The 274,064-nt window shown below is 42.5% G+C and overlaps 6 protein-coding genes across 14 annotated transcripts; 4 read left to right on the top strand and 2 right to left on the bottom strand.

Moving 5' to 3' along the window:
- Positions 1–17,286: 17,286 nt before the first annotated feature.
- On the top strand, positions 17,287–32,110 carry LOC120055895 (E3 ubiquitin-protein ligase MARCHF6-like). Of its 2 annotated transcripts, none has more exons than XM_039003935.1 (26): positions 17,287–17,560; positions 18,300–18,399; positions 20,059–20,132; positions 22,575–22,718; positions 22,825–22,897; positions 23,031–23,205; positions 23,390–23,573; positions 23,904–23,965; positions 24,067–24,099; positions 24,211–24,262; positions 24,365–24,423; positions 24,604–24,684; positions 24,803–24,871; positions 25,087–25,161; positions 25,256–25,390; positions 25,505–25,624; positions 25,738–25,838; positions 26,095–26,232; positions 26,457–26,652; positions 28,269–28,338; positions 28,469–28,668; positions 29,070–29,204; positions 29,400–29,489; positions 29,626–29,773; positions 29,892–30,027; positions 30,297–32,110. In XM_039003935.1, exons 1-26 carry the CDS (start codon positions 17,542–17,544, stop codon positions 30,385–30,387), a joined length of 2,760 nt encoding a protein of 919 aa, XP_038859863.1. In that variant the 5' UTR covers positions 17,287–17,541; the 3' UTR covers positions 30,388–32,110. The 2 variants fall into 2 exon arrangements, with proteins under 2 accessions (XP_038859863.1, XP_038859864.1); XM_039003936.1 differs by having other exon boundaries at positions 28,469–28,650.
- An 8,050-nt stretch (positions 32,111–40,160) lies between these two features.
- LOC120055270 (ankyrin repeat domain-containing protein 33B-like) lies at positions 40,161–44,765 on the top strand. Its single transcript, XM_039003154.1, has 4 exons — positions 40,161–40,613; positions 43,365–43,494; positions 43,704–43,844; positions 43,951–44,765. Exons 1-4 carry the CDS (start codon positions 40,161–40,163, stop codon positions 44,763–44,765), a joined length of 1,539 nt encoding a protein of 512 aa, XP_038859082.1.
- A 6,018-nt stretch (positions 44,766–50,783) lies between these two features.
- On the bottom strand, positions 50,784–168,935 carry LOC120055549 (catenin delta-2-like). Of its 5 annotated transcripts, none has more exons than XM_039003420.1 (22): positions 168,807–168,935; positions 149,957–150,069; positions 108,582–108,616; positions 107,441–107,557; positions 103,453–103,598; positions 101,608–101,968; positions 101,238–101,387; positions 95,190–95,430; positions 91,770–91,826; positions 72,517–72,649; positions 68,528–68,741; positions 64,866–65,049; positions 60,242–60,359; positions 58,124–58,309; positions 56,765–56,953; positions 56,265–56,415; positions 54,297–54,528; positions 53,293–53,377; positions 52,557–52,683; positions 51,391–51,522; positions 51,142–51,218; positions 50,784–51,035 (listed from the first exon to the last, which is right to left on the bottom strand). In XM_039003420.1, exons 1-22 carry the CDS (start codon positions 168,933–168,935, stop codon positions 50,784–50,786), a joined length of 3,429 nt encoding a protein of 1,142 aa, XP_038859348.1. The 5 variants fall into 5 exon arrangements, with proteins under 5 accessions (XP_038859348.1, XP_038859346.1, XP_038859344.1 ...); XM_039003418.1 differs by having other exon boundaries at positions 101,608–102,160; XM_039003416.1 differs by having other exon boundaries at positions 95,190–95,499; positions 101,608–102,160.
- Positions 168,936–203,824: 34,889 nt separating this feature from the next.
- LOC120055271 (probable G-protein coupled receptor 141) lies at positions 203,825–204,736 on the bottom strand. The gene has a single exon (XM_039003155.1). The coding sequence runs from the start codon at positions 204,734–204,736 to the stop codon at positions 203,825–203,827; it is 912 nt and encodes a 303-aa protein (XP_038859083.1).
- A 10,197-nt stretch (positions 204,737–214,933) lies between these two features.
- Positions 214,934–217,128, top strand: LOC120055272 (retinol dehydrogenase 12-like). Its single transcript, XM_039003157.1, has 7 exons — positions 214,934–214,938; positions 215,282–215,397; positions 215,540–215,695; positions 215,845–215,949; positions 216,109–216,318; positions 216,700–216,892; positions 217,026–217,128. The coding sequence occupies exons 1-7, from the start codon at positions 214,934–214,936 to the stop codon at positions 217,126–217,128; spliced, it is 888 nt and encodes a 295-aa protein (XP_038859085.1).
- An 11,365-nt stretch (positions 217,129–228,493) lies between these two features.
- On the top strand, positions 228,494–230,549 carry LOC120055551 (protein transport protein Sec61 subunit gamma-like). 4 transcript variants are annotated; one of them, XM_039003421.1, is made up of 4 exons: positions 228,494–228,673; positions 229,633–229,744; positions 230,165–230,267; positions 230,406–230,549. In XM_039003421.1, the coding sequence occupies exons 1-4, from the start codon at positions 228,509–228,511 to the stop codon at positions 230,413–230,415; spliced, it is 390 nt and encodes a 129-aa protein (XP_038859349.1). In that variant the 5' UTR covers positions 228,494–228,508; the 3' UTR covers positions 230,416–230,549. The 4 variants fall into 4 exon arrangements, with proteins under 4 accessions (XP_038859349.1, XP_038859351.1, XP_038859350.1 ...); XM_039003423.1 differs by having other exon boundaries at positions 228,562–228,673; positions 229,630–229,744; XM_039003422.1 differs by lacking the exon at positions 228,494–228,673 and adding an exon at positions 229,111–229,238 and having other exon boundaries at positions 229,630–229,744.
- Positions 230,550–274,064: the final 43,515 nt, after the last annotated feature.

Genomic DNA, 274,064 nt, shown 5'->3' on the forward strand with positions numbered 1-274,064 from the left:
TGGCAGTTCTATCTTGACGGAAAATTTTGTAATTTGGGATGGAAATCTCAGAATTTTTGGTGGCCTCTCTAAGCCAGGATTCAGACACGGCAAGGACATCAGGGTTGGCGGAGTGTGCTAAAGCAGTGAGTAAAACAAACTTAGGGAGGAGGCTTCTGATGTTAACATGCATGAAACCAAGGCTTTTACGGTTACAGAAGTCAACAAATGAGAGCATCTGGGGACACACAGGGCCTGGGTTAACCTCTACATCACCCGAGGAACAGAGGAGGAGTAGGATGAGGGTACGGCTAAAGGGTATCAAAACTGGTCGTCTAGTGTGTTGGGGACAGAGAATGAAAGGAGCAGATTTCTGGGCGTGGTAGAATAGATTTAGGGCATAATGTACAAACAGGGGTATGGTAGGGTGTGGGTACAGTTGAGGTAAACCTAGGCATTGAGTGATGATAAGAGAGAATGCATCTCTGGAGGCACTAGTGAGGTCACTAGGTGAGGTCACCCCATGTGTGGGAGGTGGGACAAAAGAGGTATCTGAGGCATGTTGAGTTGGGCTAGGGGCTCCGCAGTAAAATAAAACAATGATAACTACCCTAAACAACAGTATACAAGGCACATTGACATTAGAGAGAGACATAAAGCGAGGCATAAATCAATCACAGGTGTTGATTGGGAGAGCTAGTTAAGACAACGAGTAAGACAGCAACAGCTAATCAACTAAGACAACACAACAGGTAAAATGGCGATGAATGGGCAGAGAGGGTCAGTTAACTACACACAGGGCCTGAGTTCAAGGCTGGGACCGACAGATAAACAAAACAAACAAAATGGAGTACCGTGATTAATGAACAGTCCAGCAGACATCAGCTATGTAGCCAGGTGATCATAGGGTCCAGGGAACAGCAAAAGATGAAACAGGGAAGTCGTTACTTTGCTAGCAAGCGGGAGACACGGCGTTCATAAAGCTAGCAGGCCGGGGCTAGCAGAAACGTCTTCATCGACGTCCCGATAAAGGCCGGTTGAGGGCAAATCGGATGGAATTACGTCAGCAGACCAGTCATGATGGATCTGCGGGGCTCTGTGTCAACAAAGGGTCCAGGCCAATTGGCAAAAGAGGTAATGTAGCTGGAGTAATATCGTTTGCTAGCCGGGAGATGCGCCTGGCTCAAGGCTAACTGGCTAAGGGCGTTCACCCAGCCCAGTTAATGAAAGCCTGTCTTCAGGGGAGTACAGCTTGTCAGCTCTGAGCCTCGGCTTAAGGCATACCCATGCAGTCGAGAATGTATTACTAATAGATTGTATAGGTTACCTAATAGGAGGAAAGATTAATCAGCTTCCTTTTTCCCCCATCAAAGCAGTTCATCATATCAATATTTGTAAAAAATGCGGCTCAGTAACCTCACATTCTTGTTAACCTTCTGCAGACTAAAAATACAGGCTAAACACCAGATAGATTTCAAGAGGGGACTTATTTGTAAAGGTTTTGACATAGTTATCTCTATTTCAATTCGATGTCACTGCCTGCCCTGCATTGGAGTCAAGACCTGAAGTGGGAGTGTATCATGCACAAATTCCGATGAGATAATTCAGTGGCAACATATGAAATATGAATATATATTGATAGCAATAGATTCCCAGATAGTTTCTCCCTGAAACATGGTGGCCCGTTTTCAGGAATGAGTGAGGATGAGAGGGTACCTGTTGCAGGACCAATACAACAAAAAGTATCTATACAACAATACTCTAGCCCAGGGATGGGCAACTTTGATGGGGATGGGGCCATAAGAACTCAAGAGGGGCAGCAGTGGCTTGCTGGTCTGCGTACCCACATCCATACCTACACATGCAGTCAGAGCCAGCTCTAGCCTTTTTGGGGGCCCTAAGCAAAATATTGTCATGCCCCTTCTTGACAGTTTTAGATACATTTCCTCCAATTCTACTCATTTTGCCATTGAGCAGAGAAAAAAAACTAGCAGTTTTACAGTGAATTTTCTGAAATTCTACACATTTTGCCATAGGGTAGAGAGAAATGTTAGCAGTTTTTAATGTGATATGTTAATGAGAGTGACTAGCAATATCCATGGGGGCCCCACAACCTGTAATTCGACCATGATTACTACAAGTTTAGATAGCTGCCTAGACTAATCTAAAAAATGTTAGCTGACATGGGTGAGTGACCGTCAGTGACTGACATAACAAGAGAAAAAATTGCTGATGTACAACCAAATTTCTAAATTGCACTTTCTGCATTCTACTATTCCAACTCTCAACAGTAAATTGAGACCCAGACTGGGTTCCTTCCATCAGTGGAAGGATAATTAATTGACCTGTTGTCGTCTTATTACTACACTATTACATAAGCGTGAGTGATTGCAGTAAATATTTGTTTTAAACTTAAAGATTGAAATGCAAGATGGACATACAATACCAGTCAAAAGTCTGGACACACCTACTCATTCCAGGGTTTTTCTTTATTTTTACTATTTTCTACATCGTAGAATAATAGTGAAGACATCAAAACTATGAAATAGCACATATGGAATTATGTTGTAAGCAAAAAAGTGTTAAACAAATCAGAATATATTTTATTTTTGAGATTCTTCAAAATTACCACCCTTTGCCTTGATGGCAGTTTTGCACACTCTTGGCATTCTCTCAACCAGCTTCATGAGATAGTCACCTGGAATGCATTTCAATTAACAGGTGTGCCTTGTTAAAAGTTAATTAGTGGAATTTCTTTCCTTCTTAATGCGTTTGAGCCAATCAGTCGTGGTGTGACAAGGTAGGGGTGGTATACAGAAGATAGCCCTATTTGGTAAAAGACCATGTCCATATTATAGCAAGAACAGCTCACATAAGCAAAGATAAACGACAGTCCATCATTACTTTAAGACATGAATGTCAGTCAATGCGGAATATTTCTAGAACTTTTAAAGTTTCTTCAAGTGCAGTTGCAAAAACCATCAAGCGCTATGATGAAACTGGCTCTCATAAGGAAAGGAAGACTCAGTTACCTCTGCTGCAAAGGATAAGGTCATTCGAGTTACCAGACTCAAAAATTTCAGACCAAATAAATGCTTCACAGAGTTCAAGTAACAGACACATCTCAACATCAACTGTTCAGAGGAGACTGTGTGAATCAGGCCTTCATGGTCGAATTGCTGCAAAGAAACCACTACTAAAGGACACCAATAAAAAGAAGAGACTTGCTTGGGCCAAGAAACATGAGCAATGGACATTAGACCAGTGAAAATCTGTCCATTAGTCTGATGAGTCCAAATTTGAGATTTTTCGTTCCAACCACCGTGTCTTTGTGAGACGCAGAGTAGGTGAACGGATGATCTCCACATGTGTGGTTACCACCGTGAAGCATGGAGAACGAGGTGTGATGATGTGGTTGTGCTTTGCTGGTGACATTGTCTGTGATTTATTTAGAATTCAAGGCACACTTAGCCAGCATGGCTACCACAGAATTCTGCAGCGATACGCCATCCATCTGGTTTGCACTTAGTGGGACTATTATTGTTTTTTCAACAGGACAATGACCCAAAACACACCTCCAGGCTGTGTAAGGGCTATTTGACCAAGGAGAGTGATGGAGTACTGCATCAGATGGCCTGGTCTCCACAATCACCTGACCTCAACCCAATTGAGATGGTTTGGGATGAGTTGGACCGCAGAGTGAAGCAAAATCAGCCAACAAATGCTCAGCATATGTGGGAACTCCTTCAAGACTGTTGGAAAAGCATTCCAGGTGAAGCTGGTTGAGAGAATGCCAAGAGTGTGCAAAGCTGTCATCAAGGCAAAGGGTGGCTACTTTGAAGAATCTAAAATAAAATATATATTTTGATTTGTTTAACACTTTTTTGGTTACTACATGATTCCATATGTGTTATTTCATAGTGTTGATGTCTTCACTATTATTCTACAATGTAGATAATAGTAAACATAAAGAAAAACCCGGGAATGAGTAAGTGTGTCCAAACTTTTGACTGGTACTGTATGTTGTATATATATATATATATATCAGTACATTTTCCCTAAATGCTGACACATTTTCTCACAGACATGCATGCATGCACACGTGAATACACCCACACGCATGCACACACATGCCCACGCACATACACACAATGTTAATAATCCATGATGCAGAGGTAAGAAACAAGAGGATTAATAATGATTCATGGGTTATTTTCGGTTTATGAGTTCAGCTGTCTCTTTGCAATGATCTGCCTCTAAATACAACTCTTTGATTTTAGCAAACTGGATTCTTTCTGAAAATCAAAAAGGATGAGGGTATCATGAAAAATTGTTTAGAAGTCCCATTTTATTACTCGGTTCGTATTGCCTGCACAGCCTAATCTGTATAAAACTGGTCTAAAAATTATTAATCCATCTACAAATCATAATTGTGAAGCTTTAGGAAACAATCTGTTCTCTCTGTCTCTACATGCTTTATTTTTTTATGAAGAACAAGTTTATGATTGCAGAATGGATTAAACTAAGCACAGGGCTTGTAACGGCTGTTCTCCTCCTCTTCGTCCGAAGAGGAGGAGTAGAGATCAGACCAACATGCAGCGGGTTTAGAAAACATAATGAATTTATTAAACGACGAATACGAACACGAAACACTTGGAATAATTACAAAATAACAAAACGAACGAAGACAGACCTGAACTATAGAACATACAAATAACACGAAGAACGTACGAACAGGTATAGTCTACAAACCAAAACGCTACAGTCCCGTGTGGTACGAACATACATACAGACACGGAAGACAACCACCCACAAACAAACAGTGTGAACACCCTACCTTTATATGGTTCCCAATCAGAGAAACGTCAAACACCTGTCTCTGATTGAGAACCATATAAGGCTAATTACCAACGACCTAAACATAGAAACACAAAACATAGAATGCCCACCCCAACTCACGCCCTGACCAACTAAACACATACAAAAATAACAGACAACAGGTCAGGAACGTGACAGAACCCCCCCTCAAGGTGCGAACTCCGGGCGCACCCCTAAAACTCAAGGGGAGGGTCTGGGTGGGCATCTGTCCGCGGTGGCGGCTCCGGCGCAGGACGAGGACACCACTCCACCATTGTCTTTGTCCCCCTCCTTAGCGTCCTCCGAGTGGCGATCCTCGCCCCCAACCCTGGTCTAGGAACCTTCACACCGGTCCCCCCTAGATAACTCAGGACAGAGAGGTAGCTCAGGACAGAGAGGTAGCTCAGGACAGAGAGGCAGCTCCGGGCTGGGTGGCAGCTCCGGGCTGGGTGGCAGCTCCGGGCTGGGTGGCAGCTCATGACTGTAGGGCAGCTCATGACTGGAGGGCAGCTCATGACTGTCTAGCGACTCTGGCGGATCCTGGCCGGCGGGCTCTGGCGGATCCTGGCCGGCGGGCTCTGGCGGATCCTGGCCGGCGGGCTCTGGCTGCTCATGGCTGGCTGACGGATCTTGCTGCTCATGGCTGGCTGACGGATCTTGCTGCTCATGGCTGGCTGACGGATCTTGCTGCTCATGGCTGGCTGACGGATCTTGCTGCTCATGGCTGGCTGGCGGATCTTGCTGCTCATGGCTGGCTGGCGGATCTTGCTGCTCATGGCTGGCTGGCGGATCTGGCTGCTCATGGCTGGCTGGCGGATCTGGCTGCTCATGGCTGGCTGGCGGATCTGGCTGCTCCTGGCTGGCGGATCTGGCTGCTCCTGTCTGGCGGAAGGCTCTGGCTGCTCCTGTCTGGCGGAAGGCTCTGGCTGCTCCTGTCTGGCGGAAGGCTCTGGCTGCTCCTGTCTGGCGGAAGGCTCTGGCTGCTCCTGTCTGGCGGAAGGCTCTGGCTGCTCCTGTCTGGCGGAAGGCTCTGGCTGCTCCTGTCTGGCGGAAGGCTCTGGCTGCTCCTGTCTGGCGGAAGGCTCTGGCTGCTCCTGTCTGGCGGAAGGCTCTGGCTGCTCCTGTCTGGCGGAAGGCTCTGGCTGCTCCTGTCTGGCGGAAGGCTCTGGCTGCTCCTGTCTGGCGGAAGGCTCTGGCTGCTCCTGTCTGGCGGAAGGCTCTGGCTGCTCCTGTCTGGCGGAAGGCTCTGGCTGCTCCTGTCTGGCGGAAGGCTCTGGCTGCTCCTGTCTGGCGGAAGGCTCTGGCTGCTCCTGTCTGGCGGAAGGCTCTGGCTGCTCCTGTCTGGCGGAAGGCTCTGGCTGCTCCTGTCTGGCGGAAGGCTCTGGCTGCTCCTGTCTGGCGGAAGGCTCTGGCGGCTCCTGTCTGGCGGAAGGCTCTGGCGGCTCCTGTCTGGCGGAAGGCTCTGGCGGCTCCTGTCTGGCGGAAGGCTCTGGCGGCTCCTGTCTGGCGGAAGGCTCTGGCGGCTCCTGTCTGGCGGAAGGCTCTGGCGGCTCCTGTCTGGCGGAAGGCTCTGGCGGCTCCTGTCTGGCGGAAGGCTCTAGCGGCTCCTGTCTGGCGGAAGGCTCTAGCGGCTCATGGCAGACGGGCGGCTTTGAAGGCTCAGTACAGACGGGCAGTTCATGCGGCGTTGGGCAGACGGGCAGTTCAGGCGCCGTTGGGCAGACGGGCAGTACAGGCGCCGTTGGGCAGACGGGCAGTACAGGCGCCGTTGGGCAGACGGCAGACTCTGGCCGGCTGAGACGCACTGTAGGCCTGGTGCGTGGTGCCGGAACTGGAGGCACCGGGCTAAGGACACGCACCTTCAGGCTAGTGCGGGGAACAACAACAGGGCACACTGGACTCTCAAGGCGTACTATAGGCCTGGTGCCTGATACCGGCACTGATGGTACCGGGCTGAGGGCACGCACATCATGGCGAGTACGGGGAGAAGGAACAGTGCGTACAGGGCTCTGGAGACGCACATGAGGCTTGGTGCGTGGTGCCAGCACTGGTGGTACTAGGCTGGAGACACGCACCACAGGGAGAGTGCATGGAGGAGAACCAGGGCTCTGAAGACGCACAGGAGGCTTGGTGCGTGGTGCCAGCACTGGTGGTATTGGGCTGGGAACACGTATCTCAGGGCTAGTGCGGGGAGCAGTAACAGGACGCACAGGACTCTGGAGACGCACAGGAGGCTTGGTGCGTGGTGTAGGCACTGTCTTAACCAGACGGCTAGCACGCACCTCAGGACGAGTATGGAGAGCTGTTCCCAGTGACATTAACTCACCAATACGTTCATTCGGACGGATGCCGTGCCTCATGCACCAAACCAGTACATCTCTCATATCTTTCTCCTTCAATTTCTCCATTAACTCCTTTACTGTCTCTGCGTCACTCACCTCCAAATCCGCCCTCACCGGCTCCTTATGTAAAGCAGGAGGAGTTGGCTCAAGTCCCCTGACTGACCCAACTATATTCCCCGAGAGCCCCCCCCCCCCAAGAAATTTTTGGGTTTGACTCACGGGCTTCCAGCCTTGTTTCCGTGCTGCCTCCTCATATCGCCGCCTCTCCGCTTTCGCTGCCTCCAGCTCCGCTTTGGGGCGGCGACACTCCTCTGGTTCTGCCCAGGGTCCTTCTCCGTCTAGGATTTCCTCCCATGTCCATTCCTCCTTGTACACCTGCTGCTGTCGCTGCTGCCCGTTAACCCGCTGCTTGATCCTTCGTTGGTGGGTGGTTCTGTAACGGCTGTTCTCCTCCTCTTCGTCCGAAGAGGAGGAGTAGAGATCAGACCAACATGCAGCGGGTTTAGAAAACATAATGAATTTATTAAACGACGAATACGAACACGAAACAACACTTGGAATAATTACAAAATAACAAAACGAACGAAGACAGACCTGAACTAGAGAACTTACAAATAACACGAAGAACGTACGAACAGGTATAGACTACAAACCAAAACGCTACAGTCCCGTGTGGTACGAACATACATACAGACACGGAAGACAACCACCCACAAACAAACAGTGTGAACACCCTACCTTTATATGGTTCCCAATCAGAGAAACGTCAAACACCTGTCTCTGATTGAGAACCATATAAGGCTAATTACCAACGACCTAAACATAGAAACACAAAACATAGAATGCCCACCCCAACTCACGCCCTGACCAACTAAACACATACAAAAATAACAGACAACAGGTCAGGAACGTGACAGGGCTCACATGGTCAAGATGATGCATTGCTGGCCTTTACCCTTTCCGACACAGAACATGTCATTTGTAAAATGGCAGAATGGGTATACAATAGGCTTACTGTTGTGTGCTCTCTTTTCAGACACTGAATTTAAAGACATGGGTGCCCTACCACCTCTGCCTTGCAGGTACACAGTTGTTCTTATATCACCTATGTAAACATACAGTATATAAGTCTCCTATTGTAACAGCACACTTTGCAATGGACTGGCCTGTACTACAGTTTGCGAATTTGATCTGCGTGGATCAGATGGGATCATTGATTGTACATCAATACTCAAAGAGGGCAAAGGCTTGCAGACAGAGGCTGTGGACTGTAGGTGGTTCATTCGAGCACCGCCAAAAGGAAAGGTCCCTGACTTACATTATCCAATATAATTAGAAAATATACACAAGTTAAGTTCCCATTTGCTTGGTTGAAAACCAGTTATTTCATGCATTTATTTGCAGATCTCTTTGCGATTTTTAGAATATGAGATGTGCAACTCCAATGAGTGCAAACGTAACGTAAGCTGTGTACGACGGAAGGGTCTCAGTGGCGCACCGGAAGAACAAGTTCTGCAGCAAAGTGGTCAACAATGTAATGTTGGTGACCTTGGTGGGGGTCATACGAATGTGGGCAGCCGAGAAAGCTGCTTCCGGATTCTTTTCACAACCTTCCTAGAGTTAGTGATTTAATTTGACGGAATTTCAACCCAATCTACAGCTATGTTCAATTGTTGACGCACTGTTTGAAAAGTTCAGATTAGTTTGTAAGGAGAGGCAGCAGCAGGGAATACGAAGTTCCCTTCTCTGGGTTATAGAGTAGAAACAACACTCGTGGACCAACCTTGATGTAAAGTCGCTTGCACACTGCCTCCGTATGGTGACGGTGTGCAGTGTGCAACCAGCTTAAGCCTTATTAGTTGCTTTTCAATCTAAATGTATGATTTTTAAACCCTATTTAATGTTTAGGGAGTAAAGTTATGTTCCCCTTGTTTTCAGCTCCATGTGACGGGGAGGCTTTCTTCTGCCATAGCAATATGTGTATCAACACCAGTTTAGTGTGCAACGGGATCAAGAACTGTGTCTACCCCTGGTATGAGAACAACTGCAAAGGTGAGACACCTGCTCCATTTGGATCTTGAGATGACAAATATGAATCATGGTCAATGTTTTAGGTTTACCTGTAAGACAAAAGTACAAGTTAATGGTGCAATGTAAATGTAATCTTGATAAATCTAAATGTGACTTTCATCACACTATTCATCACAATTCAAGCCTAGAAAACTTGATGGTATGTCATGTTTACTGTCCCCAGAGAAGAGGAACGCCAGCATCTTAGACAATCTTGGCCACACCAATGTCACAATCATTCTAGTCACCTGTGGTCTGGTGGTTGTCCTTCTAATTGTGGCAAGTATCATTCAAGTCAAACAGCCATGCAAAAAATACTTCATCAGAAGGGATGACCAGGCCACATTGTTCTATGAGGACTTTAAACCCCCACATTACGAACTGTGTACCCTGCGGAGGGCAGCCTCTGCCGATCACATGGACTTTGAGAAGTTTAACAAACTCAGATGATCTTCGTCCAAATGCATCCGTGACCACCACTGCGGCGGTCCTCACTCCCAGGTGTCCAGTGTCAGGGGCAGCCAAAGTAACCTGAATGTGCAGGACGCAGCCATCATATCAGATGTGCCTCTCTCCCAGTCCCACCACAACCTACAGCCGCAGGAACATACTGATGATGAAGCACAGTTACTCACAGGACGGGCAGGATGGCTGTGACCAAGATGACAATGTGGATGATTGTCCCACCACCAGCCACCATGGCCTGGCTGCACACCGGACAATGTCCAATGAATTCTGAGGTATGAGGAACATGCATGCCCTACAACCACAAATATGATCTGTTTCTCTTTGCTTATTCCATTTTTTTATATACTGAGCAAAAATATTAAAGCAACATGTAAAGTGTTGGTCCCATGTTTCATGAGCTGAAATAAAAGATCCCAGAAATGTTCCATACGTACAAAAAGCATATTTTTTCTCAAATTTTGTGCACAAATTAGTTTTCATCCCTGTTAGTGAGCATTTCTTCTTTGTCAAGATAATCTATCCAACGGACAGGTGTGGCATATCAAGAAGCTGATTAAACAGCATGGTCATTACAAAGGTGCACCTTGTGCTGGGGACAATAATAAACCACTCTAAATTGTGCAGTTTTGTCACACAACACAATGCCACAAATGTTTAGGGAGTGTGCAGTTGGCATGCTGACTGTAGGAATGTCCACCAGAGCTGTTGTCAGAGAAGTTCATGTTAATTTCTCTACCATACTACGTTGTTTTAGAGAATTTGTCACCATGTCTAAAATGTATTAAATTAATTGTTTTCCTCATCAATCTACACACCTGTAGATTTGAGAAATGTTTGAAAATGCATTGTAAGTGTGCTGCTGGCAACAATTTAATTCAGCTTTTTTTTGCAGACTTTTATTGACACCGGCCATATTCAATGCCACGGGTGTTGAGCCTTTGTAAATACATCAGTTTTTCTTCGCTCTGGCACACAGACGAGACGGGAGTGCTCTGAAATTGAAGTAGATGGCCAGAATGTACAATGCCCATTGAGAACGCACAACGACTATACCACTTAGCTAAGAATTACGTTAATAATCAAGTTGGGTAGTTGGTTAGATAGCATATAGTTAATATGCTGCCTGGCAAGTTCGATGTAGTAGCCAACTAACGTTAAAACAGTAGCTTGCTAACATACTGCTGTAATGATATACTATGTGGTTCGTAAGGATAGTGTAGCTAACAAATTGTATGACATAACGTGTAAGGTAAGTAATTTGAAAAGTCATTACATTGCTCAACATTTTCTTAACATTTGTCATAAAAAAAGTTAAAGCAATGAATTTAAATCCGCTCTCGTTGGACTTCGGCTGCATATTTTCTGCCATTTTCTTCAAATCTGAAAACGACATAAAGCCACGCCCATTTTCTGAAGAATTGCATTTTGGACCCTAAAAGCACGGAAATAGTGTCCACTGCTTGTATACTTTGGATTTTGGTGAATTTAGTACAACTTCCAGGAACTTTTGGCATACTAACTATCCATATTATGACCAATATGCATACTATATACTCAATATACATCACAGATAGTGCAGTTAGTATGAAACAAGATTCTCTGGTCAATACCTGGCCAATACCATACCTATGGTAAAGTATTGTGGTGGCAGCATCATGCTGTGGGGATGTTTTTCAGCGGCAGGGACTGGGTGACTAGTCAGGATCGAGGGAAAGAGTGGTGCAAAGTACAGAGAGATCCTTGATGAAAACCTGCTTCAGAGTGCTCAGGACCTGACTGGGGTGAAAGTTCACCTTCCAATAGGACAACGACCCTAAGCACACAGCCAAGACAATGCAGGATTGGCTTCGGGACAAGTTTCTGAATGTCCTTAAGTGGCCCAGTCAGAGCCTGGACTTGAACCCGATAGAACATCTCTGGAGAGACCTGAAAATAGCTGTGCAGTAACACTCCCCATCCAATCTGACAAAGCTTGAGTGGATCTGCAGAGAATAATGGGAGAAACTCCCTAAAAACAAGTGTGCCAAGCTTGTAGACCCGAGGCTGTAATTCCTGCTAAATGTGCTTCAACAAAGTACTGAGTAAAGTGTCTGAATACTTATGTAAATATGATATTTCCATTTCTTAATTGGTATAAATCTGTTTTTGCTTTATCATTAGGGGGTATTGTGTGTAGATTGATGAGGGGAAAAAACTATTTTTATCAATTTTAGAATAAGGCTGTAACATAACAATGTGGAAAAAGTGAAGGGGTCTGAATACTTTCCAAATGCACTGTATCTTACTAAATGGAGGGAGACAGATTGACGTTTACTATGTTACGTCTACGCCTGAGTCCAGGTTGAGTGTGCAGCCTCTGCAAATTGAAGTTAGACTGCACATTTAACTGCACAAACCGAAGGATCTAACTTCACAAGCATATATTCAGACAATGGCTGGTCTTACAATTCTTCCATTCCAACTTCGATGCCCACGAGGGATCTAGATCTCGCCTGCAACACTCTCAGGACATTTTACACCTGTGCTGTGGTTGTGGGGACATAAGGTAGACACACCCTTCTCAAAGCAGGTGCAACAAATGGTCCTGCAACAGCGTAGAGCGCAAGCAATGACCCCCAACAATCCCAGTTGCGATCATTTCTAAACTTGTTTTGAAGCCGCTGTCTTTAGTATTAACGTTAAATTATATCGCCTCCGTTTCCAGTAGATTGTGTTGTGTCATGACTCGCTACTTTGGATCAATGATGGTTGACGACTGCGAGCTGCTGGAAACTAATCCTCCCACAGTAGCTACTCATTCAAGGACATGTCTTGATAGATACATTAAGAACATGTAGAAATGATGAGACTATACTCTGAAAGTACACTTAAACACGGGGAATGTAGCTAAATTAGAAAATAGCGAACTGGCAAGACATTTGAAAGTCAAAAAAGTCAAAAATACTGTATTACAAGTGAAACCTCGGAGTGCTGCATATCGTTTGTCCCGACTTGATACAAAATGCTGTTTCCTTAGTTCCTAATTCCACTCAATCGACTTGCTTTTTCCTTTTCACAAACATTTGGTCAACATACAACCCTTTTACAAGCGCCATATGTGTTACAAAACCAAGCTTTTAATAATATAATGTTGATATAAAATTAGAGAATACATTTGTTAGTTTAATAACAAAACAGAAGTATTTGCAGATGATACAAGATACAGGGAGAACAGTATATGATAACTGAAATTAATACACACTGTATAAATACACACAACACCATGCATCAATAAAAAGCTAAACATTAAATCATAACAGGTGCAAACACATTTAGATTGACTGTGTATAAGAAACAAGAGGCAATATGGATAAATTAAAACACTACATATTCACAACATACATTAATTAAAATCAAGGGGACATCAGAGATCATATCAGCATGTTGTTTTCTTCTTTTCTTCACAAACCACAATGATATGCCATGATATTACTTGTGTGAATCCAAGCAGAACAAAAAATATGTACAGTGCATTCGGAAAGTATTCAGACCCCTTGACCTTTTCCACATTTTGTTACATTATAGCCTTATTCTAAAATGGATTAAATAGCAAATTTAAAAATAAAAAACTTAAATATCACATTTACATAATTATTCAGACCCTTTACTCAGTACCTTGTTGAAGCGCCTTTGACAGTGATCACAGCCTTGAGTCTTCTTGGGTATGACGCTACAAGCTTGGCACACCTGTATTTGGGGAGTTTCTCTCATTCTTCTCTGCAGATCCTCTCAAGCTCTGTCAGGTTGGATGGGGAGCGTCGCTGCACAGCTATTTTCAGGTCTCTCCAGACATGTTCGATCGTGTTCAAGTCCGGGCTCTGGCTGGGCCACTCAAGGACATTCAGAGACTTGTCCCAAAGACACTCCTGCATTGTCTTGGCTGTGTGCTTAGGGTCGTTGTGCTTTTGGAAGGTGAACCTTCGCCCCAGTCTGAGGTCCTGAGCGCTCTGGAGCAGGTTTCCATCAAGGATCTCTCTGTACTTCGCTCTGTTCATCTTTCAATCGATCCTGACTAGTCTCCCAGTCCCTGCCGCTGAAAAACTTCCCCACAGCATGATGCTGCCACCACCATGCTTCACCGTAGGGATGGTACCAGGTTTCCACCAGACGTGACGCTTGGCATTCAGGCCAAAGAGTTAAATCTTGGTTTCATCAGAGAATCTTGTTTCTCATGGTCTGAGAGTCCTTTAGATGCCTTTTGGAAAACTCCAAGTGGGCTGTCATGTGCCTTTTACCGAGGAGTGGCTTCTTTCTGGCCACTCTACCATAAAGGCCTTATTGGTGGAGTGCTGCAGAAATGGTTGTCCTTCTGGAAGGTTCTTCCATCTCCACAGAGGAACTCTTTGAACTTTGTCAGAGTGACCATCGGGTTCTTAGTCACCTCCCTGACCAAGGCCCTTCTCCCCCGATTGCTCAGTTTGGCCTGGCAGCCAGCTCTAGGAAGAGTCTTGGTGGTTGCAAACTTCTTCCAATTAAGAATGTTGGAGGCCACTTTGGTCTTGGGGACCTTCAATGCTGCAGAAATGTTTTGGTACCCTTCCAAAACATCGACACAATCCTGTCTCGGAGCTCTACAGAAAATTCCTTTGACCTCATGGCTTGATTGTTGCTCTGACATGCACCATCAACTGTGGGACCTTATATAGACAGTTGTGTGCCTTTCCAAATGATGTCCAATCTATTGAATTTACCACAGGTGGACTCCAATCATGTTCTAGAAACATCTCAAGGATGATCAATGGAAACCAGATGCACGTGAGCTCAATTTTGAGTCTCATAGCAAAGGGTCTGAATACTTATGTAAATAAGGTATTTCAGTTTTAAATTTCTTAAACTGTTTTCGCTTTGTCATTATGTGATATTTTATTATTACATTATTATTACATCAATTTTAGAATAAGGCTGTAACGTAACAAAATGTGGAAAAAGGTATGTATTAATTTGTGGATGTCTATCATACATTTTGTATGATATGTTACGAATTGCAATTCGCACAATATGTAACGAATTTGAAATACTTATCTTCACGAATTCCAATGTGTCGTGGCTAACATTAGCTAGGAGGCTAACGTTAGCTAGGTTAGGGGTTAAGGTTGGGGAAGGGTTAGCTAGCATGTAGCCAGCAGATCCGACCCACTTGCTTACAGCTGCACTAGGGTCGGACAGGCTTCCTGTCTAGATTAAAGGGATACTTCGAGATTTTGGCAAGATCACCTAGTGGATACAGTTTTTAGGTCTCTGCGTGCAATTTTAAGGAAGTTGCTAACTAGCATTAGCACAATTGCAAACTACTGTTAGCGCAATGACTAGAAGTCTATGGTAACTGATAGCATTCCTTCATACTGGATGCAGAGATATAGGTCGTGTCTACACTTGCTATCAGAATACGAAGAGCGCATTGAAAAGACGGTTTAGATGCACAAAAGTTGCTTTGTGGTCTGATTGTGTTCAGATCTGGCTGACCACTTCAGGAGGTGGTTATGGATGCATTGTGTGCGAATTTCTCCTCAGTCTGGATAACAAAAGCACATACAGTGGTGATGTCATCAGCCCTCTTCCCACAAGTCTCCAGAAAATGTGTGTTTTGGAACCGAGAGGTACCTTTTCATTATACCGTTGGAGAAAATATGCTCCTAGCGTGTGAGGAATGTGTTTGCTGGCCTCATAAATGCTAGTCAGCTAGCGAATATGTTAACCTGTTTGCTATACCTTTAGCGTTGCTTGCTAGTTTAGTGGCTAGCTACAGAGGTTAGCTGGCTAGTTAGCTACTGCATTCAGTTATTGTTGTGTTGTCATATTTAGCCTATTCCACCGTTTGTAGAGTACTTACTGGCATTTGAATATAGTGCGGGAAAAGGGAACCCGGACACGCTGTGGACACGGTAGACACATTTAAATGTAGGTGTAGATTGGCTATGAAAAGCCAACTGACATTTACTCCTGAGGTGCTGACTTGTTGCACCCTCGACAACTACTGTGATTATTATTATTTGACCATGCTGGTCATTTATGAACATTTGAACATCTTGGCCATGTTCTGTTATAATCTCCACCCGGCACAGCCAGAAGAGGACTGGCCACCCCTCATAGCCTGGTTCCTCTCAAGGTTTCTTCCTAGGTTTTGGCCTTTCTAGGGAGTTTTTCCTAGCCACCGTGCTTCTACACCTGCATTGCTTGCTGTTTGGGGTTTTAGGCTGGGTTTCTGTACAGCACTTTGATATATCAACTGATGTAAGAAGGGCTATATAAATACATTTGATTTGATTTAGAGGCGTGACGTGTTCAGAATTTCAAGATTAGAATTCTATGATCAGAATACTAAAGCTACATGAACTTTCAAATCTAGACACGGCCATAAAAATGTTATCCATGAGTTCATCTGACTCTGGGGAAGTAGATAAATGGCTTCATTGCTAAAATCACGTAGTATCCCTTTAAGACACAACAAAGCCGGCATGATACATGGCTCAGAAAACGTACCTCAATCCAGGGATAAGAATTCTGTTGTACTCCAAATTGTCACATTATTCCAACTATTACACCAAGAAGATGGAACCTCTGATCTAGCGGACTCACTAAACACACATTTTTTTGCAAAATATGTCTGAGTGTTGTCTGGTTTGCTTAATATAAATAATTATAAATTATTTATACTTTTACTTTTGATGCTTAAGTATATTTTTGCAATTACATTTACTTTTAATACTTAAGTATATTTAAAACCAAATACTTTTAGACTTTTACTCAAGTAGTATTTTACTGGGTGACTTACATTTTTACTTGAGTAATTTTCTATTACGGTATCTTTACTTTGACTCAAGTATGACAATTGGGCACTTTTTCCACCACTGGGTACATCATTTACAAAAAATTGCATGTTAGCTAGACAGCAGATCCGACCCTCTTGCTTACAGAGGATGACCAGGGATGTTCTCTTGATAAGTGTGTGAATTGGACCATTTTCCTCTCCTGCTAAGCATTCATTTACATTTTAGTCATTTAGCAGATGCTCTTATCCAGGGCAACTAGGGTTAAATGCCTTACTCAAGGGCACATTAACAGATTTTTCTCCTATTTGGCTCAGGAACTCAAACCAGCGACCTTTCAGTTACTGGCCCACCGCACTTAACCGCTAAACTACCTGCAACCCCATTCGAAATGTAATGAGTACTTTTGGGTATATGGGAAAATGTATGGAGTAAAAAGTACATTATTTTCTTTAGGAATGTAGTAATGTAAAAGTAGTAAAAAATATAACTAGTAATATACAGATACCCCCCAAAACGACTTAAGTAGTACTTTAAAGTATTTTTACTTAAGTAATTTACACCACTGGATGTACCTGTATTTAAAATAATAAAAGATAATTGTGATAAAAATGTATGCAAATTCCCCTTCGTCCCCTTTGACTTCATATGAACTTAAACTGTCCTAAAACGTATTTGTTGAATGTTTATTTTGGGAATAAAAGTATACTCTTTTGACGTATTTCAATACCGTAAGCATACTAATAGTTGCTGTGCACTTCTGTTTTTAGCGTAGCTAGTCTTGCTTTCTAGCAGTGCCATGATGAAGTGTGCCCAATAAATAGCTTCATTGTGTCACAACGGGGAATCAAATAGACAGGTTACATTGTATTCCGGGGATCGTTGGTGTTCGAATCGAACATCATTTTCAGATGTTATGTTTATTTTATTTCGCTGGCAGCTGGGCATTCCACCAACTAGTCAGACGGTGTTTCGTGTTGTGCTGGCTGTAAAGAGGACAGTGTGCGTCAGCATTCAAGATGGACACCGCCGAGGAAGGTAGCTAGCAAGCTCGTCAACCCATATTATTACATTTACGTTACAGTATTAGTTAACTTCCTGTTGTGACACACATTTGATTGGCCCTCAAGGAATCTGTTTTGTGGAAATGTAACAATAACTGTTTCTTTCTGTCGATTCTCCTACCTGCGTGTAGTAGCTAACGTTAACGTCAGCTAGTAAGCTAACTAAGTTAAGCTACATCCACTCACTCACCACTAGGTCCGAGATATAGCTAACCAACATTCGTGACTGCTAGTTAACATTAGTTGTGGGCTAACTTCACTGCTACACGTTGTTGTTAAATGTCGATTCAATAGAATAGTGGCGTAGTACTCAATTATACAATCAACATAGCTAGCTAGCGAACTAACATAATAGCAACATGATAGAATTGAAATGTTTGTTTGCAAACCCTCCCAGTATGTAGTATGTGCCACCCACCCATTACATTAGTACTGTCACTCACTTGATTGGTGTCAGTGACAAGTAAAGCATGTGCATGATTCAAAGTTAATCAAAAGCCCCAGACTATTTACAAAAGAAAGCCCTTACATAAATAGTATTGAGATCACTGAAATATCGGCAAGGTTGTTATCATGCAAGTTGCACATTACGGTTTCTCATAACAAAGCTGGTCTGATTTTCTGCATACAAAATCAGCATCATGCCTTTTTCTTTGTTGGTAGAACCCTGTTCTCTGTGATTTTGTTTTGATTCGTGTCCTTGTTTTCTGCAGGGGATATATGCCGGGTCTGCCGGTCTGAAGGAACCCCGGACAAGCCACTATATCACCCGTGTGTTTGCACAGGAAGTATAAAATTCATCCACCAAGAATGGTATGTGGTGTTGGCGATATACTCAAACACAGGGCCAGTGGCATTTCTTTAGAGACAGACTGTGTTCTAGTCAGAGCATGATGCATTCAAGATTGAGGTCAGAGCCAAGTATTACTAAGGAAAAGTAATACTTAGCCAGAGATGCACTCTGATACTAAACTGTCAACTGCGTTTATTTTCAGCAAACTTAACATGTGTAAATATTTGTATGAACATAACAAGATTCAACAACTGAGACATAAACTGATCAAGTTCCACAGACATGTGACTAACAGAAATGGGATAATGTGTCCCTGAACAAAGGGGGGGTCAAAATCAAAAGCAATAGTATCTGGTGTGGCCACCAGCTGCATTAAGTACTGCAGTGCATCTCCACATGGACTCCACCAGATTTGACAGTTCTTGCTGTGAGATGTTACCCCACTCTTCCACCAAGGCACCTACAAGTTCCCAGACATTTCTGGGGGGAATGGCCCTAGCCCTCACCCTCCAATACAACAGGTCCCAGACGTGCTCAATGGGATTGAGATCCGGGCTCTTCGCTGGCCATGGCAGAACACTGACATTACTGTCTTGCAGGAAATCGCACAGAACGAGCAGTATGGCTGGGGGCATTGTCATGCTGGAGGGTCATGTCAGGATGAGCCTGCAGGAAGGGTACCACATGAGGGAGGAGGATGTCTTCCCTGTAACGCACAGCATTGAGCTTGTTGTCATTACAGGCAGTCTGATGATGCTGTGACACACCGCCTCAGACCATGATGGACCCTCCACCTCCAAATCGATCCCGCTCCAGAGTACAGGCCTCGGTGTAACGCTCATTCGTTCGACGATAAACGCGAATCCGACCATCACCCCTAGTGAGACAAAACCGCGACTCGTCAGTGAAGAGCACTTTCTGCCAGTCCTGTCTGGTCCAGCGACGGTGGGTTTGTGCCCATAGGTGACTTTGTTGCCGGTGATGTCTGGTCAGGACCTGCCTTACAACAGGCCTACAAGCCCTCAGTCCAGCCTCTCTCATCCTATTGCGGATAGTCTGAGCACTGATGGAGGGATTGTGCGTTCCTGGTGTGATTCGGGCAGTTGTTGTTGCCATCCTGTACCTGTCCCGCAGGTGTGATGTTCGGATGTACTGATCCTGTGCAGGTGTTGTTACACGTGGTCTGCCACTGCGAGGGCGATCAGTTGTCCGACTTGTCTCCCTGTAGTGCCGTCTTAGGCGTCTCACAGTACGGACATTGCAATTTATTGCACTGGCCACATCTGCAGTCCTCATGCCTCCTTGCAGCATGCCAAAGGCATGTTCAAACAGATGAGCAGTGACCCTGGGCATCTTTCTTTTTGTGTTTTTCAGAGTAAGTAGAAAGGCCTCTTTAGTGTCCTAAGTTTTCATAACTGTGACCTTAATTGCCTACCGTCTGTAAGCTGTTCTTGTCTTAACGACCGTTCCACAGGTGCATGTTCATTAATTGTTTATGGTTCATTGAACAAGCATGGGAAGCAGTGTTTAAACCCTTTACAATGATTATCTGTGAAGTTATTATGAGTTTATATCTCTCCCCGTGCTAGATGTACTGACCTTAGGCATGGTCAATTTATCTTTTGCATTGCTGCACATGTGACACTGCACTTATATAATCCATCTATGTGTTTTCACAGCTTGGTACAATGGCTAAAACACAGCAGAAAAGAATACTGCGAGTTATGCAAACACAGATTTGCTTTTACACCAAGTAAGTCATTCAATTTCTTTCTCTGTCTATATGCCTTCTGTTTTAACATACTATTCAATTCAGCATTTACTTCTCATTAGAGTGAGGCTGTGAGCTTGTCTGAAGACTCACTGAATTATTCCGCTGCTCTATCAATTGTTACATACTTCAGTCTGAATTAGAGAACTACCGATGAAGAATTTTTTTAGGGCCGATGAAGAATTTTTGGGGGTCAAGAAGGCAGGTGGCCGATATTCAATATCATTAGATTAGAAAATGTTGATGACAAAATGTCCCAAAGACAGTCATGTATGCATTAATGTATCAATTTTTTAATTAAACAATACATTTGACTTTGTTTTTACCAAATGTATCTACATAACAACATAATGGTAATACTTGTATTTGAATGGTAAATCTCTTGATAAACTGGATAAATTAAGATGTCATGGTCCCACTCACAATACAGGTGAATGCATATGCATTAGGAGTGTGTGCATGTATTGAGCTGGTTTTGGCTGATCAGTGGAGTCTGTCATCTGTAGCACCATAATCTGTTTGCCTTCCATTTGGGACCTATATTAGCCTACTGATCAGCAACATTTGCTCCAGCATGTCAAGCCTGTATGGAAGGACATATAATATAGGCACTGCTGTTAGTTTGAGAATATAAAAGAACATGTTTTCAATGCAAATGGATCGATCGTAACATCATGATTTGTGATCACGGATCCTTATGAAACTAGCATATATTTTTTTTCAGTGAAAGGGAAAACATTTTTTTTTCAGCTGTTAGTACACATTTTTAGACATCTCAGCTGCCAGGGTGAAATTCGAAACAACTCAATTGGCTAGTTCAGCTATCTTAACAAGGAATGGGCGGGTTGTAACTTGATCCTACTGCTACGATTTGATAGAGTGAGGGTGTAGCTCCGCTCCCTTTCAAATCTCATCTCTCTCCATCGCTCATATCACTTGGTTCTGTTTTCTGCTACTATGAGAACTAACTCAATGGCTAGGTGCACATTTATGGCTTGGTAGCAAATGTCATATCAAACAAGGAAAGCGAGGGTAGGAAATAATCTGAAACGTCAAGGCACGTTCTATTTGACTCAAATTGGCCGATAGTTTCAAAAGGTCCATAAACAATTAGAAAGATTCTTAAGTAGCTAACCCTATTGCTAACCTTTTTATTTAGGTATATTAAAACACTTCATTCTATCCCTTTTATGACAATCATCTAATCCGACTATCAACTGTCAATTTATGGATACGATTGCGGCTGGTCAGATCAGGACATCAGTATATAGCTAATGTTAGCTAGCTATGTTGGCTATTAGCGCCTATCTGATATCTTAGCACCATGTTTATCTAGCTAACACCACAGATAAAAGGGTTAGTTATCGTAATCTTTGCTAACACGTCGCATAGCTATCTGCTTAGCTAGCTTGCTTATTGCATGCATGTCAAGGCACGTTGACACAATCCCTTATTATTAGTAAATTAACTAAACTAATATTTGCAACAGCAGTTCGATTTTGGTCAATTTATCAATACTGCACCTTTCTGTTGGAGAATGAGCTAGCTTGCTGCTGCTGATTTTTTTTCAGCTAGACATTCTTCAGCATTGTGCCGTGCTCATGGCTCAGGCGGTGTGGTTGCTAGCATAGCAGCAGCTTATATCGGCCCGATATATTGGCTCGGATGATTATCGGTCGTTCTCTAGTCTGAATCTGCTATCGTTGAAGTCGTTTGTGGTGGTGAGGGGCGTTGTACAAAACAAAGTAGTCAGCAATTGGATAGTCTAACCAATCAGAGTATCAAAGACAATAAAGAATTTTCAAAACTTTACCCATGTGTGTTCTGGCTTTGGGAGGGAGTCAAATCCAGACTCATTGTGGAGAAGAAACAAATGTCTGCAGGCGTGTCGTTTTGGCAGAAACAATGAGTCTGGGTAGCCAGGCAAGCTGTGAGCTGCCCTGGGTTGTTGTCATACAGTAAAGGTCTATGGGACAGACACGCAGCCCTGTTTAAACTAATCAATTTCTCTGGAAGTGTGGCTCAAGCTAATGTGCATGCAGCAGCCTGCTCTGTTTCTCTTACTGGAGTCTGTCTGCCATCTTCATTCACATAGTGAGTGATTTAGCAAGAGATTAGCATACTTCTTGTGTTTTGAGATTATTAATATCTTGTTTTTGAAATATTTTTATCTTGTGGTTTTCTCAGATGATTAGATTGTTTATCCTTGTCCTTTAGACAGTCTGTCATGATACCAATAGAAAATGGTCAGTTTTCTGACATGGCAACTGCTGACAAATCTCAGGATAACCTCTAGTCTGATCCAATGCAAGCTTTTGTTAGTTCTGAATGGACCCAATTAGGACCAGTAAAGGAGTGTTGGCATTTGAGTACGTGAAAATTAAGTAGCCTATTTGATCCTTTATTTCCTCTGTTCTTTTCCAGTCTATTCTCCAGACATGCCTTCCCGGCTGCCTGTCCAGGACATATTTGCGGGGTTGCTGACGAGTGTAGGCACAGCTATTAGATACTGGTTTCACTACACACTAGTGGCTTTTGCTTGGCTGGGAGTGGTTCCTCTCACAGCATGTAAGTACAAACGTCCTAAAACAGACTGGTGGTACATGTTGTTCAGCAAGTTATCCATTGTTAGCCCTTTGTAAATGTGTGTTGACCGACTGTCTTATTCCCGCAGGTCGCATCTACAAGTGTCTGTTTACCGGTTCTGTGAGCTCACTCCTCACCCTGCCATTAGATATGCTTTCTACGTATGTTTTTTATTCTTCTCCCAGACCTATACAAAACATTACTCTGTAAAAACATGAACAAATGTTGTTTTGTCATTTAGCAGATAACATTCGGACTCATCGTGAGACAATTGTCATGTCCCTTCATCCACAGAGAGAACTTGCTGGCGGACTGCTTGCAGGGTTGTTTCGTGGTGACGTGTACACTCTGCGCCTTCATCAGTCTGGTGTGGCTGCGGGAGCAGATTGTTCATGGTGGCGCCCCCCAGTGGCTGGAGCAGAATCAGCAGCAGCAGCCTCAACATGCACCAGCTCCACAACCTAATGAGGTAGCCAAAAATCTCACTGTCAAGTCACTCTTTAACATAATGATTTAATAATGGTAGCATTCTTTTAGTGCAACTTCATAAGTTGAGTGTTTTGAGCACTCAATACACTCTTTCTTAACCACCTATTCTAATGTTTTGGAGCTACCTGCCCCCACCTTCATGTCCCATGTTTTTTCCCTATCAGCAGGCCCCTGGTCCTGGGCAGGGGGCAGCTGAAAACCAGCCTGCTCCTGCTGCAGCTGAGCCCCCGGCGGACAATGGTCCAGCGGCTGAGGTCCCCGACATCCAGATGGACCCGGCAGAGGACATGGAGTTGGAGGACGAGGCTGGGGCTGAGGATGTAGCGGATGCCAACAATGGAGCACAAGGTACAAACCTCAGAATGGAAAGGTTCTAGCATGGTCACAGTTATGTTGTGCTTTTGCCAACACCATTGCTCATTGTCAGTGACCAGGAGTTGGTTTAATAGCACAAACAGACTGGCACTCAGGCTATAAAGGTCCAAGATGCTAAGCTAATACAGTCTTATTCAAAGGCTTATTAAGGATGTTGCATTTGCATTTAACAGTATTGAACATCATATTCTCTATATTTGATCATTTTTCATAGACTTTAATCTGTTGGTGATATCTGTTTGTTTGTCAAAGTATGTTCCACAGTTGGTGTCAGTGAGTGAGGTGATGCTTTTCTCTTTGTAGATGACATGAATTGGAATGCCCTGGAATGGGACCGGGCAGCAGAGGAGCTAACATGGGAGAGGGTGAGTCTGGCTTAGAATTCCCTCAGGCCTATTTGTGTTATACCCATTGGTCATTGTGTCTTTGAAAATTAGAGTGAATTATTTTATTTTTTTAATCACAGATGCTTGGTCTTGATGGCTCCTTGGTTTTCCTGGTAAGTAGCTCATTCTTGGAGGAGAAAAAATAGCATTTGATGTTTTCCCATGTTTGATGAAATAGCACACCCTTTTGAGAAAGTCTTCAGTTTGTGTTCTTTCTTTTTTAGGAGCATGTCTTCTGGGTGGTCTCACTAAACACACTCTTCATTCTGGTGTTCGGTATGTATCATTAAACTAATGTTAAGAGAATGTGCAGTTGATGAATAAACAATATAAAGAGAAATATTTGAACACCTGACTTGTATTGTTAATTTTTTTCAGCTTTCTGCCCGTATCATATTGGTCATTTCACAGTTGTGGGACTTGGCTTTGAGGAAAATGTAAGTATCACCTTAAATTAAATGTTTAGATTTTCTCTCACACGTGTAACCATATAGATTTTATTTCAAATCTATATGAATTGATTTTGTGAAGTTTGTTTTGGAATCTGAATGACTCGTTCCATTGAACGCAGAACGAAGAAAATAAGATTATTTTGATTGTGTAATTTCCTGTTGCAGGTGCGAGCTTCCCATTTCGAAGGCCTCATCACCACCATCGTGGGCTACATCCTCCTGGCCATGCTATTAATACTGTGCCATGTATCCTCTGGTGTCTCTCACACAAGTGTTATAGCCTAGTTTCAGTCTGTAATAGACATGATGTACTACCTGTGTTGTACTGTATGTATTCGTGTGTCTTCCTTAACAAAAATCCCAGGGATTGGCAGCGCTGGTGAGATTTCAAAGATCCAGACACCTTTTAGGAGTGTGCTACATTGTTGTCAAGGTATCTAAAATGATGATAATGATTTCTCCCATGATTGGGAATGCAAAGCTGGACTGGTATATGGCTAGTTTGTGTCTTATGGACTCAGAAGTATATACATATAGAATATTGTGTTTATCTTCCGTATGTTCTGAACTGTTACAAAGTAATTGGGATTACATTCCAATCTGCCTTCTATTGCCATAAAATAAATACCAGATATTATAATTAACCAGGTATCCCTGCTGGTAGTCGTGGAGATCGGTGTATTCCCTCTCATCTGTGGCTGGTGGCTCGACATCTGCTCACTGGTAAGCCAACCATGTTCTTCTGCTTCAATGATTCCTACTTTCGAAATAATAATTGATAAATCACTTAGAAACCAAGTTGTTTTCTGTGTTGCAGGAGATGTTTGATGCCTCTCTGAAGGACAGAGAGCTGAGTTTTGACTCTGCTCCCGGCACCACCATGTTCCTCCACTGGCTTGTAGGGATGGTCTACGTCTTCTACTTTGCCTCGTTCATCCTCTTACTGCGAGAGGTGAGATGGTTTTCTCTCATACCTTCATAGCTGTCATTTGCCATGATATTTCTGCTGTAGAATTATTCTATATATATCTCCCCATGGCTGATCTGTTTCAAATTTTCGATCTAGGTGCTGAGACCCGGTGTTTTATGGTTTCTCAGAAACCTGAACGATCCCGATTTTAATCCTGTTCAAGAAATGATTCACCTGCCAATATACAGACATCTCAGAAGATTCATTTTATCGGTGGTAAGTCGCAACTCATTTTTTTCTTGTCTAATGTTAAATGCCATATCTGTGGGTGTCTGGACAGGACATGTACAGAACCAGTAACACTGGGTTTCTCCTGTCTTTCTCCACAGGTGGTGTTTGGCTCCATAGTTTTGCTAATGTTGTGGCTTCCCATAAGGACGATCAAACTCATCCTCCCAGCCTTCCTCCCATACAATGTTATGCTGTACAGGTACATCTAGGGGCCTAGAATGACTTGACTTAAGCCCCTGGCTCATAGTAATGTAATAAAGCTGTTACGGCCCAAGACTCCCGTTTTGCATTTACCGGAGGACAAACCATGGGCCATATTAATGCATGCCTCTTTAGTAATAAAAACAAAACAAAAACATCTTCAGTAACTAACAAATACCCCTCTAATGTACTGTTGTGAGTGATGGTAATGTTTCTGTTGACTGGATGATGTGTTGACGGTCTCCATCTCCCAGTGATGCTCCAGTCAGTGAGCTGTCTCTGGAGCTGCTGCTGCTGCAGGTGGTTCTGCCGGCGCTGCTGGAACAGGGTCACACACGCCAGTGGCTCAAAGGCCTGGTCAGAGCCTGGACCGTCACCGCCGGATACCTGCTGTGAGTGTCACACACAAACAACAACATACCAACACACTGTAGACTCTGTGCGGTTTATCATTTACATTGGAAATCATTATTCTACTGTGATATTGTTAATGCAGGCTCTCATCGTTCTCACATAAAACCAAGGTAAAAACCCAGAATTTAGGTATTGTAGACTGACACACATCCTTGGTCTCATCTCAGAAAACCTCATGTTAACCGTGCTGTCTGTGCCACAGAGACCTCCACTCGTACCTGTTGGGTGACCAGGAGGAGAATGACGATGATGCAGACCAGCAGGCCAATAACAACCAGCAGAGGAGGAATAACAACGCCATCCCTGAGGGGCTGCACGCTGCCCACCAGGCTATCCTCCAGCAGGGAGGCCCTGTGGGTGTCCAGCCCTACCACCGGCCCATGAAGTTCACCTTTAGGGTGAGACATGACTATCACTCTCACCTGTTTATCATACAGTGCATTTGGAAAGTATTCAGACCCCTTTTTGTTACATTACAGCCTTATTCTAAAATGTATTTTCCCTCATCAATCTAAACACAATACCCCATAATGACAAAGTGAAAACAGGTTTTTAGAAATGTTTGCAAATTTATAAAAAAAAGAAACATACTAGCTAACATAAGTATTCAGAACCTTTGCTATGAGACTCGAAATTGAGCTCAGGGGCATCCTGTTTCCATTGATCATCCTTGAGATGTTTCTACAACTTGGAGTCCACCTGTGGTAAATTCAATTGATTGGACATGATTTGGAAAGGCACACACCTGTCTATATAAGGTCCCACAGTTGACAGTGCATGTCAGAATACAAACCAAGCCATGAGGTCGAAGGGATTGTCCATAGAGCTCCAAGACAGGATTGTGTCGGCACAGATCTGGGGAAGGGTACCAAAACATTTTTGCAGCGTTGAACGTCCCCAAGAATACAGTGGCCATCATTCTTATATGGAAGAAGTTTGTAACCACCAAGTCTCTTTTGCCGCCCAGCCAAACTGAGCAATCTGGGTAGAACCCGATGGTCACTTTGACAGAGCTACAGAGATCCTCTGTGGAGATGGGAGAACCTTCCAGAAGGACAACCATCTCTGCAGCACTCCACCAATCAGGCCTTTATGGTAGAGTGGCCAGACAGAAGCCACTCCTCAGTAAAAGGCACAAGACAGCCCGCTTGGAGTTTGTCAAAAGGCACCTAAAGGACTCTCAGACCATGAGAAACAAGATTATTTGGTCTGAGGAAACCATGATTGAACTCTTTGGCCTAAATGCCAAGCGTCACATCTGGAGGAAACCTGGCACTATCCCTACTGTGAAGCGTGTTGGCAGCATCATGCTGTGGGGATGTTTTTCAGCGGCAGGGGCTGGGAGACTAGTCAGGATCGAGAGAAAGATGTACAAAGATATCCTTGATGAAAACCTGCTCCAGAGCACTCAGGACCTCAGACTGGGGGCAAAGGTTCACCTTCCTACAGGACAACGACCCTAAGCACACAGCCAAGACAACGCAGGAGTGGCTTCGGGACAAGTCTCTGAATATCCTTGATGGGCCCAGCCAGAGCCCGGACTTGAACTCGATCGAACATCTCTGGAGACACTTGAAAATAGCTGTGCAGCAACGCTCCCCACCCAAGCTTACAGAGCTTGAGAGGATCTGCAGAGGAGAATGGGAGAAATTCTCCAAATACAGGTGTGCCAAGCTTGTACCCAAGAAAACTCGAGGCTGTGATTGCTGGCAAAGGCTCTTCAACAAAGTACTGAGTGAAGGATCTGAGTACTTATATAAATGTTTTTTCTTTGTCATGATAGGGTATTGTGTGTAGATTGACATGGGGGGGGGGGGGGGGGGGGGAATCCATTTTAGAATAAGACTAACGTAACAATGTGGGAAAAGTAAAGTGGTCTGATGACATTCACTCTCTCCTGTTTATAATATAATGACTATCATCCTGCAGCAGTAGACTCTTCACTTGTTTCCTCTAAGCCATCTTTGTCTTCTTTCTCAGAGCATGATAATGTAGTGTATTCTTGTTTTTCTAGATTGTGCTCCTGATCGTGTTCATGTGTGTGACACTGCTGGTGGCCAGTCTGGCGTGCCTTACGTTGCCAGGTGAGTTTTCTGTATAGTCCACACAACCCACTCAGTCACTCACTGAATTACACTATCCACTCCACTGTCTTCCTCTTTCACCTACTGTCACCCTCTCTCCCTGTCTCAACCCCTCCGCCCCCTGCTACAGTATTCACCGGCCGGTACCTGATGTCCTTCTGGACGGGCAGTGCTAAGATCCACGAGCTGTACACGGCAGCGTGCGGCCTATACGTGTGCTGGCTGTCCATCAGGGTCATCACCGTGCTGCTGTCCTGGATGCCCCAGGGCAGGAGGGCCATTCTACTCAAGGTCCAGGAGTGGACCCTCATGGTAATGCTCTGCAACACGGTAATGACAAGCAACGCCCACATCTGTCATGAGTGAATTGGTCTTCATAACTATTTTTGTTTTTCCCCACGTACTGAATTAGAAGGAGAATTATGTGATTTTTATACAACAAAATCTAGTGTGTGAAGATGGTTTAAAACAGATATATTGACATGTAAAGACCCATAGAGATTTAAGTACTGTATGTTCATATTGTTTATGCTGTTTCTATTACACTGTGCTTTATGTTAGTTTGCAAGGGCTCACCTCCTTTGTGAATGCATGGCTTTGGGTGATGAATGTCCTCTACATAGGCTGAACCAGAATACAAATTCAAGATGGCTCAGTAAAATGACACCCACTGTAGGTGTCTAGGAGAGGCCTGTTTCTAGCCCTATGTGTTGCCTTGTACTGCACTGTAGATCCTGAAGACAGTGGTCGTAGCTGTGTTGCTGGCTGGCGCCATCCCTCTCCTGCTGGGCTTGCTGTTTGAGATGGTCATAGTAGCCCCTCTCAGGGTGCCTCTGGACCAGACACCACTCTTCTACCCCTGGCAGGTACTGTAAGGACCACTCATCTAACACCAGTGTCCATATACCGTTATGGGATTGCAGTACATTAGATGAAAATGGGCATCTTAAGATTTTAAACTGCACCTAAAACATGTATGATGCTTTCGTTAGATTGCCTCAATTGGATAACAGAACAAGAGGCAACTGCAGCCAACACTACTGTTTTGTGCTTTGTTTCAGGACTGGGCTCTCGGAGTGCTCCATGCCAAAATCATTGCCGCCATTACTCTGATGGGTCCCCAGTGGTGGCTGAAAACAGTGATCGAGCAGGTCGGTCCCACAAGATTGCATTTTATTATGATTATTATTACCTTAATTACTCTGAAGATGCCATTCATGATATAGCTCAGATTCATGTTGAATACGTGTTGGCATCATTTTGACTTCCTTGTGTTTCCTCTTGTAGGTGTACGCTAACGGAATTCGCAACATTGATCTCCATTTCATCATCCGTAAGCTGGCTGCTCCGGTTATCTGTGTGCTACTGGTGTCTCTCTGTGTGCCCTATGTCATCTCTGCTGGCATCGTCCCCATCGTAGCTCAGTATTCCCCAGGTACGGCAAATATCAGTTAATGAAAGTGGAATTCTGGATTTCAGGTGTGTGTGAGCGAGAGAGCGCTGTTATAAGTGAGCAAATTAAAGGGATGATCCTCTGATTGCTCTCTCTGCAGGAGTTACCATGGAGATGCAGAATTTGGTGCAGAGGAGAATCTACCCGTTCCTGCTCATGGTCGTCATGCTGATGGGAATCCTCTCCTTCCAAATCCGTCAATTTAAGCGCCTTTACGAACACATTAAGAATGACAAGTGAGCACCTTGACATTAAGCTCAGCACAACCACACTTATGACTTATACTTATTGCGAATGCTGACCTGACAAAATGTCTTCCGGATGTCTGACTGTCATCACAAAGTGTCCGTTATTACAATGGACCACCATAGTTGCCAGTACAAATCATAAAATAACGTCTCCAAGCCTCTGAGGACATACTTGTTGGCATTTTTACACTTTTGTAACCAGTATCCTTTCATGGCATGGTATTTCTCTCTGAAACTGTCTTTTTCTTCTTTCCCAGGTACCTGGTTGGACAGAGACTGGTGAACTATGAACGCAAGGCGGCAGGCAGAAGCAGTACAGCCGCACACAGCAGCTCTTCCCAGGAGTAGGAGCTGTTAACACCTGATCTGAGAACAGCCTCTAGCTGTGTAGCCTCTCCTCCACCGCCTCCCTTTTGATGTCTCTTCACATTCATGACTCAAGCGCTCACCTCTCACCATGCCTTATTGCAAGCACAGCTGGAGAAAGGAGTGCGTTTTACTAAAAAGATTAAAAGGCTAAATTACCTTGAAAACCAACCAACATGGATTCAAAAAAGAATGTTTCATCTTTGTACATCATGAAAAAAGTATATGTATTTTGTTAATTAAATCTAGATGTCACGTTAATCTGTTCCTGTTGTTAGGTCTAGATGCGTTCCTGTTGTTAGGCCTGGATGGACTACTACAGTATTTGACCAGGAGGAGGCAGAGTCCTGAGAGGCCTCTGTACAGCTCTATGGGGTAATCCCATTAGAACACATGATGGAGGCTCCGCTTTAGAGGAGTGATGAGCGTGAGACAAGGCAGAAGAAATTTGGGATCAGTTTTTGTCGTTTTTATTTATTAGTTTTGATTTTCCTTTTAAGGGGTTTAGTATTACAGTGTGTGGGTGAGAGAAGTTCCTATTGGAATGGGTGATTTACTCTTTCTGCAGCAGGGTTCAAAGCCAGGTAATACCGATTCATGCAGTTCGGTTCACTGACTGACTGGCCACAGAGGAGCTGAGTGTTTCAGGCTTCCCTGAATAGCTTTATACTGGCTTGATGGTCTCCTGTCTCAGGCTGGAGTTATTAATGAAATCCCAGCTAGCCAGCATCATGTAGCTCCAATATTTGGTTTCATTTGAGAGAACCCTAAAAGGCAGTCTGCTTTTTAGTTACAAGATTGTAACTGTGCTCATGACATCTGTGTAGTTTCTGCTCTACATTTCTTGCTACACCTGTTGTACAGAGTAACATAGGTTGTTACATATGCATGAATATCAGTCTGTTGCACTTAAGCTTTAACATAGTGGCAGTCATTCATAAACCATTTTAGTGAAATCAAGTCAGTATTTCAATGTGGTGGTGATGACACTACAATACAATTAAATATGATTTGCTTGACAGGAGTTTTGGATCAGGTTTGACACTTTTTTTTGGTCTGTTAATGAGATTGGTACAATGTTTGTAAATAAAGCATTTCTATGATTATGGATTGTTTACCATGGAAACAAAACCTATTTTCTTCATTTCAATGTGTATAATTTGCTGTGTCAGTTGCAGGTTTAAGACTGGATTTCTGACTGTTTTAGAGGGTATTAAATGCAGAGATTCTATGTGACCATATAGTATCTTAACTTTACAAATCTGGGTACTGTCGTTAGCCTGCTATCCGGACCAATTTTTTTTAGAAAATTCACTATTTTTATATGTGCGTATAGTGTTTAATTGTGTAGGTCTTTTGTCTGCTTCGTGTTGTTATTCTGAGTGGTTAAGTGTGTATTGGTCATCTTAATAAATGGCTGCTTTCTTTCCTCACAGAATGTCACCTTGAACTGTTTGTCATATTCAGAAGTTTCAGTCAAATTGGACTCTGAAGAGATCAAATCAGAGGTCCAAGCTAAAGCCAGTAGGCACATGACAGTCCGGGAATTGAATAGAAAAACGCAATGGATGTGAATAGCATGAAATACATCCTCTTTTGTTGTATCATGAAAATAAGCCTTGCTCAATCACCTCTCCCTATAGCATGTACATGTGAGAATACACATTTTTATTTTATTAAAAAGAACATGGTATGTTACTTGTGATTGGGTGTATGTGTAACTCCTTCACATTTGAGATAATGATCTGCCCTGGTCAATCACTCAGAATTTTGGCAATGTGGAAATTTGACCCTCAATGAGGAGCTACTTTTCACCTCACCACTTCTCCCTTTTCCCTTAATGATGGCAGCAGTGGGTTCAGAACAGACCGTGATACTGTCATCTCATAGCCAATAACATAATCACACCTGATAGCAGCTGTATATCTACATTAATGCTGAATAATGCCAAGTCAATGGCACTCAAAACAACCGTTTCTCCTATAGAGATATCCTGGTTGGCTAGTTTGTAGACCCTTAACCCTGATTGTCAAACTGTAAATAACTTGCAGGTCAAAATGTCTTGTCTCATCCCTCGAAAACATGCCTAGTCATTTTAACCAATTGATTACCATCCCATATCTGCCAAGAAATGTATGGCATGTTATTGTAGGCTGTGAAAACTAATGGTATGACATTTCCATCAACAGGTGTATAGAGCTCAAGTATGGAAATACAGTGAGCTCCAAAAGTATTGGGACAGTGACACATTTTTTGTTGTTTTGGGTTTGTACTCCTGCACTTCAGATTTGAATTGACTATGAGGTTAAAGTGCAGACTGGCACTTTAATTTGAGGCTATTTTCATCCATATCGGGTGAACCATTTAGAAATAAGAGCAATTTTATGGAATCAAAAGTCTTGGGACAAATTTACTTATATGTGTATTAAAATAGTCAAACGTTAAGTATTTGATCCCATATTCATAGCATACAATGACTACATCAAGCTTGTGAAAAATGATGAGTAAGAAAGTTAGAGGCATAAATATTATACCCCCCAAAAAAAGCTAACCTCCACTGTTATTGTAATGGTGAGAGGTTAGCATGTCTTGGGGGTATGATACTTGTGCGTCTGTAACTTTCTCACTCATCATTATTCACGATTCATTCAGGACTATCCATAATCATGGAAGCATCCACATTAATGTAGAAGAGTTTAGACATATATTATATTCTTATTTACAATAAAATGCACCCCAAAATGGCACAATACATTATTTACCATTCATTTCTATTGGGCACAAAATAATCGGAAGCACAACTAAACCAATCGGCAAAAGCATCCAAAGAGTGTGTAGTCACAAACTTGACATAATCATTGCGTGCTAGGAATATTGAACCAAATACTAAACTTTTGACTACTTTATTACACATATACAGTAACAGTCAAAAGTTTTGACACACCTACTCATTCAAGGGTTTTATTTTATTTTTACTATTTCTACATCGTAGAATAGTCGTGAAGACATCAAAACTATGACATAACACATATGGAATCATGTAGTTAAACAAATCAAAATATATTTTATATTTGAGATTCTTCAAAGTAGCCACTCTTTGCCTTGATGACAGCTTTGCACACTCTTGGCATTCTCTCAACCAGCTTCACCTGGAATGCTTTTCCAACAGTCTTGAAGGAGTTCCCACGTATGCTGAGCACTTGTTGGCTGCTTTTCCTTCACTGCGGTCCAACTCATCCCTAACCATCTCAATTGGGTTGAAGCTTGGTGATTGTGGAGGCCAGGTCATCTGATGCAGCACTCCATCACTCTCCTTCTTGATCAAATAACCCTTACACAGCCTGGAGGTGTGTTTGGTCATCGTCCTGTTTAAAAACAAATTATAGTCCCACTAAGCGCAAACCAGATGGGATGGTGTATCGCAGAATGATGTGGTAGCCATGCTGATTAAGTGTGCCTTGAATTCTAAATAAATCACAGTATCACCAGCAAAGCGCCCCCACACCATCCCACCTCCTCTCCCGTGCTTCACGGTGGAAACCACACATGCAGAGATCATCCGTTCACCTACTCTGCGTCTCACAAAGAGACGGCGGTTGGAACGAAACATCTCAAATTTGGAATCTCAAATCAGACCAAAGGACAGATTTCCACCGGTCTAATGTCCATTGCTCGTGTTTCTTGGCCCAAGCAAGTCTCTTCTTATTATTGGTGTCCTTTAGTAGTGGTTTCTTTGCAGCAATTTGACCATGAAGGCCTGATTCACGCAGACTCCTCTGAACAGTTGATGTTGAGATGTGTCTGTACTTGAATTCTGTGAAGCATTTATTTGGGCTTCAATCTGAGGCTGGTAACTCTAATGAACTTATTCTTGGCAGCAGAGGTAACTCTGGGTCTTCCTTTCCTGTGGTGGTCCTCATTAGAGCCAGTTTCATCATAGCGCTTGATGGTTTTTCCGACTGCACTTGAAGAAACGTTCAAAGTTCTTTAAATTTTCAGAATTGACTGACCTTCATGTCTTAATTAAAGTAATGATGGACTGTTGTTTCTCTTTGCTTATTTGAGCTGTTCTTGCCATAATATGGACTTGGTCTTTTACCAAATAGGGGAATCTTCTGTATACCACCTCTACCTTGTCACAACACAACTGATTGGCTCAAACGCATTAAGAAGGAAAGAAATCCCACTAATTAACTTCTAACAAGGCACACCTTTTAATTGAAATGCATTCCAGGTGACTACCTCATGAAGCTGGTTGAGAGAATGCCAAGAGTGTGCAAAGCTGTCATCAAGGTAAAGGGTGGCTACTTTGAGGAATCTGAAATATAAAATATATTTTGATTTGTTTAACACTGTTTTGCTTACTACATGATTCCATATGTGTTATTTCATAGTTTTGATATCTTCACTATTATTCTACAATGTAGAAAATAGTAAAAATAAAGAAAAACCCTTGAATGAGTAGGTGTGTCCAGACTTTTGACTGGTACTGTAAGTGAATTTGTCACAATACTTTTGATCCCCTAAAATTAAGGGACTATGTACTAAAAGTGCTGTATTTTCTAAAAGGTTCCCAGAAATGGATGAAAATACACTCTAATTAAAGCTGAACGTCTGCACTTTATTCTCATAGTCGTTGTATAGTTTCAAATCCAAAATGCTGGAGTATAGAGCCAAAACCACAAAAAATATGTCACTGTTCCAATACTTTTGGAGCTCATTGTATGTTGAGATTGGAAATACTGTTGGTTGCATATCTAATGTCGATTGACCTGTGTTGCTGAATTCTTATTCTAACACCCTTTTCACGCTATAGTTCCGACCCAAACTTTAGTTTCAGAATATTGTCCCTTCCAACACAGTTCTAAGCCAGCACGGCTCAGCCCTATCTGGCACAATAAGATACAATGCCTTCAGAAAGCATTCATACCCCTTGACTTACAGTGCATTCGGAAAGTATTCAGACCTGTTGACTTTTTCCACATTTTGTTACATTACAGCCTTATTCTAAAATTGATTAATACATTTTTGCAAATATATTAAAAATGAAAATGAATATATTAAAAATGAAAATTAAAAATGAAAATCATGTCCAATCAATTGCATTTACCATAGGTGGACTCCAATCAAGTTGTACAAGCATCTCAAGGAGGATCAATGGAAACATAATGCAGCTGACCTCAATTTTGAGTCTCATAGCAAAGGATCTGAATACTTATGTAAATAAGGTATTTCTGTTTTTATTTTTTTATGAATTTACCAAAAATTCTAAAACCCTGTTTTCGCTTTGTCATTATGGGGTATTGTGTGTAGATTGATGAGATTGACTTAAACAAATCAATTTTAGAATAAGGCTGTAACGTCACTAAATGTGGAAAAAGGGGAAGGGTCTGAATACTTTCCGAATGCACTGTATTCTACATTTTGTTGTGTTACAGCCTGTATTCTAAATTGATTTTTTATTTTTATTCTCTCTCTCATCTACACACAATACCCCGTAATGACAAAGTGAAAACATGTTTTGTGAAATCTTAGCAAATGTATTGAAAATTAAATAGAGAAATATCTTATTTACATAAATATTCACACCCTGAGTCAATACATGTTGGAATCACATTTGGCAGCGATTACAGCTTTCAGTCTTTCTGGGTAAGTCTTTAAGAGCTCTCTCAAGTTGGTTGTTGATCATTGTTCTGCTGAAAGGTGAATTTGTCTCCCAGAGTCTGTTGGAAAGCAGACTGAACCAGATTTTCCTCTAGGATTTTGCCTGTGTTTAGCTCTATTCAGTTTATTTTTATCCTAAAAACTTGACTGCAGTTCCTCCTTCCGACACCGCCATAACAACCGCTATGCGGATGTCTGCTAAAGTGGATCTGATGAATAGAGCCCAAAATCGCTCTGGATAAGTGTCTGCTATAAAAAAAAATATGATTAAATAAGTACTGAACCAAACTCACTGGAAAGTGAGCTAAAAGAGCGCAGTTTGGGTTGAGACAGTAACAGTGAAAAGAGTACACAGCCTCAGCACAGGATGAACCTTTTTCAGAAAACGCTTGTGAGATTTCTAACTGTGTGCCAGGCTGCCAATCCAGACAGTAATCTAGCGGGAATTCTGTTATAAAGTGATCCTGTTCAAGTTTTTTTTTTTTTTAAATGCCTGTGGCGTAGACCCTAAATACTGGTCCATACATGAAGAAGGGCTGTCCACTTTTAAACAGCAACTGACCTAGTTCAGTTCTACAACCAGGACTGACCAGAGCCTACTGTACTATTTGGTTGTTGGCAGAACAGCTAATCTGCTCACCTCCGAGATAACATAAAGACTAGGACGTTATCTTCAAGCCGATTTAAGTCAAAACTGTAACTAGGCCTCTCAGGAACATTCAACGTCGTCTTGGTAAGCAACTCCAGTGTATACTTGGCCTTGTGTTTTAGGTTATTGTCCTGCTGATAGATGAATTTGTCTCCAAGTGTCTGTTGGAAAACAGCCTGAACCAGGTTTTCCTGTAGGATTTGGTCTGTGCTTAGCTTTATTCAGTTCCTTTTTATCCTAAAAAACTCCCTAGTCCTTGCTGATAACAAGCAAACCCATAACATGATGCTGCCACCACCATGCTTGAAAATATGAAGAATGGTACTCAGTGATGTGTTGCGTTGTATTTTTCCCAAACATACCGCTTTGTATTCAGGACTTAAAGTTCATTTATTTGTCACATTTTTGGCAATTTTACTTTAGTGGCTAATTACAAACGGGATGCATGTTTTGGAATATTTTCTATTCTGTACATGCTTCCTTCTTTTCACTCTGTCATTTAGGTTAGTATTGCTGAGTAACTACAATGTTGTTGATCAATTCATTAGTTTTATCCTATCACAGCCCTTAAACTCTGTAACTGTTTTTAAGTTACCATTGGCCTCATTGTGAAATTCCTGAGCGGTTTCCTTCATCTCCGGCAACTGAGTTAGGAATGACGCCTGTATCTTTGTAGTGACTGGGTGCTTTGATACACCAGCCAATGTGTAATTAATAACTTCACCATGCTAAAAGTGGATCTGATGAATAGAGCCCTAAATCACTCTGAATAAGATCATCTGCTATGAAAAAAAGTCTGAATAATAATTAAATAAACGCTGAACCAAACTCACTGGTAAAGTGAGCTAAAAGAGCGCAGTTTGGGTTGAGACAGTAACGGGGAAAAGGGTACACATCTTCAACACAGGATGAACCTTTTTCAGATAACAATTGTGAGATTTCTACCTGTGTGCCAGGCTGCCAATCCAGACAGTAATCTGGCTGGCACTCTGTTATAAAGTGATCCTGTTAAGGTAAATATAGCCTGTAGCATAGACCCTAAATACTGGTCCATACATGAAGAAGGGCTGTCCACTTTTAAACTGCAACTGACCTAGGTCAGTGTTTCAACCTGGACTGACCAGAGCCTACTGTACTATTTGGTTGTTGGCAGAACAGCTAATCTGCTCAACTCCAAGATAACATAAAGACTAGGACGTTATCTTCAAGCCGATTTAAGTCAAAACTGTAACTAGGCCGTCGTCTTGGTAAGCAACTCCAGTGTATAGTTGGCCTTGTGTTAGGTTATTGTCCTGCTGAAAGGTGAATTTATCTCCCAGTGTCTGTTGGAAAGCAGACTGAACCAGGTTTTCCTCTAGGATTTTGCCTGTGTTTAGCTTTATTCAGGTTTATTTTATCCTAAAAAACTCCCTTGTCCTTCCTGATAACAAACTCCTCTCTGGCAACTGAGTTAGGAAGGACGCCTGTATCTTTGTTGTGACTGGATATATTGATACACAGCAAAGTGTAATTAATAACTTCACCATGCCCTAAGCGGATCTGATCTTGTTGTTAATTATTTACGCCTCATAAGTGTTTTTAATCTTATTATAACAGCCACTTATTTGAATGTTAATACATTAACTTTACTACATTATTTTGCATAAGGCCCTACTACACTATTTACTACATAGCAGATCAGGGTTGCCTGGTTTTAATTGTGTACTGATTTGATATTGGGAATTAAATGTTACACTCATAAGTAGTTTAGCATTGACCTGACATACAACATATTGCTAAAGGCTTACCAGTTCAGGGGCCTACTTCAGAGGCCTACTTCAGTTGACAGCATCAACTAAGGAATCAACTACGGAAATGATGTATTGTTTAATTAAGATCAGGACCAGGGTCTACCATACACAGTAAGCAATCAATAATTTCAAGATCTGTAGATTGCAGCTAAATTTGCATAGCCCCCCCCCCCCCCCCCCCCCAGAACAATCTGTAAATCCAGCATTTGAACTTGCCATTATTTTTTAAATCTAATTTTCTCATTATACTGAGATCTTGAGTTTGATTGTTAGAATTATCACTGTGTAATAGAGTGGATAGGCATGTGTGAGGAGCAATGAACAGAAGAGACTTTCAAGAGGGCTGTTTTTGCCACCCACATGATCACATACAGTACAAATCACTAAGACTATGGAGCTCAGACAAGCGTGGGAACCGCACTGTCAAAAGGTGCATCGTAAAACTGACACATCCAAGCTACACCCAAGACTTTAGCTGCTTCTAAATTAATGTCAATCAACAACCAAAATAATGTGAATTAGTGGCAAGAAGTGTAGCTATACACTGTGAAGGAAAATGAGGGGGGAAAAAACGAATGTAAGAGGCCATGTTATTTTTGCTGAATCCAATTACCAGTCAGTTAAAACAGATCTAACAGCAGCCACAGCCAACCATAGATTAGGGTCATGGACAAATGTTGCACAACTAGTGGGGGTGGGAGGTAAGGAGGTAATGTCATGAAGTCACTTTTATGGGGAATCCCCACGTTACTGTAGGAACCAGATTTAGGGTATGGGTATTGAATATGACGCAAAACCAGTATATCATAAGACAGGAATGCAATGAAAATGTAGTTGATGTGGTTGCACAAAATCAAAGATATGTGGTTGTACAAATTCTAAATTATCTGTAAGTTGAGCTTTAGCTATGCAGACCGAGAAAAGTCAATACTAACCTACTAAATCTGTACTTTTATCATTCAAGACTTCTGTGTTTGTTCAACTATGCATTTTGGGAGAGAGAAAAAGAGAGAGAGAGCATAGAGAGAAAAAGAGAGAGAGGAGGATAGGGAGAGAGAGGGAGAGAGAGAGCGTGAGGACTGATTAAAGGGATTAAGTAGCGTCAGTTTAGACAATTCTTCTCTTCCACATCGGTATAAGGAAACAAAATGATTTACAGCAGGGGAATTGAAGATTAGGGTATCAGCACAGCAGGACGTAGACGCTATCTAAAATAATAAAGTGCCTTTTGTTGAACAGCATTTTGTGGGACAACTTTGGCAACAAATGCATTGAAGAGATGAATTCTCAAGCTGTCACACCGTTGTTGGCTGTTGCCATTTGGAAAGTGAGAAATACAGAAGGCAAATGAAGAGCTGATGAGAACAAGAGGATCCTTTGAGGATGACAAAGTCTTTAATGTCCTTCTAATACTTCAGAGAACAAGCTTTATTGATGGATTAAAGGGGACATTCTGAGACATCCTCCTCAAGTGGCTTTTGAACCAGAACAAATGTGAGATCATGTTCCAGTTAGGGATCATACTGACTTCTGCTTTTTCAACAAGACCTAGCTAAGTATTTACACTTTGAATGAGAGAGAATTGGTCAGATGAGATTGGGATTTTGGTGCCTTGTTCTTGTTGTTGTGGTGGATTCTAACCCGGGAGTTAAATGGTGCTGATCATAGAGGACTCAGGTGGAGGTGGAGGGACGTTGTTAAAAGTTCAGCAGAATGGGATCTCTGGAGGCCAGGCGGGTGCCGTCAGGGGTCCCATAAATGAGGAGTTGGAGGCGGTTGCAGGCGACAAAAATGAGGATCCTAATGTGGGAGACAATGAGGATAACAACTATTATGATGACGACGACGATGATGTCTATCAGGAATTTGAAGAGTTTGACTTTGACACATTGCCAGATCGGCCAGAGGATACCAGGAGTATCGCCTCTGATGACTCCTTCTATCCACCTGATGAGTCTCTCAAATACAGGACTCCCAGCCCAGTCACCCCGGAACCTCTGTCTTTCTTCATGGCCTGCTCCAATAACAATTCCATCATAGTGAAGATTATGATAAGGCAAGGGGTGACAGAGGAGGAAGTGAGAGAAACAGATAAGAACAACAGAGTATGTTTGCATTGTCATTAAAGAGATTAACTAGTCAATGTTCTCTGTGATTTAGAGTATGTCCATATTATCAAGTAAAGGCCAACTGTACAAACTTATAACATGGTCTCTGTTTCAATGTCCACACAAACATCCTACTTAGAATTAAGCAATGTATAATGCTTTCTACGTGGTATGCTAGTATGGACATTGGAATATAGATCTTTGTAAAGCCGGTTTCCACAAGATCAGGAATAAGCTTTATGTTGATTTGATATGAAAGACAGCACACATTTTAGGCTTTTTGCTCCCGTATCTGAATTTGTACTAGACATCCAAACTGTGCCATTTCTGTGGACAGTGACAATATCAGAGGAATACTCAGAGCAGTTGGTTAAGCCCTGGAACAGATGGGGGGGGGGGGGGGGATTGCATTTTGAGATAGCGTTGAAGCAGCTCGTAATCACGGCTGAGCTTTTAAAAGGTTCACCCAAGATATCAGGGTGCAGCAGGACAATACTAAGAGAGGGTTGGTGCTTCAAATCCCCTATTCTCCAGACCATTAATGACCATCATGGGTACGCAACAGGTAGACATTGGGGTTAGGCCTAATGCAATTTTGGTTGTGTTTCTCACTGCTGTATCCTCATCAGTGGTAAAGCAATAATACTAGGGATATAACATAGCAGCCTACACATTCAGTGACTACTATTGCGCATTATGTTCAAAAGGTGTTGCATGTAGATTCCATAGAGAGTAGTTCCGTGATTTTCCTCAGCATCTGATCAAGCTGAGAAACAAGGCTTACCCACTGACCTTTTAAATCCCTTCAACGCGTGGTGAAGAGACAGACTAATACAGTATAAATACGTGGAGAAGTCTGCTGTCATGCTACACCTACAGTAACGGTACGTGTCTGGATGGATAAATGCAAATGTCCTCAGTTGTTTCACGTTACATCCTACACTGGCATGACATGAGCCCTAATGTGTGTTTGTATAGATGTTAACAAACACACACACAGCAGTATTTTTAAATCAAACACTGAATGCGGACTGTTTGAGCAGAGTAGGACCTTACTTTGGCAAATCTAAAACTGTACTTGTCTTTTTTCCAATTGACTCAGACAGATGATGTTCTCTCATGGGTTGTTTATAGATGGGGTGTTGAATATGGAAACTTTCAGTTTTAATTCCTCTTTGGTCCCAAAGCTTTGGTATAGGCCTACCTCAGACCTTTACCTTAGAGTTGAATATGGAAGCCATAAGCAGTGAGAATACTGGAAGCTCTGCTGACCCTTCAGGTTTTCATGATTAGTGGGCAAAATTCTTTGTTTACGGTACACATTTTCTAAGGAGTTTTCTTCAGATGGCTTAATCGTGATTCGTTGGACAGTAGCCTTGGTGACTGGGCATTTCCACAAATCCATAAACTGGGTCACTGAGCCACCCTTGTATACTGTTCCCTATACGTCATTATGCTATCTTACCATAGGGCTGGTGGACTGTGATTAGTACTGTAGGCAGCAGCAGGCAGATGGTTCAGAAAGCTCCAGAAAGACTATTAGCTGAGACTTAACTTGGAATTCCCTTGGGGATCATTAGGCCTGTCGGTTGGGGATCATTAGGCCTGTCAGTTGGGGATCATTAGGCCTGTCCGTTGGGGATCATTAGGCCTGATGGTTGGGGATCATTAGGCCTGATGGTTGGGGATCATTAGGCCTGTCAGTTGGGGATCATTAGGACTGTCCATTGGGGATCATTAGGCCTGTTCGTTGGGGATCATTAGGCCTGTCAGTTGAGGATCATTAGGCCTGTCGGTTGGGGATCATTAGGCCTGATGGTTGGAGATCATTAGGCCTGTCAGTTGGGGATCATTAGGCCTGTCCATTGGGGATCATTAGGCCTGTCCGTTGGGGATCATTAGGCCTGTCGGTTGGGGATCATTAGGCCTGTCCGTTGGGGATCATTAGGCCTGTCAGTTGGGGATCATTAGGCCTGTCCGTTGGGGATCATTAGGCCTGATGGTTGGGGATCATTAGGTCTGTCAGTTGGGGATCATTAGTCCTGTCCATTGGGGATCATTAGGCCTGTCCGTTGGGGATCATTAGGCCTGTCGGTTGACGATCATTAGGCCTGTCCGTTGGGGATCATTAGGCCTGTCAGTTGGGGATCATTAGGCCTGTCAGTTGGGGATCATTAGGCCTGTTCGTTGGGGATCATTAGGCCTGTCGGTTGACGATCATTAGGCCTGTCGGTTGGCGTCTCTGGCTATAAGTCACCCTCCAAGCATATACGTTTATCAGTGTTGCTCCAAGCATTTGTTTATTTTGATAGTTTCTATTCTACCGTGTCAACACAATTCTAACACCACACACCTAGAACTAGACTAGCTGTTAATGTGCCTCAAAGAGCAGAGCTATTGATCCAATTGACCATGTGAAACAACCGTGGTTGCATAATGAGCACTGAGACCACGGCCTTAAGACCATAAGGCTCCAGGGAGTGTAACAGTGGCAGAGTCTTGGGTTGGTGAGCTTGCCTTGTGTCCTTAGTTAGCTACATCGTCATTTGTAAGCACTAGCAGCAGTCACGCCTGAACTTTGAGATCTAATGTAGACAAGTGACGTACCGGTAGTTGTGTGACGTACTATAGTTGAACAGTACAACACTGTGCGTCAACAGATTTACCTTAAGGGCAGTAAACATACATTGTTGTCATCCAAAAAGAGAGATATGTCACTGACCTTTGCACGTGGTTTGTGTTTTTCAGAATGGGCTGATAGTAGCCTGTTACATGGGCTGGGTGGATGTGGTCATAGCGCTCTCTCAGTGTCCCCACATCGATGTCAACTGGCAAGACAACGAGGGGAATACAGCCCTCATGACAGCTGCTCAAGCAGGTAAGAATCCACAGATGTTTCAAAGTTGAAGGTTTGTTGGTTCCTAGTACAGTATATTTTGGGAATGTGTCAACACAAATATGATTATTCTCAATGAAAACAGACAGATTAAGCAAACAGATGTATTGATCTGGAAACAATGAGTATAATTCCACGTGGTTCGTTGTGAATAAGGTGAATAACACATTTGGTTTATTTTTTAATGCCAGGTCACATTATGATATCCAGCTACTTGATCAACTACTTCTCCAACCTGGACCTAGAGCGTAGGAACTGCCATGGATTCACAGCTATGATGAAGGCAGCCATGCAAGGGAGGGCAGATGTTGTTCGTTTGCTCATGTTGTCAGGTAGAGCTAAAATATTTAGTATTTCTATGTAATTTTTTACAATGTTTACATTGTCTTTATTTTGTTGCTGGACTGCATTTCTCTATCTGTGTATTCCCTATAAAAGGAGCGGACGTGGAGGCGAGGGACTACGGGCGCAAGATGACCTCCAGGGAGTGGGCTTTGTTCACATGCCGCTACGAGACGGCCTACCTGATGATGCGTCTGATGGCCCAGCCGTGTGCCGAGCAGTTCTGTGAATCCTACAAGCTGGAGTGGCCCATGCTGCAGGAGCTGGTGGCCCAACGCCAGGAACCCAAGAACTGCTGGCAGAAGGTAGCAGACAAGGCCTGCTGTAGGTTCTCCCTCCGCATGAAGACGGACCCTGTGGACGACGGTGTGATGGACCACATGGTGCGCATCACCACCGCCCTGTCCAGCCCATTGATCGCCACCGCCTGCCACACCGTGGCCCTGAGAAGCCCGCCCTGCATTGGGAAGCGGCGCTATGCTGTACCGGAGATCCTCAGGAAGCAGCGAGTGGACGAGCTGAAGTGCCTGGGCCCCGACCGGATCAACAACTACAAGAAGCTGTTCAATAACTCCCGGGTGCAGTTGGTTCCTAAGAAGACAGACCGGAGGGCCAGCTTGCAGACCCAAATGTTGCAGGAGGTTGCGGTGGCCGGTACGTCTGCCCTGAGGCGTGCCAGCTTGCTGCCCCTGAACATGATGAGGAGGAGCAGCGTCAGGCCGGGCATTGTGATCCCCAAGGTGAGGCTGTGCAAGGCCCCCTCGGGGCCCGCCTCCGAGAAGAGAAGGAAGAGCAAGGACCCTGCGCTCCTCCAGCTCCCCAAGTGGAGGTACAAACAGGCTAAGGAGGAGAGGAGGAGGCAAGAGGAGGAGGAGAAGCAGAGACGTTTTCCCACAGTGAGGAGGCGGTGAAAGAATTGAGCTATGAGGAGAGGGCAAAGAAATGTCAGGAGCCTTGGGAGGTGAGCCAACCTTTTATTACAATTGGTTCTGAGCTGAAGAGTTGAAGTGATCACCTGCATTTGAGATTTGAGGGACTTTGCTACTAGATTATACTGTAGCCATGGAGCACCATGTCTTCCTGTCCTACATTTGGGTACTCTGTGTTGGGATGGGAACACTTGGCTTGAACTGTGCACTCACAGTGAGGAATTAATACTTGAACTTTGATCCAGATTTATTTTTGTATGCATTCTTCAGATTATGACTATGTTTGATATTTCCATTGTAAAAGGATAACTCACGCTAACACAATATTACCTCTGCACATTGTTTATTGTGTCAATGTTTCAGTCAGACATCCCCCAAAAATACTGACACCTACTGCATATTTAGGTTTATCTGAATGTTAAGGATATTCTCAAAGTAGACAGTACACTAATCAGTTGGATGTTTCCTCAACTGTTAATAAAGGATACATGTACGTACACTCCCCTATATATACTCCAGCATTTTGGAACAGAACGTTAGCTTTTATTTGAGGGTATTTTCATACATATCTTTTTTACCATTTAGAAATGATTGCACTTTATGTATCTAGTCCACACCCCCCCATTTGAAGCTGTCATAAATATTTGTACAAAATAGTGATGTGATCATGAATAGATATAAGGAGGGGTATGGCAATTTCTACTGTAACACTGAAGGAGCAAAACCATCTTCTGCAGGGTAATGTGATTGCACAATACAGATATAGCAGGACAGGTGGGGAATTATCCATTAAAAGAACACAGCAAGGGCTGTTAAAGCTATGCCAACAGAACACTGAGCGATGTGGAGTGGGATGTTCCGGTGCCAAATGAGCCTCTGTCAGTTTGCCCAGTCGGTACTCATTCAGGTAGATTCAGCTGGAAGAATGCAAATTGACCGTTTGACTGGACAATTAAAAAGGTGACTCAAGATTAACTCAATGCAATGAATAGGTGATGTAGGTCTCTAACAGTCGGCTAAAACTATTTGGCTTCCTATCAGTCAGCAGAATATTATTACGCTATATTACGTAAAACAATGCTCCTTGTCTATGTCACAAAGGCAATCCACCACAGGATTCGCTGCCCCTCCACAGGAATATCAGTGAATATTGAAAATGGTCCAGGTGATTATATAACTGCTCTACATTCTCTGCAGCATCACATATTTGCATAATCACAACATTACATAATGTTAGCATTTTCACATTGAAGAAGAGAGAAAATTAAACATTTCGTTTACTGTTCCAAACTAATATCAAATTCATGGGCCATGCGGTCAGTATCTTGAGCACATTTCTGCTTAGTTGCATCGGTGTCTGTATCTGCAGTGTGCATCGCAGTAGTACTAGGGTCGTCACTAGTTACCACAGCCAAAAAGTCATAAACCCCGCCTATTTCTAAAATGTATCTTCTTAAAATGTGATTTTAAACCTAACAATAACCTTAATCACACTGCTAACTTTATGCCCAACCCTCACCTTAAATGAACTAAAATGACCTTTTTAGTATTTTCATTTAGATAAATGAACGTTTAGATAAAGCCAATGCTGACTTTGTGGCTGTGGTAAAGAGTGTAAAACAATACTAGACCAAAGACATGTATAACTAAACCAAGATAGACCACAGCCCAACGTTTCAAATGGGAACAAATGAGTCATAGTGGGCTGAACGAGCAAGGCCAAGCACGAGCTAGCGAGATCCCATTGGCGCGTTTCCATTAGGGAACGCCTAGTCTGTAAAGTGCGCGTGTGCAATAACTCAAATCGCCTTTGCGCTCCTTCTAAACAATGATACAAAAAAAAACTTTGGCAAAGGGTAAAGTCTACAAAACTTTGTCCACTCTGTTCGTAAGAGTTCTAGTTTTGGGAACAGAAAACTGTATTGATATCAAATGTTTCATCGATGAGAAAATTAGCAGAATGTCGGCCAAAATCCATCTCGTTCAATCTTATCCCACTGCCGGCCACTGGGCTTCCTATCCCACTGCCGGCCACTGGGCTTCCAAACACTACCATGTTTGGTAGTGAGTGGAAAAGCCAAGCGGATGCATCACATTCATACATCCTGGGAAATATCTGTTCTATCTGTGACTAGGCCTTGCCGAGTAAAATGGCAGACCTGACCTGCATGAGGAGAGTTGTCCCCAAGATACCCACTAGAGGGCACTGCAGACTGGTCCAAACTGTTGACATTGACATACAGTCAGGCTTGCTCCTTCCCAGCACACAGGCCTCAGAATGATGGATTCTCACAGGATTAGCGAAGCAATTAAAAATTAAAGGGATACAATGGAATATTCCATCGCTTACGTTCTAAAGTATAGATCGCTTCTTTTCAGATACACTAATGCTGTATCTGGCACACTGATGAAAAATGTTAGCATTTTCACAGAAACAGCATAGGCTTTCTTGTGCCTTCATTCATCCATTCATAATCTATGTTCTTAGCTTTTAGAGTGCAGTTTTGGGAGCTGTGATGATCCTAAGGCAGATGACAGAGAGAGGCCATGCCACACATTTCTGATGGGTGCCACAGTGGCACGGCAATGGATGGATGGTAACCTCGGATTTAGCATTACCCAACTAGGCCAGCAGCATGGCAATTAACACCTATCACAGTGGTAATTTCACAAGGCTGCAGCTCACACAGAGCTGTCAGCATTACCTCCACTCAATGTCACAGAGAAAACATTTAGAGAGAAACTGTAAGGACACCCCTCAATCAGTCTGCTGCCCTCAGTCCCCTGGCTGAGCTGGCTGTGGAGGATTTCTACCAGATTTTGATTGGCTTGAAACTCTTCACTAAGCCTTGGGAATAGGAAAATGCAGATTGGAATTAGAAAACAAATTCTTTCTACAAAAAAAAAAATACTCTCAAAGTAACTGTAACATGCTACTGTAACTGTCGGCACGTCTAATAAATATTGGTGTAATTTTGAATTTGCAGAATGCAAGCTACAAAACAAAGCTAGGAGCTTTGTACGGTGGTTTTGACTTCTTAACAGTCACATTCCATTAGCAAAATAAGTTCACTGCACTGAAATAATTTGGCAAGTGTCTGATTGGAATGTTAATTAAAATCTCACTTTTTAAAAATTCCAGCGTGTTACACCGGTCTGTCTCCCTTGGTTACAGGGGAAGTTTAGGAAACACTATGTTCTGAATCTGGAACGTCACCTCATCAAATCACCATTCAGACACACAGGGCATTGTCTCATCCACAACCGTGTCTCATCCACAACCGTGTCTCATCCACAACCGTGTCTCATCCACAACCGTGTCTCTCCCACAATGTGATTGCAGATCAAACTTTATATTTGAGTTGAGTTCGGTTACTTCAAAGAATCAAAATATTTTCTCTATTACTTAACTATATACACATATTGATGTAGAGGAGTAAACATCATTATTCTGGCTGAAGCAAAGGTTTTCGAACACAGTGAGCACAGACAGACCACACAAAGAGTTTTTGGTAACGAACAAACAACCCCCAAAACAGTGACTCTTAGATGGTCAGTTTATATTGTTGTAGCAGTTGCAATCTGTTGAGGCAATAAAAAGTTTCACTTCTATAAAACACGTTGTCTAGCAACAAAAAGGTTACTGACATAGTTCAATACAGTTTGTCAGGTATGCCTACTTTTCACAAGGACTGTGTCTGTTTTCAGATGCTAACTAATGAAAAGGGGGATCGTTTTAGGATATGTTGAACAATTTGGGTGTTTGCATCATTTATTCATTGTTCAAGCATCTGAAGATAACCTATAAACTTCTAAAACGATATGTAGGGGAGACCAGAGCTCGTTGTCAACTTTTAACATACATTTTTTCTCTCTCCATTCAGTTTTAGTGTGTAGTCTACCACTATTTTATTTCACATCGACTTAAATAAGATTTGTTCATGCATTAGTGGGCAATGTCATATATTTTTCTCTATGTTGCCACATAACGTTATTTTAACATTTGATCAAAGGAGGACTCACTATGAAACCGTGTGTCATGCTGGGGAAAGGTTGTTACAGGGTTTGTAGAAAATGACCACTTTTTTCTTTGACAGATAAACACACACACAGACTTGATCATCAGCTCCAATGTTGATAACTGTTCACCACATTGACAAGTTTAAGGAAATCCAACAAGGATAAAGAGGATCATTTTCTTAGTCGGTGATGAAAGACATTCACCTGTGACAATTTCAATATTCAAAGCTAGGGATATGAAGTGGCAAAATACATTCTGTAAACACCAAAATACAAAGTTCTGTAGATATAACTTTTAGCACCTTGTCTTGTAGTTATGAGGTCTGTGACAACTTCCGTAAATTGTGGATATTCAGCCCCTGGTCTCCCCTATTTCTCCTAGCAACAACATGACTACACAAAGTCAACATTTTAGTGTGCAGACCAGAAAATGAAGGTGAACAAAATCCTACATGTATTATTATTATTTTTTTTTTTACAAGTCTTTTCCATAATGTTGCTGCTTTAAGTGACATCCACATCCCCACATAAAAAGTATATATTTATATAATATATATTCATACTCTATTAACAGTTTAGTCTACCATGAACTTAATTCCCACCCATCTCTGAAGAAAAAAAAAAACGGACTTTCTTAATTAAACATTGATTATTTTACAACACAGATTCAACTAATTTGTACATATTTGGAGGGAATTAAGCTCTCAAAGATATTATTTTCGCCCCCTGGTAATGTTCCAGTCTTGTTACAGTGTATATATAGCTTTATTCCATTGAAACACATAAAAAAAGCATTTACAAACTGGCATCATTAGAACCAACAACTTGCTGTTGAATGTAAACTTCAACAGAAGTTCAACATTACCCCTCAGCTTGGATATAACCATGTTTGGCACATTTTAAAAAACTGACAATGAGCACAATTCACTAGGAGGCTTGTGGAGGAAAAAATGTGTTTTCATGTAGCACAGCATTTTAGGAAATAAAAAGTATTTTGAGTATATCTACCGTCCATCCGTAAACTGTTTTAGGCAGTGGAAGAGCACCAAGGGAGTGGAATGATGCTGTTGAGCCGCTTAACTCATTTAGGTCCACCAATTCACATAATCAGATTAGCAATAACTTTGAAATCCGTCCTTCATTTTGCTGCGAAAACATGTTTCATTACTTGTAGCGGTTTGTTTGTGTGCAGACATTGTACTCTCTATTATCCCCCAGAATGTAACAGACAGTAACATTATGCTGAGACAATAAGGAAAGGGACACAGGCAATTGTGTAATATACACAATGCACATGTATCTCCGTAATGTACATCAAATACTTTACATCAGAATTAAGGATTAAAAAAGTAGAAATAAAAAAAGAATTATAACAAATCAAAAGATACAAAGTCTAGAAGCAATTATTTTGCCCAGAGATTATACTCCTTACACACAACACAGGTTGAAGCCGTACGTTAAAACCTAATAAGAGTTTGTGACTGACAACTATTCTCTAGCTTGTGTAAATGACACTTCATTTTCTTGTGCTTCACATACTAATCTCTTTACTATACCACATATTTACAGTTGTCTTCCTTCTAGAATACTGCTGATCATCTCCAAGATATTCCGCTCCTCACACTCCAACGCTCCAAGCTTTTGGTGGTGAACCCATCATTTAATACCTTCCTTTTGCCTTTTGTGAGTTGTTTCCTAACAATATCCTGCTCTTTCTTTCTTCCTTTCTCTCTTTCCCTCCTTCCTTCTCTCTTTCTGACTCTAATTCAATTCCTTCTGCTCTGTGACTCTCTCTCTCTCTCTCTCTTTCTTCAAAGACACATGGGCATGGGACCTCTCTCTCTAGGACAAACTAAACTCGCTGAAGAAATGTCTTGTAGTATGCATGCACATGCATGGCCTGTCTGTCTTAGTCTCTCTCTCGGCTCCTCTCCCCCATCACAGCACACTGCTGACGACCAGTCCTTCCTCTATAGTCCACTAGACCCAGGAGTCCGGGGAGGCTGGGTAGTGACTGGTCTCATAGTTGAGTTCACTGTAGGGGCGGGATGCTGAGTAGAAGTCCACATAGTTGCCCGTGGACTTGAGGCCCAGGTGCATGTTCAAGTCTGTGGCCTGAGGAGGGCGCTGGTGCACCTGGTCCTCGTAGAACGCCTCCTCAAACTGTACGCCAGGAGGGTTCTGGAACGGAGGGTAGGGCTCCTGGCCTGGGTTGGGCCCCTGAGCAGAGACCTATGGAACACACAGAGGTTAGAGCACTACTCTGCTACTGGAGAGAGAGTACCTAACAGTGAGTGTTGCTCTTGTAATGATATCAAGTCATTTCTTCATTCTTTACCTGGTTGTGTTTGATGTCATCACTGGGAGAGACGTAGGCTCCTCGGAACAATGTTGAGGTTCCACTTGAGATTTCAACTATAGGTGGGAGAGAAACAGAGAGATGGTATGTGGTCATTGTTACCAAGTTGATTATTATAAAATGACCAAAATGCTTCACATAGGTTTTAGAGTACACCTTATCTGATGAAAACACACTGACTCCAGAAACGAAGAGGAAACTGAAAGAGGCCTTGAAATTCCTTCCTACCTGCCATGGTGTCTTTCCTCGAAGTGTGCTCACCCTTGTTGCCATGGTAACTGGCATTGGTGCCCGTTGACTCGTAGTCTGTCTTCCTCTCCTTAAGGCTGATCATCTCTCGGGGAGAGGCAGGGGCACTTGCTACAAACACACAGATGACACATCACGTACACCATTAGCAGGAAAAGACGTTTGACATCCACTTGACTCCCTTCGTCATTATTAATCCTCCCACTCTCCTACATTGACACATTCTGTTGATACAAGGCAAGGAAGCTGAGAGTAAAGCAGCTGATGACATCATCAGATAACGTTACTGTGCCATAAAACGGCATGAAGAAAACATGCATGTAATGAAAACAAATACATAGGCCTAACTAAGCGGGGATCTAACATCCAGAAATAGCTCTTCTATGAAATCTTTACTTAGAGAGTTTATTGCTTTCTAATAGGATCCATTAAGTTCAGCATTTCCACTTTGAATTTCATTAAACTCCAATTAGAGCACCATGTAACCTTAATGTCCCGAACGGAATCGACAAACACCCTCTCGTCCAAGAAGATCCTCCTATAATCACCATTAAACGCAGCCAATGGCTGGCTACAATACCAGGTTCTAGGTTTTAATAACAGTAGTACCAATACCTCTTACATTTACATTTTAGTCATTAAGCAGATGCTCTTATCCAGAGTGACTTACAGTCAGTGCATTCTGACAACTATTCAGGTTTGTAGACGTATTCTGCATTGGCCCTAACTGCCCCCAGAGCTAACTGTGCCTCCCAAGGTCTCTTCCATGAGGCTGCTGTGGTGACGAACAGAGACACAGCTGTGGCATTCAAACCAGCCGTGAGGAAAATCTGCTGGTGTATGTCATCCGAGTCATCCCTCCATCCTCCTCCTTTCCTCTCCTCTTCTTTCATCTTAAAGGGTAAGTGAGTAACTGGCAGTTGCTTATTAGTGTCTGTGCACCTCCATGTCTAAGCAGACACCACCTCATTCTTCATTCATCCTATCTTTAATCTGAAATATTACTAAGCTTCCCAATTCTTTTTGTCTGAAATGCATGGAAAATTTGGGGGGGAATGTCGGGCAATTAAAGCTCTAAAGCCTTGTGAGTTTGCAAAAAATGTCCAATATTTTAATACTATGGGGTAAAGATAGAATACACTAACCTGAGCGATTATTGGGAGATGTCCGTACAGGCGAGATGGATGGGGTGCGGGAGGAAGAGTATGGTCTTTGTCTATCTCTTTCTATTGTAGAGGATGAGCCAACAAAATGATACTGAGAATATCCATCCTGGGGGAAAAGGAGATGCATAAGGGAACTAACAATAATGGACTGATCTATACTGCTTACTATGCTGTAGGATCATACTCTATGACCATACTGTAAGATCTAAGATAATCTGGTCAAATACAAATGGGGTTGGAACTATACACACATTTAAAATGAGGCAAAATCGAACAGGAGAACATTACGATAATGACTGGCTATCCATTAAAGTAAAGCCTGTCTTGCAGCTGATTTTTTTTCTCCCTCTCAAAGCCCTTAAACCTTCCAATTCTTAATCTGTCTTTCATTAAAGCATGTTTATCTACTCTCCTCAGGTCAACATTGAGAGATTCTTTAGTTCATTAAACTGTAGCCCAGAGGGATTCCAGCTTTACTCTCACTATCAATTCATACACTTAGTGAGCTTGCTGAACTGTGTCACACATGACGCATGAACTGCTGTACAGCATACATTTTTGCCCTTTACCTCCTCTCTCTCTCTCCCTTTAATAAAACTAAAAACCAACTACTCAAAAATGTCTAAGAGGACACTCCAGAGACTAACGTGTTAAACTTCCAACAGCGCCTTCGGCAGAGTTCTTGTGGTGGCAGCAAGTTCTTTGTATTACACACCTTTTTGTAGAGACTGCGAAGGTCTCTGTACTGCCACATACTGTTGAGGACTTGAGAGGCTGCTTTCACCACTTTGGGTGTGTGTCTGGGAAGAGAAAAACTACACTTTAGAATAAAATGTTCTAATCTAAAGGTATTGAATGCTCGCTGCTGGATGAAAGGTCACTAGCACAAAACATTCAAAAACACAAATTCAATAACAGAAAAATCTAAGCGAACATTAAATGGAAACAAGGTCATTCTGCACTTCAGCACCATAGTCATTCTTGCAAAGAAAACAAGAAAAATTGGAATGGATAAATGCAATTAGCAGAGACAAAATCCAATGAGTTTAGCATCAGAGGCCCCTCTCTCTCACACATCACCCATCCTCTCCTCTATCTCAGCACAGCAACTCCACAAGCCACAAATGTCAGCGCTAGAGGTGATTCAATTCACACCAGAGATATGGAATAATCATCAAGTTATGACATCATAGCACTGCAGATACTGTATAGCAATACTTCTCTTCTCTCAAGGCTCTTAAAGAGTGTTTTGTCATTTCTTCTCAATGGGGCAATGCATTCTTACAGCTGTCCAGAGTCCCTGATCCGTGGCAACGTTGAGTAAGTGCATCACAGGACTATGAGGAGAGATAGCCAATTACAATACCCAATTACCTTGCTAATTGCAAACTAAAAGGTCCTAAGGGAGAACTGTTTTCATAAAATCCCAAAACAGAAAACCCACAATTAGCTACATTTGAAAGGCATTTCTTTACACTGGTGAGTTATAGGGAAAACGTCAGAAAAACATCTGCTAAAGTACATTCAGAGGGAAACTAACAGAACAGTGCTTATGCCCGATCAGCAGTTCATTTACATTAGGGTTGAAGGTTAGGGTGAACAGAGTCTGTCTTGATAGTGGGATAACATGTTATATAAAGTAGCTGGCCAGCACGCATGCCGCATTTGGTTCCAGGTCAGAAGATGAGAGTGAACACAGTATGACTTCTGGACACCTACTTCTCTCCTTTGCTCCTGGCGATACCGATGAGTTTCTCGATGCCTCCAGCATCACGCAGAGCCTTGGTGTTCTCCATATTCTTAGTGATGACCTCGTGCAGGGCACAGCAGATAGCCGTGATGGTGTCGTCTGACATGGTCTTCCCAATAGCACCGGCAGCAGTCCCACCACTGCTGTTGTTGTTGTTGCCCCCGGGCAAACGGTGGACCAAGTCTCTCATTGCGTACTTGCCTGTTGTGGAGAGAAAAAGCCTTCATGGTTCAGTTCTACTGTACATGAACATTTAAATCTATGTGCTACCATTTAGGAAACAGATTCTGAAAACCATGGGTACAATATTCTTTGATTTGATTTGAAATAAATATGGCAAACATGCTCTCCACAAAGCAATGTTCTGTTTGTGACCAAAATACCTTGCAAGTCACAACAGCAATATAGGGGAAAGGGTAACAAATGGTCAAGATATCAGAAACTGATAAAGACAAGCAGTATTTACTAAACTTCACATGATATGACTGCTGTCATCAAACAGTAGTGGCTTACTGGCTGGTCTTTGACCCCTTGTCTAACCTTGTCACCACCCTATGGACACTCAGCAGGAGAGCCTTCAAGATCAGAGAAGTGCACAAGCCCCTTGTCCTATAGAGGCTACGTCCCCAATGAGCACTGAGTGACTGAGCTAAAGTGGCTCTCTTGACTTGACAGGAGAACAATAAATACTGCACTTGACACTGAGGCATCTCACTTGAATCATTTTAAAAAGACAGTGCTCTAAAACATTGGATATACTATGGATAATAATGATGTTTCAGCATTTACAGTAGTACAGTACCCCTATGGAGTTTTAGTCACAGACTAGATAGGAATAGAGAGAAGGATAGAGTAAGAGAGAGAGAGTGGAAGGAAAGATGGGTATCAGCATATGCGAAAGGCAGGAGAGAGAGAGAAGAAATTCAGAGCACGGTGCTTTTAATAATTCACAATACGGCCTCAAACTCCCTGCCTGACATTCACAGCTATATGATGAGGCTTTAATACATTGTCTGGTCAACGGGTCTTTTTTAAGACCCCACTCAGCACTCATACACGACTGTAGGCCTGAGGACACTACATTTGCAGCTGGGATGGAAATGTCAAGCCCCTCACGTTTAAAAGAAAGGCCTGGGAATGGGAACGACAGGGACGGTCTAGTCCTGCCAGTGCACAGTCACTACGCTGCGATTCATAGTAAAAGCATTAGCAACTACAGCAGATGTTTGTAATGTAGATAAACAAAGAAACAGACAATCCTTTGGAGCACATTCCATGATATTTAAATATAATATGCCCATTTTAGCAGCTATGACGTCAATAAAAAATGTAATATGATAATTATTTTTAAGAAGCATTCCTCAATAAAATACAATTCTAAACTAAAGCTATTAAAACTACAGTAAAAATCCCACTAAGTATACCCCATCATTGCTTTACAAAGTTATTAGATGTGTCATATTTAGCCAGACATAACATTGGTTTAACATGACTTAAGCATGTAAACAGATACTTGTGGGTTACTCCATTCTATCAACAGAGTAGGACGTCTAAAGGCCTGCGGCTCTATGACATGATGCACACGTCTACTTAACACAGAGCACCAGCCTGAGACGGCAAGAGCAGTTGCTATGGAGATGGAAGGTCCAACAGAAAACCACGTTTATTAGAGAGATCAATAGTCTTTTAGTGCTGTTATGAGGAGAATTTCAACCATGTGAACACAGTCCACAAAGAGAGCTCTGCACACCCATCTCAGCAGAGAAAGATGATGGTATAGCTGGCTGCAGAGAAGTGCATGGATATTAGCATATGCACACACACGCACTCACGCGGGGGCACACACATGCGCACCAAACACACAGCAAACACGCACAGAGAAAAAAACATTTGAATGTGTAAATGTCGAATACTGAATAACTGACAGCCGAACTAACCGATGAGGTCTTTGTTTCTGACGTCTAAGGCCATGTTTCTTAAAGCTGTGGCCACGGCACACACCACCCTGTCGTTGTCAATCCTCAGCAGCTCCACCAGGATGGGCAGACCCTTCTCTTTCCTCACTGCCGCACGGATATACACAGACCACTGGAGAGGAGAGGAGACAGAGTCACACATCTTTATGTTCTATGCTATCAGTCAGAGTAGGATGACCATCTTATAGGATCTGGTATCTCTTTCTTAACTAACATTACAATAAGGGAACAGACCAATGACTTAGACCATATCTATCTGTAAGAGTTATGGCATCTTGGCAACGGCAGTTGGACAGCTCTGAGGAGGCCATAGCTTACTGTACTGTTCCAGCTTTCTTGACTAATACAGTGAGTTAACAGTCACCAATTAGCTCTCTGGTTCAGGAAGTTCATTTACATGACAGTGTGAACAGTTAAATGGCTGCCGTTGAGCAGCTCTATTGACGGAGACCATAGCTTACTGTACTGTGCTGTACCTTCCAGCTGCCTGCAGCCAGGTTCTGCAGGGCCCCGGCCGCCCCCTCCAGGGTGTCTGGGTTGGAGCACTCAGACAGGAGAGTGAGGTAGGGTTTGACAATGGTGGGGTGCCACAGCATCTGAATGCCTTTGGGCGGGTCAGCAGAGTCCGGGTAGGGCCCCACACCATCCCACTGGGTGACACAGGATGGTGGAATGTTACTACTGGCCAATACTACAGGCATAATACGGGACATCAAACTGTTTGGCAACACTGCTTAGTGCCACTGAAAATTGCTTAGTTTTCACAAAACAGTGAAAAGGTGGAAACATTGAATATGGTTGAGACTTGAGTGACAAGTGAGTCACACATTGCTTTTTGAATTATGAACTTATAGGATAAACATAATTAAGAATGAAGAAGTTAGTTAAAATCTCTGGGGCATATCTCACATACAAAATCATCACCACCAAGCCAACCACATGAGCATCTAATGTATGCCAGAGTAGATGAGTTGTACAGCCAATAGCATAATCCAACTCAGATGATAATCAAATCTTGGCTTTAGCCTGGTTATTGTCCCAGACATGGCAGAGAAAACCATGATAAATCTCTCCTCTTCACATTATATTTATGTTATTTAGCAGACACTCTTATCCAGAGTGACTTACAATTAGTGCATTCTTCTTAAAATAGCTAGGTGAGACAACATATCACAAACGTATCAAGTACATTTTCCCTCAAAGTATTAATCAGCAAAGTCCGTGCTAGAAGGAAAGGTAAGTGCCATTTTTTTTATGAAGGGCGTGTCAGGGGTGCCGTGAGATAGAGATACTGAAGATATATACTCTTCAAAGGTTTCAGACGTTTTCGGAAGATGGGCAGGGACTTTTGACTTTAGGGAGAAGCTTGTTCCACCATTGGCGTGCCAGGACAAAGAAGAGCTTTGACTAGGCTGAGTGGGGGCTGAATTCCTGTACTGGTAGAAGGGCCAAGAGACCAGAGGTGGCGGAATAGTGCTCGGGTTGGGATGTAGGGTTTGAACATAGCCGGAAGGTAAGGAGAGGCAGTTTCCCTTGCTGCTCCGTAGGCAAGCACCAGGGTCTTGAAGATGATACGAGCTTCGACTGGAAGCCAGTGGACTGTGCGGAGGAGCGGGATGATCTTAGGAAGGTTGAACAAAAGGCGGGCTGCGGCATTCTCTTCAAGCCCCTCTTTCAGAACTAAACCCAGTAAATGAGTAATTATCCATAAGATAGACCCCCCTCCCTAGCCAGCTTCCAGCACCACTGCTCTAACATGCTGGCTAATTGCTAACAGCTGCAGTTGAGATGTAGAGAGGATAGAAAGGAGAGGAACCCACCTGATCATGGGCCTTCTTTTTCTTCTTCTTCTTCCCCCAGCAACCTGAGCTCTCGGCATCCTTGCCGTTGGCATCGCCACAAAGCAATCCATCAAGCTCATCCGTGCCTATCTGCTGTCCCTGAGATGTCTCTGCAGCTAGTCGATATGAGAGGTTCCTCAAAATGCACACACAGTTTTCAATGGTCTGCAAGGACAAGAGGGAGATGATGAGAGATGAAGGGAAGGAGTGGGTGAAAGGAGAGAGGGGGAGACGAATAGAGAGAGAGAGAGAGAGAGAGAGAGAGAGAGACAGAAAGAGAGAGAGGAAGATAAATAGAGATTTGAGAGCAGTATTTCAATTTGAGGAGTGCCATGAGATGCTTTGCTTGTCGGCCATGTAGCGAACAAAGTAAAGTTATGACTTTATTTCCTCCAATGTGAGCGGACAGGATGTTTTAGGGATGCTATAAACTGGGGCAAATGCATGAGTTTGCTTTCGAATAGACAGAGCATGCAATGCAATAGACCATGACTCGGCATTTGATACAACACACACAGACCTTGTTACTAAACATTGCCTACTGTTGACAGTCTATTATTTCACGACATCTTCCACAGCGAAAAAGAGCAGATGCCAACCCTTCAATGCAACAATTAACAGTGGGAGAATTAAAGTATGGCTCTTTAACCAGTCTATAAAGGCAATTCAATTGGAACATTAATTGACCAGTCTGTTAAATGCAATTGGTACAGTAAAGCCAAGTGCATCTCTTTCTGATGTATGACTAACTCCTTGTACTCGTTAGATTGCTGTGCTGGATCCAGGCCAGAGCAGTACTGTAGTGACAATCCCATTGTAGTAAGCAGTGAGGCATTCAACACCGTAGTGGGGGACTCTGATCTTGTAAAGACTTTTCAGTGGGATTAGGGCCGCCAGATCGCCTTCAAACTGGTTGGCAGAAAGTAGTCCAGACATAACAAAGGCCCTCGGAAATCAAACGAAATAGGGCACTCATCTATAGCTCGTATGTAGAGGTACAATCGGAGGAGCTTTACGGTACCATAACCTACTGTACATAGTTATGAGTGTGGTAGAGAGGACAGATATGGAAGGAATTTCAATAGGGAAGAACAGTTTGTCATGGTTACTGCTTGACATCAGAAAAATGTAGTTGGGCTGCGCATCGCTCGAGGTTATCATGTACTGTATGTGTAACCGGTTTGAAATGGCTAGCTAGTTAGCGGGGTGCGCGCTAATAGCATTTCAATCGGTGACGTCACTCGCTCTGAGACCTTGAAGTAGTTACCTTGAAGTAGTTGTTCCCCTTGCTCTGCAAGGGCCGCGGCTTTTGTGGAGCGATGGGTAACGATGCTTCGAGGGTGGCTGTTGTCTATGTGTGCAGAGGGTCCCTGGTTCGGGGCGAGGAGAGGGACTGAAGCTATACTGTTACATATGTACCTAGTACCTAGTCCATTTTCTCTTAGATTCACAAGGTCTTCTACAAGCCATAAACAGGGGACCTTAAACCACATTGTCTGACATTGACAGTGTGTCAATTTCTCCATGCATGACCTGTGATTGAATCCTTCCAATAGTTGAACACTGAGTAGTACTTATAGTGGATCAAATCTTAACATAATAAAAATAGGCTTTGTTTCAATTATACTAAATAATGCATTTCAAAGCAGGATACAAACACTAGCATCATAGACTCTGAGGCATTCATTCGCAGGAAATTGGACAGCCGGTATGAGCTTTTGGGAAATGACCAGTGTAATCAGAGCTGTTGATGATCTGTGCTAGCGTCTAGCGTCTAGCGTCTAGCCTGACTGCACTGTACTGTAGATCCTCATCACCAATACCAGGAAGTCAGCGCCCCCTATCCCTCCATGCAGAGCACCAGCAAGGACAGGAGAGGTGTTGAGCAGCTAAATCATGAATAAAGAAGGCCATTTACAGGGGATGATGAGGTGGAGAGAGCCAGGGAGGCAACCTGGACAACACACTGATCCAGATCCACAACATGGGACGTTTGTGTGTGTGTGTGTTGAAATGATGGGCAGCCTCTGTCTGTGATTCCCTCAGCATCATGTTAAAGGGTCTATGAAAGAAGATGAGAGGAACACAAAGTCAAACCTTGCTATCGATCTCGCTGCTGCCCAAGGCGGTCTGGATCACGTAGAGCAGAGCGTCGGTAAGGCCCTCGCACTCCCTCATCCTCCTGCGAGCCTCCTCCCCTGCAGAGCTCACATTCCTGCAACAACAGCCAGTCAGACATTTTTCTTCAGCATTGTATCACTGTCATATTGTACAGCTGGTAGTTAACCATCATCATGATTTTTCAGTTGAATTTCAGGACTAAATATTGTATATACTACTTCTTCAGTGCTTGTCATCATAGTTGGTTGAATATAGGATAACTAAATAACGTTAATGATGTATAGTTTGACACCCTGACAAGCCTGGCCCATCATGTTCCCACTCTGGGTGCATCCCAAATGGCACCCTATTCCCTATACACTGAGTGAACAAAACATTAGGAAAACTTGCTCTTTCAATGACATAGACTGACCAGGTGAATCCAGGTAAAAGCTATGATCCCGGCAGGTAGCCTGGGTGGCAGGGACATTGGGCCAGTAACCAAAAGGTTGCTGGATTGAATCCCCGAGCTGACAAGGTAAAAATCTATCATTCTGCCCTGAGCAAGGCAGTTAACCCACTGTTCCTCGGGTGCCATGGATGTCGATTAAGGCAGCCCCCTGCACCTCTCTGATTCAGAGGGGTTGGGTTAAATGCCAAAGACTTGTTTCAGTTGAATGCATTCAGTTGTACAACTCACTAGGTATCCCCTAATCAATGTCACCTGTTAAATCCACTTTAATCAGTGTAGATGAAGGGGAGGAGACGGGTTAAAGAAGGATTTTTAAGCAGTTTGTGTATGCGTGACATCTCAGAGGGTGAATGGGCAAGACAAAATATTTAAGTGCCTTTTAATGGGGTATGGTAGTAGGTGGCAGGCGCACCGGTTTGAGTGTGTTAAGAACTGCAGCACTGCTGGGTTTTTCAAACTCAACAGTTTCCCGTGTGTATCAAGAATGGTCCACCACCCAAAGGACATCCATCCAACTTGACACAACTGTGGGAAGCATTGGAGTCAACGTGGGCCAGCATGCCTGTGGAACGCTTTCGACACCTTGTAGTCCATGTCCTGACGAATTGAGTCTGTTCTGAGGGCAAAAGGGGTGCAACTCAATATTGGCAAGATTTCCTAATGTTTTGGACACTCAGAGTTTATTTTTATTGAACTCTTATTTTACCAGGTAAGTTGACTGAGAACACATTCTCATTTACAGCAACAACCTGGGTAATAGTTACAGGGGATAAACAAGCCATTTGTAAACTGGGGATGATTAGGTGGCCATGATGGTATGAGGGCCAGATTGGGAATTTAGCCAGGACACCAGGGTTAACACACCTACTTTTACAATAAGTGCCATGGGATCTTTAGCAAACACAGAGAGTCAGGACACCCGTTTAACGTCCCACCTGAAAGACGGTAACCCTATACAGGGCAATGTCCCCAATCACTGCCCTGGAGCATTTGGATATTTGTTTTTAGATCAGAGGATAGGGTGCCACCTACTGGCCCTCCAACACCACTTCCAGCAGCATGTGGTCTCCCATCCAGGGACTGACCAGGACCAACACTGCTTAGCTTCAGAAGCAAGCCAGCAGTGAGATGCAGGGTGGTATGCAGCTGACTGTAGGGTATAGTGCACTACATCCTGTCTCCTCTCCGCTGCCCTTTAAATGTCAGGTCATTAAAAGTCCGTAATGGTGCAGCCATCCTGGTCTTATGACAGGCCTCTGTATGGACAACATGGCCTTTATCTATCTGTGTCTCCTGTTAGAGGCTTGGCCCAATTGATAGGGAGATTATTCTGCCATACCAAGAAAAAGAGCAGTAACTGCACATTTGGTCAAAAACGAGTTACTGACATTTTTGATACATTAAATACATGCTTATAATGTGGACAAATATCCTGCCTCCACTGTGTTGAGAAAATTGGGCTCATGTTTGCAGTAACTGAAAACAGTTACAGTGAAACCAGGGACAAAAGCAGTAACTGAAAAAAGTTATAGTGAAACCAGGGACAAAAGCAGTAACTGGAAAAAGTTACAGTGAAACCAAGGACAAAAGCAGTAACTGGAAAAAGTTAGTGAAACCAAGGACAAAAGGAGTAACTGGAAAAAGTTAGTGAAACCAGGGACAAAAGCAGTAACTGGAAAAAGTTACAGTGAAACCAGGGACAAAAGCAGTAACTGGAAAAAGTTACAGTGAAACCAGGGACAAAAGCAGTAACTGGAAAAAGTTACAGTGAAACCAGGGACAAAAGCAGTAACTGGAAAAAGTTACAGTGAAACCAGGGACAAAAGCAGTAACTGGAAAAAGTTAGTGAAACCAGGGACAAAAGCAGTAACTGGAAAAAGTTACAGTGAAACCAGGGACAAAAGCAGTAACTGGAAAAAGTTACAGTGAAACCAGGGACAAAAGCAGTAACTGCAATCACTCACATCAGTTACTGCCTTTTACCTTGGTTTCACTGATCTTTGGGCTGCAGTGTCTACGGTTTACCTTGGCATTATTTATTGTTCTTTGCTGATACAAGTATCAAACTATATGACACTGACAACCACATCTATGAACACAAGTTGTGTAAAAAAATAAATCACAATGGATTCCAGTTGGTGTACCAAGCAAGAAGGCACTAACTGTCGTCTAGGGTCAAAGCTCATGTCAGAAGTCAGGGTCAATATGAATAAAAAATTGCCTCATGTTAAGACAACAGATAACCACATCTCTAGTGATCTGCCTACAACTCATTTGGCTGGACAATTTAAAAATTATAAAGCCATTTTTCTCAGTTCCACACTATGAGCAGTTAGGGCTCTTTTGCTTGGTAGGTCAGTATGGATGGCCTGTTTGTGACTCCGTTGGCACCTCCAGAACTTTGTAATGGGCCTGATAAACAAAGCAGACCATGGATCAATCTACTGGATCAGTATCTGTTCTGGAGGTGCTCTTTCTAGTTCAGTGATGAGTGACTTGACTGTATAAGTGAGACGGGCTCTGGTTAGATAGAGACAGGGTCCTTTATCAGGTCGTTCCTAAAACACAGCAGTCACTGCCCACTGACCACCCCAGGGTGATACAAGGAAACATGGAGCATCTTCAATAGGCTTGTTGACTCTATTGTGCATTGACAATCTAACGGTAAAAGGGCTTGTTGACTTTATTGTGAGTCTGATGAATAGTGATAATTAGTATATTCTCTTGCTGTCAAGGGCTATGCTCCTATTGACACTCTTCCTTCCGTTAGACACCAGCTGATCCCTGGCAGAGAGGCACCCTGTGAAGAATGTCAGTCAGCTAGCGTGCTGCGTTCGCTGTTAGCCATGGTTATTCTGTTCTGAAGACAGCCAGCGTGAGTGTCACAGGATGAGGGACAGGTGTGTGATGAGGCGGCAGGTGGCGAGGCATCTTAGTCCTGCACATTACATATTCAATCAAAGCTCCTGTTCTGTTGTTCCTTAACGACCGATGAAATTAATTAGCCTGCTGAGCTCAGGGATTTACAGTACAGTCATTCATACCTCACAGGCAGGCATTAAGACTCAGCACATTTCACTTACAGTGGGCTTCCTCCCACTCCACGCTGCTGCAGTGCTGATTGGTTATGCTGCAGAGGACTACCTGTCTGGTGGCCAATGGGAACGGGGCATGCCCACAAAGTCCACCTCCCTTTCATTAATCACTTCCTGCTTTGACAAGGTGTGGGCATATTAATGGTTTCAACTATTAGCAGATAATACCACTAAAGAGAAGCAGTGACATATTGCACAGAGAGGGTAATGCACTGTAGGTAAAATGAATAACTCCAAAATTAACAGACAAGCAATGTATTAGCTAAGATCTCATTATTCTCCTTCTTCACAGATGCTTCTCTTGCTGGTACGCAGGAGGTGAGGGCCCAGATATAAAAGAGTAGAAACACTTGACACATAGCCAATTTTCTTCCGGTGCCAGCGCTATAATCAGAAAGTCTTTGACAATATTCCAGAATTATAGAATGCTTTAATGGAATCCTGCAGGGAGCAGAGCAGACAGTTTTAAGCCTCACCGAGTGCTGACATGGCGTTTTCACACAACATCCCTCATAGTGAAGGTAATTATGGGGAAGAAGCATGTTACATGGGCTCCCATAATCAGTCTGACACTTGTGGCATTCATTGTCTGTGATAAAACTTCCTTAATCAATAACCCTCATTCTTCAAGTCAATACTCACAATACGTACAAAGCTTCATGAGTATACTCCGTTTGAAAGAGCAATGTGTTACATCCTGCATTACCAACACAAAGGAACTGGGTGCAGGCAAGCCAGGCAGGGACAAAGCAGGGAGACATTCACCTGAAAGAAGCCGACCGCTCTGAGTGAAAGCTACACCAAGAAGAGGAATAGTCCCCAGAAGACACCTTACAACCCAGTGCATGTAACCTCAGGTTGACATACACTGTCATGACTTGTGACTTTTAACCTCTAACCCTGCCACTGTGCTGTCACTTCTGCTTTGCTTGCTCTTTGGGGTCTTGGCTGGGTAAATGTAAAGAACCTTGTGACTACTGCTGATGTAAAAAGCTAGCAAACTTTATTAAATAAATTTGATCGATTGACCCGAGGGTCCAGTAACAGTACTGACCTGAGGCAGCCGGTGGCGTTGCGGAGCACCTGGGAGGAGTGCAAGTGCAGCTTGCGGTCTTCCTGATGGGGCGAGGTGTCCCAGCCCGAGTGGGGGATGATGACAGCGTTGGTCAGCACGGCCAGGGCATCCTGGATAATGGGCATCTTCAGGGCATCACACGACGACAGGTTCCACAGCACACCTGAACAGAGAACATCAGATAGGATAGGACGTTGACGAACAGTGATTTAACGTGGGAGAATGGTCAGCTGTAGAGATCCCGGGAAGGGAATGGTGATATATTGTTGGATTTTTTTGTTGGAGAACAAAAGTTGAATATACTTCCTCTGAAATTAAAATAAGGATCATGTTGGACAAAAACTGTTCAAAACATTAAAAAGAAAATGGAAAACTGTAAGGCTCTATAACTGTTTAATAACTTGTCGCAAAACAGCATATTTCACCCCTAGTTTTGAATTAGTGAGAGGTTGTCGTGATTGTGCAATAAACCGGGCACCTGGGGCTTCATAGATTTATATATTTTCCCTAGTAATTTAATGTGCAAACCAGCCAACCTAAAAAATGAAGGAATTTTCTCTCGCCTACCAATTACATTCAAAGCCAGCGGCTTTGGCACAGCCTGTATGAGTAAACCACAAAGAGACAGAGGGAGGAAGCGCTCTCTCTCTGCAGCTGGGCTCTCCTCTCTCTTTAACCACACTGACTACGACTTCAGTCTTCCTCCTCAAGCTGGGGTGCTTTACTAAACACTGAACAGGGGCAATACGTGTCCACAGATAGTATACCATCCCAATTTACATATGACTTAAAAAGACAACCGACTCATGTGTCACTATAAATTGCTTTCAGTAGGATGTGGTAGGAACATGGTGACTCTGCCATGGATGGTGTTAAGAAGTGAGCAGAAGCTGTCAGCCAAAGATCGAGATACATACACAGCACAAGAGCTGGCCGGTTATCTATAAGCGGAAAGAGGAAGAAAAGGGTGGAGGAGAGGGTCCTTCACTCTACAACCCTTCATACGCCAACCCCCCCCCCCCCCCCATTTTTATTTTATTTTTATTATAAAGCAACACCTCACGGCACAAAGCCTCTCCCCCATGTGACCTACTTGCTGTGTGTACTGTATGTACTGACATGTATGTGTAACTGATAGATGCACACACACACACATATTACATGTTCATGTTTTTAAATGTATGTAAATTGTAAACTCTTTTGTTCTGTAATGTATTTTTAGTTCTCGTGTCAGACCCCAGTAAGACTAGCTGTCGCCACCGGCGTCGGCTAATGGGGATCCTAATAAATCACATCAACAATCAAACCAGAGGGCACACCCACACACACACCCACACACACACACACACACACACACACACACTCAGAGCACTGATTGTAATGACCTTGACAGCTGGCCCAACACATTATAATTCTTGTTGACCTTCACCACGTCATGTCCCTCCTAGGACACCGTAGCCGTAGCATTTATGATTGCAATTACCAGTGGTGAGGCAGTCAGTCACTCTTCACCCGTTCCTCTCACAACAACAATGTAATTACATAGATCTACTTTAGTCTTATCAGCCATGTTGGGATGTTTTCCTTGTGGTCTGCTCTGCTCTAAATAACTAGCTGCGTGGCTCATAATTAGCGGAGACAGTAATCTTGCAGAGAGCATTACTTTACCGCGCTCGGGGCAGCGCACAACATTTCTGTGTTTTTAAAAATGAAAGAGCTGCTGCCTATAGCGGTGGCGGCGGTGGGCTCGGCCGATAATAACCGCCTATAACATCATCTTGTTCCAGTGGGGAAGAAAATATGGATGTTTTATTTCGCTGGATAGATGAGAGGTTAATTGCCTCAGCCTTACATCATCGGGGAGGCGGGCGGTGCGGGGGGGTGCGAGAGCATAATTTCGTGGGGAGAAAGCAGGCCGTCTGCAGAACTAGACCCAAATTATCTCTACGGGGGGTAGTGGAAGTTGAGGGCACTGTGCAGGTTGTCAAGGTGACAGAAATGGCATTTTAGGAGCATGACGTTTTTATGTGGTTCAGCCGCTATGTCGTGTAAGGCAGCCACTATGTCGTGTAAGGCAGCCGCTATGTCGTGTAAGGCAGCCGCTATGTCGTGTAAGGCAGCCGCTATGTCGTGTAAGGCAGCCGCTATGTCGTGTAAGGCAGCCACTATGTCGTGTAAGGCAGCCACTATGTCGTGTAAGGCAGCCACTATGTCGTGTAAGGCAGCCACTATGTCGTGTAAGGCAGCCACTATGTCGTGTAAGGCAGCCGCTATGTCGTGAGCCGACAGTGATTCAGTGCAGATGACATTCCAATCAAATCAGGTCAAATCAGCCACTCTTTACAATGAGTCACTGTGGTACCGAAACAAATGTGAAGAAATAAAATAAACTACATCCCAGCTCTGATGGGATAAGACGTATAGATAGATGTCTGTATATCTATGTCTGTAGATGGCTGTACATTTCTACCATTCTCCTCCAACTACTACAACTTTTAAATGAATCTACTCCGATAACTCCTATCCCTCCACTAGATTAGAATAATTGTACCCTGGCTGTGTAAAAGCAGCAACAGGGGTTCCTGTTCGACATCACATGGAGTCCAGGATACAATCTACATCTTTAATCTCAGAAGACAAGAAATTTGCCATTAAAAATAGTTGTATTTTTTCTGAATAATCGTCTTTGGCTCCTCTAAATGCAAGGGGGGCTTCTTAGAGCAGCGGGGGAAACAACAATCTTGTTTGGCTAACTGTGATGTCATAAACCACCGCTGCCACCGCATGCCTAAGAAGGGCGCCCCTTGGCAGTTGGTGACACGGGGAAGGCTCAGGGAAGGCTAGGAGACAGAGATAGACTGGTAAATGGTCCCGTTAATCCATGCCCAGTCACAGGAAGGGGAGAGGAAGCTCAGGCGGCCACTGTGACTGATTTAAACAGCCAGAAGAGAAGATGTGAAGAGGCAGAATTCCTCTGGGCCGGCAAAGGTTTTCTGCAGCCTGATTAATTTGTGACAGGAGGGACTGTGTTCCAAGCGTTGAATTGCTTTCTAATTTATATGGTAATCTCCGTTAAGACAGTATCAGCACAAATCATATATTTCCTAAGCATTTCCTGGTTTAAAAACGTCTCTACAGTAAAGAATAAATCATAAAAGGATGCAGCAGCATGCTCTCTCTAAACATGATTTAAACGGGGATTTAACCTCTGACTTCTTATTGACTAAGTGCCTTTTGGCAATGTTGACTTTTAGAACATCGTCATTTAATAGATATCTGTGGTGCCATACCCCAATGAAGTTTCACATCATATTGTATGTCATCAAATATATGCATTTTCTGTCCAGTCAAGTCATTTGTGGATATTCGTGTTTTCATATTCAGTGTTTAACTAGCTGACTTATATTGATGAGCCACTATTATGGATGTTGATGTGACACGTCCCTTTGGGATTCTTTGCCTCTACAGCCTACCGTAGTTATCCAGCCCCCAGTAACATTGACAGTTAAACATTAGATAACACGCCCATACGCATCCAGGTATAATCCTTTATAACTTGTTTTAAATACTTTTTATAATGTCATATAGCAAGGCTATGTTATGTCTCTCTATGTTATATCTTGTCAACAAACTCTGTTTACCTGTGAGCAGCTCCCTAATCTCCATGTCTGTGGTCTTCCTCAGCAGGCGGACCAGGGCTGGGATCCCCCCACAGTTCTTCAGGGCGATCTTGTTGTCATCGTTGGCCTTGCCGTACACCAGGTTCCTCAGAGCTCCACAGGCGCTGCGGTGCACGTCGGTCATCCTGTGATCTAGCAGATCCACCAGCAGCTGGATCCCTCCTTGCCTCCGGATCTGGTGAGAGGAACAGGGAGAGGAGAGGAAGGACGTAAGTGGATCCACTGGATCAAAATTAAAAGATAGAGCAAGAGCAGTACAAATATATATGCACTAGTATAGCTACTGTTCTTTACTGTTCAATTGTCTACAGCAAAAGTCATAGTTAGTCATAGTTTTCAGCATTGACAACAATATCCCTAAAGGCATCCCTATATAAATACTATTCTTCATTTCACTCAGGTACCTTTTCTCTATAAATAACTAGAGCCATGTCAAACACGTGGCTGCACACAGACAGAAAGGCCCAGGTCACACTGTCACAGTGTTCTGCCATATTAGTGACAGAGTGACAGAGGATGTGATGACCTGGCAGAGTGACACACACACACACACACACACACACACACACACACACACACACACACACACACACACACACACACACACACACACACACGAGGACTGGTGCCAACAGTCAGCAGATGTGCTGCCAGGTCCAACAGAATGGATCAGCATTGCTGCTGTTTCTGAACCTCTCAACTTCCATTAAACACAGAGGAGAAACATGATTACAAATCAGAGACCCTGTTCATCTGGGTGCTCTGCTCCAATTTACTGACAATTCATTTAGTGACAAGGTTTACCCCATCATGGCTTCTGTTATTACACTACACGTGCCATTTTATGGCTGATTCATAATCAGTCAATGCACAAACAAAGAGGTGTTGGCAAAGGCGATAGACACTGGCTCACTAGATTGCAGGCTACATGCTATCATTATCCAGTACATGCTGTACGTACAGTTGAAGTCAGAAGTTTACATACACTTAGGTTGGAGTCATTAAAAATTGTTTTTCAACCACTCCACAAATTTCTTGTTAAATAAGAAAACTATAGTTTTGGCATGTCTGTTAGGACATCTACTTCGTGCATCACACAAGTCATTTTTCCAAGAATTGTTAACAGACAGATTATTTCACTTATAATTCATTGTATCACAATTCCAGTGGGTCAGAAGTTTACATACACTCAGTTGACTGTGCCTTTAAACAGCTTGGAAAATTACAGAAAATTATGTCATGGCTTTAGATGCTTCTGATAGGCTAATTGACATAATTTGAGTCAATTGGAGGTGTACCTGTGGATGTATTTCAAGGTCTACCTTCAAACTCAATACCTCTTTACTTGACATCATGGGAAAATCAAAATAAATCAGCCAAAAAATTATAGACCTCCACAAGTCTGGTTCATCCTTGGGTGCAATTTCCAAACGCCTGAAGGTACCACGTTCATCTGTACCAACAATAGTACGCAAGTATATACACCATGGGACCACGCAGCCGTCATACCGCTCAGAAAGGAGACGCATTCTGTCTCCTAGAGATGAACGTACTTTGGTGCAAAAAGTGCAAATCAATCCCAGAACAACAGCAAAGGACCCTGTGAAGATGCTGGAGGAAACAGGTACAAAAGTATCTATATCCACAGTAAAACGAGTCCTATATCCACATAACCTGAAAGGCCGCTCAGCAAGGAAGAAGCCACTGCTCCAAAATCGCCACAAAAAAAGCCAGACTACGGTTTGCAACTGCACATGGGGACAAAGATCGTACTTTTTGGAGAAATGTCCTCTGGTCTGATGAAAGAAAAATAGTAATGTTTAGCCATAATGACCATTGTAATGTTTGGAGGAAAAAGGGGGAGGCTTGCAAGCCGAAGAACACCATTCCAACCGTGAAGCACGGGGGTGGCAGCATCATGTTGTGGGGGTGCTTTGCTGCAGGAGGGACTGGTGCACTTCACAAAATAGATGGCATCATGAGGTAGGAAAATTATGTGGATATATTGAAGCAACATCTCAAGACATCATCAGTCAGGAAGTTAAAGCTTGGTTGCAAATGGGTCTTCCAAATGGACAATGACCCCAAGCATACTTCCAAAGCTCTGTCAGGCCAAAATTCACTCAACTTATTGTGGGAAGCTTGTGGAAAGCTACCCAAAACGTTTGACCCAAGTTAAACAATTTAAAGGCGATGCTACCAAATATTAATTGAGTGTATGTAAACTTCTGACCCACTGGGAATGTGATTAAATAAATTAAAGATGAAATAAATAATTCTCTCTGCTATTATTCTGACATTTCACATTCTTAAAATAAAGTGGTGATCCTAAATTACCTAAGACAGGGAATATTTACTAGGATTAAATGTCAGAAATTGTGAAAAGCTGAGTTTAAATGTATTTGGCTAAGGTGTATGTAAACTTCCGACTTCAACTGTATGTATATTCCCTACTGTTTATGAAAACACTTACTCGACTCATCTCCCTTGCTCTGCTGTTATCAAAATAAAGCACCCAGTAAATAGTCATTCCCTTCACACAGCCTCCTGGTCCAAAAATAACCAAGATACCGTTGTAAAGAATACGAGGGGAGACAGAGAGCTAATTTCAAGCGCAGGGCGCAGCAGGTGTTTATTGCAAAGGACCACAGGAGGAGGCAGGTAGCTGGGTCCAGGGGCAGGCAGAAGGTCATACACAGGGGGTACAAAAGGGCAACAGTACAGGCAGGGAAAAGGCTAGTAACATAGTCCAGGAGATCAGGCAATAGGTAGATAACAGGAAATCCGATAGGCTAAAGTACAGGCAGGGAATAGCCAAAAGGCGTCGTTAGTGAGGCAGGCAAAAACTATCATACACGGGAGGAGTAAATCACAGTAAAAACAGAGCTCTGAAAGAAGTGTGTCACAAAACATACAATACCTCACAGTGATGGGGGCAAAGACCTGAACTAAATAGTGTGTGATAATGACATACAGGTGTGTGATCAGGTGATTAGAATTCAGGTGATTGGGATCTGGAGAGTGAGCTGCGTTCAGGGGATCTACGTGTTTGAGAGTGTGAGTTGGAAGCAGACGTTACAACCGCTAGGCGAGAAGACACCATCATGATACACATGGCTAACGTGGATTGCCTTGCAGTACTATACATAGTGTGCGGGTGTGCCTGTGTGTGTGCATGCCTATGGGGTGTGTATGTGTGCAATCACGGATATGTGTGTGTGGGTCTGCCCATGTTGCCTGTGTGATGTATCTCATAGTCTGAGAGAGGAAACGGGATGAGAGTCAGCAGTGTTCCAGGGAAGGCATCAGCTGACCTAATGACTTTCTTCCAATCCTTCCCAGAGGGCATCTGACCTGCAACTTATCCCTCCATCTCCCCATCCCTCTTAACACCCCAACTCCCCATCCCTCCAACTCCCCATCCCGCCATCTCCCATTCCTGCCATCCCTCCATCTCCCCATCCTTCCATCTCAACCTCTCCCCATCTCACCATCCCTCCACCTCACCCAGTCAATGTCCCCACATATCAAAGACATATCACGCACACAACAAGCTATCCAACATCCCTGCATACAGGTGAGGCAAATCAAGTGAGGCAAAAGTAGGCAATATTATCTATCCACTAATGTGAGGAGAATTCACAATTCAAGCACCTGGAATTTATCTTGAGCTAGAACGGTGAATTATGAATTATTCTCGCAAAAGGCTTCACAAAAGGTCTAAATTTTAGATAATGTACTGAACAGAGGCATACTTTTCTATGTTTCATAGGTTTCAACTGAAGCAGGCCCCAGCTGCCCAGGGCCCTCCCACTGATATGTTAGACACTGATTTAACAACTTCATGGGGCCTATACATTTTATAATGTATAAGCAGTGGATGCAGGTGTCCCAGCTAGCACACAGCAGTAGAAACTGTATGGATCCGGACCCAACCGATGCATGGTTACCTCAGACTTGATCTTGTTGTCTCCGAAGCACAGGTGTTGGAGGTAGGCTGCAGCGTTGGACTGGACCGAGGGGAACTGGTGCTGCAGCATCTGGATCACCTCAGGCAGCTCTGGGTCTCTCCAGCCAAACTCCCTGCAGAGGACCATGGGAAACACAGGGATGAATACAGAACAGAACTGGATGGGTAAAAGGCTTCTGCGTCCCAAATGGACCTTATTCCATGCCCTCATAGGGCTCTGGTCAAAAGTAGTGCACTATATAGGAAATAGGGTGCCATTTGAGACAGACACAAGCATAGAAATACAGTACTAAACAAAATGATCACTCATTGTGTATTATACTGCAATCTTCAACCTATCTTTTCAGATGACTGCTGTCTTTGTGTTGTTTCATTTTCATGGTAGATTGACAAAGTAGTTGTGGTGTTGTGGTATAATACAATTTCTGCATTAGGCATCTCTGTTCACTCTTTCTTTTAAATGCCTTGAGTTTGGCTTATTGTGTGTGTAGCTATATTGATGTTTAATACTACAGTATGTTCTAATCAAATTAAATTGTAATAGTCACATGTGGCAAATACAAGAGGTGTAGACCTTACAGTGAAATGCTTACTTACAAGCCCCTAACCAACAATGCAGTTAAAAAATATATATAGATAAGAATAAGAAATAAAAGTAACAAGTAATTAAAGAGCAGCAGTGAAATAACAATAGCGAGACTATATACAGGGGGGTACCGATACAGAGTCAATGTGTGGGGAAACCAGTTATTTGAGGTAGTATGTACATGTACTGTAGGTAGAGTTATTAAAGTGACCATGCATAGATGAGAGTAGCAGTGGTATAAAGAGGGGGTGAGAGTGGGTGAGAGGGGGGCACTGCAAATAGTCTGGGTAGCAATTTGACTAGATGTTCAGGAGAGTCTTATGTTTGGGGGTAGAAGCTGTTTAGAAGCCTCTTGGACCTAGACTTGGCGCTCCGGTACCGCTTGCCATGCGGTAGCAGAGAGAACAGTCTATGACTGGGGTGGCTGGAGTCTTTGACAATTTTTAGGCCTTCTTCTGACACCGCCTGGTATAGAGGTCCTGGATGGCAGGAAGCTTAGCCCCAGTGATGTACTGGGGCCTCAATCATGGACTCAATCATGGACACTCTTACTGACAGTTGTGGCTGCTTTGCGTGATGTATTGTTGTCTCTACCTTCTTGCCCTTTGTGCTGTTGTCTGTGCCCAATAATGTATACCATGTTTTGTGCTGCTCCCATGTTGTGTTGCTACCATGCTGATGTCATGTTGTGTTGCTACCATGCTGTGTTATCATGTGTTGCTGCCTTGCTATGTTGTTGTCTTAGGTCTCTCTTGATGTAGTGTTGTGTTGTCTCTCTTGCCATGATGTGTGCTTTGTCCTATATTTGTGTTATTTTTAAAAATATATATTTTTTAATCCCAGCCCCCGTCCCCGCAGGAGGTCTTTTGCCTTTTGGTAGGCCGTCATTGTAAATAAGAATTTGTTCTTAACTGACTTGCATTGTTAAATAAAGGTTAAATAAAAAAATAATAAACAAGGCCGTACGCACTACCCTCTGTAGTGCCTTGTGGTCGGAGGCCGAGCAGTTGCCATACCAGGCAGTGATGCAACCAGTCAGGATGCTCTCGATGGTGCAGCTGTAGAACCTTTTGAGGATCTGAGGACCCATGCCAAATTCTTTCAGTCTCCTGAGGGGGAACAGGTTTTGTCGTGCCCTCTTCACGACTGTCTTGGTGTGCTTAGACCATGTTAGTTTGTTGGTGATGTGGACACCAAGGAACTTGAAGCTCTCAACCCAGCCCCGTCGATGAGAATGGGGGCGTGCTCGGTCCTCTTTTTCCTGTAGTCCACAATCATCTCCTTTGTCTTGATCATGTTGAGGGAGAGGTTGTTGTCCTGGCATCACACGGCCAGGTCTCTGACCTCCTCCCTATAGGCTGTCTCATCGTTGTTGGTGATCAGGCCTACTACTGTTATGTCATCGGCAAATTTAATGATGGTGTTGGAGTCGTGCCTGGCCGTGCAGTCATGAGTGAACAGGGAGTACAGGAGGGGACTGAGCACGCACCCATGAGGGGCCCCTGTGTTGAGAATCAGCATGGCGAATGTGTTGTTACCTACCCTTACCAGCCGGGGGGACGGCCCGTCAGGAAGTCCAGGATCCAGTTGCAGAGGGAGGTGTTCAGTCCCAGGGTCCTTAGCTTAGTGATGACCTTTGAGGACACTATGGTGTTGAACACTGTAGTCAATGAATAGCATTCTCACATAGGTGTTCCTTTTGTCCAGGTGGGAAAGGGCAGTGTGGAGTGCAATGGAGATTGCGTCATCTGTGGATCTGTTGGAGCGGTATGTAAATTGGAGTGGGTCTAGGGTTTGTGGGATGATGGTGTTGATGTGAGCCATGACCAGCCTTTCAAAGCATTTCATGGCTACAGACGTGAGTGCTACGGGTCGGTAGTCGTTTAGGCAGGTTACCTTAGTGGTCTTACCTTGGTGGTCTGCTTAAAACATGTTGGTTTTACAGACTCAGACAGGGAGAAGTTGAAAATGTCAGTGAAGACACTTGCCAGTTGGTCAGCGCTTGCTCGCAGTACACGTCCTGGTAATCTGTCTGGCCCTGTGGCCTTGTGAATGTTGACCTTTTTTAAATGTATTTTTATTTCACCTTTATTTAACCAGGTAGGCTAGTTGAGAACAAGTTCTCATTTACAACTGACACTTAGGCTACATTGCATTGAGATACACTTACAGAGCAGAAAAACAAAGTGACACATGACATTTGCATTGTCCACAACCGGCCGTGGCCAGGAGTCCCATAGGCCGGCGCACAATTGGCCCAGCATCGTCCGGGTTAGCGGAGGGTTTGGCGGGGGGCTTTACATGGCTCATTGCGCTCTAGCGACTCCTTGTGGCGTGCCGTGTGCATGCAGGCTGACCCCAGGCGCCAGTTGAACAGTGTTTCCTCTGACACATTGGTGCAGCTGGCTCGCGGGGGTTAAGAGCACGGGTAGGCAGGTCATTTCTCGGAGGACTCATGACTCCACCTTTGCCTTTCCCGAGCCCGTTGGGGAGTTTCAGCGATGAGACAAGTTCGAAATTGGGGAGATTTTTAAATTTTTTAAAGGTAAAAAACGTGTATGACAGATTTGCCAAACAAATGTAAGTTCTCTCCATCTGTCCCCATAGCACATGGCCTAGCGTTAAAAAAACGATTTTAATAATAAGAGATTTTAAAATTCAAAATAAGGTTGTTTTCTACACCCACAAGTTTTGAATGAAATAATTTGGCAAAGAATGATAGACTAGTACTGACTCACTACTCTTGGAGAATGAGTGCGTTCATCCGGCATTATTCTCTAGTGATGCAAGCTGTGGTTCTCCAGTGTGGTAGCCTGAGGCTAGCTAGGTGGCTGTCAGAGACCCCTGTCATCCCCACCACTATCTTCACCACTATCACCACTATAACCCCAAGCACTATCACCACAACCCCACCCAATTCTTATCGGAAACAAAGAGAGAGAGAGCGAGAGACACACACTGGTGTAAAGGCCGTGCCCTCCCTGTACAGTGCAAACACCTACCAGCAACTGTTCAACCTCCAACCATCACAGCTGTCCGCAATCAAGCCTTTCAGTTTGTCAGCTCTCAAAGACCAAGAATCAATTATATTAACGGCTGAGATCACGTGTGAGAGAGAGAGAGATGTGAGAGAAAAGGAGAAATGTGTTATGAGAGTGAGCGAGAGAGCCAGCGAGAGAGGGAGAGGAAAACTAGGAACAGAGAGCTAATTCTGATCTACAGGGCCACAGTCAGTGATGTATACACTACGACGGCTAAAAGTGCCTCAGGACCATTTCATCTCCCCACAATCCTTCTCCCAGCAATACCAACCATCACTAACATGAGCCAGGGAGAAATGGAGGAGGCCATGGCCATTTACAGAGAAAGAGAAATGTTAACTTTCAGAAAGGTCAACAGAACGATGGGGCTCTAGCTGGGATTCTCTCTGACCTCAATCACATAAAACAAAACCCAGCGAAATAAAACAACAGGGAGCCCAGCTATGGACGTCTCTCCTGAGCCGCTTCAGAACTGTTACATAGAAAGTGGAGTTTCACACAGTAGGTGGGGAGTGTACCACCCAAACACAGTGGGACATCATTCCATTTCCAGACTACACGGGCAGCTGCCAAGTCTTTCTGCACCCTTCTACCAAGCAGCAGAACCCCACACTAGTGGGCACTGGGCATGCTCAGTTCAGGCAGTAGCTAGGCTGCACTGAGCACGTATTGTTGAGTTATTGGAGCTGACTGGTGTGCAATCGTCAGAAATGATTTCCTTGTGAATATAAGGCATCAAAGGGAACAAACACAGAGGAGCATGGTGGGATTGAAATCCTTTTGTTTCAGAAAATGGACCAATGGGAGAAAATGTTTTTCAAAATGTTGTTTTTTTCCCTCTCATCGCTGATGATTATGAAGCTTGTTCACATGCTCTATGGTCTGCCCCTGTGAGGCATGGTTGCATTAGCAAAAACATTAATCCACAGCCATATTCATCTACTATAATGATGATCACAGCTGTGCATCTAAGTATTTGTAGATCAAATACAACTTCATAAAAAATTATCTAAAGATGATGTAACCTTGCATAAGTTACCTTTGGGTAATTGGGCAATCAAAATGCTCAAACAGTTTGTGCAAACTGCTGTATGCTTAATCATATCCAATTCGGAAGTAGGTCGCTTGCTGAAACATCGCCTTCAGTCAAATGAAGTCGGAATGCATTACAGTACATAGGGTTTTAAGTTATTTTCTCGCACAAACATTTCAGAGACACTGTTGTACGTACTGTATGTGTGTTAGCTTATCAGTTAATGTATACTGAACAAAAATATAAACACAACATGTTGGTCTCATGAGCTGACATAAAAGATCCCAAAAATGTTCCATGCACACAAAAAGCTTATTTCCCTCAAATGTTGTGCACAAATTGGTTTACATCCCTGTTGATGTCCTTTGCAAAGATAATCCATCCACCTGACAGGTGTGGCATATCAAGAATCTGATTAAACAGCATGAGCATTACACAGGTGCACATTGTACGGGGGACAATAAAAGGCCACTCTAAAATGTTCAGTTTTGTCACACAACACAATGACACAGATGTCTCAAGCTTTTAGGGAGCATGCCATTGACATGCTGACTGCAGGCATGTCCACCAGAGCTGTTGCCAGAGAGATTAATGTTTATTTCTCTACAATAAGCCGCTTCCAACGTAGTTTTTGAGAATTTGGCAGTACAGTTGAAGTCAGAAATTTACATTCTCCTTGGCCAAATAAATTTAAACTCAGTTTTCACAATTCCTAACATTTAATCAGAGTAAAAATGCCAGGCCCACCCATGGCTGTGCCCCTGCCCAGTCATTTGAAATCCATAGATTAGGCTCTAATGAATTTATTTCAATTGACTGATTTCCTTATATGAACTGTAACTGCACTTCTTTTCACCAGAGCCCTGGTCCCTGGTCAAGGGATGCACTATAAAGGGAACAGGAAACCATTTCAGACATATGTACATATGTATAAAGTATGTATGTGTTAGTTTAGCTGTTTAGTCCACATGTATTGGGATAAATTGGGAAGCTATATGAAAGGGTCCCACAGTGGGAGCTCTCAGGTCCCACAGCCAGCCAGCCAAGCACGCAGCACAGCCAGCCAGCCAAGCACGCAGCACAGCCAGACAGACACCGAGGCTGGGCAGATCGAGAGGCACTATGTGTCTGTAATGAAGTGACCACAAAAGGACCACTACAAGAGTGTCCAGGTCGAACCATTAAAATGGAGGTTATGGCTATTATTTACAGCACCAGAGAGAGGGTAGGTCCCTGAATAGGACTCTAGCGGCTGTGTTCCGTGTTGTAGTGTCTGAGATGTGGCCGATTAGGCCGGATTAGCTTCAGCAGGGGAGTTCTCAGGCCGACATCCCCAAGCACTCACACATATGCACATACATGCACTCACATACACATGCACGCACACTCATATGCATTCACACACACACACACACACACACACAAATATAAACTCAGCAAAAAAAGAAACGTCCCTTTTTCAGGACCCTGTCTTTCAAAGATAAATCGTAAAAATCCAAATTACTTCACAGATCTTCATTGTAAAGGGTTTAAACACTGTTTTCCATGCTTGTTCAATGAACCATAAACAATTAATGAACATTCACCTGTGGAACGGTCTTTAAGACAAGAACAGCTTACAGACGGTAGGCAATTAAGGTCACAGTTATGAAAACGTAGGACACTAAAGAGGCCTTTCTACTGACTCTGAAAAAATCCAAAAGAAAGAAGCCCAGGGTCCCTGCTCATCTGTGTGAACGTGCCTTAGGCATGCTGCAAGGAGGCATGACGACTGCAGATGTGGCCAGGGCAATAAATTGCAATGTCTGTACTGTGAGACGCCTAAGACAGCGCTACAGGGAGACAGGACGGACAGCTGATCGTCCTCACAGTGGCAGACCACGTGTAACAACACCTGCACAGGATCGGTACATCCGAACATCACACCTGCGGGACAGGTACAGGATGGCAACAACAACAACTGCCCGAGTTACACAAGGAACGCACAATCCCTTCATCAGTGCTCAGACTGTTCGCAATAGGCTGAGAGAGGCTGGACTGAGGGCTTGTAGGCCTGTTGTAAGGCAGGTCCTCACCAGACATCACCGGCAACAAAGTCACCTATGGGCACAAACCCACCGTCGCTGGACCAGACAGGACTGGCAGAAAGTGCTTTTCACAGACGAGTCGCGGTTTTGTCTCACCAAGGCTGATGGTTGGATTCGCGTTTATCGTCGAAGGAATGAGCGTTACACCGAGGCCTGTACTCTGGAGCGGGATCGATTTGGAGGTGGAGGGTCCGTCATGGTCTGGGAAGGTGTGTCACAGCATCATCGGACTGAGCTTGTTGGCATTGCAGGAAATCTCAGCGCTGTGCGTTACAGGGAAGACATCCTCCTCCCTCATGCGGTACCCTTCCTGCAGGCTCATCCTGACATGACCCTCCAGCATGACAATGCCATACTGCTCATTCTGTGCTTGATTTCCTGCAAGACAGGAATGTCAGTGTTCTGCCATGGCCAGCGAAGAGCGCAGATCTTCGCTGGGACCTGTTGGATCGGAGGGTGAGGGCTAGGGCCATTCCCCCCAGAAATGTCCAGGAACTTGCAGGTGCCTTGGAGGAAGAGTGGGGTAACATCTCACAGCAAGAACTGGCAAATCTGATGCAGTCCACGAGGAGGAGATGCACTGCAGTACTTAATGCAGCTGGTGGCCACACCAGATACTGACTGTTACTTTTGATTTTGAACCCCCCCCCTTTGTTCAGGGACACATTCTTCAATTTCTGTTAGTCACATGTCTGTGGAACTTGTTCAGTTTATGTCTCAGTTGTTGAATCTTGTTATGTTCATACAAATATTTACATGTTAAGTTTGCTGAAAATAAACACAGTTGACAGTGAGAGGACGTTTCTTTTTTTGCTGAGTTTATATATACAGTTGAAGTCGGAAGTTTACATACACCTAAGCCAAATACATTTAAACTCAGTTATTCACAATTCCTGACATTTAATCCTAGTAAAAATTCCATGTCTTAGGTCAGTTAGGATCACCACTTTATTTTATGAATGTGAAATGTCAGAATAATAGTAGAGAGAATTATTTATTTCAGCTTTTATTTCTTTCATCACATTCCCAGTGGTTCAGAAGTTTACATACACTCAATTGGTATTTGGTAGCATTGCCTTTAAATTGTTTAACTTGGGTCAAATGTTTCGGGTAGCCTTTCACAAGCTTCCCACAATAAATTGGGTGAATTTTGGACCATTCCTCCTGACAGAGCTGGTGTAACTGAGTCAGATTTGTAGGCCTCCTTGCTCGCACACGGTTTTTCAGTTCTGCCCACAAATGTTCTATAGGATTGAGGTCAGGGCTTTGTGATGGCCACGCCAATACCTTGATTTTGTTGTCCTTAAGCCATTTTGCCAGAACTTTGGAAGTATGCTTGGGGTCATTGTCCATTTGGAAGACCCATTTGCGACCAAGCATTAAATTCCTGACTGATGTCTTGAGATGTTGCTTCAACATATCCACATCATTTTCCATCCTCATGATGCCATCTATTTTGTGAAGTGCACCAGTCCCTCCTGCAGCAAAGCACCCCCACAACATGATGCTGCCACCCCCGTGCTTCACGGTTGGGATGGTGTTCTTCGGCTTGCAAGCCTCCCCCTTTTTCCTCCAAGCACAACGATGGCCATTATGGCCAAACAGTTATATTTTTGTTTCATCAGACCAGAGGACATTTCTCCAAAACGTACGATCTTTGTCCCCATGTGCAGTTACAAACCGTAGTCTGTTTTTTTTATGCCGGTTTTGGAGCAGTGGCTTCTTTCTTGCTGAGCGGCCTTTCAGGTTATGTCGATATAGGACTCGTTTTACTGTGGATATAGATACTTATGTACCTGTTTCCTCCAGCATCTTCACACGGTCCTTTGCTGTTGTTCTGGAATTGATTTGCACTTTTCGCACCAAAGTACGTTATCTCTAGGAGATGAACCCACTGGAATTATGATATAGTGAATTATAAGTGAAATAATGTCTGTAAACAATTGTTGGAAAATATTACTTGTGTCATGCACAAAGTAGATGTGTCCTAACCGACTTGCCAAAACTATAGTTTGTTAACAAGAAATTTGTGGAGTGATTGAAAAACGAGTTTTAATGACTGCAACTTAAGTGTATGTAAACTTCCGACTTTAACTGTATATGCAAGCATGCACGTACCTGTGTGCACACACACACACACACACACACACTGACATTTGACAATTGTCTCTCTCTACTTAGACCACAGCCAGACAAGCATTACTTTACCATAAGAATTGTGCATCCCAATGCAGAGCAGCATATTAAAACATACTAATGCTGCTTAGCTTGTACCGTAGACTAGTGCTGGCCTGAATAGATGCACCGTATATTCTTTGTACTCATTTATTGCCCTCAGCAGAAGTCGTGTTTTTCAGCTACAATGACTGTTCTTCCTCAAACACATCTTTCTTTCAAGAGGGCATGGACGGAAGTACGATTTGCCCTCATCACTTCCTCCAGAGCCATATCGCCTCAGAGGATGGGTAGGCTCATACATTCCTCAGGGCTCCAGTGCTGTGTTTGCCATTTCACTTCTTCACTAGAGAATTACCCAAGGACAATTATTCATCCAAACGGCCGTGTGACCGCCCATGATAATGCCACTGTTCTCACATCTCATCTCGTCCTCCCTCCTCAATCTCACACCATAGCCCTGACCGCTATAAAAGAGAGAAGCATCGTTCAGCTCAGCTTAGTCAAATGACTTGAAAACATCATATGCCAAGTATGGGTAGTGGCTAGCAAATAATGTTTTACTCTAATTCCATATATTTATCTATTTGTCAAGGTTGGTACTGCAGATTCTTAACATTCTCTAAAGCTATTCTGTCTCTGTGTGTATTCCCATCTCGGCGCTCTCAGAGCTTTAAAGCAGTAAAGAGCAGTTTGCATAACACTTCACATAATGAGTTAGGTATCTGGGTTCCAAATGGACTGGTTCACAGTGATGATTTATCTCAGGATGCAACGACGGCCTGATCAAAGAATCTGCTGATTCACAAGCAAACTGCCCAAGACAATGAGCTCTTTCTTTATCTTTTTTTCTCTCTCTGTCGCTCCCTCCCTCCCTCCCTCCCTCTCTCCCTCCCTCCCTCCCTCTCCCACGGCACTTGGATAACAAACCGAAATGTCTATAGCATGCATGCTAGAGCAGTGAAGTTTGCCTTTAGCCCTCAACTCCCTAAGCTGGCCTTTCAACAGCCTTTCCTGAGGACTAAAATGTCAGCTTTTAACTTTGAATGCCGCTCATTTTGGAAGATAGGAGGGTGGTCTTCTAGTCATTTTCGCAAGGTCTCCATGTTATCTCGATAAATCATACTGCACAAGGATCAAGGTTGGCAGGGGAGCTGAGCTGAGGTTAAATCCCCTCAGTAGAAAGTAATGTAGCATTTGGCGACTCACTGGATTGAAACTAACTCTCAGGGTTGCAGACGGATCGTCATTCAGGGCTTTGTTCAAGAGCAGCCAGGTGAACATATCTGTCGGCCCCATTGCTGGGAACATTTACACCAGAATACAGAGTACCATGCTTGAGGCAATCAAACAATTCCCCCCTATAATAGAGTTATAAATTATGTATTCTAAATGCATGGCTCTGCAATCTAATTAAAGACCATTGGAAATGGGGGTATACATTTTAACTGAGTATGTTGTTGACTAGTGCCTTGGGCCAAAAATTATATTTACAATGACTCAAGGCTTGTACAATAGAGTGAACACAACACACAGGTCCAAACTGTAAGCAAACATGCTGCCTCACACCACAAAGGAATGATACAGAGGGGAAAGAAGCATTGTTGATGACTCAGGCAACCAATCAAATAGACAGACAGGGGCCTTTCAGATAGGAAGACACACAGTCATTCAATGTGCATGACTTCATTCTTCAGCAGAAGTGACATGCATTTCCGAAGTAAAAATAATATAGTGCTATTGTCAATGAGACACAATGATATAAAATCCTCAACAAACATTATCGAAAACATTTTGGTTCAACTTCACAATAAAGGGAACTATACAATCTGACAGACCTTTCCAATTTGAAAAAGATGGCCTTTCCATTTCAATACTAATTAGTGCCATTATAGAAATCTGTTAGTATCTCTAATTAACCATGTGTTAACTTGGCCACAATATCAGATGAAAACTGGTTGTGCAGAATGACAAAACTAGTCTGAAGAGCAGTTAGCGGCATCCACGTTGTACAAGGGAACACAGTTGAAGTGCAATAGTCCATGTAATTGCCCTCGCTCAATGTTCTAGTTTAGTTTAGCCAGTCAAGTGTGGACGGTGTTTAAACAAACACTTTAATGAGCAACTTGTTTCTCTGCTTCCTTTAATGCTTTAATTCAGCCTCCATCCACAGTCCTCCTGTCTAAATACTATCCGATATTAGACACTCTCAATAAGCTCCATACACTAAGCTTTAAAAAGCACTGCAAATGCAGAGTGCAAAGGGTTAAATCCTGGACTTGTATGACAGATGTCAAATGTATACAGGGGCGTAACTTTCGTTTTAGAAGTGGGGGGGACATAATATTATTATTATACCGTTACATGTCGAAAGTTTGGACACACCTACCCATTCAAGGGTTTTTCTTGATTTTTACTATTTTCTACATTGTAGAATAATAGTGAAGACATCAAAACTATGAAATAACACATATGGAATCATGCAGTAACCAAAAAAAGTGTTAAACAAATCAAGATATATTTTCTTGAAAAATAGAATTATTCAAAGTAGCCAACCTTTGCCTTGATGACAGCTTTGCATACTATTGGCATTCTCTTAATCAGCTTCTTGAGGTAGTCACCTGGAATGCATTTAATTTAAAAGGTGTGCCTTGTTAACAGTTAATTTGTGGAATTTCTATCCTTCTTAATACGTTTGAGCCAATCCATTGTGTTGTGACAAGGTAGGGGTGGTATAGAGAAGATAGCCCTATTTGGTAAAAGACCATATTATGACAAGAACAGCTCAAATAAGCAAAGGGAAATGACAGTCCATCATTACTTTAAGACATGAAGGTCAGTCAATACGGAACATTCAAGAACTTTGAAAGTTTCTACAAGTGCAGTCACAAAAACCATCAGCGCTATGATGAAACTGGCTCTCATGAGGACCGTCACAGGAAAGGAAGACCCAGAGTTACCTCTGCTGCAGAGGATAAGTTCTTTAGTTACCAGCCTTGGAAATTGCAGCTCAAATAAATGCTTCACAGAGTTCAAGTATCAGACACATCTCAACATCAACTGTTCAAAGGAGACTGTGTGAATCAGGTCTTCATGGTCGAATTGCTGCAAAGAAACCTATTAATGGACACCAATAAGAAGAAGAGACTTGCTTGGGCCAAGAAACATGAGCAATGGACATTAGACCAGTGGAAATCTGTCCTTTGGTTTAATGGGTGCAAATTTGAAATTTTTGGTTCCATCCGCCGTCTCTTTGTGAGACGCAGAGTAGGTGAACGAATGATCTCTGCATGTGTGTTTCCCACCGTGAAGTATGGAGGAGGAGGTGTGATGGTGTTTTGCTGGTGACACGGTCTTTGATTTATTTAGAATTCAAGGCACACTTAACCAGTATGGCTACCACAGCATTCGCAGGGATACACCATCCCATCTGGTTTGCGCTTAGTGGGACTATCATTTGTTTTTCAACAGGACAATGACCCAACACACCTCCAGGATGTGTAAGGACTATTTGACCAAGAAGGAGAGTGATGGAGTGCTGCATCAAATGACTTGACCTCCACAATCACCCACAATCATTTGCAATGCTATGCGTGTGGTATGCCGTGGTATGGTGAGGTGCGTTACAGTGCTTGCCGTTAATGCTCATTCAAACCACCAGCGGGCATCGTTGAGCACATCTACTCCATTTATTAAGCAGTGCTTTTGAAGCCGAGCAAACAACACCATGCCATTCAATTGTGAATACGCATCATGACTAAAATGTAATTATATATTTCATTGTAACAGTCCCGATATGGGCCAAATATTGTATGAAATATTTGGATGGTTAAAGGCTGACATTTGATAGCACCCAATTGACTCCCATTCACTCATTGAAGGAGAGCTCTCCTTGTCCCAGAATAATCCAGAATGCACCACGCGGCCCATTGAAAACCTATGGGCAACATACACAATGGGCGATAATACGATTCTAATGGAGTTTCCCTATCTCCTCAAAAGTACCTCTCTGGGAAAGCAACATTACTCTGCTCTCACTCTGGGCAGACGCCATTTATTGCTCAGTGGCAGATACAAACTGCAAGTTGAACTAGTAAGACACCTAAATTGATAGTGCAGTTTGTTTAGGCAATTTTACAGCTAGCTAGCTACTTCACATGCTGATATTGACTTTGGTACTATTGTATGTAGCTATGTTTTCTAGCTAGCTACCTAGCTAGCTAGCCAGCCAGCCCAGAGAGAGAGAAAGCATTGCAGGTTTTTTAGTAGACTTGAGCTGCAACAGATTTCCCAAAACTATTTTCACATGTTTCTACCAACCTTGTTATAACGATAAAATTAAACATGTTCACAAAAATTATTGTTTTCACATATTAGTGTTATTTAACACTATTTAACACTGTTAATCATAGGAATTTGTGGTTTGGATTGGATTATCCCTTTAACATACTTCGAATGCCGGGCATCACTGTAGTCTTGGGGAAAAGACTACAACCTTGAGGCTTTAAAATCTCAACACTATAATACTGTATAAAAACGTATCATGTGGTAATCGGCATGATTACCATTTGGTGAATGGGAATCCTATATTGTCTATGTAATGGCCTGTGTGGGCCATGGATGTCAGTGAGTTATACTATAATGACAGACAGGAAATACATAGAGCATTTGGAGGCTCCCGAGTGGCGCAGCGTTCTAAGGCACTGTGTCTCAGTGCTAGAGGCATCACTACAGACCCTGGTTTGATTCCAGGTTGTATTACAACTGGCCGTGATTGGGAGTCCCATAGGGCGGCACACAATCAGATAACACTGAGTTAAAGGGGTGACCCTTGTGTGATCCCACATTGAGAATAGTGCTTTCTGTGTCTGTGAAAAGCCAAAGTGTGAAAATGCATGACTGCCCCTATGAGCCTGGTCTTTGGTCGGGTCAGGCTGTGGTAAAGGTCAAGAAATGTCAGTCCTGGGCTTCCATCTCATACACTATTCATCTGAGATACTTTAAGTATGGATGAAAAAGTTCAGTGGCTTGGTTGTTGGTATTTCGATAATTAAAACTTGCGTCATATTGCGTGAGGTATGCTGTGGTATGGTAAGATGCGTTACAGTGCTTGCCGTTAATGCTCATTCGAACCACCAGCGGGCATAGTTGAGCACATCTACTCCATTTATTAAATCAGGGCTTTTGAAACCAAGCAAAGAACATGCCATGCAATTGTTAATACGCTCCATGATTAAAATTAATGATATATTTCATTGAAATATTCGGATGGTTAAGGGCCGACATTTGCTAGTTTCAATTAAATCTGGTCGTTTCAATTCAAAATGTGACTCGTTCCATTCTCCATTCTCTTGTTGATATTATATCCTGGCCTCTATTTTCAATTATTGTAATTGTAGCCCGTTCTCTGGTTCACAGTGCTGTATGGGTTTTGACTGACATCCATTATAAACTTCAGCACTGTGTGCGACAAGAAGATGCCCTCATCCCTCCTGCTAATTGGGCTACTTTTGCACGTTTGTTTTTGTCTGAGTGAGGGAAATGCTGATGCTTATTTCTATTGTCTCTATCTATTCGGTACCATTCCATAATCATTCATTCAGAAGGTTAAAAACTGCTCTCGCTCCTATCCCCACTCAGATGACTGACCGCAGCATCTATCGGTAGCTTAAACTGTGGAACAAATTGGCGGATGTTGAGACCTAGCAGAGCTATTAGATGATCCTTTTGTAAATTATTGGAGGTGTGAATGTTTCAGTCCGCGAGTCTCTCTCCTCTCGCACTATAGAGTCCTGGCGGGTGGTCCGGAGTTGAGAGAGAGCTTGGGTAATGGTGCAATAATACTTGACATGTGGACTGACGATTTTCGAATAACAGGATACTTGTGCCTTACAGTATATTACATAAACAAGGAGTGGGTGCTCGCGGAGAGCATGCTATTCAAAACGGAGTGACACAGTTCCCAGCGCAAAACTGCAGGTAAGAGAAGGCCAGCTATTGTGGAAGAACACTTGGGGATCTAGCGGATTTTCTCTATCACTTCAAAGAGGCCACACTCGCCTTGGAGGCAAGCAAGCAGCCTACTCTTCACCTGGTAAGTGTGTGCTTCCAAAAGGATAGAGACATAATTACAGCTGGATAGGCCTGCAGTACATCTACCTTTTCTTTATCAACTGAAAACAATCTGTAATTCTGCTAAGCCTACAGACAAAGATGAACTTGTGAAGGCCATCAAAACGTTTTGGCTCGAGAAACTGACGATACAACAGTGCAACAAATACATCAATCATCTTAGCAATGTTTAAGCCGTGGTCGTAGAGCTGGGGCGAGATGCAACTAAAATGTGCTTTTATAATTATTTCAATAACGAAAAAACGATGTTGATGAACAAATACTGTAGATGTTTCTTTCTATTGGATATATATAAATCATTACCTATTATAAGGTTGATGTGCTATTTGCTATGCAAAGTCGAATCACAGACACGCAGTCTCCCTACTCTCACTATAGCTCATCTTGTGTGAATTATTATGTGGATTATAATAAATTGACATATTTGTAGGGGGTTGGTGCATTTTTCATTGGGCCAAATCAGGTCTGAGATATTGAGTTAGAAATGTAAAACTTTAGTCTTGTGTCAGGTGAGCTGTTGTGTCCTCACCTTTGGTCTGATAATTTCCCAATAATCTCCCAAGGGTTCTATTTCAATTGCTACTTCAATATAAACCATTTATACAAAAGTATGTGGATACCCTTCAAATTAGTGGTTTCGGTTATTTCAGCCACACCTGTAACAGGTGTATCAAATAGAGCACACAGCCATGCAATCTCCATAGACAAAATTTGGCAATGGAATGGCCTTACTGAAGAGCTCAGGGACTTGGCACTATCATAGGATGCCACCTTTCCAACAAGTCAGTTCGTCAAATCTCTGCCCTTCTCCAGCTGCCTCAGTCAACTGTAAGTGCTGTTATTGTGAAGTGGATACGTCTAGGAGCAACAACGTCTCAGCCGCGAAGTGGTAGGCCACACAAGCTCACAGAACGGGACCGCCGAGTGCTGAAGTACATAGCGTGTAAAAATCGTCTGTCCTCGGTTGTAACCCTCACCACTGAGTTCCAAACTGCCTCTGGAAGCAATTTCAGCACAATAACTGTTATTTGGGAGCTTCATGAAATGGGTTTCCATGGCCGAGCAGCCACAAGATAACAAGCCTAAGATCACCAATTTTAACGCTACTGCATAAAATGACATTCTAGACGATTCTGTGCTTCCAACTTTGTGGCAACAGTTTGGGGAAGGCCCTTTCCTGTTTCAGCATGACAATGCCCCCGTGCACAAAGTGAGGTCCATACAGAAATGGTTTGTCAAGATCGGTGTGGAAGAACTTGACTGGCCTGCACAGAGCCCTGACCTCAACCCCATCGAACAACTTTGGGATGAATTGGAACGCAGACTGCGAGGCAGGCCTAATATCCCAACATCAGTGCCTGACCTCACTAACGCTATTTTACCTGAAAGGAAGCAAGTTCCCACAGCAATGTTCCAACATCTAGTGAAAAGCCTTCTCAGAAGAGTGGAGGCTGTTATAGCAGCAAAGGGTGGACCAACTCCATATTAATGCCCATGATTTTGTAATGAGATATTTGGTCTTGTAGTGGTCATGTAGTGTATATCAATCATTCATTCAAGCATTTTAGTTATAAAACAAAATAACAAAGGGAGCCTTGAATAATTAAACTATAAATAAACCTCAACATGTCGGTTAAAGCAATTGCATTCACGAATGCATGCGAATGCATGTTTTTAATCTTGGCTGTGGTAAAGACTTTAAAAGCTTTTTTAGTTAGAATTTATGCAATTTTGGGGGGAAATTATTGTTGTATTTGTTGTGTTGTTTACACTGTTTCAAACGACCAGAAAAAAAGATTGCTCACCTGTTTGACAAACATACTGTAATAAGCACGCAGTACTCGCTCCTTCTACCCTCCCTTCTTGATCTCAAGTCCCTAAAAATAGAAATCAACTCGGAAAGAGTCTATTGTCCTGCTGATAGCCCATCAAGGGTGGATGGCTTCTTTTGTGATTACAATTTATTGAAAGAATAGGTAAGGCTACCAAACCATTTACACCTGGCCCACAGCTTTGTAGCGCACTTATAGTGCACTTTCCCTCCATTCTCAGCCTGACTCTCTACCAATGCCACCAGATGCTTCTATTGTTGTTATCTATTCGGTGAAATTCCACTGGTAAATATAATACATACAACTAATCAATTAAATAGGTCAGGTCTTGAAAATGTGTAAAAACTTTTCCCCCCTCCATATCCACAATGTGCGTAAAAGAGGCCCATATAGACGACTTGGGTTTTCCTCGCCGTACTCTCTTTCATTCAGTTTCTTCTTCACATCAGCAAAGAACGACTCTGCATTGTCTGCTTCATATGAGGCTTTAGTTTAGGAAGGTCAGGAAAAACATCATACTAAGACAACGTATTTCAAAATAACAGAATAGCATGTTTTACGTTTTATTTATCTGGGCTTAGTAGCCGAGACTATGTGGCTGCACCATCAACTTGTTAATTTAGCAGACATCACTCGCGTATATTCAGTCAACACATATATTTAAAGATTATAATGGAATATAACAGAACATTTTTGTTTCTCTTAGAATAAAAACCTTACCGTGTAACAACAGTTATAGTAAGTAATGGACTACAGTCCAGTTACAGCTTCTTCTGACAGAATAGATGTAACGTTCGTCTTGTGGTGATTGAACGGACCAAGGCGCAGCGGGTGATGAATACATACTGAATTTATTTAACAGACGAAACACTGACAAAACACTAGAACAAACTACAAAACAATAAACGAAGGCAACAGACCTGAAACAAACGAACTTACATATAGACGAAGAACGCACGAACAGGAACAGACTACCTAAAATGAACGAACAAACGAAACAGTCCCATGTGGTATACACAGACACAGGAACAATCACCCACAAACAAACAGTGAGAACAACCTACCTTAATATGGCTCTCAATCAGAGGAAACGACACACACCTGCCTCTAATTGAGAACCATACCAGGCAAACCATTAACCCAACATAGAAAACACATAACATAGACTACCCACCCCAACTCACGCCCTGACCAATTAAACACATACAAAACAACAGAAAACAGGTCAGGAACGTGACAATAGAAACAAAAAAAGAGGTGTCTTTTTCTGAATTTGCACACGGGATAGAGGAAGAGCAATTCTTACACTATTGTTTTAAATTCAATCAGCTTCTTCTTCTTCATCCTCATCCAGTTAATTCAAATTAAACCGTGACATCAGGTACACAAATATCTGTTTCTATCTGGTTTCTATCACCTGTTCATCAATTCACGTCATTCATTCAGTGATGACAGAGACACATTAGACTGAACCCAAAGGCATAACCAACGTTCTGACTCTCCCTTGCTGTGACGCAATGTACCGCACTATATCACAATCTACCTCAATGCGCTGTGCCAAAAACTCAAAACGTTTAATTGAGGAACCACCGTATATGTACTAAAATGTAACAGCTTATGAATCGGCAACATGATTCATGGGTAAATTGCAACTACCACATAGATATCAGTTTGAGTATTACTTAAGAAAAATAGCATAAAGGTAGTATGATCAGATACTGCAAAAGTGACATTTAAGGAAATGGATTCTGCCCCTTGATTACTGCACAAGTCACAGTAAATCTTGGGATGATGACGCACATTTAGAAAATGAGAGAAAAATGACGATGAATGATGTAAAATGAAGGAGAAAATGTATGATTTTTGGATAATGGATTCCTACTGTTGCTATCCTCACACAATCAGCAAGTACCCGAAACCTACCCAAAAAGCTTCCAACTGCTGTCACTTTTAGAAAGCTATAAAAGCTTAACCAAAGAGTAACTTCACAACATCACATCTTACCATTAATTACTAGACAAACCTGAAGAGTAAACTTGAGAAACTTGGAGGCAAAGATGCATAAACCTTAACCTAATCTGTGAGAAGATACTGTATGTAAAATTGTGGACAGCACCAATGGCACTACCTTGACTTTACTTTTCCTGAGGAAGTCACATGAAGCTTTCAGTGAAGTAGCTACTGTAAGTAAATGGGAATCAGAGGACAATGCAATGGAAAAAAGAACTGAACTATTGTCATTCATGCTCTTTCATTGGTAAGGAAATGTTCCTGGTATTTGTATAGTAGACATGAAGGACAGATTCAGTGAATGAGAGATAGAAATATGTAATAAATGCTGGATTACTTTGTCATTCTTTGCTCGGCTTGATTTTGATTCCAGACAAGGAATTCAGGGTCGTACCTATCAGGAGACAGGCAGAAAGAAAAAAATGTAGGTGTGTGTCTCGCACAAAGGAGCTTGACAAGAATAAAATAATACTCATTTGATGGTCTTTCTTTCTCAACACTTTTCCTATTACACACTTACACTGGATTCAGAACATGCACTAGGTGATTTGATTGTGGTGGATGGGGATTTTTTAAAGAGGGGGTCTTACAAAACCAAGAAATATGAAGATCAATTTGCTATCAGCTAGGTCAATTATGGATTGTTCAGTCATCAGAACCATTATCATGGTTTGTGGAGAGACACATTCCAGTGATCTTGTTATTGTTTTTCTTAAATATGAATAGATGTATTTAGGACTATGCTTTCCTATAATTTAGGACTCTGCTAAATAGTGACATTAATTATATCATGCAAACAACCATTGGACATTAGGAAAGTTTTAACTTACAGCTACATAGCCAAATATAACAACCTTAATTGTGGTTGAGTATATTTTTTTTTATAGAGTATTGTTTTGGTCGTTGACTTTGAACATGATTCATTAAAACATTTCATTAATCTCTTTCTAGAATTGAAATGATTTGCTACACACAATACAGGCCTAGTGTTTCCACAATTAATTTAAATGAAAATAGATTGAAGACCTGCTTTGGTGAGACCCGCCCTTTAACAATAATGAATATGAAGTAACCAAATAAATAGGGAGTCATTTATAATTTGGAGATTACTGTAATTGACTGTGCATGTTGTGAAGTTGGTTGCAGCCAGCAAATCAATGCATCACAAGTCAATCCACTGAAAGCGTGTACAAACGCCAAAAGTAATGCCAGAACTACAGCAGATACAGTGCAATGTGGAAAAGGAAAGAAAGATAGAGAAACAAATAAACAGTACAGGGCATGGTCAATGAAGAAAACAGAATGGGATAAATCAAAGTCATGAAATTGTAGAGTATTGCAAACATACAGTTGAAGTCGGAAGTTTACATACACCTAAGCCAAATACATTTAAACTCAGTTTTTCACAATTCCTGACATTTAATCCTAGTAAAAATTCCCTGTCTTAGGTCAGTTAGGATCACCACTTTATTTTCTGAATGTGAAATGTCAGAATAATAATAGAAAGCATGATTTTTTTCAGATTTTATTTCTTTCATCACATTCCCAGTGGGTCAGAAGTTTACATACACTCAATTAGTATTTGGTAGCATTGCCTTTAAATTGTTTAACTTGGGTCAAACGTTTTCGGTAGCTTTCCACAAGCTCCCCGAATAAGTTGGGTGAATTTTGGACCATTCCTCCTGACAGAGCTGGTGTAACTGAGTCAGGTTTGTAGGCCTCCTTGCTCGCACATGCTTTTTCAGTTCTGCCCACACATTTTCTATGGGATTGAGTTCAGGGCTTTGTGATGGCCATGCCAATACCTTGACTTTGTTGTCCTTAAGCCATTTTGCCAGAACTTTGGAAGTATGCTTGGGGTCATTGTCCATTTGGAAGACCCATTTGTGACCAAGCTTTAACTTCCTGACTGATGTCTTGAGATGTTGCTTCAATATATCCACATAATTTTCCTATCTCATGATGCCATCTATTTTGTGAAGTGCACCAGTCCCTCCTGCAGCAAAGCACCCCCACAACATGATGCTGCCACCCCCCGTGCTTCACGGTTGGGATGGTGTTCGGCTTGCAAGCCTCTCCCTTTTTCCTCCAAACATAACGATGGTCATTATGGTCAAACAGTTATATTTTTGTTTAATCAGACCAGAGGACATTTCTCCAAAAAGTACGATCTTTGTCCCCTTGTGCAGTTGCAAACCATATTCTGGCTTTTTTATGGCGCTTTTGGAGCAGTGGCTTCTTACATTTACATTTACATTTAAGTCATTTAGCAGACGCTCTTATCCAGAGCGACTTACAAATTGGTGCATTCACCTTATGATATCCAGTGGAACAACCACTTTACAATAGTGCATCTAAATCTTTTAAGGGGGGGGGGGTTAGAAGGGGGGGGTTAGAAGGATTACTTTATCCTATCCTAGGTATTCCTTAAAGAGGTGGGGTTTCAGGTGTCTCCGGAAGGTGGTGATTGACTCCGCTGACCTGGCGGAGTCAATCATCTTCCTTGCTGAGCGCCTTTCAGATTATGTTGATATAGGACTCGTTTTACTGTGGATATAGATACTTTTGTACCTGTTTCCTCCAGCATCTTCACAAGGTCCTTAGCATTTTTCGCACCAAAGTACATTCATCTCTAGGAGACATAACGTGTCTCCTTCCTGAGTGGTATGATGGCTGCGTGGTCCCATGATGTTTATACTTGCGTACTATTGCTTGTATAGATGAACGTGGTACCTTCAGGCATTTGGAAATTGCTCCCAAGGATGAAACAGACTTGTGGAGGTCAAATAAATTTTTTCTGAGGTCTTGGCTGATTTATTTTGATTTTCCCATGATGTCAAGCAAAGAGGCACTGAGTTTGAAGGTAGGCCTTGAAATACATCCACAGGTACACCTCCAATTGACTCAAATTATGTCAATTAGCCTATCAGAAGCTTCTAAAGCCATGACATAATTTTCTGGAATTTTTCCAAGCTGTTTAAATGCACAGTCAACTTAGTGTATGTAAACTTCTGACCCACTGGAATTGTGATACAGTGAATTATAAGTGAAATAATATGTCTGTAAGCAATTGTTGGAAAAATTACTTGTGTCATGCACAAAGTAGATGTCCTAACTGACTTGCCAAAACTACAGTTTGTTAACAAGAAATGTGTGGAGTGGTTGAAAAACGAGTTTTAATGACCCCAACCTAAGTGTATGTAAACTTCCGACTTCAACTGTAGATATTCCTGTTTTCTCTGATCTTTCATTAGTATGTATTCCTAGTGATTAAACATGTTGTTGTTTACAGGAATTGACAGTATTGTTTAAAAAAAAGATTTGCTCTAAAGGAATAAACTCCTTGATCAGACCCACACAAAAGCAACTCTGATAGTACAGCAATACAGCCATTCAGCTTATGACTCAAGGCCACTCCCAGTCAAACACTTTATGACACTCACTCACACACTCTCACTCACACTCTCTCACACTCTCTCACTCTCTCACTCTCTCACTCTCTCACTCTCTCACTCTCTCACACACACACACAAGTAAAAGTTTAAACAACACAAGGTGAAGGAAGGTGATGTTTAACAAGCTTCATGTGCCCTCCAGAAAACAGTGGCTGTGTCATTCAAGGCGTAGTGGTACCGACAGGCCAAACAGGGGAGCGACTGGTAGGCAGTGATGTGATGTGGATGTGTGCTTTATATTCAGTGGTCTGACTGAAGGAGAGGTGAGGTGTTATAAAAAACAGCGCTATAGTGACACTCACCTGGGATCCTTCTGGATGCTGTCAACAGAAGGTGAGCGGGCCAGTGCGGCCTCCGGGGGCAGCACAGGGCCAGACTTGCTGTAGGGAGACTCGGTGGTCGGGCAGAACTGGAGGGTGCGGTACGGGTTGGCGTAGTCCGAGCCAGTGGCAAAGCTGCTTCTCTGGTAGGGCAAAGTGCCTGAGGCGTTCTGGCTGCCTGTACGCTGCAAGGGGATGGAGTCAACACCAGGGGAAGATGGGGCTACGGCAGGAGGGAAGTAGGGACAGAGCAGAAAGTTCAGGACCTCTTCACAAAACTGGTTTACTGGGTCTAGGCAGAGGAATGAGCGAGCACACAGTGAGAAGAGAAACAGAACAACCAAACACCAGAGAAATAAGAGGAGGGGAAGAAGAGGGTGAAAGCAAAATCAAAAGAAAGACAGAAAGGATCATTCATTTAATTAATGTTTCAATACTTCCCATGGCAGCCTCTGCCAAGAACTATAAGAAAACAAAACATAGAAAAACATACCGTGTCACAAAAAATTCCGGTACATTTCAATACATTTCATAACTTTCAGTACATTTATCCTGTATGAATTATGATGAATGCACTAAATGTCACTTTGTCAAATTACAGTTAGATAAACACATAATTGACAAATGGCCAGAAGAAGAAAAAGTAGGCATTCTGTAGATTAATGATTATTTACTCCAATAGAACACAACAGATGTACCTCTCTCTGAACACTGAAAATACCTTAGGCAGTCAGTTTATTGTGAAATGTATTTTTTTTACTAACTTTGTGTTTTCATAATCTACCATGAGGAGCATTGAACATGATCTTAAACACAGAACACCTTAATTTCCAGACAATATTGTGTTGGTTAAAATGAATTTCAGAAGAATTCATGGAAGACAGCGGTGAATGGCTAACGATTTCATGTCAAACAAAGTCCAATGGAGGCCTCTGAAAAGTAATTTCTCTGTCTGAAAAGATCCCTTTTCAGGAGAAATGTATGACATGTATTAGGTTAGAATCACTGTGAGGCCAACATAATAGTTAGAAGTCAATGTTATTCTGAACATATAATTTTTTTTGCTTGAGCAAAGCCATGGGTTGAGACACCATTCTTTCACTCATTGCCATTTATCTCTGAGGTATGTATCACTATAGGGCTGCATACTACTGTGCTGCATTCCCTGGTCAGGATAGAGCTGCTGCTACTGCTAATCATGATCATGTGGAAGAAGCCCTCTATATATCTCTAGGGAGCCCTGCCTGCCTGCCTGTCAGTTTAACACAGAGTGAGAGGTAAATAGAGTTACAGTGTAGCAGCTTTTACACTGCACCCGCCTCCCTGGCAGCCATGACCTAGGCTCCACACATGAAACTCCCCACCTGGGCAGTTCTCAGTTGTACTTTGGTTGGATAAACGTTTTACACTGAGTGTACAAAACATTAGGAAGCTAATATTGAGTTTCACCCCCTTTTGCCCTCAGAAGAACCTCAATTCTTTACTGACTTTATTGTCCCCATGGGGAAATGTTGTTGCAGTGTCATGGACACGTTTAAAGTGGCGTTTAAATAACAATACACATTAAAAATACAACTTTCATAACAGTTACATACCAATAAAAAGAGACTAGCCTGCTGGCCTTACTGGGTCGATAGGAACATTAGCCTGAGCTATTTAGGAGGGATATCACACCTGGCACAAATGATTGTCTAGTTCTCTTTTTCCTGCCGAGGGGTGCCCTATACCTGTGCCCAGAGGGTAGTAGTTCAAAGTCCGAGTACAGGGGGTGGCTTGGGTCTAAATGTCATACCCTGACCTTAGAGAGCCTTTTTATGTCTCTATTTGGTTTGGTCAGGGTGTGATTTGGGGTGGGCATTCTATGTTTTTGTTTTCTATGATTTTGTATTTCTATGTTTTGGCCGGGTATGGTTCTCAATCAGGGACAGCTGTCTATCGTTGTCTCTGATTGGGAACCATACTTAGGTAGCCCTTTTCCCTCCTTTCAGTGTGGGAAGTTAACTTTGTTAGTGGCACTTAGCCTTAAGCTTCACGGTTGTTTTTGTATTGTTTATTGTTTTGATTTGCGTCATCCTAATAAAAGGAATATGTACGCTCACGCTGCGCTTTGGTCTACTTCTTACGACGGCCGTGACACTAAAATTATTTAGTGAACCTTGCGGAGGGCCCTGACCTTAAAGATCTCATCCAGGCCTGTCTGTTTGACTCCAAGTACCTTGCTTTCTGTGGTGATAATCCTTCTCAGCATATTTCTGACAGTGGAATTGCCAAACCAACAAACAATACAAAAAGTTAAAATACTCTCAATGAAAGATTTGTAAAACAGAGTCAGTATCATACAATTAACATTAAAAGATTCCAGCTTTTTGAGAAAGTACAGTCTCTGTGACTCTTTTTGTAAATCAGGTCTGTACATTTACTCCACTGAAGCTTATTGTCCAAGAGGACACCCAGATCAAAACCAAATCAAACTTAATTTGCCACATGCCACAAGAAGAAGAAAATATACCAAGTAGGCTAAAATAAAAAGTAATAATAAAAAGTAACACAATAAGAATAACGAGGCTATATACAGGGGGCACCGGTACCGAGTCAGTGTGCAGTGGTACTAGACTTGGTGCTCTGGTACCGCTTGCCGTGCGGTAGCAGAGAAAACAGTCTATAACTTGGGTGACTGGAGTCTCTAACAATTTTATGGGCTCTCCTCTAACACCGCCTATTATATAGGTCCTGGATGGCAGGAAGCTTGGCCCCAGTGATGTACTGGGCCGTTCGCACTACCCTTTGTAGTGCCTTATGGTCAGATGCCGAGCAGTTGCCATACCAGGCGGTGATGCAACCGGACAGGATGCTCTCGATGGTGCAGCTATAGAACCTTTTTAGGATCTGAGGACCCATGCCAAATCTTTTCAGTCTCCTGAGGGGGAATAGGTTTTGTCGTGCCCTCTTCATGACTGTCTTGGTATGTTTGAACCATGATAGGTATTACAGACTCGGTCAGGGAGAGGTTGAAAATGTCAGTGAAGACACTTGTCAGTTGGTCCGCGCATGCTTTGAGCACACGTCCTGGTAATCCGTCTGGCCCAGCGGCTTTGTGAATGTTGACCTGTTTAAAGGTTTTGTTCACATCGGCTGCCGAGAGCGTTATCACACAGTCATCCAGAACAGCTGGTGCTCTCATGCATGCTTCAGTGTTGCTTGCCTCGAAGCGAGCATAAAAGGCATTTAGCTCGTCTGGTAGGCTCGTGTCACTGGGCAGCTCGCGTCTGGGTTTCCCTTTGTAGTCCGTAATAGTTTTAAAGCCCTGCCACATCTGACGAGCGTCAGAGCCGGTGTAGTAGGATTCAATCTTAATTCTGTATTGATGCTTTGCTTGTTTGATGGTTCGTCTGAGGGTATAGCGGGATTTCTTATAAGTGTCCAGATTAGTCTCCCGCTCCTTGAAAGCGGCAGCTCTAGCCTTTAGCTCCATGCGGATGTTGCTTGTAATCCATGGCTTCTGGTTGGGATATGTACGTACAGTCACTGTGGGGACGACGTCATCGATGCACTTATTGATGAAGCCAATGACTGAGGTGGTGTATTCCTCAATGCCATTGGATGAATCCCAGAACATATTCCAGTCTGTGCTAGCAAAACAGTCCTGTAGTGTAGCATCTGTGTCTTCTGACCACTTCCGTAGTGAGCGAGTCACTGGTACTTCCTGCTTTAGTTTTTGCTTGTAATCAGGGATCAGGAGGATAGAATTGTGGTCAGATTTGCCAAATGGAGGGCCTGGGAGTGCTTTCTATGCATCTCTGTGTGTGGAGAAAACATGGTCTAGGATAATTTTTTCCCTGGTTGCACATGTGACATGCTGGTAAAAATTTGGTAAAACTGATTTAAGTTTGCCTACATTAAAGTCCCCCACTAGGAGCGCCGCTTCTGGGTAAGCATTTTCTTCTTTGCTTATGGCCTTATAGAGTTGGTTGAGAGCGGTCTTAGTGCCATCTTCGCTTTGTGGTAGTAAATAGACGGCTACGAATAATACAGATGAGTACTCTCTTGGTAGATAGTGTTGTCGGCAACTTATCATAAGGTACTCTACCTCAGGCGAGCAATACCTCGAGACTTCTTTAATATTTGACATCGTGCACCAGCTGTTATTGACAAAAAGACACACACCCCCACCCCTCGTCTTACCAGAGGTAGCGTCTCTGTTCTGCCGGTGCATGGAAAATCCCGCCAGCTCTATATTGTCCATTTCTTAGTTCAGCCACGTCTCGTTGAAACATAAGATGTTACAGTTTTTAATGTCCCGTTGGTAGGATAATCTTAATAATACAGTTGAAGTCGGAAGTTCACATACACCGTAGCCAACTACATTTAAACTCAGTTTTTCCACAATTCCTGACATTTAATCCTAATAAAAATGTCCTGTCTTAGGTCAGTTAGGATCACCACTACCAGAAGGAACAGGTCCGGAAGGAACAGGCCCAATACGAACAGGGCCGGCACCTGTGAATAGCTAGATTAATATAATAGTTTGATTTAAACATTTACATGCTTTGCCAGAAGAACGATTTCCCTAATAATCTTGTTTACATGGACATAAACCAAAATCAGGCTACCTGATGGGATTTTGATAAATGCACAAAATTGATAAGAATTACCTTCTACCACGTTATTTTTGGGAAGCCTCTGACATACAAACTTTATATGTGAAAACAATTTCTAAGATGCATACTTTCAGTTTTTCCGAACTCACTTCACTAGCGCATAAGCACAGAGGCTTGCGCTGCTGGTGCTGGCACATGCGCAGATCAAATACTCTAAATTGGTTATGTCGTAAAAATTCAGCAAAACAAAAATGTGCTTTTTGGTCTTCATTTTAGTTTAGGGATAGGCATTAGGGTTAGTAGTGTGGCCAAGGTTAGGGATAGGTTTAAAATCAGATATTATGACTTTGTGGCTGTGCCAGCTAGTGACCACTCTGCACAGCTGCCTCCATGGCAAGATTAATGACAATAAATACCAACCTGCAGTGTGACACAATAATCGTAAAAGACAGAATCCTACATACAGTGTGAGAAGGGCTAAAAGGAGGTGAAAGATTCGGTTGAGAATCAGCAGAGGAGGGATACAGTACTGGCTGTGAGGATATGATATAACAGCCTTCATGGACAATCTGTACCATCTCAACCCATGCTCAATAAAACACCAGGAAGAATCATGGTATCCCCTCCGGTCTTTCATATAGTAGCCTGCATTCTTTACAAACAGGAAGCAATATCATAACTCCAATTCCCTAAAGCCTTTCAGATCGTATAGTAGGATTTGATCATATGCAGTGAAGTGAGGCGGAAATTCTGTGGAGGGGATACACATGCTCATTAAAGAAAGTATTAGGCTAAATACTGTTGAGTGAATTTGACCATGGTGGGTGCCTCAGACTCAGTTTTCAATGCTTGAGCATAAATCCTGTGAGATTAATTGAGATTAATTTCTGTCTAATATCTAATGATCTGTGACTACAAAACAAATTGCCATCAAGATACTAATCGGATTTGCATACCTGAACTGAAAAATGTAGATAAGCTAAACAATCTGATGGAGCGATAAAAATCCACTTTTTTTTAATCATTAGTGTTATTTGCAGGAAAACCACAGTTTAAAGGCCCATCTTCTGAGTTCTACCTGAATGATAAGCTAAATGTGGGGCATTGACTGTTGAAATTCCTGCTTCCTTACCTTTTTGGCTTGTTGTGTTTGCTTGATTCCCATCTAATTCTGACGTTATACAATTTTTTGATGCATTGAGTAATTTCTCCTATCAAGGATTAATCCAGTGCTGACTCAGAACCTCAAAGAGCCAATAAAAGATTAGCAGCTATCTGAAAATGCTTTTGCCTCTTGAACCTCACATTGAATGATAACCCCCTATAACCTACTGTGAAACAATAACACTTGGTTGGTTAAGAAGTGAGAAAGCCACAAAGTTATAGTAAAATATAAGGGGATGCCCAGTGCTGCGGGGCAGGGGCTCCGGACCAGCTGACTCACCCTGGTTCTGATTCCTGAGAGAGGGCTTCTGGTAGACCCTGTCCTCGTAGATGGGGTCAATGTGGTGCTCAGGAGACTGGAGAGGTCGCAGCTCTGAGCCCAGGTGACTGTGTTGGCTGCTGTAGGAGCCTCTGGACCCTGAACACCACAACACAAACACAGGAAACATTGTTAATTGATTCCAAACATGGTTAATAACAACATCTAGTATTATCAAGCCTATTAACTACAGCATTTAAAACAATTTGAGAGAATATTTATTTATCAATAAATAGACTGCTGAACTCATAGGAAAAACCCAATTTTAGACATAATATATATAAAGATATTATCTCTCTGTCTGATCATGTGAACCCACCTGCCAAGCTGCCAGGCCTCCCGAGGGTGGCGTTGGCGTAGAGCTCGTGGGAGATCTTGTACTGGTCGGAGGAGTGCTGCATGCGCTTGCTGGGGGACAGGGTGGCGTAGTTACCCACAGTGGAGCTGAACTGATGGAGAGGGGACGAACCCGAGGCATTGCCTGAAGAGGCCATGTGCAGTGGAGACGTGGAGGACAGCCCGGCAGACCCCACCACCATGTTTATGGGGGAGCTGGTGCTGTAGGACTTTGCCAGCCGGCTGGGGGACTGCTTGGGCGAGGAGACCCGCTGCAGGGTGGCGTAGCTGGGCATGTCGGAGGCTGAGCCAAGGCGCTGGAGCTTGGTGGGCGAGCCCACGGCCTGTATGGAGTGGGGGGAGCTCACGCGTTGGGCAGGCAGGGTGGAGCAAGAGTAGTACATGGAAGGAGTGGGTGGGGCGTCAGGCATGTGGAAGGCGCTGCCATGGCTCTGGGCAAACGACTCTCTATCTCTGCACTGGGACTGGGAGGAGTCTACACTGGCAGCCAGCTGGGCTGCACGGCTAGATGTCACCTGGAGAAACACAGGAAGAACCTTATTATTGTTTTAACTGACATTTACTCTGTTCCCAACCCCCAATGGACATGTATCATTGTTACAGCTGTAAATATAGTGAGCTCCAAAGGTATTGGGGCAGTGACACATTTGTTGCTGTTAAGGCTCTGCACTCCAGTACTTTGGATTTGAAATGATACAATGGCTATGAGGTTAAAGTGCAGACTGTCAAATTTAGTTTTAGGGTATTTTCATCCATCCATCATTCAGAAATTACAGCACTCTTTGTACATAGTCCCCACATTTTAGGAGACCAAAAGTATTGCGTAACTTGACACTTTTAATGTCAATAAGAATATAATATGTTTCTATCACTTCTACATTAATGTGGATGCTTCCATGATTATGGATAGCCCTGAATGAATTGTGAATAATGATGAGTGAGAAAGTTACAGACGCACAAATATCATACCCCCAAGACATGCTAACCTCTCACCATTACAATAACATGGGAGGTTAACATTTTTTGTAACCTTCTCATTTACCATTATTCATGATTCATTGAGGATTATCCGTAATCATGGTATCATCCTCAAAGTGTTTAGAAACATATTATATTCTTATTTACAATAAAAATGACAATACATTATTTACCCTTCATTTCTATTGGGCACAAAATAATCAGAAAAACGACCAGAACAAACAGCAAATGCATCCAACAAGTTTGTAAAGTCAGAAGCTTGATGGGGGACTATGTACAAAAAGTGCTGTAATTTCTAAACGGTTCACCTGATACGGATGAAAATACCCTCAAATTAAAGCTGACAGTCTGAACTTTAACTTCATAGTCATTTTATAATTTAAAATCCAAAGTGCTGGAGTACAGAGCCAAAACCGCAAAAAATGTGTCACTGTCCCAATTTGGAGCTAACTGTATGTATATATTATTATTATTTTTTAAATATTTTTTATTATTGTTTCATTTACATCTCTTTTTGACCTGCACTGTTGGAGCTCAGAGCTTAAGAATTTCACTGTACCCTGCAAATACATCTGCGAGTGCGACCCTGTGCATGTGAGTAATAAACTAAACTAATCTAATCTTCCACCTAGATCACATGCCATCTTGAAATCCAGACTATACAGCGAAAAGGCTAAATTATCTTTGACCTTGGCAATCTAAGAGCCTGTTCCAAATGGCACTCTATTGCTTATATAGTCCATTACTTTTGACCAGGGCTCTAAAACAAGTGCACTACTGTATATAGGGAATATGGTGCCATTTGGGACACATCATAAATCTCACCCACCTGGTTGTAACTGTGGATTGCTCCTCCCACCTGGCCCCCGCGGGGTGGGGCCTCTAGTGTCTGGTTGCTGTGGTAACCGGCTGGGTAAGGGAGTGTTCCATCCTGATTGTTGAGCTTAAGTGCACTCTGGGATAGCAGGCCTTGTCCTGTTTTAGAAGGAGAGTGGAGCTGAAATATTGAGACAACCTCTTACCCTCTGTGTCTGTATCCCCCACACTCTCTTTCTCCTCTGCCTCTCTGCATCCATCACTCTCTCACTCTCTCTTTCAGTATCTCTCTCCCAGTCTGTCTCTCCCAGTCTCTCTCTCCCACTCTCCCAGTCTCTCTGTACCTTTCTATCTACCTGCCTCTCTCTCTGCCTCTGTCTCTCTCTCCCTCTGTCTCTCTCTCCCTCTGTCTCTCTCTCCCTCTGTCTCTCTCTCCCTCTGTCTCTCTCTCCCTCTGTCTCTCTCTCCCTCTGTCTCTCTCTCCCTCTGTCTCTCTCTCCCTCTGTCTCTCTCTCCCTCTGTCTCTCTCTCCCTCTGTCTCTCTCTCCCTCTTTCAGACCCAGAGAGGCAGAGAGGGAAAAAGGGAGAGCATGTATAATGGATCAGGAGGAATTGGGAGTCACTGAGCACAAGTGGTGCAGAATGAGGCCGACAATAAAAGTAATCAGACTACAGAGTTGTTTGGGCCTCACTACTCTCGTACGGGTAATTTCAATAGCATGCAGAAAAACTAACGCTGACCTGCATTTTTGTGCTTTGCCAGAACTCCTGTAAATAACAGCACAGTTAGCATTCAATTCAAATAGTAACACTAACATCAGCATTTTATTTCCATAGGCCTACATTTTCATTACATTACCCAAGCAATATTATGCAGTATATTGTATTATATACTGTATATTAGCCACAGTGTTGTAAATCAAAAATATAATTACTTTACACAAAAATAAATACAATTTACTCCACACTACAGTATAATAGCACACTATCTTCAGCAACATAGCTGTGAGTACTGTGCGTGTCATTAAATAAAATGCTGTGAACCTGTTTCCGTGTGACCTGTTTCAGTGCTCTACACCGCTCTCAGGTCAGTGAGGCTTCCTCCCTTGACTGCCTTCACACCTTCCTCTGTGTTTACTCTCACATCCATGTTGTTCTGGCAACACCCACCTCATTTTCACATTAGCGTGGAGTAACTGGCCCGATGACTGCCTGTCACACACATGCGCACGCAAACACACACACACACAAGCATCTCTCTCTCTCTGTCACCCCCCCCCCCACACACACACAAACACACAGGAACACGCACTGCACATACTGCCATCGTTTTCATTCAGGAAAAGTGAGCTAGCTCATTATGAAAATTATGACTAACTAGCACTGAAAATGCTGTCGTAAGTGACTCTATATTATTTATCTTGTGACATTTATCTAATAGCGGCTGTATGAAAATGACCACAGAAATGTTTCTGCAACAACTTCATACTGTTACATATGTGCATTGGAGCATTTAAGTAGTTGAGTATTTCATAAATACATAATCATGTCAATGGTATCGAGTTTTTGGTTGAGGATATCTGGAAGTTAAGTGAATACTACAGGGGCCTTCTTAGAAGAGTCCGTGTGTGTGTGTGTGTGTGTGTGTGTGTGTGTGTGTGTGTGTGGTAAAGTAAAGTAGTCCAGCAGTCCAGAGGAATATCCCTGGGAAGGTGGTCGCTCAGGGTGCTTTAAATATGCAGGGAGTGGCTCCTTTAATTCATCTAGTCTATAACACATTTCCATTTTTCATCAAGACGCTATTTTTAGCCTAACTGATAGAGAGGGAATGTAGTGTGCAGTGCACGTGCAAACACAGTCTATGACACACACGCATGTACGCACGCACACGTACGTACGTACATACACACATAGAAATACAGACACACACACACAGACAGCATATACTATCTGCATATGTTCTTTCTTTCTAGCTCCAAAAAACTCTCTGCTCTTTTCAGCACATTGAATATGAATGTGATTGCTTTGTAGTGGCTGATTTGAAACCATATTCCTCGTACACATGTGTACTCTGCTGTGCTCAAAGGAAGCTGCAGACGCCTCGGCGAGACATCATTTCCATATCAAACCCTTGACATACGCTGAATCTCTCCTGACAGCTAATACTCTCTTAGTAGCTCATAGTAAAAAGATGAAGATCATTGCTTGGATCAAATGAAGTGAGGGCATTTGGGATCAGAAGAAAAGGGAAAACAACTGTTTTGAATGCAGAAAGCAAACGTGATAAGAGACTTGAACACCTGCGTTATCTAGTTCCTGATTGAAACGTTCACAGTCATTGACATCACTCAGTGCTAAAAGAGAAAGAGAAAGATCCTATCACCGAGCATTTCTGTATCTGGTTGATTTTGTATAGATCATTTTTGACATTTTTCTTGACATTTAGACTATTGATAAGCATAAAAAGTGTTGCAGTGAAATTATGCTATTTGTGTTGGCTTGAACAATATCTTCCTGCCTGTTTCATTTGGGACGACATGATATTTGTCTATTTCTAGTGAATTCATGAATTCTAAAATACACTATATATAGGCAAAAGTATGTGGACACCCCTTCAAATTAGTGGATTTCGGCTATTTCAGCCACACCCGTTGTTGACAGGTATATAAAATCGAGCCACAGCCATGCAAGATCCATAGACAAACATTGGCAGTAGAATGGCCTTACTGAAGAGTTCAGTGACTTTCAACGTGGCACCATCATAGGATGCCACCTTTCCAACAAGTCAGTTTGTCAAATTTCTGCACTGCTAGAGCTGCCCCGGTCAATTGTAAGTGCTGTTATTGTGAAGTGGAAACGTCTAGGAGCAACAACGGCTCAGCCGCAAAGTGGTAGGCCACACAAGCTCACAGAACGGGACCGCCAGTTCCAACACTCACTACCGAGTTCCAAACTGTCCATGGAAGCAACGTCAGCACAAGAACTGTTCGTGGATCATCATGAAATGGGTCTCCATGGCCGAGCAGCCGCACACAGCCTAAGATCACCATGTGCAATGCCAAGCGTCAGCTGGAGTGGTGGAAAGCTCGCCACCATTGGACTTTGGAGCAGTGGAAACATGTTCTCTGGAGTGATGAATCACACTTCACCATCTGGCAGTCCGACCGACGAATCTGGGTTTGTCGGATGACAGGAGAACGTTACCTGCCCCAATGCATAGTGCCAACTGTAAAGTTTGGTGGATGAGGAATATTGGTCTGGGGCTGTTTTTCATGGTTCCGGCTAGGCCCCTTAGTTCCAGTGTAGGGAAATCTTAACGATACAATTACGTTATAGACCATTCTGTGCTTCCAACTTAATGGCAACAGTTTGGGGAAAGTCTTTTTCTGTTTCAGCATGACAATGCACCGGTGTACAAAATGAGGTCCATACAGAAATGGTTTGTCTAGATCGGTGTGGAAGAACTTGACTGGCCTGCACAGAGCCCTGACCTCAATCTCATCGAACACCTTTGGGATGAATTGGAACGCCGACTGCAAGCCAGTCCTAATCACCTAACATCAGTGCCCGACCTCACTAATATTCAGCAATATTCCAACATCTAGTGGAAAGCCTTCCCAGAAGAATGGAGGCTGTTATAGCAGCAAAGGGGGGGACCAACTACATATTAATGCCCATGATTTTGGAAGGGGATGTTCGACAAGCAGGTGTCCACATACTTGGTATAGTAAGGATACAATGTCTTTCAGCTTGGAAATCAACATTTTTATTCACGTTTCAACTTTTGAAAAAGGCGACATTCAATGTATATCTAAAATTGTGTGAGATCTGTCGACGTGCCCTTGAGAAGGGTGTTGACCCTGGTTGCTTCTGTGGGTCGCTCCGGATGGGAGTCTGTTAGATGACTGAATGTAATGTAAATCGGCTTCACTGCAAGTAGATGGTATGTTTTAATATATAAAAAAATTATCTGCACTGTATAACGTAAGGAGCGTCCTTACTGTCACCTGTGGAGAATTCCTGGGAGTCAAGGATCCCAGATTCCTGGAGTGACCTAATGCAGGAGTCCACCAGCTCCAAGCCAGTCGTCAGTTCCTCCTCTATGTCCTTCTGTCCGTCTGTGGAGACACAGCAATGAATGGAGAAGCAGGATTATTGTCCTGTTACCTCACAAATAGTCAAAAGTTTACAAGCAGCTGAGGTTTACTTCAGGCACACTGACGGCGAAGTGGTAGTGACCATGCTAGGTAAGCCAAAAGCTATGTAGCTTCACTATTTACTGAAATGTGTCTCTGCCATGCTGTACCGTCTCCTTGTCTATCTGTCTGTTCGTGCCTACAGAAACGGACATACTTGTCCTCTGTCTTCAGTTTGGCAAACAGTGCCAAGGGATAAAGCCTTACACAAGAGGGTTAAGATCCGCATTAATCTCTCTTCTATAGCGGCAGGTATAGAGGCTGAGGCTACTAGCAGTAGACACTTAGTCCTCTACCGTATAAGGATGATTATTAGCGTTTTAACTCATGGATAATTATGCTTGTGCAACATTCCTAAACTCATCCCAAACATTTCTAAACTCATCCATCGGTCCCGTGTGGCTCAGTTGGTAGAGCATGGCACTTGCAACGCCAAGGTTGTGGGTTCCATTTCCATGGTGGACCAATGCGAAAATGTATGCGTCACTACCGTAAGTCGCTCTGGATAAGAGCATTTGCTAAGTGACTAAAAGGTAATATAAATCAGTGGAACTTTCATGGAGTAGATGACTAAGGGGAAGCAGAATCCTGAACATGACTTACAGTCATAAATCTTTTAGCACTGCTTCAATCAAATCCTAAACTACCTGTGTTTGATACTTTAGAAGAAAAGGCTGTGGTCTGTGGTTCATACTTTGCTCGAAGCCCATCAATCTAGTCTCAACTAGATGTCCATATTTCACACTGGACAGACAGCTCTGTTGCTGTTCTGTCTGACAAATTATGACAACTGTCCAGATGTAGGAGTGAGGCATGGTCCACTCCACTCCACCCCCAAGATGCACCTATCATTACAATGTACACAATTCCACTGAGGTTTCCGCATGCTCTGTCACATAATATAGAACAAGATGCATTGGTGCAGGATTTAGTACAATGTACGTACCTTGGTTATTCCAGCGAAACTTCTCATCTGCTGAACTGAAAGAGAGAAAGAAACAGATCATGGTCAGAATAGAAAAACAGCAAACCTTCATTTTCCTCTGCCGTAGCATCGTAATGCCCCAGCCTTGAGCACTACCTGATGACTGGAACATTTTCATCCATTTATTTACCATGAATTAAATTCTATACACATCCACATAAACTCACAGTAACTGTAATACATTTGTACCTCACAATGACAATTCCCCCACTTAGTGAGAGATTATGGTTTGGGTGAGATGCTGCTAAAGTAACACTTGGCTCTGTCTGTCTGTCTGTCTGTCTCTGTCTGTCTGTCTAACTATCTATCGGTCTTTCTGTGCGTGTGGTGTAACTAGGCTACAGTACTGTAGAGCAGAGCACAATGGGAGTGGGGATAACTAAAGGGATCCCTTCCTCTGGTCAACATGGGGTCATCTGTCAGAGCAGCCCAGCCAGCCAGCACTAAGCCTGAACGGGTTCTCCCTCCAGGGGTGAGGTGAGGGGGGTGGATAACACACCACCCAGAGAGACAAGGGACACGTGGTCTGGAGAGAACAAGCTTTCAGAGCCGCCAGTGCACCCCTTTCTCCCACCCCCCCATAGCCACCACCCAACCCTCCTCCCCCTGCCCCTTCAGAACTGCCACCCACCCCTCCGCCGAAGCACTAGGAGGGTGACAAATATTAACAATGTAGCCATGAAAGCACCACCTAGCTAGAGCTTCTTAGGGATCGGCGTCCCGTCAACGGGACAGTTGTAAATCATGCAGCACCTTGTGTCACGATCGCAGACTTTAGAGAAACAACAAATGTTGGTACATATAAGTGTCTTATATCAGCTGAAAGATTAAATTCTTGTTAAAACTTCTTGTCAATACGGGGGCGCTGTTTTCACTTTGGAAAAAATCGCGCCCAAATGAAACGGCCTCGTACTCTGTTCTAGATCATACAATATGCATATTATTATTACTATTGGATAGAAAACACTCTCAAGTTTCTAAAACCGTTTGAATTATATCTGTGAGTTAAACAGAACTCATTTGGCAGCAAACTTCCATACAGGAAGTGAAAAATCTGAACATTTTTCACTCTGTTTCAGGGCCTGCCTATTCAACTGGCTTTTATTTATCGATATGCATGCACTTCATACGCCTTCCACTAGATGTCAACAGGCAGTGGAAGGTGGAATGGGGTGTCTAGCTTGATCTGAGGCCGAACAAGAGCTTTTGGAGTGACAGGTCCGGTATTTTCTTTGTCTTCGACGGCGCGCGAGGGACCCTGACATTGTCTTCTGAAAAGCGTTCGGTATACACGGCGAATATCTCCGGCTCTGATTTTATTTGATACATATGATAATAACATCATAAAGTAGGTTTTTTCAACCGAGTTTTATCAGTTTATTCAACGTTTATTGGGACTTTTGGAGTTTTCCGTTCTTTGCGCCAAGAGAGGATGGGAATGTTAGCAACCTTGGCTAGCATTGTGGCGCAAATTCGACAGAAGAAATGGACATTCTAAAACCAAACAACGATTTATTCTGGAAATAGGACTCCTTGTACAACATTCTGATGGAAGCTCAGCAAAAGTAAGACAACATTTATGATGTTATTTCGTATTTCTGTGTAATATGTTGATGTCTATTCTCCGCCGTGTTGGTGAGCACTGTCTCACAATAACCCAAGCTGTATGTTGTGGTAAAGTTATTTTTAAAAATCTAACACAGCGGTTGCATTAAGAACCAGTGTATCTTTCATTTGCCATACAACAAGTATTTTAACTGCACTATATAACTGCACTGTCCAATTTACAGTAGCTATTACTGCGAAAAAATGCCAAGCTATTGTTTGAGGAGAGCTCCTAACTGCTATAGGTTTGATAAATTCACCTCTGAAGGTGAAATGTGTACTTACATTCTGAAATCTTGCTCTGATTTCTCATCCAAAAGGTCCCAGAGATAACATGAAGTGTCATTTTGTTAGATAAAATAATTTTTCATATCCTAAAAAGGTCCATATAGCATACACGATCAATTTTGTATTTCCACTCGTTCAATTTGCAAAGAAAGGCATCTGTTAAAATCTAACCCTAAACGTTGTTTCAACCGGTCAAATCACGTTCGTATGTATTCCTCAGAGATCCTAGAACGTAACCAGACTTCACTATATCATTAGGGGTGTAGTATATCCTATAAGACACCATATTTGGTCAAAGATCGATGACGCGGGCGGTCTTCACTTGAACGACTCTAACTTTGTAAAATAAGCACCAATCGGGGTCAAACAAAGCTAGTTAGATAGCCAATGAGCCGGGCATTACGGGAGTATCTGGAATCCATGTATATGTCGTAAAATGTAGCTACTAACCTTGTACGACAGCATGCCTTTTCCTTTTGGACAAAAATTATAAGAATATTCAGAGTTATGAAGTTATGAAAACTGGTTGTTTTGCAAATGTTGAACTTATAATATGGCTACTAATACTGGAAAAGCTAAATCAAAGTCCAAGTATACAGATTTGACTATATTCTGAAAAATGTAATACAAATGCAAATGTCTCCTTCACGATTTGCCCAAATGTACCTGGGTGACTTCACACTAAATGTCATGTAGTTCGCTCATACTTCAAGTTATCCGTCTGAAACGTTGCACATACACTGCTGCCATCTTGTGTACACCATCGGAATTACAACCAGAGTGATGGCTAGAACTGGGACCTTTCTCTTGCATTTCAAAGATTGTGGTAGAAAAAAAATGGTCGTTTTTTTCTTTGTATTTTCTTCTACCAGATCTATTGTGTTAAATTCTCCAACATTCAATTCACATTTCCACAAACTTCAAAGTGTTTCCTTTCAAATGGTAAGGATATGGATATCCTGGCTTCAGGGCCTGAGCTACAGGCAGTTAGATTTGACAACAAAAAAAGGGGTTACAATTGACAACAAAAAAAGGGGCTATCCCTAAGAAGATTTATTAACACATCACAATGAAATGCAACTCACTGCTGTTCATGGAGACCTGATTCTGCCAGGTTACAGCCAGGGGTGCTTAATTCTATACAGGCTATATTTCTAATTCTACATGAGTGGATGACTATTCCAGGTGGTAAAATGGCTCCCCACTGAGAAATCAACTGCTGCCCTCTCATCAGAGCAGAGACTGGCACAGAGTGCTGCGTCTGCCAGCCAGCCTTTATCCTTTTCATGGGGCGATATGTTGACGTAGTCGCTAAGCCAGGGCCGTCACATGGACTCAGATAACCACACTGGGATCGATTGGAGATTATCTCTGATCTGGAGCACACAAACAACAATCATAACTATGGAGTCACTGGAAATGGGAGCTTGAGTGGAGTATCGGGATCTGCTGTCCCCCATCACATGATTAATGTGAGAGTGTCACAGGGAAGGCCCGGCCCAAAGCTAGCTGCCTCAGAGCTCAGCCGCCACTGTGATCACTAGGCTAAATGGTCATTCACTGGCCCTTTGGCCAAGTAGCAGCTGCTAAATCATCCCATTGATTTCTCCTTCACAGTTCCTATTGTGAGGCTGTCTCTGTTTACAGTGGGGTGACGAATTGCCAGAGAAAACAAAACGAATAGGGGCTCAACATCGGCCCGCAAGTGCTTATTCATCACCCGTTCTTTATTGAACAATAAACACATACAGCACCGCACCGGCACAGGGCAGGGGAGGAAGAGAGGAAAGGGACGAGGGACAGTGTGTTGGGCTTGAGTGGCCTCTCACAGAGACACTCTGATGGTCTGAAAGAATCGATGATAATAACCAGTACCTCCTATCTCACTCCTGTGTTAGCCTCAATAGTTTCCCCCTACTTTTTTAACTATAGCATGCCTGTAGGCCTACATCTCAGTCTACAAGTCTTAAGCTCTAAAACTACTAGGATATACAGTGACATGACTCGACAGAAATAGAAGAAATTAAAAACAAAAAACTAAGTTTCAAAAGATGCACTATGCAGAAATCGCTCCGCCATTTCCTGGTTGCTAAAATTCTAATAGTTCGCCTAATTTCATTTTATGTGACAAAACAAGCAAGTACAGTGTAGAGAATTATTGTACCATCTAAACCGCTGTGAAATATATTTTCCATAACCAGCAATATTGTATTTTCAGCTGGTGTACAAAAACAAAAGTAAAAGATGCAAAAACAAAACTTAAGAATGGGAAGCATATATAACAGTATAGCTTCCGTCCCTCTCCTCGCCCCTACCTGGGCTCGAACCAGGGACCCTCTGCACACATTGAGAACAGCCACCCTCGAAGCATCGTTACCCATTGCTCCACAAAAGCCGCAGCCCTTGCAGAGCAAGGGGAACAACTACTTCAAGGTCTCAGAGCGAGTGACGTCACCGATTGAAACACTATTAGCGCGCACCACCGCTAACTAGCTAGCCATTTCACATCGGTTACACTCACCCCCCTTTTGACCTCCTCCTTTTCAGCAGCAACCAGTGATCGGGTCACGGCACCAATGTAACAGTATAGCTTCCGTCCCTCTCCTTGCCCCTACCTGGGCTCGAACCAGGGACCCTCTGCACACATCGACAACAGCCACCCTCGAAGCATCGTTACCCATCGCTCCACAAAAGCCGCGGCCCTTGCAGAGCAAGGGGAACAACTACTTCAAGGTCTCAGAGCGAGTGATGTCACCGATTAAAACGCTATTAGCGCCCATCACCGCTAACTAGCTAGCCATTTCACATTGGTTACACATAGAAATAGTGTACATAGAACAGATCTACTGCCTCTTAGACTCGCTTTCAATGAGAATGATCTATAACACAAATGTATATTTGAATTTGGTCAGGTCACCCAAAAAGTTACATATTGCAGCTTTAAGTGAGAGGTAGCCATTGGACTGAAGCCCGAAAAATGAAGGAAATTCACATGAGCACCACAATGCATACTTCACCCATGCTCTACCAAGATTTTCCAGCACACAGCTTCGACCTACAATAGTAGCTATGTTGGTCTATTGTACTTCCAACAATATGTAGGCAGGTTGCTTATGATTCAAACCTTCTTAAGCAGCCTAATTCATACTCTTCAGAGGTATAATGAAAAGCCAACTGACATTTACTCCTGATGTGCTCACCTGTTGCATCCTCTATAACCACTGTGGTTATTATTTGTCAAGGGAGTTTTTCCTAGCCACCACGCTTCTACATCTGCATTGCTTGCTCTCTGGGGTTGTAGGCTCGGTTTCTGTATAAGCACTTTGTGACAACTGCTGATGTAAAAAGGGCTTTACAAATTAATGTGATTGATTGCTTGATTGATTGATAATGGACTTTACAGGGTACTGCTATTAAAATAATAATGTATAGTCTCAACGTCAACAGTGAAGAGGCGACTCCGGGATGCTGGCCTTCAAGGCAGAGCTGCAAAGAAAAAGCAATATCTCAGACTGGCCAATAAAAATTAAAGATTAAGATGGGCAAAAGAACAGGCACTGGCCTTCCCGACTCCAGGAAGGCCAGCATCCCGGAGTCGCCTTCATCACTGCTGACGTTGAGACTGGTGTTTTGCGGGTACTATTTAATGAAGCTGCCAGTTGAGGACTTGTGAGGCATCTGTTTCTCAAACTAGACACTCTAATGTACTTGTCCTCTTGCTCAGTTGTTGTATCTGGCCATTTTGAGCCTGTAATCGAACCCACAAATGCTGATGCTCCAGATACTCAACTAGTCTAAAGAAGGCCAGTTTTACTGCTTCTTTAATCAGCTGTGCTAACATAATTGCAAAAAGGTTTTCTAATGATCAATTAGCTTTTTAAAATGATAAACCTGGATTAGCTAACACAACATGCCATTGGAACACAGGAGTAATGGTTGCTAATAATGGGCCTCTGTACGCCTATATAGCTATTGATAGTAGATATTCTATTAAAAAATCGACCATTTCCAACTACAATAGTCATTTACAACATTAACAACGTCTACACTGTATTTCTGATCAATTTGATGTTGTTTTAATAGGCAAAATGGCACCTTGGCAAAATGGCGGACGGAAGACAGGGTGGTGCGGCAGGTGCCGCTTCTCATTCGAATGCTGTACTTTTATCTAAACCATCAGGTGTACGCCGACCCCAGCTAAGTAACTCATGCAAAGAGTTAAAGCGCAATTATGTGTTTTATCTCCAGTACTCTGCCATGATTGTCAGTTATGTAGCTGTTCTACTGATAATCTCAGTGCGTCCTTGCTGGGATGACACAATCAATCTACTACCGGAGAATATTAACACCAAACACATTGGTTCACCGTTCCACGGGAGCGGACAGTACACAGCATACCATAATGTTCTGAATAATGGCCAAGTATACCTCGCTCCTTATTCTACTGAACCGCTTAGGCGCAACAAACACAAGTCCAACATTTATTGGAAACTGTTAAACTACCTGTTCACTACCCTCCTGCTCTCCGGGGATGTGCAACTCAATCCTGGGCCCAACATCACCGAGCCAGCGATACGCACCGGAGTGGAAAGCGGTGGATGGCCTCCTCCACTGATCGTCGCCGCTGTGGAAGTGGGTGAGTGCTATGGTCCTATGGTTTCTCTCGACTCACCCGGCTCCAGGATAGATTTTGACTCTTCAAACATACCAAAGTCGCTATATGCGATCCCTGACTCTGCTTCTGGTACGCAAGCTGTTTTAATTAGTTCCCCGCATCCAGTGCAGGCGGGAGGGATTGTTAATTGCGCTACCGAACTGCCCCTAATCAAAACGAAACAAAACGGCCTAAACCCAGCTGTCAGAAAACACAGAAAATTTTACTTTTTTCAATGTGTCAATCACTCTCGAGTCATCTGGGACCCACGAGCTAAGCCCAAGGGACTACTAGGGGGGCACTTGAACATTCGTAGTGTCATTCCAAAAAGTGATCAAATTCAACATCTACTCACAGACTCCAACCTTGACTTTCTCTGCCTCTCAGAGACATGGCTCCATAAAAACTCTCCATCTGCTGCTTTGATTGTGCCTGGCTACAATGTTTTCAGGAGAGACAGGACTGAAGGAAGAGGAGGGGGTGTGATGATTTACATTAAAGAACATATCCGATGTAAACAAATTGAGTGGTCATGTGATAATGAACTAGAATGTATTGGCCTGAACATTACACTGTCTCCCCAAATGTCTTTTACCCTCATTGGAATGTATAGGCCACCTTCCACCAAAAGTGTGTTTTTTGATCAGTTTAATAACATGCTTAGGGAATGTGATTTTGGGAAAGAGGTCATCTTAATGGGAGATTTTAACATTAATTATGAAGACAAGTGTTGTAGGAAAACCCTCAAACGGATCACTAATACCTTTGACCTTACACAGCTAGTTAAAGGGCCAACCAGGGTGACTTGTTGCTCTAAAACACAGATTGATTTGGTGTTCAGTAATAAACCAGAGAGAGTGACTAAATCATTCAATATGGTTACTGGGCTATCTGATCATAATCTGACACTTATAGCCAGAAAGCTGTCTAAGAGCAGGTTTAACCTCTCTACTGTTAGAAAGCCTGATCAACTAAGAATACCTAAGAGTGAATTAAGCTATTTTGAAAACGCAATTAAGGGAATTAACTGGAATGATCTCTTGTCCTATGCAGACGTGGAAGCTGATAGTCAAGTTTTTCTATCCACAATCCAGACTACATTAAATGGTTTCCTAAAGAAAATCAAATCCAAACCTGGCCAAAAGAGCACTCTTCCTTGGCTAAATGGAGAAATCTGGAAATTGATGAAGGAACGAGATTATTATCTAAAAATAGCCCTAAGATCCAAATTAGAGCATGACAGACGTAGGTTTACCATGTTGAGAAATAAGGTGATGAAAGAAATCAGACAGGCCAAGGCAAACTTTTTTATTAACATAATTGGTGAAGCAAAGGGAAATTCTAAACTGATCTGGGAGAATCTAAAAAAGTTAACAGGGAAAGACCATAGTAACACTGCAAAAAGACTAGAAATCATGGTGAATAACAATCTAACACAGGATGCAGTCGAAATAGCAATAGCCTTCAATTCCTACTTTATTGACTCTGTCAGGGTACTGACACAGAACCCCTCCACTGGTTTCTTGGGCTCAGTGCTAGTAAATGATGCTCAACCTGTCTTCATCATAAGGGAGGTTTCTGAGTCAAAGGTGGACAAGGTGATTAGCTCACTAAAGAACTCTAAAGCCAAAGATGTGTTTGGGATGGACTCTACCTTTCTTAAAAACTACAAAGAGTCACTCATTGGCCCCATTACTAAGGTCACCAACACATCTATTGGTCTCGGGGTGTTTCCAAGGGTATGGAAGTCGGCCATAATAACGGCCATCTTTAAATCAGGCGACCCTGCTGACGTGAGTAACTACAGGCCCATTAGTATACTACCTGTGGTGTCAAAGGTTGTTGAAAAGTGTGTAGCAGAACAACTGATTGCCCACCTCAACAACAGCCCCTTCACATTACATTCCATGCAGTTTGGCATCAGAGCGAAACACTCCACAGAAACGGCCAACTGCTTTCTTCTGGAAAATGTGAAGTCCAAGATGGACAAAGGGGGCGTTGTTGGGGCTGTGTTTCTGGACCTAAGGAAGGCTTTTGATACTGTTAACCATGAGATTCTCATCACAAAATTGTCCAAGTTCAACTTTTCCCCCGATGCCTTGAGATGGATGAAATCATACCTTGAAGGCAGAACTCAGTGTGTCAGAGTGAGCAATGAGCTGTCGCCCACTCTTAGCTATGATGTGGGTGTGCCCCAAGGGTCAATACTGGGGCCCCTCCTGTTCAGCCTGTACATTAATGATCTGCCTTCTGTCTGTACTGGGTCTGAAGTTCAAATGTATGCAGATGATACAGTGATATATGTGCATGCAAAGAGCAAACAACAAGCTGCACAAGAACTCACTACTGTAATGGTCCAGGTTACAAAGTGGCTCAGTGACTCGTGTTTGCATCTCAATGTGAAAAAAACTGTTTGCATGTTCTTCACAAAGAGGGCAACAGATGCTACTGAGCCAGATGTCTATGTGTCAGGGGAGAAGCTCCAGGTGGTATCTGATTTTAAGTACCTTGGCATCATACTTGATTCCAACCTCTCTTTTAAAAAGCATGTGAAAAAGGTAATTCAAATAACCAAATTCAACCTAGCTAATTTCCGATTTATACGAAATTGTTTGACTACAGAGGTAGCAAAACTGTACTTCAAATCTATGATACTCCCCCACTTAACATACTGCTTGACTAGTTGGGCCCAAGCTTGCTGTACAACAGTAAGACCTATTCAGTCTGTCTACAAACAGGCTCTCACTGTGCTTGATAGGAAGCCCAATAGCCATCATCACTGTCACATCCTCAGAAAGCATGAGCTCCTGAGTTGGGAAAATCTTGTGCAATACACCGACGCATGTCTTGTATTCAAGATCCTAAATGGCTTGGCTCCCCCTCCACTCAGTATTTTTGTTAAACAGAAAACCCAAACATATGGCAGCAGATCTACAAGGTCTGCCATGAGAGGTGACTGTATAGTTCCCCTAAGGAAAAGCACCTTTAGTAAATCCGCTTTCTCTGTGAGAGCTTCCCATGTCTGGAATACACTGCCATCAGACACACATAACTGCACCACATATCACACTTTCACAAAATGCTTGAAGACATGGCTAAAGGTCAATCAGATTTGTGAACATGGTCCCTAGCTGTGTGTTGCCGCTTTCCATGTCTGTTGTCTGTAACTTGTGAGGTGTGGAAACACTTCGTTGCTTTTATGAATTTTGTCTTACTGCTTTTTGTTCTATGTTGCTCTGTCTGTATGCTACGTCTTGCTTGTCCTATGTTGCTATGTCTGTATGCTATGTCTTGTTCTATGTTGCTATTTTCTATATTGTAATTGTTTTTAATAACCTGCCCAGGGACTGCGGTTGAAAATTAGCCGGCTGGCTAAAACCGGCACTTTTACTGAAACGTTGATTAATGTGCACTGTCCCTGTAAAAATAAACTCAAACTCAAACTCAAACTCAAAAAACAAGGACATTTCTAAGTGAACCCAAACTCTTTTGAACACTACTGGTCAAAAGTTTTGACACACCTACTCAATCAAGGGTTTTTATTTATTTAGACTATTTTCTACATTGTAGAATAATAGTGAAGACATCAAAACTATGAAACACATATGGAATCATGGGGTAACCAAAAAAGTGTTAAACAAATCAAAATATATTTTAGATTTGAGTTTCTTCAAAGTAGCCACTCTTTGCCTTGATGACAGCTTTGCACACTCTTGGCATTCTCTCAACCAGCTTCATCTGGAATACTTTTCCAACAGTCTTGAAGAAGTTCCCACATATGCTGAGCACTTGTTGGCTGCTTTCTCTTCACTCTGCGGTCCGACTCATCCCAAACCATCTCAATTTGGTTGAAGTCGAGGATTGTGGATGACAGGTCATCTGTTGCAGCACTCCATCACTCTCCTTCTTGGTCAAATAGCCCTTGAGCCTGGAGGTGTGTTGGGTCATTGTCCTGTGAAAAACAAATGATAGTCCCACTAAGCCCAAACCAGATGGGATGGCATATTGCTGCAGAATACTGTGGTAGCCTCAGACAGTGTCACCAGCAAAGCACCCTCACACCTCCTCCTCCATGCTTTACGGTGGGAAATACACATGCGGAGATCATCCGTTCACCTACTCTGTGTCTCACAAAGACACGGCAGTTGGAACCAAAAATCTCCAATTTGGACTCCAGACCAAAGGACAAATTTCCATCGGTCTAATGTCCATTGCTCGTGTTTCTTGGTCCAAGCAAGTCTCTTCTTATTATTGGTGTTCTTTCATAGTGGTTTCTTTGCAGCAATTCAACCATGAAGGCCTGAATCACACAGTCTGTTTCTTGAACTCTGTGAAGCATTTATTTGGGCTGCAATTTCTGAGGCTGGTAACTCTAATGAACTTATCCTCTGCAGCAGAGGTAACTCTGGGTCTTCCATTCCTGTGGCGGTCCTCATGAGAGCCAGTGTCAAAAACTGCAATGCTGCTTGGTTTTTTCACATGTGTATCAAGAATGGTCCAACACCCAAAGGACATCCAGCCAACTTGACACAACGGTGTTCCTAATGTTTGGTATGCACAGTATGTATATATACTGTACTATATTATATCCAGTGGTGTAAAGTACTTAAGTAAAAATACTTACGTCATTTTTTAAGGCATCTGTACTTTACTATTTATATTTTTGACAACTTTTACTTTTACTTCACTACATTCCTAAAGAAAATAATGTACTTTTTACTCCATACATTTTCCCTGACAACCAAAAGTAAATCGTTAAATTTTGAATGCTTAGCAGGACAGGAAAATTGTCAAATTCATGCACTTATCAACAGAACACGTGTTCATCCCTACTGTCTCTGATCTGGCTGACTCACTAAACCAAATGCTTAATTTGTAAATAATGTCTGAGTGTTGGAGTGTGCCCCTGGCTATCCATACATTTTAAAAACAAGAAAATGTTGTCATCTGTTTTGCTTATTATAAGGAATTTTTAATGATGTAGTATTTTACTGGCTGACTTTCACTTTTACTTGAGTAACTTTCTATAAAGGTATCTATACTTTTACTCAAGTATGACAATTGGGTACTTTTTCCACCACTGATTATATCTCATTACCGGACATGTCCGGTCACTTCCTGGAGAGTGTGTCTGCGACAGGGATGTCTTTGCCTGGACGGTGAGTGATTGTGAAGTCGTATTTTTGTAGTTGAAGGATCATTCTCTGTAGCCTTGGCGGGGCTGCAGCTAGTGGTTTCCTCACGATTGACTCAAGGGGCTTGTGGTCGGATTCCACAATGACTTGTCGTCCATATATGTACTGATGGAAACGTTTACATCCGAACAGAATGGCGTAGAGCTCCTTTTCAATTTGAGCGTAGTTGATTTCACAGTCTGTGAGAGATTTGGAAGCATAGCCGATGGGCTTTCCTTCTTGCAGTAGCACTGCACCTAGTCCATACTTCGACGCGTCCACTTGGAGTCTGAGCTCTGTTGGGGTCGTAGTAGGCAAGGATTGGTCCTGGTTCTCTCGTGATCAAGTCTTTCACATTCTGGAAAGCAATGTCGTGTTGCTTGTCCCAGAGAAACTCACTGGACTGCTTTAGCAGTTGACGCAGGGGTGCATTAGCATTGGAGAGGCTGGGTGCGAACTTGGCTAAGTAGTTGACCATGCCAAGCACTGTTTCCAGCTCTGCACGGTTCTTTGGTGGCTCCATTTCTTTTATGGCTAAGATCTTCTGTGGATCTGGCTTGATTCCAGTCGCTGTAAGAAGATGTCCGAAGTAGCTGACCTCTGTAGCGTCGACTGTGCTCTTCTCGGGGTTGAGCCGGACTCCTCTCTCGCGGGACCTTTGCAGCATCGCGCAGAGGTTTCGGTCGTGCTCCTCTTTGGTTCGACCATAGACAAGGATGTCGTCCATAATTGCCACAACTCCGTCGAGGCCTTCGTACACTTCGTCGATCTTTCGCTGAAACTCGTCTTGGGCTGAGATAATCCCAAAAGGCAGGCGACGGAACCTGTAGCGTCCAAACGGTGTGTTGAATGTTGTGAGCTTAGATGACTCTTCTGTGAGCTTGACAGCCCAGTAGCCTGATCTAGCATCCATGACACTGAAGTAGTGTGCTCCCGCTAGCTTGTGTGTGATGCCATCTAGCGTCGGTAAAGGAAATTGGGGGCGTTTGATAGCCTTGTTCAAGTCTCTTGGGTCGAGACATACTCTGAGCTTGCCTGTGCGTGGTTTCTCCACCACCACTAAGGCGTTTACCCAGTCAGTCGGTTCTGTAACCTTGGTGACTATGTCAGATTGCTCCATGCTCTCCAACTCTTTCTTCAGATGGGCACGGAGAGCAAGCGGAATCTTTCTCGTGGGTAGACCACAGGGATTGCGTCTGGGTCAAGGTGAATGGTACATTCTCCTGGGAATAATCCTATTCCTGTAAAAACATCAGCAAACTCCTCCAGTACATTGTCTGTCTCTACTGATGCTGTCACTGATAAAACTAGCTTGATGAGGTCCATGTCTAAACATGCTTAAAGACCTAGCACTGCAGGTGCTCTAGTGTCAACAACATAAAAGTTCAACATCATGTCACTTTCCTTGTATTTGCATTTGAAAGTGCATGTGCCTTTTACTGGGAGCTGTTCACCACCATAACCAGTCAGTCTGCGCGTGGTGGGCTGTAGCTCGCACTCAGATGTCAAGCTGCGGTACTTATTCAGAGGAATAATGTTTACTTGTGCACCAGTGTCTAGTTTGAACTTTAGCTCTGTGCCTTGTGTTCCTATCTCAATGTCAGCAAAGGCTTGCTCTGTCTCTGATATTTGTCACTGAATCAATAAACAGTTCATCAGTGTTTGACTCTTTGATTGACATTTCATCTTCACTCACTGTGTGTACTGTTTTTCCACGGTAAGCTCTGCACACCTTTGCAAAGTGATTCCATTTTCCACATTTAGTACACTGTTTGCCTTTAGCTGGGCAATTTCCTTGTTTGCCATGCACTTTGTATCCACAATATCCACATGTTTTGGAGCGTTTTGAGTCTGTGTCGCTCTGTTTTGGAGTTGTGTCTCTCTCCGTTCTAAAACGCGCTCTCTGTGCACCGGAGGTGTGCTTTGATGTCTGCCTGACTGCGTGCACTGCTTGTTCACGTGATGCGCTCGTGCTGCCGCGCGAAATGGTTTTCATCTGAGCCTGTGCTAGCTCGTGAGATCTGGCTATGTCGATAGCTTTGTCCAGCGTTACCTCAGACCCAACATTCAAAAGTTTCTCTCTCACTCGCGGTGAGTGTATTCCAAATACAATACGGTCCCTGACCATCTCATCCTTGTTTGCATAATCACAGTCTTTCACAAGCAGACGCAGCTCTGTCACCAGCTGTTCAAAAGACTCGCTAGCTCCCTGTACTTTCTCATGGAATTTGTACCTAGCGAAAATCGTATTGGTCTTCCGCACAACATATGCTTCAAAACGATCGTAGTATGTTTTCAGTACCTTTGATTCAGCCTCGGTAAGTGTCCATGTGTTGTAAATATCTCTTCCTTTTTCACCGATCCAGAGGAGTAGGTAGCTGCACTTTCCCTCTTCTCCTTTGTCCCTCAGAGGACCCGTGAACATCAGCTCCACATGCTGTTTGAACTTACGCCATGCATCAGGTAAGTTTGTAGACTCCCAGTCCATTCGAGGTGAAGGAACTCCAGAAAAATCCATCTTTTAAGACCTTTTACTCTGACAACCTGACACAGAAGGGGAGGGTCCGGGTGGGCCTTCCTACGGCGGCGGCTCGGGTGCGGGACTTGGACCCCACTCCACCATAGTCAATACCCGCTTTGGTGGCGCCTCTGGAACGGCGACCCTTGCAGCGAGTCCCGGACTGAAGACCATCCCAGAGGGCGCCACTAGACGGAGGGGCAGCTCCGGACTGAGGGGCAGCTCCGGACTGAGGGGCAGCTCCGGACTGAGGGGCAGCTCCGGACTGGCGGGCAGCTCCGGACTGGCGGGCGGCTCAGGCGGCTCCGGACTGGCGGGCGGCTCTGGCGGCTCCGGACTGGCGGGCGGCTCTGGCGGCTCCTGACTGGCGGGCGGCTCTGGCGGCTCCTGACTGGCGGGCGGCTCTGGCGGCTCCTGACTGGCGGGCGGCTCTGGCGGCTCCTGACTGGCGGGCGGCTCTGGCGGCTCCTGACTGGCGGGCGGCTCTGGCGGCTCCTGACTGGCGGGCGGCTCTGGCGGCTCCTGACTGGCGGGCGGCTCTGGCGGCTCCTGACTGGCGGGCGGCTCTGGCGGCTCCTGACTGGCGGGCGGCTCTGGCGGCTCCTGACTGGCGGGCGGCTCTGGCGGCTCCTGACTGGCGGGCGGCTCTGGCGGCTCCTGACTGGCGGGCGGCTCTGGCGGCTCCTGACTGGCGGGCGGCTCTGGCGGCTCGGGACAGACGGGCGGCTCTGGCGGCTCGGGACAGACGGGCGGCTCTGGCGGCTCGGGACAGACGGGCGGCTCTGACGGCTCGGGACAGACGGGCGGCTCTGACGGCTCGGGACAGACGGGCGGCTCTGACGGCTCGGGACAGACGGGCGGCTCTGACGGCTCGGGACAGACGGACGGCTCTGACGGCTCTGGGCAGGCAGGCAGCTCAGATGGCTCTGAGGCGCACAGTAGGCCTGGTGCGTGGTGCCGGAACTGGAGGTACCGGGCTAAGGACACGCACCTCAAGGCTAGTGCGGGGAGCAGCAACAGGGCGCACAAGACTCTGGAGAAGCACAGGAGGCTTGGTGCGTGGTGCCGGAACTGGTGGTACTGGGCTGGAGACACGCACCACAGGGTGAGTGCGTGGAGGAGGAACAGGGCTCTGGAGACACACTGGAAGCCTGGTGCGTGGTGTTGGCACTGGTGGTACTGGGCTGGGGCGGGGAGGTGGCGCCGGATATACCGGACCGTGCAGGCTTACTGGCTCCCTTGAGCACCGAGCCTGCCCAACCTTACCTGGTTGAATGCTCCCCGTAGCCCGACCAGAGCGGGGAGGTGGAATAACCCGCACTGGGCTGTGTTGGCGAACCGGGGACACCATGCGTAAGGCTGGTGCCATGTATGCCGGCCCGAGGAGACTTACTGGAGGCCAGATACGTTGAGCCGGCTTCATGGCACCTGGCTCGATGCCCACTCTAGCCCGGCCGATACGTGGAGCTGGAATGTACCGCACCGGGCTAAGCACACGTACAGGAGACACTGTGCGCTTTACCGCATAACACGGTGTCTGCCCGTACTCTCGCTCTCAGCGGTAAGCACGGGGAGTTGGCGCAGGTTTCCTACCTGACTTCGCCACACTCCCTTTTAGCCCCCCCCCCCCCCCCCCAAGACATTTTTGGGGCTGACTCTCAGGCTTCCAGCCTTGCTTCCGTGCTGCCTCCTCATACCGCTGCCTCTCGGCTTTAGCTGCCTCCAGCTCTTCACGAGGGCGGCGATATTCTCCCGGTTGTGCCCAAGTCCTGCGATCGCTGCTCCTGCTGCTGCTGCCTGTTACCACGCTGCTTGGTCCTTGGTTGGTGGGTATTTCTGTCACGATCGTCTTTAGGTGAAAGAGAGGACCAAGGCGCAGCGTGATATAAATACATCTTCTATTTATTAGAAGATGAAACGAACAATCCAGGCAACCATAGACTTACATAAACACCTACACTGAACACAAACCCATGAACTCTACCAAAACCCCCTAGACAATACACACACCCTAGACTAGACAAAAAAACACAAACATCCCTCATGTCACACCCTGACCTAACTCAAATAATAAAGAAAACAAAGATAACTAAGGCCAGGGCGTGACACATCCTCTTTGATAACACCTGCTGCAGCTGCTGCAAACTACCCGACAACAAAAGCTAGCTAGCTAGACCATGGGAAAATTTCTGCTCGCTATTGCGCAGTGACTGTTGGCCTTCAAGAAGGCAGAAGTTTCCATACTTTTTGTAAAAACGGTCCCACTCATTAAGTCAAAATGGGATTGGATGATTCCACTATCACACACAAATTTTCCCTAATACAGTTCAATGGCATATGCCTTTAGCTAGATAGATTTATCTCCCCAGAGACCAGGAAAGAAATAATCCTGATTTAGGTATTTTTTCTCTCTTCAGTCTTAACCCTTTCCAACAAAAACTGAATTGATTAAATCATAACATCATTGAAAAAAATCACGTAATTATCATTATTATTTTATTATAATGATTATTTTATAAATCCTTAGCCCTTCTCTGAAGGTGTAGAAGGCCCATTGTTCCCAACTGTGTTTGGTTAGTAATAATTTGTAGAGTCACTCTATTTTTCCCTCAGCATGCATTTTTTCACTATTCTGAATGTCTAAAGAATCCATATGTTGTTCTGAAATGTGAACACAGAAATACTGGACATTTTGAACTTTGATTATGGAGGTGATTTGAAAAAATTACAATCATGGTCTTGAATTGGACTTTTCTGGTCTCGGTCTTGACTCGGTCTCGGACCCCTTGTCCCCCTCCCGGTCTCGGTCTTGACTTGATCTCGCCCGCCCTCCGGTCTTGGTCTTGAATCGGTCTCGCTTTAGGTGGTCTCGAGCACAACACTGCTGTATGTATTTTTAGATATAGGCCTATTGTAAATGTGTATTATTGTAGCGTCGTCATCTTCATTGCAAAAATAAATACAAATACACACAAACTTTAAGCTATAGTGAACAAAAATATAAACGCACATGCAACAATTTCAAAGATTTTACTGAGTTACAGTTCATATAAGGAAATCGGTCAATTGAAATAAATGTATTGGGCCCTAATCTATAGATTTCACACGACTGGGAATAAAAATAGGCATCTATTGGTCACAGATACCTTAAAAAAAGGTGACATAAGCAAACCGCTGCCTGGTACAGTTGAAACTGGGATTCATCCGTGAAGAGCACACTTCTTCAGCATGCCCGTGGCCATCGATGGTGAGCATTTGCCCACTGAAGTCGGTTACAACGCTGAACTGCAGTCAAGACCATGGTGAGGATGACGAGCACGCAGATGAGTTTCCCTGAGATGATTTCTGATAGTTTGTGCAGACATTCTTTGGTTGCTCAAACCCCCAGTTTCATCAGCTGTCCGGGTGGCTGGTCTTAGACGATCCCACAAGTGAAGAAACCGGATGTGGAGGTCCTGGGCTGGTGTGGTCACATATGGTCTGCAGTTGGGAGGCCGGTTGGACGTACTGCCAAATTCTCTTAACTTTTTAGGGATAGGGGGCAGCATTTTCACTTTGGATGAATAGCGTGCCCAGAGTGAACTGCCTCCTACTCTGTCTAAGATGCTAATATATGCATATTATTATTACTATTGGATATAAAACACTCTTACGTTTCTAAAACTGTTTGAATGATGTCTGTGAGTATAACAGAACTCATATGGCAGGCAAAAACCTGAGAAAAAATCCAAACAGGAAGTGAGAATTCTGAGGCTGGTCCATTTTCAACTCATCGCCTATTGAAATCCCAGCGGGATATGGATCTGTTTGCACTTCCTACGCCTTCCACTAGATGTCAACAGTCTGTAGAACATTGAATGAAGCTTCTACTATGATGAGCCGGATGGGAGCTGTTTGAGTCAGTGGTCTGGCAGAGTGCCAGGTCCTGGTCACGCGCATTCCACATGATATCGACTTGCGTTCCATTACTTCTATAGACACAAAGGAATTCTCCGGTTGGAACGTTATTGAATATTTATGATAACAACATCCTAAAGATTGATTCTATACTTACTTTGACAAGTTTATTCGAACTGTAATATAACTTTTTGAAATTTTTGTCCGAAGTTCGCCTGGACCTGCACGAGCGTTTTGGATATGCGTACTAAACGTGCTAACAAAAGTAGCTACTTGGACATAAATAATGGACATTATTGAACAAAACAACAATTTATTGTGGAACTAGGATACCTGGGAGTGCATTCTGATGAAGATCATCAAAGGTAAGGGAATATTTATCATGTCATTTCGTATTTCTGTTGACTCCAACATGGCGGAGAAATGTTGTTTCTATCTGAGCGCCGTCTCAGATTATTGCATGGTTTGCTTTTTCCGTAAAGTTTTTTTGAAATCTGACACAGTGGTTGCATTAAGAACAAGTGTATCTTTAATTCTATGTCAAACATGTATCTTTCATCAAAGTTTATGATGAGTATTTCTGTTATTTGATGTGGCTCTCTGCAATTTCTCCGGATATTTTGGAGGCATTTCTGAACATGGCGCCAATGTAAACTGAGATTTTTGGATATAAATATGCCCATTATCGAACAAAACATACATGTATTGTGTAACATGATGTCCTATGAGTGTCATCTGATGAAGATCATCAAAGGTTAGTGATAAATTTTATCTCTATTTCTGCTTTTTGTGACTCCTATCTTTGGCTGGGAAAATGGCTGTGTTTTTTGGACTTGGCGGTGATCTAACATAATCATATGTTGTGTTTTCGCTGTAAAGCATTTTTTAAATCGGACACGATGGGTAGATTAACAAGATGTTTATCTTTCATTTGCTGTATTGGACTTGTTAATGTGTGAAAGTTACATATTTCCCAAAAATATTTTTGAATTTCCCACGCTGCCTTTTCAGCGGAATGTTGTCAGGGGTTAGGCTAGCAGAACGTGTCCTAGAAAGGTTAAACGATGTTGGTGGCAGCCTGTGGTAGAGAAATGATCATTAAATTCTCTGGCAACAGCTCTGGTGGACATTCCAGTAGTCAGCACGACAATTGCACGCTCCCTCAAAATGTGATTCTTTCTGTGGCATTGTGTTTTGTGGCCTTGCATTACCCCCAGCACAAGGTGCACCTAGGGCTGTTAAGATGACTGTATTACCGCCACACCCGCGGTCACTAGTCATGGCGGCAGTTAAATTCCACTTGACCGTTTAGTCATTAGTAGCTTACCAAACTTGCTAATAACTGCCTGGTACTCAACACTATTGTCCCTCTAATTACTCTGACATCAAAGCAAATTTAATCTAAAATCTAGTCAAACACTTCATGAGAGCCCATGAGATTGTCTATAGGCTATGCAATTGTGTGAGAGAACAGAGTTTTGATCGCCTCTATTAAAAAGAGGAGGACCCCATCAGCTTTCTTTCTAGGCCTACATTTATTTCTCAACTTTCCTAATATTTAGCACTATTTACAACAGTAGTGTAGCCTACCTGGCTGGCAGGAAAATTAACCACGGGAAGGGCGTCCTCCATTTGCTATTTAAATGCATTGATTACATGTTTTTTTCCTCCTGCCCCTGTTTTGAGACAGGTGCATGATAATGGTCCATTTCTAAATAAAAACAGATTTCACACATATATTATTTAGTATATGTAAAGACAAGATTAAATATAATAATATTCTGATGGGTGACAATATTAGCCTATCACTTGGCAATGATGATGCCCAGCTTGTGTGCATTAAGGCAAGATACTTTTTCAAATCACACCTAGCCCATAGGCATATATGATTTGACAAGGTTTGTATCACAACTAAAGTAGCCAAATAACATCTTAAAATTTACGTAGCCAAATAACATCTTAAAATTTACAACAGGTGTAGAGCCTAACTGGCATACATATGCAGCACGTGAGTTTCAAGTTTGGGGAAGATCATTTCCACCATAAAAATGCACCTTCATAATAACAGCATTACATGCATAATCACATTTGTGGTCACTTTTGAGAATGGTGTTTTCCTGCTAATTGATTGCATTTTGGAACATTTGCGCTTATAGCCTACTGCTGTGTGTGCATTGCTGCGCTTATAATGTGAAGAAATAGCCTAATAGTTTATCAACATTTTAAGCTAAACGTTCTGATCTGTTGCATCAGCTTCATTGCTTTAAAATATTTTTTTGATGCTAATGGTGGTATTAATTTGGGCTCTATCGCATCCCACAACTGTCCCAGAGAATATTTATTTCTCGCACAGAATTGAATGTCAACTTTTGTACTATGGGGGATAGTAGATTTAGCTGTTTGTTAGGCCTACTCATATTGTTGGCTGACGAAAAGGAAAAAATACATAAGTGCTACTGATAGTGTGAGATGTACTGTGTGCATATGAATAAGCGTAAATCGTTTGTCAACTCCATGTGGGCCAGCTTGTGTGAAGGATGGTTTTGTTCTCTTTTTAACAAAAATATATGCCTTATAGAAGTAGGACATGTTAATCACAAAACATAGCGTGACAGCAGAAAAGCTGTTGTTAATCTAGGGTGTCGACTGTGCTAACCACAAGGTTGAGACAAGATGGAAAAATGCTGAATAACAAGAAAACAGGAACTGAGCAGTGTAGCGACCGACAACTTAGCTAAAACTTCACAACAAACACTTCCGGATATCTGGATCCTGTGTGCTGTGAGGCTGGGACCAGCCTGGGCACCACCGATAGGCTAGCAAGTTTAAACCACGCTAAGCCTCTACTGTGACAGGCCAACTCTAAAGTTGGAACTACATCTGTCACAGTATAAAATAAGATGTCTGTACTATTTCAGTCAGTTCTCTGCTTTACCCTGCGTGGTGATACAGTGAACCCGTATATACGAAAATTGCATTTACCATTTATCGCTTGAGTTTAATAAAAATACTTAAAGTATATTCGGTGACTCTGAATCACATTTTATCCTGATACCAGATTCGATTGACACAATCTTTTACACTTGACACATTTCTTAGCTTCTCAAATGACAGAAAGTGGCACCTGAAAAGGAGAAACGTTTATAGCCTGTGCAACTTATCGCTTGCATTTGTACGGTAGGGTTGGCCTTGCATCTGAGGGATGAGGGCAACGTCTTCCATTGGATCAAGACGCGAGCAATAGTACCCATCACACTCCCTGTCCCTTGCCACCCAACGGTGCCTAACGAACCCAAATTCTCTTTAAAGAGTGAAAATCAGCACACACCGTGCGTGTATTTTTCTGGAACGGAACTCTACACAAAAGAAAATGGCCAAAATATTCGCTCCGGGAGGTGAACACAGGACTGTCAACTCCCAGGGCAGGAACGCTAACCCTTACACTGATCATTTTGATGTTGTCGTTTTACCTGGAAGCTTCGTGTGCAACCCGCACCCCTGCTACTTTTACTTGTGGATGGCGACTTCAGGTTTTAGTTAAGACTGTGTTGATCAGTTAGTGAACATTTTGATCATAATGACAAGAATAACATTGCATTGACAGAGGGAGTGTACTGAATTAATGCATATGGTAAGGTCTAGAATTTGCTCTGGATCTTCTAACAGTAACGCGTCTGTTCTGGTGTGTGCATGTATTATAAATTAGCAGTGTGGCTGTTTTCCCAAAGTTCCGTGTACTAACTGGCTATAATATCAGTCAAGAACATTTGCTATCTTATTTGTTTGTACTCTGATTACACACAAGTGTCCAGGTCAGCAGTTTACACAGATGGCTTCAGCCATACGAAAAACCCTCCATAGCAAAATATACCTAGCTAGCTAGCTACCTTCCTTTTGCTTCCCATCCAACTGGTGAAAGCTTGATAGCTACAGCTGCTAGCCAATTTTAGAACTCGTGAGATTCAATTTATAAGATGTTAGCATTGTAAGAAATGCTACAAAAAGGTAGCATATTGTTGGTTTTTATTGGGCAGAAATGTACCTACAAACATATACAGTACAAATGGATCTAAGTCTAATGGTCACTTTATGGACACTGTTGTGTAGAATTTGATCTAGGTTTAGGCAAACAATTTTCTAATGAGCCTAATGCTAATGACCCTGTCAAAAATCTGGTTTAGTGGTTCTTGGTATGGCTAGATGGATCATGACGAGAGATCAGGAATGTGTTGTGTACCTCCAACCAAGTTGATTTTTACATTTTCATCGACATTGGTGATTTGAATTTAACATTGAGGGTCAACCAAATGCATACTGTAATGAAACGGGCAGGGAGCAAGCCACGAACCTTCGACCTTCTAGCCCGAAGTCCAGCGCTGTAACGGTAGTCGTCATATTCCTCCTCCTCGGACGAGGAGAGGCGAGAAGGATCGGACCAATACGCGGAGTGGTTAGTGTTCATGATGAATGATTTATTATAACGGAAAAACTGAACACTGAAAATACAAAACAAATAAACGAAGTGCAGAAAACAGATACAGTACCGTGTGGTGAAAAACACAAACACGGAAACAAACACCCACAAAACACACGTGAAACCCAGGCTGCCTAAGTATGATTCTCAATCAGGGACAACGATTGACAGCTGCCTCTGATTGAGAATCATACCAGGCCGAACACAAAAATCCCAACATAGAAAATCAACCATAGACAAACCCACCCAACTCACGCCCTGACCAACTAAAATAAATACAAGACAAAGGAAAACAGGTCAGGAACGTGACAAGCGCGCTATCGCCTGTGCCCCAAAAGCATGTTCAAGCGGCATAGTCGATATCCGCGCTTATAAACCCAGGGTCGTTACAATAATAGCAACCTACTTTCATCAGCAATCTGTTGCACCTAAAATTCTTTATTCTATGATCTTGATACACACTACTGAAGTCTATCTCTAAATAGCTAGTTGAACTTTAGCTCAAAACAGTTTCTCATATTGATTTACTACTACACAATCAATCCAATCTGTCTGGATAATAACTTTAAAAGAGAGCGTAATTGTTGGTGTGATTAACAAGTGCTGCAGCTGCAGGTCACCATCTGTAGACTCAGTTAATCACACTGCTGTTATGGCGATGTGCTGGTTATTGACAGACAATCGAATCTCAGGTTACATTCCCATGATGAGATCATAAATATTAACCCTCTCGCATATAATTAGATTGGTTGAAATTAAGAAAATATGCATATATAAGCTATTATAATAGTAGCAAAGTGCAGAGCTGGTGTGTGTGTGTGCGTTCCTGTGGATATTGTGTGTTAGTGCTAAGAGCAGCACTATAAAGTGAGGACAAAGAAGAGCAAGGTTGAGTTCAGAGTCTTAGAGCAGTTAAAGATGTAAATTGCAACTGTAACGAATGGCTTATAAAACCGGAGGAGGTTATGCAGCATGGCAGCCGAACACTCTCCTGTTTAAACAACATAGCTATTTTACCACCATTGAGACCAAGGCAACCCCCAAGGGAGCCCTGCTACAACACCTCTCTACCCCAAACAGTCTGCTCGTTCTCTACCACCAATTTGTACATTTTTTTGTTACATTTTAATCATCTAGCAGACACTCTTATCCAGAGCAACTTACAGTAGTGAGAGCATACAGCAAAGCAAAGTCTTCATGGCAAACCACAGTAAGACTTCGTAATGGACCCGTGTGGCTCAGTTGGTAGAGCATGGCGCTTGCAACGCCAGGGTTGTGGGTTCAATTCCCACGGGGGGACCAGGGTTCAATTCCCACGGGGGGACCAGGATGAATATGTATGAACTTTCCAATTTGTAAGTCGCTCTGGATAAGAGCGTCTGCTAAATGACTTAAATGTAAATGTAGTGCAATATGGCAGCCAATCAGTCTGTCCGTTTGTATGTCTGATCTTTGAGATTTGAGTTTTAATGACCCTGATCCTGTCTACAGAAGCAAACACTTTTGATGTGAAGGTGGATGCTGTATATAACAACTATTCTTGAGATGTATAGTTATGCTTTTATTGTTGATCTCTGGTAATGTGAGACGAAACTCTGGGCCGGTAGATACCATGCACTCTCTACCGACTCCCTATGATTTAAAAAACAGAGCAGGTTTTGGCCTTTTGCATGTAAATGTCTGAAGTCTGTTTCCAAAAATAGACATGATTAGAATATGGGCCAATACGACAAATGTGGACATAACGGTTTTATCAGAAACTTGGCTAAAGAAATCTGTGTCAAATAACTCGATTTCTATTGATAGGTACACCATTTTTAGAACGGATCGGATGAGTAAAGGAGAAGGGGTTGCAATTTATGTGAAATCCAAGTTTAACACCTCTGGAATTCTCTCAATTACCAAAGCCAAACATTTTGAATTGCTTGCGGTTAAAGTGAACGTATACAGTGCATTCAGAAAGTATTCAGACCCCTTGACTTTTTTGTATTTTGTTATGTTACAGCCTTATTTTAAAATTGATTAAATAATTCCCCCCCCCCCATAAATCTACACACAATACCCCATAATGACAAAGCAAAAAATGTTTTGGGGAAAAACTGAAATATCACATTTACATAAGTATTCAGACCCTTTACTCAGTACTTTGTTGAAGCACCTTTGGCAGCGATTACAGCCTCAGGTCTTCTTGGGTATAACACTACAAACTTGGCACACCTGTATTGGGAGTTTCTCCCATTCTTCTCTGCATATCCTCTCAAGGTCTGTCAGCTTGGATGGGGAGTTCACAGCTATTTTCAGGTCTCTAAAGAGATATTCGATCGGGTTCAAGTACAGGCTCTGCCAGGGCCACTCAAGGACATTCAAAGACTTGTCCCGAAGCCACTCCTTCGTTGTCTTGGCTGTGTGCTTAGGGTTGTTCTCCTGGTGGAAGGTGAACCTTCACCCCAGTCTGAGGTCCTGAGCACTCTGGAGCAGGTTTTCATCAAGGATCTGTCTGTACTTTTCTCCGTTCATCTTTACCTCGATCTCCCAGTCCCTGCCGCTAAAAAAATCCCTGCAGCATGATGGTCCTACCACCATGCTTCACCGTAGGGATGGTGGCAGGCTTCCTCCAGATGTGACGCTTGGCATTCAGGCCAAAGAGTTCAATCTTGGTTTAATCAGACCAGAGAATCTTTCTTATGGTCTGAGAGTCCTTTAGGTGCCTTTTGGCAAACTCCAAGCGAGCTGTCATGTGCCTTTTACTGAGGAGTGGCATCCATCTGGTCACTACCATAAAGGCCTGATTGGTGGAGTGCTTCAGAGATGGTTGTCCTTCTGGAAGGTTCTCTCATCTCCACAGAAGAACTCTGGAGCTCTGTTAGAGTGACCATCGGGTTCTTGGTCACCTCCCTGACCAAGGCCCTTCTCCCTGGATTGCTCAGTTTGGCTGTGCGGCCAGCTCTAGGAAGAGTATTCTTCCATTTAAGAATGATGGAGGTCACTGTGTTCTTGGGGACCTTCAATACTGCAGAAATGTTTTGGTACCCTTCCCCAGATCTGTGCCTCGACACAATCCTGTCTCGGATCTCTTCCGACAATTCCTTCAAACTCATTGTTTGGTTTTTGCTCTGACATGCACTGTCAACTGTGGGACCTTATATAGACAGGTGTGTGCCTTCCCAAATCATGCTCAATCAATTGAATTTACCACGGGTGGACTCCAATCAAGTTGTAGAAATATCTCAAGGATGATCAATGGAAACAGGATGCACCGGAGCTCAATTCCAAATCTCATATCAAAGGGTCTGAATACTTATGTAAATAAGGTTTTTCTGTTTTTTCTAAATTATCAAAAATTTCTAAAACCTGTTTTTGTTTTGTCATTATGGGGTATTGTGTGTAGATTGATGAGGAAAAACATTTATTTATTCAATTTTAAAATAAGTTGAAACAAAATAGGTTCTAATGTATCCTCTGGCCTTCCTGACCATTTAATGATGGATTCTAATGAAGTGAAGGATAAAGCTGATGTAAGTTATGTTACAGTAAACCATGACATAGGCCCTCATGTGAACCATTTTAACTTTGAGCCTGTTTCTTATGCTGAGGTCTATAAAGCACTAAACGCTATAGACACTAAAAAGTCTGCAGGTCCAGACAACCTGGATCCCTACCTCTTAAAGATAGCAGCTGGTATTATTATTGAACTTGAGTCTCTTGACCAATTCCATACCCAGCATTTGGAAATCAGCTTATGTCCTCCCACTGCTAAAGGGCGGAGATCCCTCAGATTCTAATAACTATTGTCCTATCTCCAAACTCCCTATCCTGGCCAAAGTCTATGAATCCCTAGGGAACTCGCAGTTAAAGAACGTCTTAATTGAAAAGAACATAACTAAGTGGGTTTCAGTCTGGCTTTAGATCGGGGCACAGCACCACAACTGCAGCTATGGCAGTGGCAAATGACATCATAAATGCACTTGATAAAAAAACAACCATGAATTGTTGCTAGCTAGACTCAGTAACATTGGTCTCAGTGAAGGGTCACTAAATTGGTTTAGGAACTATCTATCTGACAGAACACAATGTGTATATGCTGCCAATCACAAGTCTAGCTTTCTTGAGAATAATAGAGGTGTGCCCCAGGGTTCAAATATTTTTTTTCTTCCATTTTTATTAATTATTTGGGAAATGGGATGCAACCTGCAAAGTTACATCTATATGCAGATGATAGTCATATTAATGTGCTCCTTCTCTGATTCAGGCTGTTGAAAAGCTCCAGACTGCTTTTCAGTCACTGCACACATCCCTTTAAGGTCTGAAACGGGTCTTGAATGTACAAAAAACTAAATGTATGACCTTTACCAGAGCTCGCACTCAGACAGAGAAGGTTAGCATTGTCACATCTGGTGGCTTATACATTGAAAAAGTGTCATCCTACAAATACCTTTTATAATGTTGGATGACAAGTTGTCCTTTAAAGTTCATATGGATAATCTTGTGAGGAAGCTTGACTTGAAATTGGGGTTTTATTTTCTTAATAAGGCTTGCTTCCCGCTTATGGCTAGAAAAAAGCTTGTTCAGGCCACTTTTCTCTCTGTAATTGATTATGGTGACTTGTTGTATATGCATGCAGCCTCATCTGTCTTACAGAGACTGGACTCTGTTTATCATGTATCCTTGTGCTTTATTACAAATGCCAAGTCAGTCACCCACCATTGCACCTAGTACCAAATGGTGGGTTGGACCTCATTTTATATGCACAGAAAGCTACATTTGTATGTGTTCATGTACAAAGCCCTTTTGGGTAAACTCCCTCTTTACCTCTGTAGTCTTATCTCCTTCACCACCAGCAGTTACCATACCCGGTCTGCTCGATGGTTGCTACTTAAAGACCCCAAGACATTTACAGTATTAAGCAAGACTGCCTTCTCATCTTGTGCACCAGAGGCATGGTATGTTAGCGCCACTGAATGAATAAAACATTTTGATGGGAGACTGTTACAGAGGGTTGTAAATGCTTTTTTTAGGCTGGATCATGTTGTTGTATGTTTTAATTCTGTAATGTATTGATTGTTGCTGCCTTCTTGGCCAGGTCTCCCTTGAAAAAGAGACTCTGGGGCTGCAGTCAAAACACTTAAAATACACCCTATCCCCTCTGACCTCAAATTAAGTGGGCACTTCTGATGACGTATCATGACGTCTGACGAGAATACACTTGCAGGGCAAGGGGCGAGGGAGGAAGGAATGATTTTTAAATGGCCCGCCCTTGCCCAGAAAATCGTCCCTCTTTCATCCCGCTATGATTGTGTTTTCAGCCACCGGTAGCTTGTGGGTGCTTTATATGCGCTAGAGTCAATTATGATTTCATGTCTACTTACATTAAATATGTAATTATTAATATAGCAAATTAATTAGCTTAACATTTGCCTGCCAAGCTGGAACTTCTGAAGAAGGAAAATGTTTTATTTCTACAATTTCCAAAAGCTAACCAAACAAAAACATCATTACTTTTACGAGACGTGTTTGTACCGTCATGTGCATTAGTAGCACAATTTCTAACTTATTTACATTTGTTTTTACTTACACTTGTATGTTGACTCCATATTGACGTTGAGGTTTTAATTTTTGGCTGACTTTTCTTAGCGGATGTACAATCGTCCCAAATTGAATTATGGGGAGTTTCAGGCTCCGAAGTGAACATAATTGTACACTCGCAAACTCGACAAAAAACGAGGGCTGAGGGGCTTACGTTGCAAACTTCCCTTGCTTGGCTAATCCTTTGGAACGCCCTCCAAGATGGTGATGGGGATTCCCCCAAGGGCATAAGGCGAGGGTAAGTGGACGAGGGTGTGTCTTTTATGAGTTTGAACCGCAACCTGGGTCTCAATGGGCTTTTCCTGGTTAATAAAAAAAAAAAAAACTTTTTTCGTACTGGTCCCCCGTGGGATGCGAACCCACAGCGCTGTATTGGTAAGCGCCATGCTCAACCAAGGACTCCCTCCCCCCTCACTGAATATACAGTACAGTGCAGTAAGACTGAATTACATTTCATAGAGATGCATGTGCACAGTACAAACCCTCCCACAACATGTATGTGGGGGAATGCATCGGATTTGATTTGATTTGATTTATTAGGATCACCATTAGCCAACGTCAATGGCGACTGCTGGTCTTACTGGGATCCGACACATAACAAAAAAGACATTACAGACTAAATACTTTTCAATTTACATACACTACCAGTCAAAAATTTGGGCACACCTACTCATTCTGTCAGGATTTGGCCAGGATTGTTCAAGTTTTGGTCACTAGATGCCCCCATTGTGCTTTTTTGACCCTTTTGTTTTTTCCCTTGTTCCAGTTATTAGTTGCACCTGTGTCTCATTTCCCTTGAACGTATTTAAACCCTTAGTGTTCCTCAGTTCTTTGCTCTGTGTTTGTATGTTAGCACCCAGCCCCAGCCATGCTGTGAACTTTTGTTTCTCTAGTTGGATATTCTTGAGGTACTCTGGTTTTGTTCTTGTTTATTTTTGATTATTCTTTTGAGGTTTGTTTTTTCCCTGCTGTTCTTACCACTTTGTGGATTTTTCCTTGTGTCTTGGAGGATATACATGTTTTCTCTTGGAATTACTTTTGACGTTGTGGATTTATATTTTTTGCCTTTAGATCTTTTCCTTTTTACTTTATTAAACCACCGTCTCTAGTACTGCTGTGTCTGCCTCATCTTCTGGGTTCTGCTGACTATTAGTGGCTCAGTTTACTAAGTGACTGTTTCTCACACCGGAGACCCGAGTTCATTACCGGGTCCTGACACATTCAAGGGTATTTCTTTAATTTGACTATTTTCTACATTGTACAATAATACTGAAGACATCAAGACTATGAAATAACACATTTGGAATCATGTATTAACCAAAAAAGTTTTAAAAGTTAAAATATATTTAATATTTTAGATTCTTCAAATAGCCACCCTTTGCCTTGATGACAGCTTTGCACACTCTTGGCATTCTCTCAACCAGCTTCACCTGGAATGCTTTTACAGGTGTGTTCGGTCATTGTCCTGTTTAAAAACAAATGATAGTCCCACTAAGTGCAAACCAGATGAGATGGCGTATCGCTGCAGATTGCTGCTTAAGTGTGCCTTGATTTCTAAATAAATCACCAACAGTGTCACCAGCAAAGCACCCCCACACCATCACACCTCCATGCTTCACAGTGGGAACCACACATTACAGAGATTATCTGTTCATCTACTCTGCGTCTCACAAAGACATGTCGGTAGGAACCAAAAATCTCAGATTTGGACTCATCAGACCAAAGGACAGATTTCCACCAGTCTAATGTCCATTGCTCATGTTTCTTGGCCAAAGGAAGTCTCTTCTTCTTATTGGTTTCCTTTAGTAGTGGTTTCTTTGCAGCAATTCGACCATGAAGGACTGATTCACGCAGTCTCCTCAACAGTTGATGTTGAGATGTGTCTGTTACTTGAACTCTGAAGCATTTATTTGGGCTGCAATTTCTGAGGCTGGTAATTCTAGTGAACTTATCCTCTGCAGCAGAGGTAACTCTGGGTCTTCCTTTCCAGTGGTGGTCTACATGAGAGCCAGTTACATCATAGTGGTTCATGGTTTTTTGTGACTACTTGAAGAAACATTCAAAGTTCTTGAAAGTTCCCGGATTGACTGACCTTCACGTCTTAAAGTAATGATGGACTGTCGTTTATTTTGTATTTTTTGAGCTGTGCTTTCCATAATATGAACTTGGTCTTTTACCAAATAGGGCTATCTTCTGTATACCACCCCTAACTTGTCACAACACAACTGATCGGCTCAAAACCATTAATAAGAAGTAAAGAAATTCCACAAATTAACTTTTAAGAAGGCACACCTGTTAATTGAAATGCATTCCAGGTGACTACCTCATGAAGCTGGCTTAGAGAATGCCAAGAGTGTGCAAAGCTGTCATCAAGGCAAAGGTGGCTACTTTGAAGAATCTAAAATATATTTATACTTGTTTAACTTTTTTTTTGGTTACTACATGATTCCATATGTTATTTCATAGTTTTGATGTCTTCACTATTATTCTACAATGTAGAAAATAGTAAAAATTAAAAATAAAACCTTGAATGAGTCGGTCTGTCCCAACTTTTGACTGGTACTCAACATGCACATCGTTCATGGCACGAGGGCTCATCAGAAGCTTTCCTATTTTTTTCTGTGCAAATACAGTACAGATGAGACCATCAATATTGCAATGTTCCTTGTGTTACGTCTGGCATTTGGACACCGCAACTCACCTTCAAGGCAGATCTTGATCAAACATTTAAAAAATGGATACTGTGCTGGAGCAGTGAGGAGGAGTAGTATTCCACTTCCCAGCCACTGCCCCCATGATGTGTGAGAGGCTGTGACAGTGTATATAACAGAGGCAGGGAGACATCCATTGTTCTCTTCAGATGAATGTGAAAGGAAAGAGGAGAGCAGAGGAGAGTAGGGCCACACAATGCTGGGGGTCACAGTGGCAGGCCCACACAGAGGACAGAGAGAGAGGGACGCACCAATTTGGAGTAGTGGAGCTAGACACTGACTGGAGATGTCAAATCTAGTACAAACTAGTCCCACACTATATATCCTATAAATATGGAGTAGCTAGTTACTCACTGACTGGAGTGGACAAATGTAGTACAAAGTAGTCCCCCACTCTATCCTATAAAAAAGTATAGCACTTCTCATATAGCCTACCTTTTTATAGGATAGAATGGGGGATAGAGAGGGGGACTACTTTCACCTAGTAACATCTAGTGGTGGCAGTGGGCATAGAGTTCAAAATTATGTGATTAGATAGAAATAGCAGAGTAGCTAAATACATAACATTGTGTTGAACTAAATTGTTAGGGTATCTATTTTTGCAGGTGTGGTTGCCCCTCTCATTTGATCAGAGAGCATGTTGCCACCAGTGAGAGGATTGTTAAGATGCTTGAGAGAGGGGTATGGTTTTACCTAATCACTTAGTTCCCCCCACTCAAAGTAACATCCACTCAATGGGCGCTGCACTGCACACTCATCCGCTAAAAGAACTGAGACACCCCCAGCGTCCATTACAGGAGTGGGCGAGCGAGAGATCATGCTCATCATACCTCCCATTGTGCCCTCCTATCAGGACTGGGCACAATGGCGTCTGTATCCCTAGTGTGCATTAGTGCATTGAAATAATAGGTGGAAAAACACAAGTGAGAAACTTGGTCTGTGACTGTGAGAAGAGGTAAATAGCCCTGATGGAAATGAATTCTCCCTAATTTAAATCCCAGGAGAAACAGATCAACTGTAGAGTGGGGAAATCTGCTGAGTCAAGGGAGAGGGAAGCTTCATTACAGTGAAGGTTTGCCAGGCAGCTCCTGTGAGGGAGGGGGGAAAGTAGCCAGGCACATCCCTGGACTGCCATAATGACTCTTAATTATTTGTTAACCGCACAGATAAAACACCCTGTCTGTATCCCAAATAGCACCCTATTCCCTATGTAGTGCACTACCTTTCACAGGGTAGTTCAGTATATAGGGAATACGGTGCAATATGAGATCTCTGATTTGGTGCTCAATCCTTTATTTCAACAGCCAAAACTAACAAAACGTCATGTCACACAGGCTTTGGATATTAGTAATAATAGGTTCTACGAAGCTCATAGGCCAGGTTTTGGATAATGTTCATGTTGATTGTAATATCCTAGATGCTACAGTAGCCTCGCTCATGTCTCAGAAACACACATGGTCTGACTTAGGCATTATGATTCATTGGAATAGGATACAGCATAATGGTGTGGGAAACCTAAGCCTACCTCTGTTGGAAGTTTGACCATTTTCTTTCTTCTACACGTTCACTGAAATTGGATTTCAGCTATTGGTCTCCCCTCATTAGCTTCAGTAAATCCCATTTTCCTTTGTTAGGGAGCTGTCTGTGTTCCTGCTGTTTGATTCACTGTCAGGTTGAAAGGGTTTCTATTATCCTAATGTTAACACGGAAGACACCTAACTGTCAGTGCGCCCAGGTCAATTAGTTTTGAGACATGACGACTTGGCCTGCGTGTCTATGTCACATACTCCAGGCACCGCCATTTATAACTCTCATTGAAGAGGAGGTTGATGATTAGAGGCCCTGTATGACGAACGGTAGGAGGTCCGACCAAATTGCCTCCTGTGAACCTTTAAATTGGGGAAAATGAATTCATATCCTGCCAAATTGGACCTTCTTTATTGATAATGGTCCAAGAAGAACTGAGCCTGAATCAGAAGAGAAAACCCATGTTGGTTTTCACCATGAGATTCGCATCCTACTGAGCCACGACCCCTCCACTTGGCTGAGTCTGCTGTGACAGACAGACCCCTGGTTCCCGGGCAGAGAGGGAAAGTCTCTCTAGTTGGCCCTGGCAGACACATGGAAGGAGGCTAAGCTGTCAGATGGTTTTGGGCCATAACTCTTTGCTCCATTAAGAGATCTAGGACATATTCGTTATCAGTAGTGATGGGCAACGGCCAACCTGTATTATTGAGTGGCTTACGTCCAGGGATATATTTAGGATGGCTCAGTGAGAGAATCAGATCCAAGATGGTAGTGTCTCGACCAACTGATTTAGATACAGTTGAAGTCTTAGCCAAATACATTTAAACTCAGTTTTTCACAATTCCTGACATTTAATCCCAGTAAAAATTAGTTATCACCACTATATTTAGGATCACCACTATATTTTAAGAATGTGAAATGTCAGAATAATAGTAGAGAATGATTTATTTCAGCTTTTCTTTCATCACATACCCAGTGGGTCAGAAGTTTACATACACTCAATTAGTATTTGGTAGCGTTGCCTTTAAATTGTTTAAATTGGATCAAACTTTTCGGGGAGCCTTCCACAAGCTTCCCACAATAAGTTGGGTGAATTTTGGCCCATTCCTACTGACAGAACTGGTGTAACGGAGTCGGGTTTCTAGGCCTCCCTCCTTGCTTGCACATGCTTTTTCAGTCCTGCCCACAAATTTTCTATAGGATTGAGGTCAGGGCTTTGTGATGGCCACGCCAATACCTTGACTTTGTTGTCCTTAAGCCATTTTGCTACAACTTTGGAAGTATGCTTGGGGTCATTGTCCATTTGGAAAACCCATTTGTGACCAAGCTTTAACTTCCTGACTGATGTCTTGAGATGTTGCTTCAATATATCCACATAATTTTTCTATCTCATGATGCCATCTATTTTGTGAAGTGCACCAGTCCCTCCTGCATCAAAGCACCCCCACAACATGATGCTGCCAACCCTGTGCTTCACGGTTGGGATGGTGTTCTTCGGCTTGCAAGCCTCCCCCTTTTTCCTCCAAACACAACGATGGTCATTATGGCAAACAGTTATATTTTTGTTTCATCAGACCAGAGGACATTTCCCCAAGAAGTGCGATCTTTGTCCCCATTTGCAGTTGCAAACCGTAGTCTGGCTTTTCTATGGCGGTTTGGAGCAGTGGCTTCTTCCTTGCTGAGCGGCCTTTCAGGTTATATCAATATAGGACTCGTTTTCCTTTATTTATAGATATTTTTGTACCTATTTCCTCCAGCATCTTCACAAGGTCCTTTGCTGTTGTTCTGGGATTGATTTGCACTGTTCGCACCAAAGTATGTTCATCTCTAGGAGACAGAACGCGTCCCCTTCCTGAGCGGTATGACAGCTGCGTGGTCCCATGGTGTTTATACTTGTGTACTATTGTTTGTACAGATGAACATGGTACCTTCAGGTGTTTGGAAATTGCTCCCAGGGATGAACCAGACTTGTGGAGGTCAACAATTTTCTTTCTGAGGTCTTGGCCAATTTCATTTGATTTTCCCATGATGTCAAGCAAAGAGGCACTGAGTTTGAAGGTAGGCCTTGAAATACATCCACAGGTACACCTCCAATTGACTCAAATTATGTCAATTAGCCTATCAGAAGCTTCTAAAGGCATGACATTTTCTGGCATTTTACAAGCTGTTTAAAGGCACAGTCAACTTAGTGTATGTAAACTTCTGACCCACTGGAATTGTGAAACAGTGAATTAAGTGAAATAATCTGTCTGTAAACAATTGTTGGAAATATTACTTGTGTCATGCACAAAGTAGATGTCATAACCGACTTGCCAAAACTATAGTTTGTTAACAAGAAATGTGTGGAGGGTTGAAAAACAAGTTTTAATGACTCCAACCTAAGTGTATGTAAACTTCCGACTTCAACTGTATGTCTGCTATGTTTGAAATTTCAAGTTGAAACGTACACCAAAATGCTTTTCTTGCCAGCTCTAAAGCTGTGGGATTCCACAACAGCACCATGTCTGCTTGCATTTTATAGCATCTGTGGCATGGAGCCATGGTGATGATGCATTACATGTTGGAGGGAAGAGCAGAGCAGCAACCGACTGGGTTATTCTGGATTCATAGAGACACAATACACCATTTGTCTCGTCTCTTTTTTATTTGCTAATCCCAACCAAACCCAACTTCATCTGTTTCTGTATTGTGTTTGTCAGTTCCAGCTAGCCTGACGGTTCTAGTCTCAGGGTTACAGTAAGACTATTGTCGTCCTGGATGCTGGATCTAGAGTATTTCTGTCAACAAGGTCGGTCTACAGAGTTAAGCTGGAGTCATTCAGCGAAAGCCTTGACCGTCAGTCAGACTGGGGGTAGCTTGGAAGCTTTCATCACTGCTTTGGCATGACGGATTGGCAGGCGAATCAATACGCTCCGTCTTTCCCTACTGTACAGGGAAGGCAGTTAGTATGAGTCATTCAGACGCCCAGACAGCCTTAATAAGCCTAATACCCTTTACAATCAGACAGGGTCTGTCTGGGGCACTCCAGGGTAGACAGCAGACGGGGGATGGAAGGGTGGGGGGCGGGAGGGTTTAAAAGGCTTATTACTCCAGGAATTCATTCCATTGCCTTCAACTGCAAGAAGTCTTTAACCTTGCCACTTGTTTAGATCAATAAAGAAGACCTTATGGATCGTATCAGATGCTGTCATTTAGAATACAGGTGATGGCTTTGTTAGGAGAATAAACAGAGTCAATGGATAGAGAGAGAAAAAAAGAGAGACTGGGGGAGTAGGGGGTGAGTAGCATCCATTATCGAGACCATTCCCTTATAGCGTCATGCAGAAATATGAACTGAAATTGATCACAGTGTGATCCTTGATTCCATACAGTCCTTTGTCATGTCAAATCAACTTTTTTTTAAATGTTTGGATGAAAATATAATGCCGTCCAGTCCATTCACCTGAACTGTATTCACGATTCAAAGCCATTGCCGTTGGGTGCCCTTTAATAAAATCCAGCAATGTTTCATCAGAGCATAAAGTTGCCAGTACATTGTGAGCATGGCATTTAGAAGACTTATACTAGAATTTCATATGATGTAATTTAACAGGAGGGGGGGACTCCAAATGTCCTTATATATATTTTTATTTAAATGTAAGACAACAGCCCAATATTTCATGCAGGATTTTCAATACACCATAAGTGCACTATCAATCTGCAGTTTGATGCAGAACAACAGAGATCTATTGTGGCAATTGCAATACCATTGTCCTGCTGTTATGTTGATTCTGAAACTGTTGTGAAACATGCATTTCATGATCCCAATCCCAGTTTTCCACATTTCCATATCAAACCGTGTCAGTTGTCAAAATTCCAACATGATGACATTGAAAGCAACAAAGAGCCCAATACCACACACGCACCATAATGTCTCTCACTCTCAGGATGCATCCTAAAAAGCCTATTTCCTATATAGTGTACTACTTTAAACCAGGGCCCATAGGGCTCTGGTAAAAAGTAGTGCACTATAAAGTGAATATGGTGCCATTTGGGACACAGACCAGTGCATTTCATTCTGTAGAATGTGCTAAAGCCACAGGCTAGGAGAGACTAAGCTGGCAGGCAAACGCTCTGACAGCTTTTGCTTAATACGTCCTCGCTGTGCCCGACAGACAGCAGACAAACCCACGCCCTGGGAAGTGGCTCGCTCCGGCCTGAACGGAGCAAAGAACCACCACCTTACCACAAGCAGCATCTGTTTGGGGGAGACACCTGGGCTCTGCCTACAGGAGTCCCTGTTGGACTATTAGATAAGCCGGCTGCAGTCCTATGAGCAAGGGCTCTCCGTTTAGCACAATGCTGTCCACCTGAATTCCTGAAGATACAGGACAAACATAGCCACCGCAATGAACTAGACCAGACTTGGCCCCAGGGAACGGTCTATCCATAATTTGTGCTGAGGCAAATATGGGAGAAAAAGAGGTGTGCATGATGGAATGTCAGAGCTGCAATTGTCTATTTTATTCATTGAAGTGAATGTGATGCGAAATATTTAGGACACATGATTAAATATAGCAGTGTGTAGAGTGCATTAAGCATAAAGAAGATGGTGACCCCAGGCAATTGTTTTTCACTGTGCTTTCAGGTTCTGTGACACATTTCCTCTGGGATTTTGATTATTTCAATCACAGTAAAACACAGATGCATACTGAAAGTCTGATTCATAAATGTTGAATAAGAAACCAGTCATAAAAGATTTAATCAGATCACATACTTGATTGGCAGCTCACAGACACCACCTCAGGTCACGTAAAACATAGACACACAGATATTGACAAGTAGAATCCATTATTGGATTCTTTATTTGCTAACCCATAGGCCTGGCTGGTGTGGTCTTCCATGAATAAATGATCAGAGGGATAAGTGGGATCTGATCTCCTGTCTGTCAGAGGAGAGAACAGCTCCCCCATTACTGACCCCACCCTGACCTTCACCGTGACCTTCAGTTACCTCAGGGACACAACGCTCAGGTTCAGTGGAGGAGGAGCAGGGAATGTCATTCAAGCTTCATACAACACTGATTCAGCAAGAAAATCAATTTGCATCCTCTTTTTTTTGCATCAAACCTTTCTGACAGGTAAATCAGTCTCCCCTCAACTATCCATTTGAAAAACTTGGGAACAACCCATCTTAATGATATACGCGGTCTGAGAGGAGATGAGCTGTCATGATGTAAGGGGGAATGTTTTTAAAGGTCAGTCAAATCAACCGTAATATTTCAGTCAACTGTAATCAATTTCTGAATGGGAAATGAGGGGAGAAAGAATCTGTTTTTGGAAGTCTTGTATAAGAGTTAACTGTGGGTACGAGCTTGCCTAATGGATTGACTGCAGGTGGAAAAAAGTGATAAAAGTGTCTGGATGAAGTGCCATGGGAAATAGGCCCACTGCATCACACTCAAACAAAGACAAACACACTGGCTCCTCAGTTCAGTCAAGCTCACCAACATTTTCTTAGAACAACTCAAGCTAAATGGACACTAACCACAAATGTAGACGCTTTGGGGTGCCTTATTGTCCTGTCTTGACAGAATAAAATGTCATAGATATGCCTTACTCAACCCAGTTAGTAAACTAACAATGTGAGGCCTGTGAATCTCACTCACAAGTCTTCAGACCCAGCAACAGCAAGCAGGCTGGTGTAATAATACTGTGGATGAGAGACTTTTGAGTTTCTTTGGATCTGCAGGTGTCTGACTCTCTTGGTTTGAGTTAACTGATGAAGTAACATATGGTTTTCTGATTAGACAGACTTTCATAAATCCCACGCAACATTTTACACTGCTGATTCTATTAAAAAGGATTATGTGGAGAGAGTTTCTTGACTGTGTCCAGCTCACTTATAATCACAGAAAAGAAAGCTAGACAGTCAGGGAGCATCAAACATTTTTAAAAAGATGGAAGACTATATTTTGCAAATTTTGACTGCGAGGAAATATAACCAATTTTCAGTGAGGCCCTCCAGACCTCGTTGAAGGCGAGGGGCAAAATGAGTTTAACACCCCTGGTTTAGTGCTTAAGATTGGTTAATTGGAAATCAGAATCAGCGATTTTAGAAAAAGGGCTCATATCAGGCGATCTTTACATGACACGTTTTTGATATTCTAGAGAATACAGACCATTTCCAACGCATATTTTGAGGTTTGTGGAATGCACCATATACTGACAAATTCTGAATCCAGATGTGTCTTTTAGACATATATGATATTGGGATTTCTCAGAATATCACACATGGACATTTCCTATACTAAGGGAATCCAAAAATGATTTGCGCATGAAAGAAAAATATGGATTTCATCTTTTGTCAAATTATTGAGCGTGTGCTGAAAACTCAGAAATGCATCAGAAATTGTCCTTTTTTTCAGTATATCAAAAAGCATATTAAGATCCGGATATGGACCTCAGCCAAGAGAAGCCTATCTGGAATCAATATAGCTTAATATCTTGAATGTGTTGAAAAAACACATATGTAATGTATACCATTAGTATTTGTCAACATGTTGAGAGAAAATAGTATGTCACATATCTCAGGATATATATGGACTCATTCAATATCCTGAGATATGTGACATCCTATTTTCTCTATTTGATGACAAATACTGACAGTAGCACTACATAGTATAGTTTCTCAGCACATACAATGCATATGATCTTGACTGAGGCCCATATCAGGATCTTGATATGCTTTTTGATATGCTAAATAAGGAGAATTTCTGATGCTTATTTTAGTTTTGGTGACATGCTCAATAATTTGACAAATATTAAATCCATATAATTATTTCAGACACTAGCTAAACTTTTCAAAATGTTTAGGCTTATTGTATTACTGGTTAATATAAGATAGCTAGCTAACTAACTTAGCTAGCAACTTCGCTAGCTAGCTTTTTCCAGTTAGCTAGTTTTCTCATCATGAATGGAGCAGGTAGAGTTTCTACCTTGTTGTATGCTTATGTGAAATTACAATATTTTCTTGCAATATTGACACAATTTTGATTAATGATTTTTGCATTGGCAGTTTGGAGTGGATCACAGACCAACACTACCACCATGTTGGGTCTGGACTGCGAAGGACCGCCACCGGCACCGCTGACAACCCAATCTGCACCCATCGCATCCATAACACACAGAGCAGGCAGGGGTATTGAGGGTCTGCAACTTTTATTTTCTGTTAAATAAACAAAATACATTTTTAGCAAAGGTTGATCTACGTTTGCATCTTTACAGGAAACGTGTAGTAAATGGAGCTCTGGATAAACAGAAATAGCAGATATGTACTTTGGATTAAATATGAAGATGTTTGCCTTTTCGTGCCTTGTAGCCTACTACTGAATATGGTATAAATGCTCAGATATGCCATCTTCATGTGAAGAAGCACAATGATTTTCGGCGCCTGAACAGGTCAAATAATTTGTGCGCTGGATATTGATCATGAGTCAATGTCCAGATGAATATTAAATATTCATGAGATGAATATTAAATATCATATAAGGATATCTACTGAAATGGTTAATAAAATAAAAACAATATGGATCCATAAATGCTCAGGTAATGACAGATATGATACATTTCTGAAAGTATGCGGACTCGTTCATGCCTAACTATAAAGGCATGTTGACACATACCCTTTCCGGAGTTAAAATATTCAACAAGTATGTAAGCGGGTGCACGCGCATCAGGTGCGTGTCTTGGGGAGATCTCAACTCAGATATCTCCCTGGACTCATACGGTAGCAGGGAGATTTCTGAGGTCTGGATTGGACATATAAACTGTTCCATTACGTAGAGTATCCTAGCTCCATATATGAAATGAAGGACATGGGTATCTGGAGGATGTCTACGCCTTATATCTAATAAAATGTCAGATATCCGGGAATATAAAGATAAACATATCCCCTGATATTGACCCTTTTCGCCCAGTGGTGTCTTTATTATTCTGAGATTGGAAAGATGTGATATTGGTGGGGTAGGGGTAAAACAACTTGATAATGTTTTCTTTTCTCCAAACTGAAGAGCATTTTTCTCACTGGAATCTGGCAACACTTGCACATCATCACCTGCACATCTATCACTCCAGTGTTAATGCTAAATTGTAATTATTTCACCTCTTTGGCCTAAGTATTGCCTTACCTCCCTACTCTTCTACATTGTATTGTGTTATTGACTGTACATTTGTTTATGTGTAACTGTGTTGTTGTTTTTGTCGCATTGCTTTGCTTTATCTTGGCCAGGTTGCAGTTGTAAAATGAGAACTTGTTCTCAACTGGCCTACCTGGTTAAATAAAGGTGAAATAAAATAAAAACCACAAAATCTGGCTGTTCATTTCATATCTCTACCCAGGTTTTCAGCAACATCAATGCTGACCTCCGTATTGTTCGAAGTACTGTCTGTCTCTTATGGAAAAGCTACAAAATAGTTTTCAGCTAACTGAGCACAGCTAATGCAACAGACAGGTAGGGGGTCTGGGAGCGGCAGGTAGCCTAGTGGTTTGAGCTCTGGGCCAGTAACCAAAAGGTTGCTAGTTTGAATCGCAGAGCAGACAAGGTGAAAAATATGTCCATCTGCCCTTGAGCAAGACACTTAACCCTAATTGCTCCAGGGTCGCCGTCAATAATGGCTGATCCCTAGCCGTGACCCCATTCTCCGAGGGTGTCTCAGGGGAAGTTGGGATATGCAAAAAAACAAATGTGAAACATGACAAATATAAGCACCCCCTATTTGAGGTAGAGCCAATCCACTGAAACTCCTGATGAAAACAGGTAGGGGAGAGGATAGGGGGGGAAGGCTTGCATCATAGAGGACAGAAAGAAAGAAAAAAAGAAAGAAAGAGTGAGAGCGAGCATGTGGTGCCACTCTACTAAACACACCTGATGCTACTCATGCTGCCTGTCTCAGATCCTAGCTTGCATCGCTCCAGTTGGGTGGCGACAATCTGCCGCTCGGCTTCCAGTTCTCGAGTCAGTCGCTCAAATTGCAGCTCCTGTAAAGAAATGAAAAAGTTATTGTCAGTAAGCCTATCTATATTGTGCCACAAAGGATCTAGCTTACTGTATTCATGAATCATTCTCAAATTGTTCTTATGAGGATTGTGACAATTCAAATGCTTCAAAACATCCAGTTATTGTAGCCTAACCACGCTCACCCTCAACACTGGGGTCCCTCAGGGGTGTGTGCTTAGCCCCCTCCTGTACTCCCCATTTACCCACAACTGTCTGGCCACGCACGACTCCAACTCCATCATCAAGTTTGCTGACAATACAACGGTGGTAGGGAGGAGGTCAAAGAACTGGCAGTGTGGTGCCAGGACAACAACCTCTCCCACAATGTCAGCAAGACCAAGGAGCTGATTGTAGACTACAGGAAACAGTGGGGAAGGGGAAATATATAGCTGCACCCTTGAGAGCATCCTGACTGGTTGTTACACCATCTGGTATGGCAACCGCACCACCCGCGACCGGAAGGCCCTACAGAGGGTGGTGCCAATGGCACATCGCATCACTGGGGGTGAGCTCCAAGCCATCCAGGACGTACAGATGTAGGATCTTAATTTGAGCCAGTTCGCTGCAGCAGGAAATGTGAATTATTATGTGGATTATAATTCATGGACATTTTGTAGGGGTTAATACATTTTTTGTTAGGGCAAACCAAGTCTGACATTTCAAAGTGGAAATTATAAACTTTAGAAACCTTTAAAACTCAAATATACTACAAGTTTGCATTTCCTGCCATGCAGGAAAATTCTCAGCAACAAAAAAGTGATAAAATTAAGATCCTACATCTGTATATGTCAGGTGGTGTCTGAGAAAGACCCCAAAAATTGCCAAAGACTGCAGCCACCTGAGACATGGACTGTTCTCCATGCTCCTGTCCAGCAGGCGGTACCAGTGCATCAAGGATCAGACCAATAGACTCCTAAACAGCTTCTATCCCCTGGCAATAAGACTGTTAAATGGCTAATGACTACTGCTCTCCCTCTCCCACAGACTATCCACACTGACTCTATGTCCATCCACAGGTCTCTACCCACTCAGACACAACCTACGCTGCTGCTAATTATTTTTTAATTATTATTATTTTATTTTATTTAAATTTTCTCCCCTTTTCTCCCCAATTTTCATGGTATCCAATCGCTAGTAATTACTATCTTGTTTCATCGCTACAACTCCCATACGGGCTCGGGAGAGACGAAGGTCGAAAGCCACGCGTCCTCCGAAGCACAACCCAACCAAGCCGCACTGCTTCTTAACACAGCGCGCCTCCAACCCGGAAGCCAGCCGCACCAATGTGTCGGAGGAAACGCCGTGCACCTGGCCCCCTTGGTTAGCGCGCACTGCGCCAGGCACAGGAGTCGCTGGAGCACGATGAGACAAGGATATCCTTACCGGCCAAACCCTCCCTAACCCGGACGACGCTAGCCCAATTGTGCGTCGCCCCACGGACCTCCCGGTCGCGGCCGGCTGCGACAGAGCCTGGGCGCGAACCCAGAGACTCTGGTGGCGCAGCTAGCACTGCGATGCAGTGCCCTAGAGCACTGCGCCACCCGGGAGGCCCTTCGCTGCTGCTAATTTGATTACTGATTAGATGTATTACTCCATTAAACTGTTGTCCATTGATTATTGATTGCCATTACTATTAGTATTTATCTATTTATCCTCTACTGGTCACTATTACTCCTGTTTACATGTACATTACCATTAATACATTACCCTAAATATTTATATATATCCTACTACCAATCACTTTATATGTATAAACCCACCTCAACCACATCAGTACCTCTGCACATTGAATAAGGTACTGGCACTAACCTTTATATACTTGAATTCTCATGTTTCTAACTCACATCTTAGTTCTTTTGTTGGTTTTAATTGTACTTTTTATTCCATTTTCTATTATTATCTATATTATTATTATTATCACCACATTGTAGCCTAGTGGTTAGAGCGTTTGACTAGTAAGGGAAAGTTTGCAAGATCGAATCCCCGAGCTGACAAGGTAAAAAATCTGTCATTCTGCCCCTGAACAACCCACTGTTCCTAGGCCGTCATTGAAAATAAGAATTTGTTCTTAACTGACTTTCCTAGTTAAATAAAGGTAAAATAAAATAAAAATGAAATTGTTGGAAAGAGCTCTCAAGATAAGAATTTCACTGTACTGTTTTACACCTATTGTATTCTGTGCACGTGGCGAATACATTTTGAAACTTGGGTAGCACTTTATAATAACTTCACGTAATAAAGCATTTATAATGGCTTAGTAAATAGTTTATTCATAATGTATCATTACTCCAACATCTGTAAATGTTAGTAACCTAGTTATTCATACATTCATAATGATTCATAAGATCATCCATAAAACCATTTATTAATCATTAGTTAAGTATTTTTGTTGGCCTCATCTAAAGTGTGGGCTATATATAATTTATAAATACTTTAGAAATGTTTTGAGTGACAGGTGTAATTTCTCACAAAAATAAATTGGTAGACAGTACCTTGGTAGGCAGTACCTGATGCCTCAAAATGACCGAGAACATATCAATGGTTAAACAATAAGCACACAATAGAGGAGAAAATATATTGACAAAAACAGTCACACTGTTGTAGTAGTAGTGTGATGTGTAACTTCAGACACTCTCTATGCTGAGAAAAAGAACATTTTTAGTCAGAAAATGCTAACATAAGCGTTTCTTGGCAGTGACTTTTCTACAAAAACCAAAGTGTGGATTGCAGTCACTCCTTAGAGCAGTCTAATCTTGGTTAACCCAGAATAAAAATCTTGCGTAATTTGGTCAGCTGCATGATTAAGTTCTGGGCCATACATGTTAGAAATTGGGAGTTCCGGTTTGCAAAGTCTCCACCCTTGCAAAAGAAAACAGCAAAAGACCACTGCTTACGAGGTAAGGAAACACATATCTGAATACATCCCATTATTTTAAAGAGTTACTACCCCAGTAAAGGTGCCGCCAAACAAACCATGTGTGAAAATAGTCTGCGCTTAAAAGACTGAAGCACAGGAAACATTTAAAGGTTATACATAAAGGTTATATGCAATTTCAAGGTTGAAAATTCTTAATAAAATTTAAATGTGATAAACAATGAGTGCACAAAACATTAGGAACACCTGCTATTTCCATGACATAGACTGACCAGATGAATCAAAATCAAATAAAATGTTATTTGTCACATGCGCCGAATACAACAGGTGTAAACCTTACAGTGAAATGCTTACTTACAAGCCCTTAACCAACAATGCAGTTTTAAGAAAATCCCTAAAAAAAGTAAGAGTTAAGAATAACAAATAATTAAATAGCAGCAGTAAATAACAATAGCGGGGCTATATACATGGGGTACCGGTACAGAGTCAATGTGTCAATGTGCGGGGGGCATCGGTGTCGAGATAATTGAGGTAATTATGTACATGTAGGTAGTTATTATTATAAAATTATTATTAAAGTTATTAAAGTGGCTATGCATAGATAATGACAGAGAGTAGCAGCAGTGTGGGGGGGTGGGGGCAATGCAAATAGTCTGGGTAGCCATTTGATTAGTTGTTCAGGAGTCTTATGGCTTGAGGGGTGAAGCTGTTTAAAAGCCTCTTGGACCAGACTTGGTGCTCCAGTACCACTTTCAGTACCGCTTGCCCTGCGGTAGCAGAGAGAACAGTCTATGACTAGGGTGGCTGGAGTCCTTGACAATTTTTAGGGCCTTTCTCTGACACCGCTTGGTATAGAGGTCCTGGACGGCAAGAAGCTTGGCCCCGGTGATGTACTGGGTAGTACGCACTACCCTCTGTAGTGCCTTGCGGTCGGAGGCCGAGCAGTTGCCATACCAGGCAGTGATGCAACCCGTCAGGATGCTCTCGATGGTGCAGCTGTAAAACCTTTTGATGATCTGAGGACCCATGCCAAATCTTTTCAGTCTCCTGAGGGGGAATAGGTTTTGTCGTGCCCCCGTCACGACTGTCTTGACCTCCTCCCTATAGGCTGTCTCATCTTTGTCGGTGATCAGGCCTACCACTGTTGTGTTATCATCGAACTTAATGATGGTGTTGGAGTCATGAGGGGACTGAGCACGCACCCCTGAGGGGCCCCCGTGTTAAGGATCAGTGTGGCGGATGTGTAGTTACCTACCCTTACCACCTGGTGGCGGACCTTCAGGAAGTCCAGGAACCATTTGTCCCAGGGTCTTTAGCTTAGTGATGACCTTTGAGGGCACTATGGTGTTGAACACTGAGCTGTAGTCAATTAATAGCCTTCTCACATAGGTGTTCCTTTTGTCCAGATGAGAAAGGGCAGTGTGGAGTGCAATAGTGTGGTCCCGTGTGGCTCAGTTGGTAGAGCATGGCACTTGCAACGCCAGGGTTGTGGGTTCAATTCCCACGGGGGGACCAGGGTTCAATTCCCACGGGGGGACCAGGATGAATATGTATGAACTTTCCAATTTGTAAGTCGCTCTGGATAAGAGCGTCTGCTAAATGACTTAAATGTAAATGCAATAGAGATTGCATCATATGTGGATCTGTTGGTGCGGTATGCAAATTGGAGTGGGTTTCTGGGATAATGGTGTTGATGTGAGCCATGACCAGCCTTTCAAAGCATTTCATGGCTACAGATGTGAGTGCTATGGGTCAGTAGTCATTTAGGCAGTTTACCTTAGTGTTCTTGGGCACAGGGACTATGGTGGTCTGCTTGAAACATGTTGGTATTACAGACTCAGACAGGGAGAGATTGAAAATGTCAGTGAAGACACTTGCCAGTTGGTCAGCGCATGCTCGGAGTATACGTCCTGGTAATCCGTCTGGCCCAGCGGCCTTGTGAATGTTGACCTGTTAAAAGGTCTTACTCACATCGGCTGCGGAGAGTGTGATCACACAATCGTCCGGAACAGCTGATGTCTCATGCATGTTTCAGTGTTACTTGCCTCGAAGCGAGCATCGAAGTTATTTAGAGTCCCACTCCTTGAAAGCGGCAGCTCTACCCTTTAGCTCAGTGAGAATGTTACCTGTAATCCATGGCTTCTGGTTGGGGTATGTAGGTACAGTCACTGTGGGGACGACGTCCTCGATACACTTATTGATAAAGCCAGTGACTGATGTGGTGTACTCCTCAATGCCATCGGAAGAAACAAGGAACATATTCCAGTCTGTGCTAGCAAAACAGTCCTGTAGCTTAGCATCTTCTTCATCTGACCACTTTTTTATAGACAGTCACTGGCGCTTCCTGCTTTGATGTTTGCTTGTAAGTAGGAATCAGGAGGATAGAGTCATGGTGAGATTTGCCAAATGGAGGGCAAGGGAGAGCTTTGTACGCGTCTCTGTGTGTGCAGTAAAGGTGGTCTAGATTTGTTAACCCTCTGGTTGCACATTTAACATGCTGATAGAAATGAGGTAAAACTGATTTAAGTTTCCCTGCATTAAAGTCCCCGGCCACTAGGAGCGCCGCCTCTGGTTGAGCGTTTTCCTGGTTGCTTATGGCGGACTACAGCTCATTGAGTGCGGTTTTAGTGCCAGCCTCGGTCTGTTGTGGTATGTTGACAGCTACGAAAAATACAGATGAAAACTCTCTAGATAGATAGTGTGGTCTACAGCTTATCATGAGATACTCATCCTCAGGCGAGCAAAACCCTGAGACTTGCTTAGAAAAGCACCAGCTTTTGTTTATAAATATGCATAGGCCCCCTCCCCGTGTCTTACCAGAGGCTGCTGTTCTGTCCTGCCGATAGAGTGTATAACCTGCCAGCTGTATGTTCTTAATGTTGTCGTTCAGCCACGACTCAGTTAAACATAAGATATTACAGTTTTTAATGTTCCGTTGGTAGGATATATTTGCTTTCAGTTCGTCCCATTTATTTTCCAGCGATTGAAAGTTAGCTAGCAGAATGGAAGGCAAGGGCAGATTAGCCACTCGTCGCCTGATCCTCACAAGGCACCCTGATCTCTTTCCGCGAAACCTGTTTCCTTTTCCAGCGAATCACGGGGATCTGGGCCTGGTCGGGTGGCCATAGTATATCCCTCGCGTCCGACTCATTGAAGAAGAACTCCTCGTCCAATCTGAGGTGAGTAATCCCAGTTCTGATGTCCAGAAACTCTTTTCGGTCATAAGGTCATAAGAGACGGTAGCAGAAACATTATGTACAAAACATGTTACGAACAACAGGAAAAAACAAACAAAATAGCATGGTTGGTTAAAAGCCGATAAGACGGCAGCCCTACCCTCCGGCTCCATCTTGATAATCCAGGTGAAAGCTATGATCCCTTATTGATGTCACCTGTTAAATCCACTTCTATCAGTGTAGATGAAGGGGAGGAGGCAGGTAAAATAATTGTAAGCCTCAAGACATGGATTGTGTATGTGTGCCATTCAGAGGGTGAATGGGCAAGACAAAATATTTAAGTTCCTTTGAACAGGATATGGTAGTAGGTGCGAGGCGCACCAGTTTGAGTGTGTCAAGAACTGCAATGCTGCTGGGTTTTTCATGCTCAACAGTTTCCTGTGTGTATCAAGAATGGTCCACCACCCAAAGGACATCCGGCCAACTTGACACAACTGTAGGAAGCATTGGAGTCAACATGGGCCAGCATCCCTGTGGAACACTTGACACCTTGTAGAGTCCATGCCGCTACGGTGTTCCTAATATTTTGTACACTCAATGTATTTCCTTTAACATCATGTGTTGTGTGCTTATTCTTTAACCCTTGATATGTTCTAGGCTATTTTGAGACCTTAAGGAGCATTAAGTACTGCTGGAATGTCTGCCAATGGCATGTCCATCTATTTGTGAGAAATTACACTGGTCACAAAACATTTATAAAGTATAAATTGCCCACACTTTAGACAAGGCCACAGAAAAATAATTAACTAATTATTGGTAAATGGTTTATAAGGACCTATATTAAACATCTTATGAATGGATTAATGATTAATAAATGATTAATTAAATATTTACTAATACATTATAAATGCTTTGTTATGTGGGGATATTATGAAGTGCTACCAAAAATGTAAACTAAATCATATACAGGCACAGTTGGAAATGAATACTAGTAGCTTGTGTTGATGCAATTGGTAGACTTACACCAAAGTTCAATTTACAGTATGCCTAGTAATGCACATTTTAAGTAATGATTAATTAAGTAAAGCACGTTTTAAGTAAAGAGCTAATGATTAAGTCACTACACTTGCCAAACCATACCCCAAATTAGTAATTGTTAGAATAGATATACCGTGTTGTATGAAATTAACTTCTAGTTCCTCCCAAACCCGGATCCGGGAGCACCCCCACCAGTAAAAAAGCTGACTAGCATAGCCTAGCATAGCGTCACAAGTAAATACTAGCATCTAAATATCATTAAATCACAAGTCCAAGACACCAGATGAAAGATACACTTCTTGTGAATCCAGCCACCATTTCTGATTTTTAAAATGTTTTACAGGGAAGACACAATATGTAAATCTATTAGCTAACCACGTTAGCAAAAGACACAATTTTTCTTACTCCACCATATTTTCACTCCATCAGTAGCTATCACCAATTCGACCAAATAAAGATATAAATAGCCACTAACCAAGAAAAAACTTCATCAGATGACAGTCTGATAACATATTTATTGTATAGCATATGTTTTGTTAGAAAAATTTGCATATTTCAGGTATAAATCATAGTTTACCATTGCAGCCACCATCACAAATCTCCCCAAAGCGACTAGAATAACTACAGAGAGCAACGTGTATTACCTAATTACTCATCATAAAACATTTCTTAAAAATACACAGCGTACAGCAATTGAAAGACACAGATCTTGTGAATCCAGACAATATTTCAGATTTTCTAAGTGTTTTACAGCGAAAACACAATATATCGTTATATTAGCTTACCACAATAGCAAACCAGACAACAGCATTGATTCCAGCCAAACATAGTGATAACGTATTCACCACCAAAATAAATTAATTTTTCACTAACCTTCTCAGAATTCTTCAGATGACAGTCCTGTAACATCATATTACACAACGCATATAGGTTTTGTTCGAAAATGTGCATATTTAGCAGCACAAATCGTGGTTATACAATGTGATCAGTGGCAACAGGTCATGCATTCTGCCCGGCGCCATCTTGGAAAGGCACCTAATCTAATCAATAAATAATCGTAAACTTGACTAAAAAATACAGGTTGGACATCAAATGAAAGATGCATTAGTTATTAATGCAACCGCTGAGTTAGATTTTTAAAATTAACGTTACTAGACACTAGTCTGGCGTTACAGCCAGACTAGTGCCGCAATAATGGCGGACAAATCCGTTTACATTTTTCCACATAAATACGTAATAACATCATAAATAGCTCTTACTTTTGGACGAGCTTCCATCAGAATCTTGTGCAAGTGGTCCTTTGTCCAAAAGAATCGTTGCTTGGTTGTAAAACGTCGTCTTCAACTTCGGAATTAGCAGCTAAGAATAGCTATGTGGCCACAACATGCCCAAATCCTCAAAACGCAATACTAAGGAAATTCCGAAAATAGCAATATACTCGCATAAACTGATATAACTCGGTTTAAAATAACTTCGTTATGATGTTTCTAACACCTATATCGAATTAAATTACAGACGGATATATCTAAGGTCGATAACTGAGCGTTTCAAAATGCCATCCTGAGGTCCTGCTTTGCGCAATGACGAACGTCGAAAAGAGAGCTCCCCTCGTTCCTTGGCCTTTTATAAACTCTGAGAACTACGTAGAAACTCCATTCCACTTCTCATTGGTTACTGACATCCAGGGGAAGGCGGGTGCAGTTCATGTCGACCCATAGGATACATACAGAGCTTTAAACTGATCTGAGAACAGAGCCTCGTTTTCAGACCTTCGCAGTTCCTGTCATGGATTTCGCTGCAGAAAGAGTTCTGGTTCACCCACAGACATAATTCAAACGGTTTTAGAAACTAGAGATTGTTTTCTATCCAATAGTAATAATAATATGCATATTGTACGAGCAAGAATTGAGTACGAGGCAGTTTAATTTGGAGACCAATTTTTCCAAGATCGAAATAGCACCCCCCATAGGCTCAAGAGGTTTTAAGTGACAAACATGCCTGGGCTAAGAGAACAAAATCCCCAAGCACCTCTTACGAATAATTACTGAGAATATCCCATCTGAGCAATGAGCCTCAGGCAACTCCAGTCAATACAAACTGTCCACTTTTTCTGTGACAAGGCTGAAATGAGTCCAGCGCTCACAAGGTCAAACACTCTCCCTAGAGCAGTTAAACTAAAGACTGCTACAAAATGTATCACCTTTTATTTTGGGCAAGAGCCCAGAGGATCGAGGTCCACAGAAACATCCAATTAAACTCGATGAAGAAAGATCCATATACAACTGTTATTAAACAGACTTTGAGCTACTTGTATACTATCACAGTACATGAGTCAGTAGACTTGCATTCAAATGTACTTCCCTTGGTATAATAGTTGCATTTACATAACTTTGTACATGCAAGCAACTGTTGATATTGTCTGTCTCAGTTATCTAGATCTTCCAATATACATATTTTGCATAACTTATAAATAACCAAACTTCATATTTTTTCAGCACAAATAAACTTTGTTCTGAGAAGATGCAGTATTTTGGGATAGAAGAACGAAGAACAAAGGACCAACAAAGTTGAAGTGCTTGTTTTAGTTTATGCGGGAGCAAACTAGCTACCTGACGGAATTCAATCAGAGCTGCAAACAACAAAACCCCTGACCCAGAATATTCCCTCCAAATGTAACATAACAAGAAAACAACTGTTACCACTGACAGAGTATCAGAATGAAAGTTAACAAAGCCATACCTTCACATGGACCATACTTCAGAGAAAGTGACAAACGCACAGAAATCCCACTTTTTGCTCCATCCACAACATGTCTAGAAGTTCATCTGTCCTTATTGAGAAACCGTCATTAGAAACCTGCAAGCCCAGTAGTGACTGCCTCCAAGCAGTAAAGAATAGAAGTTCAGCTAGGCACAAAGGTCTCCATGGCAACAGATAATTTAGAACCCCTTTGGCATTACTTATGCAACATTGCATCACAAAAGGACCCTCCCACCAGTCTGCCTGCCAAATCCTGCCGCTTTCCAATCACTCTTTTGACTGCTCCTCTCCTCAACACCATCTGCACCCCCCACTGAAAAAGCAGAGAGGGGGTAGCTGGGTGGAGGTGGTGGGGGGAGCAATGGAGTGGGGGGACGGAAAAGCTACAAAGACTGGAAGGATTGGGAGTGTAAGTATTGTGGGGTTGAGCCAGCAGAAATGTCTCCTCTCCCTTTCTTCTGGCCATAGTTTTGCATTGTGCTCTCCAGGGATACACAGTGACTGTTGTGCTTCGCTGAGAACTTAGGTAATACACGATACAGTCACTCTTTAAATATAGCTCTGTAAAAAAGACAGGAGAGTAGAAGAGAGGGCCACAGAGGCTTGGGAAGTCACTATTTACTTCCTGTCACTCACACCATAAACTCTGTATATTTATATCCTGTATGATGCATTGTAGTGAAGGAAGTATTTCAGGGGACCCAAGAAAGACAGTCATAAGATAATGAGGTAGTCAGTCTATACATGCGTAAATGACTCGGTCAGTAACTAAGCTGTTACCAGTAAAAACCTGGTACCCCTACAATAATGCATCTCAACTTGCAACTGTCACTAACAACTGTAACAATAGGCCTGAAAAAATATAAATGTGGGTATGATTGTGAAAATGATTGAATGAAAAGTAATTTTGATCAAATGAAAACTGATAGAGCTGAGGGCAGCTGAGAGTGGATAGCAGCTGAGAGTGCCTCTAGAGTGAATAAACAAAGCTATCTCCTCCCAAACCATCTCTTTATTCAAATCGTCATTGGGCCAGTATACCAATTCAAAAACATGTTCAGAATTTGAATACCCAAAGCTTAACAAGACACCAGACATATGTCTGCTGGAACTGAAAGACATAGCTAAATTGCTTAGCAGGATAGTTCCGTATACATACTGTGGAACAGTGTAGAATACCCTGAATTCAAATGTGTGTGTGGCAAAACTGAAGAAATACCCACTAAATAATACAATTAACTAGTTTAAAAAGGCAGCTTGCATGATAATTGCATTACAAGAGAATCAAGTATACTTCCAGCCCATTACCAAGGACAAGAGAGAGAGAGAGAGATAGAGATAGAGAGAGGTGGAGGGAGGGGGGGGGGGGGGGGGGGGGGTGCCCAATAGCTTGCAAACAGTACGTCCCTGAAAACACCATTAAACCTATTAGTTGGTAGAATAAATGACTAGGAGACAGAAGATGGAATTCTGCAGCTTCAGGAAACTATGGTAGCTATGGTCCTCGAGTAGACATGCCTAATTGTGCCCTGTGGTACCAAGACTGACATTTAACTTCTTCAGAGGAGACAATTTGATTACAAAATGTCATCCTGGGTATGCCTCACACATTCTTTTGGGGGTTTCATCTGATTCCTAAAAACCCAGAGGTGAACTTAATCAGTACAAAACCAAAGACAAGGAACACCCTGTAACAGAATAAGACTGTGCAGGGAACGTTGGCTGGAGAAGATAAAAAACTGATGGAACTTTCAGTACAGGTACACAGGCCTACACAAAATATGCCACATTCATATGAAGCTAGGGGTGTCCTACCAAATAACATTGAACTAACTCAAAACATTACACATTGAGATACAAGGTAGCCTATTAAGCCTAGGATAATAGTATTGGCTGAACTTGAGTAGGGAACCAATGGGCTTTAAAATCCTTGGCTTAAATACTCCCGTTGAGACAACATTTCAAAGCTTTTCCTGGGTTGACAGAGCTCACCACTACTGCTGACTGTCTTCCCACTCCTCAGCTGAGTAACACAGTGCTGGATTTCAGATTGATCTATCTAATGCCTCATTCAGATTTGTTAGAGCAACTGTATGCCTCTAAGCCACTCAAACTGCACTTCTACCTCTCTGCCATGGTTGTCTGATTCCCTCATTCAAGCCAGATGCAAAGCCAATTTTCCAAGTTTTTCCCCCTTGAGTCAACTGACAAAAAAAACCTGTCCTATATGCCAACACTTAGCAGTCTGAAACAAAGGAATTGTAAAGAAATGAGAACTCCAAATCCCTGCCTTATTCCCCAAAACCTCTCTTACTGAATAATTATTGGATCCATTTTGAAATCCCTTCTTATAATAATAATACAGTACTATGAAATTATAAGCCCTGTACACACAGTATCAGATATGATTGTGTCAGATGTATTGTTAATTGGTTGAGTTAATGCTGGCAAACAATTCGGCTTTATAATATTACAAATGAGACACAAGGACCAACACTAACAAATAGCCTAATTGACAAATGCATTGTATAATTAAACAATGAACACAATTAACTATAACTGAGGGATCGAGAATGTATCACCCTGATTTAATGTAGCTAGCTAGTCATGACACCAATCATCAACTTCAGTTAATTTCATGATGAGCATTAAATTATAAGATGTGTTATTCCTAATATTGACCCTGTCCTGCATGATCCTCATATACATCTTCACTATCTGGGCTCGACATTCACTCACAGTTAAGTCATGAGTGACAGTCTCCATATTGAACCTTTTGTTCGACATGACTGGTAAAGAGCAGCACTGTAATATCCTGAATTTGATTGATACGCTAAATGCTATTATGCACATAATTATGATATGGACAAAGTTGGAGGGGATTGATGAAGAAACTACTCAATGTAATTTACTGATGATATAATAACAATATAGAGTAACAACATCAGATTTTCAAATTAACTGACCCTTTTTTCACAGACACTATTCAGTCTCTATAACTTTATTCGAAAACGTCCTATTCATTATAATAGTCTCCTGTCCTCTATCAGCAAAACAGCCCATATTCTAGAATGGTACAAATTAGAGTGACTATTTCACAAGACTTAATAATTCACATTAATTATTTCAGGCTGCTGAAATGACATCACTTCAGCAAAACCCATTTGTTTAAACATCCATTAAGTCTAAAGAGGTGACCATGATTAAAAAAACAGATTAGCATTCTCTCCCCAAACGAAATAACACGTCTAAATATTCTAGCTAAATGCATTCCTCACATTGCTGTAGAAATGATTGCTAGATGTTTGACATGCCAGCGCTCTGAATAAGATGACACTGATTTGCATTCCCATCTTGCCCTCACATATCAGCTACTAATGGCTCCGGCTGGTTTCATTTGCTCACCCCGTTGCCTGCTGTTGATTTGATTCTTGATTTTAGAGCCTCCATTGTGAGAGGACAAAATGAGGCATCACACGTTGGCATTTACGGCACTACTTCAAACCATGGTCACTGGCAGATCTAAATGAGGCTCAATAATAACCAAGCATGGTGGAACATAGTTAATCTAAATATCCTTGGGGACCAAAAACAAAGTCACACTATACAGTACTAGAACCACCCCAAGTTTACAGTAATTTAAAGACCGGTAAGTTAAATTCAAAGTTTCACCTCAACCCAATGCCAATAAACCCTTTCCACCAACACACTCCTCAAGCCTGCTTATTGTTGATGTCCAAAGTCAACCGACCCTATGACTGAAAAATGTAGTGGTTATTTGTCCTGGTAAATCCATTGTAGGGCTAAACTGATGCTGTTTGCCATTTACTGATGTAAGAAACCATTGACCATTAACACTGCATTTCAAATGTGTATCACTGTTACACATTTGACGGTACAGTATATTGTAAGATAAACAAACATATCTAACATCAAACATGAAATGTGGAAAATGACAATACTAACAATGGAAGAAGACATGAAAATACATACACTACCGGTCAAATGTTTTAGAACACATACTCATTCAAGGGTTTTTCTTTATTTGTACTATTTTCTACATTGTAGAATAATAGTGAAGACATCAAAACTATGAAATAACACATAGGGAATCATGTAGTAACCAAAAAAGTGTTCAACAAATCTAAATATATTTGAGATTTGAGATTCTTCAAAAAGCCACCCTTTGCGTTGATGACAGCTTTGCACACTCTTGGGATTCTCTCATCCAGCTTTGTGAGGTAGTCACCTGGAATGTATTTCAATTAACAGGTGTGCCTTCTTAAAAGTTAATTTGTGGAATTTCTTTCCTTCTTAATGCATTTGAGCCAGTCAATTGTGTTGTGACAAGGTAGGGTGGGTATACAGAAGATTGCCCTATTTGGTAAAATACCAAGTCCATATTATGTCAAGAACAGCTAAAATAAGCAAAGAGAAACAACAGTCCATCATTACTTTAAGACATGAAGGTCAGTCAATTCGGAAAATTTCAATAACTTTGAACGTTTCTTCAAGTGCAGTCGCAAAAACCATCAAGCGCTATGATGAAACTGGCTCTCATGAGGACCGCCACAGGAATGGAAGACCCAGAGTTACCTCTGCTGCAGAGGATAAGTTCATTAGAGTTACCAGCCTCAGAAATTGCAGCCCAAATAAATGCTTCACAGAGTTCAAGTAACAGACACATCTCCACATCAACTGTTCAGAGGAGACTGGGTGAGAATCAGGCCTTCATGGTCGAATTGCTGCAAAGAAACCACTACTATAGTACACCAATAAGAAGAAGAGACTTGCTTGGGCCAAGAAACACAAGCAATGGACATTAGACCGGTGGAAATTTGTCCTTTGGTCTGGAGTCCAAATTGGAGATGTTTTGGTTCCAACCACCGTGTCTTTGTGAGACGCGTTGTGGGTGAATGGATGATCTCCGCATTTGTATCCCCCCATAAAGCATGGAGGAGGAGGTGTGATGGAGTGAGGGTGCTTTGTTGGTGACACTGTCTGAGATTTATTTAGAATTCAAGGCACACTTAACCAGCATGGCTAGCACAGCATTCTGCAGCGATACACCATCCCATCTGCTTTGGGCTTAGTGGGACTATCATTTGTTTTTCAACAGGACAATGACCCAATACACCTCCAGGCTGTGTAAGGGTTATTTTTTACCAAGGAGAGTGATGGAGTGCTACATCAGATGACCTTCCCTCCACAATACCCTGACCTCAACCCAACTGAGATGGTTTGGGATGAGTCGGACCGCAGAGTGAAGGAAAAGCAGCCAACAAGTGTTCAGCATAGTTGGGAACTCTTCAAGACTGTTGGAAAAGCATTCCAGGTGAAGCTGGTTGAGAGAATGCCAAGAGTGTGCAAAGCTGTCATCAAGGCAAAGGGTGGCTATTTGAAGAATCTGAAATATAAAATATATTTTGATTTGTTTAACACTTTTTCGGTTACTACATGATTCCATATGTGTCTTGATGTCTTCACTATTATTCTACAATGTAGAAAGCAGTACAAATAGAGAAAAACCCTTGAATGAGTAGGTATTCTAAAACTTTTGACCGGTAGTGTATATTCCTAAAATTCGTAGAGCTTTTTTAATGTTGACCCAGTGGGTTATGTGTGGTTGCTCACGCTTGAACTCCCTCCTCTCGCTGCTCCACAATGCACAGGAAGTAGACAAATCCCCTGAAAAGCATAAACAACGAAAACGTCTGCCTTTTATTTGTATTCAAACAACTATCCCAATGCTGTCAACAGAAGAAAAAAACAAAGAGCCAGCCGTGACTGAGGTACACCGGCTTGAATAAATGCAAGCTTATGGAGGTCTATACCCCCCCCCCCCCCCCCCCCCCCCCTTGTATGCATGCCTGTAGGCTTTTATTTTTACCCTCCTGTTAGGGCCATTAGTATGTCCCAGAGCAGCCCCATGGGTCTGTGCGATGCGTTGCGGTGGCCCACTTTACCATTCCACAGCTTGTCCTTTTCTCCCTTTTTCTTAAAAACAGGAGGAGTGTCAATGTAACCACTGTCATGATGCAGGGGATTGTCATGGTTCATTTCCCATCTACACACATGGTCTTGGTTCTACTCTAAAATGGCTGCATGTGATAAACATAAATAGGCTATATCTTATTGCTGGTAAGGAAAATCAGTAGGATACTTCCATAATGTAACTACAAGCCAAATATATTATATTGAGCACAATCTCTTATACAACTGAACATAGTTTTACACCGCAAGCATGTATACAATGACAATGTGCAGAATTTATTTTCCAGGCCAAGTTTCTCCATGTTCCGTACTAGTGAATGACTAACTGTATTAGTTACTATATTATTACAGAGATATTCTTGTGAGAGATAAAAATCAAATCAAATATTTTGTAGATGTTAATGTGAGTGTAGCGAAATGCTTGTGTTCCTAGCTCCAACAGTGCAGTAGTATCTAACAAGTATCTAACAATTCACAACAATACACACAAATCTAAAAGTGAAATAATGGAATAAAGAAATATATAAATATTAGGACGAGCAATATAGGAGTGGCATTGACTAAAATACAGTAGAATAGAATACAGTATATACATATGAGATGAGTAAAGCAGTATGTAAACATTATTAAAGTGACTAGAGTTCCATTATTAAAGTGTCCAGTGATTCCATGTTTATGTATATAGGTCAGCAGCCTCTAAGGTGCAGGGTTGAGTAGCCGGGTGGTAGCTGGCTAGTGATGGCTATTTAACATTCTGATGGCCTTGAGATAGAAGCTGTTTTTCAGTCTCTCGATCCCTGCTTTGATGCACCTGTACTGACCTCACCTTCTGGATGATAGCAGGGTGAACAGGCCACGGCTCAAGAGCCCTGCGGTTGCGGGCGATGATACAGCCCGACAGGGTGCTCTCAATTGTGCATCTGTAAAAGTTTCTGAGGGTCTTAGAGGCCAAACCAAATTTCTTCAGCCTCCTGAGGTTGAAGACTTCACCACACTGTCTGTGTGGGTGGATAATTCAGATCATCAGTGATGTGTACACAGAGGAACTTGAAGCTTTCCACCTTCTCTACTGCGGTCCCGTCGATGTGGATAGAGGCGTGCTCCCTCTGATGTTTCCTTAAGTCCACGATCAGGTCCTTCGTTTTGTTGACGTTGAGGGAGAGGTTATTTTTCCTGGCACCACTCCGCCAGGGCCCTCACCTTCTCCTTGTAGGCTGTCTCGTCATTGTTGGTAATCAGGCCTACTACTGTTGGAGGTGTGCTTGGCCACGCAGTCATGGGTGAACAGGGAGTACGCACCTTTGTGGGGCCCCTGTGTTGAGGATCAGCGAAGTAGAGGTGTTGTTTCCTACCTTCACCACCTGGGGGCGGCCCGTCAGGAAGTCCAGGACCCAGTTGCACAGGGAGGGGTTCAGATCCAGGGCCTTGTGCTTAATGATGAGCTTGGAGGATACTATGGTGTTAAAGGCTGAGCTATAGTCAATGATCAGCATTCTGACATTGGTATTCTTCTTGTCCAGATGGGATAAGGCACTGTTCAGTGCAACGGCCGATTGCATCGTCTGTGGATCTATTGAGGTCTAGGGTGGCAGGTAAGGAGGAGATGATATGATCCTTGACTAGTCTCTCAAAGCACTTCATGATCACAGAAGTAAGTGCTACGGGGCGATAGTCATTTAGTTCAGTTACTTTTGCTCTCTTGGGTACAGGAACAATGGTGGACATCTGAAGCAAGTGGGGACAGCAGACTGGGATAGGGAGAGATTGAATATGTCTGTAAACACTCCAGCCAGCTGGTCTGCACATGCTCTGAGGATGCGGCTAGGGATGCAGCCTTGCGAGGGTTAACATGCTTAAATGTCTTACTCACGTTAGCCAAGAAGATAGCTACATTTCAAAGGAATAGCATAATATTAAAACGGGCCTACACAAAGTCTAGTCTCCCTATAGTCTCACCTGCTAATCAGAGTCAATGTTTACTGTCCTCTGCACCACACACTCACAGAATACAAATGGCACCAATTACTTATGTCTCTATACCTCACTGCACCCTGCAGAACACTGACACGTTTACTTCGTCCTCAGAGAGCAACACAGAAGGGCTAAAAAGGATGGATTTCAGGCACTGAAGAGGATCTGATGATGAAAAAAGTCATCTGACTGGTGGTAGCAATTCCACCACTTTTCAACCTAATTTTCATTATCTCCAGCACAATACCAATGTCTACATATGTGAAAACAGTGCCTTTCTACATTTTGTCGGAAAAATATGTATAGTTAAAAAGTTATTCCCGATGACATCATAAAAAGTTAAAACATTTGAACAACAGTGATTTTCATCACTATGAGAATTTGGGTGGCGTGAGGAGCAAGCAAATACCTTGTTGCAGAACCTTTAAATCACTATTTTTCATTCTTTAATCCTACCCTGTGAGGTTACAGAAAAGCATTTTTTAGGACCTTTCTTCATATCTTTTTAACTACAGGTCATGGAAATGCTCATTTTTCACATTATATAAAAACTGGTATGATGCTGGAGACAATGAAAATGAGGTTGAAAAGTGGAGGAATTGCCTGTTAAAGGCTGCATCAACCAAACCAAAAATATACTTCATATTAAGTTGCCATCAGTTAAAGGGGAATTTTACTTGAATGTATATTATTCATTAGTCCATTTTTTATACAGTCACACAAAATTGTGCATTCAAATTTCATTAAAGTTTTCACAATATATTGCTTTCAATCTCCTGATGCCTAAAATCATGCAAAAGCTAAAATGTTGCTCTCATTATGACGTGTTTGCATGGAGGGCCTTGCTCTTACTCTGAAAGTCACCCCTGTATGTTACACACAGAGTAAAGCTGGAAGACCTTACCTGTTCCTTGACAGAGGCCAGTATGGCTGACGTTGTCTCCGCCTCGGAGCCGTCTCCATTAGAGGCATTTAGAACTGGGCTCAGCATGGTGGGGTTCTCAGAGTCAGAGGCTGGTTGTGGAACTGGCATAACTCCTGAAAGGCAAAGGATAATGTTAGGTCAGCATTAACATGGGACATCCTCCACTATAGCATAAAATGCAGAAATTGTTCAGTTATGATATTCATCACTTAACTTTCATGAAACAGTTTGAAGTCTGTTTGACTTTTCTCATGTTGGTTCTTCATAAATCACAACATGATGTGATAGATTGCCATTGAGGGAGAGATCCTCAGCAAAATATATGAGTGTATATTGTAGTTTCTCTCATACCTCTCACAATTCCTAACCCTTACTTTCTGTAAGTGGGTAGGTACTTTGCCTCGGTAGAAAATCTGGATACAAAGAGATAAATCTAGTTCAATCAGATTGTGAACATAGCTAAGACTTGTAAACTATATCAGTCATATCATAATCTGCTCAGTAATCATCTGGGCAAGAGCATGTACTAATGATTCCTGTGTGTGTGTGGTGTGTGGTGTGGTGTGGTGTGGTGTGGTGTGGTGTGGTGTGGTGTGGTGTGGTGTGGTGTGGTGTGGTGTGGTGTGGTGTGTGGTGTGGTGTGGTGTGGTGTGGTGTGGTGTGGTGTGGTGTGGTGTGGTGTGGGTGTGGTGTGGGTGTGTGTGTGTGTGGTGTGTGGTGTGTGGTGTGTGTGTGTAACAATGACTCTACCGTCACCTCGAGCAGAAAGGACCTAAATCTCCAGATAATCCTGATGTAGTGAGAGATCAAATAATGGCCATGACAGCAACACAGATGGCAGCTTCTAAAAGCTGATGAAAGCTTGTCAAAATTGATCCTTCCCATCCAAGTCTCTGTGCGTGTATGGCCGTCACTAGATCCCCCAGTCAGTCGGGTTGAAGGTAAGGGGAAGTCGACCGTAGCCTGGAAGCAGACTATTCTGGGATGCTGCCAGGCAACAAGCCATGGACACTGCTAACATGGCAGACCAGCATCCTTCCCTTGTCATCCATTTTAGTCTCTCTCTCTCTCTCTCTCTCTCGATCGACCTAGTTCAGTGCTTCCTCTTATCTTCTCCAGTCTATGAGTTCTAATACTGGCCACTTATCTGAGGAATGTCTTCTCTTGCCACTGTTTCCTCCCTCCAGGATCACCACAACTAATGTCATCTTCATCTTTTATTAGCATGGAGCTCTGCCTCAGTTACATACTAGCATTTAGTGCTACACTATGACTTTCATAGCAAGGAATTTTTTGAATTACAATAGGATTATCCAAATTGAGTAATTTTTGTAAATAGTGAAAACAAAATGAAACATTTTCCATATCCCAACCAGATGCTCTCTTTTGCCATCTGTGCAGACAGAATGGGTTGTAAGGAAGTATTAAAATTGATTATATATTATTATTACTATTAAGTCAATATGTCAACTAACCACTGTTAGTATCAAAAAGCCCTTCAATTAAGATGCCGCAGTCAATTCTAGGTCGAACTTCCAGTCTGTGACCAGTTCCTATGAATTGACCTGTACAAAGCAGCTTCACCAGTAGCAGCCCAGCAACATCTGTGTCAGTACATATAGACAGCAAGTGAGGGTACAGATGAATTAGGGCCATATTTTGATGTTGAAGTAATCTTAAAATATGAATCTGCCTCTGGTTGATACAATCTGTAAAGAAACATCAAGAATAAACCTGATTGCTTTATACTCTTATCAGTCGAAGAGAAACAATGCTTTGAAAAAGGCATCAGCATATCTGTATACAATGTAACGTCATCACAATACTGTTGTCCAACTCGTTCCATTTCTTTTACTTCTGTCAGACTTCTTTCTGCACAAAGTAAAGCAGTATTGATCGTAAGTTCCAAAGTTGTCAGTCAAAGGAACATTTGACAACGTACTGTATCTCCGTTAATACAAAGCAAACAAAGATTCATTCCAATTCCCACTGCTTCGGACTGTAAAATCCAAACTTAACAAACTCTGTACATGATCACAAAGGATTTATGCTCATGGAGTGTATTTGAAAAAGTGTCTCCTGCTGTCTCATTAAAACTTACTGCAAAATATATTTTGCATCGGTAGTCATCCATGGATCTGTCTAAACACTTTCCCTTCGCTTAATATTTTAAATACAGACTTCCGACATTAAGAGTCTATCACAAGTTCATTAACATCAAAAGGCTCCTGTCAAGATGTCAAAGGAGGCCCATTTAAGTTGAAAAAAATGATGTACAGTAATGGACAGCTAACATGCAGACCACACCGCTCGAGTCACGTGCGCGAGCGTTGCAAAATAAATGTACACATACAGTACATGTCATTCAATCATTGCACCCATACTTCTCACGCACATCAACGAGTGTCTGCGTAGCCAGGCGCTAAAATAGAACTTGGTTCTATTTGTGACGCTTGACGCGTTGCAAGTCCCGCCTCTCCCATATCTTCGTTGGTTTTTAGGAGCATATACCCACGTGGGTGATTGAAAGACGAACTGAGGTCCACACTCCAGTCCAGTTGGTGGTGGTAATGCACCTTAAAGTTGGTTGCCAACTGCCATATAAAGTCCAAAGAGGTAGAAGAAGCCTGAAGGAGGAGAGATTACAAGAAACAAACTCAGTTTACCCTTTTATCTGTGGATTAATTCTCAGAGTAGAGGACCTTGTGCATTTCAGGTAAAATAACAACCCAATGTTTCTATCCCAGGACAAATTAGCTAGCAACAGCAAGCTAGCTAAATTGCCATAAATGTTTAATGCTTTTCGACCTGTCCCCAAATTAATATAGTTGGTTCAGAGTTTGTTGTGATATTTCAAATCAAATTATATTGGTCACATACACGTGTAGCAAAATGCTTGTGTTTCTAGCTCCGACAGTGCAGTAATATCTAACAATTTCACAACATATACCCAAAACACACAAATCTAAGTAAAGGAATGGAATTAAGAATATATAAATATATGGACAAGCAATGTCAGAGTGGCATAGACTAAGATACAGTAGAACACAGTTTATACACTACCGGTCAAAAGTTTTACAAGACCTACTCATTCAAGAGTTTTTCTTTATTTCTACTATTTTCTACATTGCAAAATAATAGTGAAGACATCAAAACTACGAAATAACACATATGGAATCATGTAATGACCAAAAAAGTGTCAAACAAATCAAAATATATTTAATATTTGAGATTCTTCAAATAGCAACCCTTTGCCTTGATGACAGCTTTGTACACTCTTGGCATTCTCTCAACCAGCTTCATGAGGTAGTCACCTGGAATGCATTTCAATTAACAGGTGCGCCTTCTTAAAAGTTAATTTGTGGAATTTCTTTCCTTCTTAATGTGTTTGAGCCAATCAGTTGGGTTGTGACAAGGTGGGGGGGGGGGGGGGTATACAGATAGTCTGACCAATCGGAATCCACCCTTGGACTGGGATATGTTCCGGGTAGCTTGCGAAAATAATTTGGATGAATACACTGAAACGGTGACTGAGTTCATCAGGAAGTGTATAGGAGATGTCGCACCCACTGTGACTAATAAAACCTACCCTAACCAGAAACCGTGGATAGATGGCAGCATTCGCACGGAACTGAAAGCACGAACCACCGCATTTAACCATGGCAAGGTGACTGGGAATATGGCAGAATACAAACAGTATAGTTATTCACTCCGCAAGGCAATCAAACAGGCAAAACGTCAGAATAGAGACAAGGTGGAGTTGCAATTCAACGGCTCGGATACGAGACATATGTGGCAGGGTCTACAGACAATCACGGACTACAAAAGGACAACCAGCCACATAGCCGACACAGATGTCAAGCTTCCGGACAAGTTAAACACCTTCGCCCGCTTTGAGGATAACACAGTGGCACCGACGTGGCCCATTACCAAGGACTGTGGACTCTCCGTGGCCGACGTGAGTAAAACATTTAAACGTGTTAACCCTCGCAAGGCTGCCGGCACAGACGGCATCCCTAGCCACGTCCTCGGAGCATGCGCAGACCAGCTGGCTGGTGTGTTTACTGACATATTCAATCTCTCCCTATCCCAGTCTGCTGTCCCCACATGCTTCAAGACGGCCACCATTGTTCCTGTACCCAAGAAAGCAAAGGTAACTGAACAATATGACTATCGCCCCATAGCACTCACCTCTGTCATCATCAAGCTCATCATTAAGGCCCTGGGTCTGAACACCGCCTTGTGCAACTGGGTCCAGGACTTTCTGACGGGTCACCCCCAGGTGGTGAAGGTAGGAAACAACACCTCCACTTCACTGACCCTCAACACTGGGGCCCCACAAGGGTGTGTGAACAGCCCACTCCTGTACTCCCTGTTCACCCATGACTGCGTGGTCAAGCACGCCTCCAACTCAATCATCAAGTTTGCAGACAACACAACAATAGTAAGCTTGATTGCCAACAATGACGAGACAGCCTACAGGGAGGAGGTGAGGGCTCTGGGAGTGTTGTGCCAGGAAAATAACCTCTCACTCAACGTCAACAAAACAAAGGAGATGATCGTGGACTTTAGGAAAGAGCAGAGGGAGCACCGCCCTATCCACATCGATGGGACAGTAGTGGAGAAGGTGGAAAGTTTTAAGTTCCTCGGCATACACATCACGGACAAACTGAAATGGTCCACCCACACAGACAGCGTGGTGAAGAAGGTGCAACAGCGCCTCTTCAACCTTAGGAGGCTGAAGAAATTTGGCTTGTAACTGAAAACACACAAACTTTTACAGATGCACAATCGAGAGCATCCTGCCGGGCTGTATCACCGCCTGGTAAGGCAACTGCTCCGCCCACAACCGTAAGGCTCTCCATAGGGTAGTGAGGTCTGCACAACGAATCACCGGGGGCAAACTACCTGCCCTCCAGGACACTTACACCATCCGATGTCACAGGAAGGCCAAAAAGATAATCAAGGACAACAACCACCTGAGCCACTGCCTGTTCACCCCGCTATCATCCAGAAGGCGAGGTCAGTACAGGTGCATCAAAGCTGGAACCGAGAGACTAAAAAACAGCTTCGATCTCAAGGTCATCAGACTGTTAAACAGACATCACTAACATTGAGTGGCTGCTGCCAACATACTCACTCAAATCTCTAGCCACTTTAATAATAAATAAAATTGGATGTAATAAATATATCACTAGTCACTTAAACAATGTCACTTTATGTAATATTTACATACCCTACATTACTCATCTCATATGTATATACTGTACTCTATACCATTTACTGCATCTTGCCTGTGCCGCACGGCCATTGCTCATCCATATATTTATATGTACATATTCTTATTCATTCCTTTACACTTGTGTGTATAAGGTAGTTGTTGTGAAATTGTTAGATTACTTGTTAGATATTACTGCACGGTCGGAACTAGAAGCACAAGCATTTCACTACACTCACATTAACATCTACTAACCATGTGTATGTGACCAATAAAATATGATTTGATGGCGAGGTCAGCACAGGTGCATCAAAGCTGGGACCGAGAGACTGAAAAACTGCCATCACTAGCACGTTAGAGGCTGCTGCCTATATACATAGACTTGAAATCACTGGCCACTTTAATAAACGGAACACTTGTCATTTTAATCATGTTTACATATTTTGCATTACTCATCATATGTATATACTGTATTCTATTCTACTCTACTGTATCTTTGTCTATGCCGCGCTGACATTACTCGTCCATATATTTATATATTGTTAATTCCATTCCTTTACTTAGATTTGTGTGTATTGTTGTGAAATTGTTAGATATTACTTGTTCGATATTACTGCATTGTTGGAGCTAGAAACACAAGCATTTCGCTACACCCGCAATAGCGTCTGCTAAACATGTGTATGTGACCAATAAAACTTGATTTGATTTGAACTTCCAAGGTCTGCATGTTGATAGGTTATGTTTGATGGACTACACACCATAGACCTCCACAGCCCAAATGAAAACGGACCAGAGAAGACATCAGCACAAGCTGAAGCAATTAAAAAGCTCCTGGAATAATGTTCTCACCAATGAAAAAGTGTAATTATCTGGGACTTGCTGTGATAAAGCAAGCCCCAGTGCTTATTAAGATGTTCTCTTACAAACTCTGTGCTGATTAGGTTGGAGTGCATTTTTTTCCCTAAATAGAATGCCAGTGTCTGCTTCAATTAATTGACTGGCTAATTTCATTAAACAAACAGATTTTTAAATGGAAAAACACATACATAATAGAAAAGCTAGCTGGCATTGCCAAACAATTCAATCAATCTCTTCATACTTTAATTAAAACACCTGTTTCTTCCATTTACTACCTTAATCATTATTTCATCTTGATTTCGTCAGAGAGACAAACCATCAAACAGGCAAAGCGTCAATACAGGACTAAGATCGAATTGTACCACATCGGCTCCGACACTCGTCGGATGTGGCAGGGCTTGCAAACTATTACAGACTACAAAGGGAAGCACAGCCGAGAGCTGCCCAGTAACACAAGCCTACCAGACGAGATAAATAACTTCCATGCTCTCTTCGAGGCAAGTAACACTGAAACATGCATGAGACATCAGCTGTTCCGGACAACTGTTGATCACGCTCTCCGCAGCCGATGTGAGTAAGACCTTTAAACAGGTCAACATTCACAAGGCCGCTGGGCCAGATGGATTACCAGGACGTATACCCCGAGCATGCGCTGACCAACTGGCAAGTGTCTTCACTGACATTTTTAACCTCTCCCTGTCTGAGTCTGTAATACCAACATGTTTCAAATAGACCACCAAAAACCGTAAGGTAACCTGCCTAAATGACTACCGACCCGTAGCAATGAAATGCTTTGAAAGGCTGGTCATGGCTCACATCAACACCATTATCCCAGAAACCCTAGACCCACTCCAATTTGCATACCGCCCCAACAGATCCACAGATGATACAATCTCTATTGCACTCCACACTGCTCTTTCCCACCTGGACAAAAGGAACCCCTATGTGAGAATGCTATTCATTGACTACAGCTCAGCGTTCAACACCATAGTGCCCTCAAAGGTCATCATAAGCTAAGAACCCTGGGACTGAACACTTCCCTCTGCAACTAGATCCTGGACTTCCTGATGGGTCGACCCCAGGCGGTAAGGGTAGGTAACAACACATCCGCCACACTGATCCTCAACAAGGGGGCCCCTCAGGGGTGCGTGCTCAGTCCCATCCTGTACTCCCTGTTCACTCATGACTGCACGGCCAGGCACGACTCCAACACCATCATTAAGTTTGCTGACGACACAACAGTGGTAGGCCTGATCACCGACAAAGATGAGACAGCCTATATATAGGGAGGAGGTCAGAGACCTGGCATATGGTGCCAGGACAACAACCTCTCTCTCAATGTGATCAAGACAAAGGAGATGATTGTGGACTACAGGAAAAGGAGGACGGAGCACATGCCCATTCTCATCGACGGGGCTGCAGTGGAGCAGGTTGAGAGCTTCAAGTTCCTTGGCGTCCATATCATTAACAAACTAACATGGTCCAAGCACACCAAGACAGTCGTGAAGAGGGCACGACAAAACCTATTCCCCCTCAGGAAACTGAAAAAATTTGGCATGGGTCCTCAGATCCTCAAAAGGTTTTACAGCTGCACCAACGAGAGCATCCTGACGGGTTGCATCACTTCTTGGTATGGCAACATTTCGGCCTCCGACCGCAAGGCACTACAGAGGGTAGTGCGTATGGCCCAGTACATCACCTGGGCCAAGCTTCCTGCCATCCAGGACCTCTATCCCAGGCGGTGTCAGAGGAAGGCCCTAAAAATTGTCAAGACTCCAGTCACCCTAGTCATAGACTGTTCTCTCTGCTACCGCAGGGCAAGCGGTACTGGAGCGCCAAGTCTAGGTCCAAGAGGCTTCTAAACAACTTCTATGCCCAAGCCATAAGACTCCTGAACAGCTAATCAAATGGCTACCCAGACTATTTCCATTGCCCCCTCACCCCCACACTGCTGATATTCTCTGTTATTATCTATGCATAGCAACTAAAATAACTCTACCTACAGTCATGGCCAAAAGTTTTGAGAATAACACAAATATTAATTTTCACAGAGTCTGCTGCCTCAGTTTGTATGACGGCAATTTGCATATACCCCAGAATGTTATGAAGCGTGATCAGATGAATTGCAATTAACTGCAAAGTCCCTCTTTGCCATGGAAATGAACTGAATCCCCCAAAAACATTTCCGCTGTATTTCAGCCCTGCCACAAAAGGACCAGCTGACATCATGTCAGTGATTCTCTCATTAACACAGGTGTGAGTGTTGACGAGGACAAGGCTGGAGATCACTCTGTCATGCTGATTGAGTTCAAATAACAGACTGGAAGCTTCAAAAGGAGGGTGGTGCTTGGAATCATTGTTCTTCCTCTGCCAACCATGGTTACCTGCAAGGAAACATGTGCCGTCATTGCTTTGCACAAAAAGGACTTCACAGGCAAGGATATTGCTGCCTGTAAGATTGCACCTAAATCAACCATTTATCGGATCATCAAGAACTTCAAGGAGAGCGGTTCAATTGTTGTGAAGAAGGCTTCAGGGCGCCCAAGAAAGTCCAGAAAGTGCCAGTACCGTCTCCTAAAGTTGATTCAGCTGCGGGATCAGGGCACCACCAGTACAGACCTTGCTCAGGAATGGCAGCAGGGGGGTGTGAGTGCATCTGCACGCACAGTGAAGTGAAGACTTTTGGAGGATGGCCTGGTGTCAAGAAGGGCAGCAAAGAAGCCACTTCTCTCCAGGAAAAACATCAGGGACAGACTGATATTCTGCAAAAGGTACAGGGATTGGACTGCTGAGGACTTTTCTCTGATGAATCCCCTTACGATTGTTTGGGGCATCCGGAAAAAAGCTTGTCCGGAGAAGACAAAGTGAGTGCTACCATCAGTCCTTTGTCATGCCAACAGTAAAGCATCCTGAGACCATTCATGTGTGGGGTTGCTTCTCAGCCAAGGGAGTGGGCTCACTCACAATTTTGCCTAAGAACACAGCCATGAATAAAGAATGGTACCAACACATCCTCCGAGAGCACTTTCTCCCAACCATCCAGGAACAGTTTGGTGACGAACAATGCCTTTTCCAGCACGATGGAGCACCTTGCCATAAGGCAAAAGTGATAACTAAGTGGCTCGGGGAACAAAACATCGATATTTTGGGTCCATGGCCAGGAAACTCCCCAGACCTTAATCCCATTGAGAACTTGTGGTCAATCCTCAAGAGGTGGGTGGACAAACAAAAACCCACAAATTCTGACAAACTCCAAGCATTGATAATGCAAGAATGGGCTGCCATCAGTCAGGATGTGGCCCAGAAGTTAATTGACAGCATGCCAGGGCGGATTGCAGAGGTCTTGAAAAAGAAGGGTCAACACTGCAAATTTGGACTCTTTGCATCAACTTCATGTAATTGTCAATAAAAGCCTTTGACACTTATGAAATGCTTGTAATTATACTTCAGTATTCCATAGTAACATCTGACAAAAATATCTAAAGACACTGAGGCAGCAGACTTTGTGAAAATGTATGTTTGTGTCATTCTCAAGCTTTTGGCCACGACTGTACATGTACATAATTACTTCAATTACCTCGACACCGGTGCCCCCGCACATTGACACATTGACTCTGTACCGGTACCCTCTGTACATAGCCCCGCTGTTGTTATTTACTGCTCCTCTTTAATTATTTGTTATTCTTATTTCATACTTTTTTAGGGATTTTCTTAAAACTGAATTTTTGGTTAAGGACTTTGACTGTAAAGCATTTGACTGTAAGGTTTACACCTGTTGTATTCGGGGCATGTGACAAATAAAATTAGATTTTATTTGAGACCAATGTCTCTGTTTCAAGAGAGCGCTGCATGACAAGACCAGCAGCAATTGCAAAATAAAAGTTAAGAGGCAAAGATACGACAATCTAATAGCAATTCGGTGTTATGGACTGTACTGTAGCATTAATATTTTTTTATGGCTTACGTACGTATGTCCTCAAAAATAACTTCACTCCATCTCAATCACTTAGGCATCCAAGGTACTGTGAAAGATCCTGAGCCCCATTATGACAGAGTGTGCTAAAGTGCCTCATGGGTGGTTCATACCTAATGTCATGCATAAGCTGAGTTCCTGTAAATACTGTGTGCTCCAGTGATGATGATGCTGGAGGGTCAGCTAGTGCTCCAAGGCTTTAACTGCTTGACCAACTGTACTACTACTGCTACTACTACTGCTACTGCTACTGCTACTACTACTACTACTACTACTGCTGCTACTGCTACTGCTACTGCTACTGCTACTGCTACTACTACTACTACTACTACTACTGCTACTGCTACTGCTACTACTGCTACTACTGCTACTACTGCTACTACTACTGCTGCTACTACTACTACTACTACTACTACTACTACTACTACTACTACTACTACTACTGCTGCTACTACTACTGCTACTGCTACTCTGCACCAGAGAGAGTAGGTCAAGCACGACCACTGACTGTTCATGCATTAATGAACCAAACCAACACTTGGCTATGTTGAAATTTAAGCAGTTGAGGGCTTAATCACCCAATGTGAGGTTGGGGATGTGAAGCCAGTAGTAGCTACAGTAGCTGCACGGCCTGGTTTTCTTCCAGCCCAAGGCTCAGCTTCCCTGCTGAATGTTGACTTTACATGAGACTGTGGTGGGAGCAGAGTCCCTGCATATAATCACGATAACAGAAGAATACCCAATCAACGTTCATTACATTGGTTGGATGTTGGATCTCTTACTAAAAAGGATATGCATTGTAACCCATATCAACCTTCTTGCATAAACTTCTTTATTATAGGACATTACAACACCATGCCTATCTATCTGCATCTTGAGATAATGTGATCAGTGACATGGCTGTGCCTACATAAGTGGTTGGAGAGAACGTTGCCAGAGATGACCCCTGCTGGTCAGCTGATGACAGGACAGCAGGAAATAGAAGACCGGACCTCGGGGCTGAGTCAGAGTGGGTAGGAGTGGGGTAAGCACCCTGCTGCTAACCTCCCTGTTGCAGTATCCACAGCACTGTCACATCCCCACACACACTCCAGCCATGCACTGTATTGTACAGTAAATAAACTGATCTTGAAGCAGGGACACATTCAAAATCCACCGTGTTATTGATGGATATGCAGCTCTGCTCACCAAAGTCACTCTGCTCTGTGTTACTGACATGATTCCTTTGAATGTTCTTTTTCACATATGTAGCGTAAAACAGACCCTTATCGCAAAGCAATACCACAACAATCTAATGTTGATGTGCTGTTGTGAGCTGGATGTCATAAACTGAAGGGATTTGGCATGGGCCCTCAGATCCTCAAGAACTTGTACAGATGCACCATCGAGAGCATCTTGACTGGTTGCATCACCGCCTGGTATGGCGACTGTACTGCCGGTGACTGCAATGCTCTACAGACGGTGGTGTGGACGGCCATCACATCACTGTGGGCGATCTCCAAGCCATTTAGGACATTCATACTAGGCAGTATCTGAGGAAAGCCTGAAATATTGGCAAAGACATCAGTCACCCCAGCCATAGACTATTCTCTCTGCTACCCTCCAGCAGGCGGTACCAGAACATCGGGTCTCGGACCAACAGGCTCAGAGACAGCTTCTTTCCCCAAGCAATAAGGCTGCTGAACAGCAAAATTACAGCCGCCCACCCTCTCCCACAGACTATCTGCACTGACTCTATGCTCACTCACAGGTCTCTACCAACACACACCTATACTAACACTATTGCACACCACGCATACACTCACACACACATACGTACTGACGCCACACACATACACTCATCACAATGCACACACGCTGCTGCTATATTGATTATTATTACCATGACCATTTATTCTTCTACCAGTCCCTTTTTAACCCGTTTGCATGTACATACCTACCATAATAACTGCAGTACCCCTGCACATTGCAATAATGGTTCTGACACTGACCTGTATATAGCTTGCATTCTCATGTTTTTTTCATATTTCTTGTGTGTTTTCTGACCTATAGTATTACTTTAGATTATTTCCTGTATTTTATCTCACCTTGATACTGAATAGTGAATACTGCATTGTTGGGAAAGAGCTTGCAAGTAAGCATTTCACTGTACTGTTTTACAAACAAAAAGGTGTAATGGACCGCACTTAAAAAGATGTTGCATAAAGCTTACTTCATTATTCAATTTTTTTCTTCACTGCATCAGGGATAGCGTACACAGATGTTTTGGCTTTACATCCTTCTTCAGTGTGTAGGTACAATTTTATTTTAATTCATAAAAGCATTTTGTAGGGATCAACTGATGAGCATCAGGTGCTTCTAATCAGGGTTGACACTCATCTGCCAATCAGGGATGTGGCTTTTCTGGTCTACCTGTATACAAGTTAGTCACAAAGAAATACAGAATTGTAGGCTATGGGAGCGGGCACGTAGGGCAATTCATGAATCAATTGGCTTTGGTGTCTGCTCATTTGGATACATTATATCAGTTCATGAGATAGCTTACCACAAAGGACATCAGGCTCAGCCGTTCAGAAATAGGGCTGACTCAAACGATATGCAAAATCTGATATGGACAGTGTTCTTGTATAACAGTCTAAATTTGGCCTACAGGAAGGAGGTGATTCTTCGTTTAATCTAATTCTTCATTTAAACCGCATGGAGATACAGAATTTAATGTATATATACACATGGCTGTACTATACTGTTTTACACCTGCTGTATCCTATGTATGTGACAAATAGACTTTAAAACTTGAACTAAATTGACATTGATCTCTGTATTTGTCGAGATTGGAGAACATCTAGATCCAAATATACCATTGCAAAAATTCCTTAAATAAAAATGAGCTGTCATTACAAATCAGTCTTCGTTATAGTAATAGGTCCAGCTTTGTTTTAGGACACTGCTGTTGCTCTAAATAAGATCTAAAAATATAATCAACATCATGGATTTCTACAGATCCACTGAGTGAGCAAGAGTGTTGCTGAGTGACTTCGCCACACAAATGTTTTGAAAGGTTGTGATCACACTGCAAAGACTAAACAGGGAAACTGCCTGAGTGACACCCACACCCTACTATTGATGTTACACGGCTTGGCTATCCCAACTTCCAAGTGGGACTTCACACTTGAGACCCCTGCAGTTAGGCTGCTAACCTATGGCTAGATTGGTAGACAATAAGATTTCCGTACTGGTCATTTCCATCTAAAAAGGACCCATGAGCACCAACATGTGAAGTTCATAGGAGGATGTCAAATTGGGTGTCAAATGAAAGTGAAGAGTATCTTTTTTTGTTGAAATTAAGGAATATATACATTTTTCAACAATTTCCATCCTACAAATGTGGAATACCCAAGCTGACAAGGTGAAAAATCTGCTGATGTGCCCTTGAGCAAGGCACTTCACCCTAATTTGCTCCAGGGCCACCGTACTACTATGGCTGACAATGTAAAACAACACATTTCACTGCAGCTATTTGGTGTGTAACAATTAAACTTATTTTTACTGAACTATACTGTACTACACGATTCTGTGCTCTACTCTTCTGTACTCTACTGAGTTCTACAGTGCTGTACTTAGATGTCAAAACTTGTGAAACATAGGCGTCTATGATTGGTTCAGATTTGTTCCGGCCAGACCAACCAAATTTGGTCTTGTTTGGGGGCAGAGCTCATTAAAATAATTTCCAGCGTGTAGAATAATACCCAAATATTCAAAGGAGGATATTGCATATATATATATACACCTTTGTGTACCTATTTAGGATACATCACCATGAATTGAATAATATTAATATACATAATTATGCATTTCTGTGTAGTACAGATCTGAAATTATGTTACCGGGTGTAAATCCACTTCACTTACTGTAGTTTAATAACCAAAATAGATTTTTTTCTAAGTTAATGTGTCATGTCATAGCTGACACCCCATTCGATCTGCAGACATCATTGAATCTTAATTCAGAGCAGATATTCAATAGAGACTTTTGAAAAGTAAGACACAAAAAACTGAAGGAGATTTTACCAACATTCTCTTAATACATCTGCAGTTCTTCCAGTAAATGTATTTTTGTAAAATGTTCAGTGTAAATTGTTAAAAGTAGTCCTTGTGCATAGAGTTGTATGGTTTGTTAAACTTTGAAATCAATGGTTTTTGTTAAGCATACATTTTAAGTGAAAAGTGAAAGTCTCAGTGCAATTTCGTTACCGTGGAATTACTACAGATGTAGAATGAAATTGCAAAAAACTTGAATTTATAACAAAGCAGTGGCTACATCCATAATAAATCAGATTTACTTTGAAGGTCCCAAGCAGACATGACGTCATTAGAAAATTCTCTGTGGTAGCATCAAAGCATAAAACTACACTATGGTACTGTTCTCGCTTATACATAGGATATCATACAAGCATGATAAGAATATGTATGTTCCATATACTGGATTTTCATCACGAACAACAAAAGAAGTGGTGATGACATGAAATATGGATGGAGCTCAGAATAAAGAAAGAGAAATCACATCAGACAGATCACACATGAAAAAGTCATGCTTCCTTCCAAACAACTACAGAGGGAAAAGTAGCATACAGCTACTATGTATGCAATAACAATAGCTAGTAGAGGTCGACCGATTATGATTTTTCAACACCGATACCGATTACTGGAGGACCAAAAAAAGCGAATACTGATAAATCGGGCAATTTGTATATATATATTTGTAATAATGACATTTACAACAATACTGAATAAACAATGAACACTTTAATTTGAACTTAATATAATACATCAATAAAATCAATTTAGTCTCAAATAAATAATGAAACATGTTCAATTTGGTTTAAATAATGCAAAAACACAGTGTTGGAGAAGAAAGTAAAAGTTCAATATTTGCCGTGTAAAAAAGCTAAAGTTTAAGTTCCTTGCTCAGAACATTTGAAAGCTGGTGGTTCCTTTTAACATGAGTCTTCAATATTCCCAGTTAAGAAGTTTTAGGTTGTAGTTATTATAGGAATTATAGGACTATTTCTCTCTATACCATTTGTATTTCATATACCTTTGACTATTGGATGTTCTTACAGGCACTATAGTATTGCCAACCTAATCTCGGGAGTTGATAGGCTTGAAGTGCTTTAAGCATTGCTAAAAGCTGCTGGCAAATGCAGGAAAGTGCTGTTTGAATGAATGCTTACGAGCCTGCTGCTGCCTACCACAGACTGCTCTATCAAATATCAAATCATAGACTTAATTATAATATAATGAACACGCAGAAATACGGGCCTTAAGTCATTAATATGGTCAAATCCGGAAACTATCATTTCGAAAACAAAACGTTTATTCTTTCAGTGAAATACGGAACCGTTCCATATTTTATCGAACGGGTGGAAACCCTAAGTCTAAATATTGCTGTTACATTGCACAACCTTCAATGTTATGTCATAATTATGTAAAATTCTGGCAAATTAATTACGGTTTTTGTTAAGAAGAAATGGTCTTCACACAGTTCGCAACAAGCCAGGCGGCCCAAACTGCTGCATATACCCTGACTCTGCTTGCACTGAACGCAAGAGAAGTGACACAATTTCCCTAGTTAATATTGACTGCTAACATGAATTTATTTTAACTAAATATGCAGGTTTAACAAAAAATATACTTGTGCATTGATTTTATGAAAGGCATTGATGTTTACGGTTAGGTACATTGGTGCAACGATTGTGCTTTTTTCGCGAATGCACTTTTGTTAAATCATCACCCGTTTGGCGAAGTTGAAGTAGGCTGTGATTCGATGATAAATTAACAGCACCACATTGATTATATGCAACGCAGGACAAGCTAGGTAACCTAGTAATATCATCAACCATGTGTAGTTAACTAGTGATTATGTTAAGATTGATTGTTTTCTATAAGATAAGTTTAATGCTAGCTAGCAACTTACCTTGGCTCCTTGCAGCCACAAGGTCATTTTGATGCTGCACTCGCGTAACAGGTTGTCAGCCTGCCACGCCGTCTCCTCGTGGATTATAATGTAATCGGCGTCCAAAAATGCCAATTACCGATTGTTATGAAAACTTGAAATCGGCCCAAATTAAATCGGCCAACCTCTAATAGCTAGTCCTCATAGTCCTAATGATGGTAAGGGAAGATGCAGTTAGTTGGGTATTCGCCTGATGTTTTTTAAACTTAATAAATTAAAAACTTATGATAAAAACATGCCGTGGAGTATTTGGTGTGGTCCATATACAAAAAAATATGAGCGCATGATCACTGCTGTCTCTCATATTTCATGTGTCAGTGGATTTTATAATCAGAAGTGAAAATGGTATCTGAACACAGCATGTTTCTACATCCACTCTACTCCACTAATTATAAGAACTATAGTCTGGGTTTCTAATGATGTCATGTTCATCCTGCTTAAAAGCAAAAACTCAAACAGGAAGTACCAGTGACGCGTTCAATACAGAAATGGTATGATAAAGCGGATGCTATCCTACAGGACTGTTTCGCTAGCAGACTGGAATATGTTCTGGGATTCATCCAATAACATTGAGGAGTTTACTACATCAGTAACCGGCTTCATTAATAAGTGCATTGACGACGTCGTCCCCACAGTGACCTTACATACAGTACCAGTCAAGTTTGGACACACCTACTCATTCAACGTTTTTTTTTTTATTTGTACTATTTTCTACATTGTAGAATAATAGTGAAGACATCAAAACTATGAAATAATACATATGGAATCACATAGTAACTACAAAAAAAAAGTGTTAAACAAATCAAAATATATTTTATATTCTTCAAAGTAGCCACCCTTTGCCTTGATGACAGCTTTGTACACTCTTGGCATTCTCTCTACTAGCTTCATGAGGAATGATTTTCCAACAGTCTTGAAGGAGTTCCCACATATCCTGAGCACTTGTTGGCTGCTTTTCCATCACTCTGCGGGCCAACTCATCCAAAACCATCTCAAATGGGTTGAGGTCGGGTGATTGTGGAGGCCAGGTCATCTGATGCAGCACCATCACTCTCTTTCTTGGTCAAACAGCCCTTACACAGCCTGGAGGTGTGTTTGGGGTTATTGTCCTGTTGAAAAACAAATGATAGTCCCACTAAGCGCAAACCAGATGGGATGGCATATCGCTGCAGAATACTGTGGTAGCCATGCTGGTTAAGTGTGCCTTGAATTCTAAATAAATCAGAGACAGTGTCTCACAAAGACACGGTATTTGGAACCAAAAATCTCAAATTCGGACTCATCGCACCAAAGAAAAGATTTCCATCGCTCATATGTCCATTGCTCGTGTTTCTTGGCCCGAGCAAGTCTCTTCATCTTATTGGTGTCCTTTAGTAGTGGTTTCTTTGCAGCAATTCAACCATAAAGGCCTGATTCACCCAGTCTCCTCTGAACAGTTGATGTTGAGATGTGTCTGTTACTTGAACTCTGTGAAGCATTTCTTTGGGCTGCAATTTCTGAGGTGCAGTTAACTTTAATGAACTTATCCTGTGCAGCAGAGGTAACTCTGGGTCTTCCTTTCCTGTGGCGGTCCTCATGAGAGCCAGTTTAATCATAGTGCTTGATGGTTTTTGTGACTGCACTTGACTGACCTTCAGATTGACTGACCTTCATGTCTTAAAGTAATGATGGACTGTCATTTGTCTTTGCTTATTTGAGACGTTCTTGCCATACAGAGGGTAATGTGTACGGCCCAGTACATCACTGGGGCCGAGCTCCCTGCCATCCCGGACCTCTATACCAGACAGTGTCAGAGGAAGTCATAGACTGTTCTCTCTGCTACCGCACGGCAAGCGGTACCTATGCACCAAGTCTGGAACCAAAAGGACCCTGAACAGCTTCTAGCCCCAAGCCATAAGTCTGCTAAATAGTTAACCAAATAGCAAACCGGACTATCTGCATTGACCCTCTTTTGAACCAACTTTAAGTCATCACATACGCTGCTGCTACTGCTTATTATCTATCCTATTATGCTTATTATCTATCCTTTACCCCTACATTTGTACATGTCTACTTCAATTACCTCTGCACATCGGTAGTGGTACCCTGTGTGTACTGTATACCCAAGTACTCATTGTGTATTTATTCCTTGTGGTTATCTTTCTATTCTTTTTCTATTTTTCTCTCTGTATTGTTGGGAAGGGCCTGTAAGTAAGCATTTTACTGTTAGTCTACACCTGTTCTTTACGAAGTATGTGACAAATACATTTTTATTTGATCCTCGTGTAGAAATATGTTGTGAAAATAAAGAGGGAAGATTAGTCAGTGTCAGAGCAGCCTTTGGAGAGGGAGGCTAATGAAAAGAGAGGTTAAGTCCACACAATGGCTGAACTCATCTTTGATATCCATAGACCTGACTGCACTTCCTACTGCAGGGGTTCCCAAACTGTTTTTCGTCCACGACCCCATTTTGATATCTGAAAATGTTTGCGACCCCAACCATGTAAAAAAAATTATGCAATTAACAGCCAAAGTTTACTTTGTTTACTTTTTCATTTGGGGCTATGGGAGTCAATTGCAAAACATTCTAACAATATTTCTGATCGTCTTCTCAACTTACAATCACATACTTTTAATGTGGGGCTATGACAGTCAATTGCAAATTAATCACTGATGAGATGGGTGTGCTTGATATATGTCGTGTCCAAGCTTCTCAAAGTCAAGGGGCGTGATCAACAGTGCCTCACCTCACCTCTGCTGTCACATCCAACCTGGATCGATATTTGGTTTTAATTCAGACGAGAGCACTGCTGAATCCAGCTTCACACAGATATGAGCTGGCAAAGGGTACCTGAGGGAGACGGCAGGGTATTCCCTTTGAGTCAGGAACCAAAACTCCTCCGTAATAAGCTGTGAATGCTTTGTCTGCAGCATTCGGTCACATGACAGCTCGAAAGGCCACACTTGACTGCTGCACTTGAATCATTCCGAATTTTCCCACGATCTAAGGGCACTCTGATTGAATTTAATCTATTAGAATTCAATCATTTTCATTCAATTTTATTTAGTTTTTGGAAATTCTTCCGCAATCCCATTTTCATATCAGGGGACCACATGGGGTCACGACCCCTAGTTTGGGAACCACTGTCCTACTGGGTGGGTGGGTGAGAGAGAGTGAGAGAGAGAGAGAGAGAGAGAGAGAGAGAGAGAGAGAGAGAGAGAGAGAGAGAGAGAGAGAGAGTGAGAGAGAGACCCAGCCCTTTCACTCCATGACACACTCTTGTTCCTCCAACAACCCAAACTGAGATTTATTGATTTATTTTTAAACGAGAGGAAACAAGACCAGGACAGAGTGGACAAACTGTCCGAAAAGGAATAGAGTGTTCTATACAGTGCAGTATAATAACTGTCTTTTTCACTCCATAACAGACGGTGCATTAGGCTAAATCTACTGCACCTGACACAAACAACCAAAAGTCAGCAACAACTTGGCAACCATTAAGGGGCATTGATTGATTGGGAAAGCAAAACAGCGTGGCTTTGAGGCATGACCTACAATATGCCCAGTGGGCTTACAGACACTGGCGTAGCGCAGTTTCTCTTGACCCCCACAAAGTCAGAATTTGCTCCCCCCTCCTTAAAAAAAAACATATATTGTTTCTATTTAGAATGCTGGCTGGCAGCAATAATGTATTTACTTGTTCAATAATTAAAGTGGGAAACATTTGCCACTGGGTCTCTGGCAGTCATCATCTTGGTTTTCTGGGAGAGAAGGAGAAGGAGGGCTGGAACTCTCACTAGAAGAACTGTCACTAGAGGAGAAAGAGCAAGGCCACTGTCATTACATGGCTCGGGCAGTGAGGTCTCTGTCGGGACTGCTAGTGCTAGCTGCTGCATAAATAGGCCTACTAGCTTCCACCTGCCATGGTGTTTCGTCATTCGAGGATGAGGTGGTAGCTGATGTGGTTCTGTAATCTTCTGTAATTTTGCACAAGCTTGATCAGACAAAGCTTTTATGCAGTGTTTTTGTGCACCACTTGGTCTTGCCATTTGTTTATCCATCTTGAACAACACACTCAGTCTCCATCCGAGTCCGACCTGATGAACATAACTTTTTTTTAAGTTGATAGTTAAATTAGATGAGGAGGCCAAGAATGGCTGGCACCGGCGCCGCTGAGAAATTGGCTAATTAGATACATGACAACTATATTGTCTGTCGGTCTCACCTACTACCATGTAGAATGGACAACATAAACACTTCACTTGCTACATGTGAAAATTAAAAAGGAGGGTTACAGTCAAAATGATTTATAAAAAATATTATTATAATAATTAGACATAGGTGTGCGATGACGAGCTTGTGGTCCCCTCTCCTCCAGGGCCGGGTTCCGCTACTCCAGTACTTACAGAAAAAGCTGTGTGTCACAATCTCTTATTAACAATCTGTGACATACATCCAAGCCTGCCACTTAAACTGAGAACACTGCAGACCAAAATACTGACTTATTCCTTTGATAGACAATGTGTCACTGTCTCTCATAACGTGACAAACTGTTGTGCATGACACATGGTGATTGAGAAAACTCATCTAGAAACTGATGCATTGGTTAAATGATCCTTCACAGATAGGCCCAGCCAGCCCTACCACTAATCAGCAGTAACACAGATGATACCATGAACAACTACTGGTTACTAACTCTCTTTTTTAAAACCAATCCTAATGTGGTAGATTCCGTGCACATGCAGCACTTTAATAATTAATGATAATAACGGCACTCTGCTAGTCTGAAACGTCAGATTTTTTTTACTACTACAGCCAATCATGGGATTGATGACCTAGGCCTATGTCCATTATCTTCCATCAACACAGGGAGGGCTCTGAGGCTGGGGTTGGGGACTGGGAGTTGGGCTGGGGCTGAGACAGACAGACCATGATATCAATCTGCCGCTTGGATGATTGGAATATAGCCACCTGCACTCAGACGACAACTCATTTAACACAATTCCCTTGATGAAAAAAAAGCTTATCATACAAGCTCATCAGGTCAAACAAAGGATGATTCAAATTGATAACAAATCGGGTGACACCGCTTTAAAACCCTATCTCCCAGTCAACTATAAGTTGAATGTCTTCCTTGTATCGAGGATAGCAGAAAGATTCTGTTTGACCACCAATTAATGGGAACAAGCCCAGGAGAGAACGGAAAACTTACCATACTACCACCACAACCTAGTCTCAGGAATCCCGGACTTAGGGAACATCAGTACATTGTGGGAGGCAACCCGTCTGTCTAGAGACTAACCACAACCCCTACTCTTGTGGCTTACATCTCTAACCACTGTCAACAAAAAAACAAAAACAGAATTGAATAAAACAAATAGGCTGGGAATAGTTGTGGCATTTCAGATATCTGTGAGCCTACATTTCAGAAGTGCAGAGGGATGTCTAGTAGGCTATGTATTAGCCTATACTATACTTTCTCTACAGTACACCATATATAATGATACCAGATCTCATTGAGTAGCCTACAGCCAATGAATGGTCTAGCCTCCTCGCACTGACTTGCCTATCTACAGCCTCTGCGATCATTCATCTAGCCAGCCCCTCAAAATTATAAGTCAAATGGAGGCGAGGCAATTGGATGGCAGCTCTTCTGACTTTAGCCCCCATTTTTCTCAATCACTGAACCAGTAAAATCATGTATCAAATCATCCTGTCCATAATTGAGCCATCTCTAGTAGGCCTATATAAAGAACCCATTGGCAAGTCATGGAATAGGCCAAGGTTTCTGGGATACATATACACTGTATCATTGACATTGATGACCCAGTGAGAGCCAATAGTCCCTTTTGTTGGCCCTAGGAAAACAAGCATCATAATTGTCTGACCAGAGGACGTGTCCTATTGAAGATAAATTGTTTCTATCAAGGACTTATGATTTGAATATGATTTGTCCATAAAATATATCACATTTTGACTGAGTGTTTTCTCCATTTACACACAAACAAGTCTGCAGAATCTTGAATTATATAAATGTCTAACCTTATATATAGGCCTGGACTACCATTTATCAATAAATTAATTCATTCAATGATGTATATGGTTTCAACATGGCTTATTCCTTCAACTTAAAATCACCAGTGTTATTATTCTTGATAGAGCAAAACACGCGTTTGACAGCTTTTTAAGTAGCTACAAACCATGAGCTCAATTTTGGCCCCAAATAAATGGAAACAATTCTATATATGTAGCATAGGAAAAACATGACTGTTCTTGCAATATTCATGCCAGGCATTGCAGTCCATACACGATCAAACCCGAGCATCACATGCAAATAAAAAATGAGGGCATTTGTATATGGAGTTGATCTAACTGAGGTAATGCATCCTATTCAGATAAATAAAAATGATGAAGATAGGCTACCTTTGGTGATGAAAGACCTGTTAGTCATACAAGACATAACCATGCATAGTCATGGAAACCTAGAATAAGATGCTTATTCATAGGGGGTCATCATCAGCTATGAAAACGAGACATTAATCTCACCATTGCCCCTTTTTTTTTACAGCATTGCATTACAAACAAAAGAATGACGGTCATCTGCGATCTGCTGTCGACCAGTATATTCTTATAAATATATCGTTGAAATGTAGGTCAACCATAAAGTAATAGTTTCTTCTTGTTTTGTATCCACGCCATTTTCAGTCAACAATCAATGCAACAACCTATATATAGCCCACAATAAACCAAAAAATATTACACTTTCGTGCGCTGGAAAAACATCTGTCAGAATAACAAAAGGCAACAAAAAAAATATTACAAAGGCAAGCCAGAACCAGCGATCTTCCTCCCTTACGAGACAAGTGTCAAATGCATGCTGTTTTGTAATTGTGCTGTGTGCATGGAGTGTATGACAGCTGGAAAAGCAACTGGAATGACATTGCGCTTACTGTAAAATATCCAGGGGAACCGCGTTCTTCTCGACTCCCCTCGATTGGTACCCAAAATTCAAACCATGTAAAACATTCCTAACGAAGGGTCCGAAAACATTACGCTCGACGATGGTGTTTGCCGAAAAGACAGCATCCACTGAATGGTCAAGAGAGACCTATGTAAGTGCGGGGCAGGGTAGGGAGACCAATTCGCTGCGGTGTGCAGCAAAGAAGGCAGCGGCGCTTGCTCTCTACCATCCTCCCCAGTCTGTAACATCCCCCTTGCTGTCAAACAACATTGTGCAGCTCAAGTACGAGTATAGGCAGCGACACCTGCTGGTGATGCACGGATGAGCATCTCTTTCTCTCCCACATTTCACGGCATCTGTAGACTAGTCTAGGCTACACAGCCATACAGTTAATAGGTATAATCTGATCTAACATGGTCTACTCTTCTCTTCTTACTAGTTCTTACTTTGAGCTGAATTTACTAAACTCAAGATGTCCGTAAGCTATATCATAGTTATATAGGCTACTTATTGCTTCAATGGAAATTAAAATGAGGTGTCCATCCATTTAGTCCATAGGACCTATTGATCTTTAGGTGTCCATTGTGCATATGATGTGATCGACAAAGATTACACTTTTTTTAAAGCAAATGTCTAATAAGGATCTATTTCCCTCTCCACTCTCCTAGGCATCCCTCTATTGTCTAGCTCAACCTAGTTTAGATGACATCATCTGTCCCCCAGGCATAGAGCACCAATATGACTACTGTACAGATGTGGGCCAGTCACCACCAGTCAAATGGGCACACCACTGAAGCAGACAGCTACATAAGTAAGCCTAATGTTAAAAATATTTGTATTTGTGTCGGGGTGAGTGGATAGAGGTTTTGAAAGTTGATAAAAAGTCCTACCACCCACTCATAATTTAACCCCTTTTGAAAGAAATAAATGCATAAATATGCATTACGTGGAGGTTTGCTATTCCTTCTGCACACACTTCCAAGGTGAATGGCCCCGAGGGAGCCTGTTTATAACACCATTCACATACAGTAGCCAGGAGCACGTATTTTGCACCTGTTTTTCTAACAAAAATAAATAATAAAAGGTCATATAAAAAGGAAATTAAAGTTCAAACAAAGGTATACACAGGATGCAGGGAAAGCTTTGTGAAACACAATATCATGTTTTAGTATTTTGTGTTCACCCCTAAACAGGTGCACATAAATACTAATGTACATTTTACAATAAACAATGTTCATCAGTATTGTTGAAGGTACCTATTTTAAGATATAGCGTTGCATAATAATTCAACATGGTGGTAGAAGGCACACATTCCCTGGCTGCTGCTCATTGTTTTTATCAGTAGTGTGTCATCCTGTCCCCAGGGACAATAAGAGCACAGCACACCTGATCTCACTCTCTTCTCTCTGGTATCACACACCATGCACCACTCTTATAGCCCAAGAAATACCTGAATAACTTTGCACTGTTTTGTTATGGTGTGGAAAAATGCATACTCTGCAGCCACTGCTGCTGAGTTGAAAGGAGATTTGCCAGCAAAGGTAGGCTCTACCTTTGATTTGTATCTCACTTGAGGTTGCAGTATGTGATGGAGTGTCTCCTTCACTAGACATTGGACTCTTAAATGTGTATGCAAGTATTTATTCAAGAGCAAGATGTTTAAAAAAATAAATAATTCACCAGTCAAATCCCTAAATTTTCATCATCAGCACTTGGGATGCATGGGGAATGTTCAGCCAGTGTCAGAGGAGTAGTTGCATAGTCTCTGGTAAACCTTGAATGAGAAACAACAGAGAGACACACAGTGAGTGGACTCATATGAACAATACAGAGTATGTTCCACAATTCATATCCCATAACACAAGTCAAACAATTCAATTGCTCACAAAAGAGAATTGTGCCATAATTGCTTTCCTTGGTGAACCTTAGCAACAGAACACCCCCAGTAGACCATGCATGGGGTGGTGAAGTCATGTGAGCAATGCTCCCCCATGCCCTGGCCTGGGGAGGGTTTACAATGGCACGCTATTCCCTATGTAGTGCACCACTTTTGACCACGACCCATATAGGCTCTAGTCAAAAGTAGGGCACATAGGGAATAGGGTGCCATTTGTGACGCAGACTGGTATATGAAACCAGGCTGTAATCCCCAACTGAGCCAGTCTCCCCAGCTCGGAGGCCTCCCCACAGAGACAACGGCAAAGTCTGAGCCCAAGTGCTTCCATTTTGGATCAATGTCCTTTTACTGGTCGATATAGAAAACTAATTCGCTCGTGACCTTGAAGAGGAGATTATAGGATGAAAAGCCAGGGATTTAGCCCCTAATGCACATCCCCCCCAACCCAAGCACAATCTAACTAAATGTATGAACAAGAGACTAGAGAGAGAGAGAGTGGGGCACCACTGCTCTATTGAACTGTAGCTCTCCCTTTTACTTAGGCAGCTTGAGTCACATATGGATACATTAATTGCAAAACGTATGTTTTCAATCCTTATTCTGACAAATGTGAATGTACAGCTTTTTGACAATGGACACTATTGGTATTTTACAGTGGAGCTCTGCTGTTGTATACAGTGCTACATTCTAGTTGACCAGCTCTAGGTTTCCCCAGTGCCCAGCTTGGCAGTAATGTGATGAAATGCTATAATAATTTTAAAAACACCTTGGTCAGATAATATGCTGTACTGAAAAGCTATATGACAATATGTTACCATCTAGTGGACTTATTGATTACTGCAGGGATGTCTGATCATCCTTCTTTCACTCCACTGAAATTATATTTTAAAACTCTAAAACACATATATGTTGGATTTAACGCCAAAATAAACTATTTCTCATTAACCATGATCAATGTATTAGAGAGCCACTGGGGAGTGGGGACCACATCAAGTGCAATCACAGAGATGCTATAAACTTGTAAAGCTGAAATCAATCTGGATAAGTGTTGCACAAAATATATACAAGTCTGTTTAGGATTCAAGGAGTTCAGAGAGGTTGTGTCAATGCGCAAGACACATTTCGGTTGAATGCATTCAGTTGTGCAACTGGCTAGGTATCCCATTTCCCTCTATAAATGCTGCGTTCATGTGCTAGTCGGAACTAGAATAGTCGGACATTTCTGACATGTTAACTGATTATAGTTATACACGTGCCGCTTTCAACAAATCAGCAAGTGGGACATTTCTGAGTTTCCTAGTTCCGACTAGCATTTGAATGCAGCAAGAGTACCACAGTATGAATCATAAAACCTAGCGGTCAAACAGGGAAATGGTTCCAATTGTTTTTAAGAAACTACAAATGGGGGCTGTTTTTCGTGTAGGCTCACTCTGACATGACGTTTTGACAACCATGTAAATCTCTCTCAGACAATGTGATTTATATTAATATATTTGCCTGTATTTACCCCCAACAAATAAAATACTAATTAGCAGCTAATGTGGCTATCATAAAGAACCACATATGCCATGATGATCTGGAAAAGACTGCCGAATCGAGGCAAAGGTAAGAATCTCTGGATGAACTATCGAATGTTAGCTAAATGTTCTAATGAATAAATTGGCCACATTCCTTTAAATTGACCTGTTAGCAAAGGTGGCAGATAGAGATTAAATGCAGGAGCTTGCAGGGATTTGTAGTCTTGCATGATGTCTACTTTGATGCTAATTACCTTTTTCTGAATCTGAGAGTAAATACAGCCAAATATATTGATAAAAGTCACCTTGTCCGAGAGAGATTTACACTGTTATCAAAACATCACGCCAGGGAAAGTCTACATAAAACACAGACCTTGTTTGAAGTGGTTCTAAAATACCCCAAAAATGAATGGTGGAAAGAGAATTGGAACCATTCCGTTTGACCGCTAGGTTTTATGGGTATTATGACACCTCCACTGTGGGGCTCTTATGTGACTTGTTAAGTAAATCTTTGTCAGACAGAGCTGAAGAAAACGGCAAGGAAGCTAGGGGTTTGTACTGTAACCATGCATTCTATGTAAAGGCCTAAGCAGATGTGAGTATCTAAATCCAGAAATGTTCACACAGTTTAGCGCAAATATTCCTGACCATAAAACCTACTCTACCTCGGTATCCACATTGAGTACGGTTTATTCATTTCATACTAGGCCTACTACTCGAATCCTCTTATATCACTACCTCAAAAATGTAGCTCTGATTTTACAGTCGGAGGATGACAGATTACGCTACTCAATGGAAATGCTGGTATCGACTAACAACGGCTGGCTGGCTGCAACCAGAGTATAGTCTTATTTGCACAGGACTAGTAATACTAGAGAATGTTGGTCATGTACACTACCGTTCAAAAGTTTGGGGTCACTTAGAAATGTCCTTGTTTTCGAAAGAAAAACACATTTGTTGTCCATTAAAATAACATCAAATTGATCAGAAATAAAGTGTAGACATTGTTAATGTTGTAAATGACTATTGTAGCTGGAAACGGCAGATTTTTTTATGGAATATCTACATAGGCGTACAGAGGCCCATTATCAGCAACTATCACTAAAATCAATCTGGATAAGTGTTGCACAACGTCCCAATGGCACATTGTGTTAGCTAATCCAAGTTTATCATTTTAAAATGCTAACTAATCATTAGAAAACCCTTTTGCAATTATGTTAGCACAGCTGAAAACTGTTTTGTTGATCAAAGAAGCAATAAAACTGGTCTTCTTTAGACTAGTTGAGTATCTGGCGCATCAGCATTTGTGGGTTCGATTACAGGCTCAAAATGGCCAGAAACAAAGCACTTTCTTCTGAAACTCCTCAGTCTATTCTTGTTCTAAGAAATGAAGGCTATTCCATGTGAGAAATTGCCAAGAAACTGAAGATCTCGTACAACACTGTGTACTACTCCCTTCACAGATCAGCGCAAACTGTCTCTAACCAGAATAGAAAGAGGAGTGGGAGGCCCCGGTGCACAACTGAGCAAGAGGACAAGTACATTAGAGTGTCTAGTTTGAGAAACAGATGCCTCACAAGTTCTCAACTGGCAGCTTCATTAAATAGTACCCGCAAAACACCAACAGTGAAGAGTCAACAGTGAAGAGGCGACTCCGGGATGCTGGCCTTCTAGTCAGAGTTGCAAAGAAAAAGCCATATCTCAGACTGGCCAATAAAAATTAAAGATTAAGAAGGGCAAAAGAACACAGACACTGAACAGAGGAACTCTGCCTAGAAGGCCAGCATCCCAGAGTCGTCTCTTCACTGCTGACGTTGAAAGTTGTTGAAATTTATGCATGTTGCCTTTTATTTTGTTCAGTATAAAAATGACCGACATGGCAGATTTGGACGGAACTTAAATGAAGGATGTTGTGATTTGTCCTCGTGCACATATCTCCCCCAGTAAAACGAATCCTGTGCAAATAGGGCTTATGTCATCGACGGCACCGCATATATACAGCGCACTGTATTTTTCAAGGACGTGATTCGCATCAGAAATCCTGATCATGTTTGAAGCGGTCTTTTGAGTACCAATGATGGATAAAAGATGTGCATCATCTGCTATAGACAAGCCCAAAAATGTGTGCAGCGAGTGCACCTTTACCTTATCTGTTTGAATGAAATGTATTATAGTGATATATTTTCTATTCATTGATTTAATTGTAAAATATCACCTACAGATCATTTAAAAAAAAGGATTGGCACCTTTTATTTCCCCAGCAAAAGTTTTCAATCCAATCAATATAACTTACTCACACTTTATGACCTCCATCCCACTGATGTAGCTATAACTGATGAAGGCCTAGCAGCATACTAAATATTATAATTTAGTTTATTGCTGATTGTAATGACATTCAAGTCAATGTAGTACATATTTTCACTACTATTTCTTCAGTGTTGTGAATGACACTTGTGTTTCCTTGTTTTAAGAGTGGCTATGTGAACATGTCAGTGATGACAGAAGTTAAAGCTATGTATGCAGACTTCATAGCCTTGTTGAATTGCATGATATCCTCCAAAGCTCCACTGACACAGATTCCAGGGATCTCCCCCTTAGCCTAACTAAACATCAACCCAACCGGTGAGTTATTCATTCAAATGTTCCTATTTCATTGGCTACATTATAGTGCTTATTCCCTATAGTGCACTATTTTTGACCCAGATTAATATGGCCCCTGGTCAAACAGTGCATTATATCGGGAATAGGGTGCCATTTGAGACGTAGCCATGATGTTTCAATACAAAGAGCTATCAACCTTTGTTTTTTTACTATATCTCTCACTGTGTTGCAGCATGTAGATAACATATTCTTTACATTCTCCATAATCTTTCTATTGGAGCAGGAGCTGACATGGAAGAAAGTCAAGGCTCCTCCTCAAGTGCTCTGCCAGAGCAGAAGTATAACAGTTAACTTTCAGGCCTGAACACTGAGCATGCACTCACCACCACACAGTCTCCCAAAGTCACATAAACTTGGTGTAAAAAGACTGGAGAGTCAACAGGAAAATTCAAAGCAATGGTTCCTTCAGCCTTTGGCTGGGACTGGGACAGACACCTGTTTTTAATGTGGAAATTGGGGCAGGCATCATGGTCTTTAACAATGGATGACTCATGACATGGGCTAAAAAAAAGCCAGACTGGTTGGCAAATTGGAATTTTTTTAGGATCCATCTAACTAGAGGATGCAAGAAACTGAAAATAGCATGTGAAGATCTGGTTATATGTTTCACGGAATCGTGGCTGAATGAGGACATGGATATTCAGCGAGCGGGATATACGCTGCACCGGCAAGATAGAACAGCACACTACGGTAAGACGAGGGGGAGGGGCGGTCTGTGCATACTTGTAAACAACAGCTGGTGCACGAAATCTAAGGAAGTCTCTAGATTTTGCTCGCCTGAAGTAGAGTATCTTGTTATAAATTGCAGACCACACTACATGCCTAGAGAGTTTTCAGCTATGCTTTTCGTGGCTGTTTATTTACAACCACAGACGGATGCTGGCACTAAGACCGCACTCAGTCAGCTGTATAAGGAAATGAGCAAACAGGAAACCTAATTTCCATCAACATGTTAAATGTGCAACCAGAGGGAAAAAAATTCTAGATCACCTGTACTCCACACACAGAGACGCATACAAAGCTCTCCCTCGCCCTCCATTTGGTAAATCCGACCACAACTCTATCCTCCTGATTCATTCTTACAAGCAAAAATTAAAGCAGGAAGCACCAGTGACTTGGTCTATAAAAAAGTGGTCAGATGAAGCAGATGCTAAACTACAGGACTGCTTTGCTATCACAGACTGGAACATGTTCCGGGATTCTTCCTATGGCATTGAGGAGTACACCACATCAGTCACTGGCTTTATCAATAAGTGCATTGAGGATGTCGTTCCCACAGTGACAGTACGTACATACCCCAACCAGAAGCCATGGATTACAGGCAACATTCGCACTGAGCTAAAGGGTAGAGCCGCCCCTTTTTCAAGGTGCGGGACTCTAACCCGGAAGCTTATAAGAAATCCTGCTATGCCCTGCGACGAACCATCAAACAGGCAAAGCGTCAATACAGGGCTAAGATTGAATCGTACTACACCGGCTCCGACGCTCGCCTTATGTGGCAGGGCTTGCAAACTATTACAGACTACAAAGGGAAGCACAGCCGCGAGCTGCCAAGTGACACGCGCCTACCAGACGAGCTAAATCACTTCTATGCTCGCTTCGAGGCAAGTAACACTGCGGCATGCATGAGAGCATCAGCTGTTCCGGACGACTGTGTGATCACGCTCTCAGTAGCCAACGTGAGTAAGACCTTTAAACAGGTCAACATTCACAAGGCTGCGGGGCCAGATGGATTACCAGGACGTGTGCTCTGGGCATGTGCTGACCAATTGGCAGGTGTCTTCACTGACATTTTCAACATGTCCCTGATTGAGTCTGGAATACTAACATGTTTCAAGCAGACCACCATAGTCCCTGTGCCCAAGAACATGAAGGCAACCTGCCTAAATGACTACAGACCCGTAGCATTCACGTCCGTAGCCATGAAGTGCTTTGAAAGGCTGGTAAGGGCTCACATCAACACCATTATCCCAGAAAGCCCAGACCCACTCCGATTTGCAAACCGCCCAAACAGATCCACAGATGATGCAATCTCTATTGCACTCCACAATGCCCTTTCCCACCTGGACAAAGGAACACTTATGTGAGAATGCTATTCATTGACTACAGTTCAGCGTTCAACACCATAATATTCTCAAAGCTCATCACTTAGCTAAGGATCCTGGGACTGAACACCTCCCTCTGCAACTGGATCCTGGACTTCCTGACGGGCCGCCCCCAGGTGGTGAGGGTAGGTAGCAACACATATGGCACGCTAATCCTCAACACTGGAGACCCCAGGGGTGCGTGCTCAGTCCCCTCCTGTACTCCCTGTTCACCCACGACTGCATGGCTAGGCACGACTCCAACACCATCATTAAGTTTGCAGATGACACAACAGTGGTAGGCCTAATCACCGACAACGACAAGACAGCCTATAGGGAGGAGGTCAGAGACCTGGCCGGGTGGTACCAGAATAACAACCTATCCCTCAACGTAACCAAGTCTAAGGAGATGACTGTGGACTACAGGAAAAGGAGGACCGAGCACGCCCCCATTCTCATCGACGGGGCTGTAGTGGAGCAGGTTGAGAGCTTCAAGTTCCTTGGTGTCACATCACCAACAAACTAGAATGGTCCAAACACACCAAGACAGTCGTGAAGAGGGCACGACAAAGCCTATTCCCCCTCAGGAAACTAAAAAGATTTGGCATAGCTCCTCAGATCCTCAAAAAGTTCTACAGCTGCAACATCAAGAGCATCCTGACTGGTTGCATCACTGCCTGGTACGGCAATTGCTCGGCCTCCTACCGCAAGGCACTACAGAGGGTAGTGCGTACGGCCCAGTACGTCACTGGGGCTAAGCTGCCTGCCATCCAGGACCTCTACACCAGGCGGTGTCAGAAGAAGGCCCTAAACATTGTCAAAGACCCCAGTCACCCCAGTCATAGACTGTTCTCTCTACTACTGCATGGCAAGTGGTACCGGAGTGCCAAGTCTAGGAGGCTCCTCAACAGGCTCCTCAACAGTTTTTACCCCCAAGCCATAAGACTCCTGAACAGGTAGTCAAATGGCTACCCGGACTATTTGCATTGTGTGCCTCCCCCCCCCCAACCCCTCTTTTACGCTGCTTCTACTCTCTGTTTATCATATATGCATAGTCACTTTAACTATACATTCATGTACATACTACCTCAATTGGCCCGACCAACTAGTGCCCTCGCACATTGGCTAACCGGGCTACCTGCATTGTGTCCCGCCACCCACCACCCGCCAACCCCTCTTTTACGCTACTGCTACTCTCTGTTCATCATATATGCATAGTCACTTTAACCATATCTACATGTACATACTACCTCAATCAGCCCGACTAACCGGTGCCTGTATGCAGCCTCGCTACTGTTATAGCCTCGCTACTGTTATAGCCTCGCTACTGTATATAGCCTCGCTACTGTTATTTTTCACTGTATTTTTACTGTTGTTTTTATTTCTTTACTTACCTATTGTTCACATAATACCTTATTTGCACTGTTGGTTAGAGCCTGTAAGTAAGCATTTCACTGTAAGGTCTACTACACCTGTTGTTTTTGGCGCACGTGACAAATAAACTTTGATTTGATATAATGGTGCTGGTTGACAGTGGGATCCAGGTAGTAGATTGTACAGTTGGCATATAGTAAATGGGGTTTCTGTGGCAACAAAGGAGTTGAATAATTGTGATCTCCTACTTCCTTCAGAAACAATATCCAGACACTGCCCCATTTTTATTGTTTGGACCCTAAAATAAGTATATATGTTATACAATATATATCACTGATCACAGGTTTTTGTTGAACACCGCTGCCTTGGATCTAAAACGTCTGATACCTGATATCGGCATTATTTACACTAGGTCTGTCAACATCCTAATTTGTGCAGTGTTTCTTTACACACTTCTGCAATGTACTTTCACTATTTTATACATTTTGTGTGCTTTGTTTGGAGTTGTATTTTTCAACCGAGACTGTATCACTATTGATGTCGACCACAGATGTAGCAACCAATACTTTATGGCAAGTTAGTGTAACAGTTTGCAGTGCTGTTGTTGAAGCCAAGCACCACTGAAGTGGGTATTTCATTATGAACTGTGCATGCCTACTCCTGCTATGTAATGCTTTAAAATGTAGCTGATGAGCGTTTTCAATGATTGAGCAGTATCGCATTAATGAAAACCAAGACTGTTCTCAGGGCAGGTCTGCCGGTTTTGACTAGCATAAGTAACTTTTCGCAGCAGGTTAGGAGAACGTACACAGCAGGTTAGGATAATTAACATGGCGGGTTAGGATAATTAGGTTAAGGTTAGGAAAGGGTTAGCTAAAATGCAAAAATAGTCCCAACGCCACTCAAACATATTTAGCTACATCCAGGCCTGCCCTGAGAACAGATTTGGTTTCCACTAATGTGATGCTGCACTAATTGCAGTCATACTATGTAGATTAATTCTTATTATAAACTGGGTGGTTCAAGCCATGAATGCTGATTGGTTGACAGCCATGGTATATCAGACTATATACCACGGGTAATATTTTTTTTTTTTTACTGCTCTAATTACATTGGTAACCAGTTTATAATAGCAATAAGGCACCTCAGGGGTTTGTGGTATATGGCCAATATACCATGGCTAAGGTCTGTATCCAAGCATTCCACGTTACGTTGTGCACAAGAACAGCCCTTAGCCGTGGTATATTAGCCATATACCAAACCCCCTATGGCCTTATTGCTTAATTATATTATTCCTTTCTAAATAATATGGACACGTGTTCACAGTTCCCTCCCTTTTGGGAAGACAAGAAACATTGAACAAACAAAGAGTAACATTTTAATCAAACATATGATTCACTTAAATGTAGTTGTAAAAAATATTATAAATATTGCATGATTTATCAACATGTATATGTTTGGTACAAAATTAGCATAAAATAGATGTAACAGTATGACACACTAGGTGACTGGTTATTTCGGAATCAATTTAGCTAACATGTACAAACCCATCAATGTGGAGTGGGAGTGTGTAACTACTTTGTATAATGTTCCAGAAATTTACAACAGTTAACAATAAACACAGTTCCACTGTTTGTTTTCTTGTCTTTTCTGATTTGACCAGTTTGTAGAGCATGGTGTCCACAATGCCAAGATAGTGGGTTCAATTCCAGGGACAACCCATATGTAAAATATATGCACACATGTCTGTAAGTCGTTTTGGATGAAAACATCTGCTAAATGGCATTATCATATCCTAATTAGGAAAGTGCTATAACGAGTAATTTACCTTTGAGAAGAGTTATAACTCTTTCGCTTTGAAGGATATCAAAGTATATACACTGAGTGTACAGAACATTAGGAACACCTTCCTAATATTGAGTTGCACCCCCTTTTGCCCTCAGAACAGCCTCAACTCATTGGGCATTGACCACAAGGTGTCGAAAGCGTTCCACTGGGATGCTGGCTCATGTTGACTCCAATACTTCCAAAAGTAGTGTCAAGTTGGCTGGATGTCCTTTGGATGGTGTGCCATTCTTGATACACACAGGAAACTGTTGAGCGTGAAAAACCCAGCAGAGTTGCAGTTCTTGACACACTCGAACTGGTGCGCCTGGCACCTACTACCATACCCCGTTCAAAAGCACTTAAATATTTTGTCTTGCCCATTCACCCTCTGAATGGCAAACATACCCATCCATGTCTCAAGGCTTGAACATATTTCTTTAACCTGTCTCCTCCTCTTCATCTACACTGATTGAAGTGGATTTAACAGGTGACATCAATAAGGGATCATAGCTTTCAACTGGATTCACCTGGTCAGTCTATGTCATGGAAAGAGCAGGTGTTCCTAATATTTTGTGCACTGTAGTTTTGTACATTTGGTTAACATGGTGCAAATAGAATAATATTTGACTCAATAATCAGTATTGATAATCACAGCATATTGTATCACAGGGTCTGAATGACCCTCTCCCCATAAAAGTCAGCATGTCAAAGCAGCTGAATGTTGTGACAGCGAGAGCAATCTCATTCTTTACCTGGAGATTGGCATTAAAATGACTCACATAGTAAATCCTGAATATATTGTATGGAACAAAGCATACTATAATGGCCAGCATAAAGAAAATACTTTTGATTTGAGCCCAAAACTCCTGTTGCGAGAAGATCATCGCCCTGTGAGTTCTGTACACACACCACAGAATACACATCTGACAACAGGCCAGAGCTAATGTAAGTATGATGATGAGAGCACTGAGGATGTAGTTCAGCACAGCCACAGCATGTTTCTCATCAAAAATCCCTCCAAAGTTAAAGCACTGATTGTCACTGGTGGTTGTGTTACTGTCTATAGATGATCCATATTTCACAGCAGTTAAAGGGACCACCACAATGAGAATGAGGCCCCAGACAGCAGCACTGGCCCCTAGGGCATGTAGCCTCCTGTAGAACACCTGCTTAGAACTCCTGAAGAAGTCGAGATAGCGGATCACCAGAATTATCACGTAGAAGATGAAGGCTAGGTACATGTGAGCGAGGATCATGGCACTGACCACCTTGCAGAAGTTAGGACCGAGATGCCACTCGCCGGCCGCGTAGAAGTAGAGGCGGAAGGGCACGGTCAGAAGAAAGAGGATGTGGACCATGATCAGGTTCAACACGGCTGTGGTGGTCACCGAGCAGGCGTTGGACTTGATGTTGTTGATCATGAGGGACATGCTGATGATCCCTCCAATAAGCACAATAGTGTATATTGACAGCAATGCATATCTGTATGATTTAGGTATGACATTGTCATCTATGTTGTCGCAAGATGTATTGCTCTCATTCCCCATCTTCTCGTCTTGGGGCTCTGAAATGCTAAATAAGGAGTAAGTTTGAAGTAAGACATTTAACACTATTATTTAGATACATAGAGTATCCTTATAAATTCACTGTTTGGTTAGTTAGGTGGTCGTCTTACCTTAGTTGAATGCACCAACTGTGAGTGGCTCTGGATAAGATCGTCTGCTAAATGACCAAAATGTGAATGTAGATGTAAATGTAGAAGATAAGAGGCTGTGGAAGTAAAAGTGTGTCAATAGTACAGTATGGAAATACTGTAGTAGGCAACTGTATAGAAAATGGACATTGATCTATCATACCCATAGAATCTGTACATAGCTAAACAGCACTGACAAATAACAGTCATGATCTAAGTCGTCTGAAAAGCTCAATAAAGAGATCTGGCAAAGGGAATACATGAGAATATAATAAAACAGATAAGATCTGAATAAACAGAAACACAAATTCAGCTGACCCTCTTCTGAAGCAACACATGAGAGAAACACATAGTCGTACCTTTGACATAACATAAGGTTGTCCGTTTCAGAGTACTCACTGGCTGCACACACACCTTAGAACTGGCCTCTCCAGTAGTCATTGGTATGCAAATACGACCTGTTAGGTGGTACTGTTGGATAATTATTGACTCCAATGACAAGAGTTTTCCTGCGTGTGGCTTGTAGCTGATAGATTTTACCAGATTTCTAGTAAAGTACAGTACCAGTCAAACGTTTGGACACACCTACTCATTCAAGGGATTTTCTTTATTTTTACTATATTCTACATTGTAGAATACTAGTGAAGACATCAAAACTATGAAATAACACATTTGGAATCATGTAGAAACCAAAAAAACTGTTAAACAAATCTAAATATATTTTAGATTCTTCAAAGTAGCCACACTTTGCCTTGAAAACAGCTTTGCACACTCTTGGCATTCTCTCAACCAGTTTCATGAGGTAGTCATCTGGAGTGCATTTCAACTAACAGGTGTGCCTTGTTAAAAGTTCATTTGTGGAATTTCTTTCCATTTTAATGCGTTTGAGCCAATCAGTTGTGTTGTGACAAGGTAGGGAGATGGTATACAGAAGATAGCCCTATTTGGTAAAAGACCAAGTCCATATTATGGCAAGAACATTTACATTTAAGTCATTTAGCAGACGCTCTTATCCAGAGCGACTTACAAGTTGGTGCATTCACCTTATGATATCCAGTGGAACAACCACTTTACAATAGTGCATCTAACTCTTTTAAGGGGGGGGGGGGGGTTAGAAGGATTACTTTATCCTATCCTAGGTATTCCTTAAAGAGGTGGTGTTTCAGGTGTTTCCGGAAGGTGGTGATTGACTCCGCTGACCTGGCGTCGTGGGGGAGTTTGTTCTACCATTGGGGTGCCAGAGCAGCGAACAGTTTTGACTGGGCTGAGCGGGAGCTGTACTTCCTCAGAGGTAGGGAGGCGAGCAGGCCAGAGGTGGATGAACGCAGTGCCCTTGTTTGGGTGTAGGGCCTGATCAGAGCCTGAAGGTACGGAGGTGCCGTTCCCCTCACAGCTCCGTAGGCAAGCACCATGGTCTTGTAGCGGATGCGAGCTTCAACTGGAAGCCAGTGGAGAGAGCGGAGGAGCAGGGTGACGTGAGAGAACTTGGGAAGGTTGAACACCAGACGGGCTGCGGCGTTCTGGATGAGTTGCAGGGAGCCCAGCCAACAGCGAGTTGCAGTAGTCCAGACGGGAGATGACAAGTGCCTGGATTAGGACCTGCGCCGCTTCCTGTGTGAGGCAGGGTCGTACTCTGCGAATGTTGTAGAGCATGAACCTACAGGAACGGGTCACCGCCTTGATGTTAGTTGAGAACGACAGCGTGTTGTCCAGGATCACGCCAAGGTTCTTAGCACTCTGGGAGGAGGACACAATGGAGTTGTCAACCGTGATGGCGAGATCATGGAACGGGCAGTCCTTCCCCGGGAGGAAGAGCAGCTCCGTCTTGCCGAGGTTCAGCTTGAGGTGGTGATCCGTCATCCACACTGATATGTCTGCCAGACATGCAGAGATGCGATTCGCCACCTGGTTATCAGAAGGGGGAAAGGAGAAGATTAATTGTGTGTCGTCTGCATAGCAATGATAGGAGAGACCATGTGAGGATATGACAGAGCCAAGTGACTTGGTGTATAGCGAGAATAGGAGAGGGCCTAGAACAGAGCCCTGGGGGACACCAGTGGTGAGAGCACGTGGTGCGGAGACAGATTCTCGCCACGCCACCTGGTAGGAGCGACCTGTCAGGTAGGACGCAATCCAAGCGTGGGCCGCGCCGGAGATGCCCAACTCGGAGAGGGTGGAGAGGAGGATCTGATGGTTCACTGTATCAAAGGCAGCCGATAGGTCTAGAAGGATGAGAGCAGAGGAGAGAGAGTTAGCTTTAGCAGTGCGGAGCGCCTCCGTGACACAGAGAAGAGCAGTCTCAGTTGAATGACTAGTCTTGAAACCTGACTGATTTGGATCAAGAAGGTCATTCTGAGAGAGATAGCAGGAGAGCTGGCCAAGGACGACACGTTCAAGAGTTTTGGAGAGAAAAGAAAGAAGGGATACTGGTCTGTAGTTGTTGACATCGGAGGGATCGAGTGTAGGTTTTTTCAGCAGGGGTGCAACTCTCGCTCTCTTGAAGGCGGAAGGGACGTAGCCAGCGGTCAAGGATGAGTTGATGAGCGAGGTGAGGTAAGGGAGAAGGTCTCCGGAAATGGCCTGGAGAAGAGAGGAGGGGATAGGGTCAAGCGGGCAGGTTGTTGGGCGGCCGGCCGTCACAAGACGCGAGATTTCATCTGGAGAGAGAGGGGAGAAAGAGGTCAAAGCACAGGGTAGGGCAGTGTGAGCAGAACAGCTCAAATAAGCAAAGAGAAACGACAGTAAATCATTATTTTAGGACATGGTCAGTCAATACGACACATTTCAAGAACTTTGAACGTTTCTTCAAGTGCAGTCGCAAAAACCATCAAGTGCTATGATGAAACTGTCTCTCATGAGGACCGCCACAGGAAAGGAAGGCCCAGAGTTACCTCTGCTGCAGAGGATAAGTTCATTAGAGTTACGAGCCTCCGATTGCAGCCCAAATAAATGCTTCACAGAGTGGTCAAATTGCTGCAAAGAAACCACTACTAAAGGACACCAATAAGAAGAAGAGACTTGCTTGGGCCAAGAAACAAGAGCAATGGACATTAGACCGCTGGAAATCTGTCCTTTGGTCTGATGAGTCAAAATGTGAAATTTTTGGTTCCAACCGCCGTGTCTTTGTGAGATGCAGAGTAGGTGAACGGATGATATCCGCATGTGTGGTTCCCACCGTGAAGCATGGAGGATGAGGTGTGATGGTGTGGGGGTGCTTTGCTGGTGACCCTCTCAGTGATTTATTTAGAATTCAAGGCACACTTAACCAGCATGGCTACCACAGCATTCTGCAGCGATATGCCATCCCATCTGGTTTGCGCTTAGCGGGACTATCATTTGTTTTTCAACACGACAATGACCCAAAACACACCTCCAGGCTGTGTAAGTGCTATTTGAACAAGAAAGAGAGTGATGGAGTGCTGCATCAGATGACCAGGCCTCCACAATCACCCGACCTCAACCCAATTGAGATGGTTTGGGATGAGTTGGACCACAGAGTGAAGGAAAAGCAGTCAACAAGTGCTCAGCATATGTGGGAACTCCTTCTAGACTGTTGGAAAAGCATTCCTCATGAAACTGGTTGAGAGAATACCAAGAGTGTGCAAAGCTGTCATCAAGGCAAAGTGTGGCTACTTTGAAGAATCTAAAATATATTTTGATTTGTTGAACACTTTTTTGGTTACTACATGATTCCATATGTGTTATTTCATAGTTTTGATGTATTCACTATTATTCTACAATGTAGAAAATAGTACAAATAAATTAAACCGTTGAATGAGTAGGTGTGTCCATACTTTTGACTGGTACTGTAGATCAATTTATCTACGGCGGAAGTGTACTCCAAATACTTCCTATTACTGACAGGCGAGACATGAAAGCAAATATTGGCTGAATATCAAAGATAGGGTTACAGTAATTCCCTTTGGGTTTATATAATGGCAATGCTAATTTACCAGTTATTGAGAGCAGGAGGAGGAGACTCTGGCTGCAGTAAATCTGTCTGCCAGGAAGGTACCCAACATGCTATGTAGATCATGACACTGATACACTCGTCTTTATCTTAGGAGACATATTTCATAATAATTTATTAGTGCAGAATAGAGAACTGAAACAAGGAACTAAAACACCTTTCTAATCTACAGCATCACTAAATGGAAAGTCAACAAATACCCTTTAATGTTCCTCCTACTGATAAAGCATGGACTGAAGAAGCCCCAAACATTTCCTGATTCTTTTGTATTGCCTTTGTAAACCGGCTTAATTTAGCTATTGGTGGTACTGCATAAAAGTTATTTCCAACATTGCATCAATTGTACTGTATGCACAGCACATTCGCACAACCTCTTCAATTTTGAATTGTGTAGATATATACAGTACCATTTCATTTTTAAAGGCAGTACAAATAAATCAGGAAGTGTAAGGGGCTTCTTCAGTCCATGCTTTATCAGTGGGAGGAACATTAAAGGGTATTTGTTGACTTTCTATTTAGTGATGATGTAGATTATAAAGGTGTTTCAGTTCATTGTTTTCGGTTCTCTTTTCTGCACCAATAAATGATTTTGAAATATGTTACCTGGAACCGGCTCCTGCACCTTGGGTCAAAGTGAGAGCCAGGTGAGTCCAAAGAGAAGTAGGATAAAAAAGGAGGATAAAAGTACGATAAACTAAGGTTAGGTCTAGGGTTAACCCTAGCTTCATGTCCACATCCTGGTTCAACCCTAATTTAAGCCTCACCCACAACCCTAACCCGAGCTTCATGTCCACATCCCGGTTCAACCCTAATGTCCACATCCCAGTTCAAACCTAGTCTCAACCACAACCCTAACCCTAGCTTCATGTCCACATCCCGGTTCAACCCTTTCCCTTGCCTCAACCACAACCCTAGCTTCATGTCCAGACCATCCAGGCCATCCCCCAAAAGTCTTCACCTCACTGTGCGTGCAGATGCACTCACACCTGCCTGCTGCCATTCCTGAGCAAGCTCTGTACTGGTGGTGCCCCGATCCCGCAGCTGAATCAACTTTAGGAGACGGTCCTGGCGCTTGCGGGACTTTCTTGGGCGCCCTGAAGCCGCCTTCACGACAATTGAACCGCCCTCTTTGAAGTTCTTGATGATCCGATAAATGGTTGATTTAGGTACAATCTTACTGGCAGCCTTATATAGCCTCTGTCTCTTGCACAAAAGAACCTGCACTCCACTGGCCTCTCTCCTAAGAAAATGCTCCTTAACTCTTGGAGTCCCAGGAAAAGCTAGACTAGAATAGCTTGCTGAAAAATTTGTTTTTGCATTTCTTATGCTAATAGACTATTCCAAGCAGGATGCAAGCTCTTGTTTGCTGAATGTTAATACAGCACCCAATATAACTCACAGGGAGAGAACCGCGATGGTGGTAGAATACAGCAGCTATTTATTCAGACCCATAACCATTCAATAAACATGAAGAGAAGTGATAGCCATCTGCATCTTATTCTATATAATTACGATGATGAAGATAAGGACAATACATTTATTTAACTGTTGAAAGCCAGGAAGGAATGAAGCAACAATAAATATATAGAGAAAGAGAAGGTAGCTATGCAAGTTGCACAACATTAGGGGAAATATTATGAAAGGTATATACAGTTGAAGTCGGAAGTTTACATACACCATAGCCAAATACATTTAAACTCAGTTTGTCCACAATTCCTGACATTTAATCCTAGTAAAAATTCCCTGTCTTAGGTCACTTAGGATCACCACTTTATTTTAAGAATGTGAAATGTCAGAATAATAGTAGAGAGAATGTTACGTCCGTCGTTGAATGAATGAGACCAAAGCGCAGCGTGGAAAGTGTTCATGATCATTTAATACTGAAACACCGCCAAAACAACAAAATACAAACTAACGTAAAGTTCTGCAGGGCTATACAGCAACTGTACAAAAACAAGATCCCCCAACCATACCCGGCCAACAAAGAAATAGAAAACTAGAATGCCCACCCAAATCACACCCTGACCAAACCAAATAGAGAAATAAAAATGCTCTCTAAGGTCAGGGCGTGACAGAGTGTCACGTTCTGACCTTAGTTCCTTTTTTATGTCTTTATTTTAGTTTGGTCAGAGCGTGAGTTGGGGTGGGCATTCTATGTTGTTTTTCTATGTTTTGTTCTATGGTTATATTTCTATGTGTTTGGCCTAGTATGGTTCCCAATCAGAGGCAGGTGTCAGTCGTCTCTGACTGGGAGCCATATTTAGGTAGCCTGTTTTCCTTTGTGTTTTGTAGGTCAATCAATCAAGTTTATTTTATATAGCCCTTCGTACATCAGCTAATATCTCGAAGTGCTGTACAGAAACCCAGCCTAAAACCCCAAACAGCAAGCAATGCAGGTGTAGAAGCACGGTGGCTAGGAAAAACTCCCTAGAAAGGCCAAAACCTAGGAAGAAACCTAGAGAGGAACCAGGCTATGAGGGGTGGCCAGTCCTCTTCTGGCTGTGCCGGGTGGAGATTATAACAGAACATGGCCAAGATGTTCAAAATGTTCATAAATGACAAGCATGGTCAAATAATAATCAGGAATAAATGTCAGTTGGCTTTTCATAGCCGATAATTAAGAGTTGAAAACAGCAGGTCTGGGACAGGTAGGGGTTCCATAACCGCAGGCAGAACAGTTGAAACTGGGACAGCAGCAAGGCCAGGTAGCCTGGGGACAGCAAGGAGTCATCATGCCCGGTAGTCCTGACGTATGGTCCTAGGGCTCAGTTCCTCCGAGAGAGAGAAAGAAAGAGAGAAGGAGAGAATTAGAGAGAGCCAAGATAGGTGGTTGTTTTCCTGTGTCTGTGTTTTCACCATACGGGACTGTTTCGTTTTCGTTTTGTATCATTCACGTTGTTATTTTTGTATTCTTAGTGTTCAGTTATTAAATTGAATATGGACACTTACCACGCTGCGCTTTGGTCCTCCTCTTCTTCCAACCACGACAAGCGTTACACAGAGAATGATTTATTTCAGCTTTTATTTCTTTCATCACATTCCCAGTGGGTCAGATGTTTACATACACTCAATTAGTATTTGGTAGCATTTCCTTTAAATTGTTTAACTTGGGTCAAATGTTTCGGGTAGCCTTCCACAAGCTTCCCACAATAAGTTGGATGAATTTTGGCCCATTCCTCCTGACGGAGCTGGTGTAAATGAGTCAGGTTTCTAGGCCTCCTTGCTCACACACGTTTTTTCAGTTCTGCCCACAAATTTTATATAGGATTGAGGTCAGGGCTTTGTGATGGCCACGCCAATACCTTGACTTTGTTGTCCTTAAGCCATTTTGCCACAACTTTGGAAGTATGCTTGGGGTCATTGTCCATTTGAAAGACCCATTTGCAACCAAGCTTTAACTTCCTGACTGTCTTGAGATGTTGCTTCAATATATCCACATAATTTTCTTTCCTCATGATGCCATCTATTTTGTGAAGTGCACCAGTCCCTCCTGCAGCAAAGCACCCCCACAACATGATGCTGCCACCCCTGTGCTTCACGGTTGGGATGGTGTTCTTCGGCTTGCAAGCCTCCCCCTTTTTCCTCCAAACGTAAACTTCTGACCCACTGGAATTGTGATACAGTGAAATAATCGGTCTGTAAACAATTGCTGGAAAAATTACTTGTGTCATGCACAAAGTAGATGTCCTTACCGGCTTGCCAAAACTATAGTTTGTTGACAAGAAATGTGTGGAGTGGTTGAAAAATGAGTTTTAATGACTCCAACCTAAGTGTATGTAAACTTCTGACTTCAACTGTATCAGTTTGCAAACAATGTACAATTTTTTTTATATATCATTGAGTTCATGTAGGTGTTTCAGCCTAGCTCAGTGCTTTCTGTGGTGGGGGGGCGAGCCAGCAAAAAATAGGAGCATTGCGCCTGATTGGCTCAGTGTTCTGTTACTCATGGGGACAGTACGTCATTGCTAAGTTTATGTCCTTAGTCAGGGTAGACATCCAAAATTTCAGCCCTTTGGGTCCTGCCATGGAGTTATATTACAAGTGCCCTTCTAAGAAGGCTCAAGGTCATTGGTCACAGATAAAAGTATGTCAAATCACGTTATGTCTACAGTAGCTTTGATTGGACTGATCATGTCAACATCTTTCAGTCTTAGCTAGCAGTCATCATCATGAATCAAGTCGACAATCTACTGGCAAATCCTTTTTAATCCTTATCATGTGAAGAGAAATAATTAAGAGAAATTATATATAAAACGTATCGGTGCTCATCGGCCATTGGACATAAAGATTACACAACAAGTTGGAAATCGCAAATTCAACAAGGGACACCAACAAGGGATGCCCCACCTGCAGAGCCCCACCTGTTTTGAGCCACAGTCGTTCGTTCGATTAGTTCAATATTTATGGACGTGAAACCAGACATTCGTCCTTTATGTTCCATTGCCATGCTTGCTGGCAGCATTCTTATCCCTTGCTTGCTAACTAGCCAGTCACGAACTCTATATAATCAACTCGGGGCTCTAGCACCTTCCACAGAGTACATTTTTTCCCCAAAGAATGCATAGAGCCTTGAGTTGATTATCCCTTTTATGCCATGGCTATAATTTAACACATTTACCACTATAAATGTGTTCATTTGCAGTTAGAAATGTTTTCCACATCCACTGAAGTAGCTAGCAAGTTTACTATACACCGTAGCTACAGTATTTGCCTTGGTATCCAAACAAACAGACCTGCTAGTTTAGCTAAGCAAACCATCAGTCCTGGCTTGCTATTATAAAAATCGAATTCAACAATGCCAATAATGTTTTTTATTGGAATTGGTGAGGGTAACCAGAAGTGGTCTTGTGATAATTGTTTGTGTTTCTGCTGGTCAGAGGGAGCAGGCGCTCCACATTAAGCGAATGGGGGCAAGAGATGTGAATTGTTTAGCTCTCAAGAAAAGGGCGCCATTGAATGCAGTGATTACTGGGGTAGAGGTAAATGTGAAAGCTGACCAACTGAAGGGAAAGATTCCCGGTGTTCGTGATGCTCGTCGTTTGGTGCTACTCAGACAGGGTGGCGTGAGTGGTGAAACAGAAGAGCCGATGTCTGTTCTTTTGAGTTTTGATGTTGAGTCTTTGCCCGACAAAGTGATGTTAGGTTATATAAGTTATCCTGTGCGAGCTTTTGTGCCGAATACATTACATTGTTACAGGTGTCAAGCTTATCAGGTGTCAGCCAATCAGTATTCAGGGCCCAGTTTATAATGTTTATAATGTGGTGTAAAGCATATTTATTACGATTTTGTTTCTTTGGGATTCATTTAACTATAACTATGATCTTGATTTGGGGAAAAAAACACTATAGCTATTATGTTAACCACTAGATGGTGTTCTTGGTCAGGTTCTTATATGTATATGTATACATATAAATATATGTTTATTGTCCCTCTGCATTCCTGAGTGAAATAAAAAAACTATTGTTTTGCCTCTACTTCTTTTGGGGTTTGTCTCAGGATTAGTACAACCCTAATCTTGGTTAACCTAGAAGTAAAATCCTGCGTAATTTGGTCAGCTGTACATGCAGAATCTGCCCAAGGGATATTAGTACAACTCTCTTCATTCAAATAGCCATTCCTTCTAGCTGGTATTCACTTTAACCTTTCCAGTTTTAAGAGTGTTGCGTTTATAGATCGAAACAATATTAATAAACTTTTCTCATTCATAGTACGTTATCAATGGTACAGTATGTTACGTTGTGAAAATTATTTTTTCAGTATCATTGTCATCTCAATGTTCTCAAAATAGTATTTTTTTGCTTTCCTTTTTTTCAAAAAGAAATTATTGATTCAACATACAGTCTAAAATCAGAGCTCAGTAGTTTTCAAGAATTGCTGATATGTATTGAAATGGTTATATGCACAGGCTCCTGCTGATCCTGATTGGATCATGTGGCAGAACTTTAGCAGATTATCTAGGATTAGTTGTTACAACCCCAATCCGACCCTCTACAATAATCCAGTCCTCAACTCTAACATAGCATACACTACACACTTACTCGATCAGCAATTCAACTAGTGTAATTCTTTAGAGAAAGGACATGCTGTGAGACAACACGGTAGGGAGTCTGTGTGGCGGCCATCAGCTCTAGAATGTCAAACATTTATACAATAAGGTAGGCTGTGCATGCTCTACTACTCTACTCATTCTGTTGTTGGTTTATGTGAATGTTGCTTTACTTGGCTCAAGTTGCTGCAATGATTGTACATCACCAGCTAGCTCAGTATGTAGGATAGTGATCCAACATAATTAAGGGGGGTTACACCTCCAAAGTATTATTTGAAATAGTACCATTTAAAAAACTTTACTTATTCCAGGTCTGATTTAGTGACATATGTCATTTTTACTGTATCTGCTCACAATCACACGTGTTCCTATGTTTCTCTAGAGCTATTCTCTGTGGTCAGTGGTCATCTAGTGAAAGACTAGATGGCAAAACAGTTATCATTACTGGAGCCAATGCTGGCATTGGCAAAGAGACAGCAATGGACCTGGCAAAGAGAGGTAAGTACACTTGCACCACCATGTTATTATACAGTACATGTACCACCATGTTGTGGTGAAAGGATGGGTAGCATGATGCATGTTTGTTGACATAAACTGTACATACTTGACATATACTCTGACATTTTTCTATAATCATCAGGGGGCAGGATAATCTTGGCCTGCAGAGACTTGGGCAGAGCTGAGGCGGCACAGAGAGAGATCATTGAGAACTCTGGAAACCCCAACATTGTGACCAGAAAGATGGATTTGTCCGACACAAAGTCCATTCGAGAATTTGCAGAGTTAATCAACAGGGGTTAGTAGAGACTTGTCACTCGTCCAATCTCTTTATAATCTCAATGTGAGGACTTTGTCTAATGTAGAAATACAATATGGAATACAATACAAAACACAATCAGTCTTAACTTCAGTGATTACTTTTTTTATTTGGAAATACTCTTTCAGAGGAGAAACAAGTGAACATTCTTATCAACAATGCTGGGATCATGATGTGTCCATACTCTAAGACCGCAGATGGCTTTGAGATGCAGTTTGGAGTGAACCATTTGGGTGAGACAGAGCAACCTAACACAAATGAAGAGATACAAATAGGCTATAGGGTGAAATGATATATTATCTATAGTTCTTACCCTATGAAAATATTAGTCAGTAATACGTTGTACAAGTAATCTACTGTAGAGTAGCATGTTAGAATATCATGTCTTTCAGGTCACTTCCTGCTCACCTTCCTGCTGATTGATCTGATAAAGAGATCCAGACCAGCCAGAATCATCAACCTGTCCTCCATGGCTCACAAATGGGGTAGGATCCAGCTAGAGGACATCAACAGTGAGAGGAGCTACCACTCCAGAAGAGCATATGGACAGAGCAAATTAGCCAACATCCTGAGTATACGGTCCCTGGCCAAGAGACTAAAAGGTTTGTGTTACAATTTTTTTTCTCCCATATTGGTGTTGACATTATCAGTGGACCTGGGCAAGCAAAACAAACTGCATTGAAAACACTGCAGTTTATGATAGAAGCTTTGCAAGATTGGCTGGCTTTTCATCATAGACGTTTTGCATCATTGGCTAGCTTAAAGATAATACTTTTCTTAGAAAGTCTTATCTTGTTCACTAATAAACTTTCTAGCACTGCTGTTCTTTTTCAAACATCCAAGAATTACCGTTTTATGAGATTGTCGATCCAGTCCCTTAAATCTCGTTATTTTGTGCTTATTCGGTAAGATAAAAGGTAATATGTGATGCCTGCACTATTTAGAAGAGGTTTGATTCTCTACTTCCATTTTTCCTTTGTTAGACACTGGAGTGACAGTTTATGCAGTCCACCCAGGTATAGTGAGGACTGAGCTGAAGAGACACATGAATTTAGCACTGCTGATATCTTGGAAGATTGTCAGACCTTTCACCAAAACTATTGTACAAGGTGCCCAGACCTCCATCTACTGTGCTGTGGAGCCTGAGCTGGAGCCAGAGAGCGGTGGATATTACAGGTGAAATCACACAATGAAGTGAATTGGTTTTTAGACCACAGTGACATTTTAGATAAATCCTAGGTTTACATAAGATATTTAGTATATGATACACATATTATTTGTTACTGAATTGCATTTGCATTGTTCACAGTGACTGTAAACCCTCCAGCTGTACCAGGGCTGCCAGGGATGATGAGATGGCTCAGAAACTATGGGAACTCAGCTGCCAAATGGTTGGGATAACATGGGACTGAACATCATCCTTGAATATCATTATAGATAGGCTAGAATATGTCAATTGTTTGAAAAATGCATGCCTTGAATGCTTACACAGTAGGTTATACTATGGTATCTATAGTTATACTATTGTTATGCTATGCATACTATGAATATGAATGCTGTATACGCAGAGCTTGACTTGGGATGAAATTGGGATGACTATGTACACAGATATTCCCAAATGGCATTAGCCTTCAGTGTTAAGGGTTCATACTCAGTTTGACAGTTGGAATTTCATGCCTTTTCTGTTACTTTTAACCAAATTTCCATGACCAATAATTGGTGGCATCTCTATGTAGCCTACATGGAAAAAGTCAGCATAAATGTGATATTGACACTAGAAGGCTGCTGGTCTCCGATCACATGTAGGCCTACTAGCTCCTGTCAAGGCACTTAACCCCCCACAAAGTAGAATAACTGCACTGTTAAGCTACTGTATAAAACACATGTGGTCAACCTTCCATCACCTGTCCTCCATGGCTCACAAATGGGGTAGTATCCAGCTAGAGGACATCAACAGTGAGAGGAGCTACCACTCCAGAAGAGCATTTGGACAGAGCAAATTAGCCAACATTCTCCATCTGGAGAGCAACTGGGTGTGCAGGCTTTGATCCAGCCCTGAAACACACCCGAGTCTGCTTATCAAGGTCCTGTTGAGCAGCTGATGTTTAAGCTACAATCCCACTGGACACAGACGTCAATTCAACATCAATCAACATAATTTAATTGAAATGACGTGGAAACAACGTTGATTCAAGTGTGTGCCCAGTGGGAATGTGGTGTGTTAAAGTGAGGCTCGAACAAAAGCCTGCACAAGACATTAAAACCTCTACAGGATCGGTGTCCCCCTGCAGGACAGTTGAGCTAACATGCGCTAATGTGATTAGCATGACGTTGTAAGTAACAAGAACATTTCCCAGGACATAGACATATCTGATATGGGCAGAAAGCTTAAATTTGTGTTAATATAACTGCACTGTCCAATTTACAGTAGCTATTACAGTGAAAGAATAGCATGCTATTGTTTGAGGAGAGTGCACAATTATGTCCATGAAAATGTATCAATAAACTAATTAGGCCCATTTGGGCAAACTTGATACGACATTTTGAACCGTAATGCAATGGTTAATTGGATCAGTCTAAAACTTTGCACATACAATGCTGCCATTTAGTGGCCAAAATCTAAATTATGCCTAAACTGTAATAATACATTGTGGCCTTTCTCTTACATTTCAAAGATGATGGAACAAAAAAACAAATGTTTTTTTCTTTGTATTATCTTTTGTGTTACATTCTCCTATATTAATTACAGTAGCTATCACATTTCACAAACTTCAAAGTGTTTCCTTTCAAATGGTATCAAGAATATGCATATCCTTGCTTCAGGTCCTGAGCTACAGGCAGTTAGATTTGGATATGTCATTTTAGGCGAAATTTGAAAAAAGGGTCCGATCCTTTTTTAAGCCTTGAGACAATTGAGACATGAGCTGTGTTCGAATACCCATACTAACATACTGTATACTACATACTTAATGAGTATATACTACATACTATATAGTATTGGTTCATTTTAGTATACTGTAAACGAACAGTATCCTTTCAGTTGCGCGTACTAGAGCTGCGCCTGTCTACCTGAAGTTGATGCTGTTGCTTTGCAACCTCTTGTTAGAATAACAAATTAATAGCTAGATACTTTACGACTTCGGGTGTGTTCGTAAATTTAATCTGGATTGCCAGAGTGCACTCATAGTGCGCTCTGGGCGTTCATAAATTCAGAGCTTGTCAGATTGTCAGTTCATAAATTCAGAGCGTTTCGCTCTTGGATCGTTCTGAGTGCACACTGGCCGACAGTAGGGTTGATCCAAGCGTTCAGACCTCACAACAGCAGTCAAGCACCTAAACTAACTGGCTAACGTTGGCTAGCTTGCTAGCTACTTCCAGACACAAATGAGAGAAATCCTCACTCTGACCATTTTACTCGCCCTAGCAGAGCTGTTTAGGCTGTTTTCATGTTATCCAGAGCGTTGGTGACTGTAACTGTGCTGCTGGCAACAATTTAATTACGCTTTTTTGCCGACGTTAACTGACACCGGCCATATTCAACGGGTGTTGAGCGTTCATAAATGTACCAGTTATTCTGATGAACGCACCCGAATTATCAATGTCCATAGAGAACGCACAACGACTATACCATTTAGCTAAGCATGACGTGCATAATCAAGTGAATACAAGTTGGGTAGTTAGATAGCATGTATGTTAATATACTGTCAAGTTTGATGTATTAGAGGCCAACTAACGTTAGGTAGCTAGCAAACATACCGGTACATACTGCTGTATAATGATATGCTAAACTCAGCAAAAAAATAAACAGCCTTTTTTCAGGACACTGTCTTTGAAAGATAATTAGTACAAATCCGAATAACTTCACAGATCTTCATTGTAAAGGGTTTAAACACTGTTTTCCATGCTTGTTCAATGAATCATAGACAATTAATGAACATGCACCTGTGGAACGGTCGTTAAGACACTAACAGCTTACAGATGGTATGCAATTAAGGTCACAGTTATGAAAATTTAGGACACTAAAGAGGCCTTTCTACTGACTCTGAAAAACACCAAAAGAAAGATGCCCAGGGTCCCTGCTCATCTGCGTGAACATGCCTTAGGCGTGCTGCAAGGAGTCATGAGGACTGCAGATATGGCCAGGGCAATAAATTGCGATGTCCGTACTGTGAGACGCCTAAGACAGCGCTAAAGGGAGACAGTACGGACAGCTGATCGTTGTTGCAGTGGCAGACCACGTGTAACAACACCTGCACAGGATCGGTACATCCGAACATCACACCTGCGGGACAGGTACAGGATGGCAACAACAACTGCCCGAGTTACACCAGGAACGCACAATCCCTCCATCAGTGCTCAGACTGTCCGTGTCCTCAATAGGCTGAGAGAGGCTGGACTGAGGGCTTGTAGGCCTGTGTAAGGCAGGTTCTCACCAGACATCACCGGCAACAACGTCGCCTATGGGCTCAAACCCACTGTCGCTGGACCAGACAGGACTGGCAAAAGGTGCTATTCACCTGACGAGTCCCGGTTTTGTCTCACCAGGGGTGATGGTCAGATTCGCGTTTATTGTTGAAGGAATGAGCATTACACCGAGGCCTGTACCCTGGAGCGGGATCGATTTGGAGGTGGAGGGTCCATCATGGTCTGGGGCGGTGTGTCACAGCATCATCGGACTGAGCTTGTTGTCATTGCAGGAAATCTCCAAGCTGTGCGTTACAGGGTAGACATCTTCTTCCCTCATGTGGTACCCTTCCATGCAGGCTCATCCTGATATGACCCTCCAGCATGACAATGCCACCAGCCATACTGCTCGTTCTGTGTGTGATTTCCTGCAAGACAGGAATGTCAGTGTTCTGCCATGGCCAGCGAAGAGCCCGAATCTCAATCCCATTGAGCACATTTGGGACCTGTTGGATCGGAGGGTGAGGGCTAAGGCCATTCCTCCCAGAAATGTCCGGGAACTTGCAGGTGCCTTGGTGGAAGAGTGGGGTAACATCTCACAGCAAGAACTGGCAAATCTGGTGCAGTCCATGAGGAGGAGATGCACTGCAGTACTTAATGCAGCTGGTGGCCACAATAGATACTGACTGTTACTTTTGTTTATTAATTTTGACCCGCCCCCTTTGTTCAGGGACACATTATTCCATTTATGTTAGTCACATGTCTGTGGAACTTGTTCAGTTTATGTCTCAGTTGTTGAATCTTGTTATGTTCATACAAATATTTACACATGTTAGGTTTGCTGAAAATAAACACAGCTGACAGTGAGGACGTTTCTTTTTTTGCTGAGTTTATGTGGCTCGTAAGGATAGCGTAGCAAACAAATTGTCAGCAAAGATAACGTGTAATGTAACTTATTTGAAAAGTCATTACTTTATTACATTGCTCAACATGTTCTTAACATTTGTCATAATTAGTTAACACAATGAATTTGTATCTGCTGTTGTCGGACTTCGGCTGCATATTTTCCGCCATTTTCTTCAAATCTGAAAACTTTGTGAAGCCACGCCCATTTTTTGAAGATTTAATTATGGGCCCTAAAAGCACGGAAATAGCATCCACTGCTTGTATACTTCGTATTTTGGCGAATGTTGTACGACATCCGGGAACTTTTGACATACTAACTATATCCATACTATGACCAATAAGCATACTACATACTCAAGTTACATCATAAATAGTATGGTTAATATGAGTATTCGAACACGGCTATGGATTATGTGTGCCATTCCAAGGGTGAATGGGCAAGACAAAATATTTAAGTGCCTTTGAAAGGGATATGGTAGTAGGTGCCAGGCGCACTGGTTTGAGTGTGTAAAGAACTGCAACGCTGCTGGGTTTTTTCACACACAGTTTCTCGTGTGCATCAAGAATTGTCCACCACCCAAAGGACATCCAGCCAACTTGACACAACTTTGGGAAGGATTGGAGTCAACATGGGCCAGCATGCCTGTGGAACGCTTTCGACACCTTGTAGATTCCATGCCCCAACGAATTGAGGCTGTTCTGAGGGTAAAAGGGGTTGCAACTCAATATTAGGACGGTGTTCCTAATGTTTTGTACACTCAGTGTAGTTAGTCTATCATTATTTTATAGCAGGGGTGCTCAACTACTATTTGAGAAGGTCCAGTGACACAAATATCCTAGGTGGCAAAGGTCCGGAGGGATATCGTCCTTTATCAGCACTGTGGTATGGCGTAGTAACAAACATAGTTGTCTACGACTTAGGAAACATGACATTATATAAAATGTGCATTAAATACATAAAATAAATTAAATGAGACTAATAACTTGAATTAATTACAACTTCTTTCGAATTTAAATGTTTAACATTGCATCAACATTGCTGAAGAACAAAAGTGGTTGCATAATTGTCTATGCAAAAAGTGCACTCTGAACCATTGTACATAGGCCTTGAATGGACTTTTTGTATTATTATTATTATAACAAAGTGCATGTTTTCTGGAGAACAAAGGAGGGTTTAACAAACATAATCTGAATGAACAGAATACCACTGTGGGCCATGCAATATTCTTGTATAAGTCACTCTGGGCCTTGCCATTGCATCAATGAGAGAAATTACACATTCTGTCTTCTGCCAATGCATTGAACTTTGGCACAAATGGTGTGAGAGCCACTCTGAGACACTGGTGCAGGTGTTCATTGGTGAGCCTGGTACAGTATTTGTTTTTAATGAAGTTCATTGTGGAGAAGGCTGATTCACAGCTGTATGTGGAGCCAAATGGTCAGGATGTATAGTGCCAGTTTCTTGAGCACAGGGACATCAGCTGCAGGCACCATCTTTCCCCAGAAAATAACAGGGTCACAATCACCAGCCTGCACGTTCAAAGTCACATTTTCTTGCAACTCTATCAACTCCATTTCTGTGATGTAACATCTACCCATCTGAAGATCTGTTTTTCTTCTTCTGACAACTTTGTCACATTTGTCACATGCATTTCATTAGCTGTGGATGAATCAACAGATAACACTGATAATGCCCAGCTTCTGTGATGCAAGGTAAATGAGCATTAAAGGGTTTATGGTTGCTCCAACCAACAGCGTTGTGATTAATGCCTTTTTAATTAAACCATCTCACCCAGCATAGCCGCGGGAAGTAGTGCTGTGGGTGCTGCAGCACCCCCTGATAAATCAGAATAAATAGAAAAATGTACTAAGAAGCAGCAGCAGTTCTCTTCCAACAGTGAAGTCATCAAAGCGAGCCTTGAAGTTATCAATCAGCTTCTGGATGAAATCTACATGGTTGGGAACATCTTTATCTCCCTGCTTTTGCACCAGAAGATTGGGGAAATGGACAAGTTCTCCCTGGAGATCATTCTTGAAAAGCTCCAATTTATTCTGGAAAGCCTGGACTGCTCTTATTATATCACACTGTGTTTAACCATCCCTGCAGCTTAACATTCAGTTGATTAAGATGTGATGTAATCTCTGTCTGAAATGCAACTGTTTCCATCTTCTCCTCATCTTCAAAAAAGGTCAGATAACTGAGTTGCCTCTTTTGCTCTGATAAGAAAGTTTTGATTTCCTCCTAAATGGCCCATAAGCGTTTCAAAACCCTGCCTTTGCTGAGCCATCTTATATTGTTGCTAGTAGTAAGTCATCAAAACTGGCATTGGCCTCTGTCAGAATGCCTCGTAGCAGGCGATGTTGTAGGGATGATGTTGCTCTCAAAAAGTTGATCAGTTTCATCATCGTTGTCATGACTGCAGAATACTATTTTCCCAGACTGGCATACAGGACAGATTGATGGATGATGCAGTGATATAATGTCAGGTCAGGGGGGTCATCTTTAAAATGTGCAACCAGTCCCCTCCCTCTTCCTGTCATGGCTGGAGCTCCATCTGAGCTCCACCTGTGGTGATGGAGACCACTGACTTCAGATCTCTCCCCCTTTTTGTCAGCATCCCTTTGATGGCCTCATGGATATCCTCTCCCCGTGTGTGTGCTTCTAGATGTGTTAAGCCCAACAGCTCCTCACAGAATTCCTTCTTTGTTACATTATAAAATCTGACAAACAGCAGAAGCTGGGCATTATCAGTGCCATCTGTTGATTCATTCACAGCTAATGAAATGCATGGTGGATTCTGAATGGCCGCATCAATTGTGAAGTTAAATCTTCAGCCAATATTTCAGTTCTCCTCATTGCTGTGGAATCTGACAGTGGGATCTGTTTGATCTTTCCCTTACCTCATCTCTTTGTTTACCTTCAAGGAATTGTCAGCAACTCCACACATGCGTCATTTTACCATCTCAGCATCTGAAAATGTTTTTGGGTGTTTTCCCAAAACCCAAGCTAACCTCAGTGAACACTCCATTGCACGTTGTTGGGCTGTCAGGGAATTGGCAAGGACTTTGGTGGACCTCTCATATTGGGATTTGAGTTGGTTAGTCTTGTTTGTTAACACCTCCGTGTTCAGGGGATACATCTGATCGAATTTAATATGCCTGGTGTCATAAAGGCGCTTAACATTGGCACTTTTCAAAAGAGCTACAATCTCGCGGCATATCAGGCACATTGGTTTTGTGCTAGTTGTGGAGAGAATGAATAAATACTGTTCCGTCCACTCGTCTTTGAATATACGGTTTTCAGAGTTAACTTTTTTATTTTTTAACAAAGATACTGGTAACTAAGTGCCTTCTATGTCTGATATTAACAGTTGAACCGCGGTCAAATCTTTCTGTTTCTTACTGCCTGCTTGTCCCAAGGTTCCGCAGAGGATATTTGTATTGATGTGATTGGGTAAGACGCGGCCTCTGATATTTGCATATAACCATGCGATTGGATTAGACGGGGCACTAGTAGGTGGCCGTTTCTTCGAGAGAGAAAGAGTGAGAAAGAGAGGTTGCTGAGTTAAATCGGATGGCTAAATTAGACCGCTGCGCCCGGTTGTTTTTTTTTAAGCTGTCTAAAAATAATGTACTTCTATATAACAAAATGCAATGTTGTCCGGTCCGGATTGACCCTTCTCTGGGTCCGGACCCGGACCCCGGTCCGCCAGTTGAGTTTGTTTTATAGGTTACCTGATGCTGAAATGTCTCTTTCTCTCAATTCAATTCAATTTAAGGGCTTTATTAGCATGGGAAACATATGTTGACATTGCCAAAGCAAGTGAAGTAGATAATAAACAAAAGTGAAATAAACAATAACAATTTACAGTAAACATTACACTCACAGAAGTTCCAAATTAATAAAGACATTTCAAATGTCATATTAGGTCTATATACGGTGTTGTAATGATGTACAAATAGTTCAAGTACAAAAGGGAAAATAAATAAACATAAATATGGGTTGTATTTTGTTCTTCACTGGTTGCCATTTTCTTGTGGCAACAGGTCACAAATCTTGCTGCTGTGATGGCACACTGGTATTTCACCCAGTAGATATGGGAGTTTATCAAAATTGTGTTTCTATTTGAATTCTTTGTGGGTCTGTGTAATCTGAGGGAAATATGTGTCTCTAATATGGTCATACATTTGGCAGGAGGTTAGGAAGGGCAGCTCAGTTTCCACCTAATTTTGTGGGCAGTGTGCACGTAGCTTTCTCAATAGCAAGGCTCGTTGAGTCTGTACATAGTCAAAGCTTTCCTTAAATTTGGGTCAGTCACAGTGGTCAGGCATTCTGCCACTCTGTACTCTCTGTTTAGGGCCAAATAGCATTCTAGTTTGCTCTGTTTTTTTGTTAATTCTTTCCAATGTGTCAAGTAATTCTCGTTTTGTTTTCTCATGATTTGGTTGGTCTCTCCCTCTTCTCGGGCAACACCCCACTCTCACTGGCATACACGCAGATGATACAAAGCACACAGAAACACGCTGAAGGGTAGGCCTAATTCTGATCATGGCTGCTATGCCGATTTTTAAAGCTGCAATCAGCAGAAGAAACAATATCAACACGGCCTCCCTGCCCCTGGTTCCGTAAAAAGCTGAGGGAAGGGGCTGGAGAAATGTAATCACTCTCAAATTGGATGCAAGGATTGACCACCCATGATATCCAAATTATACTTTTAACTATGTTGAGGCTGCCTAGTGGTTGTTTACATTTTCTTTGTTTACAAACATTGGAGTTAAACAAGTGTATATTTTGGGTTCTTATGGGGTACGACAGTTGAAATAAGCTCATGAGGAATTTATAAATTATATTTGTCAAAAATCAATGGGTAGCCATTCCAAAAACTAATCTATCAACTGCTGATTGCCCTTTTAAGACATTGATCATGTATTTAAAAAGCTAAACACAATATTAAAATTCCATGACTTTCCCGGGACATTCGTGACCATAAGAACCCTCATTTGATAACTTGGAACAGCGGATTGTGCACATTCAGGCTGGCACATTCTCAGTCTGGGGCGGCAGGGTAGCCTAGTGGTTAGAGCGTTGGACTAGTAACTGCAAGGTTGCAAGTTCAGATCCCTGAGCTGACAAGGTACAAATCTGTCATTCTGAACAGGCAGTTAACCCACTGTTCCTAGGCTGTCATTGAAAATAAGAATTTGTTCTTAACTGACTTGCCTAGTTAAATAAAAAAATCTGTGTAATTTCATTCTGCTCCGTTTACATCGTGACATTTTTATTTCACAGAGTCTTGCCCCGCTACTGAAAGGACAAGTGAAGTGTTTGTAACGCAAAATGGAGAAGAGCCTGTCTCTCATCAGAGATCCCATTTATTTGGGGAGATTGCAGAATATGACCTTTTCATTCAAGAAACATATTTTCATTTTCTTCTGTGGTTTGGTAACTTCCTGTTCTTCAACGGCCTCTGGTTGGACTGAGGACAACACAATTGCGAAGCCTCTGGAGGAATGCAGAGGCCAATTGAGCTCCGTAAAAAGCCAATTTATGCTTGATCTGAAAATGTGGTCAGAAAGGGGGGTGACACAATTGAAGAGCCTCCGGAGGTCAAATTGAGCTCCATACCGCATCACTGGGGCTCCCAAATTGTGTAACATTGCAGAGGGCTCTATATAGCTCCTCATTGACATGATTGGTTGACGGTAGGTGGGAGCGGGAGGTATAAATGCAAAGTTACTTCCTTGACAACTTCCTTCACAACAGCTCTGCTCAGCGAAGGCAAGAAGTATAAATGCCCTGACTGCTGCTGAGGCCGTATCGCAGCCTTTTACAAAAATTGGGAGGCACACTGCAATGTATTATGGAGCTTGATTTGGCCTTTGCATGCCTCCGGAGGCTCAGCAATTGCGTCACACCCTTCATACGAAGCCTCCGACCACATTTTTGGATCAAGCATAAATTGGCTTTATTATGCCCCGTTCGTCTCGCTATGGAGCCTTCAACCACAGGGTGGCGTTGTATTTCCACGCTGTTGTGGACGTCTCCATTGAAATACATGACATCCAGTGCAACTTAACAGAGTGCTTATGTAATGTGAACTAGGCTGGCATGCTGGATTCACAGAATAGTGGCAAATAAACTTGAACAAAGCGGAATCAGGATATGAATACCCACTCCATTACAGTGGCGGCTAATGGAACGCACATGTGGTTTTCATATGTTTGATACCATTCCATACAATTCATTCCAGCTATTACAATGAGCTGCTATCTCCTATAGCTCCTCCCACCAGCCTCCATTGCTCCATTGCTATTCAATGCAGATCCCACCTTCATTCCACTTTGATCAACCTTTTTTTGATGCTGTGTGTGAATCTGGGCCAGTGATAGACCACTATGTTTTATAGAGGAGCTGGTACCCACTTCCCAAAAAATGTGGATGCAGGTTCAGCGGCCCGGACAGCTCCGGGCATTTAAGCTGATTTGGCAGCTCACTTTTAAGACACTTTATGTTGGTGTTTCCTATATTTTGGCATTTACCTGTATGCACTTGTGATAAAATGTAATCAACAGTTTTTTTTTTAAACTATTGATCCTCTGTGGCTAAATTATGCTCTCCTCTCTGGTGTATTTTGAACATTGAGAGCTGGCTCCTGTGGTTAGATAAAAAAACAAAAAAAAAAAACATATCAGTCACATTTATTTATTATGCATTTATTTGAATCATATTTTGTATTAACCAATTACCCAATCAAGGCATGGCCCCCCAGTTACCCACATTGGCACCCTACCATATACTGTATATATTATTATGTTTTTTAAAACTTTTTGAAAAACTTTTTTTTTGCTGCCTCCTGTGCCCCCCACCGGCCTGGATCCAGGGGCTTCAACCCCGGTAAGCCCTTGCATTATTCCGGCTCTGGCCCAAGTCAAGCACTGTGTATACAGAACCTTTTGTACTGGACATGTACAGAAACAATGACTCAAGGTCTTGAATAAGGGGTTTTCTGAAACTGCTGCCACTGTTGTAAAATAAGACAGCCATCTGCCGTACCTTGCTTCTATGTAATGAGTGAGTGGCTGCAATCAATCACGTACTGCTTCAATGCCTATGCTTGAATGATTGCGTCTAGAAATGGATTTCCATACATTATAGGGAAATAAATAAGTGGATCTATATGTGATTTAACTGTGTCTGCATGAGGGCGGACCTTTAAAAAATATGTTATGTTGATTAAAAAATATCCTATCTGGACAGGAGGGGATTTTAATTGTATTCACACAAACTGCTTACCACAATAAAATTATTGTTTTTAAACGGTTAATAATGCCCTTTCTTCTTTTTGAGCATTATGTTCACAGATATAGGCTACATCATTAAGACATTCGACATTATCACGGGCACCGGTGGGGCAATTTTAAACCACACCCTTCGCTTGCTATTATTGTGGCAGAGATTGCATCCGGGTTATCTGTGAGCGCATGCGTATTAGTGCGGAAGATCAATCTCCCTCACCCGGCTTGGTAAACACATATTGGTGGCCAAAAATCAGGGATACAATTTCTCCAAAAAAATCGTTCTCCCACTGGGGCAGAATCATCTCGGTTGGTGAGGCTCGGGAGACTTCACCACACCTGTCGCAGCAGGTACAATAGGCTTAATCATCCTCACTCTCGTCAGGTTCGATTACTGAGCATTCACTAGCAACCGACTCCATTTTGAGATTATCAGGGGAGCATGTAGCCTAACCATTCCTAGGCATTAACGTTAGTTTATTCATAATAAGTACTGTTTTGTAGCCCAGTCAAGAGACGAAGGTTTATACCAAAACAATTGGTTGTCGCAAGTTACCACAACCACAAGGTCATAAACCCCGACTATTTAAACAATTTATTTTTAAAATCCGATTTAAACCTTATGCCTACTCCTAACCTTAAGACCAAAAGGCTACGTTTTGTTTTTAGAATATTTTTGTTACGATATAGCCAATGTAGACTTTGTGGCTGTGGCAACTAGTGACAACCAAAAACTGTTTACTTGGCGCCATATTTCCTGTCTGCGTGCGTCAAGAAGACGCGTCATCCTTCCTAATCCCATCCGGGTTAACTCTTTGCGCATGCGCATTTACACGAAGTCGACGTCAGCTTTCGAGTTAGAACATACGTGTCTTTACACAGAGCAGTCACAAAAATAAGTATTCAGAAAACTCCGGTAAGTCAACTAGAATTGCCCTATCAGATTCATTTACGGATGTATTTTTGTTCTGTTAATAGTGTTATTTTAAAGTTGCATCAAGTCGCGCATTGTAATATCTTTACCTTGTCTTAAGAACAGTCGTTACAATGTTATGTAACTTTAATTGGCAGAGTAGCACTATCAGCTACAATGTAACATGAGTATTACATTGTCTTCACGAAATGTTAAACATTGTTACAAAACAGTGTTTTGAAACATTTACCCAAGCCTGAAGTTTAGGGGACTGGAGGGTTACACTGGTGTAATAGGCTACCTAAAACACATTTTTAAAAACGTATACTGTATTATATGTATATAGGCTGCTAAGTAAACATTAATTTATACATTCTATTTATTGTTCCCCCAGTAGGACAAAAAACTTTTCAACATGGACCAGGTAATGCAATTTGTGGAGCCCAGTCGGCAGTTTGTGAAGGACTCGATAAGGCTTGTGAAGAGGTGTACCAAGCCAGACAGAAAAGGTAATCTATCCTATATCATAGATATCCTTATAATGAATTGACCCCTCCATGATTGGCTGTTGTAATGGGCTGATATCTTACTCAAACACTGTACCCTTGTACAGGAAATGAAATGTAGTTACCTTTGAGGTATTCTCACAAGCCTCTCACTAGCATGATGTGTCAGTATAGATGCATTGAACTGCATATATTTCTCTGTATTATAGATCATTATCACTCTTTCTTTTCTGCTTTATTAATCAGTTGACTGTCCAAATTCATATATTGTTTACAATAACAATATTGTACATTTATTGTATTTATTTAATGATTTGTTAGCATCTGGTTGACCTAACTTTGTAATGTAGCAGCTATCTGAATTTGGCCATGCAAAATCGGATTAAACTTTGTTTGATTAAACTTTGTTCTTTCTAATTTCAGAATTCTCAAAGATTGCCATGGCCACAGCGATAGGTTTTGCTATCATGGGCTTCATTGGTTTCTTCGTCAAACTTATCCACATCCCAATCAACAACATCATTGTGTAAGTATTAATCGATAATAGCCTAGTATTACTGTTAATCAACCACTGCACAATGATGATAGATGGCAGTGTTCCTCAATGGAGATTGCTTTTTATATGAATTACTTTGCAATTAATTCATATAATTTTGTCTTGCAGTGGTGGTTGAATATCTCTCCTGGCTGACTGACTACCTGCAACTGGACATGGGATTAAAGTGTTAACATTTTTATATATATTATAATTATATTCAGTTCATATTTGTTTGCTTTGTAAATAAATTTGGATTAATAAGAGATTGAATCATCTCATGTGTTTATTTTCTCTAAATCACAGAAAATATTAACTCCAATCTAGGGCGTTGGCATTGGGCATATTGTTTTGATTAACACATTATTTGTTATATTTCCTGTAAGGAATGACTGATACTGTCTTCCATGACTGATCTGATTCTGAATGGACTGATTAAATAAAGTTAATTATCTTCTGTTTTCCATTTAATCTCCATGTTATTTAGGGAAGAGTTATTCAGGCTCAGTTTGTTTTGCACAACTTCATATCATAGTCAGATAAGATAAGCTTGCAGAGCTTCTGCTGCACTTAACCTTTCTCCATTTACTATGTTCACTTGTGTAGCCCTTGTTCCCTTATAAGGCTAGCAGAAAACATGACTTCCCTGTACAATGCAGAATCTTGAGAATCAGTGAGTATCTCTAGGGAATTCTAAAGGAGTATTATGTGAGCCTGTGTGTTCCACATTCTATGGCTTAGATTTTCCTCCCCTTTTACTGCTATAAATAATGCAACACACATGAGGAAAACAAGTAGAGCTTTATATTTATAGGCAGAAGGAAATTAATTTGTAACGTGGTGTGAAAAGGTTCAAAGCCCAGTGTGAGTGAAAATATATATTTTTTTTTACCAGAAGGGAAACCTGTATGGATTACATTTTGAAGGGGTGAGTAAAATCGTAAGCTTCATGTAATGAAAATCATCTCCAAGTATGAATCATTGATGCTAAGGTTGCATTGTCAGTCACATCGCCATAGTGGTGTTTCAGAGCAATGATGTGGAAAAGACCAATATATAATATCCCCATCAAATAAAATGCCATTAGATTTCTATTCAGATTAGGTCATACAAGTGGTTAACAGAGGCACAGGGAAGAGACAATCACACTTCGAAGATTAACATTCATCCATTCACTACCACAGTAGGTGTACTTTACATATTAGGTTTGTTCCAGTGAGACAGACAAACTACATCCGGCACTTTTAATTTCCTAACATTTGAACACAAAGGACTTCTCTAGTCATATAGTATATAATTCGGACAAGTTTAATGATCTGATGAGGTAAAAAAGTCAAGATTGAGTAGGCTAGTGTAGTTTTCTTTGAAGTGTGTGCATCCACTGTTTGACTAAATTACTCATGGATAATGGATGAACACCTGAGGCAAAAACAAATTAAACATTAAAATTTGAATTGTTCTGCACATTAGTGATTATTCTATGGCACTGGAAGAAGTACAAGACGAGACTATTATTCCTAACACCTTGTAGTATTCACCTCTTTGTATACAGACTAGGCCTATAGCTGTGGCCTGCAGACTGCAACGCAGTAGATGTTGTTAGTTATAATGTGCTATCTATACATGTTTAGTTATGTCGTTTCAGTAATAGGCTATGTTCAAAATAATTCCTTGAAATAGCACATTAGTAATGAAAATAACTGAGTGCCGACGACTCAACAAAATCATTCCGAGTAGCCTATAATTCAGAGACACAGTTGAAGTCGGAAGTTTACATACACCTTAGCCAAATACATTTAAACTCAGTTTTTCATAATTCCTGACATTTAATCCTAGTAAAAATTCCATGTCTTAGGTCATTTAGGATCACCACTTTATTTTAACAATGTGAAATGTCAGAATAATAGTAGAGAGGATGATTTATTTCAACTTTTATTTCTTTCATCACATTCCCAGTGGGTCAGAAGTTTACATACACTCAATTAGTATTTGGTAGCATCGCCTTTAAATTGTTTAACTTGTGTCAAATGTTTCAGGTAGCCTTCCACAAGCTTCCCACAATAATTTGGGTGAACTTTGGCCCATTCCTCCTGACAGAGCTGGTGTAACTGAGTCAGGTTTGTAGGCCTCCTTGCTTGCACATGCTTTTTTAGTTCTGCCCACAAATTTTCTATAGGATTGAGGTCAGGGCTTTTTGATGGCCAGTCCAATACCTTGACTTTGTTGTCCTTAAGCCATTTTGCCACAACTTTGGAAGTATGCTTGGGGTCATTGTCCATTTGGAAGACCCATTTGCGGCCAAGCTTTAACTTCCTGACTGATGTCTTGAGATGTTGCTTCAATATATCCACATCATTTTCCATCCTCATGATGCCATCTATTTTGTGAAGTGCACCAGTCCCTCCTGCAGCAAAGCACCCCCACAACATGATGCTGCCACCCCTGTGCTTCACGGTTGGGATGGTGTTCTTCGGCTTGCAAGCCTCCCCCTTTTTCCTCCAAACATAACGATGGTCATTATGGCCAAACAGTTCTATTTTTGTTTCATCAGACCAGAGGACATTTCTCCAAAAAGTACGATCTTTGTCCCCATGTGCAGTTGCAAACCGTAGTCTGGCTTTTTTATGGCGGTTTTGGAGCAGTGGCTTCTTCCTTGCTGAGCGGCCTTTCAGGTTATATCGACATAGGACTTGTTTTACTGTGGATATAGATACTTTTGTACCTGTTTCCTCCAGCATCTCCACAAGGTCCTTTGCTGTTGTTCTGGGATTGATTTGCACTTTTCGCACCAAAGTACGTTCATCTCTAGGAGACAGAACGCGTCTCCTTTCTGAGCGGTATGACGGCTACGTGGTCCCATGGTGTTTATACTGGCGTACTATTGTTTGTACAGATGAACGTGGTACCCTCAGGCATTTGGAAATTGCTTCCAAGGATGAACCAGACTTGTGGAAGTCTACACTTTTTTTCTGAGGTCTTGGCTGATTTCTTTTGATTTTCCCATGAAATACATAAACAGGTACACCTCCAATTGACTCAAATTATGTCAATTAGCCTATCAGAAGCTTCTAAAGCCATGACAATTTTCTGGAATTGTCCAAGATGTTTAAAGGCACAGTCAACAGAGTGTATGTAAACTTCTGACCCATTGGAATTGTGATACAGTGAATTATAGGTGAAATAATATGTCTGTAAACAATTGTTGGAAAAATTACTTAGATGTCCTAACCGACTTGCCAAAACTATAGTTTGTAAACAAGAAATTTGTGGAGTGGTTGAAAAACTAGTTTTAATGACTAACCTAAGTGTATGAAAACTTCCGACTTAAACTGTAGCTGTGTTGTTATGGAAAGGAAGAGCGTGATATATAGGAATAGGGGTATACACAGTAATTCAAGGAGTTTAAATCACTACTCTACTGGAGTTATCTTAACCCTCAACAGAGTGATACACTCCCTGGAGTTAGTGTTGATAACTGGAGTTGATTGGGACTGACTACTTTTAAGGCCAGGCATCACAGGCTAAGATAACATTTTTGCATCTACTATCACATCTTTTTATTTGTTTGTGTTTTGATCCATTAATCTTAGTACAGGCGTGGCCAAAAGTTTTAAAAATGACACAAATATTAATTTCCAAAGTTTGCTGCTTCAGTGTCTTTAGATATTTTTGTCAGATGTTACTATGGAATACTGAAGTATAATTACAAGCATTTAATAAGTGTCAAAGGCTTTTATTGACAATTATTTGAAGTTGATGCAAAGAGTCAATATTTGCAGTGTTGACCCTTCTTTTTCAAGACCTCTGCAATCTGCCCTGGCATGCTGTCAATTAACTTCTGGGCCACATCCTGACTGATGGCAGCCCGTTCTTGCATAATCAATGCTTGGAGTTTGTCAGAATTTGTGGGTTTTTGTTTGTCCACCCGCCTCTTGAAGTTTGACCAATGGGATTAAGGTCTGGGGAGTTTCCTGGCCATGGACCAAAAATATCGATGTTTTGTTCCCCGAGCCACTTAGTTATCACTTTTGCCTTATGGCAAGGTGCTCCATCATGCTGGAAAAGGCATTGTTCGTCACCAAACTGTTCCTGGATGGTTGGGAGAAGTTGCTCTTGGAGGATGTGTTCGTACCATTCTTTATTCATGGCTGTGTTCTTAGGCAAAATTGTGAGTGAGCCCACTCCCTTGGCTGAGAAGCAATCCCACACATGAATGGTCTCAGGATACTTTACTGTTGGCATGACACCGGACTGATGGTAGCGCTCACCTTGTCTTCTCTGGACAAGCTTTTTTCCGGATGCCCCAAACAATCGTAAAGGGGATTTATCAGAGAAAATGACTTTATCCCAGTCCTCAGCAGTCCAATCCCTGTACCTTTTGCAGAATATCAGTCTGTCCCTGATGTTTTTCCTGGAGAGAAGTGGCTTCTTTGATCCCCTTCTTGACACCAGGCCATCCTCCAAAAGTCTTCACCTCACTGTGCGTGCAGATGCACTCACACCTGCCTGCTGCCATTCCTGAGCAAGCTCTGTACTGGTGGTGCCCCGATCCCGCAGCTGAATCAACTTTAGGATACGGTCCTGGTGCTTGCTGGACTTTCTTGGGCGCCCTGAAGATTTCTTCACAACAATTGAACCGCTCTCCTTGAAGTTCTTTATGATCAGATAAATGGTTGATTTAGGTGCAATCTTACTGGCAGCAATATCCTTGCCTGTGAAGCCCTTTTTGTGCAAAGCAATGATGACGACACGTGTTTCCTTGCAGGTAACCATGTTTGACAGAGGAAGAACAATAATTCCAAGCACCACCCTCCTTTTGAAGCTTCCAGTCTGTTATTCGAACTCAATCAGCATGACAGAGTGATCTCCAGCCTTGTTCTCGTCAACACTCACACCTGTGTTAACGAGAGATCACTGACATGATGTCAGCTGGTCCTTTTGTGGCAGGGCTGAAATGCAGTGGAAATGTTTTTTGGGGATTCAGTTAATTTGCATGGCAAAGAGGGACTTTGCAATTAATTACAATTCATCTGATCACTCTTCATAACATTCCAGAGTATATGCAAATTGCCATCATACAAACTGAGGCAGCAGACTTTGTGAAAATTCATATTTGTGTCATTCTCAAAACTTTTGGCCACGACTGTATTTTCAACAAAAAAGTTGATAAATGTATATGTTCGTTAATTTATCATATTACATATGTCATGAATTGTAAGCACTTTTAAATGGACATCCATCCATCATTTCTAAGCTAATTGCATTGAATCGCACATCATGTAAAGGCCCATTTCATAGAGAATGTTACAAACGGGACTATATGTAGTAACGTAGTTTGAAGAGATGGTGATTGTGTCGAAATAGGTGTTTGATAGTCTAAATTCAGTCTACTTGTCTTTAACTGACATTTCCAGAAAGTCTGATTTTTTCTCATCGTCAGAAGCATCAGCGTACACCATGTTGTGGGGTTATCCTTAGACGTATTCTCCAGATTTATACATAGGGAATTGTTGATATGTTGTCCAATTTTTATTCTAGATTACATTTTCCAAGAAATCCACCTAAAATGCATTTTACACACTTTTTTTGCGCTTTACAGATAGAAATATGAAAAAGTATTTATCCACAATATGGAGTGTCTTAACAAAATGAAACAAAAATATTTAGGCTGACTTCAGTCAGTGTCCAGATAAATGTGCATTACATATGCAAATGTGGTGCATTCAGAAAGTATTCAGACCCAAAATACTTATTCCACATTTTGTTGTCTCACCCATCTACACACAATACCCCATAATGAAAGTGGAAACATGTTGTATTTTTTGGCACATTTATTGAAAATGAAATACAAAAAATCTAATTTACATAAGTATTCGCACCTCTGAGGCAATACTTTGTTGAATCACCTTTGGCAGCGATTACAGCATTGAGTCGTCTTGGGTCTGTCTGTCTATCACCTTTGCACATCTGGATTTGTGGATTTTCTCCAGCTCTGTTAAGTTAGATGGGGAGCAGCGGTGAACAGCAATCTTCATGTCTTTCCACAGATTTTCAATGTGATTCAAGTCTAGGCTTTGGCTGGGTCACTCAAGGACTTAAACATTATTTTAAACATTCTTTCTGAAGCCATTCAAGCATTGCTTTGGCTGTATGCTTGGGGTCAATATCCTGTTGGAACGTAAATCTTCGCCCCAGTCTGTCGTTTGCACTCTGAAGCAGGTTCTCATCAATAATTTGAATGTATTTGGCTCCATTCAATCTTTCCTCTATCCTTACCAGTCTCCCAGTCCCTGCTGCTGAAAAGCATCCCCATAGCATGCTTCACGGTAACAATGGTGTAAAACAGTTTTTTTCCCCCAGACATAGCGCTTTGCATTCAGGCCAAACAGTAAAATGTTTGTCTCATCAGACCGCAGAATCTTTTACCTTATGCTCTGTCTTTCAAGTGCCTTTTTGCGAACTCCAGGCGTGCTGTCATGTGCCTCTTTTTCTCAGGAGTGCCATCCATCTGGCCACTCTCCTATAAAGCACATATTTGTGAAGTGCTGTGGAGACTGTTGTCCTTCTGGCAGATTCTCCCATCTCAGCCAAGGAACTCTGTAGTTATGCCAGAATGGTCAATGGGTTCTTGGTCACCTCCCTGAGGAGGTTGCTCAGTTTGGTCTGACAGCAAGCTTTAGGCAGAGTCTGGTTAGTTCCGTATTTCTTCAATTTTCCAATGACCACTATGCTCTTGGAAACTTTCAACACTACAAATTGTTTTATACCCTTCCCCAAATATATGCCTGATCACAATTCTATCTTGGAGTTATAAAAACAATTCCTTGGACTTCATGGTATAGTTTCTGCTCTGACAACTGTGGGACCTTATAAAACAGGTGTGTTTCTTTCTAAATCATGTCCAAACAATTGAATTGGCCACAGGTGGACTCCAATCAAGTTGTAGTGACATTTCAAGGATGATCAAAGGAATTTGGATGCACCTGAGCTCAATTTGGAGTGTCATAGCAAAGGGGTGTGAATACTTACACTATCGGTCAAAGTTTTAGAACACCTATTCATTCAAGGGTTTTTCTTTATTTTTTGTATTTTCTACATTGTAGAATAATAGTGAAGACATCAAAACTATGAAATAACACATATGGAATCATGTAGTAACCACAGAATTGTTAAAGATATCCAAATATATTTCATATTTGAGATTCTTCAAAGTAGCCACCCTTTGCCTTGATGACAGCTTTGCACACTCTTGGCATTCTCTCAACCAGCTTCACCTGGAATGCTTTTCCAACAGTCTTGAAGGAGTTCCCACATATACTGAGCACTTGTTGGCTGCTTTTACTTCACTCTGCGGGCCAACTCATCCCAAACCATCTCAATTTGGTTGAGGTCAGGGGATTGTGGCGGCCAGGTCATCTGATGCAGCACTCCATCACTCTCCTTCACAGCCTGGAGGTGTGTTCGGTGATTGTCCTGTTGAAAAATAAATAATAGTCCCATTAAGCCCAAACCAGATGGGATGGCGTATCGCTGCAGAATGCTGTGGTGGCCATGCTGGTTAAGTTTGTCTTGAATTCTAAATAAATCACAGACAGTGTCACCAGCAAAGCACCCCCACACCATAACACCTCCTCCTCCATGCTTTACGGTGGTAAATACACATGCAGGGATCATCTGTTCACCCACACCGCGTCTCACAAAGACACAGCAGTTGGAACCAAAAATCTCCAATTTGGACTCCAAATTTCCACCGGTCTAATGTCCATTGCTCGTGTTTCTTGGCCCAAGCAAGTCTCTTCTTATTATTGGTGTCCTTTAGTAGTGTTTTTTTTTGCAGCAATTCGACCATGAAGGCCTGATTCACACAGTCTCCTCTGAACAGTTGATGTTGAGATGTGTCTTTTACTTGAACTCTGTGAAGCATTTATTTGGGCTGCAATTTCTAAGGCTGGTAACTCTAATGAAATGATCCTCTACAGGTAACTCTGGGTCTTCCTTTCCTGTGGCGGTCCTCATGAGAGTCAGTTTCATCGTAGCGCTTGATGGTTTTTGTGACTGCACTTGAAGAAATTTTCAAAGTTCTTGACATTTTCCGTATTGACCTTCATGTCTTAAAGTAATGATGGACTGCCGTTTCTCTTTGCTAATTTGAGCTGTTCTTGCCGTAATATGGACTTGGCCTTTTACCAAATAGGGCTATCTTCTGTATACCACCCCTACCGTACCTTGTCACAGCACAACTGATTGGCTCAAACGCATTCAGAAGGAAAGAAATTCCACAAATGACCTTTTAACAAGGCACACCTGTTAATTGAAATGCATTCCAGGTGACTACCTCATGAAACGGATTGAGGGAATGCCAAGGGTGTGCAAAGCTGTCATCACGGCAAAGGGTGGCGACTTTGAAGAATCTCAAATATAAAATATATTTTGATTTGTTTAACACTTTCTTGGTTACTACATGATGCCATATGTGTTATTTCATAGTTTTGATGTCTTCACTATTATTGTACAATGTAAAAAATAAAGAAAAACCGTTGAATGAGTGGGTGTTCTAAAATCTTTGACCGGTAGTGTATGTAAATTCGATTTCAGTATTTCATTATCAATACATTTGCAAACATTTCTAAAAGCATGTTTTCACTTTGTCATTATGGGGTGTTGTGTGTAGATGGTTGAGAAAACAACAATTTAATTAATTTTGATTTCAGGCTTAACACAACACAATGTGGAATATGTGAAGGGGTATGAATACTTTCTGAAGGCACTTTATGCTCATATTTAATTTAATCACCTAATTTCTATATTTTATAAAAAAATTATAATACAAAAAAGTATTATATTTGTGTCCACATTAAATTATAAAAGTTGATTGTGATTTAAATAAAGGGAAAAGAAGGGGTTCCTGGTAATTAAGAGTAGTAAGAGACTGTGAGTTGAAACAATGGAGTATCCACAGATGTGGGAGTGGTGTCATTGTAATATTTCCCAGCACGCTCTGTTGCAGGTGGATTTTTATTTTTTATTGTTTGTTTCAATATCTGTGTTTTTGCATGTACATTGATTGTTTTTTATCTTATGCTACACAATGACATGTAACATGCATTTTCCTAAACTAATCTAATCTGTAAGTGGTTGGATTTATTGCAACTGTTACTGAGCAGGCTGTTCCAGTTTACATGATGTAGGTAGTCTCTAACAACACTACTCTCCTTCGTGCTCTGACATTCTAAATGTAAATTGTGGCTGATGTAAAATTGCTCTACAATCCCGAGTGGCGCAGTGGTCTAAGGCACTGCATCTCAGTGCTAGAGGCGTCACTACAGACCCTGATTCGATTCTAGGCTGTATCACAACCGGCCGTGATTGGGAGTCCCATAGGGCGGCGCACAATTGGCCCAGCGTCGTCTGGGTTAGGGTTTGGCCGGGGTAGGACGTCATTGTAAATAAGAATTTGTTCTTAAATGACTTGCCTAGTTAAATAAAGGTTCAATATATACAGTGGGGAGAACAAGTATTTGATACACTGCCGATTTTGCAGGTTTTCCTACTTACAAAGCATGTAATTTTTATCATAGGTACACTTCAACTGTGAGAGACGGAATCTAAAACAAAAATCCAGAAAATCACATTGTATGATTTTTAAGTAATTCATTTGCATTTTATTGCATGACATAAGTATTTGATCACCTACCAACCAGTAAGAATTCCGGCTCACAGACCTGTTAGTTTTTCTTTAAGAAGCCCTCCTGTTCTCCACTCATTACCTGTATTAACTGCACCTGTTTGAACTCGTTACCTGTATAAAAGACACCTGTCCACACACTCAATCAAACAGACTCCAACCTCTCCACAATGGCCAAGACCAGAGAGCTGTGTAAGGACATCAGAAATAACAATTGTAGACCTGCACAAGGCTGGGATGGGCTACAGGACAATAGGCAAGCAGCTTGGTGAGAAGGCAACAACTGTTGGCGCAATTATTAGAAAATGGAAGAAGTTGAAGATGACGGTCAATCACCCTCGGTCTGGGGCTCCATGCAAGATCTCACCTCGTGGGGCATCAATGATCATGAGGAAGGTGAGGGATCAGCCCAGAACTACACGGCAGGACCTGGTCAATGACCTGAAGAGAGCTGGGACCACAGTCTCAAAGAAAACCATTAGTTACACACTACGCCATCATGGATTAAAATCCTGCAGCGCACGCAAGGTCCCCCTGCTCAAGCCAGCGCATGTCCAGGCCCGTCTGAAGTTTGCCAATGACCATCTGGATGATCCAGAGGAGGAATGGGAGAAGGTCATGTGGTCTGATGAGACAAAAATAGAGCTTTTTGGTCTAAACTCCACTCGCCGTGTTTGGTGGAAGAAGAAGGATGAGTACAACCCCAAGAACACCATCCCAACCGTGAAGCATGGAGGTGGAAACATCATTCTTTGGGGATGCTTTTCTGCAAAGGGGACAGGACGACTGCACCGTAGAGGGGAGGATGGATGGGACCATGTATCGCGAGATCTTGGCCAACAACCTCCTTCCCTCAGTAAGAGCATTGAAGATGGGTCGTGGCTGGATCTTCCAGCATGACAACGAACCGAAACACACAGCCAGGGCAACTAAGGAGTGGCTCCGTAAGAAGCATCTTAAGGTCCTGGAGTGGCCTAGCCAGTCTCCAGACCTGAACCCAATAGAAAATCTTTGGAGGGAGCTGTAAGTCCATATTGCCCAGCGACAGCCCCGAAACCTGAAGGATCTGGAGGTCTGTATGGAGGAGTGGGCCAAAATCCCTGCTGCAGTGTGTGCAAACCTGGTCAAGAACCACAGGAAACGTATGATCTCTGTAATTGCAAACAAAGGTTTCTGTACCAAATATTAAGTTCTGCTTTTCTGATGTATCAAATACTTATGTCATGCAATAAAATGCAAATTAATTACTTAAAAATCATACAATGTGATTTTCTGGAGTTTTGTTTTAGATTCCGTCTCTCACAGTTGAAGTGTACCTATGATAAAAATTACAGACCTCTACATGCTTTGTAAGTAGGAAAACCTGCAAAATCGGCAGTGTATCAAATACTTGTTCTCCCCACTGTATATATATTTTTTTTAATGGATAGGACTACAGATTGGTTTCTACTAGTTACCACAGACACAAAGTCAAAATTTACTATAGTAAATATTCCTGAAAACAATTTTATTTTTGGTCTTAATTTAAGATGAGGATTAGGCATAAAGTTAGCATTGTGGTTAGGTTCATAATCACATTTTAAGAAGAGACATTTAGAAATAGGCAGGGTTATTCTTTTTTCAACTCTTCAATCTCTGTCAAGTTGGTTGTTGATCATTGCTTAAATACCATTTTCAAGTCTTGCCATAGATTTTCAAGACAATTTAAGCAAAACTGTAACTTGGCCAATCAGGAACATTCAATGTCGTCTTGGTAAGCATCTCAAGTGTATATTTGGCCTTGTCTTTTAGGTTATTGTCCTGCTGAAAAGTGAATTTGTCTCCCAGTGTCTGTTGGAAACAAGGGTTTCTTCCTAGTCCTTACCGATGACGATCATATCCATAACATGATGCAGCCACCACCATGCTTGAACACATGTAGTGTGGTACTCAGTGATGTGTTGGATTGGATTTATCCCAAACATAACACTTTTTATTCAGGACATAAAGTACATTTCTTTGACACATTTTTTGCAGTATTTCTTTAGTGCCTTATTGCAAATAGGATGCATATTTTGGAATATTTTTTATTCTGTACAGGCTTCCTTCTTTTCACACTGTAATTTATGTTATTATTGTGGAGTAACAACAATGTTGTTGATCTATCCTCTGATTTTCTCATTACAGCCATTGAATTCTTAACTGTTTTAAAATCAGGCAATGGCAATGTAACCCCCAATATAGTGTTGTTTGACTCCAGAGGAGTTGAATTAACTCTTGCGATTATATTGTGAGTAAACATTACTCTAAATAATTAACTCTAGAATAGGCCTACTAAACAACACTGCAAAAAGTTAAAGTAACAATTATTTTTCATTTAATACTGTACAGAGTGAAACGTAATGATGCAACACTAAATGGAGCATATACAACTCTGAAAATATAACTATGTATGCTTTACTCTTTTAGACTTGGACCAAATGTTATATGTGGCAGAGTAAAATGTTCTCCGCCTTAATTTTATTTCACCGACGCGTGTCCCCTTGTGTACGTTTGGTGGACTGTACCATCACCGAAATAAAGGGGAACAGCAAGACAATTTCCAATTCTGTACCTGGACAGCGGAGACTCTGTTTGTCCGGTCATAATTAGCAAGCGAGTTTCCGTCAATGCAGTTAGAGCTAATGAGGCAGTGCAGTCAAAAAAACATGGTTCGTGAGGATATTCTTTGAAAAAGAGGACCGTTTTTGTCAAGTGTTTAGTTTTGCTGGGTGACACTAGAGGTAGCGAATAATGTGCACCAGCGAGTAAGCGAGCCATTGCTTGGTAGCAGCCACTTACGATATAGCTAATAAAGGATAACTAATCTGGATAACTGTCATCAGCTTGCTTCCGCCTAGAGAGGCGGGTTACTATACGAAACATCCATAGGCAACGGAAAACAACAACTTGCCACAATTTTCTTTGTTTCAAGGTCTAATTGAAGATGCTTCCTGGACCGGAGCTAACATTACTGCTCTGGATCTTCAGTTGCATCAGCAGCCTCAGCTCAGCATCTTCAACATCCAGTAAGTAGGCTAACACACACTGTATGATATGTCCTGAGCTTCGTTGCTTTGTGTCCGTCTTGTGCAGGACAAGGACCAGGGCATTCATTGCAGGCTGAGTGTTATGCGTCAAAGTGTTTAACACTTCGGCATCAGACCTGCTTGGAACACATGGCAGTAGAAGAATACCGGTGTTTTCAGTGCTTATAACGGATAATCGTCTGTTATTGTATTTATTTATGGGGATGGGGCTATGCTGCTTATTAGGCTACATTTGACCTGACTCCTTGTGTCGTTCGTAGATCCAATAGATGATTCTGAATGGCAGGCTACAGTATAGGCTACGTTTGGTCTGTGTCAAAATAATCTCCCTTGATAGATGTTTCTGCAGTTTTGTGCACTGCAATATAGTTTATTTTTACTGAAGGTACATTTAAGTCTCCAAAAAGTTTAAACGGTATAGATCAGAACACCTACTGTCGTTTTATTCTGTGATAAATCATGAGTTAATTAAGCCTAATATTTAACGTGCATACACACATATGAAGGATAGCTATCGTAACAGCATGTGTTTTAGGAAGTTCTCCTTGCGTGCTTTACTCTTTATTTATCTTTATTGACACAGCTGTATTGATGGCTGGGTGAGAGTGCTGGTCCCATGTGACATTAACTTTAAATGGAACTGTTAAACATTAAGATCTGTACAAGCAAAGTCATTATTTAACCAATATATCTATACTGAATAAAAATATAAATGCAACATGTAAAGTGTTGGTCCCATGTTTCATGAGCTGAAATAACCTGTTTCTCTCAAAATGTGTGCACAAATTTGTATAAATTCCTGTTAGCGAGCATTTCTTCATTGCCAAGATAATCCATCCACTTGACAGGTGTGGCATATCAAGAAGCTGATTAAACAGGTGCACCTTGTGCTGGGGACAATAAAAGGCCACTCTAAAATGTGCAGTTTTGTAACACAACACAATGCCATAGATGTCTCAAGTTTTGAGGGAGCAGGAAATTGGCATGCTGACTGCAGAAATGTCCACCAGACCTGTTGCCAGAGAATTTAATGTTCATTTCTCTACCATAAGATGCCTCCAACATCGTTTTAGAGAATTTGGCAGTACGTCCAACTGGCCTCACAACCGCAGACCACGTGTAACTATGCTAGCCCAGGACCTCTACATCCGGCTTCTTCAACAACGGGATCGTCTGTGCCTAGCCACCCTGACAGCTGATGAAACTGAGGAGTATTTCTGTCTGTAATAAAGCCCTTTTGTCGGGTAAAATTAATTCTGATTGGCTGGGCCTGGCTCTCAAGTGGATGGGCCTGGCTCTCAAGTGGATGGGCCTGGCTCCCAAATGGGTGGGCATATGCCTTCCCAGGCCCACCATGGCTGCACCCCTGCCCAATCATGTGAAATCCATAGATAAGGGCCTAATGAATTTATTTCAATTGACTGATTTCCTTATATAAACTGAACATCGTTAAAATCGTTGAAATTGTTGCATGTGGCATTTATATTTTTGTTCAGTATATTTTGTGTGTGGATGTGTCTGTTTACACATGTACATGTGTAAGAGAGACATTAAGATGCCCTGAAATGAGAGCATAGAAGTCGCAGGACAGCAGTAAAAACAGACAACCAGATCAACTGAAATAAAACAAAAAATAGATCACATAACTCAATGATATTTGGCACTACATTTGGCTATTTAACAGACAATACATAGTGGTGTATGTCTTCGCCACACACCCCTCCCCTTCTTCTTGTCTCAACATTTTTTATTATACACAAGATACTTTATCTGCATGCTTTTCACTGACAGCTGCAACTCAATAATAAGCTAGTCCTACATTTGCCGCATGCGCTGCCCAAGGGGTCTGAATACTTTCCGAATGCACTGTAGACAGGGGTAATTAGGAATTTTGGCAAATGTATTTCCCTATTGGAGGCGCCACCTATGCCTGTCTGTAATGCTTGGCCTTAGTGTAACGGTAACCCATGATCATATTTGAGGAACAGAGGAAGGGGTATTACATGTCATTTCTGTCATACTCTATAACTGCCAATAGTCTGCTAAGAGGGAAAGATGATTAGCTCCTCCAAATTAAGCCATAAAAATCTCTGTCACTGTCATTTCTGTCTATTCAAGAGGTTGTGTACATTGTGGTAAAGTGTTCAGACGTTATGCCCTCGCCATTCATTCAGTGCGCGAAATAAGTTTGTTTCAGTGGCAAACTATCTTATCATCATGCCTGATAGAAAACTGAGAAACACACAGACAAATTAGAAAAACTATGCCCAAACTCAGTGAACACAGGCTGACCATTGACACGACTTCACAGGCAGAGCTGACTGCAGGCTGAGTTCACTGAGGTAGTGACCTCACTAACACTGTGTGATAACTCTTGCCACACCATAAGGATACATTTTTCTTAACTCCAAATATACACTTGTTGTTGTTATCATTATCATCATAACTTGCGTTTGCAATGTTCTTTCAGTTTTCATAAATTAAACGGAGGGAGAGAGAAACAGAGGGAGAGTTTGTGTGTTTATGCCTATTAGAGCTACTAAACACATTATTTAATTGCTTTCCTCCAGCCTGCACTGACCTTTCAGTATTTGTATGAGTGGAGAGGCAGAAAGTTTAGATTTAATGAAGGTTGGATTTCACCATTCTGAACGTCTCAGTTCAGATTAAGCTGTAACTACCTGGTTACCTTATCTACATCTTTATACCGATTGTGTTCGACTAGATAAACATTGAAAGCCAAACTTCTATGGAAATATTATTGGATTTCAATTGTAGCGGTTTCCCTGACAGATTATCATGTTATTTAAGTGACTTACGTGGTTAAATAAGGGTTAGTAAATTAACATGGTAAAACCAGATTAGTTATTTTGCTAGTACCTTGTGTCAGTAGCCATATTTCCATTAATTTGTCCAGTTATTTTTTTTCGACATTTAGAAAGTTTGCATAGAACATAGATGCGACAATTGCTTTCTAGGGTGTGTTTACATTTAACTATCTTGTGTCAGTAAAAACAGCTGGACGTAATGACGTCACACCTAAAAAGAACACTTTCGCAAAAACGTAGTGTCAAATAAAAATGTAGTGGTTGAAGTGTTTCCATTACTCATTAAGGCAAATTGCGCATTAATAAATTGGCGACAGCCTGTATGCCCTCCCACCTATCTGTTTCATGTCTCAGGTAGACCACGAAAGCCAGCATGGGTAGAATACAACAATTTACTAATATTTGCCATATGTTCTAATAATTCTCCTGTGCCAACGTATTGCCACGGTCCGTACCATGGTGAAACTTACACTCCTGTAGATCTGAAATAATTGGATGGTGAAACCTGCCAGCCAACCAGAAGAGCAAGGCGATGCAATTCAGGCATTCTTGAAAGTCAGGACAATCCTTGTCCTGCAAAGAAAACATAATTTTTGTAGTTTTATTTTGCAAGCAGTAGATATTTGGATTGAACTGTGGAGTGGAGATTTATAGTTGTGGTGACATCACGTGCCCCGCGCACCTTCAAAATGATTTGGAAATCATAATTTATTCACATTTGTCGCAATAAAGAAAGTTACAAATTCATACATGTCGAACAGATAAAAATGTACATCTTTAGAAAATGTATCCTGTATCTGCTGTTTCCAATACACAACGCAATTCTTTTTGCAACATTGCTTTTGTAAAATAAACCTGGGTCAATGGAAACCTGCCTAATGAGAAGGGAAGCCAGGAGCCAATCACCCTTGACTTCCATTGATGTCTCTGTGTTGACCTTTTGGTATTTGTAGGGACTGGGACATAAAGACCGACACATTGTGGCCACGTGTCACATTCGTGTGTCAATGATTTCCTACAGTAAGATTCCATTTAAAGGTCATGAACAGTCAAAATCATGTTTTTCATGAAATTGGTTATTTGAAGGAAACCAGATCAAAGTATGATAACCAAAGTATGAAAAATTACTGTTACTGTGAAGTTACTGGTCCCCTCCCCCATGTCAAACACTTGGATTCATTATTAAGAGGACAATTAAGAGGACAAGGTGACATCACCTTAACTCTCATTTTAATACACCAATGGTAACATGATATTCTCTTACCTAATTTAAATAAGTACTGCCTTGTAACCAACATTGGAGAAGGCGTGTTTGCAGAGGGGTGTGGTTTATATACTAGCTAGATAGCAACTCTACTGGTGCCAAAATTTGACTGTAGGGGGTCGGCAAATATAATTCAAAGTTTACCCTATTCATCTATGGCAAAGATACTTATAAAGTGTTGTTTCCATTTTTCATGAGCTAAAATAAATGATCCCAGAAAAAGGGTTAGTCCCATATGTACCTCCTTAGTTTAGAGGCAATGGGGCCACACTCAAATGGGTGCTGAGGAGTATTTCTGTCTGTAATAAAGCCCTTTTGTGGAGAAAAATTCTGATTGGCTGGGCCTGGTTCCCCAATGGGAACCCACCCATGGCTGTGCTCCTGCCCACTATGTGAAATCCATAAATTAGGGCCCAATTATTAATTTAAAATGACTGATTTCCTTCTATGAACTGTAACTCAGTAAAATCTTTGAAATTATTGCATGTTGCATTTATATTTTTGTTCAGTATATATGTTTCTCCTTTCATCTGTGTCGGGTGTTAGCTAGTTACTGGCTAGCTAGGTCTTCAGACAGCATGGAACAAAAGGGGGGGAAGGGTTGTTCAAAACTTTGATGCAGTTGTCAAGTCAATATCTGTCAATGCTGCTGTGAACCGCATCACAAGAGACATGTAAAAAAAAATAATGAAAATAATGAGATCATAGGTGCAATTTCAGTGTTGTTTGAGTTGCTTTGTGTATCACCAAATTAGCCTGAGAATTTTACTGCATTGCAACCAAGTTGCTTGACATAGACGATTCAAAGAGCTGGTCAGTCAAGGCAAGCTCATGAATATAAGTTCTCCACCCACTCGACCTGTCTTTTCAAACTTCCTGGTAGTTAGCCATTAGTGAAAAAGTACTTTTCAGAATGACTGTTCAGGACCTTTAAAAAAGTGGATTGATCAATAAAAAATGCAATGTATAGTTTAAATTCTTTATTTTTCACCCAAGAAATTAAATCTTAGAACTAATCGCTTTATTCATCAGACTCAATGTACTTTCCCTGGCTAAAGGATTTAAATAAATCTAAATCTGAGTAGTACAATTTGGCCAATTAAATAAGTAAATCCAATTGAAAAATTAACCTAGTCAACCCTCACTAAGGTAGCTCAAAGACCTGCATAGAGAAGCCATAGGGAATAGACCAAAACAAATCAGGTCTCTCTTTAATTCACCAAACAAACTATAAAAACAAATGAATCATGCATATTTGAGGCATAAATACCTGCAATGGACTGTACAATAAACATATGGCACAAAAGAGGATTATTACTGTCTGAAAGAGAGACTACTCCTTACAAATGCTGTATGGATTTTATACTTGTGTCCAGTGACCCTAAATAACTAAATGTTAACAATAATATTGAACTGAAGCTGCTGTGTGGGTCATGTAAGTAGGGGAATAATGATTGCGTCTCCAGATAATAATCTTGCTGCATATCCCCTTTTGAGAGTGAACCTCTAGATTGGTGTTTTTTTGTTAGGCAAATGAGAAAGCTCATTAAGATTCTGGACACCTGCCACCATCATTTGTCAAACCATGTGACGACCCTTACCGTGATCCTCCCCCCATTCTCCAAGATCCTCCTTTTGTTCACTCTTGGTGAACACCTCCAGAACAAAGACCTGCCCAAAATCAGCTCCCAAAATAACAATACCACAATAAAAACACATTAAATCTCTAGTAAAATATGACCGTTATTCCACTGTCACTGCACATATGGAGACAGCTTGGCCTCTAAACATGCATATCTGAAATTATTTACACATTTATCACATTGTTGTTTGCATTTGGATTGAGATGGGGGGTTAAAACCGTAGGAAACACACTCCCAGTCACAATGTCTTGCCATGGCTGATTGCTGGTCATAACTCTGTGTGTGATTGTGAAGTGAATCATTGGGGTTTCTGAGTCCCAGCAAGAGGAGATTAAAAAGGAAGCACTCATGCACCCGCTTTCAGGCAGCAGACCTCCCCGCGATCACCAGCTTTTGACAGACCATGTTTTCGTAAAAAATCTGTATTCATTTGTGAGCAGTGCGGGCAGATGCTGTGTTCAGTATGATTGGGTCGAACAAAGAGAGGGAGCCGAGGAGGGAGCTATTCAAAGCCTAGCTCAGTCATTACCACTTGATGGGGCTGTGGGTTGGAGAGGCATAATTGACAGCGTTCACAACAAAAGTAATCACCCGTATTAACTCACAACATATGGAGTGTCAGTCAGTCAGACTCCCAAGATGACTCCCAAACACTGAAATCTGAGATTAAAATCAAAACTTTTTAACATCATCATTTTAGGGAGGTTGTAAAAAATATATGTTTATTGTAATTAGCTCCAGTTGAGTTAGCTACATAGTGGAAATTGAATAGCTTTGTTTTCCACAAGCTTCAGGGGCTTAACTTAAAGCCAGCTCCTGCTGTGAATAGAGTTATCCAAAAACATGGCCTTGTACGAAATCCATTATCAAATATAGCATGCACAATGATGTTGAACTGTAGCTGCTGTGTTCAGTATGATTGGGTCCGTATTAAACATGATCCTGTGTGGAACATTGTATCTATGCTACGGTGGGGAGAGTTGAGTGCGTTAGTGTGGCCCCATTGCCTCTAAACTAAGGAGGTACATATGGGACTAACCATGTCTCTGACACAGATCTTTAGGCACAGAACTCTTTAAAGCAACTGCTCTGGTTTACTGTTAAACAAAAACCTGTCATTAATTACAGCCCCCTTTTTATTGCACATTTTAAACCAAATGTTTTTCATACTGTAGCAGCAGCATAGTAGTTTAATGTGATGCAGAAGTGGGCTATTTTTTCTATTCTTGTGTGTTAATAGATAGTTAAATTATGCATACAGACAATTGTATGAGAAGACGGTAATTATAGTTTCAATTTATTTTGGAGTTCACATCTAGTATGGGATGGGGGTCAAAATAAATGATAACTGAAAGAAGACATTGAGCTTGCAAGACGGGGGTTCCCAAACTTTTTAACTCAGGCCCCCCTTCCAGTATTGGGGAACATCCCACACCCGCCACGTTCATGACACAAACTGTTATCATGCCTCTTGTTGGTGGAGAGAAAAGTTTTACAGCTTTACCTGTAAGCTTATTTCCTGCAATTCTACACATTTTGTCATGGAGTGCAGAGAAAATGATGCAGTTTTAAAGCCAATTTTCTTGCAATTCTATACATTTTGCCATGTCTGTGTGTTCATGTGATATTTGAATGACTCAAACATTACAACAATCTATGGTCCCCCGTGCCGATCCCCCCCTGCGCCCCACAGTTCGGGAACCACTGATCTGAGATACTTAATGAGATGATTGTACTTGGTATAAACCTTGTCATATTTCTCTATTTAAATTAGCTTTTTGATTCCCCTCTCCTCATATCCATTCAGACTCATATTCACTGATATCTCCCCCTGCATTACTATCGAGGAAATCATATTAAGTTTAGACCCACCCAATTTATGTCTGCGATATTAACAGAATTATTTTCCTGGTTATTCCAGTTCTTAGAAGGCATCCATTATTGATCAATGTCACATCCATTTCTTTGACAGAATATCACCCGTAAATCAAATCAAATTTTATTGGTCACAAACACATATTTAGCTGATGTTATTGCAGGTGTAGCAAAATGCTTGTGTTCCTAGCTCCAACAGTGCAGTAATATCTAACAATTCACAATACACACACATCTAAATTAAAAGAATGGAATTAAGAAATATATAAATATTAGACGAGCAATGTCGTAGTGGCATTGACTAAAATACAGTAGAATAGAATACAGCATATACATATGAAATGAGTATGGTAGTATGTAAACATTCAAGTGACCAGTGATTCCACGTCTATGTACACTGCTCAAAAAAATAAAGGGAACACTTAAACAACACAATGTAACTCCAAGTCAATCACACTTCTGTGAAATCAAATTGTCCACTTAGGAAGCAACACTGATTGACAATAAATTTCACATGCTGTTGTGCAAATGGAATAGACAACAGGTGGAAATTATAGGCAATTAGCAAGACACCCCCAATAAAGGAGTGGTTCTGCAGGTGGTGACCACAGACCACTTCTCAGTTCCTATGCTTCCTGACTGATGTTTTGGTCACTTTTGAATGCTGGCAGTGCTTTCACTCTAGTGGTAGCATGAGAAGGAGTCTACAACCCACACAAGTGGCTCAGGTAGTGCAGCTCATCCAGGATGGCACATCAATGCGAGCTGTGGCAAGAAGGTTTGCTGTGTCTGTCAGCGTAGTGTCCAGAGCATGGAGGCGCTACCAGGAGACAGGCCAGTACATCAGGAGACGTGGAGGAGGCCGTAGGAGGGCAACAACCCAGCAGCAGGACCGCTACCTCCGCCTTTGTGCAAGGAGGAGCAGGAGGAGCACTGCCAGAGCCCTGCAAAATGACCTCCAGCAGGCCACAAATGTGCATGTGTCTGCTCAAACGGTCAGAAACAGACTCCATGAGGGTGGTATGAGGGCCCGATGTCCACAGGTGGGGGTTGTGCTTACAGCCCAACACCGTGCAGGACGTTTGGCATTTGCCAGAGAACACCAAGATTGGCAAATTCGCCACTGGCGCCCTGTGCTCTTCACAGATGAAAGCAGGTTCACACTGAGCACGTGACAGACGTGACAGAGTCTGGAGACGCCGTGGAGAACGTTCTGCTGTCTGCAACATCCTCCAGCATGACCGGTTTGGCGGTGGGTCAGTCATGGTGTGGGGTGGCATTTCTTTGGGGGGCCGCACAGCCCTCCATGTGCTCGCCAGAGGTAGCCTGACTGCCATTAGGTACCGAGATGAGATCCTCAGACCCCTTGCGAGACCATATGCTGGTGCGGTTGGCCCTGGGTTCCTCCTAATGCAAGACAATGCTAGACCTCATGTGGCTGGAGTGTGTCAGCAGTTCCTGCAAGAGGAAGGCATTGATGCTATGGACTGGCCCGCCCGTTCCCCAGACCTGAATACAATTGAGCACATCTGGGACATGTCTCGCTCCATCCACCAACGCCACGTTGCACCACAGACTGTCCAGGAGTTGGCGGATGCTTTAGTCCAGGTCTGAGAAGAGATCCCTCAGGAGACCATCCGCCACCTCATCAGGAGCATGCCCAGGCATTGTAGGGAGGTCATACAGGCACGTGGAGGCCACACACACTACTGAGCCTCATTTTGACTTGTTTTAAGGACATTACATCAAAGTTGGATCAGCCTGTAGTGTGGTTTTCCACTTTAATTTTGAGTGTGACTCCAAATCCAGACCTCCATGGGTTGATAAATTTGATTTCCATTGATCATTTTTGTGTGATTTTGTTGTCAGCACATTCAACTATGTAAAGAAAAAAGTATTTATAAAGAATATTTCATTCATTCAGATCTAGGATGTGTTATTTTAGTGTTCCCTTTATTTTTTTGAGCAGTGTATATAGGGTGCAGCCTCTAAGGTGCAGGGTTGAGTAACTGGTAGCCGGCTAGTGATGGCTATTTAACAGTCTGATGGCCTTGAGATTGAAAAACAGCTTCTGTCTCTCAGTCCCAGCTTTGTACTGTACCTGTACTGACCTTGCCTTCTGGATGATAGCGGGGTGAACAGGCCGTTGCTCAGGTGGTTGATGTCCTTGATGATCTTTTTTTTTTCTGTGACATCGGGGGCTGTAGGTGACCTGGAGGGCAGGCAGTGTGCCACGTTAGTGGTTTATGTCCTTATGGAAGTACTGTACATGAGATGTTACCTATACCTCATGTCATATGGACAAATTTGAACTCCTTGGCAGAAGAATTGGCCTCATCAACTCAAAGTAGACATTCCAACAACTGTAGGTACAGTATCTATATAGCAGCAGTTACTGAATTCAGATGTTACAAATATATTACCACTCCTGCAAATAAAGTCCTGTGTCTAAATTGGCAATGATCGAGTGGTGTTTGTGCATCTAGCGTTGTGGTGTTAAGGAGCAGCATCTTGAGAGTTATTTAAACACTCAAAAATACCCATTTGCTTTGAAGGACAGCAGTAGGTGGAAGGAGCGTGTTTAATTTGATGCTTGGTTACTCTCTGCAAATCTCACAGGGATGGCTTCTGAAAGCTTTTTGCTTTTGTTCAAACTAATCTAAAAAGGCAAGGAAATGTAAATATGTCAATTTGACTGACATGTAACGGAGCAATATGTCATTTGAAGCAGAATTGCTCCACCGTGAATAAAAATGTGTCAAATTGTGATTTGCTGCCACATTTCAATTTGGTATCCCTGTTCTCTGATGTTTTAATGTGTTCTACAATACAGTTCAACATTCAAACATCACTCTATCAAACTTCCCAGCAGAATAAATTATTTGGCTTCTATAATTTTCCGCTCAGAGAGCTAAGACTTGGTGCTCAATGAGTAGTAGCTAATTCATTATCACAGCAGAATGAAAGTACAGTAATGGTCCCACTGAGAATAATTATTCTTAGAGCTTCATTTGCTGATATAGTGAATTAAATCTGCTCCAACACTTTCTTTTTCTACTTTTATATTAATCCTGTGAGCAAGTGTCCTTGCGGCACTCATCGGCTTTGCAGGGGTGTATTGTCTGCACGTGTGGCATCATTGCGCCATTCACTCATTGTTGAAAAATAACAGGGAAGAGAAGGACAGAAGCCTATAGACAGCTAATTTCAACTCTCGCCCTCTCTGGAATACCATCAATACAATAGCTCCCTAGTTTGACTCAGGAAAATCTTTGAACAAGGTCAATATACATAGCCTATGTACCGCTGCATAGATCCATATCATTGAACACATACATTGGAGGCGACAAAACATGCCATTCCATTAGTTTAAGCGGAGGCCATGCTCCAATAACAGCTCAGCTGCAGCCACAGCTTTGGCTGTGCTAATAAGGCCCAGAAAGTCAGAAGCTCCAGTGACATATTGAATCTAACCCATGACTTATGCACTGGTATAAAAAGTACCCAATTGTCATACTTGAGTAAAGGTAAAGATACAGTACCTTAATAAAAAACATACTCAAGTAAAAGTGTAAGTCACCCAGTAAAATACTACGTAAGTCAAAGTATTTCATTTTAAATATACTTAAGTATCAAAGTAAATGTAATTGCAAAAATATACTTAAGTATCAAATGTAAAAGTATAAATCATTTCAAATTCCTTGTATTAAGCAAACCAGACAGCACTATTTTCTAGTAAGAAAAAGATGAGCAATAAGCCAGGGGCACACTCCAACAATTTACAAAGCATGCGTTTAGTGAGACAGTCAGATCAGCGGGAGTAGGGATGACCATGGATGTTCTCTTGGTAAGTGCATGAACTGGACCCTTGTCCTGTCCTGCATTTAAAATGTAACAACTACTTTACAACACAGTACTTGTGTTCCGGTGTTATACTATTGTCTAAATACTGTAGTATTACTATATTTATTTACTATTCACTGTAGTGTTTCTGCAGACTTTACTATAGTGTTTTTGCTGATATGACTAGTATACTGCAGTATTGTTTTTATGAAAATTGCTAGTATACTGCATTATTTACTGTAGTGTTTTTGCAGACTAAGGGGTGCTTTTATACATTCCCTGCATGTCCTCCCCTAATAAGGGTTCCGAGGGAAACACTGACAAAACCTCTGGTTCCTATCCGGTCACTCAATATTCTTCAGTTACAAGATTGTAACGATTGAGGTTTAGGGGAGAGTTCTGGTGATACCCATCTACTGTGGGACTCCAGTTAAAGAGCAGGCAGAGGCAGTAATGCAGTTCAGTTTGAGGCTTTATAGATTCAGGCACTGAGATGATACATGGAATGATTGACAGTTGAGACTTGTCTTGAGACTTGGTTGGCTTTGTATGGAGTATGGTTGATCTAAAAAGGAGAAACAGCAAGGTACAAATAACATGCCATAACAGCAATGAACATACATCATTAATTGTCCATTAATGTCAATAATCAATGACAATATGCAATAAGCATATACATTTGGAAAACTATGCATAAATATAGCAGCAGTAAACAATTAACTTCAGAAGGGGGTGCAGTGGCATGCTGCATGTTAGGCCGAAGTTATACAGTAGCAGGATAATTTAATCAATGGCTACATGCATAGCATAACAAACAATATAAAGCTAACAAAAGTAGCAAGCATAGCCATAAATCACGCCAAATTAGCATAACTAAAGGCAATGCACAAAATGTGCAAAAAACTTAAGCATGCGTCTATTAACACTACAAGTACCAAAGAGAACAGAACAGTCAATTGAAAATAACTGTTTGACTGAGCCGTTAGCATTTCGCTGCCATTAGTGGCCGATATCAACTATACAAAACAAACAATGTCGAGAGAGTCCTCTTTTATAAGATAAAAGGCTTGTACTCACATTTCGATGACACGTACTGGTTGTTCTTTGTGAGAGTTGTTTGTCGCGCTCAACTACTCAGCTCTGTCTGGGTGAAGGACCCGGATTGAAAAGAAGCACCTTCGAACATGCCCGTATAAATACCTTGCCATAGAGTTTTATAGAGTGCCCTCTGTCCTCCTGTGACTATAGAGATGGTTAAGGGCACACCTGCCACGAATGCCCTCCCCCACATTAATGTCACAGAGAAAGGAATTCTGTACAAAGATTAAAAACCAACCGGCAGTTCATTTTGGCTTTACCAGTATAAATAATCAACAATCACCAGACAACCAATAATACATATCCAGATAGTGGCTAGCTCGACTTTTTTATTTTTTTAACTAGGCAATCATACAATCATAAATATGCAAAGTATTTTAAATTATCCTCTTTCATGAAATGATATGTGACTTGAAGTCCTAAGTGTTTATGATTGTCTGAGTAGAGCAAGGTGTTGTCTGGTCCGTTGCATTGCTTAGAACTGTTGACCCAACTCAATAGGTGGTCTGTCAAGAACCTGTGTCTTATGTTCTGGTCTGGTTGAGATGTTCCCCTCATTCAACAGTAACTCGTATAGTCTGGTAGTTGTGCCATTTTAGTTAAACCTAGTCGGCAGGTGTTACAACAATATACTAGTCATGTTGTCCACAAAGACACTTAAGTAAATACTACAGTATACTAGTCATGTCCGGAAAAGCACTATAGTAAATACTATAGTATACTAGTCATATCATAGTAAGCATTACACGATCGAGGGATACTACAGTGGGTAGTATAGAACTCTCCAGTATACTACAAAATTATATAGTTAGCGCTACACATTTGAGGGATACTACAGTGTGTTGCATAGAATTATATAGTATACTACAACATTCTAAAGTAAGCACTACATGACTACAGTGTGTTGTATAGTATTCTACAGTATACTACAACATTCTAAGGTAAGTACTACCAATGATCAAGGGATAGTACAGTGTGTAGTTTGGGATTCTACAGTATACTACAGTTTACTACAGAATTCTATAGTAAGTACTAAAGTATTCTATAGTAAACTGAAGTAATTTTTATGTGGGCGAGCGAGCGGTCTGATTAACATGCCACACTTCTCAGTGTATTACTGTAGCGACTCTACCATTGTGTCACTGACCTTGGCGCAGCAAAAAGACATGGGTCATCAACAAATTAAAGGAGCATTACATGGTGGACCCAATTCATTAGCCTATCCCCATCAACATTGTCTTGCATATTTAGGAGGCTTCCGGTTTTAAATTGCTTGATAAAATGAAGAAATGTTGTGTCTGACTATAAGCCTTAGGCCTAGCTTGATGACAGCTAGTGGGCGTGTAGCTAAAGTCACCAGTAACCACATTACCACAATTTTTTTGTGTAGATAGATATGGTAATATAGGCCTAGTTCCATGTGATGTAAATAGAATAAACTGCCTATTCTCCACTAAAACAAAACTCAGCAGCTCATGCAATGTTAGACAAGAAATTACCAATAAGGAAAACGTGCTGATGTACAGAATATCCAATGGCCATTTTGAAACATTAGCTCCCCTGTAGTCATCTCGCTCAATTAATTTGTTTTCATGTAAGCCCAATGTTTGTTAATGTTGTGCTACTATAGCCACAAGGCTGCTGGAATTATTCTCCCTATGTTTAAGGAAAATGTGTACTGCCAGTGTACTGCCAGTCTCTCACACGAGATGAGAGTGGGCCTTGCTGCTGCTGATATTGAAGGTCTTCGTTGTGCTCTTAGCAGAAATGAGGCTATCACAGGAGACTGCACTTAGGCTCTGTTGCCAAATCAATAACATTGGACTGTCTACATCAGAGATGGGGAGATCTGGGCTCAGCCCACAGCTACAGTAGATGAACAGCAGTCTGAGAAATGAGCTGTCAGCATCTAAGCCATGCCTTTATGCGCCAAGGAATTCATCTGGTTCACTTAATGTATGTTCAACCATCTGGGACAATCTCACTACAACAGACGGTCATGATACAAGACTTGTCTCGGGGTGTGTGTGTGTGTGGGTAGGTGGGTGTGCATACAGCACAATATTTGCTCACAGATGATGAGTAAAACTCAGTCTACACTCAGTGTATGACTAATCTGGTGTATAGAAAACGTTCGTAATGCCAAAGCTACAGTATTGTGATGAAGTTCTTCCACTTTCAAGTTCTGCTCTCAAAACGTTGTTGATAAAATCTGTCTTGGAAAGCAGTGGGGTATTTTCTAAAACATGGCAGTGTGTTTCAACATTTTCATCCACAAATAATTGTTAGGTTTCTTGGGTCTTAGAAAGTGTTTGTTGTCTGGATACCTTTATTCTGTTGTGAGGGGCTACACATTCCCTCTCCACCTGTCAAAATACAAAGAGGAAATTACTTGTTTGTTCTTTTGCATTTCTATCAAACAAAAAGCATTCTTTCTTTGTCAGTCTGGGCAGACACTTTGATGGAGGCAATTTTCTGTTAAATGTTAATTGAGGCTAATGAAAGGAAAGTAACAAACAATCAATATAACTCCATAGGCACTCAGTGGTCCAGCAACATTCTTACTGTAGGTGATTCAGATGTCCACAATCACATTGGTCCTTGTCTAGTGTCATAAACCACGTTTCCATCCAGTTTTTAGGTGAGTAAACTCATATCGTATAAAATAAATATATTTTATAAATGCCGACACATTTGTTTGTTGGACATGGTGGGATCTTTTTGTGTCAGTCAAATTAAGTATACAAGAAATGGCGGTGGAAACGCCGCTATGCGCAAATATTGATATAATAACCATCATATTGAAGTAGACTTGGAGTCACGCGATGATGTTGTGTGTGGTCCTCCCACTATGACTCGGGAAACCATACAGTTTAGTAGGCCACAGATGAAATATCTTATGAACTTCACAGAGTGGTGAAAGTGCACGGCGATTTTGGTACTCCTTTCCAATAAATATCGAGGGTCTTATTCTGGTGACATGATGATCGATGCTTGACTGCCTTTTGACAAATAAAAATATTCTCATCATGTAGACTACCCTACTCGCACAGCCTACCCGCACTGTATCTGCTATACACGCACTGTATCTGCTATACACGCACTGTATCTGCTGGCTGGAGTGCACACGCCTAAACCAGACACATCTGCTGTAAACGCAACAGTTTTTGTGACTGAGAGGGACCGCATTTCAGCCGTGGTTAATTTCCATGCAATGGAAACACATTGAACTTTAGATTTTTATTTGGTATATGAAAAATTAAGCGAAAAAGTAAATTTTGTATGCACTACATCACGCAAAGCCTTTTATCCAAGTCAATTTAATATTGACACTATTCTCGCATTATTTACCAAGCAGTTGGTTTGGTGTTTAGGGAAACCTCAGGAATGTAGACAGCGGAGTTATACAGATAGTTTTTCTATAACAAATTTGGTAGGAGGTAGCTACATCGCTAAAATCTGAATCTACATGTCATAGTTTGTTAGTGAATGAGCAGTGTAACCTTTCCTTAAGTCTATAACGTTGCTTTTGAAGTCTATAAAATGTATCTGGCTTATGGCTACAGATTCAAGAGTGATAATTAACTTTTGGAAATGATGTTGACCTCTGCAGCTCCAATTAAACATGAGTGCATGGTGCATGTTGATTTGGAGGCCTGTAGTTAATGAGATTGTAGAGAGTGTGCAGTGAGTTTTGAAATGCAGCCCCGAATTCTAACCGTTGACCTCTGTAGCCAAGCAAGATTGAGCCATTAGCAAAAGTTACGCTAGGAGTCTGTTAGTCTCTTAGACAATAAGATGGCGCCTGAGAAGGCAGATGTTTTACGTGCCCCCAACAGATTGTGTTTTTTGTTTGTTTATTTGCATTGTTTTAAAAAATATATATTTAATTTTTTATTTTATGGAATATCCGAAACATACAATATACTTGCGGTGAAGCCGATCAACAACTACACCATACCAGTCATCCAACAGACTCCCATTCAGAGCGACACACAGAAGCATCCAGGGTCAATGCCCTGGTCAAGGGCACGTTGACAGATCTCCCACCAGGCCAAAAAACGTGAACCCGAACCCTCCAAGATCCCTCCACAGTTCCCCAATAGCTGTCCCTCAACCATTTGAGACCCGTCCCACAGTCCCCCCAAGAAGAAAAATTAAAATAAAAAATAAAATGAATTCCATTCCCCACCCCCAAGAACACCCAATGCACCAACAACCAACAGAATGAACTAAAGAGAAAAAAGAAAAAGACAGAAGAAAGCAGCAAACAACAATGTACTTTTTTTTTTATAAAAAAAAAAAAGGACATCAAGGACAACTAAAATCATAACAGCAATGCCAATTGTATATGTTTGTGTGCATGTCCGGCACTATTACATGTATGTGTGTGTTCCTGTATGTGTTTATTAGAATGATAGTGTGTATATATGCACATGTTCAAACACCTGCACGGCATCAGCCTCAGGCAAACCGGCATTAGCTGTAAAAACACTGCCCATCAGTGTCATTCAAACTTACTTTTTAAATCTGTTTTACTGTGACTTTATTTTTTACTTTTATCTTTGACCATCATCTCCCGCACAGCAACTCCACTCCCACTTGTCTCCAATTCCACATCCCAACCCTCAGCTTCCCTCAGCCTGTCACGCCCTGACCATAGAGAGCTGTTTATTCTCTGTTGGTTGGGCCATGATAGTGACTAGGGTGGGTCATCTAGGTGTTTAATGGTTTATGTTGGCCTGGTATGGTTTCCAATCAGAGACAGCTGTTTATCGTTGTCTCTGATTGGGGATCATATTTAGGCAGCCATTTCCCCTTTGTGTTTCGTGGGATCTTGTCTACAGATAGTTGCCTGGGTGCACACCAGTAGCTTCACGTTTCGTTCAGTATTTTGTTGTTTTTGTTCGGTGTTCATTTAAATAAAAGAAATGTAGGCCTACCACGCTGCACCTTGGTCCAATCCTTACGGCGATCGTGACACAGCCCATCCCACCTATCTCTGCTGGCTACCCTCTTCGGATTTCTACGTAACATATCTTTCAACTATGCTGTGATGTTTAACGTACAATTTCAATCTACAGAATCCACAGATTGTGAGTTGAAGATAAATACTTTTACTTAGAGTATTAGTATATTAGTAATTGACTGACCCGGTCTCTCCAGATTTTATAACAGTACTATTTCTAGGGTCAATTTTAGATCAATGCCATGCATTTCCAGCCATTCCTGAACCTGAGATCTTTATTCGGTGGGAGAGGATAAGATGGAAAAGAGAACATCTGCCTAAAATATTTAGCTTCCTCTTTTAAAATATAATTTGGAGAATCATTGATGAATCCGTCTACAGTGAAGAGTTTCTGCAAATGCTTTTGTTATCGTTCCTGTATTGGAGATTCAGGAAGAATTTTGTGCATTTTTCTCCATATTCCATCCAGTTTGATTTATTTTTGTAATAGATTACATTAGATCTGTAACGGATTTCCTCCTCCTCTTCATCCGAAGAGGAGGAGCAAGGATTCGACCAAAATGCAGCGTTGGAATAGGACATAATGAATTTATTTAACAAGACAAAAAACGAACTAACTTGAATAACTAACAAAATAACAAAACGGAGTAGACAGACCTGGACATGAGAACTTACATGAAACACGAAGAACGCACGAACAGGTACAGACTACAACAAACGAACGAACGAACAAACAAACCGAAACAGTCCCGTGTGGTGCATAGACACAGACACGGAAGACAACCACCCACAACAATCAATGTGAAAACACCTACCTTAATATGGCTCTCAATCAGAGGAAATGAAAACCACCTGCCTCTAATTGAGAACCATATCAGGTCACCCTTTAACAAACATAGAAACACATAACATAGACTACCCACCCAAACTCACGCCCTGACCGTCAAACACATACAAAATAACAGAAAACCGGTCAGGAACGTGACAAGATCATTCTTGAATAAGTTCCTCAAGTTCTTTTTGTTTTTCCTCTAACTTATTTTGCATCTCTGTAGTATTGTTTTTATTGCTATCTACCTATACTATTAGTTCATGGATTTCCCTTGTTAGTCTTGTCTATTTAGCCAGAAACTGTTTTTTTATTATTGATGAATATTGAATTGAATGGCCTCTGAAGGTACATTTAAAGGTTGTAACGGTCGTCATATTTTTCCTCCTCCTCGGATGAGGAGAGGCGAGAAGGATTGGACCAAAATGCAGCGTAGGTGCATGATGATTTTAATAATAATAATGAAGACGAAAATATACTTGAACAAACTACAAAACAATAAACGAAGTCAACAGACCTGAACAAACGAACTTACATAATAACACGAAGAACGCACGAACAGGAACAGACTACATACACGAACGAAAACGAAACAGTCCCGTATGGTGCAACATACACAGACACGGAAGACAATCACCCACAAACAAACAGTGTGAACAACCTACCTTTAATATGGTTCTCAATCAGAGGAAACGTAAAACACCTGTCCCTGATTGAGAACCTTATCAGGCTAATAGACAATGAACCTAAACATAGAAACACATAACATAGAATGCCCACCCCAACTCACGCCCTGACCATACTAAACAAATACAAAAACAAGGAAAACAGGTCAGGAACGTGACAGAACCCCCCCCCCCTCAAGATGCGAACTCCGGGCGCACCACCTAAAGTCTAGGGGAGGGTCTGGGTGGGCATCTGTCCACGGTGGCGGCTCTGGCTCAGGACGTGGTCCCCACCCCACCATAGTCAATCCCCGCTTTCGTAACCTCCTCCTAATGACCACCCTCCAAATTAACCCCACTGGATTAAGGGGCAGCACCGGACTAAGGGGCAATACCGGAATGAGGGGCAATACCGGAATGAGGGGCAACACCGGACTGAGGGGCAGCTCCGGACTGAGGGGCAGCTCCGGACTGAGGGGCAGCTCCGGACTGAGGGGCAGCTCCGGACTGAGGGGCAGCTCCGGACTGAGGGGCAGCTCCGGACTGAGGGGCAGCTCCGGACTGAGGGGCAGCTCCGGACTGAGGGGCAGCTCCGGACTGAGGTCATGGCTGGCTGACGGCTCTGGCTGGTCATGGCTGGCTGACGGCTCTGGCTGGTCATGGCTGGCTGACGGCTCTGGCTGGTCATGGCTGGCTGACGGCTCTGGCTGGTCATGGCTGGCTGACGGCTCTGGCTGGTCATGGCTGGCTGACGGCTCTGGCTGGTCATGGCTGGCTGACGGCTCTGGCTGGTCATGGCTGGCTGACGGCTCTGGCTGGTCATGGCTGGCTGACGGCTCTGGCTGGTCATGGCTGGCTGACGGCTCTGGCTGGTCATGGCTGGCTGACGGCTCTGGCTGGTCATGGCTGGCTGACGGCTCTGGCTGGTCATGGCTGGCTGGCGGCTCTGGCTGGTCATGGCTGGCTGGCGGCTCTGGCTGCTCATGGCTGGCTGACGGCTCTGGCTGGTCATGGCTGGCTGACGGCTCTGGCTGGTCATGGCTGGCTGACGGCTCTGGCGGATCCTGGCTGGCTGGCTCTGGCTGTTCCTGTCTGGCGGAAGGCTCTGGCTGCTCCTGTCTGGCGGAAGGCTCTGGCTGCTCCTGTCTGGCGGAAGGCTCTGGCTGCTCCTGTCTGGCGGAAGGCTCTGGCTGCTCCTGTCTGGCGGAAGGCTCTGGCTGCTCCTGTCTGGCGGAAGGCTCTGGCGGCTCCTGTCTGGCGGACGGCTCTGAAGGCTCGGGACAGACGGGCAGCTCTGACGGCTCGGGACAGACGGGCAGCTCTGACGGCTCGGGACAGACGGGCAGCTCTGACGGCTCGGGACAGACGGGCAGCTCTGGGCAGGCAGACAGTTCAGACGGCGTTGGGCAGACGGGCCGTTCAGACGGCGTTGGGCAGACGGGCCGTTCAGGCACCGCTGGGCAGACTCTGGCCGGCTGAGACGCACTGTAGACCTGGTGCGTGGTGTAGGCACTGGCTGCGCTGGAGAGGAGGAAGGCTCTGACAGCGCTGGACAGGTGGGAGCAGCTGGAGAGAGAACCCGGAGAGACAGCCTGGTGCGGGGGGCTGCCACCGGTGGACTGGTACGTGGAGGTGGCACCGGGTATACCGGACCGTGAAGGAGGACACGCGCTCTTGAGCACCGAGCCTGCCCAACCTTACCAGGTTGAATGGTCCCCGTAGCCCTGCCAGTGCGGCGAGGTGGAATAGCCCGCACTGGGCTATGCTGGCGAACCGGGGACACCATTCGTAAGGCTGGTGCCATGTATGCCGGCCCGAGGAGACGCACTGGAGGCCAGATGCATTGGGCCGGCTTCATGACATCCGGCTCGATGCCCAACCTAGCCCTACCAGTGTGGCGAGGTGGAATAGCCCGCACTGGACTAAGCACGCGTACTGGGGACACCGTGCGCTTCACCGCATAACACGGTTTCTGACCAGTACGACGCCCTCTCACTCCACGGTAAGCACGGGGAGTTGGCTCAGGTATCCTACCCGGCTTTGCCACACTCCTCGTGTGCCCCCCCCAATACATTTTTGGGTCTGACTCTCGGGCTCCCAACCGCGTCGCCGCGCTGCCTCCTCATACCAGCGCCTCTCTGCCTTCGCTGCCTCCAGCTCCGCCTTGGGACGGCGATATTCCCCTGGCTGAGCCCAGGGTCCTTTGCCGTCCAGGATCTCCTCCCAAGTCCACGAGTCCTGTGTCCTCCGTCTCTGCTGCTGTCTGTTCCCACTCTGCTTGATCCTGTTGGGGTGGGTGTTTCTGTTACGGTCGTCATATTTTTCCTCCTCCTCGGATGAGGAGAGGCGAGAAGGATTGGACCAAAATGCAGCGTAGGTGGAATACATGATGATTTTAATAATAATAGTGAAGACGAAAATATACTTGAACAAACTACAAAACAATAAACGAAGTCAACAGACCTGAACAAACGAACTTACATAATAACACGAAGAACGCACGAACAGGAACAGACTACATACACGAACGAAAACGAAACAGTCCCGTATGGTGCAACATACACAGACACGGAAGACAATCACCCACAAACAAACAGTGTGAACAACCTACCTTTAATATGGTTCTCAATCAGAGGAAACGTAAAACACCTGTCCCTGATTGAGAACCTTATCAGGCTAATAGACAATGAACCTAAACATAGAAACACATAACATAGAATGCCCACCCCAACTCACGCCCTGACCATACTAAACAAATACAAAAACAAGGAAAACAGGTCAGGAACGTGACAGAACCCCCCCCCCCTCAAGATGCGAACTCCGGGCGCACCACCTAAAGTCTAGGGGAGGGTCTGGGTGGGCATCTGTCCACGGTGGCGGCTCTGGCTCAGGACGTGGTCCCCACCCCACCATAGTCAATCCCCGCTTTCGTAACCTCCTCCTAATGACCACCCTCCAAATTAACCCCACTGGATTAAGGGGCAGCACCGGACTAAGGGGCAATACCGGACTGAGGGGCAGCTCCGGACTGAGGGGCAGCTCCGGACTGAGGGGCAGCTCCGGACTGAGGGGCAGCTCCGGACTGAGGGGCAGCTCCGGACTGAGGGGCAGCTCCGGACTGAGGGGCAGCTCCGGACTGAGGGGCAGCTCCGGACTGAGGGGCAGCTCCGGACTGAGGGGCAGCTCCGGACTGAGGTCATGGCTGGCTGACGGCTCTGGCTGGTCATGGCTGGCTGACGGCTCTGGCTGGTCATGGCTGGCTGACGGCTCTGGCTGGTCATGGCTGGCTGACGGCTCTGGCTGGTCATGGCTGGCTGACGGCTCTGGCTGGTCATGGCTGGCTGACGGCTCTGGCTGGTCATGGCTGGCTGACGGCTCTGGCTGGTCATGGCTGGCTGACGGCTCTGGCTGGTCATGGCTGGCTGACGGCTCTGGCTGGTCATGGCTGGCTGACGGCTCTGGCTGGTCATGGCTGGCTGACGGCTCTGGCTGGTCATGGCTGGCTGGCGGCTCTGGCTGGTCATGGCTGGCTGGCGGCTCTGGCTGGTCATGGCTGGCTGGCGGCTCTGGCTGCTCATGGCTGGCTGGCGGCTCTGGCTGCTCATGGCTGGCTGACGGCTCTGGCTGCTCATGGCTGGCTGACGGCTCTGGCTGGTCATGGCTGGCTGACGGCTCTGGCTGGTCATGGCTGGCTGACGGCTCTGGCTGGTCATGGCTGGCTGACGGCTCTGGCTGGTCATGGCTGGCTGACGGCTCTGGCTGTTCCTGTCTGGCGGAAGGCTCTGGCTGCTCCTGTCTGGCGGAAGGCTCTAGCGGCTCCTGTCTGGCGGACGGCTCTGAAGGCTCGGGACAGACGGGCAGCTCTGACGGCTCGGGACAGACGGGCAGCTCTGACGGCTCGGGACAGACGGGCAGCTCTGACAGCTCGGGACAGACGGGCAGCTCTGGGCAGGCAGACAGTTCAGACAGCGCTGGGCAGGCAGACAGTTCAGACGGCGTTGGGCAGACGGGCCGTTCAGACGGCGTTGGGCAGACGGGCCGTTCAGGCACCGCTGGGCAGACTCTGGCCGGCTGAGACGCACTGTAGACCTGGTGCGTGGTGTAGGCACTGGCTGCGCTGGAGAGGAGGAAGGCTCTGACAGCGCTGGACAGGTGGGAGCAGCTGGAGAGAGAACCCGGAGAGACAGCCTGGTGCGGGGGGCTGCCACCGGTGGACTGGTACGTGAAGGAGGACACGCGCTCTTGAGCACCGAGCCTGCCCAACCTTACCAGGTTGAATGGTCCCCGTAGCCCTGCCAGTGCGGCGAGGTGGAATAGCCCGCACTGGGCTATGCTGGCGAACCGGGGACACCATTCGTAAGGCTGGTGCCATGTATGCCGGCCCGAGGAGACGCACTGGAGGCCAGATGCGTTGGGCCGGCTTCATGACATCCGGCTCGATGCCCAACCTAGCCCTACCAGTGTGGCGAGGTGGAATAGCCCGCACTGGACTAAGCACGCGTACTGGGGACACCGTGCGCTTCACCGCATAACACGGTTTCTGACCAGTACGACGCCCTCTCACTCCACGGTAAGCACGGGGAGTTGGCTCAGGTATCCTACCCGGCTTTGCCACACTCCTCGTGTGCCCCCCCCAATACATTTTTGGGTCTGACTCTCGGGCTCCCAACCGCGTCGCCGCGCTGCCTCCTCATACCAGCGCCTCTCTGCCTTCGCTGCCTCCAGCTCCGCCTTGGGACGGCGATATTCCCCTGGCTGAGCCCAGGGTCCTTTGCCGTCCAGGATCTCCTCCCAAGTCCACGAGTCCTGTGTCCTCGGTCTCTGCTGCTGTCTGTTCCCACTCTGCTTGATCCTGTTGGGGTGGGTGTTTCTGTTACGGTCGTCATATTTTTCCTCCTCCTCGGATGAGGAGAGGCGAGAAGGATTGGACCAAAATGCAGCGTAGGTGGAATACATGATGATTTTAATAATAATAGTGAAGACGAAAATATACTTGAACAAACTACAAAACAATAAACGAAGTCAACAGACCTGAACAAACGAACTTACATAATAACACGAAGAACGCACGAACAGGAACAGACTACATACACGAACGAAAACGAAACAGTCCCGTGTGGTGCGACATACACAGACACGGAAGACAATCACCCACAAACAAACAGTGTGAACAACCTACCTTAATATGGTTCTCAATCAGAGGAAACGTAAAACACCTGTCCCTGATTGAGAACCATATCAGACTAATAGACAATGAACCTAAACATAGAAACACATAACATGGAATGCCCACCCCAACTCACGCCCTGACCATACTAAACAAATACAAAAACAAGGAAAACAGGTCAGGAACGTGACAAAGGTATCCCAAACAATAAGGGGATTTCCTGAACCTATATTATACTGGAAAAATTCAGTTATAAATTCTTTTGTCTTAGTTAAAAATAAGTTGTCCTCCAGTAAACTTTGATAAAATGTCCAATATCGCCGTCCACTTGGAAACTCTATAAGAGTTATGTGAATGCCAATTAGATGATGATCCGATCGCATTCTGTCTCCTATTAAAACTTTTTAAACATTTGATGCAAGAGAGAAGAGGCAAGAAGGTAGTCAAGACGACTAGCTTGATTAAGTCTCCTCCATGTATATCTCACTAGGTTGGGGTTTTTTAGTCTCCAAATATCCACTATTTCTAATGTGTCCATAATATTTGTGAATTCCTTAAGGGCACTGTGATAGTTTGTAAAGTGATTACCTTTACTGTCCATTGAGGTACTTAACACTGTGTTATAGTCTCCTACCATAATGAAATGATAATTTGTTGCCTGTAAGTTCAGTAAACTTGTATAAATGTTTTCGAAGAAGTATGGATCATCCTGATTTGGACCATATAGATTAATGAGCCAAATCTTTTTTGTCCACTTTCATATTCAAAAAGATCCACCTTCCTTACGAATCATTCCTGACTATTTGCACATTCAGATCGAAATTATTGTTAATTAATATCATCACACATTAATCACCCCATTCCTTTTTCCACGTAACTTCATCTAAGGATGTAGAGTGAGTTTCATGAAAACAGTATGTTATATTCCTTTTCTTTTAGCCACGTAAAGACTGATCTTTTTTAATAATCCGCTAAACCGTTACAATTATAACTGGCTATACTTATTTGACCCCTTACCATAACTAGATACTATTCTCAGTCTAAATTGACCATAATTAGTGCTTGTAAAGTTACTGCCATCAGAGGTATTATGACGGTCAAAATTAGAGCTTTCAAATGTCTGATTTAAAATTCAAGAAATAGGTTTGAGCAATATTTGTTTTATTCACTTGCCTGTTTGCCTGTGAGCCAATACCACAGATGTTAGAACATTGAGACAAGATATTATGTGTGTAGTAAATCTGAGTAGGTTGATGAGTATGATATTGGATGTGATTTAGTGAGAGTGTGTACGATGTCTGTATAAGAGTAAGACTATGTGTGCTGTCCAAATAAATAATTACTCTGCCAATTTGCATGGTTGAGTGTCTATGTGTGTAACATGTAGTGCGTATAGCCTTAATATTCATGATGATAATTGTAATCCATATCGTATCACCGTCATAGTTGCATCATAATTACCTTTAACATCATTGAAAAACACATCCCAGCATTTCCATAGCAATTGCCCGTTTCACGTGATCATGAAAGAGACCTTGCATTACTCTAGAGACGGCTTCACTACAGTACAAATGTATTCCGTACAATATGTTATTATTCCCCAATGCCACTATTCTGATATCTTCCCCTTGCTTGTTTAAACATATATAAACTTGTAGACAAATACATAAAAAAGATAGACAAACAAAAAACATATTAAATTATAAAACAGTTCTCGACAATAGAGAGAGAGTGAGAGAAGAGAAGAGAAAAGAGAGAGAGTGAGAGAAGATTGCGAGATCAGGTGTGTGTATGTATAAGTCCATATGTGTAAGCGAGCATGTAATTGAGTACGTGTGTGTTCATATCCACTTCATAGTGTTCAGATATTTTTATAGTTCCCATACTTTCTTTTTTTTGTAACCTGAAGTCCCTGTAGAATTTAGTACAGCGATGGTGTTATGTAGCTGTCTCAGAATAGCTATCCATCTATAATGAGTTTGTCCACATTGAGAAAGGCACACTTAACCTTCTCCCTCTGTTGCCTTTGTACCGGACACAGTCTCCTATGATGTTCGTTTATCTCCCTTGGAAATTGGTAATTGAGACCGAATTTGGTCCCTTCCTTTAAGCTCCCTTCCCCTGCTTTTGTTCAGCTCCTTTTGTTGGTAGTGTTCAAATTTTGCGATGATCGGTTGGGGACCCTTGGTCTTGTCGCTCCGAGCTCCAAGTGTGTGTACTCAGTAGAAAGCCACCTTGTTTACAGTCTCTATACGAAGTTTCAAGGCGGATTGCATGAATTCTCTGATCGCGCCCTCTGGATTATTGGATGCGTCCTCAGGAATCACAGAAGAAGAAAAAAATTCGCGCATGCTACGACTTTGTATGTCTAGTAGCGACTTCTTAAAGTCCTGTTTTTCTTGAGTATACAATCCATGTTGGAATCGTTGATTTTTACCTTGGCTGTGAGTGCCTTGTTCTCTGCTTGGAGAATGAGAATTTCACTCTGGCTAAACTCAAAACTCCCCCTCAGCCCTGCTACCTCCTCACACAACTTTTCCAGTGTTGCATCGATTCCAGCCAGAGCACTAGCCTCTACTTCAACGGTAAGTAAATTGTCCGTGTCTGTAGATTAATCTGTTTATCTTTTTTGTGGGGGTTAAAGTTATTTTGTGAGGTAGTCGGATCTTTCCATGATGGGAGTATGTTGTTCCCCCATAGCGTAAAGCTGTTGGTACTCGTCGATTTCCCTCAGGATCTCCTTAGTATCCAGGTTGGCTCTTTACTGCAACCAGTTGTTTTACGAAAAGATAACAATGAGTCTTTCTCACGACGACGACAGGTGTCTGTAGTACAGCCAGCTAGCACTCCCGGAATCCACGCAAAAAATGGAACACAAACTTGCAGTCCCAGACGTAAAGGATAACCGCGTCGTGGAATCCTTAGCAACAAAAATCAATTTAATGAAAAATATTTAATATTAACAACAAACCAAGTGTAGACAGTACAATGTTCTGTTGCATGCTCTGATTATGTATGCTGCGTGATGTCATCTTGTGTTTCTTGGCCCACTTTATTTGCGTTGTTTGTAACTTATTTTTTTACTTATTTTGTACATAATGTTGCCGCTACCGTCTCTTATGACCGAAAATAACTTCTGGACATCAGGACTGCGATTACTCACCACGGACTGGCAGAATCCTTTTTTTCCCTTTAACAAGTCTGACGAGGCCGACACGAACGATATACTGCTTTCTTGGGAACAGCCCCAAGGTTGGGGATCCCGTGATTTGTGTGAAGTTGGGGCAGAGAAAAAGGCGGGCTGCCTTCTGAGAACTCGTAGGCGATTGAATAAACCCCCACTTCCTTCCATTCTGCTAGCAAACGTGCAATCTTTGGACAATAAAATAGATGACCTACGCGGAAGATTAAACTACCAACGGGACATTCAAAACTGTAATATATTATGCTTCAAGGAGACGTGGCTGAATGACGACACTATCAACATTAAGCTGGCTGGTTATACGCTGCACCGGCAGGATAGAACAGCGGCGTCTGGTAAGACAAGGGGTGGCGGGCTATGTATTTTTGTAAATAACAGCTGGTGCACGATATCTAAGGAAGTCTCGAGCTATTGCTCGCCTGAGGTAGAGTATCTCATGATAAACTATAGACCACACTGTCACGGCCGTTGAAAGAACTGGACCAAGGTGCAGCGTGGTGAGCGTACATTTTCTTTATTATTATGAAAAGACGCCGAACAAAACAATAAACACTACAAAACAAACCGTGAAGCTAAAGGCTAAGTGCCATAAACAAAGTCAACCTCCCACACAGACAGGTGGGAAAAAGGGCTAGCTAAGTATGGTTCTCAATCAGAGACAACGATAGACAGCTGTCCCTGATTGAGAACCCTACCCGGCCAAAACATAGAAATACAAATAATAGAACATAGAATACCCACCCCAACTCACACCCTGACCAAACCAAAATAGAGACATAAAACGGTTCTCTAAGGTCAGGGAGTGACACACACTACCTACCTAGAGAGTTTTCATCTGTATTTTTCGTAGCTGTTTACATACCACCACAGTCAGAGGCTGGCACTAAGACAGTATTGAATGAGCTGTATTCTGCCATAAGCAAACAAGAAAACCCTCACCCAGAGGCGGCGCTCCTAGTAGCCGGGGACTTTAATGCAGGGAAACTTAAATCCGTTTTACCAAATTTCTATCAGCATGTTAAATGTGGAACCAGAGGGAAAAAACTGTACCACATTTACCTCACATACAGAGACGCATACAAAGCTCGCCCTCCATTTGGCAAATCTGACCACAATTATATCCTCCTGATTCCTGCGTTCAAGCTAAAATTAAAGTAGGAAGCACCAGTGACTAGGTCAATAGAAAAGTGGTTAGATAAGCAGATGCTAAGCTACAGGACTGTTTTGTTGGCACAGACTGGAATATGTTCCGGGATTCTTCCGATGGCATTGAGGAGTACACCACATCAGTCACTGGCTTCATCAATAAGTGCATTGATGACGTCGTCCCCACAGTGACTGTATGTACATACCCCAACCAGAAGCCATGGATTACAGGCAACATCCACACTGAGCTAAAGGCTAGAGCTGCCACTTTCAAGGAGCGGGACTCTAACCCGGAAGCTTATAAGAAATCCTGCTATGCCTTCTGACAAACCATCAAACAGTCAAAGCGTCAATACAGGACTAAGATCGAATCGTACTACACCGGCTTTGATGCTCGTCGGATGTGGCAGGGCTTGCAAACCATTACAGACTACAAAGGGAAGCACAGCCGAGAGCTGCTCAGTGACACGAGCCTACCAGACGAGCTAAACTACTTCTATGCTCGCTTCGAGGCAAATAACACTGAAACATGCATGAGAGCACCAGCTGTTCTGGAAGACTGTGTGATCACGCTATCCGCAGCCGATGTGAGTAAGACCTTTAAACAGGTAAAAATTCACAAGGCTGCAGGGCCAGACGGATTACCAGGACGTGTACTGCGAGCATGCGCTGACCAACTGACAAGTGTCTTCATTGACATGTTCAACCTGTCCCTGACTGAGTCTGTAATACCTACATGTTTCAAGCAGACCACCATAGTCCCTGTGCCCATGAACACTAAAGCGACCCTCCTAAACGACTACCGACCCATAGCACTCACGTCTGTAGCAATGAAGTGCCTCGAAAGGCAGGTCATGGTTCACATCAACATCATTATCCCAGAAACCCTAGACCCACTTCAATTTACATAGCGCCCCAACAGATCCACAGATGATGCAATCTCTATTGCACTCCACACTGCCCTTTCCCACCTGGACAAAAGAAACACCTATACGAGAATGCTATTCATTGACTACAGCTCAGCGAACAACACCATAGTGCCCTCAAAACTCATCAATAAGCTAAGGACCCTGAGACTAAACACCCCCCTCTGCAACTGGATCCTGGACTTCCTGACAGGCCGCCCCCAGGTGGTAAGGGTAGGTAACAACACATCCGCCACGCTGATCCTCAACACGGGGGCCCCTCAGGGGTGTGTGTTCAGTCCCCTCCTGTACTCACTGTTCACTCATGACTCCACGGCCAGGCACGACTCCAACACCATCAAGTTTTCCGATGACACAATAGTGGTAGGCCTGATCACCGACAACGACGATACAGCCTTTAGGGACAGCCTATATTAGAGACCTGGCCGTGTGGTGTCAGGACAACAACCTCTCCCTCAACGTGATCAAGACAAAGGAGATGATTGTGGACTGCAGGAAAAAGAGGACCGAGCATGCCCCCATTCTTATCAATGGGGCTGCAGTGTAGCAGGTTGAGAGCTTTAAGTTGGTGTCCACATCTCCAACAAACTAACATGGTTCAAGCACACCAAGTCAGTCGTGAAGAGGGCGCAACAAAACCTATTCCCCCTCAGGAGACTGAAAAGATTTGGCATAGGTCCTCAGATCCTCAAAAGGTTCTACAGCTGCACCATCGAGAGCATCCTGACTGGTTGCATCACTGCCTGGTATGGCAACTGCTCGGCCTCCGACCGCATTACAGAGGGTAGTGCGTACGTGTTAGGAATTTTATGAATAATGACTAAAACTATGTCTACATTTAGATAAAACTATAACTAATTGAACTCTGCACGGTATTATTATTATATCTGATTAATAATGTTAATTCATAAGGAAGGGATTAGGTAGTATGAACAATGAGGATAAAAACACCATTCCAACTTAGTTAGAGAGATTTGTGCTGTGGGTTATAAAGTAAGCAAAAAGGGTCGTTAAACTATGGTTGAACTGACCCAACTTAGCCCTGAGATGTTTAGATAAGGCAGTGAGTAACTTTTTAGGTCTTCCATTATCTAAAGAGCTAAAGTGGTAATAAATTATAGTGAGCCTTCAGGAGAATAAATGATATTGTGTGCCAATGACGTCATATCTTGTATATAAACTGTTGTTCATGGTTAAATGGGAGCGTGCTCCGAGAATAAATACTATTATCTAATTTTAATAAGACTGTATCCTGTCTATTTCATGTTAATAAGTATCTTACAAATTCTTATAAATAGACAGATTGATTTTAATTAATGAGTACATAAAGGAATTATGAAATTCCCCAGTACATCACTGGGGCCAAGCTTCCTGCCATCCAGGACCTCTATTCCAGGCGGTGTCAGAGGAAGGCCTTAAACATTTTCAAAGACTCCAGCCACCATAGTCACAGACTGTTCTCTCTGCTACCGCAGGGCAAGTGGTACCGGAGCGCCACGTCCAGGTGCAAGAGGATTCTAAACAGCTTCTAACCCCAAGCCATAAGACTCCTGAACACCTAATCAATTTGCTACCCAGAC

Source organism: Salvelinus namaycush, chromosome 11 (assembly GCF_016432855.1).
Source record: "Salvelinus namaycush isolate Seneca chromosome 11, SaNama_1.0, whole genome shotgun sequence".
In the NCBI taxonomy this organism is placed as follows: Eukaryota; Metazoa; Chordata; class Actinopteri; order Salmoniformes; family Salmonidae; genus Salvelinus; species Salvelinus namaycush.

Excerpts from the sequence above, each read along its gene's own strand:
- LOC120055895 (XM_039003935.1), top strand. Across the intron at positions 25,162-25,255 it reads GGCTCGACATCTGCTCACTG|GAGATGTTTGATGCCTCTCT; the intron begins GTAAGCCAACCA and ends TCTGTGTTGCAG. Across the intron at positions 25,391-25,504 it reads TCATCCTCTTACTGCGAGAG|GTGCTGAGACCCGGTGTTTT; the intron begins GTGAGATGGTTT and ends TTTTCGATCTAG.
- LOC120055270 (XM_039003154.1), top strand. The coding sequence starts at position 40,161 with ATGGTGCTGATCATAGAGGACTCAGGTGGAGGTGGAGGGACGTTGTTA. Across the intron at positions 43,495-43,703 it reads CATGACAGCTGCTCAAGCAG|GTCACATTATGATATCCAGC; the intron begins GTAAGAATCCAC and ends TTTTAATGCCAG. Across the intron at positions 43,845-43,950 it reads TCGTTTGCTCATGTTGTCAG|GAGCGGACGTGGAGGCGAGG; the intron begins GTAGAGCTAAAA and ends TCCCTATAAAAG.
- LOC120055549 (XM_039003416.1), bottom strand. The coding sequence starts at position 168,935 with ATGCCAGTTCCACAACCAGCCTCTGACTCTGAGAACCCCACCATGCTG. Across the intron at positions 68,742-72,516 it reads ACAACAAGATCAAGTCTGAG|ATCCGGAGGCAAGGAGGGAT; the intron begins GTAACCATGCAT and ends TCCTCTCACCAG. Across the intron at positions 65,050-68,527 it reads GATTAGGGAGCTGCTCACAG|GTGTGCTGTGGAACCTGTCG; the intron begins GTAAACAGAGTT and ends TTCTCTGTTCAG.
- LOC120055271 (XM_039003155.1), bottom strand. The coding sequence starts at position 204,736 with ATGGGGAATGAGAGCAATACATCTTGCGACAACATAGATGACAATGTC.
- LOC120055272 (XM_039003157.1), top strand. Across the intron at positions 215,398-215,539 it reads AATGGACCTGGCAAAGAGAG|GGGGCAGGATAATCTTGGCC; the intron begins GTAAGTACACTT and ends TATAATCATCAG. Across the intron at positions 216,893-217,025 it reads GAGAGCGGTGGATATTACAG|TGACTGTAAACCCTCCAGCT; the intron begins GTGAAATCACAC and ends CATTGTTCACAG.
- LOC120055551 (XM_039003421.1), top strand. The coding sequence starts at position 228,509 with ATGCGTATTAGTGCGGAAGATCAATCTCCCTCACCCGGCTTGGTAAAC. Across the intron at positions 228,674-229,632 it reads CACCACACCTGTCGCAGCAG|GACAAAAAACTTTTCAACAT; the intron begins GTACAATAGGCT and ends TTCCCCCAGTAG. Across the intron at positions 229,745-230,164 it reads TACCAAGCCAGACAGAAAAG|AATTCTCAAAGATTGCCATG; the intron begins GTAATCTATCCT and ends TTCTAATTTCAG.